At 39.0% G+C, this 288,358-nt stretch overlaps 3 protein-coding genes and 1 long non-coding RNA gene across 6 annotated transcripts; 3 read left to right on the top strand and 1 right to left on the bottom strand.

Moving 5' to 3' along the window:
- Nucleotides 1–46,010: 46,010 nt before the first annotated feature.
- Nucleotides 46,011–111,336, top strand: adamts9 (ADAM metallopeptidase with thrombospondin type 1 motif, 9). The gene is made up of 40 exons (XM_038277881.1): nucleotides 46,011–46,399; nucleotides 46,607–47,013; nucleotides 50,624–50,786; nucleotides 52,671–52,996; nucleotides 53,488–53,571; nucleotides 53,664–53,788; nucleotides 53,973–54,013; nucleotides 54,093–54,198; nucleotides 55,968–56,114; nucleotides 57,887–58,028; nucleotides 58,312–58,416; nucleotides 59,879–60,024; nucleotides 60,411–60,592; nucleotides 60,712–60,848; nucleotides 61,654–61,771; nucleotides 61,951–62,046; nucleotides 63,380–63,546; nucleotides 64,449–64,578; nucleotides 65,329–65,455; nucleotides 65,551–65,761; nucleotides 65,834–65,998; nucleotides 66,475–66,636; nucleotides 68,405–68,524; nucleotides 74,914–75,021; nucleotides 75,103–75,270; nucleotides 78,000–78,236; nucleotides 85,766–85,927; nucleotides 86,047–86,223; nucleotides 92,331–92,501; nucleotides 94,833–95,009; nucleotides 98,805–98,975; nucleotides 99,103–99,297; nucleotides 100,496–100,625; nucleotides 103,393–103,487; nucleotides 103,765–103,859; nucleotides 103,997–104,130; nucleotides 108,122–108,213; nucleotides 109,181–109,285; nucleotides 110,650–110,756; nucleotides 110,930–111,336. Exons 1-39 carry the CDS (start codon nucleotides 46,303–46,305, stop codon nucleotides 110,737–110,739), a joined length of 5,811 nt encoding a protein of 1,936 aa, XP_038133809.1. The 5' UTR covers nucleotides 46,011–46,302; the 3' UTR covers nucleotides 110,740–110,756; nucleotides 110,930–111,336.
- Nucleotides 111,337–116,810: 5,474 nt separating this feature from the next.
- Nucleotides 116,811–252,580, top strand: prickle2b (prickle homolog 2b). 3 transcript variants are annotated; one of them, XM_038277878.1, is made up of 9 exons: nucleotides 116,811–116,928; nucleotides 117,395–117,480; nucleotides 229,352–229,535; nucleotides 242,339–242,452; nucleotides 243,733–243,870; nucleotides 246,205–246,408; nucleotides 246,874–247,060; nucleotides 248,523–249,380; nucleotides 250,199–252,580. In XM_038277878.1, the coding sequence occupies exons 1-9, from the start codon at nucleotides 116,887–116,889 to the stop codon at nucleotides 251,125–251,127; spliced, it is 2,742 nt and encodes a 913-aa protein (XP_038133806.1). In that variant the 5' UTR covers nucleotides 116,811–116,886; the 3' UTR covers nucleotides 251,128–252,580. The 3 variants fall into 3 exon arrangements, with proteins under 3 accessions (XP_038133806.1, XP_038133807.1, XP_038133808.1); XM_038277879.1 differs by lacking the exon at nucleotides 116,811–116,928 and adding an exon at nucleotides 117,190–117,317; XM_038277880.1 differs by lacking the exons at nucleotides 116,811–116,928; nucleotides 117,395–117,480 and adding an exon at nucleotides 219,666–220,156.
- Nucleotides 252,581–275,170: 22,590 nt separating this feature from the next.
- Nucleotides 275,171–276,422, bottom strand: LOC119778544. The gene is made up of 3 exons (XR_005280085.1): nucleotides 275,747–276,422; nucleotides 275,521–275,641; nucleotides 275,171–275,446 (listed from the first exon to the last, which is right to left on the bottom strand). It is a non-coding gene; the product is annotated as an uncharacterized LOC119778544 (long non-coding RNA).
- Nucleotides 276,423–285,850: 9,428 nt separating this feature from the next.
- gnrh2 (gonadotropin-releasing hormone 2) lies at nucleotides 285,851–286,935 on the top strand. The gene is made up of 4 exons (XM_038277895.1): nucleotides 285,851–285,950; nucleotides 286,228–286,367; nucleotides 286,511–286,594; nucleotides 286,733–286,935. Exons 2-4 carry the CDS (start codon nucleotides 286,239–286,241, stop codon nucleotides 286,769–286,771), a joined length of 252 nt encoding a protein of 83 aa, XP_038133823.1. The 5' UTR covers nucleotides 285,851–285,950; nucleotides 286,228–286,238; the 3' UTR covers nucleotides 286,772–286,935.
- Nucleotides 286,936–288,358: the final 1,423 nt, after the last annotated feature.

Here is a 288,358-nt window from a genome sequence, read left to right as displayed (position 1 = left end):
TTTTCCAAAATTAATTGGTACATCATGTACAGACAGTTCCTTGTAAAGTATTTACAAAACCATTTTTGTATTTTGTAATACCTCAGACTCTGATGTTTTGTTTTTTTGTTGAGTTTTATGAGACATATGTCATATGGAAGTTGATAACTGGGAGGTGTATAAAAAAATCAATGGCAATATTTATGCTCTCCTTTCTAAAATCAGAAGTGTAAAAAGTCAGCCCCAGTCAATTCTGTGCACATCTATGTAGTAACAGCTTCAAGTCTTCAAATAACCTAATCTTATTTAGGTTCTGTGAATCTAAAGGGTGTCAATTCTGTCACTTCTTCTATTAAAAAAAACCTCTTGCATACACTGGAGGGAGAACATCTGTGAACAGTAATTTTCACACCTCCACTGGAATAATGTCTGGTTTTAATTGTAAAATCTTTGCTGTAAAATATTTGTTGTAGTTCTGAGTTCACATGTGGAGTGTTTGTCCAATGGAAGGCAAGGTCCACCTCCTCCCAAGTTTTAGGTCTTTTGCAGCCTTTGTTAGGCTTTCTTCTTTCTTCCGACTTGACTTTCCATCAGTGCTGGCCAACCCCCTGTCCTTGCTGATGAAAATAAAGCGTTTTTGCATGCAAGCCAAAAAGTTCTGCTTTGTTCTTCTCCAACCAAAGCTTGTCCCTCTACTGAATATGTTTGCTGTTTTTCCTAAATGCCTCTTGAGAAACTTTGAACAAAACATCTTATGGCTTTTGTTTTTTTTTTTTCCCAATAAAGCTAGATTTGTTAAGGGACCCAGTGCATAACTAGCAGATTCTCTAACTTGAGCTACTTGTCGTTTCAACTCCTCCAGAGTTACCATGAGTCTATTGGCTCTGTCTCTGATTAATGCTATTAATGCTATTGTCAGCTTTCATACATAGACAACCAAGAAACCTTTTATGAAGCAAGCAGTAAAAAAAAGAAAAAAAGATCTGTATGTGAATTAAAATCAATCAGCAGTCCGTTTTAACATTAACCTACTTAGAAAAGAAGGAACAAAGGAAGACATAAATTAGATCCAAAATACAGATACAGTAGTATATATATAGGCCAATTCTGAAAAATTTTTTTTTTCTGTATTCCAGACTAGTATATCTTTGACATCCATATGCTTCCACAGTGTCTATTTTAGAAGTGATGGGCAGACGTTATCAGACCTTCCTTGTTAGTTTGAACCTTATCTCCAACCTCTGCTGCCCCTGTAGCAATGTTCAGTCAATGCTGCTTATTAAAAATGTTTTCTGATACAATTCTAGAATTTTTTTCTTGACGGGTGTCTTGTCGTTTCATATTTTATTACTACGAACAACAACTGATTGTAGCGAATTGACCATTTCCAGCTGTTAATGTTCAGACATTAACACCTTTATCTGACGTCAGCCGCTGTGGTGTGTTTTAGCAAAGCACTGCAGTGTGATCAATTTAAAATAATCGGTCTATTGAGACATATAATTTGTAGTGTAAAAGAATCCATACCCCTTAAACAAATCACCTTTATTTAGGTGCGGGATTCAGGGTATTTAATGGCATCTAAGGGGATTATTAAACAAAGAATGTGCAAAGTAAATATATAGCTGAAAGGAGCTGTTCACTTTTACTCTGACACTCTGAGTGAAACTAGAAGTCTTCAGAAATCACCAACTGAGAAATCCGCTTAGTCTAACAGCTGTTTGGTCTCTCAGATAAAATCCCAAGAAGATATGCAGAAGTTTTTGGTTGCAGTGAAAATGTGGGAAAGCATAATGGGGAATGAATAATTTTGTGATGCACATTACTGCTGATTGTTGGGAAAACACCTGGAGTGTTTTTAGAAAAGGCACTCCAGAGAAAAGCCCCTAAATAGAATCTTGGAAGAAATAAATCAAGATCAATTTCCTCTTCCAGGATCGGTCTCACTCATTGGTAAAGTTTATGGTGCACAATAAGCCAGCATGGATCTTAATATCTCCGGACACAGGTTGAGGACTGAGAATAGGGTGGAAGAACACTGGAAGAAGATGATGCTAGTTTCACAATACCTGTACATCCCGTATGCTGGGAAATACAAAAAGCAACTTGTACAAAGATAGGAAGAACAAAGGGTAGTGTTTCCTGTTCATGTTTAAGTAGATTTTAGAAAAGAGCATTGATTCATAGGAGCAATCAAACCTATTAGGCAATAACTTTAGTCTTCACTGAAGGACAAACACCAGGTCACAGGCAGCGGGTGGTAAACTGGGTTAAAGGGCTTGGCAAGTGCGCGTCTGAGTCTGTGTTCCTTCCATGAATTCTTCTCAGCTCAGAGCAGCATCCTCTGAGGGTGTGAGTCAGCACATGTTCAACCAGGATCTGATGTATTGAAAGCTCTGGTGGAGTTCCTCGGCGAGGGTGAGAGGTAGTAGGACACCACCAGCACACACCCTCATCCTGGACAATACCTGGGTGGTTTGCTAATCCTTCAGACATGACGGGAACGTGTCTCATACCTGCAGCCGCCGGATGGGATGTGTGAAACTCCCACAAGCCACGCCGTGGACTGGAACACGAACCCTGACGCTGCCTTACTTCCAGGATGTTTTTTATGGGACCTTCGGAAGAAGGAGAAAACTGACTTTAATTTCCGCAAATAAAAGTTGGCAGTGGCTTTCCTTCAAAGCCATCCTGGGTGGGATGACTGTATGTATTAAGGAAAAAGTCACACTGGACTGAGATTTAAACCAAACTTAATCAAATTATGCTTTATGACCCTTGTAACTGGTGTCCTCACTGATGGGGACTTTTCAAGCCAGACCCAAGAGGACGCTTCCCTCTTGGGCATCCACTGGTGAATTTAAAAGGAAAACCCCAGAAAATCATCTGGAGAGTTTATTTTGCTGCTGTGTAAGATATGCAGTTCTGTGCTGAAAATATGTTGTCTTGATGTCCAAGATAAATATATTGGTGGAGAAAATGTTTGGGTTGGTAATGACTTCCAACGTTAACGGTTACATGTTTTAGCGGAGAAACTCGTCAGACTCCGTGTTCAGTCCCCTCAGAATAAACCAGCGCTTCTTGTAAGTTGACGCAGCAGTTGAGGCTCTTCCGGCTCTTGCTGATGTAACAGGCCTGTGAAAGCTCTCCAGGATCCGAGTACTGTGACGTCTATTAGACGTGGGAGTTTATTCTATTGCTCCAGTTTTTACTGGCTCAGAGTCAGACTTGGACACAACGTGAATGTGATGGTAAAGCATTTATGGTAAGAAGGGGGCTTCATCATAAGCTAACTCACAGACCATTTGAGATCATTTATATAAAAATTACATCATATTTAGTAAAAGGTCTTGCACTGAGCTAAACTGTGACATGTAAACATCCTCGTTCACACTGATCTTATCCAACTTTTCTAAATTTACAAGCAAAAGTCCAGCATTTTGCTGAAACTGCCACCCTTCAAGCATCTATGGCTAGATAATTTGGCTACACAAGTAGTTACCTTGTCTACAGATTCTCCCACCTGACTTGTGAATCTGTTTGTTTAGTCTGAGATATGAAAACGTTGATGGCTCACTTAATGAAGATATTCTATCTTCCACAATGTTTGGGGTTAAACAGGAACATGGAGATGTGCAAGAGCTCATATGTGACTCTCGGGTCAGGATTGGCCATACGGGGCAATGCCTGATGGGCCAACGCCTATTTTTGGACCAACCCATGGCTGTCTTAATGCAATCGAAAATGTGTTTATCATAAATTATAATAATATAAGAATCTGTATTAAATAATTTATCAGTTTACCAAATTATAAATTAATCAAAGAAAATGTTACCTACCTCTGACACATTTCTAATTGTTACATTTGGTTAATTAGTCTTAAGCTTGATTAATCTTTATGCCGAATATTTATTTTTTAAAGCACTAAATGTGTGCATTTGACCTCTGGTATGCTTCATGTCAAAACATAAAATATAACTAATTGTGGTGGGCTGCTATGACCAAAAATGCCTGGTGATTTAATAAGTAGCAAATTGGTTTCTTTACTATTATAGGTAAGATAGACATATGGATGTTTAAAAAGCCAAATATCCCATTAAGGTGGAAAGAACAAAACGTAATGTATTTCCCTTCACACAGCAAAAGGCCTCCCAGCCAAGCTCCTGTCTGACTCTGCTGATGTCACACCTACAGGTCAGCTGGGCTATCACAACCTCATGTCAGAGACTTATAGCCCTTTAAAATCCTCCTTTAGTGGGACTGTGTTCAAATAATATCATGCTGGCTCAGCATGTCTTTTCTCACAAAAGCTCTCAGTAAATGAGTTCAACTTGTAGTGACCGCCTCACTGCCGAGGTTCTACAAAGCTTTGTTCATCAGATGTTTGATCTTAAACGTTTACATGAGAGGTTATTCCACTAAATGTAGCTGAGTTCTCTGGTATTAGTGTTGTTCCCTGGCTCAGTTCATCAGGATTTATTGTTCGGTCTTTAAAGTTTCGCGTCCGCATTTTCCTAAGAGAACATTAGTCCTGCCAGAAGACAAAGACTATTAATGGTTAATCTTTTTTTAATGTCTGCCTTATTCCTACACTTAGTCTTTCATGTGGCACAATGCAGAAGAATGAAAACATATTTATTTACCAAAAGTTTTTGCACAGTTTTCTTAGTGATTACCATCATATCCCATTTGAGAATTTAGTATTGGATTTAATATTAGCTCTTTTTTGTGAATTTTGTTCATCTTCTCATAGTCAGTATAAATATATTTTACTTCCAATAGTAGTTGTGTTTAATCCACCAGTTATGTTCAAAAATATTTAATTGACCCTAAATTGATATAAAATTTTGTTTTAATTTATAGCTGTTTTGCTTTTTTAGAAGTTGTTGTAGATGTTGATAAGTGTAAGTAATAAGGATACTGTGTCCTACACCAAATGTAGAAGCCTTTGACTGAAAACACCCTCTGCTTTTGATCAATAGTCCTGCAAAGAGGTCGCTAACAGTTGTCCATAATGTTCTTTGTTGTTTTAGTGTTCAGTGTAAAATCATCTTCAGAGGTTCTAAAAGAATTCCTAGAATAAAGCCTGCCTTCTTTATGAACTTGTTGAGCTTCTTTACGTCGTTTACTCTGATGTTGTTACCCCAGCAGATGATGGCAGAACAGATCACACTCTCCATCTAAGTTCAATGCCAAATGAACTTTGACCACATGCCTGTTCCTGTCATCAACGTGCTGATTCTTACACAGCCTTCAGTTTTGCTTTATGAATGTTAACAGGCCTAAGGTTGTAGCTTTGAGAATACCAATCAAGAAACCTCAAGTCATAGCCTCTAAATTACAAAACTGACCAATCAGAACACAAAATATAATCTAACTTCTGGTGCAAAATGAAAGCCAGTCCAGTCCAAAGCAAACATGACCAAGCAGGGGATGCCGACTTCCCATTAACTAAAGATTATTGTACTGTTAAAACGGCCAACTGTGTACAAGCTTCAGTCCTTTTATGTATGCTTCTACTGTTATATAAAATTTAAAGATAGTTTTTAGTATGTACAGGGGCAACCCTGTAGAGCTTATATCAAAAGCTGACAATAGCGAAATTCTTGGTATTTACTCAGAGGGTTCCTGTCAAGAAAGAGTTGTCTCCTAAATCAAAAACTTCCAGCTTGATTTAAATTTGCCTCATTGTTGGAGGAGAAAAAGACTGAGCTTTAACGACATAATTGCAAAAAGTATGTTTAGAGAGGTTAAGGGGATTCTTTCAAACAGACGACCAATGTTCTAACTGCCAAGCATGGAGGCGGCAGCATCATGCTGCAGAGGTATTTAGCTGCAGTGAGGCACTACTCAAAGTATGTTGCATATGTAAGAAGGGGGTGACTTTAATAATTAATTAAGTGACTTTGTTTTAATGGCAGCACTAGTGCAAGTTTTGACAGGAATAATCTAAAGCGCACAATAAAAAAGGATTTTGTAGTAAGAAAAAAAAAAACCTTCCAAAGCCCCATCTTCAAAACCCTCCGCAAATTTACAGTCTGCACATTGGAGGGAGGCCAACTTGTTTAAATAAACTTCAGTCTCTTCAATACGTGCAGTGGTAAGCCAGAATCACACCAGTAGCTTGTTAATGTATACAACTCCCAACTTCTTAAGAGACCTTTAACTGGGTGTTGTTTGGATGTATGTAAATATTTGAGTCTGTCTAAATAAGCACATTTTTGCATTAAAGTTGTGCACTCAACTCTTGTTTTATTGTATCTTTTATACAAGCAGGAATGAACAACTAAACAAGCAGCAATACAGAGTTATGAAATAAACGCATGATGAAATTGATGCATTCAAGAAAACAATAAGACTGAATCAGAATGGAGGTCTTTTCCATATCCGACGGGATCGTTAGGACAAAAGGATAAAAATGTTCCTTCTCCTCTTTTTCTATTTGTCTGGAAGTTAGGCTGCTCATTCAAAGGGAGTATGTTTCTAGGAGAGCACATTCCTTGAATGTTCAAACTATCTCCAAAACGAGAACGGGGCCGGGAGCAGAATCTGCAGGGGATGAGTGGGAGTTCGAGCCTGTGTGCTTAGTATGTTTTTGGTGCCATTTTTTTTGTGTTGTGAGTGAATAAAAGCTACAACGAAACCTCAAGACAAAGAGCATAGAAATACTGAGAGGTGATCAGTTCAGTAAGATGTTTACTTTCCTTTCCTTTTATGTTTTAGCTTAACATTCACAAAAACCTGTGAGCTCCTTGCTACTTTGTCACTCAGAAATAAATAAGCTCAAAGAAAAGTATTAAAAAGTGTTATACTTTACACAACAGGTGTGTGAAATTGCATGTATTTTTATCAAGCTAAACTTTTTTAGTTTTAGACTTGACATGCGCACATGATGTGTTTGCATTTGCATAATCAAACATGTTTTGCATTAAAATGAATCAAAACAAAATGAAACAAGCCTGGAAGATTAAAGACACTTGAAATCCCAAAGCAAACAGTTTACTGTCCTGAAAAAAAAAAAGAAAAACAGGCATCCTGGTCAGCATAGAGCATTGCTCTAAAACAACAAAGAGTTTATGTCTAGAAGTGCATCATTTACGACCAGAATATATTCATGATGAGGAATTGCTGCAGTCAACTGATGGATGAACTCAACTATCCTCTGTGGCTGAATAGAGGAGGGATTAATATATGGATTGGATTTTTCTTTTTTAAAAGTTTGCTGATTAATTGACCAAAATAAAAATAAAAATCCTATAAATGTATATAGTATAAGAACATGCAATCTAACTTTAGGCTACAATATTAAAAGCATTGGACTACTTAAATAATTAGAATGATAATGTTCTGTTGTTTTTGTCTTCATCATATTGTCAGAACCCTCCCCTGACCCATCCAACCGCAGCTGCCAGCACACACACAGACTCAGAAAGCGGCCAATACACCATTACAGGTCAGGTTTAGTGGTTTCTCATCATCCAGTCTGCTTGGCTTCCTTGTCGGCCTACGGAGCTTTTCATGTGTGACTCCGGCCCTCTGCTTTACCACCAGGTTCTCGTTTACCCTCCCACCCCCGGGGATGAAGCTGTTTAGAGGAATTATCTTTCATCTTAGCGGGTGGATATTTAGGTCTATGGTGGGAAAATGTCCCACATTGTAAGTTATACATCTAAATGTTTTCATCCTCTCAGCTCTGTTCGCTGCAAGGTTTGAGACATTTAACTTTCTAGGAGCTTTGCCTAAGGTCTGCATTTTTTTTTTAGTTTTGTCTTATTGGATGTACTGTACTATATGTCATGTCTATGGGAATCATTAAACTTTACCTCAAAGTGTTCCACCAACATTGATGGGGTTCTGAGGGATACATTTGTGGGAGTAGTGCACTGCAAAAATTGAAATCTCCATCAGTAATTTCTTCTGAAAATAAGTGCATTTTCTCTTGAATTGAGGAGGTACAGTACGTGAGGCACTTTGCCAATGGAACAAGACAATTTTCATTTGAAATAACAAATAAAGCAATTGCATTGTCTTATTCCAAGTGCATATTATCTAATTAATGATAATCCTATTTTAAGAGTAAAAATAAATCATTCCATCAGGAAATAATATTATTAACCTGCTTAAATTAAGGTTAAATACATTTCATTTAAGAAATGTTTACTTGTTTCTGGATTGCTTTTTGGAGTGTGGAGATTTAAGATCAGATCTACTTCCTATTGCCAGTGAGGTTATTTTGCTTTAAAAAATCAACAACAACAGATTTTTGGAGTGGACAACTTTCTTCTAATATAATACTCTTAATTTAATTATTTATTTTTATTCTCTTTAGAAAATTGTGCTGCCTGCCCTGTACGTCACTGTGATTTACTTCTCATTTTCAGTACTTTAACCTGTCTAAAAAAATTAGCTATATAAATAAACGTAGCCTTACCCTGCCAGTTAAAAGATTCTCTCACCTGATCTTGTCAGCTCATCCTGAGTTACCATTGGCCAGTCTCTACTTTAAACTTATCACAAATTGCAACAGTTAAGCTCTGTTTCTTGGTCCTCATGATGGCTTATGTTCTTCAAGGACATTCGGAGGTATTCTGATTTTATTCTGTTTACCTACTAGGTGACTTTTGAAGGAAATTGGTTGCGCTGAACTTTTAAATCCTTTGCTAGTTGTTATCGGACTGAATTAAAATCACTATATCATGTTCCATATGCATCAAAGTTATGGCTACCGTGTCTCAATGTAAAATACACAGCACTTTTCGGGTGTAGAAATCATGGACAAGACATCACATGATAGATCCTCACATTTATAAGTGTAGGGAAGCAGGCTCCTGTTTATATATCTGTCACCTCATGACAAGCATCAGCCATGTCTCTCCCCTACAGTCTGTTCCCTTCAACGACTTAGCAAAACATTTCCAGCTTGTTTCCCTCAAACACACAAAACACTGAGGTTAAGGTGCTTTCAAAGTGTGTGTGGATCACAGAGCTGCTGTGTCTGCATGTTCATGTTATCTTTGCACATGTTTGTGCTCTTATTGCAGACTGAAAAAAAAGAAAAATCATATCTCTCTTTGTGGGTTAAGCTTGGAGGTAACGTCTGCAGCCTGCCTATCCTGCTGAGTTTGTAAGCCTGAGTCTGGGGAATGAGTGATGATTGAAGATCTGACCTCATGTCCCTTTTACTTGGGTTGTAATGCTCCCCTGGAGAAGCAGCTGCTCTGTGAGCTCATCCCCACTCTAGAAGACTGTAAATAAACCCTCTTTGTCCTTCTGCCTCACACCGCTCTCTCCTTTTCCCTGCTCTCTTATCTGCACAACTTTTCCTCGAGAAGAATGCCTCCCCTCCCTTTGTTGCTGATTTAACTGACAAGTTGTCAGGAGAGCGGCAGACTAAGGTTTTGCACACTTTAGAGGTGGCTGTCAGAGAGATGATGTCAACCGGCTCCAGTCAACATTTAGGTAAACACAGAAAAAAAATGAGAAGTATACCAGTTTTGTTTTGCTGAAAGTGCACCTACCTTTATTTTCAGAAAAAAAGGTTAAAAGTTTAACTCCATTTTTTTCCCTACTGAAATGTACAGGTCTTTCAAATACTCTTATAGAAAACCTACAATTGCCTTTTAAAATTAATGATCTCTTAAAACCTTTTCCTAGATTATTGAGATGCGATGTACAGTAGTTGACCAATTCAAAGAGAATGCGTTTGATATCGCCTCATTTGTTTCTCAGCTTCCAGGTCTTTTTTGCTCACACCGTAGCCAAAGAAAAGGATAAGAGAAGCCGAATTCTGCAAGGCGTGCAAAGTATTGAATGAATCACGACACAGTTTAGATTTATGATATGAGCCAAGTCAGCGTAGCACTTTCATCACAAAGATGGTCTTGTTGATTGCAGCAGAAAGATAAAACCTATCTGTGGCTTGTGGTTTGCCAGCACTTCTGACTCAAATTAAAGCACAGGCTTTCCTCAGGACGGAGGCCTTGTAGCAGTCACTCTTTCCACTCGACGGGAAAGCAGGAGTCTAGTTGATACACGGCAATTCCAGCGCAGGTGTCTCTCCTTTGTAGGGGACATGATCTTATTTAGCACACATTTACCATTTCAGTTTAGCACAATTTATTAGGACTGGTGACAGAGCTAAACGTAAAGTGCTTGTTGCTTTGTAGAGCATGAGGCTAACTGATATATGGTCTACTCTGGTGAAGATTCTCAATCATCCAGATCATAGTCATTCCAAAAGAAGGAAAATAAAAAGTTTTACCAAGTGTAGAACTCAGATTTATCACCTCCATCTGACTTGTTCTCTGTTTAATTTCTATCTTACTCAACCATATCTTCAGATACTATTGTTGTGACGTTCCCTTTCACGTTTTCTAGAAGACTGCACTACAGTGCTGAAAAAAAAAACTCATGCAAAAAAAAAAATCATGTTGTGATTTGATCAACAATGAGCCTAATGACCAGACATTAAAATATTGCAGCCAAGGAAGAAAGTGTAAAACAGAACAGGACTATTTAGTCTGTTTTAGAACTTTTCAAGGGCACGTTTGATAACGCTATGCATTTCTGCAGGAGCAAACTCAAGCCTGTCAGATAAACCAGGATCTTTGTATGTTGCTGCAATATGCTGTAAGGCAGGAGCTTGTCTGTTGTTTACTGTTGTAATCCTCAGACCTGACCTTTGTGACAGTGACTTTCTTCAGGTTTCCAGTCCTGGCAATCAGGATCAAACAGAGATAAAGCAGCTCTTATTAATGTTTTTTTTTTTTTTTGCTGTAACTCTGCTCAGACATATTAGAAACAGATAACCTTTGATCTGGGTGTTTATCTTCCCTTTAACCTTCTCAGACTACGTTGGGCTCGGAAATGCCCATCACCCATCAGAAATCACTATTCCATCCTTTATTTTCTGATAATATGTCCTTGATTTTTTGAGACGACCTTGAGCGTCTTGAAAGGTGCCTGTAAATAATATTATTAGTATTATTATATCATTTAACTAGTTTGGCATCCACACACAACTTATAGGAGCAATACTTTATTATTTTAGATAGAAGTTAAAAAATAGTGATGAAAAGAACCTTATGTATTTATAATATATGGTATAATGTCACAGACAATCTCTGTGTTGTACTCCAGTCTCTTGTTTACAAGCCAGCTGGGCGCACATGCATACATGTCCATGTGAGTATAGCTGCCGCCCAAGACTTAACCCCTTCCTGCCCATAAAATGCAGGCGCCACCATAGAAGGAGCAGCTAACACCTTGCTTTTGCAGGAGAGCTACTCATGCTGCTGTCGAAGTCTAATTTACGGCTTTCATGCGAATCAGTAAATATTTGACATGTATCTGCCATAAAAAGTTTATTTTTGTTAAATATTTATTTTGTTTAATCATAAAAAATATTACAAATGTATATGTTATAGCAGAGGTTTGCTCTTCTTAAATTTTGTGTCCCAGATCAGTCTTGGTTTAATGCCAATTTTTAATAATAAAAAAAAAGAACACAACAGCAGATGCGTTGAAGAAAAAATTAGTTCTTATGATCACATGGAAAAATCTTCTTCAAACTTATTCTGGCGAAGAATGAATTAAACATGCCAGTTGATTTAAACAGTGCTGGGAGCTTGTCCATGTGCCCACGATGCTTCTACTTCATTGTTATGACACCACAGATTACATTGTGAATGTAAAATGGTTGTCACAGCGTGACTCCAAAAAACATTTTAAAGATGTCTTTAAAAAGAGAAATCTCTCTTTGATCTAAACAAGACATGGAGAAGAAGGATATACAAGTATATGTGTATGCTTTGTATTTTGGCTTATCATCATTAATTAGGGTGAAAAAAAATAGACTATATCAAAAACTACATCTCTATGCCTTTCTAAAAAAGGTTTCAGTCCAGGTTAGCCAAGCTAACTTATTGATGAATGTCTCAGCTGAGACACTACTCAAAAGAGCTTTTAACATGAAAGGATTACATTTAGTACTTGGGGAGTCGGATGTATTGAATCTGCTGCAGCTTTTGGGGAGGGGGGGGCAATGTGCATGGGGGACAATAGTTTACTACAGAAACAGTAGTAAACAAAGGAAAGCAGATCACAGAGTAGTTTAAGAAAACAATAAAAGAATGATTTACCAGGGCATACAGCGGTTAAAATAAACATTTAGCACTTCAATATTTTTCATTCGTGTTTCTAAAGGTAAATTTGCCATTAAAGTATCACCAGGTGTTATTAAGAACTCAAGTAATGAAAACATAGAAGAAACCAAAACCAAATTTAAGTTATGTGTAGTAATGCGAGATCCTATATAGCTGGAAATATTACTGAATATGACTACTGATATCCAATACTTTATTTTGTACAATAGATGGTAAGGCTATTCAAGATGCATGCAACCTGTATGGAGAAAGGAGTCACATGCATTGCTTGGGTGGGATTTTCGTCATTTTTTCCGCACAAACAGTCTTTAGATCTCGGGGGTTATTTGTGCCTCTTTGAGCTCTGATTAATTTCCACAGATTCGTAATTGGAGGAAATTTGGGTGGTTGGCGGGCATAATGATGACGAAATTATTTCGTTGACGCTCCTTTTTTGTTCCGATAGGGAGAACCGACGAGCTAAACATGGATCTTTGATGATGAAAACATGACGAGTCATGGGTTTGAGTTTTCGTCAATGAGACAAGACTAAATAAAAATTACCGGCATTTAAAATGCATCATTGTGCTGTAATCTGTTAGACCAGCTAAGCAGTATCAGCTGAGCTGCTGCGTGCTGTTTGCTCATCCCGACCTTGCTGCAGTGCTGCACATTCTTCATGACCACAGATGGACCATGGCAGCAGTGGCATGGGAGAAAATAACCCAGAATGGTCCGGTACTGGACACTCATCTTGGACAAACTCTGCTTTTCCAGCTTTGCTTGTGCATAAAAGAATCTTTGCACACACTTAGTTCCGAGTCTGCGCTTTATGCTCGAAACTCATTGTTCGCTCTCAGCAGTATGGCTTTTCCTTCTCTCGCTACTTAATAAACTATGGGGCTGATCATACTATGCAAAGCATAAAAAAAATCCCTTTGTCTAACTATTAACATTTTATTTCTTCCAGCTCACAAGGGTTGATCTAAACCTTCTTTAGTTCCTACCAAACGGAATCCCTAAATTATATACAAAGCAAATATTCAAATGCATACTGTTTATTTTTGGATAAAGACCCAGGTAAAAATTTACATATATCTTTGAATATTTCTTTCTCATAGCTCTCATTTCTATCTATTTAGATATGATGTAAATTTTTCCTTGTATTGTCATTAAAAAAATTTCTATGTTTCCTTTAAATATTTCAGCATTTTAGTTTGCATATTCATTCAATTTAGATACGGATTGCCATGGTTTTACAAGGTATTAATGTACGTTATGTCCGTATTTTTTTTTATATCAGACCGCTGTGAATTTAAATCTACTTTGACCCCTGAGCAGCAGTTATCAAGGGCTAAATTGAAGAAATAAAGCTAAAATCACCAAAAAGTATATGGAGTAATGAAGCCTTTATTGATCTGTGTGTAATGCATAGTTCATAGTAGATCAGGAGATGTTTGTTTTTGATGGAAACCTAGTATGTCTAAAACCATTCCTTTATTGTACATTTTGTTAGCTTTGTCTGTCTGCTAGATTAACCAATATGACGTGTTTAACTAGAGCTGCTTTTTTCACAACTTTTGTGAGACACTTTAGTATAAAGTAGGGCATTAATTCATAAAAAAAAAGTTTATTTGAATTCTATAAATTATACAAAGTTTTCTGCCCAACAGCAATGATGAACTGCATGGCAACATTGTATCTCCAGCTATTGTAGTATCTAGGCAAGAGCTGTCAGTCTGGTAAAGATTCTGGTTGTTAATCGAAATTTTGAAGGTTCACTTTTTTTTGCCACATAAAACTGACTAAAACTTGACTAAAACCTTTCTGAGTTTTAGTCGACTAAACCGACTAAAACTGTCACATATCATAATGACTGAAATTCAACTGAAACTAATAGTAGTTTTTTTCCTGAAGACCAAGAGTAAGACTAAATCTAAAATGGCTGTCAAAAACAACACTGTTGGAGTGACTTTTCTAGTAGCTCTATAATCTTTTCTGAAGCCAGCTGAGAGTTTCTGTAGCTCTCTGTTTGGGATGCTTCATTTTTAGCTCTCTGATAGATGGCAAAAGATTTTTTTCCATGTTCGTCCTGCCTTCAGTTATACTGTTTGATGTTTAGCACATGTAGAAATACAGCGCCATACTATGACACTCCTTCCTCAAAACCTGACTGTTGGTACTGAGGCTTTTGGGTGATGTACAATGCATCCAAAACATCCATCCATTTGCTTACATGCTTAATCCCAAACGGGGTAATGAGAGGTGGTGGTGCCTATCTCCAGCTGTCTACAGGCGAGAGGCAGGGTACACCCTGGACAGGTTGCCAGTCCATCGCAGGGTAACATAGACACACACACACACACACACACGGACACACACACACACACACACACTCACACCTAAGGAGGATGTAGAGAAGCCAATCAACCTAACAGTCATGTTTTTGGACTGTAGGAGTAAGCCAGTACCCAGAGAGAACCTGTCCTAAAAAACAAGATTTCTGTTATAGCTTTCAAAGAGGTTGTTGACTTTTAAAGGCTTTTCCAAAATGTTATGCAGCAAACATGCATATAGACCACTGCTATTGATGCATTCCTTATTGTTTGAACTGGACAGTCTTTGGATCACTATTTTTACTTTTCTTTTACAAATCTTTCAAGGTACATCTGTTCGTGTCAAGTTTACATTCAATGTTTTTTTTCCTCTTCTAAATTGTGGCCCTAACACTGCTCAGAAAGTGAGAAATTATTCTGCAACCAATCAGCCATCACAATGTTTTATCAGAAGGCAGCAAATATATTGACAGAGTTTTTGCTTTTACCCATCATGACATGTTTCTTGCATGAGACCTTGGTATTGACACACATTTTTTATGTGTTTATGTGGCATCAGTTTGGACTTAACCAGCAGATATTTGTTTTGTGCTGATGAAAAGGAGAATGGCTTTCTGATCACTGATAGATTTCAGCTGGTGTTTTGGCTGTTCATGACTTTTTCCACCTCCTTCTCTCCACATGTTCAAAACTTTTTTCCTGTGTCATTTCACATTATAAGACATAACTTCATCTCTGAGCATGTGTTTTGGTTTCTTCCTATGTATGGATTAGGTATTCACCAACACTTGGTAAAAATCCACACCAGTAGCACCTTTAAAAATGTGTTTACTGTAATGCCGACACCTTCAATACGTGTTTTACGCACTGTAAGTTAACAAAAGAATTGGCTGAACTACATAAAACGACATCAAAACCAAAAATAACACAATCTAAAGTACACCACATTTAGACAAATATGGATGTGTGGTGTACCCATCTACTCAGGCACACTAGAGTCAGGGAAACAGCATAACTGCCCAGTTCTTCAGAGAAAACAACTACTTGATTCAATTAAGTAATTCAAACCCATGTTCTTTGAAAAAAGATTTTTTAGTTTCTTGCTTAAAATAACAAAAGCCGGGCTGTTTTGTGGGTGCAAACATCTGTAATAGATTTACATTTTACAGCAGGGGCACAGTCTTGGATTCTCCTGGGAACTCAGAATCTTCATGTTTTTATAATGTCCTGTTTTATTTTTGTGCGACACACCATATGGCAAAACTCTTCTGCACTTATGAGCTCAGAGCAGGTCTGAGCAAGATCTTTCTAGAAACACAGCTATATGTAACACAGGGACATCTTAAAAGAGAAGAGATCAAGCTGATGCTGACAATATAGAACTAGACAGCTAATGTTAGCTCTTCATTTATACCTTGATAGAAAAAGTCCTGAAAAAAGATGTTATGTGAGCTAAATGGATCATTATTTATTGTTTAAAATGGCAAATCTTTTTTTTTAATCCCTTTTTACTATGCCCTAACAAAAGAAGATATCACCTGTTTGGTGAATAAAGCTCTTGTTTAATGTATTTATGAAATTAACTTATTAGAAAAACGAACTCCAAAGCTAAAAGCATGGTTGACGATATGACATAATTTCCTACGATTTGTTTATCTTACAATAAACTTAATTACCAGAAAAGATGGGGACTATTCAGAGGTAAGAAGGTCCACAATGGTTTCTCTGGAGGAGCAGCAGAGTTCTACTGCTCAGATGGGGGAGTCAACTATTAGACCAGACAACTATTTGTCTCACACATACTGATCTTTAAATAATACCGGTAATAGTAATTTGTTTTCAACAATCCCTGTAAGGGAAGAAATGTGGAAGTCTTGTAGATGAGACCAAAACTAAACCTTTTGGCCTTCATCCAAAATATGTGTGCTAGTGGAGACAACGCTCTAAATAATTGGATTGTAGAAAAAATGGTTCTATTAAGTCTTGATACAGGGGGTTTGAAGACAAACTCACATCACACTTTTTAAATTTAGCAAAAAAGTATGGCAGTGTATAGTTATTATGAAGGATTTATAGTTTGCATCATGTCTTTGTTAAACCCAAGGAGAGAACTCAAAGAATCCTTAAAAGTTTTCAAAGAATGCTTATGTCTTTTTTTCCCTTTTTTTTACGTGGGATTCCCACGGTGTATAACTCCTGATGTACACAGAGATTTCTTCACTCCCTCCCTCCAGCCAAAAGCTGCTGATTCTGAAGGCTGTTAATCTATGACGGGGAGTGAGGCAGCTGCAGTACGTAATAACAGCTGTGAAAGGATATAGTGAGTCATTTACAGTACAGTTCCTCTAGGCTACTATTTGGTTGTGACCCATTTGTTTTTGAAGATCTGATCTTCTACTTTAAATCCATTCAGTGGAGCAGGATGGGAGGTTGCCGTCCCAAGCTCCCCTGGGCTACTACATCCAATCTGTATCAGCGACAGGCTGACTCTCCTATAAACACAGATTAAAACTCTGGAAATGACATTGAGCTCAAAGCTTTCAATGATGAGGAGTTTTTCTGCAACTTCTGCATATGTCCCAAACTTTTAACCATGTCAAAGCGTGCAGTACAATTTTTCTTATCTCAACATTTTAATCTAATAGCAAAAGTTCAAAGGTTAACTCCATGTTCATTTCTGTAGTTTTATGAGAACCAGACCAGGAGTAGAGAAAAAGACGGATGTCAGTATCTGTAGCCCCACATGGAGCTGATTCAACACAGTAGATCATTTCCCTTATTTCCATTCCTAGAGTCTGGTTTCTGCTTTTGGTGGTGATTGACCGGCTTTATTTAAAATGATCAGCAAAAAACTTAATGGAGATTTTTGACTGATTTGGTTCTACTAAGCTGTTTACCAAAACCGCTGGATTATATTTCCACATGAGGGGTTTCTTTTGGAGCCTAGAAACAGTGTTCCCAGAGTCATTAAATCAAAATCTATAAAGAAGATTTAAATTACAACTTAAAGGCTGTGATTAAGCCATTTTTTCTGGGCGTACAACAGCTTCCTGATGGAAAAAAAAAATAATTCTAATTAACAATTAAGTAACTTTGGAAACATTGGGATCAATGTGGATTTCTAAGGCTCGCTTTGATGCGTCAGTGTCTAAGGAAGGCTGGGTAATCTTTGATTCTGTGCTGCTCTTTAGTTTGAAGTGTTTGCAGTGACTTCCTTATCAGATAGGAGAAAAAAAACCCAGAGAAATTGTCAGGTTAAAAGCTCTCAGTAAATGAGATGGAAATGATGTAATTAGCTTCATCTGGTTTTCATTTGATGAACCAGTCTTCTTGCAGCTCTGTGGGCTCTGTGGGCTTTCACTGGGTGGAGCTGGGACACTGATGGGAGACAAAAAGTTGTCGGACTGCAGCAGTTCTTACAGTTTAGGGTATTTCTATAGCACTTCTTGCTTGATATTCTTTGATCTCAGTGAAGAAGACATTAAGGGATATTGATAACATTGGATGGATTTTAAAAGTTTTTCTCTCATGATTTTAGTGATTTGAGGATTTTTATGTGCCTTTGCATAATCAAAAGTCACAGAAGTCTTAAGATCCTTCAGAGTTTACAGAGAAATTAAACAAATAGATTATTAAGATTGAAACTGGGTTTTGAACATCTGTGTATAAAATAGTATATTCTAAAATCAGAACATTTGACTTAAATATAAACATAACATATCCACCTTTTTTTTTCTCCATATACTCATAATTAGATTCATTTCTGGACTTTGACTAGGCCAATCTAACATTCCACTGTATCTCTGAGGCCTTCACAGAACAAGTATAATTATACAGTACATTCACTGACTCGATATACTGGGAAACCACAAACAGTCAAGAACTGTTTTTATTAGTAAAATTTAGTTATGCCCTTTCCAATCCAATACGGTTCAGTTAAATTAAAAAATAATTTTTAATCCCAAACAGAAAATTCAGTATGTTAGTATGGCTATTGTAGAAAACCCCAATAAAGGACAATAAAGTTTGAGATTGTATGAATCTAAGAGCCACTTGGACACAGATGCTGCAAATCTCCAAGCTTGTTTAAACTGATGCAAATTACGTTTTTAAACACATTTTTTTTATTTATTTAGAGGTAATGAGCAAACATAATCTGATTACAAGAAGCACCTCCATATTTTACACCCAAAGTGCAAAATTTCTAACATGATCCTCTTCTACCTAAATTGACTGCAGAGAGGCGGACTTGCTCTGCCAGGGATTTCCTTTCTTCCTTTTTTCTTCATCTTTTTTACTCTTTATCTTCCTTCCGCTTTCAATCTTTCCTGTTCTTATCTCTTTAGAGCTCACTCAGTTACTGTAGATTAGAAGCACACTTGATGGCTGTGGCAGCCTATGGAGGGCCAGTCCCTTAGTTCTTGAATGGACACGAGGGAAGGCAGCTGCACAGGATTCCTGGAGGTAACTGTAACTGTCACTGTAATTCTCGGTTGTGTGTTAAAAAGTTCTTCTAGGTAAACTAGATGGAAAAGCTTTAAAGGGACAGATAAAAAATGAGAGGAGCAAAGTGAAACCAGAGGTAACTCTAAACCTTCAGAGGAGACACTAATTGCCACGTGTGCACTGATAAAATTCATTTCATGGTTTTGAAGTAAATCTGTCCGCTCCAGGATGGAAAAAATTTATATATTTTTTTTCTTCGGGCCAATGCCATCTATGAACCCATTTTTTTTTTTTTGTGTCCATCCTTTTTCCTTAGGCTATCTAGGGTGCAGACCAGATGCAGATGGCTTGTTTCAGTAAACCGCAGGCCCAAAAGGAATCCCTCTCTGCTGTGCATTTAGTACACAAACTACAAAGGGAGGCTGTGGTAAGCACACCCTTGTGAAAAAGGCTAAAATAGTGTCAGCAGGATGTCGACCAGACTGCAGGCAAGGGAGAAAAGAGAGAGGAGCAGAAGCACAACAGAGGTTGATGGAAATCATGTAAAGTGTTTCATAAAAGGGGTCAAACCATAAACCTTCAATCCAGTCTAAGCACATGCAAAAAGATTTTAACACATAACGACAGAAAATGACAGCATGAATTCATCGCGATTCTATGGGAAAGTCCAGCACTGCAGAAAACATGATTGTGATGTGACAAGAGAGAGATTCAGGGTTTCTGTATTTTTTTTCTTCAAATCAATATCTGAGAATTGCTGAAGATAATTGGATTTCACCTCCTTTAATGTCCAAATAAAACTCAGAGCAGTCAGATGTCCTAAGAAATCACAGAGTGCAACATGATGAACAGAGTTCCTGAGTTAAATTTCACCTCAGTATAAATAGCCTTAGGTAAGACCCCAATGTTGAAACTGTTCCTATGAAGAGAAAAGTGAACATAACACAAAATAAACTATACATGAAAAAACAAAATAGTGGCAGTATCATGCTGTGGGAGTTGGCACTTCACTGAGGACAGAAAAGCTGGTGAGAAAAGACAATGGCCTGAAACTCAGGTTCAGTTTGTGGCCATAAAACAACTGAAGAAAAAGTATCTGTAGAATCATTTGAAAGATGATGTTCAAAGTTTATTTCCATCCATGGGTGTCTATGTAATGGGTGGGAATTAAATACAAACAAACAATTCATTGTGCTTTAATGGCTGAATGTAGAAATAAGCATCTGCTCTTTATTGTATTTACGACTAACATCATTGCCAACACACATTCTTGGCACAACAGAAGAAAGGCAGAAAAAAGTTTAAAAAAAAAATGGCTTTGCATTTGATCAACTTTTCAGTTTGGTAACCCAGTCCCCTTGGACACACATAGAAGAATCAGAATAACTTGTATGGGCCAGATTTGGCACACTTCTCTAAAAATTTGACTTCAGGTTCCACCAGTTGGACAAACACAGGACAGACTGACAATCCCAGTACACTCTAAGCCTACTTGCATGAAGGAGAGGAGGCTACTCTATCACTAGATGACTGATGTATACCAATGCGGTCTGGTTTAACCATCTTTTGATGGTTATAATATTTGTGCATTCCTTTTAAAATGGTTGTACTGGCTGATGTCAAAAACAGTCCATCTCCTCCTACACAGGCACCAACTCTGTTACATCTCAAAGGTTGTCTCATTTTAAAACAAACATTTTCTGAGCAATTCTATATGGGTATCACTAAAAATGTGAGACCACAATCTGAATACCATGGATGTGTTTGCAACCATTAAGGCTTATCTTTAATTCTTCAAGCCTAATTATTATCTAAGTGTTACTGATGAATCTTTCCAATCCTGACATTAGATTTCTAGCAATGGAAACCCCACATTTTGTACTCTCTGTTAACCATAGGAACAGCTGCAGTATACATGTTTTCCATAAGAGTTAAATGATCAGAGTATTATTTGACCAGATGTGTGATACAGGGTTGTTGTCCCTCTGGAAACTCGAATAGGTGAGAACTATGTATGCGTGTGTTTCTGTGTGGATTTCAGCCACCACACCCACGGTTACAGAGGTATCTTAGTGGAAATCACCAGAGGTGGGAGGAAATGAGAAGAACAGGCCCTAGCTATAAAAAAGCCCCATTCTTCTTCACCTTCTTTGGACATGTGTGTTTAGAAGTGTGACATATGAAGCTCCATTGATCCCAGTAATAAGAATTAGTGAGATAAACTCTTAAATTAGGCTGGTTTTTAAACTTACATGCAGTCCGTAACTATGATGGCATCATATTTTAAAAGGAACCCAGATTAGTTTTCCCTAAAGGCTGAAGCTACTGTCTTCAAAATAATAGAAATCGTATAAAAGCTATAATGATTTAGTGAATTTTCAGCACCTGTCATGTTTATATTTGTTATTGTTTAAATTTTTCCTTAAAAATAATTCCATGATTAATGCCAGAAAATGAGGTACAGTAGGGGAGTAGCGGCCTATTGGTTAGGGTATAGAGCTTGGAATTCTGAGGTTCTGAGTTCAAGCCCACTCTCACAGAATGGGTTTAATGTAGTGGTACATTTCTCCAATGTGAGATCAATAAAGTTTAATAATTTTTTTATTTTATTAGAAAGTAGCATAGAGGCCATGAAGCTGATGTCAGCCAATCTGTGACAACAGAAACACCTTCTTCTTGAATGGCAAAACAAACCACGCGTACATGCATACAACCAGCAGCTATTTCAGTTTCTCTCCATATTACCTTGAGAACACAAGCAAAAACATGAATTTTGTACTCAGCATATGGTTTACCAAGCGATAGACCCAGAGGGGAGCGAAAAGGGTTGTTGCCATGAAAAGATAGAACTGGCAACTGGCAGCTAGCAGCAAACACTTCTTAAACAGTTCTTATGCTAAAATTAGGGTTGTAGAGACTTTTTTAAACTTTAGACAAATGTGGAAATCTGCTCTTACATAAGTCAAAAATAAGTAGAGTTTCATCTATTAACAGGCATGCAGCCTGGCAGGGCGGAAGGTTTTACTCGCCCGTCCCTGCCAGAGTAAGCATCATCAGTGTATCTTGAATGCATTTAAACTTTTATAAGCCTTCTGTGCTTTCTCTTAGAGATTGACCAATCAGTATTTTGGAAGAAAAGCACCGATTAACAATTACTAAAATCACAGCATTGACTGTTTGAATCCTTATTGTGCAAACATATGCTGTTTAAAACTAAACAAGCAATAACAAAAAGTAAGTAAAAGCAAGTGGGTGGCATCATCCATGACCTTTTAGTGCATTTAAGGCAATTTTATGGCGAACATACTGGACCTGCCAAACTGTGTGGTTGCACCAGAGCAGAAATCCTAATGTAACTTAGTGGACAAACATGTACTCATATTGTACCCCTTTTTTTTAGATGATATATTACATTTTTTGTCAGTAAAACTCTGACTTTGCTAATAAAGACACCTCGCCAGTTTATTGACCACCCTGTTCCAAATTTTTTACTGTTTTTTCAGCTTTTTATTGTCATTACACTGTCACAAGTACAGAGCAATGAAATGACTTACCGGTATCTGCATTTAACTCATCCCCTTGGGGAGCAGTGGGCTGCCACTGTGTGGTGCCTGGGAAGCAGGTTAAGGGTCTTTGCTCAGGGACCCACAGTGGCAGTCTGTGGGAATGGGGCTTGAACTCAAAACCTCTGATTAGTAAAAAGTCACGACGCCATGACTAGCAAACCATTAGTTACTATCAATGCTATGGACTGTACATAATCCACAAGAAAATAAACATTTGTTTCTTGCTTAAGTTGGCAACAACCAGAGATAAATTTGGTCTGCTAGGACATTACAACCTTCATGAGAAGCACAAAAAAAAGAAAAGAAAAGAAAACTCCCTGCACTGGATGATAGGAGAAAGGTTTATGAAATGACAACATTTCTGTTTATCCATATTCATTCCGTAAAAATTAAAAAAATATCCACTGGACTTGGTTTCCAAGATTTGAAGATGGCAAACATACTGGACCTGACGTTTCGCCACCTCTCCAGGAAGCTTTCTCAATTCAAATGTGAATTTGAATTGAGAAAGCTTCCTGGAGAGGTGGAGAAACGTCTTCAAATCTTGGAAACCAAGTCCAGTGGATATTTTTTGAATTTTTATGGAATGACTATGACCTGGATGACTGAGAATCTTCATCAGCACGTTTATCCATATTAAACGTTTTTGTTTTCCAATTAATTACACAATCTATGTTGGACACCACTTAAGCAAAGCATTGTGCCTAGATGATGTCTGAAAGAAATAAATTATGTCATTTTTCTTGTAGGGAAAAAAACTTCTAATTTCTTGCACATATGTGTAGACCTTAAATATTGACTTTGGAGCATCCTGTTTGCAATAAACTAAAGTGCTTTCTACAGATATACAACGAGATTAGACTGGATTTGATCGTCCCAAGGTCGGAATTATATCATACTACAGAGAGGGAACGCCTATCAAACATGTGTGAGAGCGTGCATGAGTACATTTCTCCTCGTGCACACTCTGTTTAAAAGGTAAAATGGGGGCGAGCACATTCAAAGGCCTTATATAAACATATCACCAGAATGATTGACAATTAGGAGGACCAATTATTTTGATGATCCACCCAGAAAAAGAACATCCTCCACTAGACCCTTAAACAAAACTCCTGAACACTCCTAGATTTTAAAGTTTCATTATAGAATTTTCTAATGCTATTGCCCACTGTGGTCAAAACACAGAACTATAGCACTTTTTTAACTTGTTCTCATAGCTTGTGCTCATATATGGTTGATTTTATGAACTTTTTTCACCTTACGTACGTGAAGTTGCCATTGGTGTTTCAGTTGAGCTGGATGCCAGGCACTTCTGAGTACTTAAAAAATCCATCTTGAATATAACGCTTTAATTGTTTGCAAGGCTTGACCCATTTAACAAGAACTCGCTTGACGTCACATCCGCAGAAACAGTGCAGGAACTTCCAAACTCGGTCTCTTTCCACGACAGTCTGTGTATCAAACAAAGTTTTAGTCATAAAGAGTCAAATCAAAAGGCTATTGTTAATATATTTTTCAGTAAAAACTTACAAAATGTCTGGAGCCAACTGGTCTAACATGATATTTCACCGTATAGAGCCTCGAAACCTGTGGAGGAGCTCAGAGAAGAATATAATGCAAAGGCTGTTTTTAATACAAATCTTTAGAAAGTGGATTTTTAGTGAGTCAGTAACGTTTCTCCTTAATAACATTATAACAGGCAATCCTGTCTCCTCTATTCAATTTCCTCTTGTGCTCCTGCTTTAGGATCAGACAGAGGAATTACTTTTTCCTCGGGATATGATCTAAAGGAATCCTTTCCATCTGATATGGCATATTTCCTGCATCTCATCCCAAACAGCAATGTACACATAAGGGAAGTTTGGTTAAGATGTTAAAAGAATAGTAGTTTTCATGACTGAAAAATAAGATGCAAGAACCAGTTTTATTATACTAAAGTGGGTAAATTACTGTAAAGTTTTGAGTGATTCCCATAGGTTTAAATTAGTTTTTTTTTTTTTTTCATATCCTGCTCAGGAGGCATTATATTGTATTTTATGCAGAATTGTGCTTTTGCGTCATAGTAATCTTGCTTTAAAAATAAATGAAATGTTCTGATTGAGATGAAAAAAATAACCTGTTTTCGTCTTTTTGTATGCGTGCTTTGTTTGTTGTAACATTTTGCATTTGGAAAAATTGCTTCCAGGTGATTTAAACATCTGCCCAGTTGTGTGGTGTGCAGCATTCTGACATATTCTTTCAGTTCGATAAACTATTGCCAGATTTTTTGGTTTTTAATCAAGCCGAAATACAAATCTGCCCTTCACATTCTGGTTGAAAAATGACTTCAACAGAAAAGCACACAAGCATTTTAACATTGAGAGAAAAGTGAAAAAATGCTAACTTCTTCCAACCTTTCTTCTTTTCAAAGCATGCATTACGAGCCAAATTTCTTTGGCAATTTTTATTGGGTTTCATAATTACAGATGGAAAAACACCCTGATGTACCCTCAGTAGTTTAGTGGCTCTTCAATACAATCCAGCTCATCTGCTTTGAGTTCTTCAAACCATAATCAGTTGTTTTTTTACATAAAGACCTACAATACATTTAATTATGATTTATTGAGAACCTAAAAGCATCTTCAAATTCCATAACTTCCCATTTTCAAATAAATCTGCCATCAGTTAATGTCATGGTCGAAGGATATGAAAAACAACTGTTAGACTTACTTTATATGATACGTATCCTCTTTGATTTGATACCCCTAAACAAAACTCGGGGAAATCATTTATATTCAAAAGTGTTGTTATTAGTAAATTCAGTCACTCTGTGTGTAACTTATGACAGTTGTTTACCATGAGTGAATGAACAGCATCATAATGGATAAAAAAAATAAGTCCAGGACAGATTTGTAGAGAATTTAAATGTATTGTGGAGGATTTTCTCCAAGACCCGCCCTAGCTACTTAAAAAGAAATGCACTTGCGAGAGCATGCACAAGTCCATTTCTCCTTGTGCACGCTCTGTTTAAAAGATGCTGTTCTCATAGCTCATACAAGCTTACCGTGTCCGAACGTCCGGCCTAACCCCTAAATCTCTCGATCACTATATAGAGCTGGGACTATATAATGGACTTTATACTGTAGTGCACTCAGTCAACTTACCGTTGGAAAAAATGATCACTTTCCCTTTGGTCCTGCACCATCTTTGTTATTAGTTGCCCCTGTCGGGTAGTGGTAGCGTATGGCGACAGTGGGCAGCTGAGACAGCAAATCCCATAATGCTTTGTGAGGAGAGCTCTCCGTATCATGAGTACCAGGATATATCTTCTTCTTCTGAGGCCTTTTTTTTCTTGTCACACACTTCGTAGACAGTCAATGACTGTCTGAAATCATAGCTCACCACAGATATACGCCTGAAAGTGTGAATGCGCAGAAAAAGATAGCTACTGGGACGAGCACGTAGGACGGCCGTACACATCATATCACCAGAAAGATTGAGAATTAGGAGGACCACTTATTGATATGATCCACCCGCAAATAAAGATTGTTCACTATACCTTTAAGAGCAAATTTAGACCTCAAAACAACAATGTGGGTTATGAATATTCCGTACCATAAAGCCCCATTCAATACATCCTCTAAAAATGGTACATTTATACGAAACACAAAAAATGCGAACAGAGCGAGTTATTTATATGTTATGCATATTTAAAGGCTTGTTCAGGAGTGAAGTGGCATTGGTTAGAGCAAAGTGAAACTTGGCGTGTACACAAAATGAAATTCGCTTAAATTCAAAAATGTTAAAAAACTGTTCAAAAACTTTACTGTCAATTCCTGCAGTACCACCACTCAGGGTATTGGAGCAGAAGCAGCATTTTTTTATTACCATAATGGGAGATTAAAACTGAAATAGGATAAAGTGAGGAGTGCTTTTTAGAGATTTGTGTGTGGCTATAAAAAAACCCATTTAATTTAGCCCTTAGATAAGTGTTAAATTATTCATTATTTGTTCTACTCTTGTAGTTCCAAAGCTTGTCCCAACCTGCCACTTCACCAGGCTGAGGGTTTCTCTGCCCGTCCTCTAAAGGCTGATTATACTCAGAAACCAGGTCGTCTGCGTGTGTGTTGCAGTGAATGAAAATGTGCCCCCACCACTGCCGCAGACACTCTGGTGCACCTCTCCAAAATTGTACTGTAGGTGACCACAGACAGTGCTGCTGACAGGAGGCCTCTGATGGTCAAATCTACATCCGCTCTACACTATGCATATTTCCTGCTTGGTACCTTACTGGCTTGTTTTGCTTGTTTGACTGCACATTGTGAAAAATGGCTGAAAGTTGGACCAGCTAGAAGAGCTTGGTGAGTGAGAACGCTGGGACCCTTTTTCCACCTTGATCCCTGCTCTTTTTCTCCCTTATGTCCCTTCGTTGTCGCACAAACTTGCCCCCACTTCCTCATGCCTGGGGTGTATCTAGACCAAAAGCTATTTCACGATTGTCCCTCTTGCGTTGTGGCATCACAACTGCAAGCTGTAGGTATGATTCTGTCGCTAAGCTGTTGATAGCAGTGCTAGCATATCTAGGGTGACCAGATTTGGCTTTCTGAAAAGGAGGACATTTTTTTCGGGTGGTGGGGGGGCTAGGAGCTGACAGCTTGGTTTGAATGCCCAGTGTGTTTGGACTACGTGCTGCCGTGTAGTTGATCAAAATCCCAGAGAATTTTGAAATTCCCCCCGGACATTTTATCAGCAATGCAAAGTAGGACATGTCCAGGATAAAGAGGACCTCTGATCACCCTACCATATCAACAATTTGATGTTTCAGTGAGTGAGTGCTTGTTGCTATGATGCGTCTTTGCTCAGCAGCTTTGCTCATTGTAAACCAACCAATCAGAGCACAGCTCATGTAAATATTAATGAACATACCATAAAAGGAAGAAAATCTGTCGTTTCGTTCTAGGGCTTTTAACCAGGCTTCCATTAGGGCATATAGAACAGCAAATATGCCATTTTTGGCCCAATCAATGTTACACAACCTATTCAGAGACCTTGAGGACCAGCACCAAATACCCTATAGAATCATTCTACTACCCCTTTAATTCCTGTATCCCTGAACTGGGATCCTCTTTCAAGGATCTAGTGGAGAAATGGATGCTGGTGCTGCTGTTCAGCCATCCACATTAAATAAGGCAAAGTGACTCACTAAGTAAAATCCAGGCCTGTCACATCGAGTTGAACAGACAACAGGTAGGCAATAAAAGCACTCCCTATTTGATGGCGCGCTGAAACAAGTAAAGGGTTGTCCTCAATGACCACATGAATTGATGGTTAAATGTTAAACCAGAAGCAGCAAACAAATGGTGCTGAAAATTTGCTGGAATCGTGTTCGGTGTGAAAATAACATTAGAGTTTGACACAGCGTCTCCTTTGGTTTGCAGCATGCAACTGGTGACACAAAATGTCTCCAAATTGGAATCGGGTTGTTTTGAAAACCTGTGTTGAATGTGCTGCTCTTGACACACAATGAATTTACAGCTTATTACAGCTGTAATAACAGTACAAATATGCAGAACAGAAATGCAGCATGCAGTACTCTAAATTAGCTTTCCTCCATTTTCTGGTCTGTTCTTGTTACAATATTACTGTCCAATGTGAGACAAGATCCTCACAAGTAGCTTCTTCAAAAATTATACTTTACTTTCAAAAAGTACATTATGAAATGAAAGTGACCTAAACCAAAGAAAAAATAAATAAAGTCAGTCTCTTCCAACCCTAAGCAAAAGGGGAACACCTGTGCACAGTTTAAATTTGACCCAAAGCTCTGAAATGCATATGGAAAACCAACTTGAGGAACTTCAAGATGTATTGAACCAAAATACCAATTGAAAATAACCCTGAATATTTTCCATCATAAAACATGGTGAGTGAAGCATCATTCTGTAGCAATCCTCTTCAGCAAGTACAGGGAAGCAGTACAGAGATAAAAATGAGATAGACTAAGGCGAAACACGGGGCAATCTCAGAAAGAAGCCTTTTCTAGCTTTTCTTTGTGTTATTCTATAACAGAAAATCACAATCAAATAAACTGCAGTTTGATGTTAAAAAATTACAAACTTACCAATTTAAAAATAAGAGCTTAAATTGGATCTATACTTTGCAATATACACTATATTGCCAAAAGTATTTGCTCACCTGCCTTGACTCACATATGAGCTTAAGTGACATCCCGTTCCTAATCCATAGGGTTCAATATGACGTCGGTCCACCCTTTGCAGCTAGAACAGCTTCAACTCTTCTGGGAAGGCTGTCCACAAGGTTTAGGAGTGTGTTTATGGGAATTTTTGACCATTCTTCCAGAAGCTCATTTGTGAGGTTGCACACTGATGTTGGACGAGAAGGCCTGGCTCTCAGTCTCCGCTCTAATTAATCCCAAAGGTGTTCTATCGGGTTGAGGTCAGGACTCTGTGCAGGCCAGTCAAGTTCATCCACACCAGACTCTGTCATCCATGTCTTTATGGACCTTGCTTTGTGCACTGGTGCACAGTCATGTTGGAAGAGGAAGGGGCCAGCTCCAAACTGTTCCCACAAAGTTGGGAGCATGGAATTGTCCAAAATGTCTTGGGATGCTGAAGCATTCAGAGTTCCTTTCACTGGAACTAAGGGGCCAAGCCCAGCTCCTGAAAAACAACCCCACACCATAATCCCCCCTCCAACAAACTTTACACTTGGCACAATGCAGTCAGACAAGTACCGTTCTCCTGGCAACCGCCAAACCCAGACCCGTCCATCAGATTGCCAGATGGAGAAGCGCGATTCGTCACTCCAGAGAACGCGTCTCCACTGCTCTAGAGTCCAGTGGCGGCGTGCTTTACACCACCGCATCCGACGCTTTGCATTGCACTTGGTGATGTATGGCTTGGATGCAGCTGCTCGACCATGGAAACCCATTCCGTGAAGCTCTCTGCGCACTGTTCTTGAGCTAATCTGAAGGCCACATGAAGTTTGGAGGTCTGTAGTGATTGACTCTGCAGAAAGTTGGCGACCTCTTCGCACTATGCGCGTCAGCATCCGCTGACCCCGCTCCGTCAGTTTACGTGGCCTACCACTTCGTGGCTGAGTTGCTGTCGTTCCCAAACACTTCCATTTTCTTATAATACAGCTGACAGTTGACTGTGGAATATTTAGGAGCGAGGAAATTTCACGACTGGATTTGTTGCACAGGTGGCATCCTATCACAGTTCCACGCTGGAATTCACTGAGCTCCTGAGAGCGACCCATTCTTTCACAAATGTTTGTAAAAACAGTCTGCATGCCTAGGTGCTTGAATTTATACACCTGTGGCCATGGAAGTGATTGGAACACCTGATTCCAATAATTTGGATGGGTGAGCAAATACTTTTGGCAATATAGTGTATCTTTGCAAGGAGCTGCAGATGTCTGGTGGCAGTAATTATTTTTGACTTCCTAGCTTAGCGCATGATGTGTGTCAAGACCATCGCAGTGCTTTGCTCTGTGCCTTTATCCCTGATGAAGAAAATTCATAAAGATAATTGAGAAAGAATTCAGTGATAATTATCTTAAGAGAAGATGATGATCTTTGAATTACTGAAATAAACATGTTTTTGCATCAAGTGCTTATTTGGATAATATCAAATGTTTTTGTTAAAAAAGTCCTGTTTGCAGACCTCACTGATCACCATGTTTGTCTTTTCAATTTAAACAGCACTGATTGTCCTTCACGTCCAGCTGGGCTGCTATAAGCCTGCCAGCCTAAGAGCTTGCAGGGGCCTCTTGGCCCCAGTTGACCCACTTACACAGTACCGCTGCCAGCAGGACCTGAGCCAATCTATTCTATAAACCCTAAAAGCCACAAAATAGAGTCCTTGACCCAGAACACTAAATTATATCCAAAATGACAAAGGAGCATTTGAAGCAGATGGGGTGCAGATCTCACTGTATAGTAATGTGTCGGCTAAAGAGAGGGAATATACCATTTTCAGTTCAAGTGTTTGTTGAAGAACAGTAAGGAGCTACAGATGCAAATTACTGAAGAAAACCTCTGGTTTTATTACTTAACTGCTATCTGTCTCTGTTTACCATTGCAAATGTGATGAAGAAGGATATAATGTGATGTTCACGTGCACAACTGATCCTTTATGTCTATGCACAAAAGCAATTGGTGAAAAAAGCTCATGTGCTTTGAATTAAAAGGCATCTTCTCATATGTGTGTGATCCAGTCCAACCTCTTATTAAAAATGTTTGTTTGGTTCTGCACGAAGGGATGGTGGAAGACACCCGGAAAATCACGCTTGCTGTCTTCAAAGAGGAAATCTAAATAACTGTGTTTTCAGCAAAGGAAACTGAATATCCTGTTGTTCTGCTGTGGGTTTACCACTCCAGCTGTGCTGTGTACATACAAGAAGAAAATACGTTTAAAGGATCTGACAGTGGGACTGAGGAAAAAAAAAAAATTCACTGAGCTGTGTTTCACTCACATGACTGATAAATGGCCCATGTTGCACAGGGACAACTATTGTGGTTACACAACATGCTTTTTTTTAACTGTACGATGAGAGCGTGACGATAGCGGCTCACAAGATGCAGAAATGTAAAGCTTATTTAGATAAAACCAAATGGAATTTATTTTCTGTATTTGTAGTTAAAATCAGATTTCATATTAATTCACAAAGTTAGGAAGTAAATTTTATTATATTTTTAGCGACTTTATCAGACAAGATAACCTTGCAAGCTGCTTTACAAAGTAATTACTAAAATACACGACACTTCCATACAGAAAGCCCATACTCTTATCTTCAGGTAACACAGAGTACATGTCAGATTAAATAATACTACTTATACTTCAGCGATAGTATCTAGGTGTTACTTTATTGTATTTCTTGTACCATGTTTGTTGGTTGTGCTGTCCTTTTCACATCTCTTTGCAAGTGATGAAGCAGACTGAAGATGTTTTATCATTATCTACCTTTTATCTCCTCTTTCTTTAGTCTTTTCTCCTTTTTTTCTGTTTTTCCTTTCCTGTTCTACTTACATTGCAGTGTCCATATAATCTGTAAAACTCCCTGCATAATTACAATAAAGCAATTTATATGCATAAAACAAGCGGAACACTGTGGGGATATAGCCGTACTGCTCCACTTGTGAAAGTAAAATCTGTTGGGCTCTTTTTGGCATCAAGAAAACTATTCTTATTGCCACATTGCCAGACAGGACACTGTAAGAAAAAAAAAAGACATGTAAAATGACAGTAAAACTAAATCTAAAACAAACACAGTAGATGAGAATTTCAATAAAATCAATATTGTGATAATAAAAAAATCCTCTCAATAATGTTTAAAGGCTTGAATGTCTTAAAAACATCAATGGAGACCAAGAGACTAATCCTTAGGGACTGGAGGTCATCTGTCCCCCCTTCATTTCTTCTTTGGGTGACGACATGATGTCCATTATTCAGCTGGAAAGATTTAGAAAAGGATCTAATGAAACTTTTCAATTTACTGGAATCCCTTCCTGGAACATTTTTTACAGACTAAACTGCTGAACAAACTTTTCCATGGACACTCCCCTCGGTCGCCACTTAATGGGTGTATATATTCTCATGTATGTGACTATGTGTACATTTGTTATGTGTGTACACCAATTGGCAACTGGAATATTTTATGTATGACGTGTTCATTTTGATTCTGTCTGTTCTTTCAATTTGTTTATATGTATGTCCGGAACATTGAAAACCTAAAATAAAATGTATCTAAAAAAAAAATGGAGTCCAGCAAAATTAGAGATGGCAGGAGATCGTGCCTCAACCCAAGGGGACATAAAAGGTCCCTAATATAAGACAGAGCCTGATCTGGTAAAGGTTTCAAGAATCACAAAATGTGCTTAAAGGAATCTGTAGTTGGTCTAGAATAACTTACTCCAGGTTTGACTGAATCATATGTTGTGGTTTTCCTGCTTGCTTCACTATTAGGTGGTGCTAATTCTATAAAAAGCACTCTGGTATTTTCAGAAACCGAGTAAAGCTTTCATACATCTGAAACTGTGCTTTTAAATATTATCTCCTTAGTGCGGAGGTTTTATTAGTTAAAATATTTTGAACCACAAATAACCAACTCCAGTGCAAATTCCTTTCAGACAGTCAAATAGAAATCTGTAAAGCAGATGGACTCTTCAGTATCGATAGTGGCAAATCTTCAATGGACAGGGTCCACATTCTGACTTTTATTTCTTCTCTATCCCACTGCTTGGAAAAATCTCATAATATATTAGGAAAAATCCCTACATTTGAACAGGACTTTTTTTCCTTAAAACTAAAATTTTCATTATGTCGATATGCTCTAAGGCACACCGCAGACTTTGTGACCTACAGAGTTGATGCATATGAGTTATTTTAAATGATTCCTCAGGCCAATATACAGCGCTTGACAGGATCAATGCTAAAAGCGAGGCCGGGAAGAACGTGTCACTTTACGGCCACAGGTTCTTATATCGTCATGGAGCTAAGGCTTTTGCTCTACTATTTTCCCGCCTGCTCAACTACTGGTCATGGCTGAGGAAAGGAAAAAGTTTAAACCTTCTGAGGAGGCTTAAAAGAGAAACACTGAAAGGGATCGTGCACAAGGAAAAACAAGGGTAGATCATGGTAAGGAGTTTTTTCGTTGGCGCAGGCTGAAAGAAGAAGCCGGATCTAAAAATTATTATCTTTTCTCAACTTTATTATTAGATTGGTAAGTTAAGACTTTGCTTCTAATATAAAAAATATATATATCTTTATTATTATTTTCTATTTTTAGTAGATGAAAAATACGTCCAGTTATAGGTCTAGCTCCCCTAGTGGCCAAAATGTAGTGCTCTGCTCAAATTTATATGTCAAAGTGCAACTTTTGATAATCTAAATTTAATCACAGTTTCATCATCACAGTTATCCAATATCAACCTACATCATCCAATAGCAAGACGATTCTTTAAGGTTTGTAAACCAATCAACATTTAGCAACAACTTTTACAACAGCATCTGTCTGGTTTTATTCATACAGGACCATAGATTCCATAATATTTCATTGGAGAGAATTGACTGCTGGCAATAGGAATTTATGACCTTGATAAGTAGGAAGACGGATGGACAAAGGGGCTTGAACATTTAGTCTGTTTCTTACATAATACTAAATCATACATTGGTAACAAAAATATTGCTGCTTTCTAAACATGGAGTTTTATATTGAGGTTTATATTTGAAAACGAGGACTTAATTACTGAAAAATCTAATAAATACCATTGCATACTTCCCTTACTTTTTTATTGTTGCCGTTTCTGTTCCAGTTTATTATTGATTGGTCCGTCCAGACCTTGTGAAACATGATCAAAGCTATTTATGGTGACCAAAATTTGTCCTTAGTCAAAATGGTTCCTTTAAATGTCCAACTAGACCAGCTGCAGACTTCATTCAACCTCAGCATAGTATGGGGTAAAGCATTTGCTGCTTCAAAGGTTTCCAGAGAAAGATGAATGCAAAGACCCCATTTAGAGTAAATAATGAGTTTTTCAAAACAATTAGAATTTTCTTGCACTCTAGCCACCAAGATTGGCTCCCCTTAGTTTCTGTGTACCTCATGTCAAAATGCTACCCAGGGAAAGCAGCACAACACCTCTGATTGCCGTCCCCTCTCTCTCTCCTCACTGCGGCCGGTGCAGTGATTAATTTGGCATTAAGTCTGTTGTTGCCATTCCACAGAGAGCCAGAGAACCTGGGAAGCATTTAAACTTTGGAAAGACCTGCTGACAGCTGTTGTACCACTTGGATGGAGTCCAGGCACTTATCTTGTGCTCTGTGAACGCTCTTCCAATGTAATTGAATGTTAGATGTTGAGCTTTGTTTTTCTCTCAGCTCTTACCCAACATAAACTTGCCTAAGTCCATCCAGAAAAGTCGATGTCAGAGGAACCCCCCTCCTTCATCCCTGCCTTCTTTGGGAAACCTTCTATGTTTTAAGTTAAAAGAATAAGAGCATGTGACAATGATTTGCTCTGTACGTGTGTACTCATCCTGTGGTTTTCTGAGTGTGGCTGCAGGTCCATGAGAGCCGTAGGTCTCTGTGTCTTTCCAAGCTGTCTTATGCTGTCAGACAATGAGTGTGCTGGAACAAAATGTAAAAAAAATACTTGGCTTTTACATTCTCATACAGTGCTTCAAAAACCTATTCATACCCTCTAAACCTATATACATCTGTTTCATTAAAACTTCAAAGTTTTTTTTTTTGGGATTATGCATTATTAATTAAAACAGGTAGGCAAAAAAAAAGGTTATTGAGCTTCATGATTCAATTCTTTAAAGAAGCAGCTTACACTGGTAGGTTCTATACTTTTAAGGAATGTATAACTAAAACAGGATATGGCTGAAAATTGTAACTTTTCTTCTGGTACTGTCCTGCATTTACAGTAGATCCATCAATCTTCTTATATCAGCGCTCGGCTCTGACTGTTTCAAACTCTCTGAAATATGCCTGAAGTTTTGAATTTTCTTGTAAAAAAAATGGGTTAAGGTGTGAATATTTAGTATTAAGAAATTTCACTTTTTTTATTCTTTGGTTTTACTATTGGCTCGTGATGAAAATCATTTTCTCATTTGAATTAATTCAAATCTAACCTCAAGGTTATAAAAACACACAACAGTGTGTCCCCTGTGACATTACCTGTTTTCCAAACTGAAAGCAACAAAAGAGCAACCACACTGTGCTTAAACAGACCTAGATTAGTTTGACCATCTATATAAAAGGAACAATTTTGCTGTTGGTCATAAACATGCAGGATCATTAACCCGACTCCAAAAGAAGTATATGAGTGATGGCAGTTATCAGTAAGTTATGAGTAAAGAAAAAGTTGTTATTGCTCACAAACAATTTAAATACAATCATTCTACAAAGTAGAAGTCCATCATTAGTGGGAAACATCTGCTTTTGGATTCCATATTGTATTAGATGTAGTTTGTTGTTTTTATTTCTAAGATTTGGGAGCATTTTGGTAACATTGTCTTCTGTTTTCAAAGTTTTGTATTTCTGTTCATTTACTTCTTATATAGTTTACTGATATATCTGTTCATCAGTTTCTGTCATGTCCTTGTCTTGTTTCCACCATGTAGGATTCAGCGGTTTTCCTCTTCTCTTAATTGATAATGTTGTTTGATTATCTTTGTCTCATTGGGTTGTTTCTGGAAATGTATCCATATAATGTGTTGTTCACTTTTACAGTTAACCTGTTATAGTAGCATTTAAGATAGAATATAACCAGGAAACAAATGCTGCTCTTTTAACCCCTATTTCTTCGTTTGCCTCCCAAATCTTTTTATCTTTTCAAACAACTAACCAGTTTGACAATCAGAAGTTACAGAGAGCTTCTTAGCATCAGAGCTGTAGCAGGTTCCTCCTACTTGATATCTAATAATGTTACATCAATCAGCTCACTTCCTGGATACTTTAAATGAACATCATCAGCTGGCAATGAATTAACGTCCCATTGAAAAAAAAAAACTTAAGAAAAAAATTATAATGCATAATGATTCTTTAAAAAATATGGTTTCTTTTAAACAGCTGCTTGCATCCGTGGGCTTCCTCTGACCTTATTCAAAACCTTACTGACAATAAAAATAACTAACACTTAGTATTTTAATTTCTAAACTAAAAGTGTTGTGTCTAGAACAACCTGGAGATGACATCAGAATGAGAGCAGATTTTTCTGGTTTACAGTCAAGCTGAAAATTGTCTGATTACCCAGGATATTTCTTAGCGGATCTCTAATTCTGATCATAAAAGCTACTGCCATGTAGCTGTTGTTAAACCTTTTACATGATCTTCAGAGTAAGTCCAAGGTATAATGTTTTAGAAAACCTTGTTTTATGGTAATCCAAGCCAAATTACTGGAAAAGAATTCAGTATCAGCAGCTTAACACAGGCATTTCTGCTCTGTAAGAAAATGCGCACATGCTAACTATTAAACTTTGTCAAAGTTCCAGCATTGGACATTTATATACACTTGGGACACTGGAGAGTTTGCTAAATGCTAGTTTTGACTACACAGCAACATTTTTGCAAGGGAGTGACAGTAGTGTGGATAAGATTATGTTGAATAATGGCTGGTTTTCCATAAATTACTGCTATATATAAAAAAAAAAAATGACAGCAGTATCAATGGTGAAATACATTTAAAACCAAGAAGAAAACACAGAAGTGGCTCCTTTGTACTGACATTTATGTGTTTTTTTGGATTGCGCAAATCATTTAAAGGACTTAATGATCAATCTGGTGTAAAGGTTTTATTCATGTATTTGATTATTTAAAGTCTGCAAACTCTGGAAGAACAAAAAAAAAAAAAAAACCCTGATGTGTTCACTTATCCACAAAAAAGTCCACAGGATGGGGCGGAGGGTATCTTCGTCATCTTTGGCCGCTTTGAGGCACTTCATTCAAGCTCGGCACCTCCTATCAGGCCTTTGTCATCTGGAGAGGAAGTGCAGTTTACTCTGTTGATAGCTGGCCTGAATGATATTGCCTCGCACAACTCAGGAAGGGGTGATGCCGATGACCTCAATGACCAGCATCCATTGAGAACACCCTCACTCACACACACAGGCGCCAACAGCTGTACTGTATGCTCCATTGAGTAACATGGAAGCCTCTTTTTTTCTCTTTCTTATTTTTGGCTTTTCACATTTTTTGAATCAGCAGCTGTTTGGATAAAATATGTCAGCTAAAAAATGCTGACTGTTGTTGAAGCAGCATTAAAAATCCCAGTCTGGTGATGCAAAAAAATTATTTGAAGTACTTACCACTGATTATAAATTAAGGTAGCTTTTGAAAAAGGTCCAATAAAAAAAACAAAAAACAAACAAAAGAACTGTTATTCTGTTTGATGCATGGTATAAAGGGACTCCTTAATAATTGTAAAAACAAAAAAAAAAAAGCTAAAGAGCATTTGAAAAAGTATTCACTCATCTGGAGTTGTTCCTTTTTGTAATGTGTGTTTTCAGATTACTAAAGCAAATTTCAAAGTATTTAATTGGGTTTTAGCTAAAATAGCACCTTGAAGGTGCTCATTATTTTCAATGGTTTTATAAAATATTTTTTAAACCTTTCAAAGTAAACCATAAGTATACATATGATAAGAACATTGCTTTTGACACCACAGAGTATTTGTACATAATTTGTTGCTTCATGCTGCTATTTTTTTCAAAACCAGAAGAAATACAGTTGCCTTCACTGCAACCCCGCCTTACCCCATGGGGGTTAAATATAATATTCATGACGTCAACCTAAAGCACATTGTAAGAATTAAAAATGCTTGGAAACAAGAACTTACCAGTGGCACTTGGAGCTTAAAAATATAATATGCACTAATACCATTTTATAATTGGCTAAGTCTCCAGGGGTCCGTTTCATGAAGCAGGTTTATCGAAAATTCTTAAGTGTTATTAACCTGAAAACAGGGAAACTCTGACTTTTCCATTTCACAAAGAGAGTTTCCTCAACCTCTGTTTCAGTCACCATAGCAACATGCACCGCCGAGCTAACCTGCTCAGTAGCAGGTTATCCTCAATGAACTCTGAGCTTACCCCATCTACGTCCTCCGCCCTACTATTCCAAGATTTTAAATGTTGCCTTAGAGCTAAACATCTTTTCTTTTTTGCAATGTCCAGATAATCTGTGATGCTGGATGTTATATCTCAAATGTTTAGGCAAAGTGGCCTGGGTCGATCCATGATTCAAGAATATTTCGTGAATCCTATCTAAGCAGCAGACTACAACGTAGTAAGTAGCTTAAGGATTAGCACAACTCAAATCATAGGTTCCTTTCCTTTTAATGTTCCTGCTATACATTACAGGAGAGTTTGATGGCCATTTGCTGGAGGACAGGGGTTATCCTTGCAACCAAAGCTGCTGACCCTTTATCCTGACCCAGAACTTAATACTAATATTCTAAAATGCATAGTTTGGAAATGTATTCAGGCCTTTTTCACTTTGATACACAGTGAAATATTCAAGTGTTATCTCCTGTTTTGCAAAGTGTATCACTGACAGTTGTCAGAAATCATTAAGATAAAATGAACCGTTATTATTGTTTGTTTGTTTGTTTTTTAAAAGGTGTGAGATGTCATTCATGTTTTAAAGTTTTGGTATAGCAACAGCAATAACTTCCAAATAAGCTCATATACAGCAAATGAAGGCTTAAAACATCTAAGTGGCCACTGTAATCATACTTAATTGGAGCTATCAGTGTTTGGAAATGTGCAGGCTCTGGTGCTAATGGGTGGCCCTGGGCAGTTTAATGCGCAGTGTTGGTTTTGCAAACAGCTGGAGCCATAATCATAAATGCTGGTGGACTCTATTTAAATTATGCTGTCATTTAAGAAATCATTGCTATTTGTAACACAACAGGCTTTAATGTGTGGTTAAAATAATGACCACAGCATTGAATTATGTGCTTGTTACTTTTGCAGTGAGATACCCTGTAGAGTTTTTCTTTTTCTCCTTTCAGAGCTGTAGACAGTTCAGATTATGCTCTTTATTTATATTATTTAAAAAAACCATGTAGTCTTCTTGAATGTTCCTCATGATGATTGTGCACTATAAACATATGTACAGGCTGCTCTCTTTTATTACCAGATAGGATCCTAGGAACACAAGCAGGTGCTCATAGGTTTCATTGGACTAATGGTATGGAATTCACCAAAAGGCATAGATTTCAAGTTACTGGGAAAAAGGAAGACCACCCATTGTTTGTGAACTTCTAAACGTAACTGTCCATTCATGTCCTGCAGTTGCAAAATGGCCAGTAGGTTTTAAACTTTCACTAGAAAATGTTGTTCATCTAATTTCCACTACACAGAGACATAGTGTTCAGACAAAAGTCATGACTGACTTTAAACCAGCTGTGCTGCTCACTGTGCTGAGAAGGATGCATGTTATGTTATGAGAGAGATACAGAGAGGGAGAATGTTCTTTACATGCATCAATTTATTTGGATTGTCAGAAATTGAAATAATAGAGACATATCCTCTATTGAGCATTACCATTTTCTATTTGGTCTGGATGGATCATGTAAACTCACCACCATAGTTAGTGGAGTCTCCCGTACTGAAAAAAATAATGCTACTTAATTACTTAATTATATTTATTTACTTTAACACAATCGCTTCACATTAGCAGGGTAGGACATAAAACTTTTGTGTTAAAGTAACTAAATATGATTCACTAAACGCCAAAAGCGGTTGCATAATTTTTTTCGGTGCAGAGTATTTTTATTTTTTTATGCTGTTCTCTCCAGTGTTGGCACAGCAGGGGTGAGGGGGCGTAGACATGTCTCTTAAACCTGTCCCTGCATACTTTTATTTACAATAATCAGATCATCTCTCATTATGTTGCTGTCTTTTGACCGCTGTTCAGAGTCATCTGTGCTGCTAAAACACACAATTTGTAGCAACCTCTTTTACTTGCCTTTCTTGTTATTAACTCATGCATTATGCAGTGGCGGTTGGTGGAGTTTTCTCCAGGGGGGCTATAAATTGAAAATAGATGTATGCCAAAAACCAATCAAATGTATACTAAGTTATTACACAGGTATATTTATATGAATGTCAACGACTAAAAGCATTCTAAAAAGACTTAATAAAAACAAATTATAATTTCATGTACAGATTAAATTTTTTTTACATAAATTTTGCCCTTCTGAGGCTTTGTGACGGCAAATCTGTGTTTTACATGGTCCAATATGGTGTCACAAACCTAATAAAATAACGGTTTAATAATAGAGAGGCTATTTGTCAGCTTTATATTTTTTTTATATATAAAAACTTTTTTTTTCTGAGAATGTGTTTATTTAAGAGCAACAATGCAAATTAACAAACATATAGAAAAATTACACTGTATTATATTATGTCCCATGTGAATCCCAGTTTGTTTATGCTTCTTTGCCTTTTCTAAAAAGTGCTTAAAATCCGTCCTACCTGTCTTTATCCATGCTGGGTCAGATCCTGATTTTTGACTCCTTTTGGCACCTTCTTTTGACGATGTGACAAGTGAATTTCTCCACTGTGAGATCAATAAAGTCCATCTTATCTTACCTTATCTGAAAGGTATTTATAATCAGATTCATGAATTTTTTTTTTTTTATCTTTATTTAGAAATAGGATTTGAAAAAACATTTACTAATTCCAGTATCTCATAATGTATAATTATAATAATTCAATTTAAAATGTGAAATTCGAAAATGCTACTCGAATTAGATTTCAAATTGCACAATAAATGTTAAAGTTGATAGGCTGTTTTTCTTTTTCAGGGACTCTCTAGGTCACATATGTCAAAGTCAAGGCCGGATCCAGCCCTCGAATTGTTTATCCATGGCCCCCTGGATGGTATTTAATTACCATTACCATTAGAACCGGCCCACAGGCCACAGCTGCTTGTGCGTGCTGCTGTGACTTTGCGGGCTGCCGTTGCATTGTGGGGTATGTAGTGTTGATGCGATTGTGTTGCAAACACCAACACTACATTCTGGGGGGAAAACATGATTGTGTTTTTCTTTTATTTACATTTTTTGTTGTGCTTTGCATGTTTGGATTGTTTTGGTATTTGCTTTTCCCCCTTTAACAATCCAAGTTGGGCTGAAGTCGGTTGTCTAAGGTGGCAGAGTCCAAACCTAATTTATAATCCATGCACTTTCATTTGTGTATTTATCTTAATAAGTATATTAATATAACAAAAGTTTATTAATAATATTGATGTTAATATTTTGTTTTAAAAAAAAACAATGTGTTACGTCTTGGTTCAATAGGCTATTTTCATTTCAATATGTTAAATAAACATTTAACCAGTTCGGCCCTCGGTTTGTCGCAAATTGTTTTTTTTTGGCTCTTGGAGTATTTGACTTTGACATGCCTGCTCTAGGTCCTCCATACCTAAGAAGATCAGGACCTTCGTATGAAGGATAAGATGATTGGCAAGTTTAAAGTGTCACTTTGAAAATGCTTAAAACCAGGTGATCCTAACTTTGTGTTACATGCAAAAAGCTTCTGGTCAGGTTTTCTACTCTACTGAGAGCGCTGGAGGAAATTCCAGATGTGACTAATCCACAAAGAACTGCATTAACATGAGGATTAAGCTCTCAGATTGATTTAAATTGTATAGGGCTCCTTTTATTTTATTTTTTATTTTATCTTTTTTAGAAAAGTCCTATGTAAAAGATTTTTTTTCATCTGAGATTCTCTGACCTTACTGAAAAAGTAAGCCAGACATTGGAAGACTACTAATTGGTCTACCATTGCCAAAAAAAAAAAAAAAAAAAAAAAAATATATATATATATATATATATATATATATATATATATATATATATATATATATATATATATATATATATATATATAGTATTTAAACAATTACACAGCCAACATTAAAGATGCTTTACAATAATATCGCTGGCCATTATAGAACTAGTAATGGGAGAGATGGAAAGATGCTTTTTAAACTCTATCTGTAACCTTGCAAGGATTATACAAGCATTGAGCCCATCAAGCCATAACTGCACAAAATGGGATGTTTTTGTTCCTACAAATTATGACTCTGACTTGTACTGGAAGATTATGGGGAGTGGTGGCCTAGTGGTTAGGGCATTGTGCTTGGAATCCAGAGATTCTTAGTTCAAGCCCCACTCCCACAGACTGCCGCTCTGGATCCATGAGCAAAGACTCTTAACCTCACACTGCTCCCCGAGCGCCGCACAATGGCAGGGGGATGGGTTAAATGCAGAGATTGAATTTCGTTCCTCTGTACTTGTGACAGTGTAATGACAATAAAAGCTGGGGGAAAAAGACGTGCCATGCAATAAGACAACGTGAGGTAAACAAGTAAATCACAAAGTCTGACCCTAAAACATTCAAATTGATGCTAATGTAGATTTTCAATTTTGGTTTTTCATATTGTTTTGGGACTTTTTATGGTCAAACGGAATGTTTACTTCAATACATGAGAGATATGAATATCCCTTTTGACTATGACCTATACTATACTACAAATCTATTATAAATCTGCCTGATGGCTGCCACTTTTCCGCTTGCTCTAAGTCTACTAATAGTGTAGCAGACTTTTGGTTTATGAGGACATTTATACAGCAATGTTTTCCACCTCATTTCATAGTAGCAGCCAGAACTACAGAAACAAATTTAACAAAGATTTCTTAAAAAAGAGAAAAAAACAACAACATTTATTTCCAGCTAGTTTGAAAAGTCTGAGAAGCAGAAACCCCCAAAATCAGCTGGATGTGTGTCTCTATCCTCCATCCTGTGCTGATCAGCTGTCTCCAGCATTCACAGAGTTTGTTAACACCTCACCAGAAACATACCATGTACCATTCTGCTTGGAACCATCCAGTTTGTAAAGGTACCTTCATGTAGTATATATACACTCACCGGCCACTTAATTAGGTACACCTGTCCAACTGCTCGTTAACACTTAATTTCTAAGCAGGCAATCACATGGCGGCAACTCAGTGCATTTAGGCATGTGAACATGGTCAAGACAATCTCCTGCAGTTCAAACCGAGCATCAGTATGGGGAAGAAAGGTGATTTGAGTGACTTTGAACGTGGCATGATTGTTGGTGCCAGAAGGGCTGGTCTGAGTATTTCAGAAACTGCTGATCTACTGGGATTTTCACGCACAACCATCTCTAGGGTTTACAGAGAATGGTCCGAAAAAGAAAAAACATCCAGTGAGCGGCAGTTCTGTGGGCGGAAATGCCTTGTTGATGCCAGAGGTCAGAGGAGAATGGCCAGACTGGTTCGAGCTGATAGAAGGGAAACAGTGACTCAAATAACCACCCGTTACAACCAAGGTGGGCAGAAGACCATCTCTGAACGCACAGTACGTCGAACTTTGAGGCAGATGGGCTACAGCAGCAGAAGACCACACCGGGTGCCACTCCTTTCAGCTAAGAACAGGAAACTGAGGCTACAATTTGCACAAGCTCATCGAAATTGGACAATAGAAGATTGGAAAAACGTTGCCTGGTCTGATGAGTCTCGATTTCTGCTGCGACATTCGGATGGTAGGGTCAGAATTTGGCGTCTACAACATGAAAGCATGGATCCATCCTGCCTTGTATCAACAGTTCAGGCTGGTGGTGGTGGTGTCATGGTGTGGGGAATATTTTCTTGGCACTCTTTGGCCCCTTGGTACCAATTGAGCATCGTTGCAATGCCACAGCCTACCTGAGTATTGTTGCTGACCATGTCCATCCCTTTATGACCACAATGTACCCAACTTCTGATGGCTACTTTCAGCAGGATAATGCGCCATGTCATAAAGCTGGAATCATTTCAGACTGGTTTCTTGAACATGACAATGAGTTCACTGTACTCAAATTGCCTCCACAGTCACCAGATCTCAATCCAATAGAGCATCTTTGGGATGTGGTGGAACGGGAGATTCGCATCATGGATGTGCAGCCGACAAATCTGCGGCAACTGTGTGATGCCATCATGTCAATATGGACCAAACTCCCTGAGGAATGCCTCCAGCACCTTGTTGAATCTATGCCTTGAAGAATTGAGGCAGTTCTGAAGGCAAAAGGGGGTCCAACCCGTTACTAGCATGGGGTACCTAATAAAGTGGCCGGTGACTGTATATATATATATATATATATATATATATATATATATATATATATATATATATATATATTTTTTTTTTTTTTTATTTTTTTTTTTTTATTACCATTTAAACTTGTGACTTTTGCATTTGATTTTGATTTTGTCAGAGTCTCACTAAGTCAGTCATTGCATTGGATGCCCAATGCACAGCAGGTTAGAATAATCATTGGATCCAGCATGCTGCACTTCTCTACCACAACACAAGAACTTTAACACAATGCGCTGGTAATTTTCACTTTACAAGTGGAAAGGATCATCTTACTATAGCACTTGAAGGTCATAAGACCTCAGGACATAAGAGATATAACATGAATTGGCATGCAAGATTAATTGGATGGTACAGTTCCATGTATTCTGCATCATTCTTTTTTTCCCCCTTAAAAACAAAAACAAGCATAGGCAATGCCTACATAGAAGCTAAGGAAACAAAATTTGATATAGTTTGCCATATTTTCTAATGCTTTGTGAATTACTCTGAACTATTAATATTTGAGTGCGACTGCTCATTACTCTGATGTTGTAATTGATTGCTCCATCTTTGCTTTTACAGCTGGGAATTTCAACAAATGAACAACCTACTGAACAGTCTATTAGGCTATGAACCAAAAATAGCCTTGTGCTTTTATTCCTTATATGGTCATATATAACTGCATGCATAATGATATATAACTTTGCAACAGTATAATACTGTGAAAGGGCAGCTTTAAATAATAATTGCAGCAATTCTTTGATTGAGTTACCTGGTAGGTTAGACTTTAGAACAAAAAAACTTTGAACCTAAATAAAACACTGTCGTTAATCAATCTGTCTTAGGGACAATATTAAGCAGTTTGGGAAAAGCTTGCTTACAGATAATATCTCATGCAAAAATGTGTTGATCTCCATCCAAAGATTTATCATTTCAATCAGCACCTAGTCACTTTTTGTTCTCTTCTTCCAGACTACAGTTGGTTTCCTCTACATTTAAAGCCAACAAAAACTCTAATATGCTATTTGTTGTAATCAAAGTATACATACTGATCCTGCAATCAATACACAAAGTGTATTTTCTATTGGAAAAGCTTCTTGGATGGGAAGCGAAACTTTAAAAAAATGTTTTCAAACTTGGAAACAAAGTCCAGTGGATAGTTTTTTAACTTTCTTGGAATCCACAAAGTATGTTTTTGAAAGATTTTTCAGGATATATGGGTTAGGTGTTGATTCTAATAACCTTGGTTTGCATACTGGTCTATTGGCATGGAGGGTGTATTGCAGTTTTCAAATGTATCATTGCCCAGAAAACTGACCAAGTGGGAGACATTCTTATCATTATCTGAAATATGAAGAAAAATAGCTCAGGCTGCCATAGGTTGGAGCCATCTCAAGCATTCATAGCAAAGTTAATAAATCCTAGAATCAGAGAAACTAAAAGTTTTCTAAAGCACCCACCAAATGTTCTGGATGTCATGGATTTATACACTATTTCCGACACTATATATGCACAATTGAAATATGGGGTGCTACAACTCCTATCTGAACTGTGCCAACCATTGACTTGATAATAGGGGTTAATTTGTAACTTGTTTGTTTATGTGGAACCAATAACGCATGGTGGTGTTGGGATGGCTGGTGGGCTTTCAAATCAATTTCAGCTTATAGCTCTCTTTAATCTTGGGCTGGCCCTGTCAGACTGTCAGGTGTAATTATCCAAACAACCCCACATGCGTCAGTCGGTCACTACATGATGTGCGTACTCAGCGGGAAAAAAGTGCCTCAAGTATTGCAAAGTGGACGTTAGAGACCACCCTTATCTGGGATGGAGGTGGGGGTATATAGAGTAAGCGGCTCCAAAGTAAGCGCCAGAATACCTTTAGTGATCTGATCCCGCCCCTATCCTACTTTACGGGTTCAATGAGCGCATCGCCATCGCACTGTTGGAGCTGCAGCCCACTACCCACCCCTCTCCCTCTGCAGTATGCATGTTCGCCAGGGAGTCCGTGAAGCGTTCGCCTCCCAGCTCTGCACTCCTTCAGCGGCCGGACAGCAGCAGCTGAGCCAGAGCGGACGGTAGTAGAGTTAGATGCGGCGGCAGAAAGGCGCGGAGTGAGCGCAGGAACACAGAGTCACCAACAGGCTGCCCGTCTCTCTCCTCTGAACGTGGACAACATGCATGTGCTCCTCTGGGGCTTGGGGTTCCTACTATTCCCTGATCTCTTGAATGTAGTCGCATCCACAGCGAGATTGATCCGGAGCGCAAGCACAGGTAGGTCATTATTATTATTATAATTTTTTTTTTCACACGCTTGGGATCATATTGCGCAACTGGAAGAGGAGAATGAATGAAGAATGAAGTAGAAATCTGATCGACTTTATTAATTTTGCAATCAAACTAAAATAGTTAAAGCATGATCGCACACATCTGGGCTGGTGGATCTGAAATGAATCACCCTGTCATGTTTCCAACCCGCAGTGCCAGAGGAGTTGGCCGCTTATGAGATTGTAACACCGGTGCGAGTAAATGAAGCCGGTGACAAGCTTCCAGCCGGTGTGCACTTCAAAAGGAAGAGACGGAGTTTGGAAGAGCTGGGCACAGCGGATCACTGGGCCGCGGCAAATATCCACTACAGGATATCTGCTTTCGGGAAGCACTATCACCTCAACCTCACGCTGGATTCGGGATTTATTGCGCCCGTTTACACTGTGACGATACTTGGAGCGCCCCGAGGAGATAACGGGACTGCTTTTGCAACAGATGCGGAAAGGGAGGAGGAAGAAGAGGAGGAGGAGGAGGACACGGAGTTAAGGCACTGCTTCTATAGAGGACATGTGAATGCCCATGCACAACACGCCGCAGTCATTAGTCTCTGCTCCGGACTGGTGAGTTTTTACGCACGGCCAAAAGTCTCTTTGCACAGGATGTGCGCACAGGTGGCTCTTATTAGATGAATAAGTCGTATTTTTCTTGACGTTTTTGATTATAAAAGTAATACATGGGGCAGATTTACGGAACTGGGCTCCTGTTTTATAGCGTTTTCATGATTTACTGTGCCATGAATTGCCAAGTGCATTCCCACTTCCATGCTTCTTCTCCCGGCTGTCTGTGACGTCTGTACGCAGTGTTGACCAGCCAAAGCACGATCGGCGCTAACGTCATCACGACTTCCCTCTCCCCTCCTCCAACACACACAAAATCCCAGGGCTGCTGAAGCATGAGTTTTGTTAGGGATCAAAAGTGCACTCAGAGTTTAATTCATAGAAACAGCTCCAAAAGATCCAAATTTGCCCAAGTTCCTTTTAAAGTATATTAATTAAAAAAAGAGTGTTTTACCATAATAGATGCCTTTTATCAGATTAAAAAGCAAAAAAGTTCACTTTTAATAAATAAAGCTTGGCATGAATTTGCTTTCAGCCTCTCTGACTTAAATCTTTGTCAGACCATCTTTCGCTGCATTTGCAAAAGTCTTCAAAGTAACATGAAGTTCGATGTACATTAGCGGTTCCATAAAAAAAAATTTTAAAGTCCCACTACTGGCCCTCAGTTGAATGTGGACCTGGACTTTTATTCTAACATATTAGTATGCCTTGATCTAAATCATTTCTGTTAAAACTCTGTCCGTATGTTTAGGCTTGTTCTCCCACAGGAAGTTGAAAACCCTAAAAGCTCTTGGAGACTCTAGGAGGATTTGTATTAGAATTGATCTGTGTTTTTGACACCACCCAGCTTCCATTTTACTGCCAAAACAAACAAAACCCCAAACATCCCCAGTGCATGATGATACTACCACCATGCTTTATAATAGGTGTTTTGCACATGCAGGCCAAAAGTTGCATTTTAATCTCGTCTGACAGGGACATCTTGTCCACCTGTTCTGCTTCTTTCCTCTCAGCCATGGATTTATTCCTATCACTCTTGCAGGGAGGTTTTCCTGTCAAGAGATATCCCCACCCCCTCCTGAGCTGTGGATTCCAGCAGCTCCTCCAGAGATGTTAAAACCATTTGGGCTATTTCTCTTTATAAAAACTTCTATTGGCCAGTCCAACAGATTTGCTGACCTCTTTAATAAGCTTTCCTCCTTCAGGCTCTTTCACCTGTCCAAAAGTGTCATCTCAGCTTTAAACTTCTCTAAAGCTATATTCCTGACATGTGTTGCGGTTCCCAATCATTAATTTTATTAGTTTTAACAGTTTCCAACAAATTGAGGCCTTCATGGAAAAAGTGGATTTATATTTAAGTTACATTAAACATAGATGGAATCTGTTTACCAGTAAGGCAACTTCTTAATGCAACTGGTACAATTTAACAGTGTACACATGGAAAAGCATCATGTTTCTTTTCAGCGAGTGATTTTTATGACTTGAGGCAGACATAATTACACTATATCAGTCTTTCCCCCATGACTTGCTGTGATGGCTGTCCGTAACAAATGAGCAACAATTCAAACGCACCAGTGGTTTGCCATGTAAGCTTATCTGGAACATTGTAATGATCTATGTTGCCCAGTCACGCTAAAGGTGTCCTGTGATCTACATACAAAAAAAAAAAAAAGAGTTTCAGAGATTTGCCTGCATTCAGAGGCCTTTCCTGATCGACATCCCAGATTTGCTTAAATTCCTTCGATGATTATTCGCACATGCACGCAAACTTTCATCGAACTGTAAAAACGGAATTTCCATATTTGATTCTTAAATAAGCAAACTTATACCACTATTGGAGAATAGAGGCAAATTCCCATCAGTCAAAACCCCTGTTGTCTGTCCAGTCTTTAGAATTGTCATTTTAACCATACGTATAAAATATTTTCTTCAGTGTGACAGTGATGTTTGATTTTTGTGTGTTTAGAAATGTTAGATTGATAAAGTTTAAAAAAACACAAGAACGTTTTAAAAAGCTTTTAAAGACGTTAAAAGTATATAGCTAACTCTGCAGACCATTCATGTAAGTGTTTCTGACTGGATACTCTGACAATCACTGCTGGGTGTGGGTCCACTGCCAGCCGTCATGTGGCACTGCATGAGAAATGGCAGAGTTAGACTAGTTTAGACACGTTTCTACGGTTCCATAGTATGCCCAATCTTTGAGCATCACACATGGTCATGTGCTTGTCTGAAATGTGATGCTTGGCTTTTCTAGCAGGGTTGGTTTGAGGAGGCACAGGATAAAAGCTTAGCTGGTCTCCCGCACCTAGAATGGATCTCCTGTTGGAGTAGTGCAAAAGGCAAAAGACGATTAAGACAGCGTAGTGTGGCTGCAACACCTTTGCTTTATGCACCATAAATTAATTATAAAGTACTATAACAAAATTTCAAATTTTCAAAATTTCAAATAAAATTGCCTTACTTGCTGCTTCCTTATGTTTATGCCTTATTGTTGTGCACCCATCAGCATCTGGAAATTTGAATAACGACAAATATAGTAACCATTACATACTGCTCTTAATTTCCATCAGTGTAAATGGGAGTCTAAGTATTCCATTGCTATTACTAGTATTATTATTAGTAAAGCTGTGTATTCATAAATCCATCAACCTGGCAGAGAAATCTCAATGCTAGTGCAGTTTATCTCCATTTTTATTGTTCACCAGCAGTCCTATTGGATTCTTAGGGATATTTGTTTCACACCCCTTTTGGCATCAAGTAATTTGTGCTCTTTCACACTTATCTTGGACTTTTCCTCATTAATTTTGCACCTCTACTCTGCATTGCTGACTCACTCAGTTTCATTGCTCTCTTCCTGGTGTCCTTTAATCATGTGGTGTTTTTTAGGTAAATGTACACACAGTGCTTTGTGTAGAAACAAAAAATGACCACAAAAATTAGAACACAAAAATGACATAAAATAATCAGCAGGTTGCAATATTGTAATCAGAAGACCTTTGTTTATAACCTGAGTAAGAAGCTAACATTGAAATTTATTCACCATGGTGTGTGACCAGATCCCTTTAAAGGCAATATCATTTATTGTACAGATGGGTCCTACAAGAGGCTCTGTCTTTATTTAAAAACAAACAGGATCAAGGGTCCTAAATAGAAAAAAAACAATTTCTATCTACAGACACTTGTTATTAAATTATCCATGGTTGCAGTCCTCCAATCGTTTCTAACTTGTCAGTTTCCAGTATGTCATGGATCATTTTAACTGCGCAAACTAACAAGTGTAAGATGTCAAAATGCAGCTGTTGTTTTCCATTTAGACCGGATAACAGAAACAATTATACTGATGATACTCAGCTATATTTGTTTAAAATCCCATCAAAAGAGACTACAAACGTGTCTTAAAGGAGCAGCAATAACTTTTTGAAATTTTGTTTAGATCATATAATAGTCAGTCACTTATGCTAAATCCCCGTAATCTGTCACATAGTCTGCTGTAACATTTATGATTCAATAATAAGCAGTAATAGGGAAAGCCCAAGATTTGATATATTATTTTTGTATTATTTTTTGTAATATGTGCTCTAACTGTGAGTTTTCTTTCTGTCCTTTGCAGTTTGGCACTTTCAGGTCTCCTGACGGGGAGTATTTTGTGGAACCCCTGCACAGCTACCAAGGGGAACACTATGAAGAGGAACACACAAAACCTCATATCGTATACAGGAAACTTTCATCCGGGAATCACACATCTGAAGACACCTCAGCCTGTGACACTTCAGGTGTGCTGGGCTCCAGGATTCGAATTTTGATAAACTATTCTACCGATGGTGCATAGATGCAACCATAACTTAAACTTCTAGAGCTCTGAGCTTAATTCTGAAGTAATAATGAATTTCAGTTATTAAGTGTTTTAAATCACATATCAGCTGACCTAAATATCAGCCCCAGTTGTCCCTCCCCATATTCAGTGGCGAAACACATGGAAGCTTACTGCCGCTGGATTGGGACCTCCCAGTGGCTGTGTTTAAAAACTGTGTATACGGCGGATTTTTATGTGCATGGAAGTGTTTTCATGGGATGTGTGTGGTTTGCTAGTGGAGGATTTTTCTCATGTGCTTGCAAACCTTTTAAACTGGTTCCCACAGACATAATCAGGTGTAATCGTTGAGCCACACATGTAGCCTTCCCTATCAGCTGCAGCAGGAGCTGATTATGCAACAGTAGCTACACTTATCAAGTTATTACAATAATTGTTCTGTGCCTATTAAATCTAAACAAGGCTTATCTTAATGGGGGAGAAAGTTATGATTGTGTTGCATGCATAAAAGGTACATTTCCTTTCAATAGTGGCTCAGCATGAATGATACATGAGTGAGATGGCAAGTTTAAAGTGAAAGCATGATGAGAAAGTCCTGCTGGCTGTGTCACAGCATGCATGGAGCAGTTCCTGCAGCTGCTGCACAGCAGTGAGGAAGCTTTACTACTCTCACACAGGGAAAAAAAGAAAGAAATGACTTGGAAGTTCACCCTTGTATCTCCCCATCTCAGTTTACTGGCTGAACTTCCTGTTGACTCTTGTACTTCCTCTGTTTCTTTGATAAGCAGTTCGGGCAGACCCTCTTCGGTGACCACGTTGTGTAAACTGTACGATAGCAAAGTAATGCCAACTTAAGACAGTCAAATAATCAAAACCAAGAGAATAAATGTCCAAATATTTTTGCTTTTGTCCACTGCAGATTGTTGTGCAGCTGTTTGGTGTCACAGTCTATGTAAATATTTATGTGCGTGTGTGTTTCTCTTTTGATTCCTGTCGCACAGCATGAGTGAGGATGTATGAAAACATAGCCAGAGGGAGAGCAGATCTGACCAATAAGCCACATGAAACTAGAAGTGATTTAGGCTGCAAAAGTATTTCTGCCTGTAAGATTTCTGCACATTACAGAGACAAATCAATGGGTTAGATTTATAGACATTATAAAAAAAGTATAACTTGGGTTGTTTTAATTGTCTATCACAAAGAAAAGCTTTTACCTTAACACATTTCTATTATTATCAACAGATTGTTCCCAAATTATTAGTTAAGGGTTGTTGGTTAAATATAAAACAGTTAAATCCACAGCTGTCTTGTTGAATTTCTAAGTATATTTTCTCATCACCAAAAGACAAAGGAAATTCTAGTTTTTAGCATTAAGTGATCCACTGCACCCAAAGTTTTGTAGTTTTTTGTTTTTTGTTTTTTTTAGATTAAACGTCTTTGTGAGGACATGCTTTCAGTGTGAAGTGATGTTCTGTGTCTTAGTGTCTGGTTTTACCTAGCCTGAACTCACTGCCCCCTTTTCTCCCTCTTTCCAAAGTGAAAAAAAGGATAAATAATGGGACTTCAGGCAGCGTAAGCAGAAGCAAACATAATGGTTTCAGATTGCAGACATGTGAAATGATGGCCTCCTCTTTGCAGGCGACAGTTTGCATTCATTTAAAGCTTTAAAGACCCAACCGCAAATCTAACCACATCCTCATCAAAAACATTTATTTTTATTTTTTTTATATCTTTTGTCTGTATATTTGTGTCTTTTTTAAAATAGATGAATGAATCTGCATGCATTCAGCATTTACATCTGTGTTTATTTACCCATACCTCATTCCCTCTGGATTCTTAACTTTAGGACACAAACACAGGCATAAGAGGCAGAGGGCAAGGAAGAGGCCAGCCCCCGTTCCCAGTGCGGCCCCTCTGGTCGGCGCTGGTATACTCAGAGACCTGGGATCACTGAGCGCCAGTCTGGCCAGTAGCACTTGGCTCAGATCAGAGCGCGGCCTTGCCAGCAGCAGACCGTCAAATGATAGCAGTGGTGACTCAGGACCTCACAGGAGATCAAAGCGCTTCCTCTCCTACCCGCGCTTTGTTGAAGTTATGCTGGTCGCCGACAGCAAAATGGTGGAGCATCACGGCAGCAACCTGCAGCACTACATACTCACGTTGATGTCAATAGTAAGTGTGACTGTCTTACACCTTGATTCATTAAAACTACAAGCTTAAGCACAATTTGTGTTTTGAATTTTAAATGTTATTTCCACAAAATAGTGCAACAAACAGATGGAAATTGATTCCTGAATTTAAAGATTATTTATTGATGGAAAGTCTAAGAATGGGAATTGCAATTATCCTTGCAGAGTTTATACTTTGTAACCACATTTATTCTTACAAATACTACTGAAGGTTTATAACAGCACAACTATGTTTGATTTGCAGAACAACATCTCTGCCCATTTTTATTAGCAGAACAAATAAACTTTAGTGAGATCTTACCTCAAATTTAAATTCTTGCCAAAGATCCTAATTTTACATGTGGATTGAACTTTTTTTATGTGTTTTTATTGTCCTGGTGGAGGGAGAATTCTGTGATTGAGTGATTTCTTGCAGGGGCAGAGGGTTTACAAAAGAGATTGCAGCTTATGATGCTTTTTTTCTCTTTTATTCAGGTCTCTTCCATCTATAAGGACCCAAGCATTGGCAACCTAATTAACATTGTGATTGTTAAGTTGGTGATCCTCAACAGCGAGTTGGTAAGTTGGGTTTTTTCTTCATTATTACCTGTTTGTTTCTGGAATTGAAACCATTTCCATTGTTTTTTTTCCCTCCCTTTTACGTTTATCAGGATGGTCCAGCTATTTCATTTAACGCACAGGCCACTTTAAAGAACTTCTGCATCTGGCAGCAGAGCCAGAATGTCCTGGACGATAACCACCCCTCCCATCATGACACCGCCATCCTTATCACCAGGTGCAAGGAAATTATTTGCTTTCTCCCTGGCCTAAACATGCTTTTAAGTCTCTAAAAAATCCAAATACCCAGTGAACTTGAGGTTGAGTATGTGAAACGAGAGGCTGATCAAAGACTTGGGAAGGGTTCTTCGTATTATGCAGCGTCTTTTACCATGGCCTGTTATCTTCATCTTTCACCACAGGCAAGACATCTGCAGAGCGAGGGACAAGTGTGACACGTTAGGTAAGCAGACCTTTTCTATCAGGAATACGTGCGTTGGTGGCATCCTGCAGAAAAACTGACTTGATTTTGGTTTATGTAGGCCTCGCAGAGTTGGGGACTGTGTGTGACCCATACAGGAGCTGCAGCATCAGTGAGGACAATGGGCTCAGCACTGCTTTCACCATTGCCCATGAACTGGGCCATGTGTAAGTATGGCAGGCCTCTGCAGATTTGTGAAAACCAGTGGTGAAAGATTGCCAAAAGAGATTTTTTTCTTTGCTACAAATATAGAAGGGGCGCCAAAAACTTATGGAAGAAGAGACCAGAAAAAGATTGTGGGAATGGGATAACCTAATATCAGACCGTGGGGATGTTTTTCTTTATTACGGACAGCAGATCAGAGTTGATTGCAAGATAAAGGACGTTAAGCCAGGCCGACACAGTACAATAGTTGCAATCACTGTACTCAGCTACAGCTCAAACTGTACGACAAAACCAAACGGTTTAAAATTTCACTGCTCACGATGTATGTTCTTACACTGTATGGCCAGATGCTCTGATGCGATCTAACTCCTCACACTATATGTCCAAATATCAAATGTCGGACTCAGTGCCGAGAGTTGCTGCTAGTCTGACTCTTCACTCTGGATGAAGAAGAAGAAGAACTCCCTTGTTTACACAAGGTTCTGTTAAATCGGATCCTAGACGCTCGTAACTCTGCTTAAACAGAAGGATTTGCTCACGAAAACCTCACGAGGGCCGACTGAATTTCAAACATGTTTGGTTTTCTCTCGACCTTAGATTCCTGATCAGGAAGTGGTCGTGAGTGGCTAATCTGCCCTTGGTACCCCCTATACTATATGACACAGGATGCACAAACGAGGCTGAAATTCGGCCCGATCGAAAAAATTCTCGCACGACTAGAGAATCGGCCCGAAAAAAAATCGTATAGTGTATGCCCCGCTTCATATCCAATCATATTACATACATGTTTAATTAACCTAGTCAAAGTCCTAATCTAATTGGACATTTCTGGCATGATTTAATGTCTCTCTATCCAATCTGGCTGAGCTTGAGAAACAAACTGTTTTGTCAGATTTAGATTTTTTCCCCAATATTTGATTAGTCCTGTGGTTTACTGGCAGTCTACATGTGAACCTGCGAGGATAAGTGGCTATAGCTGATAAATGGGTGGACTAATCTTTGATGATGCTTTTGTGTTCAGTCAGTTCCTCATTTTAGGATGGAAATGAGACACGATCCAAATTAAAATACAGCCTCTTTTTAGTTTTATTTTCAGCAAACTGTTTGTCCAAACTTTTTTTGTTAGCCTGAGCTGCAGTTTTAAGCCTTCTATAGAGTAAGACTGACAGCCTTCATCATCTTAAACAAATGCTCATTCTTACCACCAAACAAAGAGCTGGATTATTGAATTCCACCTTTATCCCCACCAACCAGTGAAAACATGATTGAAGGCTTGGTGGCAAAGCTCACTTATTATTTGGCCAAGTGTAAGAAGGGAGGCTTAGTAGTTGACACCAATCAACACGGATCATTTTGTATACCCTGCAATGGCTTGAATGTGTTCCCTCCGGTTTTCCCATCTAAAATATCTTGCTGGTTTTTCACATAACTCCCTATCAGACTGGGTTCTCTCCAAATCCCCACCGGTAGAAATTACATATGCTCCGTTATTTTCAGAGGCAACCACAAATTAGCTTCTCAAAGCTTGACCCACAAGAAACAGTGGGAACAGAGCTGTAGATCTGAAATGTGGAGATGTGGAATCAATACTATGTTACAATGTTGGCATTTGCTTCTATGAGAAAAAGTAATAAGAGAAGTCGATGGCCCTGTGCAGGATCATCCAACTTCCTACAAAACCTCAGCAGAACCACTTTAACCCCAGTTCCCTTTCTCTTTATCACACTCATTTCTAACCGTGTTTTATTGAATTATATTTTCTGCTTTCTAGCTTCAACATGCCTCATGATGACAGCAACAAGTGTAAGGAGGATGGAGTGAAGTCACAGCAGCATGTCATGGCTCCCACGCTCAATTACAACACAAACCCTTGGATGTGGTCCAAGTGTAGCAGGAAGTACATCACAGAGTTCCTTGAGTATGTCATACTGTTTTTATCATCACGATAACACATATCCATTTTGTAGAGTGTATTCAGTCATGATAAGACTCACATTTTTAAATGTGGACGACAAAAAACACCCAGCCATGCATAGTTAAAAAAATTTTGAAACTTTTTTTATTCTAAAAGAAAATCTTTAGCTTAATTAATTGTTATTATATGTGTAAAACACAGAGTAATAAATACTTTCATTTTATATATATACATATATATATATATATATATATATATATATATATATATATATATATAAGGAAATTAGAAAATATATTTCTTTTTTAAAACAAAAATCTGAAATGTGCGGCTTGCAAATGTGTGTATTCCCCTTTACTTTTATACTGGAAATAAAATCCAGTGGAAGAAACTGCCTCCAAAAGTTCCCCCGTTATTAAATATTTAATCAGATCTAGGGGTAAATACACCTCAAGCGCAAAGAGTTTTGTTGCAGAACATAAATCAGCAAACAGAAATGTTAATCAGAGAAACAACCAAGAGGCCATGGGTTCCTCTGGATGGGCTGCAGCGTTGGAAGGAGAATCTGTCAATAGGATGACTGGTTTTCATGCTCTTCACAAATCTGGCACGAGCGGTAAAAGGAAAATGTTGATTGAAAGAAAAGCATGAGATGTCCTGCTGAATGTCGGCCACAGCAAACATGCAAAATTAGCTTCTTAGTCTACAAACAAAACTCCAAGTTTGTAAGAAAACACTTTTTTTTTTAACTGAACAGACCTTCTCTATTATGACACATGCTGATGTTAGTGTCTTGCACTGATTATGTTTTTCTTCAGTTGGACATGAAAGCTGATTTTTAGCTGACCGCATGGAAATTCTGTTAAATAAATCCTCTTAGAGGTCCTTAGAAAGCTTGAATTAAGGCTTACATTTAGCAGCCTAAATGATCTTAAAAGCAGAGCTTAAACAGAGCGGTCTAGATCAAGCATGCTCATTGACCACAAATTAATGTTCACAGTTTCTCTTCATCTATTCTGACTGAATCTGAGCTTTTTCCAATGAAGAATGGATAGGAGCTACAGTCCAGCATGCATATACGGTAGAGATAAAAAAAAAATGGCAGTTGTTATGGAAGAAAAAAGTGTTTCTAAGAAGTATCAAGGCGTTGAGCCAGGGGTTCTGAATGCAAATGCAAGCCATACTTTGGATTTCTCTTGTTAAAAAACGTTGAAAACCACATATACTTTTCCCTTCACTACACGGTCGTATTCATACTTTGTTCGTCTATCGCATAAAATCTAAATTAGAGAAATACATTTTTCTGTTTGAATCATGGTAAAATGTAACAGCGGTTCTCTCTGCAGTGCTTATAGACTTACTCCTGTAAGGTGGAAATTCCAAATTCCGAAGTAGCTAATATAAGGAAGATCAGCTTCATAACCTCTCGGAGCTCTTTTATCCCATAACCTCTGTTTTCCTAAAGGCTCCTCAATCTACTGGAGGAAAACCCCAGATAGTCTGCATTTTGGAAATACTGAAAAGATTGATATTAAAATACTAAATCCTTTCATAAAAAACAAGTTAAGCAGAAGACTCCCTGAATTTCTTAGTAAGATTACCTCTCCATATATATATGTATACATCAGTGGTCGAGGAAAAGCAGATGTCTTTGTGGATGTATATGTGCAGATAACTGACCACTCCCGCTGTACTGAGTGTGTTTTCTGTTTGTTTGTGTCTCTTGTTCTTTCCCCTTTTTTTCTTTAAGTCATTTTATTTTTATTTCCTAATAGCACGGGGTATGGTGAGTGCTTGCTCGACGAGCCCGTTTCTAGGCCATACAGTCTCTCGCAGCAGCTGCCTGGGCGGATATACAGTGTCAATAGACAGTGTGAATTGATATTTGGGCCGGGAACGCAGGTGTGCCCTTATATGGTAAGTGGAGTCAGTGTGAGGGGTCCAAATGTCAAGAACTGTGAACCCAATAGGAGACATTGGGTTTTCATGCAGCTGCCAGGGCTCTAGGCTTATTAAAAGCATTTTAAATTAATGTGTTGTCTCTGAAAATACATAGAATAAAAAATGAATGCCTTATAAGTAAATATTAGTAATATTCAAAGCATATTGCCCACAAAGTACCTTCTTTTTTAAATATTGTGCTGAGTTTTTAAAATCTCAGCTCTAACACATAACCCATATGCTTCTGTGCAACTAACAGACTCAGTGTCGGAGGCTCTGGTGCACAAGTCCAGAGGGCGCCCAGCGGGGCTGTAGGACACAGCACATGCCCTGGGCAGATGGCACTGATTGCACACCTGGAAAGGTAACCGGCCCGTCAAATCTTGAAATCACAATAAATGTTGGTTTTTAAGAAGTGCCCATAGCAAGGATGTGGGTTCCAGTAAGAAATTAGGATTGTAAAGTTGTAAAAACAATAATAAAAATGATAACAAAGTAACATTGTAGAGTGTAAATACAGAACTAAGTAACTCCCGTAGGAATAACGCTGTTTGAATGAACCTCTTGTACATAACAATTAATGGGTATTGATAAAGTGAATTAATCAACTCTTTCTTGTAGATTAAATTCTATTTGAAGGTGTAGATATGATCTGTATATAATTCAAAACAGCCCCGGGTTGACTTGTTCATAGATTTTCCACAGCATGTCATAAATAGCTGAATATTAGTTCGTCTTAATGAGGAACTTGGAAATAGTTCTGACGTCACAGCTGGCTCTACCTTTTTACAGTTTTAAGGTAAAAATCTATTGGGCTTTGTTGTTTTTTGCTGAATATAGCATTTTATATCCCAAAATTGTATGTATTTAAACACTGTTGCAACACATTCACTTACATAATACGACATTATCTTTAAAATGTATGTAAGTGGCCACAAACAAGGAGATGTCTAAAATAACTGTTAGACATAGTGTCTTTGGTGAGATCACTCACAAATCTTGGTCTTAAAATTAAAAATAGCTACTAAGGTATAAAAGATAGTGTTACTGAAACTAATGGTTTGTAACTCATTAATTTAGTCAGACAACCAGCATGGTATGACTTTTTAAAAGGAGCAGGTTGCTTAAGGTATAGAGCTGAACACACTTGAATGTGGTGCAAAATAGTAAATAATGGTTCCCTCTGATTTCCTGAATATTTATCGGTAACTCTGTAGGAATTTGGCAATAGTTTAGTTCCACTGAGCTCAGAGAGAGTAAAAGAAATACATTTCAGAATGTTTTTATTTGCAATGAACCAAGCTTAGTATTTTGTCTTGTTTCCTTGATGCAAAATGTTTCCATCATGTCCAGCTCCAACATGTTCAGAGTGATTTTACTAGAATACTATCAGCCTTCCTGTTATCTGCTGAAACTCTTGCACTCCTCCAACTCCATTTTAGAAATACTGATCAATTATTTGCGTTGACCTCTCTCCACTAACTGGCAGCTTGCAGCAGACCAGCATACCATAATTTATCAACCAATTTCACTTACCAACTTTTATAGCTAATCTAGTTAGTTAACTAAACTTTCTGTAAGAACGTTTTCTTGTTTCTAGGTGTATTTATTTAGTGTATTATATATTTAGTTTCCTAATCAATTTCAAAAACAAATTTCTGTTTTTTGTTTAGCTAATTTCTTGACTTTGATTACAAAAGCTTATTCACTTTTGATTGCTGTGTTGTTTACCTTTCCTGGTACACATTCTTTTTTGTTCCATCTACAGTATCTATGTTTTTGTCGTTGAATCTATTTTTCGTTCTTCGCCATCATTGATCTTGCAGCACTGCAAACACGGCCTGTGCATTCCCAAAGAGCTCGACGCCACTCCTGTGGACGGAGCATGGGGGGTTTGGAGCCCTTTTGGTACATGTTCTCGAACATGCAGTGGTGGCATAAAGATTGCAGTACGTGAATGCAACCGACCAGTGTGAGTAGTCTCTTGTCTTTTTAGTCATGCATGCACAGTGCGCTTTGTTTTTATCTGCTGAAGACAGCATTCCATAGATCAAACCTCCTTAAGGGGATTCTTGCCATAGCAAGAGTTCATTGAATCAGACTGACTGATTGCAGACCTTACAGGGATATTTTTTCTGCTAAATGCACACATCAGTCAGTCTTAGCAAGTCTAATCTTTTATTCTAGATTAGTATGCTCAAAGAAAAGAATGAAACCCAATGATAATAAGTTTGAACTGGACAATTAATTGGACAATTAAGAGGTTTGCTGTTAGAGGGTAAATATGGACAAGAATCTAAGGCACTGACACACTGTAAGCAGTTTTGTAACTAGTGTTATACTTGCTTGTACTCTCAGACCGCGGGGCGGAGGAATGTATTGTGTTGGTCGCCGGATGAAGTTCCGTTCTTGCAATTCAGAACCATGCTCAAAGAAAAAGAAGGACTTCAGGGAGGAACAATGTGCTGTTTTTGATGGAAAACACTTCAACATCAACGGTCTACCTCCTAATGTTCGCTGGGTTCCCAAATACAGCGGAAGTGAGTCTTTTATTTTCTTGTGTTATACCTTTGTTGCTGCCCCATTCCCATTTTTGTTCATAGAATCTTTTCAGTGTAAGCCTTGCAGTGATTAGCTTTTGTTTTATCTCCTTTGTCAGTTCTGATGAAGGACAGATGTAAACTGTTCTGCAGGGTGGCTGGCAGCACTGCCTACTATCAGCTCAGGGACAGGGTCATCGATGGCACGCCATGCGGACCCGATACCAACGACATCTGTGTCCAGGGCCTGTGCAGGGTGAGTTTGTCAGTACAAAGTACTTGAATATGTCTCAGTGCCATCTTCTAGCAGGGTCCCTTTGTGTGTTGCATTCGTGCAAACACGCCTTTACTGATTTCCACATCCTTCAACGTGTCCTCTGTTTCCTCAAATCTGACAGATAGATTTTAAGTTTGGAAACTTGATTGTAAGCAAACCCTGCACATCAAAAGAAGTAGTAGGTTACCCTGTGTACAATATGAACCAAACACAGAGTTTGGGTTTAACTGTGGCTCTGTAAGTCTCTAGGCCCCTGACAAGTGCTTTCTGATCCAAAAATGTCCTACTTGCCACTGCATGAAAAATCTGTTTAGCCTAATGCTGAGCACTTTGTTCCAGGTTATTTTTCTAAAATAGTATTTGCAATATTTTAGCTCAGTGTTAATAAAACAAAAAAATCACACACAGTAAAAAATAAAAAAAATAGGTCATTTGGACAGATCTAATAGTATATGTGTTGGAATGGCCTAGTCAAAGTCAAGACCTTAATCTTATTTATCTCACAGATGTTTGCCATTCAGTTCCAAGATTTTGACCTTTTCTGTGTAGGTTTGCCATAGAAATGCATCAATGTTTCTGACTTTTATGTAGCCTAATGAGAAAAAAAGTTTGAGCAAATGCTTTCAATCTTCTTTCAAAAGCATCTTCACCAGGTTACATTTGTTCATTTATAGTCTGTATCATTTTTAGACTGAAAAGACAGTACTTTTTAATGAAATATCAAAGTTGTGCTGCATCGTTCAGAGTAATAAAATACTTGCTTTGCATTTTCCCGATGGAGCAGCAAGCAGGTTGTGATCACGTTCTGAACTCTAAAGCCAGGAGGGATAAGTGCGGTGTCTGCGGTGGTGACAACTCTTCCTGCAAAACTGTAGCGGGAACCTTCAACACTGTACGCTATGGTGAGCTACAACCACAACTTATTTTCTTACCAATCTCCTTTTTTAAACTTCATATGTTTCTTCATATGTTAAGACCCTTACCTGTTATCAAAGTTTAGAACAAAAGAACATAGTTTGTTTATATTTTTTTGTACATAGGGACAAGAGTAGGTATTCTAACTATCTGATCTCATGTACAGGCTATAATGAAGTAGTGAGAATACCCAGTGGTTCTACAAATATAGATGTGCGGCAACACAGCTACTCAGGGAAGCCGGAGGACGACAACTACCTCGGTGAGAAGACTTTTCCTGTTGTGAAAAATGTTTGCCTGTTTGTTACAGTAGGCTACAATACAATGTTCTTTTCTATCATCCAGTGATGCTACTGCAACTTTAAGCAGATGGTATTCTGCACTGTCTGCATACTATTCTTTTAATAAGCAAGGTCAAGTCAGGTTATAAACTTCAGGCTTTTAATTTTACTCTAAAAATAAAATTCACAATTTCTTTAATTGGTTACAAATAACTGAATATTTTTTTTTCAGTTTTTAACTTATAAACTAAATGAGTTGGTTAAACTCGATTCAACTACTTCTTACCAACTGAAGCAATTTATTTAAGTTGGAGCTGCATTTTCTTTTTAGTGTTTAGTTAATGCACATTTTCCTAACATTGTTGATGTTTGTAAAGCTTCCTCCATGTTTAATGGGACCACTGGTCAATAGCCTCAAAATAAAAATAAAAAATCTTTTTTGTGTCGAAATCAAAACAGTAACAAATGATAAAAATCTTATTTAAATACATTTAGTAGAGAAAAAAGATCCGGATAAAAAAATGTCTGTTTATTGGGGTTTGTATTGCAACAAAAACAACTGCGCTCCATTTATCCTGAAACTTAACAACTCTGCTGGTTTATAAATATTATCCGAGTCAGCGGCCGATTCAGTTAGACTATTCTAAACAGGGTAAACAGGGGGAGATAAAGAGAAGGGTCTATAAAAATTAAGTGTTTTTTGCTAAATTATCCTTCTGCAATAAAAAACATTTTTTTTTAGCCAACCTGCACATCTCTACCACAGTTGCCAATACATTTTTTTTGTACTTCAGAGTTGTCTACCTTTTACCACCTCAGCCTCAGAAATCAGTTTAAAGTGAATCACCCTTCTCTTGAAAAGCTTGCTTTATATGTAGCAACAGGTTAGAGTTTTTATCTGAACCTTTTCCACTCTCAACAGTCATAATAATATAATGTGTGAAATGGTGAGGAAAGAAACGGCAGGAAATTAGCTCTATAATCGCATTAGAGAGAATGAGTGCAGACGGCCGGTTGTGGAGCAGAACAGGACGCCCCTGGATGGGTTTTCTTGTGGAAAAGAGGATTATTTCAGCCCAGAAAAGCTTTACTTCTACCTGATGCCTTTGTCTTTGTCAAAAGTCTACTATAAACCTTTGTGTTTCAAATATATCATCTATCATACAGTAATAAGTCACAGTTTTAAGTAAGTGGCGCTAGCAAGGTGTAGCTTTAAATACCAAAGCACACACCAGAGTGTTTTGGGACAGTTGAACAGACACAGCTTGATCTGAATTCAATTATGAAAGTCAAACAGTTCACGTCTTCCTGCAGCGATATCAAACAGGCGTGGAGAATTCCTGCTCAATGGAGAGTTTGTGGTGAGCATGTTCAAAAGGGAAATCAAAGTGGGGGATGCCGTCATCGAGTACAGTGGCTCTGACCATGTTATCGAGAGGATCAACTGCACGGACCGCCTCGAGGAGGAGATTATTGTCCAGGTAAAAATTCGCTAGGGAAAATGATATTCCTTATGCATTGTCTTTTAAAAATATTTTATTTTGCTAGAACTTTTAGGTTGTTACAGCCTTAAACTTCATTGTGTTTTATTTGAATTTCACGAGTGACAAAACTCCTACATGGAGCAAAATCTTAGTTTTAAATGAGAATGATGTACAAACGTATGCCAATCTGGAGAGTATGTCATGCAGTGATATACTGTCAAAAAATTCTGTTCGGAAGGCAACTATGAGCCACGCACTCAAAAAATAAAGCCTTAATGGAAAAAGCCATCAACAAGGAAGGCATTGCTGAAAGAAACCCTTGTGAGACATGTAAAAAGGTGCTCAAGCTAAATGAAACCTGAACTGATTGCTTTTGGCCTCCATGCTTGCATGGTGGGAAAATAACGGCACATCAAACTAAGTAAAACATTCATGGTGAAACATAGGGGAAGCATCAGGATGTTTTTCTTTTTGGGGGGGGGGCAGAGCAGTTGGTCAGAGTTGCAAAAAAATTCAGACTAAAGCAGAGATCCCTGCTGAGCTACAATAACGTAGATTGGAAAGAATCACCATTACTGTATGATTTAAATTTGCCTTAACCTTAATATTGTAAGATTCTGTAAAAAAACAGAAATTTACCAGTTTCTACTGCCATCGCTCCAATTTGCAAAGAAAAATAGGAAAACAGAACTGGAAGAGACATGATAATGTAAAGTTTTTGGTTTTTACCTTAAAAAATTGTGAAAAAGTGTTAATACCCTTACAAAAATATGTTGCTTTAGAGGAGTAAGTATTAGTTCATTCTCTTTCAAATATCCACTTTTGCTTTGGAAGGTTTGTATTATTCACAAACTCCTATCTTCACTGTGTTGAACTGTACCTCACTGTCCTCCCTCCAGGTGCTCTCTGTTGGAAACCTTTACAACCCAGATGTCAGGTACTCCTTTAATATCCCCATAGAGGATAAGCCGCAGCAATTCTTCTGGGACGCTTACGGGCCCTGGCAGGAGTGCAGTCGGCTGTGCCAAGGTGAGGGGGAGGCACATGTGGTTGGCAGGCCTTAGTGTTAGAAAAGATTGAAGATAAAAATGATAGAATGAATTATAGCAAAAGTGGCATGGAATATAACAGAACTGGGAACCCTTATAGCAACAATTATAAAGAAATACTTTTTTTTTTGTATTTCTCAGGAAAATGTCACAAGGTACCAAATAAAGTTTATTTTAAAGCAAGTATACTGTGATATATTACCTTCTTTGACATGACTGTGGATTTGTCAGGGTGGTTAGGTCTGAGGGGGTGGCTCGCAGGTAAACTTGAAAACTTCAATCTGTGCTACAATACAGTTTGATCAGTGTAAGAATCTCTTTCTGAGCTTATTGACACAGCTCTGTTGATGTATGGCCAATTCTGACAGCGGGTTACACAGCCAACATGTAACGCCCTCAGCTGGAACTCTGCTCTCTTTGCACCAAAATGCAAAACTCTTAAGGTTCCCAAGTAGATTATGATAAAATAATCTTTTTATTCAGTCTAAAAAAGAACAAGAACAGCAGTCAAAGTGGAGTTTAATTCATAAACAGTCACCAAAAGTAAATCCCCGCAAAATCCATTTGTTGGAGTTGACCGTAAGCACCAAGGTAAGAGCTGGACATAACACAGAAAAAACTCCAGCTAAACTCAACTCAATGAGAAAAATATTTTTAACTTGTTTAGGTAATCTAGTTTTATGTCAATAATAGTTCTGCATTTAAAAAAAAATGTTTTTAATCTCTACAGGAGAGCGGAAGCGAAAGACTCTTTGCAGCCGAGAGTCAGACAGAGTGGTGGTGTCAGACCAGCGGTGCCACAGTGCGGTTCGGCCTGCAGTTATTACAGAGCCCTGCAACACAGAATGTGAACTCAGGTCTGTTTTACCCATTTAACCGACTTTTGCTACCCAAAAAGGGCCAAGTCGGTGAGTCTTGCCAATCTGTGTCTGACCTCTGTCTCATGTATCAGATGGCACGTGGCCCATAAAAGTGAATGCACCGCCCAGTGTGGCGCTGGATACCGCACTCTGGAAATAGAATGCGCCAAAATCAACCGCTCAGATGGCAAGATCCAGAAAGTTGATGACCGCTACTGCAGTGGGCAACGTAAACCTAATGACCGTGAAGGTTGCCGTGGAGATTGTAACCCTGGTGGGTGGGAGTACTCACCCTGGTCAGAGGTATGACAATAACAGAAGGAAACAAATTTATTTAGGTTTTCCTTTTAGCTGATGGCTGACTTTCATTTGCAGTGCTCCAAAAGCTGCGGCGGAGGCACCCGACGTCGAGGAGCAGTGTGTCGAAAGACTTCTGAGGGTGGCGATGAAGAGAGCAGATGCAGTCAAAGGGATAAACTAACCGTCCAACCCTGCAATGATTTCCTCTGTCCACAATGGGAGACTGGTGACTGGTCTGAGGTCAGTTGAGGCGTACTAGATTCTTTGCGCTTTGAAATCTGTTTTCCAGGTAGATTTCACAAAAAAGATATGCAAACCTATTGGATTTTTTAATTCTAATTTGATCTGGACGAAAATCCTACTGGTCTATCTCAGTAACTTCTCTTTATTTATCCACTTCCTCCACTATGTGTAAGTTTTGTGAAAGTGGTGATTGCAGGGTGCTTGACTGCTGCTCAGTTTGTAAATATTGAAGTTTGCTAATCTCCGGGCTGCAATCGAGGATTGCTTCACCTCTCCTAAATGCTATACTGTAAAGGCATATGCATGACCACACTTCCTCTGGGTTTGGCTCCCATACAATAACGATACTTTGAAACATTTACTTTAAACTATGTTACTAGGAAATGCCTTCAGATAAGCTTAAATACAGCTGTTGTGACAACTACAGTTAATGTTTTATGCTTCTATGTCATTCTCTACTGTTTCCTTATCAGTGCCTTGTAACATGCGGGAAAGGCTACAGGCACCGTCAAATATGGTGCCAGTTTGGAGAGGACCGCCTGGATGATCGCTTCTGCGGTACATCCAAACCTGAGTCGGTGCAGACATGTCAGCAACAAGAGTGCGCCTCGTGGCAAGTTGGACCCTGGGGACAGGTGAGTGGGTCCTACATGTTTATGACATTAAGTGCACACTGAACATGTATGTTTTTTCCACCAAAATGTGAACCAACATTGCAGTTCAAGTTTTTTTCTGTAACTCTACATCTACAGCTGTAATTAGTTGTCTTAGTAGGTTCAGTCCCCGCTTAAGTATTAACCTAAACATAGATGTTTAGAGATTTAAAGGAACATTGGAAGGTTTCTGAAAATATTTGAAAAGACTTCACTTAAAAAAAATGCACATGCACCACCAGAGAGGGAATGCCTATTAAACCTATGTAAGAGGAAAAAGTCAGAGTTGTGCTTCCCTGCAGAGCATGAGCATTGTTCCTTTAACGTGAAACTTTATTTTGCTCTAATGGATACTTATGACTTCATACATACATTGTTTTGCAGTGCTATTAATATCAGATGATGAGCACTGCATTATAATGCTCAGTATTTCATCTAATAGCATCATTTTGAGGTTTAAAAGTTTTGTGTTTTTTAGAAATTCAAAAATGAAAGCTGCTTTGTACATTCACTACACTGTATTATTATGTGTCTTATTTTTAATTAAATGGCAACGAGAAGGTTGGTCAGGTTTGACCATTTTGATGGATGAAGCTAAACACAGGCAATCTAATTATAATAAATTTGATCTGGAAGTCTAATGGAAAGATTTAGATTAACGCATATTTGTAGATTAAAATGGTCTAGTCAAAGTACAATCAATCAATCTCCACATATTCTCTCCACCCAAAATCCATGAGCTGAAGTTATGCTACTTAATAAAAATCAAATGAATTGCATAAATACAGCTGTGATTTCAGGAATTTATACCAATTACTGACTCAGAATACTAAAGAAGTGCTCCACTCCTTAAAAAAAAAAAGGAAAAAAGGCTTAAATCCAAAAAAGCCAAGTATTTTGTATTGGTACTATATCAAATGAAATTACAATAATGTTTAAGTTGTTAATCGAAGCAAGAAAAACACATTTTAAAGACATTGGTTTGGTTCTATCTTGTTGTGACATGTAGAGCATTAAGGAAAGATTTTTACTGTATTTACTTCCAACATATGAATGGAACTGTTATGCCTAATAAACCTCGAAATCAAACAATACAGGGATTTCCCAGCCATTTGTTACTGAATGAAATACAGTGAAGTATTAGCCTAAAAATTGTTCCTGCAATGTTTACTAAAACAGGAAATGTTCAAAGCTTGTTTTTTTCCTATATAGACAATATTGGCCGCCCAGATCCTCTAAATCGCTGTGTGATAAAAGCTCTTCCTGAAATAATGCATGCAGCACATTGTCTGTTTGCATTCCCAGTTTGTGTCTGCGCACACAAAACTTAACACCCAAAAATGTGAACTATTTCTGTGCCTCTCATCAGAGGATGTGCGCATGTTAACATGTATTTGAAGCAGTTTAATGAAGCGTGGCCAAATGTTAGCTAAAGCCGCCGCCACACAAGTTTGACCCTGTTTTAGTGAAGGCAATGAGCCAGAAGCGGGCGCGGGATTGTACCCTTTGACTTGGCAACAGTGGAAAAACCTCCAAAGCAATCTATCTGAGCTTCTTCTGCTCCTCATTTGTAGAAAGTCCTAATTCTTAATGTGTCTGGGCAGAGTTATTTATTTAAAAAGGAGTTTTTCTTGCCTACTTGCATAAACCGACAGTTCTGCGCCTGCCTCTCTGTCTCCTTTTCACAGTTGTTAACATTTCCCACCGCTTCTCATTTTTTTCCTCTCTCTTTCTCCCTCTTTGAACCCAGTGCACTACCTCTTGTGGGCCAGGCTACCAGATGCGAGTGGTGAAGTGTGTGGTGGGCTCCTATGGTGCTGTCATGGACGACACTGAATGTAATGCTGCCACGCGACCCACTGATACGCAGGTGAGAGAACGATATCTACCCAGAATCCCTTCATCTCCTCTGGATAAGATTTCTGGTTATCTACAGTTAAAGGATATATATCTTACTGCGTATAAAATGAAATAAAGCCTTTCTGGTCCATAACTCTGAAGCCTAACAAGATGCCAGGATTGAAGTTGTAAGAAATAAATGGTATCTTGCATATATATTAATAAGGGTGTGGTGTTAATTTGTATTCAGCATCTTAAGCTGCGTCATCTTACATGTTTTCATACATTATTGAGCTGAATTTATCTAAGTCATCTTCCTATCAACTCTGGCCATCGTCTCTGTTCCTTGCTAAAAAAATCCTTCCCCTAGCATGATGCTCCCACTTCCATGTTTCACACTTGGTATGGGTAGTGTTTTTTTATGGTTAAACATTGACCAATGTTAAACATCAGCCTCATCTGACCACACTAGAGTCCTGCACGGGTCGAGTTTTACCAACCCGCACCTGCCCGAACCCGTTAGGATGACTACCGAACCCGACCCGTCACCCCAGATATCTTCAATTCAAATCCGAACCCACCCCGACCCGTTGAAATTTAACCCGCAACCCGACCCGTTAACACATCAAGTAATAGGCTATAGTACGCTGCGCTGTAGAACAGTGCCTTAACACTGCAGCAGATGTGTATGCACTGACTGTGGTCTTTTTGGAGGGAAGCCCACACTGCCAGCAGGGCTTTAAGCTACAACAAGGGTGACCCCAGTGCCTGATTAATATAAAATTTCTGATGTCCATAACAACACACACGCATAAAAAAAAATCACCAACTACCCGCCTGCACTAAAAAAATATCCGCTCGAAAAATATCCACCCTCAAAAGAGCATTTTAGCGGGTGACCCGTCGGGGACCCGCGGGTACCCAACCCGTTGCAGGACTCTAGACCACACCACCTTTTTCCATAAGTGTTCTTTGTCTCCTACAGGTTTTCATATGGCTTTTTCTTCAAAAAACGGCCCTTTTCTTGTCTCTCTTGTCTAACTAAAGCCACTTTCCCACGGAAAATAACGCATTAAACCGGGTTTTTCAAACGTGGGTTGACCCGTTAACAATCAGCATTTGGCTCCCTTCCCAGAAGTAAAAAAGCTGGGTCTAACCCCTCGCTGGCAAGCTCCTTGGCCTCTGTCCCCCTGCCGCTGCAGGCCTGGTGAGACAATCATGCAGGGTTAGCGTTGATGATGTCACCACTGCAACAGAAATCATAAAGTAAACAATAGAGAGAAACATGTAAGGAAGCCATAGCGTATTAAGTTTGGTTTATTGTTTTGCACTTTTGTCCCCTGAATCATTCTTACCAGTACTGCTCTATGTTTATCGTATGTAAGCAGAGTTGTTTCGGCTTGTAAGATCAGAAGCGACTGCTGCAGTGTGTTGACATCCGTACTATGCGTTCAATGGTGTAACATAATTTAGCCGGTTCCCACATCATGCAGATCTGAACCGAGGCCATTTTAACACGAGTTGCTTCTCGAGTTGTTTGACCTGGGTAGACATGCATCAGTTGCCATTAAAAGCTGATTGTTCCCTGGGTTAAACTGATTTTTTGGCCGGTGTGAAATTGGTATAATATGCTTGTTCTTTTAATGTGGAGCTCTGCAGCTCCCCCTGTGTTACCATGGGCCTCTTTACTGTTTCACTAAGTAATGCTCTCTCCTCACCTGGTCATGTCAGGTGAGGTAAAGGGTCATGGCAGGTTTGCATTTGCAGTGTATGCTCTCTCAATTTGCCAGGTGATGGGTTAAATAGTGGGCTATTATTCTATAATTGGTCTCTTGTTTATACTTCACCACCAGGCACTCTGGCATTTTGTCTTTGCTGTTTACTCTCTAACAAGCTCACAACCAAAGGCTGCATATATTCAAAGTACACACAACTGGAGTCTATTTACTAATCATGTGACATCCGTTGCATTGGGTTTTATTGGGCTGTATCAGAGTTAAGCAGACCTAATATAGATGTACATTACAGTCTTTAACCTTTTTGTTGAAATTAGAAAGTTTCTGTTATCTGTATTATCTAATCTGTTATTAACTTGACAATTTTTAGACAAACACAAATATGAATGCTTTTGCAAGATACACTCCTGTGTGATTAAGTGAAATATTTTAATTGACTTTTTCCTCCAACCTGCATAGGTTTTAGTTCTTAATGACCAAAACAAAAAATCCATTAGAACACCTAAATTTAAAACTGTGACACTACTGAAAAACAATAACTTGGTAAAACGATAAACCACAAAAAATTGATAGTACTCATTCCAGGATTGCATGCATTCAAGTAAATCCTCAACAAAATATTGCATTTTTTTACTAGCTGGCTCACCGTGACTTTATAGATATCATTGTTTTCTCCACCAGACCACCACAACAACTTGAGTCTTGGATCAAGTTCCCTCTGCATGTTCTGTTGCTCAAATCCCATTTTTTCTGGAATCTTATTTTATTTGGTCTGCTTGTTTCCACTACCTATAAAATGTTGCCTATTTCTGACTTCACTGTTAATTGTTGACAGCTCCAAACTGACCTGCATGAGTAAAAGAAGGATAAGAGTCCTGTCACACGCAGCACAACAGTAAACATATGGAAATAGGTGTTACGGTTTAAGTGCACAAGAGAAGCCATTTATTTTGTCAGCGGGTGCTCTGTGGGAAACACATGAATTAAAGGAGAGTTCAACTCTTTATTGTGGCATCTTAGGGAGATCTGACTGCTATTTCAGCACATTTTCAGGAATGGAGGCTTTTTATCATTGCGAGATAAACTTTTAATCATATATATAAACTCCTCAGGCATGAGACTTGATGCAGTTCAGCAAATCAGACTGCAACAGGGGGAGATTCTCACAATCTTGCTAACCTCTACACTGATCCAAAGCCCTTTGTGTGTAGGGCTTTATACAAAATGAACAATGCAAAGTAAGTTCCTCATCCAAACAGCTCCTATAAGTGTCTCAATTATGTTTAAATAAGTTTTATTCTTTGAATAAAGTTAAATAATGAATAAATTTCATTGCTGTTTGTTCCGTGTACTGCACCATAGCAGCTCGCCATCGGTTTTGCTAAAAATCTTTTTCGATAGCTCGTTTAGCTTCTTTAGTGAAAGACTTGTACTCCCCGTTTTCAAAAATGAGTGCTACCGCAGGTCATTCATCCCTGCTGCCACCAGACTATACAATGCGACTCTACAACTGCAATAAGTTGTGCCATGTATAATGTGCAGTTACTATCTAATACCCTGTGCAACAACCTTTTTATATATTATATTTGATACCCAGAGCAATAGTTATGTGGATAAATACTCATCTATATAAATACCTATGTAAACACCCTGTGCAATAACTCTGTATAATATTCCTGCTTTGAAAAAAAGGAATTCAGCTATATATATACATATACATACATATATATATATACACTCACCGGCCATTTTATTAGGTACCCCATGCTAGTAACGGGTTGGACCCCCTTTTGCCTTCAGAACTGCCTCAATTCTTCGTGGCATAGATTCAACAAGGTGCTGGAAGCATTCCTCAGGGAGTTTGGTCCATATTGACATGATGGCATCACACAGTTGCCGCAGATATGTCGGCCGCACATCCATGATGCGAATCTCCCGTTCCACCACATCCCAAAGATGCTCTATTGGATTGAGATCTGGTGACTGTGGAGGCAATTTGAGTACAGTGAACTCATTGTCATGTTCAAGAAACCAGTCTGAAATGATTCCAGCTTTATGACATGGCGCATTATCCTGCTGAATGTAGCCATCAGAAGTTGGGTACATTGTGGTCATAAAGGGATGGACATGGTCAGCAACAATACTCAGGTAGGCTGTGGCGTTGCAACGATGCTCAATTGGTACCAAGGGGCCCAAAGAGTACCAAGAAAATATTCCCCACACCATGACACCACCACCACCAGCCTGAACCATTGATACAAGGCAGGATGGATCCATGCTTTCATGTTGTAGACGCCAAATTCTGACCCTACCATCCGAATGTCGCAGCAGAAATCGAGACTCATCAGACCAGGCAACGTTTTTCCAATCTTCTATTGTCCAATTTCGATGAGCTTGTGCAAATTGTAGCCTCAGTTTTCTGTTCTTAGCTGAAAGGAGTGGCAACCGGTGTGGTCTTCTGCTGCTGTAGCCCATCTGCCTCAAAGTTCGACGTACTGTGCATTCAGAGATGCTCTTCTGCCCACCTTGGTTGTAACGGGTGGTTATTTGAGTCACTGTTGCCCTTCTATCAGCTCGAACCAGTCTGGCCATTCTCCTCTGACCTCTGGCATCAACAAGGCATTTCCGCCCACAGAACTGCAGCTCACTGGATGTTTTTTCTTTTTCGGACCATTCTCTGTAAACCCTAGAGATGGTTGTGAGTGAAAATCCCAGTAGATCAGCAGTTTCTGAAATACTCAGACCAGCCCTTCTGGCACCAACAATCACGCCACGTTCAAAGTCACTCAGATCACCTTTCTTCCCCATACTGATGCTCGGTTTGAACTGCAGGAGATTGTCTTGACCATGTCTTCATGCCTAAATGCACTGAGTTGCCGCCATGTGATTGGCTGCTTAGAAATTAAGTGTTAACGAGCAGTTGGACAGGTGTACCTAATAAAGTGGCCGGTGAGTGTATATATATATATATATATATGTATATATATATGTATATATATATACACATATATATATATATATATATATATATATATATATATATGTTTATATATATGTATATATATATATATACACACACACTGTATATTTCCCCATGCACCTTTTCTTACTTGGCAACTTCTTCTTTGACTATTTGAGCCGACGTAACAAGTACATTTCTCGACTGTGAGATCAATCAATCAATCAATCAATTAAAGCATAGGACTGTACATCACAAATCCCCCCCCACCCCTCGAAAAAAATGCTGCCATCATATCGAAGCATAGCATGTTTTTTTAACAGAGTAATAAAAAACATAAGGAAGCAACTTTGCTTTTTTTCTATAGCTTATCTATAATCTAATCTGCTTTTGAGCTTCAGGAATTGCTGTCCTTTCTCTTAACTCAATTCAAACACCTCATTGATCAATCAGATTTTTATCAGAAATCTATGGTCTGAGAATGTTTCAATAACTTTTAAAACAATGTATTTCAATTTGTCAAATATGTAATGTTTTTATAAATAGATATCTGAAACTAAAGGCCCAATGTATATAAGACTTGGAAAAGCTTGCCCTACGTGTAATAGAGTTATAAGACCAAACTTTAAATAGTAGATGTAATAATTTATTTTAATATAGGGTATATTTTGTTTGTATGTTTAAATTTTTTATTTTATCATAGTAAGAAAAACACATATACAGACACAAAAAAAAAACACACAGAGAAACTACAAAGAAACGTACAGTATTTAAGTTGAATGAGAGTTTTGTTTGGTCAGCGTGGGGCGTAAACGCATTTCAGAGGGCTGAGACTGCAGAGTCAGGATGAGGCCCCTCTCCAGTCGCAGCAGTTCTTAATTCCGGTGCCTGGGTCGGCAGGGACTGGTGACCAGTGACCCTGAAGCAGTCGCCTCACCTCCTTGTAATTCTGATCAGCCAGCCATGAAGTGGGCCACCAGGCCGCTATTCCCACCACCACTCTCTACCCAACAGGACTCAGAGAAGGAGCATTCGTGAGGAGGAGGGGAGTTATTATACATGGGAGGAAAGGGGCACACAAGAGTGAGACACCACATGCGGTTTTGATCTCCTATGTGATTTTCTAAAGTAAGATGTGTATACATGAATGAGTATGGCAGGAAGTGTGTGTAAAGCAGTCTTTAGCACTACTATGGGGCCTATTTGTTTCTTTTAGGAAGCACAGTGTGGAATGTGTAGTCTACCCAGAGTCTGTGAGACCTGATTAAGGTCATCATTCCTAGAGACAGAGGTCAGAGGGCAACGGAGGGCAGGGGTTGAGAGGGAAAAGGCGGAAGGTGAGGCACAAGGGGGTGGATTAGGGGTGGAGTTTCTAACCACGCCAGGATGGGCATTGGAGCCCTAAATACCACTCCACTATGACCTGTTATGACAGGGATCAAGGCTTTATGCTGAGTGGCTTACTGCCACAATCCATAGTTTGAACTGACAGTGCAGACCATGATAATGTTGTTTTGATAAGGTGGGGGGAAAAGGTTGATGGGAAACATACCCACTTTCAAACATGGCGCTGAAGGTATATAGCTCTACTTGTTAACAGCGGTCCCTCGTCATAAAAACCTTTCTGATATGTCTGGCATGTTGATTTCAGAGACAGATGTTGTTACAGTAAAGTCATTTTATTAAACATCGCATGAATGGGTGTATGTGTCTCATTCCTCACAGGACTGTGAAGTGGCCCAGTGTCCGAGCAGCCACCCTGTTCCCCCAGGAACTAAAGTCCCCTCTCACCAAGGCCACAGAACCCAGTGGAGGTTTGGTTCCTGGGCTCAGGTTGGTTCACTTCTTGCATTTTTATTGCAATGCTCAGTATAATGTTTTGCATCTTCTTAACATCTTTCTTCTACTTGACAGTGTAGTGCCAGCTGTGGCAAAGGCACCAGAAGGCGTTTTGTGAGTTGCCGTGACAACCAGGGTGGTGTAGCAGAAGAGTCGGCTTGCGCTCACTCTCCAAAACCACCCGCCATGGAGGTGTGCTCCGTTGTAGCTTGTGGACAGTGGAAGGTGCTGGAATGGACAGCTGTAAGAAAGCCTCTATTATCCTAATTTGGATTGCTGCTGATGATTTATTGGTTACATAACCTTTTTGAGCATTTTAGAAAACAAACAGCACCATGAACAAAAGGGAAGTCAGCAGACAGGTCAGGGATAAAGTGTTGGATAAACTTAAAGCAGGATTAGGTTGTAAAACGATATGCCTCTGCTTTGAACATCTCCCAGACCATTGATCAATGAAGCTGTCATGAAATCCATGTTACCTCTGGGGAGGAGTTATAGAGATCCACAGCTTGAGAAGACCACTTACAGCTGTACACTTTACAAATCTGGCCCTTACTTCTTAGATTTGTATTTCTAAAATATCTTAAAAACATTTTCATGTTTCCCTCTTTCTTTAATACTTCACTCTTTTTTTAAAGTTACATATAACATCAAATCCCAGTAAACTGAATACATATTCAGGTTGTAGTTACAGGGGTAGAAAGACTTCTTTAAAGACTTTGCAGCAGCTAGACAAGTTTTTGAAGGAAACTGAAGAAGTGGTGCAGCAGAGCAGAGAAGGTGTGAGAGTTTGATTTGGTTGCGTCTCAAACAAAGATTAAGAATGCAAGTTTCTGGAGCTGATCCGAGAGGCTTCAGTGAGGGGGGCTTCGCTCTTGTTTACAGATGTTTCTCATCAGAGCCGTGGCGATACAATACAGTCAGATTCCAAGCCTGGTCATTGTGCACTGCACACACAAATGCAACCTCATAACCATCCTCTCGTATCACCAAGCCAGAAATACCCAGTGACAATCAGAAAGGAAACGATTTATCTTAAGGCTAAATCAGATCTTGAGTCTCAGAGAAACACATTGTGGACTAAGGCTGACTACACCAGGAAACCATCCATCTCATCTGATATTCTAGATTTGTTTAATCAAGGAATGCATCATATGCATTAGTATACAGTGTGTTTAATGGGGGGAAATATTGTGACATAACTGCATACACTTCTGAACTTCATGTAAAACAGAAACTGGACTTCTGTGGAAGAGCAGAGGGAGATAATTGTGGTGTTGGTGAAAATTCTGCCTTGCACTTTTTTCTGAAAGGTTTTTAACCTAAAAAAGGTCATAGTTCTTGCTTTTTCTTTCAAAATGAGACAACCTGAGTAAGTTTTTATGAGGAATATTTCTATAGGTTTTTGTATATTATAGTACTCTGCAACAGTCTATACTCATCTATCTCAGTTTGAAAGGTCTTCTCACAATCAGACACTTTGTTGCTCAGTTGCTCAAAGTATTTATTCCAGATGTTTCATTCACATCCAGAGTCTCTGAGTGTTGGGTGTAACTACGGTACATATTGACGTTGTTCACTTTTCAAATATATGTTCCTTTCAATTTAAAGCACTGCATCTTACTACAATTCTGTATTTTAAAGTGACTATTCATAAGTGCGTCCTCTACAGCAGAAGAAGACTGCTTTCTGTTCTGGTGCAGAGGGAGAGCAGATCAGCTGAGACAGAGGCCCACATGAAGCCATTTGGCTGAGGAAGGCTGTCTTGCAATGAATCCTTCACAGGTGTAAAAAATAGATGCAAGGCAAAAATAGAGAGGCCCAAAGGTTTGCCAATAGCAATAGTCAAAGGTTTTTATATGTAACTTACTAACATGACATGCGTATTGAAGTGATATTTTTTCTTAAATTGTTTGAAAACTATAATTTTTTAGCATCATACCTATTTTCTGTGTTAATTTACAAAAACATCCACTTCTAAAGCATGTGTCATATAGCGCTAATGTGTTTTTTCTTTTTTTTTTAAATAAGAATTTAAAATAATTATTATGTTGATGTATATGTACTGGAAATGAGTGTCTTTACTCACTTATCCACACACCATGATGATCACTATACAATGTTTTAGATATATCCAATTCATAACTGGGTAATTGAACTCTCAGTTGCATTTAAAGTTGCAATAGCAGGAAAGCCATCTAAATACATCCACATTTCTTATCATAAAAACTAATTGGGTAGGTATTTCACTACGAAATTAGTTCCTTTCATTGTGCAGTAACCCAGGTTTTTAACCCAGAAGTAGTCAGTAGTTATAACCCACCACCTAGACAACAAATGGGTCTCCTGTTGAAAGTTCTTCACTACTAATTGTTTTAAGGTCAAAGGTTAGTGGTACAGCAAAACTAAAGCAAGTGGGAACAGCTGTGGCTAAACCATATTATTGCAGGCCAGACAGAGGGGAAAGAAACACAAACTTTCAATTACTATATACCTCAAAACTTCACTTGGTCTTCAGATTAGCTCAAGAACAGTGCAATTATTTCCAGCAGGTGCAACCAAAGCATCAGTTGGACTGGTGTACAGCACATGTTTTTTAGAAACCGGGCCTAACCCTGTAGTTCCAGTAAGACAAACTGATATGTAGCACATATTTTACAGCTTCCTGCTCCCAGCTTTGTGGTAAAAGTTTGGAAATTGTATCAATCTGTTCCAACAATAAAAAATATCAGTGCACAAAGCAGAGTCTGTAAAGAAACTGTTGATAGTTTGTTGTGTAAGAATTGGAATGGTTTGACTTCAGCATCTTGGGGAAACTTCATAAAGGGGCTTTGGCTAGAAAAAATGAGTTTAAACAAGGGAGAAGATTCCTCATGTCTTCCAGATCTTGGATCTCAAACAATGAATAGATGGAATTTATAATTACCGGTACATGAAATACATTCACTCATACCCCATGTTTTGTTTTTTAGTGCTCTGTGACATGTGGGCAGGGGAAAACAACACGACAGGTGTTGTGTGTCAACTTTAACGACCAAGAAGTGAATGCTAGTGAGTGTGATCCAGACGATCGTCCAGCCACAGAGCAGGACTGTGCCATGTCTCATTGCCCGTCCCGTTCCAGCGAGTCCAGACCTTTGCCGTCCTCACCAAACACCATCTCCAGGAGTAGCCACTCCCAGCAATGGCGTACCGGACCCTGGGGCGCGGTGAGACATCTGACACACAGATTCAAAAATTAATGTGTTTTTAAGAATATAGCACATTTTCCACTAAAGAGAAAAACTTGGTTAAGATGTGAGAACGCCTAAAATTTATATTTGATTATATTCATTGTATCTCGTACTCCTCGTCTCCTGCTTTATCCGGAACCGGGTCGAGGGGGCAGCAGACCAAGCAAAGACTCCCAGACTTCCCTCTCCATGGACACCTCCTCCAGCTCTGTCTGGGGAAGCCCTAGGCGCTCCCAGGCCAGCCGAGAGACATAGTCTCTCCAGCATGTCCTGGGTCGTCCACTGGGCCTCCTCCCAGTGGGACGTGCCTGGAACACCTCCCGAAGGAGGCGTCCAAGGGCCATCCAAAGAAGATGTCCGAGCCACCTCAACTGACTCCTCTCGATGTGGAGGAGAACCGGCTCTACACTGAGCCTCTCCCAAATGACTGAGCTCCTCACCCTATCTCTAAGGGAGAGCCCAGCCACCCTGCGGAGAAAGCTCATTTCAGCCGCTTGTATCCAAGATCTCGTTCTTTCGGTCATGATTCAGATTTCATGACCATAGGTGAGGGTAGGAACGTTGACCAAGCAGTAAATTGAGAGCTTTGCCTTTTCGCTCAGCTCTCTCTTCACCACGACAGACCGGTGCAGCATCCGCATTATTGCAGCAGCCACACCGATCCGTCTATCGATCTTGAACTCCTCCACCTGAGGCAGGGACTCTCCTCAACCTAAAACAAGCCACCTTTTTCCGGTCGAGAACCATGGCCTCGGACTTGGAGGAGCTGATTCTCATCCCGGTCGCTTCACACTCGGCTGCGAACCGCCCCAGTGCACGCTGTAGATCTTGGCAGGAGGGAGTCAGCAGAACTACGTCATCTGCAAAAAGCAGGGACGAGATCCGCTGGTCCCCAAACCAGACCCCCTCCGGTCCTTGGCTGCGCCTAGAAATCCTATCCATAAAAGATATGAACAGGACCGGTGAGAGAGGGCAGCCCTGTCTGAGTCCAACATGCACTGGGAACCCGCCCGACTTAATGCCGGCAATGCGAACCAAACTCCTGCTCCGCTTGGACAGAGAACGGATGGCCCCTAATAAAGGGCCCCCGACTCCATACTCCTCGAGCACCCCCCACAGGGCAGCACGAGGGACACGGTTGAAAACCTTCTCCAAGTCCACAAAACACATGTGGACTGATTGGGCAAACTCCCAAGAACCCTCAAGCACCCTGCAGAAGGTGTAGAGCTGGTCAACTGTTCCACGGCCAGGACGAAAACTACACTGCTCCTCCTGCAGCCGAGGTTTGACAATCAGCCGGACTCTCCTCTCCAGCACCCTGGCATAGGCCTTTCTGGGGAGGCTATGAAGTGTGATTACCGATAGTTGGAACACACCCTCCGGTCCCCCTTCTTATGTAGGGGAACCACCACCCCAGTCTGCCAATCCTGGGGAACTGTCCCCAACCTCCACGTGATGTTGAAGAGACGTGTCAACCATGACAGCCCGACAACATCCAGAGTTTTAAGATACTCAGGACGGATCTCGTCCACCCCCGAAGCCTTGCCACAGTGGAGATTTTTGACTACCTCTGTGATTTCAGCCTGGGTGATGAACGAATCCAGCCCCAAGCACCCCGTCTCATCTTCCCCCGTGGAAGGCGTGTTTGTCGGGTTGAGGAGATCCTCAAAGTATTCCTTCCCCGCCCGACAATATCCTCCTTCAAGGTCAGCAGCTCCCCACTCCTACTGAAAACAGTGTTAGCGAAGCACTGCTTTCCCCTCCGGAGGCGCCGGACGGTTTGCCAGAATCGCTTTGAGGCCAACCAATAGTCTTTTTCCATGGCCTCTCCGAACTCCTCCCAGGCCCGAGATTTTGCCTCTGCAACCACCCGGGCCACGACACGCTTGGCCTCACAGTACCTGCTTGCTGCTTCAGGAGTCCCACAAGCCAGCCAAGCTCGATAGGACTCCTTCTTCAGCTTGACAGCATCCCTTACTATCGGTGTCCACCACCGGGTTCGGGGATTGCCACCTCGACAGGCACCGCAAACCTTACGGCCACAGCTACGGGCAGCCACATCAACAATAGAGGCAGAGAACACAGCCCATTTGGACTCCATGTCTCCAACCTCCCTCAGAACCTGAGAGAAGCTCTCCTGGAGGTGGGAGTTGAACACGTCCCTGACCGAGGGTTCCACTAGACGTTCCCAGTAGACCCTCACTACATGTTTGGGCCTGCCGAGTCTTTCAGGCTTCCTCCTCTTCCAGCGTATCCAGCTCACCTCCAGGTGGTGGTCGGTGGACAGCTCGCCCCTCTCTTCACCCGAGTGTCCAAGACGTGTGGCCGAAGATCAGAAAATACGACTACAAAGTTGATCATCGACCTTCGGCCTAGGGTGTCCTGGTGCCAGGTGCACCGATGGACATCCTTATGCCTGAACATGGTCAATGGTTATGGACAATCCGTGACTTGCACAGAAGTCCAATAATAAGACACCACTCGGGTTAAGAGCTGGGGGCCCGTTCCCCTCCTTGAACCGCCACCTTAACGTGGTGGAGGGGTTTCAGTGCCTGGGTGATCCCAGAGGCTATGTTGTCGGGGGCTAAATGCCCCTGGTAGGGTCTCCCAAGGCAAACAGGCTCTGGGTGACAGGTCAGACGAAGAGCGGTTCAAAAACCCTTATGAAGAGGACTACAACGAGGCACGTGACGTCGCCTGGTACGGCGGACCCGGGACCCCATCCTGGAGCCAGGCCTAGGGGTTGGGGTTCATCGGCGAGCGCCTGGCTCGGCTTCTTCCCCAGCCGGGCCAAGCCCGAAGGAACGACGCAAGGCCATCCCCCAGTGGGCCCACCACCTGCAGGGAGAACCATGGGGGACCGGTGCATAGGGGATTGGGCGGCAGCCAGAGGCGGAGACCTCGGCAACCTGATCCGCGGGCGCTACAAATGAGCTCTGGGGACGTGGAATTCGTTGTATCTTACGTTGGATATTTAAGAAAATTCCAAACTAAAACTGGTCAAATAGTTTTGATAACCACCTATAGAAACAATTTACATGCAAACGGGTGTTTTGGGAGCTATTCCAGGAAAAAAGTCTTTTATGTCCTACCATTACAAATTAAGTGATTGCTAAGCTCACCTTGGACTTGCACTCAAACTGTATGCCTTGGTTAGAAAATAGTCACTACAAAAACCTCATGCAGTGTTGAAATTAAAGAGATGTTCAGCATAAATTAATACCAACGGTTTAGTATGGTAGTGGATCTGTAATATGATGTTCCTGTTGTCTTGCAAAGATCCTTGAAAACTTGTAAGGTAACTTGAAATAATGAATTATTTTAAGCATATGTTTCAAACTAAAGGCCCGAGAGCTGAATCCAACCCATCACAGCACTTTATGTGGTCCTCCAACAGCCTATAAATGGCATTCTATGTCATACATTATAAGCAAATGGTTTTCTAAAGTATACAAAGTGGCTAAAACTGCCAATGAAATGGGAGTAAAGTTATAATACAAACAGTGCTCTCTTTTTGAATCAAATAATTCATTCAAAAGCTTATTTATACAGCTGAAACCAAGTTGATGGCCTTATATATGAATAAATGGATTTGACATCCGTTTTGGTGGCCTGTGCTAGAAAACAAGACAATGGGTTAGCAACAGGCAAATGGCTTTAACAAATGTCCAAGACTTCATGGTTCTCTAAACAGAATCAAACAGATATTTTGTTCTTTAGAGTCTCTAAAGCTGTTAAATCAATCTGTCAGATTTACTCTTGTGAAATGTTATAAAAAGGCCAACCTCTTCTGTCATCCAGTCCAAAAAGGATCTTACAAAATATTAACAGCAGTGGTACCAATATAGGTGGCATTGGTAATTTTGTGTGATAATTATTCTTTAAAGCGGTTTGTTTTTACCACTGAGTTGATGTATTTAATGTAGATGTTTACGTATATTTTTTTTCCTACTGAAAACAAATAATACTAACATCACTACAATAAAAGTTTTGTGTTTTTTTTTTGCAAGGCATATATCTTTTGCAGGGATTCCAATAACTGTAAAGTTTTCCTGTATAAATACAGTTAGAAGGGAATTTAAATACTTTAAATGAATGTTAAAGGACCTCAAACAACAACAAACATGTAAAACACTTTGAAAGTAGTCCTGAAAGAGCTCATCCCTTTATATTACTTTTTTAAAGAGTAGTTTTGCTCCCAGCTTTGCTTCAGTTGTAACCTTAACCTTGAAATAATTTTTGCATGAGAAATAACCAACCTCAACACCAATAGTGCTGTTTCAATTCAATTCAGTTTTTTATATACAGGTGCTGGTCATAAAATTAGAATATCATGAAAAAGTAGATTGATTTCAGTAATTCCATTTAAAAAGTGAAACTTGTATATTATATTCATACATTACATACAAACTCATATATTTCAGATGTTTATTTTGTTTAATTTTGATGATTACAAATGACAACAAATGAAAATCTCAAATTCATCATATCAGAAAATTAGAATATTGTGAAAAGGTTCAAAATTGATGGCCCCTGGTGCCACACTCTAATCAGCTAATTAACTCAAACCACCTGCAAAAGCCTTTAAATGGTCTTTCAGTCTAGTTCTATAGGCTACACAATCATGGGGAAGACTGCTGACTTGACAGTTGTCCAAAAGACGACCATCGACACCTTGCACAAGGAGGGCAAGACACAAAAGGTCATCGCTAAAGAGGCTGGCTGTTCACAGAGCTCAGTGTCCAAGCACATTAATAGAGAGGCGAAGGGAAGGAAAAGATGTGGTCGAAAAAAGTGTACAAGCAAGAGAGATAACCGCACCCTGGAGAGGATTGTGAAACAAAACCCGTTCAAAAATGTGGGGGAGATTCACAAAGAGTGGACTGCAGCTGGAGTGAGTGCTTCAAGAACCACCACACACAGACGTATGAAAGACATGGGTTTCTGCTGTCGCATTCCTTGTGTCAAGCCACTCTTGAACCACAGACAGCGTCAGAAGCGTCTTGCCTGGGCTAAAGAGAAACAGGACTGGACTGCTGGTGAGTGGTCCAAAGTCATGTTCTCTGATGAAAGTAAATTTTGCATTTCCTTTGGAAATCAAGGTCCCAGAGTCTGGAGGAAAAGAAGAGAGGCACTTCATCCACGTTGCTTGAAGTCCAGTGTAAAGTTTCCACAGTCAGTGATGGTTTGGGGTGCCATGTCATCTGCTGGTGTTGGTCCATTGTGTTTTCTGAGGTCCAGGGTCAACGCAGCCACATACCAGGAAGTTTTAGAGCACTTCATGCTTCCTGCAGATGACCAACTTTTTGGAGATGCAGATTTCATTTTCCAACAGGACTTGGCACCTGCACACAGTGCCAAAGCTACCAGTACCTGGTTGAAGGACCATGGTATCCCTGTTCTTAATTGGCCAGCAAACTCTCCTGACCTTAACCCCATAGAAAATCTATGGGGTATTGTGAAGAAGAAGATGCAATACACCAGACCCAACAATTCAGAAGAGCTAAAAGCCACTATTAGAGCAACCTGGGCTATCATAACACCTGAGCAGTGCCACAGACTGATCGACTCCATGCCACGCCGCATTGCTGCAGTAATACAGGCCAAAGGAGGCCCAACTAAATACTGAGTGCTGTACATGCTCATACTTTTCATGTTCATACTTTTCAGTTGGCCAACATTTCTATAAATCCTTTGTTTTTATTGGTCTTCAGTAATATTCTAATTTTCTGATATGATGAATTTGAGATTTTCATTTGTTGTCATTTGTAATCATCAAAATTAAACAAAATAAACATCTGAAATATATGAGTTTGTATGTAATGTATGAATATAATATACAAGTTTCACTTTTTAAATGGAATTACTGAAATCAATCTACTTTTTCATGATATTCTAATTTTATGACCAGCACGTGTACAGTAGTGCCAATTCACGACACGTCAGCTCAATCACTTCACAGAGACAATTCAACCAGATCATACAGTCAAATTGGTTCAAAGTTATCTTTCTAAGGAAAACCAGCTGATTGCATCAACTCATTGACTCCAAGGCAACCTCTAACACTAAGCATGCTTGTAGCGACAGTGGAGAGGAAAAACTCCCTTTTAACAGGAAGAAACCTCCAGCAGAACCAGACTCTGTGTGAGCGTCCATCTGTCAAGGGCGGCTAGGGTTCAAAGAGACAGAAGCAGAGATACAAAAGGCAACTGTAAACCAGCTCCACAGGTGGCCCCGTCCAGGAAACACACAGCCAGGCAGATGAGCTCCCATGTCATAGCATAGTTAATCACAGTCAGAGAAACAGGACTTAACTGAAAAAAAGGCCAAGCTCCAACATCTATAAACAAATGTGTTGATGGCACAGCTGATGCACAGCAGATATTTCTCCCCAGGATGGTGTCACAGCCAAACAGGAACAGACCAGGTGAAGCTACTATGATAAGAAAAAGCAGAGAGAGCATAACGTTAGATGTTGAACGAACAAACACTACAGAATAGGAGAATAGAGATATAATGAAAAAAAATATGAAAAATGGTTCTAAGGTCCTCCAGCAGTCTAAGCCTATAGTAGCATAACTATAGAAATAGCTCTGGATAACCTGAGCCACTCTAACTATAAGCTTTATCAAAGAGGAAAGTTTTAAAGCCACCCTTAAAAACTGGTTGCTGGTTCCACATGAAAAGAGCCTGATAACTAAAAGATCTGCCTCCCATTAAAGAAGCAGACCTAATGTTCTTTCCTCTAGTTTCAACATGTGCTCATGTTTTATAACTCGATGTACCCATAACATTACTATAGCAGGTAATTCTTGTGATTATCAGTTCTTCAGTCACGGAGTTACAAATACAGCCACCTAATTGATTGAATTATGCCGTGTATTCATATGGTCCATTTAAAAGTTGAAATTTTTTTTTTAACTCTGAAGCAGTAAAACTAAAGCAGTATTACTAAATTAGTTAAAAATATAATCACTGATCATGAGAACCATGAGCTTAAATCCTCTGGCTCTTCAAGCACTACTAAGGGGTACAATAACAAATACCACTTTACCAGTTTCATTGTTATGAAGACATTTTAAAACATAACATTTGGTGAAAGCTGATTTTCATTGACCCTTTATGCATTAAATCACAGGATAATTCCCTTACAACCTTGTCTAGTGAAGATGCTGCTGCTGTGCTTGAAGAAATGCCGAAAAATATTAATATTACAGCTTGTATTGCTAGTTGAAGCATGTTCACTTGTTCCCTAATTAAAAACCTGAAAAGCGGTTAAGGGGGTTTTGATGTCTTTCCCATATTACATTTTTGACTTCAGAATTGAATAAAACAGTCCATTAATATTGAATTTACTCACATTACCCAACAAATATAAACATGTCAACTAAAGCCAGCCCAAGTACCAGCAGTGGTAGATATAGCAGTGTTAGACTCATGCATTTAAAAAAAAATATTTGCAATAATTTTAACTGCGGATTTTGGGTTCTCTTTGTTAACAACAGTGCTCCAGCACATGTGCAGGAGGCTTCCAACGACGAGTGGTAGTGTGTCAGGATGAGAACGGTTACCCTGCCAACAGCTGTGAGGACCGTAGCCGGCCCAGTGAGCAACGATCCTGTGAGTCAGGTCCATGTCCTCAATGGGTCTACGGCAATTGGGGAGAGGTGAGTCTATTCTTTAACCAAAGCAATGATAAGCATTTGTGTTACTTGTGAAACTTCTTATTGGTTTATGCATCAATTTGATTAAAATGAAAATGTGTTTGGTTTTTGGATGTCTTTAGTGCACTAAACCATGTGGAGGTGGGATAAAGACCAGGTTGGTGGTGTGCCAGCGTCCCAACGGTGAGCGTTTCAACGATCTGAGCTGTGAGATCCACGACAAGCCACCAGATCGGGAGCAGTGCAATACTCAGCCGTGTCCCTCTAACCCTCACTGGAGCACAGACCCATGGAGCTCGGTACGCTCGTAATAAAACAACAACAAAAAACAAAAACAATACTCACATCTTTTCAAGTTTCCAAGTTTTTAACTCAAGCAGTCTTAAATGAGCAGAATGACTGAGGTGCATTGTTTATTTTTATAACACTTAACTCCATTTCCTGATTCCTCTCTGCTGATTGTTCAGTACCTTTTTAATACAATTAGAACGGTATACCTATTGCACTTAAATAACAAGATATCCTCACTTGCAACTTGCCAAAGAAGCAGAAATATTACAAGATGCTTCAGTGACAGCTGTGACCGTATGAATATAATAGCATGTTTTTGACAGTCATACTTACTAAAAAAATATAGAGAAAAGTTCCCACATGGAAAGAAAATCAGGATCAAATTTTATCACAAAACTAGTTATGTAAAATATTATTTTAAAGATAATTTATTTTTTTCTTTTTATTTATGTAAATAACATTTATTCCAATAACAGAAGTTCTCCTTTAGCAAATCTGTTCATATGCAAACACAGATTACTTTTTTGTATATCAGGAAAAAAAACATAGATGCATATTCTTTATAATTCATTTATTGGCTCGTAATCCTCAAACATGAGGGGGTTTCACTATACAATCCTAACATTTATTTAGAGAGCATTATAAGTAGAAGCAAGCATAGGATATCAAGTGGGTACTTTCTTTTTTTAGATGTATTTGTTTTATAAAGCTTTTAAAAATGGCTGTTTTAAAGAAATCAGTTTGTCTTACGACATGCAGGGTTTTTTTTTTTGCAAAGTTACTAATTATAATAAGGCACTTTATTTTACAGTTTACATATTTATCTTCTGCTGAGTTGGTTCTACTATAGTTGTTGACACTTCATCTGCAGCAGAGAGCAGTTAAAACCATCAGAGTAGAGAACAAGAGGAAGTTCTTATGGGAGAATTAAGCTAACAGCTGCTCAAGAGCACCAAGCATTTAAAAGCAAACTTTAATGACAGGTAAAACTGATGTATTTTAAGTATATGCTAAAGAGTGTTTTTTAAATTGCCCTTACTGATTGAGCTCTGTTATAATCAGCTGATTAAAAATCAAGAAACATTAGGTTATTATTATTATTACATTGTTTTAATGAAGTTTAAGTGATGTAAATACAGCCTGAGTAAATGTATTACATATAGTAGTGTAAAAAAGAAATACCTACAAATATTCCAAATAGTTTCTGAACTGAATAGCTTGATCCAAATGATTATCTAATAGTTGAGATCAGATTGGGTCGTCCACATTGCCACCTTTTTCTTAGTGAATATTTGTATCGTTTTATCGGGATAATTGTGATCTTTGATCGAAAAGTATTAAAATATCTCCTTATCGTTTCTCAGTAGTAGCTTGTCTAGTACGGTCTTGAAACTGCTTTCATCAATGTTGCAGCTACATTGATTTTTATATCTCAATATTGTGAAGTTCCATTTTTTATAAAGTAGGAGGGCTCATTTGGAGGTTAAAATTCTTAGGGTGAACATTAAACTCAAGACCTTAAACTATTTAAATATACATTTGGCATAATAACCACCGATGATGTTTGGATAAAAATATGCTTTGTTGTAAAACACTTAACTGTAACTAATAGTGAATATATGTTATTTAGGGTTTGTTACGCAAAACCCGTAAGTTTCCAGTGGTTCCTACTTTCAGAAAAACGCTCACAGCCTCTCCTAATTTGATGCACTTTTAATTGTTGCTCTGAAACACACTTTAGATTTTGGTGTTAAAGAGACCAAACAGCTTACTGGATACCAGCTGTGGTCATTTTGATTTGGAACATCAACATTCCCAAACTGAATGCCTTGGTGCATGTGGATTGTTTAATCCAAAACAATATATTACAATAATATTTTTGACGTACATCTCATATGCACTGCCTCTTTCCTTCAGGCAATGTAGTCTAAAACTTGGAGCAGCTTAACTTTATTCTCCTATATTTCTAATATTCTCCTCTTCACTGAGGTTCCTCCACTGCTGTGAAGATGCTAAGTGTTCATAATCACCACAACACAACTGAACTTGAAAAATATGTCCCTTTAATTACACATGAACTCTGAAGTGCCTAAAATGTCCCAACATCAGTACTTTAGCACCTATGTCTGCTGTGCAAGGACTGTAAAATAATGTGTCTGAGTTTGTGGAAATTATTCGAACCTGTAACTTTTGCATTCCAGTTTTTAGGATTATTTTTAATGTCGCTTTTTTTAGTGTGGCCAAAAAAAAAATTTGAAAACTTTCTGCCCTTACATTGCTCTATGCAATATTTTATGTAGATGTTTGCTTTGTAAATTAAGAACTAGGAACTTTTAAATGTATTATCCTGTGCTACACTCCATAATACCTCACTCGAAACATAACACAACTCAACTAGCCATCAGACGACAACAGTGTTCTTCCTTGGTGCTTTTTGCCAAATAAGGGACAAGTGATAAAAATGATCACATTTTTGGTTTGTTTGGTTCCTCTTGTGGTGCATTGCTGTTTGATGCAGCTGTTTTGTATTTTATTTCTTTCAATGCAAAGTTTGTGTACTGACAGCTAAACGCAAAGAGTGTTTTAGTTGTCAGTTTAATGCAAAGTGTATTACAGATTTGATTTGAGTATTGCTGTATTATCATTGTCAGTCAAGTACAGTAAATGGTTAAACCATTAGGAATGGTTTGCTAATTGTCGTGTTTCGAACATGTAAATCCTGCGACCACAGTGGAGGCTATTGGTGTTTTGTATCCAGAGCTCTAAATGTGAGCAATTCTGATGTGTCTACCTCAAACTCAGTCATGATTGCTGTCTGTGCTCCATCTTTGGCATCCCTTGCACTGGAGCAAACTGAGCTCACTGAGATGAACAATGAGTTGTTGGGGCAATCCAGTGCAGGCAATGGCCTTAAACACAGATCTGAGTTTTTTTTAAATGTAACCTTGATTCTGCTTATTTTCCATATTGTGGAGAATAGCGACGATCCAGAATCTGTGGTTATGGACAACTTTGCTTCACAAACCACCTGGTTGACTCCTGGCCATAAATGCCTGTACTGACATCCCACCTTATTTTAAGGGCCTGTTAACAGAGCTGTGAGTGCTTGTTTTAAACGTTTTTTTCACTAATGAGAAAAGTTTGTTTAAATGAATCCCATATGTGATGGTAAAGTAGCAAAATAAAACAACTTAAATCTAGGTTGTATTACTCCCACATCACCATGGAGTTTAGTGTTCCCTGTTAATTTTTGTTTAGGCATTTTGCTAAATTTGCGCCTTGGTACTTGATGCAAATATTACTACAAATAATTAACAGGCTCTTAAAATAAGTATTTTTATGACTCTTATTCACAAATGGCAGTATTAGTCTGATTCAAGAATATTTCTGTATATTTATGTAATTACTTGTATTTATTGTTCATTTATTATTATGCTGTCAATATTTAATTTTTTATGATTTTGTTGGATTTCCATGCATTTCCAGAAAAGGTCATGATTAAAGTGAAGTAGAGGTACTATTAAAGGCGTTTATTTCATTCTTATTTAAATAAACAATAAAACTCATATTGTCATATTCAGTGACTAAAGGTAATTAAAAAACAAGGGAAACATGGGTTAAATTGATTTTACACAGTTTTTAAAAGAAAAGTTTTTGTTAAAAACTTATAAATATATGAAGCACATTACCAACTCTATAAGCATCTTTACAGAGGATACATTTAGATTATTTGGTCAGGGAGACGAAGCTACTTGATAATCCGAGAGGAGATAAGACCAAAGAACACTTCTGCATCCTTAAAATTCCAATCTTCATGATATCATAACACTTCATGCAGGAATATTTTACCTGTTACCCCATTGCATTGGGGTTCTAATTTAGACTAAAGGACATAATTAATAGCTTTGTGCATTCTGAGAACAGAACATGTAGATTCCAGTCAGATCAACAATTTCAGTGTAGAAATCGAGTCATCAAACGAGCCATTTTAATCTAAACCTTTATAGACTTTGTGCATTTCATTTTTAAACAACTTCTATAGTTGGTAGTAATTTTGAACGGAAAAAACTTTTCATTCTCTTTATGTTTAATGTTTATGTTACCTGTAAAAAACATAAATAACTAATTTACCACTTACGTGGCCAATGCACACCTGATGATAGTGCAAAAGTTCATAAAGTTTAGATTTAGTTAAATAGCTTTAAAACTTTTGAGATTTGACTTTTTTTGAAGTCCAAAAAGTCAAGAAATGTGCCTATTTACTGTTAGATTAGTGGTATCAGCTTTTTTTTGTATTCATCCCTCCTCAAAAATCTTGAGCTGTTCATTTTAACATTGCTACATGAGCAGGGAAAGAAAAAGTATGAATGCAGGGTTCCCTCCTGAACCATCACATAAATCTTGATCTTGATTTATCTCATACTATTATTGGCTGTGAAGCACGTTATTATAGCTCCCTGATGGGAAGTATATCCCAAACTTCCCCAGATAAATCATAGGACAGAATAAGATCAATGATTGTATTTAATAAGGCCTTTGCATCTTGAAAAGCAAAAAAGTGTCTGTAAAATGTCTCATTTAGCTATTGGAGATTTTTGTTTAAAAAAAATAAAGCATCCCTAAAAATCATCTATATAACAAGTTCTCCTTAACAGTGAATGCACAACTGGTTTGACATATTTGTGCATTCTGTACTTATTCACATCAACCTGGGCTGTTGAAATCATTCCCATCAATCCGTCATGCTTTGTGACACTTCCTAAGTCATTTATTGTACTCGGCCACCCGAAAAACACACAGATGCTTTTTCTATGATGGTGGCTTTGACCTTACTATACCTCATTGTTCTGGTCTGCTGTGCATTAGTGACTTAGACTCCAGTGTTAGCCGGTGAAAAGGGCTGAAATAGAGGGAGGTGTCAGCAAGTCAACCTGGACCAGTACTCTTTCATGATAGGTAGAATATAGCTAATTTAACTTAGTAAATTGGGATAAATAGGTATCTTGTGACATATTTGATTTGATATTTTTTTTTTATATGACAGAACTTTTAAATATTTTCAAATAAAGGAGATTCCTTACCCAATTGGAAGGATGCAGAAGCCTAATGAAATAAGAGACCTTTCACTAGTGCCAAAAAAACATTTGAACAAAGCCCCAGCCTTGATGTTATAAGTATAACTAGGTTGTAAGTAACTCAATTAGTGTGTTCAATTTCACCGCTTGACCCTTAATAAAACAAAATATAAATAGTTTATTTTCATGGACCAATTCATATTTTATCTTCATGTGACACCAAAAGCAAAAGCATCTTCTTTTTAATCCTTGGCTACCATTTATCAGAGTTTTGGCAAAGCAAAAAAAAAGAGACGTAAGCAACACAATCAAAAATGTTGTTTTTATTAAAGTTGAAATACAATTTATTCAAAACAATTTGTTTATTGAATATTCAATGTTTTCACTTAATAAAAAAAAATCTGTTTCTTTTAAGAGTTCATTTATTCAGCAATTTTCCCAACAAAGTTGAACCAAATTTTAACATGCATTACAGAATAGTTTTTATTTTTATCTGCAAAGAAAAATTTGTGTTTCAGGGTATTTTTTCTGTTAAATCCTACCTTTCCTCCTTCTTGAACAAGGCAAGAGGTTGTGGCGAGTTCCCGTTCAATATGGTCTCTTGCTGGTCAGGACAAAGCTGCATGCTGGGCTGTGCACCCGTTCAACCCTGAGCCTGTCGCTTTATATCCATCGCCAACATGAAACGCCCCCCTTTTATTTTTCCCAGCACAGTCAATCCCAGCTCCAATCCCTCCTGTAACCCTACTGTGTGTGTGCCTGCCTGTCACACCGAGTTAGACCTCCAGTAACTCGGTGAACCCGGACATAAAAAAACTGCAACCGGGTCAGCAGGCATGTTGGTACAGGTCTTTTCTTCTTATTTTATTTCCCGCCTAATCATTAAAACACTTACCATTTCAGTTCATTTCACCATATTTCTCTCCATGATTACCTATTTTCAGTTATAGCTTGGATTTCCATTGGTCTTAAATTTATCATTGCTCAAATAAAAATGATAACTTACGATTTCTGGTCCTCTCCTTCTTTACCTGCTGCAGTGCTCAGCCTCCTGTGGAAGAGGTGTCAAATCCCGTAAGGTGAGCTGTGTGACCGAATCGGGCCGCTCCATCTCAGAGGAAAACTGTCATCATCTGTCCCCCAAACCCAGCCGGCAGAGGCGATGCCGAGGCGGAAGATGCCCCAAGTGGAAAACTGGCAGCTGGGGAGAGGTAGGAAGCCTTCTCCGTTTGGTTCTCACGCACCCCCTCTTTGCTCTTTATACTTTAATGCTTACCAGCTTGTTTGCAACTCTAAGTGTGTGAAACATGTGCAGCACAACCGCTAACTAGGACAGGGTGCCTTTACAGATCACAGCATGGTGGGCCAAGGGCAGATGCAAACAGAGGTTGAGACCAAGGCTGTGACACTTTAGCGCAGACAGTTGAACAGCTGGAGGGATGTGAATGCTCTTTGATCTGAAGTCCAGTCAAACTAAATCTACCCTTCCCTGTATTTTCTCTTCCTCTGCCCCTCACCTTCTTTTCCTCTCTGTCCCTTTTATCCTCTGCCTCAGTGTAGCTTGTGCCTCCACGATGGAAACCACATGTTGGTCTTTTCGCCTCACTCTGCTACGAGAGGCTATTCTCTCACGTCACGTTCCCAGACAAACTAACAAAATGCACCTGGGTGTCTGCATTGTGCCTTTTCCATCTTTCTTTCTTTTTGCAAGCCCCCCGCCCATTCTCTGGATTTACTCCATCGCTTGAGGCAGTGAAACACAAATGCTGTGCACACGTCAAGGGAGGATGTGCTTCTCCTCAAAGCAGCTGTGCAGCTGCACGCATGCCTGGAGTAAATGGTAGTCCTCACAACGCTTTGAGCTAAGAGATACTAAATGCAATTAAAATGCCTCGTTAAAGCTTTGATATTGCTTGAACTTTTATTTTGTAACCATTAAGTTAAAGGTCTTGTTTGGATTTTATTTAATGGGTCTTTACAAAGTAGAAGATCATTGTAAAAAGGCAGATAAATCATCCATGTTTTAAATAATATATATCTTTTTGAACAAAAAAAATCAGAGAAATGAAGAATGCAAAACATTAGTCTATTTAATAATAATCCTTTATAAAATGTGCAACTAAGTTAGAGTACTCTTGTCTTCATCAGTGACATAGAAGGTAAATTTAGCACATCTGTGAGTAATTCAGTCCAGGTATAAATCCAGCTCTCCTGTGTGGGCCTCAGAGGTTTGTGAGAGAACATAAGTTAAAAAAAAAAAAAGATTATGAAGACCAAGCAACACAGCAAACAGGTCAGGATAAGGTTGTTGGGAAATGTCAAGCAAGGTGAAGTAACAAAGGTTGGATAGGAGAATGAGCTAAATACAAGAAACTCCTGGATGAAAACCTGTTAGAAGCTTCAAAAGACTAGACTAGGTAAGTCAACACCCTAAATATGCAAACTGAGGAAACTACAATTAAATGATTTATGTCAAAGCATATGAATGGGTTAGAATGGGCCAGTCAAAATCCAGAAGCCAACTAAGAATCTGTGAAAAAGACCTGAAAATGGCTGTTTATAGACTATACTTTGAGCTAAAAGTTTTTCCACAGACTACCGACTCAAGAGGCACAAATTAAAAACACCAAACATCTCAGAATTTTATTTTCTAATTATAAAAAGAAAGTTAGAAACACTATAGTTTTCCCTTTACCTTAAAATTAATTCTTGGTGCCAGTCTAAAATTCCAATAACACTGTAGGACAAAATATGACTAACAAATGTTTTTGCAAGGCATTGTATGTATGTAAAGGTTCTTACATCTCTAACTCAGATTTGTTGAAATATCATCATAGCACATTGGAAAGACTAGTTGTTTATTATATCTAAAGGTTGTGGGTTTGATTCCAGCGTCATTGTGTTACATAAAACACTCAACTGAATGTTAATGGATATGTCTAGTGTAAAGCCCTTCAAGTGGTTGGTGTGTTTGGAAAGTTAAATCACTTTATATAAATTCAGTTCACTATTAATTTTCATATGATAATATAGCCACAAATTGCTGTCTTAAAATTGTTTCTAAAAAGGAAAAATAAAAAGTCCAAAGAGACGCATTGACCAACTATGTATCAGGCTGGAAACAACGGAACAAGGAAAATTCAGCCGCTTAATGAAAATGGCCCATCTGAAATAACATAATCAATATTAATATTAAGGTCAATGTAATTATTTTCAAATAATTGAAATAAAACAATAGTGTATTAAGGAATACATTTCAATTACATATTTTTGGTGGTTCAAAACAGTAAGACCCATGCTCTTTAGAAAATGCAATAGAAAATAATTACTTGGTCAGGCTTATATATTTCCCATTTAAAAGAAAAATTATATCTTAAAAACAGTTCAGTATTCATCATGATTTAAAAAAAATATATAATACAAATAAGAATAAACTATGAAAATTGATTTGCAAGCAATCGAGAAGCTTTTCTTCAGTTTGTCTGGGTTTATAGTTAAACTTTCAACAGGAAAGTGACAGTGGTGTTACCTCCTGTTTTCAGTGTTCAGCCTCCTGCGGGGATGGAGTTCAGCGGCGGGAGGTTTTCTGCCAGGTTGGTGACCGCCGGAGCACCGCGGAGAGCGGCTGCCCCCAGCGCTCCCGTCCCCCGTCCAGCCAGAGCTGCCGCACGGCAGACTGTCCCTCCCGGTACCGGTGGAGAGAGGGACACTGGCAGGCTGTAAGTCTGACTGAATGACTCTCTGTTAGAAACAATACAGCTGTAATTTACAGCAAAACACATAGTTTAGACACATTTTCTTACCTTGTGATGCATGGTTATGCCCCGTGATTTCTGGAGTCGCCGCTCCCGTTGGAGGCTGGAATGTGTGATGAGAAGCTCTGAGAGAGGAGGAGTAGAGGGGAGGGCAGAGGACAGGGTGGGGGGTTATTCTTCCTCTCAAAAAGAGCGGGAACACTCTGGAGTAAAATCTGGGGGAATTTATGAACACGTCACACACTGGTTATTATGCAGAACGCAGGTCTGGGTAGGATGGCCAGAAAATTGATTTAGTAAAAGTAACATTGCCTTATATTAGAGCTGATTTCAGTAGCAACAAATATTAGACGTTCAAAATGATTTAAATTGGTGCAAAAAAGTAGTTGGTAAAACAGTTATTTGGTTATTGGACTACGGAAGCCTAGAGTGGTCGGTCGATACTTTTTATCTGTGGCCTTCTCGAGAATACAAGTACATTTTCTTATTATCTAAAGATAACAAAAGACGTTTACTGGTGGTAACGTGATGATAGTTTTCTCATTAAAAAGCTGTTTTCTTGTCATAACGAGATGATTGGGTTGTGTTAAAACTGATTACATTCTTTAACACCACAACACTGGGAGAGGATTTATAAGTCATGGCAGCCTATGTTTAATTCTGTAAATAATCCTGTGTTTAACTTTTAGGTAACGAGCGACATTGTAGGTTTGCTGCAAGCAATTAGACCTATAACTCTGTTTCCTTAGCGCCGGGTGTTTTCTGAACAGCCATGGTGTTATGCCTGTAACAGGTATAAGATGCATTAAAAGGAGTCCAGATTAAAGATGTTCATTCCATTCCATACAATCCAATTATCCACCACAACCTGAAAATGAGTGAAAAGAAATAGGAAACTAAAAAAATTATTTGCACAGACACGGTACCCCTACTGCAAAACTACGAGCACCACAGGCATGGATGGACTGGGAATCCAGGGCTGTTGGCTAGCCTCATTCATTACTCAAACAGGTTATCTTATCTTTATCTCGAGAAATCAATAGCTGTTTTCTCTTTATAACGAGATTTTTATCTTATTATCTCAAGAAAACAATTAATTGTTAAACCGTGATAACGAGATAGTTATATCATTATCAAAAGAAGGCAAAGGGGGAAAAAAAAGTTGAGTACAACCACTCTCGGCTAACTGGACAATTAGTGTTAATATATGTTTTAGTTTCTAAATATGTTAAAAAACTTGATGGAAACTTTATGAAAATTCTTTTAAATTTAAAATATTACATATAAAGGTAAGTAGAATTTACATTGCATCGTTTTATAATCCATATCAAGGTTCCCGAAACTACATTCAGTTCCAAATGTTCCTCGATGTTACCTTCAAGCTAGATTACACCCTGAAAAAGACACAACATGAATGACCTAATAGTAACTTCTACAAAAGCAAAGTTTAAAACTTCTTTCATTATTTACTGCCTTTTGATTTGGGTAATAACTGTCTGATTAATTAGAGCTTTAGAAAAACTGACCTTCAGTGTATGCCATTCATGCTGGCATTCAAGAAACACATCTTGCATGGCACAAGCAGTCATGTTTCACATTATAACTGATGGCTGGTTGAAGGCTAGTTAAACAGAGGCTGATCAGATGAATCAGATGAATGGTAATGATAGCTGAGTGGACATGGGGGGGTGAATGGAATGAGTAATCAAACCAGTGATTGGCGCCAGGTTGATGACAGATACTTGCATTATCATAACTTATTTAAACCAGTTATATACAGATTTAAAACTAAAAAAAGGAAATTAATACTTTCATATAAAGAAGCATTTATTCTTACTGGTGCAAAAATAATATAATATGTATGGATTATTTTTTGTATACAGTAGTAGCCATTAAAAATTTCCCCACTTTCCTTGATGGGCCCTTGGTTGGTTCTTGGATGGACCCTACAATTAATTTTTAAACATCAACCTTTGTACTAAAATAGTCTGTCATTATTTGTGTACATTAAGATTTAAGGAAAAGCATCACCTCCTGGTCAGACCCTATAACTCAGTAAAAGGGTGGAGTCAGAGTAAAAACACATGCACACCCAGGAGACTAAGGGGGTCAATCCAGTGGCTGGAAGTTGGAGGGCATTTCACTGGGAGTTGCAGGGAAGTGGGCTGCCATTCGGCTGGCGTTTGACTGGGAATGGTCATTTTGTATAGCTGCTACTGTATAAATGCTAAAGATACAACATACTCACACGTATAGCAATCTAAAATCAGCTGAGTAATGAGTTAGGTTATCTGCTCCTGTATCCAGCCGGATGTCAACTGCTTATTAAACATTGTTCAAAGCTAGACAACAGTACCTGAAAAGCTACTTTATTTAAATCAGTAGATGATCCATTAGTTTCTCCATCATGGCTCTCAATTTTTTTTCACCTGCCCAATTACGACAAACAAGGATTGTCATGATGGGTCTCTAGAGTTTAAACCCACATGCAGAACACCACAGAAAACGGAGTAAAAGTTTAACAGTTTATTAAATGAGAAGCACACAAGAATAATTATGAGCAGGTTCTGGTACTGGTCCGGGACTGGAATCACTGAGTATCTGCAGAGATGGATAGTTTGGTTAGCCAGGCAGGGGTGATGACTTGTCAGGTTTTTGATTCTGGTTTGTACCTTGATGAGGTTCAGACTGATCGATGGAGAGAGGGAACCGGTTGGGTCCAGAGACTGTGGATACAGCAGGGAGCTCAGCAGCAGCGTCTAGCTTCAGGCTAATGAGGTTCAGACCTCGAGTTGATTTCCTAGCTCTCCCTTGAGAGCTGGCTGGGGAATCCAGACTGATTGTCTTCAGGTTTGGCTTCCTAGGGCAGGCAGGCAGGTTTCCAAGCAAAGCTCCTCCAGAGCTACAGACTTCAGTCGGGCTTTCCTGTGAGCAGAGAAAACAGAGGCTGGTTAGAATCTGGTTACTCTCCAGAGCAGACAGAGATTCTATGTGCAGGATCAGGTTCTGCTCACCAAAACTGGTCAACACTCCGGCGACGAAGACAGGTCTGGCTGTTGCTTATGTAGGAGGTCCCCTGATGGGCTGATGATCCTCAGGTGTGCTGGAGGCTCCAACTCAGGAGACCCACAGCGCTCTCTGCTGGAGACAGGTGGCAGATCTCCAGATCCCAACAGTAACCCAAGTCCCAACAGAAAAACATACAACAGGAGGGGATCCTCGGCGCCCTCTGGAGGGCAAGCCTCTGGATCCCAACAAGGATACTCGAGTGATATTTTTTATTTTGTTTGACATATTGCTCTCTTGTTCCGTGTTGTAAAAACACTAGCGTTGCATCTAATGGTTGATTAATCTGTCAATTATTTTTGGATTAATCGATTACCAGAAAAGATTTTTGTCAGAGTTTAAACTAAAACTATTCCACTTGAGGAGTTCTGGATAGAGCATATTGACAGAAAAAAACTTTTTTTTTAATCATAAATGCAAAACCCTGTTTTTTTAAAAATATTAATTCTAGTATAATTACTGCTCTGAGTTGGTTGCTCTGTCAGCTTGAGTCTTTGTGCTCCAATTCACCAATTACTAAATTAGTTGACAATTCAAGTGTTGATTAATCAGGATTAATCTGATTAATTGTTTCAGCCCTAAAAACACTAAACCTCCTCCTTCCTTCTCAGCCTCCCCTGTACTTGTTATTGTTGCACCAATTAATAAAACAAATTCAATGTGAAATATTTTTTTTTTCTGTCCCGTTTGCAGTGCAGTAAGTCCTGTGGATCGGGCCATCGAAGGCGAGTGCTGGAGTGTGTTGATTACAACCAGCATGAGGTCCATGAAATATACTGTGTGAACCAGATCCGTCCGCCAGACATAGAGAGCTGCAACACACATGCTTGTGAACTAATCTGGATCACTGGGGAGTGGACAGAGGTAAGAAGACATAGTTATTATCAGTTCATTCTCTCTCATTTGTTTTAGCTGATATCCTCTTTTTGTTCAATGAGACACACTGCTCTTCCTTCATACCTGTGTTTTTTTTTATCTCTCTCTCGTTCAGTGCTCAGTGAGCTGTGGTCAGGGCTACCGTCAGCGTCTCATCTCCTGCAGTGAGGTGCATTTGGAAAATGACAACTATGAGTATGGCCATCAGTCTCTGTCCAACTGCCCTGGAACCCCTCCAGAGAGCTACATGCCCTGTAATCTGGGCCCATGCCCAGCTCCAGAAGAGTGGAGGGCTGGAATCTGGGGACCGGTGAGCTTGACTCCTAAATCCCACATCCTCCGTAACCGACCCACAGCGTTCTGTTCCAGACAACCTGCACAAAGCAACGCCTACAGCCTCTCGTATTGCTCCGCTCTGAGTTCCTTGAAGCTTGAGGAGATCACGCACAATATTATTATTTGTTAACTCATAGGAAAACAGTTTAAAGTGTTGAACGCCTCATTTAATATGACATAAATAAAACCGAACATCAGCATCCATCACACATGCAGCTTCAGCCCAATCTTTTTACTTTTATTGTTGATCTTTGAAATAAGGATAACTAGGATCACACAAAATTGGTTTGTTCTCTACCTCGAAAATCTGCATCTTTTCATCCATGCCTTTGTTTTGAAGTTGTGAGATGTGCTCTTGGAAGTTTTTATTTCAACTTTTCAGTATAAAATAAATATTTTGATCGAGATAAATGCTGCTTTCTGGTATGCTGAACTACCAGTAGTGTTCATCCAATCGAACTGCCTTTTTTTTGGGGAATACATAAAATTTATGCTCAAATTAGTATTTATTATTTGTCGTTACCTTATTTTACTTTGACAAACCCGGTCTTGGCGACGTTCCTTTTTGCGTTTGGTGAAATTACATTTACGGATCTTGACCTGGCCGGCTTCCAGCGGACTGCAGTGGAGCAAAAAAATAGCTTGGCTCTGTATTTTGACAGTGAAAGACGGAGAAGATATACATGGACAGTGATGTCCGGAGAAGTAGCGGTGGATGTGGAACAGTTATCATTGGTTAACATTAATGCACAAGTGCTCCGCAGGACGTACGTGAGTGGAGCGGTGACAGAGGATGTGGAACCTGGGGATGACGGTCAAACCCAATGCTAACCAGTCATTAATATGCCCTGTTAAAACTTGATTCATAATAAATGGAAAATTCCTGGTCTAAAGGCAACTTATAACATAAAAAATGTGTAAATACCAACCTGTAATTACTGAAAGCTCACCAACCTGTTAAAACATTAGGGAACCTCCCTTTCCTAAGCCAGGAGTAATACATCTGGGATTTATAAACCAAGCTCACTGTGAGTAATTTGCAGCAGAAATACAAAGGCTTTTCTTTTGGAAAAATTTTATAAGCTGTTGCACCTGCACTTGCTAGTGGAGAATATGAAAGTAATCAGATTAATGTTAAAATTACCCCTACTGTTGCTGTTCTTTTCATTCAGTGCTCAGTAAGCTGTGGGGATGGAGTGATGGAGAGGACAGTGCAGTGTGTGTCCACAGATGGACATGAAGGCAATGGCTGTTCTTCGGATGAAGAACCTGACAACAGAAAAGTCTGCAGTAATCCGAGCTGTGAGTGCTTCATGAAGATTTGAAATGCATTAATGAAATGTAGAGATACCATTAGTCAGAGATTAGTACCTCACTTCTAATCTTTATTTTTGTAACAAACATTGACCTGCCAGTACCAATTTTATTTCTCTTTATGTGTAAGACAATATGAAGCCAAACGGAACAGGGTTTTTTTCTACTCTTCCTGCCATTAGTGGTCATATTAAGATGCAGTGGTGTCAAAAGTATACACATTCGTTACTTAAGTAGAAGTATAGATATTGCAGGGTAAAAACACTCTGGTAAAAGTTGAGGTACTGTATCACCTGGACCTCTTTCCCCAAGTAAAAGTGAAAAAGTATGTGCTCCAAAAACTACTTAAAGTATAAAAGCATAAAGTAACCTTTAAAAAAACTCAGCCAGATGCCACTATATGAATTGAAAGCTCAATTTTTCGACAATTTCAAAAAATTCTTTCAGTTAGGGCCAAGGATGAGGGAGGTCTTGTTGGTCTCCGTCTCCATCTCCCAATACGCTCTTGCCTGTGTCCGACCTTTCAGACATTTCAACATCTTTTTCTGAATAGAAAGTACAGATACTTGTGTAAGAAATGTAATGAGTAGAAGTCAGAATTAGGAAGAAAAATAAGTAATGGAGTAAAGTATAGATACCTAAAAAGTGTACTTAAATACAGTAACAAAGTATTTGTACTTTAGTACTTGACACCTCTGTTTAGATAGGATAAGGAGCAAACTTTTTTTAGAGCACATGCAAAAGCAATTTTCAGAAGAAAAATGCAGAAGAAACATGCTTTAGTAGTTCACATGGGTGAGCATTACTAATTGCCTACAGGTGCTGGTCATAAAATTAGAATATCATGAAAAAGTAGATTGATTTCAGTAATTCCATTTAAAAAGTGAAACTTGTATATTATATTCATACATTACATACAAACTCATATATTTCAGATGTTTATTTTGTTTAATTTTGATGATTACAAATGACAACAAATGAAAATCTCAAATTCATCATATCAGAAAATTAGAATATTGTGAAAAGGTTCAAAATTGATGGCCCCTGGTGCCACACTCTAATCAGCTAATTAACTCAAACCACCTGCAAAAGCCTTTAAATGGTCTTTCAGTCTAGTTCTATAGGCTACACAATCATGGGGAAGACTGCTGACTTGACAGTTGTCCAAAAGACGACCATCGACACCTTGCACAAGGAGGGCAAGACACAAAAGGTCATCGCTAAAGAGGCTGGCTGTTCACAGAGCTCAGTGTCCAAGCACATTAATAGAGAGGCGAAGGGAAGGAAAAGATGTGGTCGAAAAAAGTGTACAAGCAAGAGAGATAACCGCACCCTGGAGAGGATTGTGAAACAAAACCCATTCAAAAATGTGGGGGAGATTCACAAAGAGTGGACTGCAGCTGGAGTGAGTGCTTCAAGAACCACCACACACAGACGTATGAAAGACATGGGTTTCTGCTGTCGCATTCCTTGTGTCAAGCCACTCTTGAACCACAGACAGCGTCAGAAGCGTCTTGCCTGGGCTAAAGAGAAACAGGACTGGACTGCTGGTGAGTGGTCCAAAGTCATGTTCTCTGATGAAAGTAAATTTTGCATTTCCTTTGGAAATCAAGGTCCCAGAGTCTGGAGGAAAAGAAGAGAGGCACTTCATCCACGTTGCTTGAAGTCCAGTGTAAAGTTTCCACAGTCAGTGATGGTTTGGGGTGCCATGTCATCTGCTGGTGTTGGTCCATTGTGTTTTCTGAGGTCCAGGGTCAACGCAGCCACATACCAGGAAGTTTTAGAGCACTTCATGCTTCCTGCAGCTGACCAACTTTTTGGAGATGCAGATTTCATTTTCCAACAGGACTTGGCACCTGCACACAGTGCCAAAGCTACCAGTACCTGGTTGAAGGACCATGGTATCCCTGTTCTTAATTGGCCAGCAAACTCTCCTGACCTTAACCCCATAGAAAATCTATGGGGTATTGTGAAGAAGAAGATGCAATACACCAGACCCAACAATTCAGAAGAGCTAAAAGCCACTATTAGAGCAACCTGGGCTATCATAACACCTGAGCAGTGCCACAGACTGATCGACTCCATGCCACGCCGCATTGCTGCAGTAATACAGGCCAAAGGAGGCCCAACTAAATACTGAGTGCTGTACATGCTCATACTTTTCATGTTCATACTTTTCAGTTGGCCAACATTTCTATAAATCCTTTGTTTTTATTGGTCTTCAGTAATATTCTAATTTTCTGATATGATGAATTTGAGATTTTCATTTGTTGTCATTTGTAATCATCAAAATTAAACAAAATAAACATCTGAAATATATGAGTTTGTATGTAATGTATGAATATAATATACAAGTTTCACTTTTTAAATGGAATTACTGAAATCAATCTACTTTTTCATGATATTCTAATTTTATGAACAGCACCTGTATGTGTTTCCGGTAGCAGGGGTGTCAAACCCTTGGTTTCAGAAACCAAGCGATTGCACACCAGACTCCATTTTTAATTTTTTTTTACAATTCAGTTTCTTAGTGCATTTATTGTTAGAGAATCAGGTTCAATTTAATCCTTGCAGAATCCAGTGTAATTGTAGCTCAGACTGAACAATACATTTAAGACTCTTTCTGTGAAATAATTTTTATCTGGGTGAATTATTTTCAGTGAATTCTCTCTCTCTACCTTTACTTTATCTTATACAATGTGCATTGCCAGACATGACTTAATAAATTATGCATTTAACTTCTCTTGTCTCAAAGGCAATTTGCCTTCTAGCTGTCTTGAGGTTCAGCGCATGAAAGGTTCCATTCCAGATGGTGAACACTTTCTCAGTGTTCAAGGAAAAGCTCTCAAGGTAAGGCAATGTTGTCTTTTAATCTAAAAAATACTGAAGGAATTACCTGTGTGAAAGAGATTGGAATAGCTGATCATTTTAAATGAATGAAGCTCTTTCAAACTTGTAGTCTTGTAGTTGTCCTTGCAGTTTGCCAGTTGAGTTTTGTATTTCCCTCTGTAATTTTCCATTACCTCTTTATATTTCTATAACCTTTTTGCCATTTTCCTCTGGTTCACCTTCTCTTCACCCACCTTGATCTTGACCATCGCTCCTCCTTCATCTTTGCTGCCCTCAGGTATATTGTGCAGGAATGCAGACAGAGAATCCACAGGAGTACATCACCTTGACGACTGGAGAAGAGGAGAACTTTTCTGAGATTTTTGGCTTCAGGTGAACGCCTAACAGGATAACAAGGAGAGCTGTTTGTTTTTAGAACTGAAATCCAGCTGACTTCTTGTGGTTTTCTCATAAAATTAGTAAATTCCACTGACATCAACTTGAGCAGAGGTTTTTTCTGTGTTTCCCAGACTCAATGACCCTACTCAGTGCCCCGCCAATGGCTCTAGAAGAGAAGATTGTGACTGTCGAAGAGACTACATCGCCTCAGGCATGACCACCTTCTCTAAAGTCCGCCTGGACCTGAGAAGAATGAACATCATTAGTAAGTTGCTTACACACATGTGAAGCAGCACTCAGGGCTAATGTTTACTCTGCATTATTTCAAATGAGGACTGTCTTTTCCTTTTAATTGTGTCCAGGTTTATGAGGGTTAATGGGATCAACATGTCTGCAGTTTAAGCAGCGGGTGATCTTAAGGCTAAGATAAAACTGCAGCTGAAATGAAGTGATGCTGCAAAAAAATCTAGCTGTACAAAACAAAATCTTCATATTCTTTTATGTTTTTCAATTTTTTTTTCATTATGAAAAAAATGTCTATATTATTAGAAATGTATGCAACAAGAATATTATAAAGGGGAGAAAAAGTGTGTAATTAACAGAAGATATTTATAAAAAGTTTTAATCCTAACTGTGCAATATTACCTTTGCATGGAACATGATCTAAATCTAACAAAGGGTTTTTATTACCTGTAAAAGATAGGTTTCCATTAGGTGCAAGAAAAACATTCCTATATGTTTTTTTTATAATATAAAAAGACATCTATCTTTTTTTTCTTATTGTCAGATAAAAAGTCTGAAAATAAGACTGTGCTATATGTTTCATGTTGGTTTCCAGTTTCTTAACCCACATGCAGAACCGCAGGAGAACAGGTAATCAGATTAATGTTTATTTAAACAGTTGAAAGAGTTTAGTGAATGTTATGGGTTCTTGAAGGGAGGGTTCAAGGAGTCGTCTGCCAACTGCTGAGCAGAAAAAGTAGTGATGTTATGAGATGAGCTGAGGAGTCGAGGCCTGAGTCAAGATGCTGGAGTTTTTAGGAGAGTTGCGGTCAGCCGGATAAAGTTTGGATATATTCTAAGACTAGATTTTTTTTTTTTTTCAACCAGTCTAGTTGGTTATAACAATTTTGGTTATATCAATCAATGTCAAAATCTGAACAAGCCACTGGTTACATATGTAACTTTAGTTACAACTGTAATTAAATTTAGTATTGCTTTCTGTTGTGCAGTTACTATTGTTAGTGGTGTCAGCTGTAAGACATTGACTTTCAATCTTGAGGTTGTTGGTTCGAGATCCACTTTGGACTTTTAAAAGTTGCAGTAATACTCTGGTATTTTGTCTCATGTGACTAATTTGTAGTGGTTTGCAGTAGTACAAATATGGATTGGGTATAAAGACTGCCAAATTAGATTAGTTGGTATAGCTAAAAGATTGGTTGAAGATATAAATTCCAACTGGATTAAAACCAAAAACTGGGGGAAAAAAACTATAATGTTTGAATAAAAATGACTACTGTAACACCTTTCAATTTGCTCAAAATTGCACAAATTATTTTCACAAATACTTTCTCAGTTTGCTTGAGCTTTTTTCACTACAGTGTCAGAAAAGCAGTGTGCCTTCAATTGTTTTATTTTCTATGACATTTTACACTCACAAAACTTACAAAAGATTTTATTATACACACCAATCATAAACAATTTCAAAGGAAACTAAATTTGAAAAAATAAAACAAGAAAACAATTGCAAACATCACATTTTATTTTATAAACTGTAGTTCTGCACTCCACCCGTAGGAGGTGACATGTTTCCATGAAAATTCATGAACTGTGGGGATCCTTGAAGCAATTTGACCAAATAGTTTAACACCTCATGAGGCTTAATCTCATCATCACTAAGAAAAGGGGAGAGGATTATATTGAGGTTGTCCGCAGTAGAATCTTTGAGAGGAGTTTAACAAACAGATCTCACTTGGCTTGAAGTTCTTCCTTCCCCCAGAAGGGAGGGGGATGTGCCTTGCAGTCTTGGTTCCTTTGTGGGCGTCCAGGTTTCAGAGAGAGGTTTCCACTAAGTGAGTTCAGGTTGATAATGTGGAGACTGCAGTGGAGGATGGACAGGTTTACTCAGGCTTGGAGGAGGAAAGAGGAGTGAAACGACTGCCAGCTGGAGAATCCAGGAACTGCTTGTGATCAAACTGAGGAGTTGATGGAGGGACTAGAGCAACCAATTGGTAACAATCTACAGCATCACGACGAGAGAGAATCCAGAAAACCAGAGAAAGAGGTAGGAGGATCCGAGGAAACAAGTTAGAGAAGGCAGACAATGAGAGTCAATTACTAAAAGTTTGTCTACAGGAAAAGAACCAGAGAGTATCTCTATGGGGGCTCAGAGTAGCATAACTGGCAAACACTGGTACTAAGCAACTTTGAGGAAGGTAGCAGTAACACTGCCAGACAAAACAAATACAAGTTGGTACCAATTGGTACAATAATCAGACAGCATTTCCACTGTTATGCTGATGATACCTAACTATATCTGTATATAAATCCAGATGATTACATGCATGTCTTGAAAACATAAAATCCTGGATGACTCTTAACTTCCTGGTCCTGAATGCAGACAAAAAAAAAGTTATAGTCTTTGGACCAGAGTCTCTGAAAAAAGGCTGATTAGTCAGGCACTTCATTTGGATGGGATTCATTTTATCTCAGATAATAGAGTAAAAAATCTTGTTGATATTTTTTATCAGGACTTGTCATTTGAATGCCATATCAAAGAGGATTGTAGAATATCCTCCTTTCATCTCCGAAACATTGCAAAAATTGGAAATATCTTGTTCAGAGCTGATGCTGAGAAACTAGCCCATGCATTTGTTACTTCATGGCTGTATATTGTAATTCAGCAAACTGTAGTTAAAAGCCTTCAGTTGATCTGGAGTTTTGATGAAAATTAAAAAGAGAGATCATATCTCTCTTATCCTAGCTTATCTCAATTGGCTTCCTGTTAAATCCAGAATATGATTTAAAATTGTCCTTCTCACATATAAAGCCTTAAATAGACAAGTTCAAATTATATCAGAGATATGCTTGTTCTTTATTTTCCTAACAGAGCACTTCGCTCTCAATCTGAAAGGTTACTAGTGGTTCCTAGAATTTCTAAAAGTAGAATGGGAGGCAGATATCAGGTTCCTCTCCTGTGGAACCAACTACCAGTTTTAGTCTGTCTACTTTTCTAGGCTTAAAACTTTCCATTTGATCAAGCTTATATTTAAGAACAGAGGGATATTTGCTTAGTCACTGTGTGAATAGAGAGGTAGAGCATTAACAGCCTAATCCAGCAGGGGATAATTTCAGTCCAGTTGATGTTAATCCTTGGCTCTGTCTTGGCCCTGTTGTGGCTCAACGTTTCTTATACGTCATCCAAAATAGTTTGTTATCCTGACTTATTTTCTGTATGTGCTGCTATATTTTTAGGCTGCTGGATCACATAGGGAACACATTTCTGCTTCATTCTATGTCCCTTCTCCCACCCTAAAATATTTGTCAAGTTCCACTCATTACTTTATTGTCTCTCTGCTTTTTTCAACATCCTAGTAGTTTCATCTGGTCTGTTCTGGTTTGGCTGTGACGTCGTCCTGGACTAAATTATCCTCTGTGTTGGAGATTGGCCTGTTTCTTTTATTGTAACTAGAAGAATTGGCTTGGAGTTTGTCCACCTGGCTGTGTCTTTCTTGGACAGAGCCACCTGTTGTAGCTTGCATATTTGCTTCTTTTTGTATGTCTGCCTCTTTCTCATTGAAACCCAGTTGGCCTTGACTGATGTCCACTCACAGCCAGGTTCTACCGGATGTTTCTTCCTTTTAAAAGGGAGTTTTCCTCTCCACTGTCACTACATTCTTGGTGTGAGGGATTACTAAAGATTCAATGACAAAATGCAAGGAAAAATCATTGCCAAGAGCTCCTTCAGGAGAAGCATGTCTTGCAAGTCAATGAATGAATGCAATCAGCTAGTTTTCCTAACGAGTCTGACAGTATTGTCTCTGTAAAGTGCATCGAGGTGACTTGTGTTAGGAAAATCCGCTAAATAAACTGAATTGAATTGTGTCCGTTGATCTTCATTAAGGTGTTTTCTCCTGAATGTAATAAAATCAACTTCTCAGATGTCTTCTGAAGACATCTGGTTACAATTGATTTAGGATCATCATAGCAAAAGGAGTTGGAACATTATTGCTTTTCTGCTTTTTCCTGACGTGCAGCTACAGATTGGCGGTTTGCTGTCACCCATAAAGGCCAGAGGGTTCCATTTGCTGCAGCTGGAGACTGCTACAGCCTGGCTAACTGTCCACAGGTGAGGTTAAGCTGCATACACTGAACTAAACCCCCAGCCTTTGTAATGTTGCAGTGAATTATTTTGCAGAAACCTCTATCTAAAACAATCAAAACAGAACACCTTGTTAATTTATGGAGACATTACCTAAAAGTGTCAGCAGCAGTAGGGACTTGTATTGAATCTTTATGCCTCTAAATAAGGCATGAATCCTGTTACAGAGACGCTGGTGTCTTTAGAATAACTGCAGTCTTGTAACAAAGGCGATGAGGGAGAGAGTCATCTAAACTTCTTTCTTCTTTTGGATGTGACTTTACGTTCAGCAGGTCCTTTTATGCAAAGCAACATAAAAGCAGCAAGGGACTTTGTGTCCTAAGGCAAGGACACTTCCACCTATTGTAGGATGATGCAGGGGAATTATGCTTTTGTTCCTTCAATCAAACCTCTAACACTTTCACAGGAAAGCAAAGTCATGAAGCCAAAGTCAGCCCACCTCCCTGTTGCTTCTGCCTTACATTTACCTGTCCTTCAACTCATATTTGGTGTGTTATTCCTAACATTTATTTTTGGATTCCAAGGCTTACACTTCACTTCTTGCATGTTAACATCTCAAAATAGAAGCCTGCATGATGGTTTGTGCATGAATTGAGCCCTGGGTGTGGCCCTTCTACTAATACTCCCCAAATCTGCTACTATAACCTCCCCCGAATGACTACCTCCTTGATACAAATAATCAATTTAATTTTAATTTCATAGCATCAATTCCCTACACATTATCTCAAGGCGCCTTAGTGAGTCAAATCAATCAAATCATGCTGACAGAATGGTTAAAAAGTTACTGAGTCCCTAAATTGGATTCACTCAAGTGGAAAGTCGCTTGTTTGGTGTCATTGCCTTTGCAGCAATATGTTGCAGCCAACAAGCTGTAGCAATAGTAGAGAGTGTTTTTTTTTTACTTTACACTGTATATGTGTCTCTTTTCTTTTAGGGACAGTTTAGGATCAACTTGTCAGGAACAGGTTTCAAGGTGGCTGAAGACACTTCATGGATCACCCATGGGAACTATGCAGTGACCCGTATCCAGAAATCCCAGGTACATCGGCCTGCATACGTCAGGTTACATTCAAGACAAAAGTTTTCCCACATAGTAAAATGTTTTAATTTCCTTAGAGTCACATTCATTTGGTTAAAAATCTCAGGATTTTTTTTTCTTGTTTTCTCTTTTTTTATTCCTCAATACTTATTTTTGTAGATTGCAGCTCAGGATCAGTTTAAAAAGATTTTTGGGATCCAAATCCAGAGAAAATAATATATATAAAGGATTCTGTTTCAGTTATGTTTGGTTTTAAGGCTCAATATCTGTATCTCCATACAATTACATTTGTATCATTTAAAATAACCTTCATAAATGTATAATATTACTTTTTAAATACTAAGTTGTCTTAAGTTAAAGACTGTTGTCATAAGTTACAAAACTAAGAAAATTAAGTCTAAGAAAAATATTATCTAGAATTGTAGAAAAATGTTCTTTTAATAGGGTACTGCAGTGACGCATCTGTCCTTATCTTTTTCCTGCATAACTTTTACTTTTATACTTTAAATAATTTTAAAATTGTACCTTTACACTTCTACTTGACTAAAAAGCTTAAGTTGATACTCTTAACTTCTACAAAAGTGTTTTTAAACATTAGAATTTATAGTTCTACTTGAGTAATAATAAGTAATACTTTTTAACACCTCTACGCAGTGTTTTTTCCAAGAGTATAAATGGAAAATTGAGCAGTAGGAAAGGTTGTGGTGAGAAGTATTTATAAGCACCCACAGCTTTAGAATACAGTAGGAAAGCCAAGCCCGATCAAGAGTCAGAAGGGAATTGTGAAAGCAGACTGTGCTTCTATATGGATGCCTACTGAGCCTAAACCAAATTTTTGTTTTACTGACTATGACCATTCAAGAGCATGGTTTACTGACCATGACATCAACAGGCTTAGCCACAAACCTGGCCCAGCTTAGATCTTTTCTGGGAACTCAAGAAGAAGACAAGAATCATCAAAGCTAGACTCTCATTGTAGCAATCAGGGCTTCTGTAACACAACAGAACCTAAGGTTGATCTCCTTCACGTCATGTGAGTCATACAAAATGATCCTAGATCATCTATTAAGTGCAGATTTTTTGCCTACTACTGCAGTTCTAAAGAGCTAATTTTGAATCTTCTTTTTTTTTTAAGAAACTGAAGTTTTGCTTTTCATTAGCTGAAATTGAAATAAACAAATACAACATTACTGTATGTCAAAGATCAAGATGACATATTCATTTTACTTTTAAAAAACAATGAAATAAATAAGCTTTTCAGTATTCTAAGATACTGCTATTCAAATGTATATGTTTTTAAAAAAGGTACTGAATTTGGTGAAGCCAGCGTGTGAAAGCTCATGTCATTATATCTGTGTCCACAGGATGGCAGCAGAGTAACAGGAGTCTGTGGAGGCTACTGTGGAAATTGTACACCATCCTCTGGTGACACTCTGTCTGTAACAGTGGAGTAGATCAACAGCTACAACAGGTGCAGGAGACATAGATGAAACTTTAACATTTAAATATACGTATTGCTATCAGTATTATTTAGATTCTATCAGCATTTCTACTTATCTAACACATAGGTATTGGTTTAGGAAGATCTTATATGTGTATTCTCCTAAAGCAATTCTGATTGTATGTCTTGTTTTTATCTTGTAGTCTAGTGTTTTTTCTTCAGGTTCCCGTTCTGCGACCTTAATCCTCATCAATGGTGCTACAGTCAGCTTGGAACACAAAATCATCCCATCGTCACCTCTTATTATGTTTGTATAGTGTAAATGAATCTGCTGTAAGTATTGTAAATACCTTATTTATTCTACTTGCCATTTATTTTTGTACTTTTAAATAATTTAAATTTATTTTGTTAAAAGCTGGGGCTAAACATGTGCGCTATCTGGGCAGGTTTAGTCAGATTTTCCTTCCACATTTTATGATAAATATTTAACTTTGAAATGCAGTGCAGCCATATGTGTGTGTTTGTTTTCTCTCCATTAAGTCAAAAAGTCTTTTTTGCAAACTTACCAGACAAAATGTTGTCATGCAGTGTCCATTTTCTATGTCTTTTTTTTTTTTTTTTTTTTTTTTTAGCCAATAACTTGTAAAGAAGCAGGGTTTATAGATGCAGGAATTTAATGGCTGTTAACCACTGGATATGAAGCGTAAGTTGATCCTCCTTTACTTCTGCTTTCACTTACTGAGCTACTTCGCGTCTTTTGCCAACTTCAGGTTTAAGTTGTCGGTCTTACATGTAAGATCCCTGCTATTCGTCATCGGATGCACTACATTGGAGACCGATCAGATGTGAAATCAGGTGTCTGAAGCCAAATGGACTGTGTTCAGGCAGCTGTGTGGGAATTTTGTCAGCTGTTAATTCTGGTTTTCATTTGCTGTGGCAGGAGAGAGGAGGCTGGAGGTTCATTAAGGGGAGACTAGCAGGGTCAGCTTTGCAGCTGTGGAGCTCTGGCAGTGACCTTAAGAAAAGGTTTAAACCGGTGGAGCACAAAATGAAATTATATGAGGCATAGCTGTGCGTTTCTGAAATATCCACACTCCTTTAAACATTTATTTTTGTCAGGATTTCAAATGAGACACACACACACACACACACACAAAAAAAACATCAGAGTAATTATGAACTGGAAACATGGTTTTATTTTTTGGAGTGAAGTGGATATGTGTTTAACCCTTTATAGGGCATTCAGTGAAAGACTTTAATCATCTAAATTTCAATCAAAGAGTACACTGCAAAAAAACTGACATCTAAGTAAGTCAGTTTTTCTTAAAATAAGTGCATTATTTTCTTGAACTGAGCAGGTAAGTACGATACTTTGCAAATGGAATAAGAAAATTTACATTTAAAATAAAGACAAAAATGCAGTCTCTTATTTGAAGTGCATAATATCAAATAATCTGATTTTAAGGATCAAAATGCTACTTCAACTGCGAGATTTTTTTGTTTACCTACTCAAATAAAGGTTAAATACACCTACCGGTATTTTCACAAGTTTCTTGATAATTTTTGTAGTGTTTTATTGGAATCCAGGACAAGACCTTACTACATTCGTAACATTAAAAGAATATGTGAATTTTGATGGCATAAATGAACGTCAATGTAATAACAAGAAACGCAAACTTGCCCGTATATATTAAGAAAAATAACAAAAGTGCTTCTATAAGAAATTCATGAAAAACACTGAGAGTAAAAGAAATTGCACTCGATTTGCAAGGGGTATGCAAGAGATCAAAAATGGTAACTTGCCCTATAAAGGGTTAACTCTTCTAACTCTGCCGGACAAATTTTCCCAAAAGTATATTACCGCCACCACCATGTTTCACCATTTGTTGAGGCCTTTATTTCTTACATAGCTTATAGGAAACTGAAACTGAAATATATATATATATATATATATATATATATATATATATATATATATATATATATATATATATATATATATATATATATATATATATATATATACATTGTATATGTTTAGTCATTAAGAAAACTCATAACCGAATTAAAATGAAAGGTTAAATATTACATTAGAATTAGATAAATTCATCTGTGTTCTAAAATACCTCTCAGCCAGTTTGCAGCAGCCCTAAAGAACTGCTAGATTTTAGCTTTTTTAATTTTTTTTATTTTTTTAGCCAAACAAGTTATCTTATCTGAGACTTCTTGAAACAATAAAAGAAAAACACAAAGCTCAAACCGAAATAAGATTCTACAGATACTCTTGAGATGTAATGAGAAGGAGGGTTGGGGATAGTTGCCCCTGGAGACCAGACCGTCTGCTAAACTCACTAGCCTTGCATTGAGTTTTGTCCAAATGCTGCTGCATTTATGTTCCATTTATATTCCACCTTCTTCTTTCCATCTAAATCTGTCCAAACTGCACATCTATTCTCCATATCTTTGTTGATTTATATACAGAAATCAGGGTACTTTATACTTTGTGCAGGGCTTTGCTCCTCTAGCCACTGTTATAGGTGCTATGACCTGATCTGCTCATATATTAGAAAGATAAAATGTGTGGATTGTGCATAACCTACAAAAAGCCATTTCCTTTTTGCTGTTGTGAGCCGTTGTTTGCGGTGCTATATCAGTGTCTTATGTGTGCTTACTTTAACCAAAGGAAATTCACAATAGTCTTAATCCACGACTTAGCTACTTAGCATGCAGTAAAGACACAGGGAAGAAAATAACTTGTGTTTTTTGACGTTCATACCAGAAAAGTGCACTTCTGATTGCCAGGATATTGTTCACTCAGGTTCTCAGGTGTCATAACAAAGGGATTATTTTGTGTAAAACTGTCCTATTTAGTTATTTTTTGTTTACCAGGTAACATTACATGTGTTGTTGCTTTTCACATACTAAAAGGCCTTTATATATGTAAATCTTTTTTATATGAAAATATTAATGTACCTATGTATGTGATTGTACATAAACCTTGGCTATGAATGATTATCAATGAGTGTCATTGAATGAACCACCTTGCAATCTTATTTGTCTTTTATGAATGCAGTTATTTATATTTCAGCCATAGAGGTATAAAATGTCTAAGCAAGATTTGGTTGTATCATGTTACAACAGTGATACTGTATATGTATGAAAGAAGAGGAGGGCAATGATTGGAATTGCAATAAAATGCCTGACATGTAACACAATTGTCCGCCTGCTCTGTTCTCTAATTAATCAGCAGAGATGGGAGTCCAAGCATAGGTTTAGTCAAGTCAACTTATGTAATTTATTTTTTTCCAAATGTCTGTTTTTCACTAAACGCATTTTTTTTTTGTTAATAAAAAATGCACATAAATAAATACTTAAAGAAATATGCAATAAATAAAGTTTAAGAATATAACAGAAAATAGATAAATAAGGTATTTATTACAAAGGCAAATAAACAAAAAAGCTAATTAAAAGATATATATATTTATGTCTCATTGTATAATTTAATTTCTACCAACATTTATTTTGTGTATTGTATTTTTGGGGGAAATTAGTTGTATGCTTATTTATTTTTGAAACATTTATTTATTTCTGTATTTGTTTTTAATTATGGCGGGATTGGTCCTCCATACATGTCAACCTACTGTGCCACTAGTGCCATAAAAACTAAAAAACTCAAAAAGAAAATTATGTTCTTCTTAATTTTGGTGACATAAAACTTCCCCAAAAATCAGGTTAACTAAGGTTAAATTTTGCAAAAATTATTTTTAAGAACTTTTAAAGTATTTTTTACAAACTGGTACATTTCAAAATTAAAATAGTTAATGTTGAAGTTTGAGAGTCCAAATATTATAGGTGGACTCTTTCCACCAGAGCTGCATTCTTTCCCTTTTGAAATTCTATGGTAGATTGTATTTCTGTATTCCTTCGTCAGTGATTATTGAGTTTCTGTGAGGGCACTTTTTGAATATGTGTTTTTGAAAATTAATAACATCCTTAATTACATCTAGAAGTCTGTTTCAGATATATCTAAGCTTTGCACATCTAGAAACTGAAAATCTTCACCCATTCTTATTTAGAAAATAGCTCTGGTTGGATGTAGTCCTTTTGACTGATCAATTCTTTAACTTCAATATCGTTCATCTGAACTACTTCATTGAATCTCTGATTGTTTAAGGTTAAGGTTTTACTGACGGGTAAAGGTTAGAGCCAGTCTTACTTTATAAAGCATTTAAAAGCCTTTAAAAAGACGACCTTCTCCCTTTTAGAAAAAAGTATCTCTATAGTGGGATGCTGTCATCACCAATCCAACACCAACAGTTGCCATGTTAAAAGATCACATAGCCCCTCTATTATCTATTTGTCTGTCTGTCCTTCCGTCTTTCTATATATACATGTGACAGGTTTGATAAAAAGCCATGCCACACTTTTCACTTTTTCCTAATTCATACGTTTTTTTTAATATAAATATTCATATGTATACCATTTTCTTTTTTGTGTGTGTTTTGTGTATTTTTTGGCTTAAGGTCTTACACCTTCAAGCTGTAAACTGTTGACCTAAGTTCCCATAGGGATTTCTAAATTTACTGTTCACTATGTCAATAAAACCACCACTAGAAGCCAAACTTCTGCACTCCTTAAGCCTTTGTGAGATATTTGGGATTAAGTTGAAGAGAATTTGAGGAATTAATTAATCCTGGCCCATTTTATCGTTCCAACGCTCACTATTCACCACTGACAACCAAAAAGGGAGCTTTTTCTGGCTCACACTTAGCTTTTTTGGTTTAAACTCCTAAATTAGATTTACGGTAAGGAGCTGAGCTTTAAAGGCCGGACTCCATCATCCTCATCATCGTTCCTCAAGGTAATTTGGTCTGACTTTGAACCGAGACCAAACTCGCCACTCACACCCACTCTTACATTCTACTGTGCAAAACGGGTTTTAACTTTAATCTGAAAGTAATGGACCAGAGAAGTCAGCTGGACCTGAAAATGGGTAGGAAAGTTCCCAACAGAGTTTGTAGAATTGGCAAATTATGCTTTTGATATAGAAACATTGGCACAGATGGCCTTTTTGAATCTATCTGCTGATAATTGAACACCCTCACACTTTATAGGAAAGCTAATATATTTTTATTTAGTGAAGGCATTGTTTTTTCTTTTTCTTTTTTTTACATTCTTATCAAACAGAATACTTTAAAACCAATTAAAAATCTGAAAATGTTAGAAATAATTTTCCTCTGAATAAATAGTCTATTTTAATTCCATTTCATAGAGTGTGATTTGTAAACATTTTAAACTGTGGCATGATTACAAATGATGAAGAATATGGTATGGATCTATCACTCTCATTTGCCCTGATACACCTTTATATTATCTAATGAAAACAGCTATCCTTAGTTAAATGGTTTAAGTCCAACTCACCAAAATATTTTTTTTTTCTACCTAAATCAGAAGGCTGGAAGGCAGGAGGTCCATAACATGATAAATGATGGAAGAATCTTGACTTAATGGAAGAAGTAAGTAGAAAAGTGATTAGAGAGTTAATAAATTTGGGAAGAGTTCCCTGAATATCCAATGGAACACAGTGATGGCAGTATCATGCTGTGGGGATCCTCATTCAATGGAGAATAGCTCATTTATTTTTATACATAACTTGCATTTATTCTGACAAAACTTAAAGATCATATTATATTTCCTCCAATTTGCAATTACAAACGCTGCTGTACATTCCTAGTGAAATTCATTCTAAGGGTATGATTTATGGAGCCTTCTGCAAGGCATTGTACTTATTGTAACAGATGTAAACACTCTAAGGTGGTGCAAATCATGGTTAAATAGTGTTTAAATAGAAAGACGGAATTTATTCCTTCAATAACTGGTCTGGGTGTGCGAAGGAGCTGATGCACTGTAATTCATCCTCTGCATCTCCTAATTATAGTTTCTCCTGTTGGAATGAAGGTCCTCCATTGGCTGCAGGGCTGCAGGGTGGAGCTGCTTGCCGGAACTTCATTTATCAATGACAGGGACCCACAGTGGGAGCGTTTGTTTCTGTTTTAGTATTTAGGGAGATTTCCCCCCCCCCCGGTGAACAGGCGCCGCTTGAAAGTTGCTCTTTTCTGCGCTTTAAGTGGGAAGGAAACTGATCTGGGATCAGCGCGTCATGTGGAGCCGCAGCCGCAAAGGGAGAGATTCCAGCAGATCGGTAGGTTGGGAGGGAAATGCAAAGTTTATACAGGTCTGAAGTTTTTTTGTTTCTTCCTCTTTCATGTTTTTTTTTTATTTATTTTTTTCAGTTGTTCAGTGCTCATGCTCCTTTTCTTGTATACGTTTTTTTCCTGTCTGTTGCTGCTCCCGCTTCCATGGGGATGGACTATTGTACTCTGACACTGGAGCCAACCAATAGCTCCCCCAGGATTTTTCTCTTTTATTCTGGATCTTTAAACTTCTTGTTGCTTTTTCAAAATGTTTAAATTTGGATAGTAGCAGCTTATAGCGCACTTCATATTGCAGAATTTAGTTAGGTCTATTTATTCCAAAGAAACATCCTAAAAACTTCTTACACCAGCCATGGCAGTCAGAGCAGCTACCAAGGTTTTCTAATAAGGGTTTTGTTTTTTATCTGCTTGAAGCTGTGAGCCACTCATCCTATGATTCTGTCTCCCCCTCAGTTGAAGCCTGCAGAGGAACAGCAGAGAGGACAGCCCTGTATCACCTGTGGAGATCAGTGTCCTGGCTTTCTTCTGCACAAATGGAGGTAGGTCACTGCTTTACATAACTATGAAAAAGTATTCTTAACTTTTTTTTATTTTTATTTTTTTTCTTTTTACAAATTTTCCATGGTACAATAACAAACATTTCATGTAAATATTTGGATACCTCAAAGTGCAACCAACTGCCTTCAGAAGCCCCAAACTGAGTTGACCTCTGTGTTCCTTATCCCAGCCGTAAATGCAGCTGTTTTGTAAACGTATATGGGAGGATATTAGAAAACAGCGTTATAAAGACGCCTCCTAAATTAGAATCAAATATTATTTGCCAAGTTTGGGCACAGAAATAAGGAATTTTACTTTGGTTCCACGTTGGTCTCTCTAAAGAATTTCTTAATAACATGTAAAATCAATTTTTAGGAAATAATAAAAAAAAAAAACTTTTTAAATGTTTTTATCTATATACATATTAGATCGATTAGTTCCAATATGAATAGCATTGACCTGGGAACTTTGACTGTCACATATTTATAACTGCCTGAGTGGAAATTTAACCTTATTTTCTATAGAGCTCTATTAAGCCACAGTTTGATCCTAACATGTTTTGTTGCTGCCCCAAACCTCAAAGTAATGGATGCACAGAGGACAGGCTGGAAAATGGCGGTGTAGAGGATGACCAGCTGAGCTTCTCGAGTTGCTGCTGGAAGTAATATTTCTGCTCTGCTTTCTTCTGAACAGTTTTTATGTTTGAGGGCAATCTCAGATTCCTAGAAAGGGGGGTTAATAGGAACCTGAAGTGATCCACAGTGGACGCAGTGCTTTTGTGGCTTGTCAGACTGAAAACTCAATTTCCATCGTAGAACATGGCTCTGGCTGCTTCATGATGTGGGGATGCTGTTCCCCAACTAGAGCAGGAGGAGGAGCTGCAGAGATCTGCAGCTTAAAAAAAAAAGGTTGTCAGGGGCAACCTTTGTCCTCCATCCACAGACTGCAACTTTAGTGAAGAGTGGCTGGAAGTTGTTTAGGAGAAAAAGCAAACAATAAGCTATTAAGAAGAAAGCGCCGAAAAAATTGCAGGACTAGCCTGGAGAAAAATCTGTTAGAGCTTGCAGAAGGCTGAGGCTTAGAAAACTCGAGACCGGTTCAAGGGTTCACCTTCAGCAGAACAACAATCCTAAATATACTGCCGGAGCTACTGTTGAATAGTTTAGATCAAAGCACATTTATATGCTGGAATGGTCCAGTTAGAATCCTGACCTGAATCTAAAAACTCCTGTTCAAAAAAAGCGCCCATGAATTTCAGACTTTTTACTTGTAATAAAATAAAATGAAAATGTGTGATTATCCTTTCTCTTTACTCTATTACTCTTTTATCTACTTTTTGTTGGTCCAATATGTAAAATCACAATAAAAAACACTAAAGTTTGTAGTTGTGCGATATAGAGCTTAACAAGGCATCATATGTATGCAATATGCACAAAACAATCTGTTACATATTGTTAGATAGCATGCCAGTGTTTGTTCTTTTCCTCACAGGTCTGCAGGCATAAAAACACAGAAGTGATTTGTTCCGCTACTATTGTGAAATCCAACTGGCCGATTGAGCAGCCACTAATTTAGCAAAACACTTTTTCTTTGAGCTTTTCAATTGGAGTAGCATTCAGGAGAAACTCCCTTTCAAACGCCTGTCCCTTTGAGTAGAATCAGCTGTGCATATCCTAGTAACAAAGCTGTTGTTCTGTTTCCCTATGCGCTCTAAAAGTTTTTATTTTCCCTGTCGATAGACAAATAGCAAAGCATACAGCTCTGCTTCTTGCTGTTTTAGTCTCAGTTAAAGGAGAATTCCGGTTTTTAACACTTTTAGCCCATGTTCTGTAGTGTCCAGGATGAAATCAAATGATCGACACCAAAATTTTGACAATTGGTCCTGTCTCTGCTTTTTGGCTCATTTAGAATCCACCCCTGGCTGCTTCAGAATGGCTTCCATAGTGCATGTCCGATAATGTCCTTAAAACAACCTTAAACGTTCTTTTTTTAAAATATGCTACTCACCGGGTCGTCAGCGCTGTTCAATGACGTTCCAAAAAAAGTTTCGTAAAGAAAAAACGTTCCTGTAGTGTTTTATTTAGCATTTTGTAAATCCCATTGAGTTCTGTTGGAATAGTCAATATTCCCCTGCCACCGGAAACGGAAATGGGGCCTGTTTACACAGTTGTAGTCTTTTCGCTTCACTCTGTGTACTCCGACGTCGAGGTGCTAACGTCTCTGTTAAACACTTTAAAAAACTCTGAAAATGGAATACGAAAGGTGGATTCTTGATTCTCAACGTCGGAGTACACCGAGTGAAGCGAAAAGACTACAACTGTGTAAACAGGCCCCATTTCCGTTTCCGGTGGCAGGGGAATATTGACTATTCCAACAGAACTCAATGGGATTTACAAAATGCTAAATAAAACACTACAGAAACGTTTTTTCTTTACGAAACTTTTTTTGGAACGTCATTGAACAGCGCTGACGACCCGGTGAGTAGCATATTTAAAAAAAAGAACGTTTAAGGTTGTTTTAAGGACATTATCGGACATGCACTATGGAAGCCATTCTGAAGCAGCCAGGGGTGGATTCTAAATGAGCCAAAAAGCAGAGACAGGACCAATTGTCAAAATTTTGGTGTCGATCATTCGATTTCATCCTGGACACTACAGAAAATGGGCTAAAAGTGTTAAAAACCGGAATTCTCCTTTAAACATTAGTGAGCTTATGCTGGGAAACAGCAGTAATGTATGAGGATGTGGTGTTGGTATTAGCTACAGGTGATTTCAGTTAGGGTATTAAAGTGTGACTAATGTGGAGCGAGCAGCAGGGAATGAACCAAGGGAGTCACTTTAACAATGTTAGAGACGTTTTAATTGGTATGCAGGGAGATGCCGACATGCAGGGTTTACAACATTGTTCATTTTGCAGGCGATGACTTTTTAGGTAGTGGAAGGAATTTGTTCTACCTTTTGCAGCGATGTTTTTACAGCACTTCTTATATATTGCCACCCTTTGTTCGATGTCCTCGGCGTGAAATCCAAACCACTGCCATATATTGCATAACTGAAACACCTGCTATCACCATCCAAAAAATAATCCTGTTTGGAAGAGGGGTTTATGATGCATTCAGAGTGTGTGGGGAAAAAATCTAACTCTCAGTTAAAGAGATGCAGAAGGATTAATGTCGTCATGCGTATTTGTACTTGATGGTTGTGATAGAGTCATTTTAACTATCATACGGGGGAAAACTCAAGATACATTGAGTATATTCAATTGCCCACCCCTGATATGGGACACTGAGCACAGTTATAGGCGTGATTGTACTCTTATTTTGGGGCTTATCTGAGGCAGATATTGTTAGGGTTTAACAGACTCGCACATCATCAATAAGAATTATCCAAAGAGTGAAGATAAACCCAGAAACAGCAAATTGTGAGAAGTGAAATTGAAGGAGGGCTGATTACCTGAAATTACATGACCAATGGAATACTACTGATGCATGCAAGCTATATTCTCTGTTGCTTTTTTGGTTGTTTCTCAACTACAGAGAAAGATAAACGCTAAATAGGCTAGAGGCTAAACAAAGAGTAGCTTCATCTGTTACATTTTCTTATGAAGTGGGAAAACTGTCAGCTAAATAGTCTGTGGAGCCTCTCCTTACTGTTGTTTCATGCTGTGGACTGGCTCCTGGTTCTCTCCCTCCTCTGTTCAGTCTGAGTTTAGAACCGCCTCTTCTCTCTTAGAAATGAGAAAAAATCTGTTGTCTCTCTGGGATTCATTTCAATCTTTGTTATCTAGCAACGTTTACTGAAGCATTCTAAAGCTCTCTCTTCATACATCTATAAATTCTTTAACACTCTCTCCTCCCACTTTTTACTCCCAACATGGATCTATTAATCATTAATTGGCTAGAACCCCGGAATATATATTTCTTTAATATCTAATACCTGTAGTGCATATAAACATCTTATATAGAGGTTATCCAAATTCCTCAGTTATCTGATTTTTTTACTAGCCATTCTATTCCGATAAATAAGTGGGTTGTTATTGCCAGATGTCCACATATGTCCCTAACTGGGCCATGTGAGATGTTCTGGGCCCATGCTGAAAGGTGTGAATTGCAGAGATGAGTCAGGGCTGTTGTGTAGGTGTTAGAAAGATAAAATCTTAGAATACCTCCTCTCAGCTCTACTTCTGTTAAGGACTTAAGAAGCCTCTTGGATAAGAGAAGAAACGTCTTGAGGAAATGAGAAGTTCAGTTGCCTACTACTTAAGGACCTATTGATTTTGGAGAAATGCTAATAGAATTGTAACATTTAAGAATCATTATTTTTGTCAAACAACTTGGGATGTAATCTGACTTTGCAGCATACTAGAATAAGCACAAACTATATTGTTTCTCCTCTCTAAAGTACATTTTAAGGTTTGGATCTATGTCTCAATTTTTTCTCTGGTGTCTCCAGTAGTTGTTTGGTTCTTGTCATAAAATCCATAGCATCCCCTCTTTGCTTAAAGCAAACCAGCAGGGGCAACAGTGAGCTTAGGAATGCAGACTTTTAATTGCTTGTCTTTGTAGTCTTACAATAAAAAGTGGACATTTTCTTCCCCAACAGGCTTGAATAAACAACAGTAGGCACCAACTTAGGAACCCTGCAATAGTTAAGGAATGCAGCACACTTGGAGCAACCCCGATGTTGAGATAAAAAAGGGAAAAACACTATGAGAGTTGAGATAAAGCTTCTTATATGTCTTCCTTTATTTCAATGCGTATTCTATATGACGGTATAAAAATTAGTCGTTTTCATGACAGCACACTAAACCTTTTGCAAATTTCTCTGTAGAAAGTCTTTGAGCTTGAGTTAAACATTCCCTGCGGGGAAAAGTGACATGCTTTTAAATTTTAAATATGTTATATTTGAATTCAAATCAAAACCGTTACTGCTTACCTTATGATTTAATGTGATATATAAACAAGGAGAAAGGATACTTAAGATGATGGCCACAACCTTACTACTAGAGCTACTTTGAAATAGTGTAGACCATTTTCAATTTGTATCCAGTCAAATTAAAAACCTAATCTAACGTGTAATCAGTGGAAAGGCATGTTTTATAAAAAACGAATTCCTCTCAATGTGTATTCTGAAGAAAAACATGTTTTACATAACTGTAAGCATTCAGATACTCATACCCTTGGAAGATTAAGGTTCAAATTAATCTTAGAATGTTGACCAACATCTCATGAAAATATCTGTAAGGGGGGTATAGATTAGATAAATTAGAAAGACATGATTCCACCTTCAAAGATTTAAAATTTTTCACACAAAAAAAAAAAAAAAATACATGCTGTCTTTCTCAAATGTAAAAAAATCAAAACACAAATGGACAAATATTACGATCTTTTTCAAAACTGATGCCCATTTTATGTTGTCTTTTTCTGCCTGTCTGTTTGACATCTTTTTGGAAACCAATGTACCCTTATGATCAAATAAAAACAGATTAAAATTTAAATCGGATAAGGTCAGATTCACATAATATGCATATTTTGCCATTGCATGCAAGCTCTATTCTCTGTTGTTTTTTTTTTTCGGGGGTGGGGGGGTGGGGGTTGGGCTTTGTTTCTCAACTACACAGAAAGATAAACTGTGAATAAGGCAGAGGCTAAAAACAAACAAAACAAACTAAACAAAGAGCAGCTTCATCTGTCATATTTGCTTATGAAGTGGGAAAACTGTCAGCTAAATTCCTGTCTTCCAGCTGTCTGTCTCACATCTTATCAAAAATCAATGTGTCCTTATGGTCAAATAAAAACAGATTAAAATTTAAATCTGCTGAGGTTAGATGGACAGAGTTTATTTTACAGAGTTATTTTACAGAGTTTTATTTGTTCTGTGTCTTCTCTGTTTTCTCTACTGCTATGTGTGAATGTGAGATAAAACTGAAATTCCAAAAACATGATGAAGTCATGGAGGATTTTTAAAAGTTATTAACGCACTGCATTTTCACTAAAGTAACACACAGTACTGCCACTGCTCCTTACCTCCTATTAAACCTATGGAGGGTTCTGCCACTTTGAGCATAACAGTGTTTTCCAGACTGGCCCTTTCTTGTGAGCTGACTGAGTGTGTTGAGCCATTTCCCATTCAAGCTGGAAGAAAGAGGAGACAGTGAGGAGTTGTGTGTTCAAGATCCCCCCTGCCTACACAAACACTGCCCTCAAGAATGTTCCTCCACTTGCTAGGCTGGCGGTGTCTGAATTAAACTAAACACTTGATGTGAACTAACTTTAGAGCTATTGTGGAGGATTTTTTGGATTTTTTTTTTTCTAAAGACCCGCCCTCTCCACTTAAAAAAATGCACATGCACAACCCTGTACCCGCTCCAGAGAGGGAACGCCTAATAAACTCATGTGACAGCATGAAGGAGTCCATTTCTCCTCGTGCATGCTCTGTTTAAAAGTTGCTGTTCTCATAGCTCACACAAGCTTACTGTTCCTGAACGTCCGCTCTAACCCCTAAATCCCTCAATCACTATAAAGAGCGGGGACTATATACTGGACTTTATAGCAAACTCAGTAACTTACCGTTCAGACAGATGATCACTACTTTTTGCTCCCCGTGGGTCAGGTAACTTCTCCTCCAATGCGTTGTGCCTCCACCACCCGCTGCTGTCGGGTAGCGAACAGCCTATGGTGGCAGCGGGCAGCTGTGATGGCAAATCCCGTAATGTTTTGCATTCCGGGATATATCTGCCTCTTTTGAGGCCTTTCTATTCTTCTCAGACACTTCGTAGACACTTTTCTCTTGCAACCCTCAGCAATTTTCCAAGAACCGCGGTGAGAAAAGGGAGCTTCAATGACTGTCTTAAGCTGCAGCTCACCACATATATATGCCTGAAAGTGTAAATGCACAGAAAAAGATCGCTAACAAGACAAGCACGTAGGACGGCCTTACTTAAAAATATCACCTTAATGATTTACAATAAGGTGGACCACTTATTTAGATGATCCACCTGGAAATAAAGGATCATCCACTATACCTTTAAGGAAAGAGTCTGTGGGGTGTTTTTAGTTGCAGCCAAAAGTTTGCATACTGTCGTCTTGCTTTAACGTACCGTAATTAAATTTTACCTTTTAATTACAATTATTACAATTTCAAGTAAAAGTTTCATCCCTCTGACTCATTGGTAGCATTTAATAACATAAAAGGCTGAGTTAAAATGACTGGGACCAGACTGTTAGCCATCACCTCACAATCCTGCTATTAAAAGAATCTCCATACTCACCATTGACGGTGAAGAAAAAATGTTTATCAAGAAAGAAGACTCCAAAACCAGTATCCTCAGCTTCAACTTAAATTTGCAGATGCCTAAATGCACAAAGCAAATCCTCCCTTGAGAACCGTTTTATGGTCAGAGGATCCAACAACAGTGCACAGAGGAGTCAAGTTGAGGCTCTAAATGCCTCAATGGTGGTAGGACAGCCACTTTCATGCTCAACAGTACTGCTACGTTTGAAGAAAATGGACAGAATAATAAATAATAATAATGGACAGAATAATAAATTTTTAACTGTCTAGAACCAACAACTAGAGGGTTCATACATTGGCCTGGCACAACAGGAAGAAAGATCCCAACGACACATCAGACTCTCACTTGATTTCAGTCATTTAGGCGGACAAGGCCTTGCTAGTATATTAGTTTGGGTGAATGTATTTCTGTATGTTCATATAAATTTGGCCATATTTGAATCAGAGAAGATTTTCAATGTTGTTTGATATTTACTGAGTTTACTGTATATGGCAAAATATCAACCCACAGCAGAAAATTAGCAGTCCAGGTTACGTATCAAAAGCCCCACATAATGACATTGATTCACCATTGGCTCTCACATTAAGTGTAAAAGTGCTCTCCTTGTAATTTAGATATTTCCCATAGCAGAAAGCCCTTCCTGTACCTACCTGCCTCTCTGTTCTTATTGTACTTGTGTAACTTTGGAGGCTGAGTCTGCTGCTCAGGGCAGGTTATAATTCGGAGCAGGTTTCTCCCTGTACTACTTGCTCCTGAATTATTAATGGGAGCCTTGAGGTTGATTGATTTTCATTGTGCTAATGAGACTCATTACCAGCGTATTAACATGAGCCCTGAGTGTTACTGTGATATTTGATCAGAGAGATCACATGGCTCTCCTCTGCACCATGCCCAAGTGTTTTAGTGTTTGAACGTTACACTCGACCTGCTTTCCAGACTCGGCTTGTGATGGATATGATTCCCGGTGTACCAACAATGTGTGGAAAATACTTAGAACACAGACAACAAGAGTTTGAAATTTTTTTATATTACAGGAAACATGTAGCCCTCTGAATACAAATCATGATGAGAAGTTTAAAGCATTGCAGTTCGCCAGTAGCGCAACTAAAGTCCCAAACTTAGAGTTTAAAAACATCTATATAATTTTTTACTTTAGGATGGCTAACTGGAACTGAACAAAGCTTGTACTTGTTTGCCGCAAGATTAAGGTGAAACATTAGCTCTCTTAAAGCTGTACTGAAGGGGCAGAAAAATCAGAAAGAAAAAGAGAAGAGATAGTGCTTCAGCAGGATGAGAAGGACCGAGGTTGAGTTTTAACCCGGCTATGAATGGCCCACTGACGCCTGTCCCCTCGGTAACCCAGTTCAATCTGCATAACATTGGGCCGCCCAGCTATTCACTGTGTTAACAAGACTGCCTGGCAAATAAAACTGTCAGGGTGCTCCAGCATTGAATGGGTTCTAGCTGCTGCAGGGAATAATAAGGGGAGGAGGTGGGACAAATAACCCATTGGTGATTGGTGCCAAAATAACAGAACCTTTGTGGTTTTTGCACTTTGGGAAAAACATGATAAGACTGTTCTTTGGCGGGCTATCTAATTATTTAGCTGTGTTTGGAAACTCAGGTAATTAGCTGCCAATGCTTATAATAAAGGGGAGAAGCTAAACACATGTTGTGAACTAATATGGCAACACCTCATGACAGTTTAAAAGAAACTTCAAATATGGCAAGACATTTTGCAACAATAATAAAGGCAAAATTATTATAGAAGAAAACAAAACACAAAGACCTGTGTATCTTTACACCATGTTCTTGGGGTAACATGTTACCTGGTGACATCCTGGTGATTGCTTTTCCTTCAGCAAGAGCAGGGAGGCTGGCTATTGCAGGACAGCAATCTAAAGCACCCAGGCAGGGTTATGGGAAACTTGGATCTCATTAACATTTAACATAACTATGCAAACAACAACAGACAAAATCTATTTACAGTTTATGTCCAGGCCAATTGTGTTGCTTATGAGTTTACGTCAATATGTCAATGTACTCAAAGGTCCATAAGCAGTTAAAAAAAAATCTGATTTTGACACAGCCTTCTTCAGGATTTCACAAATAATTTAAGTCATTAATAGCCACAAAATAAGAGCATTTAATTATTTCTCTCATAAAAATGTATATTTATCCACAGTGTGGGACATAGTAAAAGTGTCAATGATAAGATCCAGTTTTGGGAATCTTTAGTCATCATTATTTTAAATTTGTCAGTATCAAAATAAATCAAGATCCTTATTAGAAAAGGAATTTTTCCCTGATAACTTAAAAAATGTTAAACAACAAGCCTTAAACCCCTGACCACTTGAAAACAGATGTTTCCTGATGACAACCACTACAGTATGCCTCTGACTCAGCTTAGACTATTATGAACAAGATAATTTGAAAAATTGTATTCTCTAAATTTGCAAAGCTGCAAATGCAGTAAGAGGTTGGAGAAAAGCCGCAATAGTCTGATTTCTTTGTGTTAGTCTATCATGGATATGTGAATTTAAAGTGACACCAAGGAAAATATTTCACAAGGCATCATTTCTTTTATTTTTAGATAGATATTGTGGAAGCTGTTAAATTTGGCTGTTTTCCAAATTACTTTTTAAGGGAGAATATTTTAGAGTTTTTACACCACTAGTGGCTTGTTTTTATCAACGGTAGGCTGACAGGAAAGGGGGTATGAGAGAGGGGGGGAGACATGCGGCAAAGAAAAGCAGGTCGAATTCGAACCCCGGTCGGCCGCATCGAGGACTGATGCCTCCGTATATGGGTTATGCTTTCTTTTTCTCTCATTACACCTTGTTTTCTCCATACATCCTCCTGTCTAGCCACTGTGATCAGCTCCTGGGCCTTGTGTTTGCCTCCAATGAGATAGTCTGCAAGCATTGTGGATGGTGATGTCTGTACGACAGGATGGCTGAGATGCTTTGTTGGTTCCCTCCAACCTTGATATTTAACATTTGACAAAAGCACAAAATCCTGCTTGAGATGTTTTGTTGAATGTAAAAATTATTTTAGTGCCTCTGGCAACAAAACGCAGATATACTTTGGCCTTATTTTCGTGAAAAAGGGAATTTAATCATGGATTGAGAGTAGTATTGCTATCCCTTTCAGGAATCTTTGTATGATGTCTTTTTAGTTGACGTCATCAGGATTGCTCTGCACTCCCACTGTTGTTTTTTTTTTTTTTTTTTCAGAGTGGTTCAAGTGTCATTTCATCTATCAGGTGGGTTCTAGCTGTGTAACAGGACACCCTGTGAGGCATCAGGTGTCTGTACCGCTCAGTGCTTTATAACAGTTTCTATAACAATTTAGGGCCACAGGACCTACAGAGAGCAACCAATGCTTCCAATCTGGAAGCTTCAAAGATGTAAATTAACCAAATCTGTAGGTTTATTTGTTGGATTTCTTGAGGTAATTAGCTGCCCTACATTTTAAGTTAAGCATATTGGATCAAAAAGACTCAACACACATGCATGCTCCTTATTTTATCTAAAATAATAAGAATATTTAAAATTGAAGCACAATTTTCTCTCTCGTTATAGGTATTAATTATACTTTCTGCTGGTATCACAGGTGAAAACCCAGTAGTATTACACTGAAGCTTTCAGTTGTAATGTGAAAAACCTAAAAAGCTGAAAGTGTGTTAATGCTCCTCTAATAATGTGTGCAGTCAGATCTCTTAGTAATCGTTTTTGCCATATTATTATCTAATTAAACTGAACGGCTCTGGGTTAAACAGATAAACCACTTCATGCTATATGAATGTACCCAATTACTAGGGGTGTAAATCACACCTATCATGGCGATTCGATTCAGTATCAATTTCCTGACCCAACGATTGAATTGATTGGTTAATCTTTTTTTTTTATTATCTTACAGGCTAGACAATGTTTCAAATTTGAAATAAATAAATGAAAGCTGTAATGTCGGTATGCATTTTATTTGAGAAACAACAGCAAATAACAGAAGGAGCAAAGCTATGCTCCACCTAGGCCTATGAAAACCTAATTCACTGATAAATAATAATGTCTCTGTGTTATAGATTCTAAAAGGCCTTGCATCAAAAATACTGCGAGCAGAAAGAAGGTAGTGGCTAAAGGAAGCGAGGTAGGAATGCAAAATTGGTTTAGCGCCACCGCAGCACGGGAGTCGGCATTACATCCAGGAGCAAATGGATAAAAAATGACGAGAGAAAAAAAACATGAATCGATAATCTTGCATACGTGTTGATACATCGGATCGTCGGCTGTTGGACCGATGCATCAATTATTATTTACACCCCTACCAATTACCTAATTAATTTCTCTAATCACTTCTGATTATACATTGATATATAGATCAATTTATCACATTCCCTGATCCATAGGTTTATTAACACAACAGCTGTGTGGGTCAGAGTAAGCGAAGACTCACCCTGATCCAAGAGTTTTCTTCATCACTTCATCTTTATCAAGGTCATCAGAAACAGGTGCTTTTTCATTTGGTTTATATATAGCCATCAGAAATTGCTTTCGGCTCACAGATACAAGTGCACACACAGACACCATGGCTTGCACAACTGTGACACCAGAGTTTTTTTTTCTTCAGCTTTTAAACACAACAATTTTCAATCCTTTCCCACTGACTCCTGCTGTACTGATACTAATTTACCTCGATCTAATTCTGATCCTGGCCTTTAATGAGGGCTTGTTGCTCTGAGCTATCTTTGAACTGTCACTAAGAATAAAAGGAGGCAGACTAAAGGCTTTCAGACTCACAGAGTTAACATTTACTGTGCAGAGGATGGCAACTTCCTACCCAGTTTCCCCCGATTATACAATTTGTTCATGCGATCCTGTCCCGCTGCTGGGATGCTGCAAATCTTTTCAGTTTTTTGTTGAACACTGTCGCTCATATCCCACTATCTTCAGCTCTTTTTCTACTGTTCTTTTGTAGCACTGTAAACATCTGCTCTGTTCACCGTGTAGTTATTAACATAATTTGCTGCCCTCTCATTTGCCCTGTGCTTATCCATTTTTATGTCCTGCTCCACCTCAGCCATCAGACGTGTATCTTTGCCATCCCCCACCTTGAAGTGTGAAGCCTGGTTTAAGCAGTGCACCACTTCAAAGCCCTCTTTGAATCTCTCCTCCTCATGTTTCATCCACCCACCCTCCCACCTTCTCACTGCAACACCTCATGCTCCTTTGAAATATGAATATGATTTGAAACAGAAATAATAAATAATATTTATCAGCATGTTTTGGAACACAAATTACCAGGATGATTTAATGTCTGTTGAGGAAGTTTGACAGAGTTTGGTGCTTTTTTTGCCACCACTAGATGTCAGTGTGGTTTCACTATACCAATTGGATTAAGAGTGAAGGCTCTCATTCTCCTTTCATTCTCTTTTCTATTGAAGATTAAGCTCTTTGAGTCTCTTTGACATGCTTATTATTTTAGTTAGTTCGCCACTGATTTATTATTGACCCATGATCCCAACGGGAACTAAACCCTTATTTGTCTACTCTGCACACAGTGTTAAATTATTTGATTGGTTTATTGATCCATCCGCCCCTCTGATAATTGGTTGGGTTTAGTAGCGTGTTGACCTGAGAGTTAGGGGTCGAGAAAAGAGGCTCTGACAGCCTCTCCATCAAACAGCACTTAGGCGAAAAACATAAAGATTATTTGTTGTATTGATATATGCAATATAACGCCAGAGCTTCAAATCATTATCATCTGCCTGATCCTTTCCTCTAGAAATATATCTGTGGTTTTCCACCTGTCTGCTTCCTATGTGCTTTTCTATCTGTCTGTAATTTGCTGCCATCTGAGAAGTGGGCGATGTGTCGTCTACACCACTCACATTCCCACGTGAGTCAAGGCTGAAGCTGAAAAGCTTAATCTGACAGGATGGTGTTCTGCTTCTGTTGAGCTGGTTCACACAAACTTTGTTGTCTGTTTGGGTTTTGCTTAAATCTGTGCACATATGGGGAGTGTGTTTGGGTGTGTCTGTCTCTGTTGGAAAGAGAAGGAGACAAAGGAAGGAGAGAGAGAATGATACTGAAGAGGCAGTCAAACCATCATTTCATGGATGAGAAGCTTCAATCTGCCTCTCAGGGCCCGTGTGCAAGATACAATTTGATCTAAATCAACATACATTAGTTATTTTATACCATTGTGTGTGCGTTTCTGGATTTATCTGGTCCTTGCTACTGATTCAGCAACAATAACAGATCCTCAGAGATTTGACCTGACGGCATAACACACTTTTGCTTTATATTTGCCACCAGTAAGTACAAGATGCATACGAGTGAAATCAGTGACTTTTGAGGTAATTGGTGCACAGGGAACTGATCATCATGTTCTAGAAACCAGTCTCAGATGATTAGAGCTCTATGACATGGTGCATTATGCTGCTTGAAGTCAAATGGGGAAGATTGATATAAGTCATAAAGTGATGATCTATAACAATATCGGTGTTGACCAATAGGGACTAAGGGGCCAAATATGTCCCAAGATAATATCTCCTGAAACATTAAACTATAGCAACCAGTTATCTACAATGAGGTCAGGATGGATCCATGATATAACATATGGTGAATTAAGACCCTATTATATGACTAGGCTTTTGTTTTTTTTCATCTTTCAGTGTCTGGTTTGGTTCAGCCAGTGCAAATTGTGGCGTCGCTATTCTGTTCTTAGCTGATTGGAGTGACACCTGCTGTGGTGTCCTGCTGCTGCAGCCTATCTGCTTCAAAGTTTGACGAGCTGTGAGCTCAAAGATAGTGTTCCACATACCTTGGTTGTAATGAGGGGTTATTTGACCTGCTGTTGAGTTTCTGTCATCTTGACCTCTGACATCAATACGACATTTCTCTCCAGACAGCTGCCAATCTCTGAGCGTTTTCTTTTATTTTGGACCATTCTGTGATCAGAGTGATGGGTTTGAAAATAACAGTTCCTAAAATACTTAAATCCCACTCTCAAAACTTCAGCAGGGTTTATCAATTCTGGGTGACTAATTAAGTCATTGTAGTGCTGAAGAGCAGTCAGTGAGTTTACTCTTAGCTGTCCACCTCAAAACTTAGGTTTTAAAGGAATAGTACACCCAAAACATGATTAGCCTTCATTTTCTACTCACCCCCATGCTGAACAACACTCTGGAGTACTTTTTTGATATCTCAAATGCATCTGGAGATCTGGGAGGCTTCTTGCTGTCTGCTGACATTCAAATAATGGAGGTCTATGGTGCCCGAGGCAGAAAGGTCCACAAAAAACGTGTCAATATTCCTCCATACTGCTCGTCCAATGTATTCCAAGTGTCCTGAGAGGGTAGCGTCCATAATTTACTCGAAACAAAGTCATTTAGAATGTTTTTATAGCATAAACAGTAGTGTATAGGATTTCCTAAAAGCGCGCGCCAGCGAGTTCACGAGCCTACGGAAACCGCGGCAGACCAAACCAGATGAAAGTGCGCATTCTGTGACCCATAGGGGATAGGGTGTGCAAAGCATCTTTTGCATTTAAAGAGACCTCACCAAAATGAGCTGCTCTCAGATGCACCTCAGAGCAGGGGTAAAAGAAGGGCTCGAGCATCAACCATAACAAGTAGACCAAAGCCTTGCAGTTCCTCTTTATATCTCACAGTTGAATATTTTAATGGATGAGGAAACATTTAAAAGCACAAAATGTCCACTCTAAGCCAAAAGGAGATGTTAGTCATGGAAAAAGTGTTTTAGTGGACTTACTAAAACCACATTATGCATCCTATGATTGTATGATGATGGCTTTAACTTGTAATTTATCTGTTAAATAATATAGTAATAGCCTGAGCATTCAACAGCTGGTAAAAAATCTGATATTTTCCTAATATTTTAATGCAACATTGTTTGCTGTAATGCTGATCTTCAGTTCGATAACCGTCTCTGCTGTCCTGTGTGGAAACAATAGCAAATGTGACATCAGTTAACTGACAGGGTGATGGCCAAGTCCAGGGGCGAAAGACAGACTGAGCTGATTTGCTGAATCAAAAGACCGTTGTATCCATGTCAGAGGGCAGCTTTTAACCAGCAAATCCCCCTTTCTCCCGCCTAATCCCCTTTTTGGGTTTTCCCACACCGCAGGGCTCATCTTGGACCCACCAGACCGCAGAGAGGCAGGCTGTCAGAAAGGCTCTAGATGATTTCCATTAGCTTCCATGTCAACATTTACTGTTTCTAAGAAAGTCTGGACAAAAAGTCAATTCTTGGCAATGTAATCTTTATAATAATATATATTGTTTTATTAGAAGGAGAACAGGGCTCTTATGAAGTCTTGAAAGTTCTGAAACTCAGGTTTGAATAGCTTTGGAACATCTAAATGTAGTATTAACATAGCTTTCATGTTGTAAATAGCGATGGCCTTATATTTTAACATTTCCATCAAATACATCTATATTTTATTTGCAGAATATCATGATTTTAAACTTCAGACACACATTCCCTCAAAAGGTTGCTGGGACTTTTAAAAGAATACGTTTTTCAACACATGTTTTTAATGGTTGGATTTTTCTTGGTGTTATTAGCCTATTTTAGCCATTGTGGACACTTGGTAATCCTAAGATCCTTTTCTTAGAAAGAACAGTTTTAGTAGAAAGGAATAACACAAAATAATGTGATATCTGTGTGATATTTTTGGGTTATATGGAGCTGACTGTTGTCAGTGATTGACATTTTGCATCTCTCCATCATTTAACTGAATGATTCAATTTCATTTTCTTCACTTTATTAAAAGAAGAAAATGTTGCCTTTGGCATACACTGACACACAGTCATCATTTCCTCATCTGATGAGCTGCTAATTCAGTGCAGAGATCAAAGACTCCTATATTTATAAGTGGGCTTGGGGTGGTGATTTTTCTCTCATTTGACTCTCATGAGACCATTCCCTGTGTGCATCTTATTTTTCTTAGGCGCGTATTTATTTATCTGTTCAAACCAAACCTTTTCTTCCTCATTAGGGTCTCTTTAATGTCCTCAGAAGGCAGAAAGTAATGGGGATATAATGAACTGCATGCAAGCAGATTGGGAGTAAAATGTAAATTGTTTGCCTGCAGCTTCGGTGATGAAACGGGAGGCAGACGGATCGGATAAGCCGCAATGCACGGAAACTTTTGTCTCCTGTCATGTGGGAATACGGAGCTCTTGCTTGTCTGTTTCGGGCAGCTCTATTTTTTATGGGACATTTTATGTCCATCTGGCAGGCTTATGAGTCTCTTGGTTTTGTTTGTTTGTTTATCTTCTAATGTGTTTAAGGGTAATTTTCATCTCCGTAAGTCTTTAACAGCCGGCGTTCAAGCCACATCTGTGTGTTGTGTGTTGTGACGCCACAGTCGTCTCTTGATCTGGTTTCAAGCCAACCAGGTTAAAGCTTTCTATTGTGGATCACGCATAAAAAAAAACATCTTTGATTAGGGCTGGGTACCGAACATCGGTTCTTTTATGGTACCAACTGAAATGCTTCGGTTCTACAGAGTATCGAAACATGCCTCGTCTGTCGGTACCAAGTTTCGGTGATTGGCTGTAACACTTAACATGATTGCGTCATCCAGGAAACATACATAGGTGGTCACGCCTACAGCCAGGGTTTATGTGTATCTGTTGTGAACTGGTTGCGAGCGTCGTGGAACCCCTTTAAAATGCCCCTCAGGTCAAAAGTGCGGCTTCACTTTATTAAGACTAATGCCAATAGTGCGCAATGCAATACATCGTGCATAGAAACAATTTAAGAGCAGAAAGGTGCTCGGTGTTTGATTGCAAGAAGAGCGGACCGCTGCCAGCGCGACCATCCTCCTCTCAGCAGCCCGTGGGCAGTGCAAAGCCAGAGCGGACTGAATCATGCTGCTTTCACACTGGACGCAGCAGGAGCAGCAAAATCACGTCTGCTGCTTCCTTTTTGCTGCTTGTACTAGCTTCTGATGCGCGGCTGAAGCAGCTTTGCTGCTCTGGCTGCGCGGTCGAAAAGTGGCTCTGACGCGCATTGGGCGGAGCAACTCTATCCTTTATTTGCCTTGCAGCTGTATTTGCTGTGATCAGTGGGAAAAAAGTAGTTTTATTATGTTTTTAAGTGGGAAAATCCACCTAAAAACTTAATCAGTGCAGTCAGTTCATCCAGATTACCATCCTGTCTTCCAATATTATTTCTGTCGGAGCCGTTCAGACCCCCACATACCGGCGGTGCGCTGTCAGTAGGAATCCCATTCAACGGGCTTGTTTGTCTCCTGAGAAAGCAGACATTTTAATTTTTCTAAAGAAAAACTGCTAAGTAAAAAGGTCCTCACAATGTAACAGTGAATATTAGACACAGACTTGTTTGCAACTGTTCTTCTTCACTGAATTTTTTTTTTTTTATGTAAGAGGAAAAATGTAAATGGAAAAATCAGAGCTTAAAATAAAACTCAAGATTTGTACTTTATTATGTTGTGTAATTTTCTTTTTCTTCAAATTGATATTATAAAACTGGTATCGAAAAAAGTATCGTTCAGGAACCGGTATCGAAGTGAAGGTATCAGTATTGGTACCGGCACCGAAAACTTTCAAACAATACCCAGCCCTATCTTTGATTGACTATGGTAAACACAGGGCTGTCGCAGGTATAGTGCAAGGCCCTATGCCCACTTAGTATTAGTGAGGCCCTGCTCTTTCATATGGATTTGTTACTGAGCATGAATATCATGCTTAACCCATTTCAGCATCTATGTCTCTCTGCACAGCTTAAATTTTCTGCACTGCACACCTAGAAAATGTGCAACCACAAGGAATTGTGGTCCATAGATATAAAAACAACAATTTTAAAATAAATACTTTTCAATCTTGGTGAAACAAAGAGGCAATAAACATGTTTGAAATAATGGGGTTTTCTATTTCTACATGCAGATTGGTGTTGTAACTGTGAAATCTGTGCTATAATCTTAACCCTAGAGTTGGGCCAGAACATTAGGTACACTCAAGAATATATATACCTTTAAAAAAAAAATACCCTTTCAGATCATCATAAAATGTTCTTTCTCTAGGATGTTTGAGTGATTAAATTAATTGTTTTTCTATGGTTTTATCATGTTACAATAAAAATGAACCACGGAAAGATAGATGTTTCAAGAGATTTTTTTCAATGGTTGAATAAAAAATTAGGTTTAGGTACAAGTTTAATGGTATTAGGTTTAATGTTTAGTCATTTGAAGTCAGGGTTTCTCTGCCTATCAGTTTTCAGCCACCCATCAGTCCACAATGGCCCTTGTCTGGCCACCTAAATAAACATTTTCTAGAAGCGCTACTGGATGGGTCACAGAATATGATATAACACCAGAACTTTATTAACCTGAATAACATTAAGTTTTATGTTGAAAGGTAAGAGCACGGGATCTGTGGCTTAAATTCACTTGAAGAGCACCGTGAGTCAGGCACCATGCCACAGGCTGCAGTGAAATACCCATCTCAGTACAGTACAGCAGGAAAAAGATGCACAGAAAAATAAAACGCTGTGTTGGCAATGCTCTGCTTGTAGGTACGTCGAGTAGGGATACAACAAAAGATTATTTTGCTAATCAATTAATCTAATTATTTTTTCATTTGATTGATAGTCAGATAGCAAAATATTCCTTAAAGAAGAACGTCTGCAGAATTTAAAACCTGGTGAAATTACGACTTTTCCACTTAAGATGTTCTGGATAGAACATATTGACAGACGTAAAATTATGCAGACCATGGTTATTAAGTACATCTGTGGATTCTGAGGAAACAAACATGTAACCCCGCTCTCCTCATGCTCTGACTGATATTTTATCCCTAACGCAGGTGGAATGCAGGGCGTTGGTATAGGACGCGTTTGTGGTAAGAGGTATTGGCCCAGCATGTGCTTGACAACAGGTGCAAAAGGCTGGACTCTTTGTTTAACCCTGATGCCTGAGGCAGCTTTGTGTTCAATGCTGTGGATGCTTTCCTTTTCTCAGGGAGACAAAGAGATTGTAAAGAACAGACATCTATATCATTAACCAGCTTGACACATGAGCCAAAAAGCGTGCCACTGTTCCAGTCAGATGGTGGGCAGACCCGAAGCCCTTCTTCCACATCAGTGCATGGAATGACATATTGGCCCCGTTTCCCTCTGTATTTGACCTTCGATAAAGTCTGGAAAATAAAGCTGGCATGATCTGCCTGCAACATTGCTTTCTGTGTTTTCTGAGTTAGCTTCACTTGCCCCTGTAGGGTAAACACAGATGTTTTCATTCAATCAAGCAGTGTCTGACTAATGACCCCCAAGCGCATGGAGAGTTGCCAGTGTTAGCTAGTACGTTTCTTTGTCTCTCCTTTATGGACCCCTGTCTCTAAGCTTTAATTTCCAATGTGATTGAAAATTACCAAGCAATTTAAACAAATAGGGTTTTTAAGAATTCTATTCAGCTCCCTTTTAATCAGATATCCCTCAACAAATCCAGCCAACTGATTTTAAAGGTCAGCTAATTTGTAAATAAGCAAAGGCCAAAGGCTGTATGTTACTTATTCTGAGTATGAATGCAGATATTCTTTAAAAGGCCTTAAAGATTTTTTTTAGATGTATTAGAGAAGAAGACATCACAAAGGGATTGTAATGTTATAAAACAATGATTCAAACTTTGCACGTCTTATAAAAAGATCTTTTTATTCAAACCCAGAATAAATTAGATATGGCAGAACAGCAAATCCACCAAGAAATGGATCTTCGCCTAAAAAAAGATAATTTATCATAGAAGCAGGGAGATAATTTATCATAGAAGTGACCAAGAAACATATGGTGACAACTAGGTTGCAACTAACAGAGGTTCAAAGATCTGGTAAAAAAAATATGATAAACAGAGGTTAGTAGTTGATAACCTTACTAAGACCCTTGACCCCACACTGCTCCCTGGGCGCCACAAAATGGCAGCCCACTGCTCCCCAAGGGGATGGGTGAAATGCAGAGAGTTAATTTTGATGCTCTATACTTGTGAAAGAGTAATGAAAATAAAAGCTGGAAAAAAAAAACAACCTATTATTAAGAGAAGGAGCGCAGAAGATGTATTAGCAGATTGCTCAAGCCATGTAAGGAACACAGCAAACATTTGGAAAAAAGTGTCATGATCTAATTACCTAATTCTAATTATCTTCATGCATAATGCTACATTAGGCATTATAAAACACTGAATAAATTCATAAACTTGAAAATATTTGCTTTATTTGACTTTATCAAACACAAACTTTTCTTCTTTGGTATTTTCTGACATTGTTTTAAGAGTCTTTTGTTTCATTTAGGTATGTCTTGAAAACTTCTGTTGTGCTGCCAAAGTCTTTTAAGACAGAAAAGGCTTTTTCTTGGCAAATTGTTAAGGAAAAAAACATTTGTCTTGACCATTAATGAGAGCTTCATTAAATATCTCATTATAGTCATCATTTAAAATAATTTGTGTGCATAATATTAAATTTGCAAACTGACTAATAGTTTACACTGTTGGGTAGGATACCATAATCCATGTGCTTGTTTTGTTTGGATTTTGATATATTGTAATATTGCCACATAATTGGGCTAACTAAACGGCAGAAGAGGCAGAAGAGATATGCAGGAATTGTCACGAGAAATGTAGTAAATTGGCACACTTAATGGTGAAATCTCAAATATGAACAGGACGTGTTCATGGAGTACATATGGCTTAAAGTATCACAATATGTCTAAGTCTGTTGTAAAATTGTAAAGGCAATGCACTCATAACGGCAGGTTTGGAATCTTTTATTTTATCATGACTGTAAGTAGTATCTTGACAGATAAATGGAGCATTTGTGATCAAGAAAGGCTTTTAGATCCACCAGCAGCTGGGGAGGGTTCCAAGTGGAGGGGGATTTCTGGATTCCTCACTTCAACCTGCTGGTCTGAATGCAAGCATGGATGGATGGATGGATGGATGGATGGATGGATGGATGGATGGATGGATGGATGGATGGATGGATGGCAGTAAGAATTGTGTAAAAACAAACAAGCCCTGGCTTCTCACCATAACTGTAATTTGGGGATGTTTTTGGCAGTTATGTGTAAACAGACTAATTTTGATTAGCTTACAAACTAATGAGACGTAATATTAGAGGAGATACTCTCCCTGGTTTACTGTGTGATTAATGGTGCAGGAGAACATGAGGGAAAGTAGATAGCTCAAACAAAATTTGTCAGTATTGATCAGTTGCTGGGACACAGCGAAGTCATTTGTTTTTAACTATCTGTGCCTGATGCAATTGGATTATGTTTTAGCATTACCCGGGAACTCAAGCAGCTTGTACAGGAGCGGACTAAAATGTGTTTGCCTGTTTAAGTGAAAGCCCATCTGACAGTGATCTTAGTGTCAAGAAAAGGCTTTTTACTCACACACACGGATGCACTTCGAAATGAATTCAGGGACTTCTCTTTGCACTGAACTGGAAATTCACCCCAGAATCACAATGTTTGCTGATATCAAGTTTCAGCAGTGGAAGAGAGTGTGACGAAAACAGCTCTGACAGATGTAAAGCTCCTAAAGAGCACTCGCTAGGTTTGGCAGGGCTGGTGGAGCGTGAGTGAGCTTGTAAGTCCTTGTTGCACAACAAAGAAGAAACATCACTGCCTTCACATGCTCATGTCAAGCATGACTTGGATTGCAAAGAACTCTTCTCTGTTGTTTTACTTGGATTTGTCAGTTATATAATCAAAATAATTATGTTTTTATTGCAGCACAATAGCTTGTTAAATGGTGGTTGGTTTTGTTGGGTTGTAGAATGCCTAAAACGGAAAGACTTACTGCAACATGTCAAGTTATTTCCCAGAACATTTAGTGGGTCTAGTAAATTTCACATATTTTTTTTCAATCAGTTTCATTTTTGACAGACAGTTATTGATATATCCCACTCAGGCCTATGACAAGTATTTGAGCATTGTTTACCGGTATACATTTAGTTAGAACCCTATGTGTTTTTTTTTTGTCTGTACATTTGCAGAAAATATTTTTAGAAGGGACTCTTCTCAGAATAAATGCATTGAAGTCAAACTGATATGAAGTTTAGAAGAAACCAGTTATCAAATTTGAATACCTCACATTAGTCTCTCAATGTATTTTAACCAATGGAGAAAAAAAAAGTTTTTTCAGTTTTACTGCTTTTATCATTTCTGAATGTGTGTTTTGCAATTTTACTGTCAGATAAGCTCACTAAAGATGTAATCAGTGTTGTATAAAGTACTGAAATCTCGGAGTCAAGTAAAAGTATAAGTACTTCTCGAAAATATGACTATGGTAAAAGTCCAAGTTACTGATTGAAATGTTACTTGAGTAAAAGTCTTTAAGCTATCTGAAAAGCTATCTGAAATGGCTTGTACTTAAGTATAAGTATTACTGTAAAAATAGATGTACTCAAGTAATGTAGTGGAAAGTATAAGTAAAAAGTAAGTGCAGTTTGAATGACATTTTTTTTACATTTTGGTAAACTTTGAAGGTTAAATTCACTTATAATAATATACACAACCAAGTGTAGGATAAAATTAGACCACGTTTTTATACTGATGCTGTTGACATCATTACAAAAAAAAAGAAAAAACGTAAGCTTATCTGGCATCTGAAGAGGAAGTCCAGTTTGAAGCCCCTTTTGTAAACGCGGCCAACGTGAAGAAAAAAAAAAAGCTGTAAATTACTGTACTTCACAAAAAAAAAAAAGCTGCATACATAACAGGTCATTTTACAAAAGAAAAATAAATGGGAGGGAACTGCAGCTTATTTGGCATCTGAAGAGGAAGACATTTTTGTAAAACTACCTTAAAAAGAAAAAAAAAGGCAGTGCTGAAATTAAGTGTACATCACACCAGAGAAAAACAGATGCACTTCAGGCCAATTAACTAAATATTAACACTTTGTAAACACAAACCCCTCATCCCCTCCACACTTTTGCCCTTGACTTTTTTCTTCCCCTCCAAATCTTAACCATCCCTTGTGGTCATCCTCGCACATAACCCCATTATCACTTGAAACTGTAAAATCTTCTGTTCATCTCCAAAAGCCTGCCACAGTCAACATTTAGCTTAAGCTAAATACACCACATATGGAACTGAAAACAATGCCAAACGAAGTGATTTATACGGATAACGTTATGCTCAAGATTTCACAATAGTGCCTTGTGACCAATCTATATCCTATTGGTGTTGATGAACAAGCACAGGCAAGACCCAACTTTGTAGTCAGTAGGTGGGGTCAAAACACTTGCGTTTCTCCGTTCTCTTGCTCGTTTTTTTTTTTTTTTACTTAGTAACTAAACCAACCATTGAAGATGTATCGGAGTAAAAGTATGCAATTAAGTTTGTAAATGTAGTGAAGTAAAAGAGAAAGTTCTTAAAAAAATGTATACTCTTGGAAAGTATAAAGTACTCCAAATATACTTAAGTACAGTAGTGAAGTATTTTTACTTCGTTACTATACTACACTGGATGTAATGCAATCTCTACTTCAAGATCACAGTATTGCAAACTGGTGATGCTTCTTGTCAAAGTTAATTAAAGAACCATATCTGTGGTTTCAATTTATGATGTTTCAAATATTTTAGGAAACCCCAAATACAGCTTGGTTATCTGTAAACCAGAATAGTTCAGAGTTAGTTGTGGGCATAGATTTAAAAAAAATATAGATTAATATCACTGTAATCTTCTAATTAATATAGATTATTCTACCGGTAGATTAAAATGGCTCACTTGAATACTGTCAAAAGCATTCATGATAAATGTGTGCTACATAAATAAAAGGTTAAAGTAAGTCTTTGAACAGGTTAATATCATATTAAGCTCTAGCTCTAGAAATTAAATAGACTAAATAAATACCTCAGAGGCTACATTTTCAAAAAGCGCCACACTTTACCCACATTCACCCAAGCAATCATCAAGAAGCAAACATAATGTTGTAATTATTCGTGGTAAAATGAATTTAAAATTACATAACACAGCCTACCTAAAGTGATCTTCTCATCTTTCGCAGCTTTCTCCACGATGTTCTGGTCATGCATTCTCCCCATGTTAGTTTTCCTTGCAGGTAGTTTGTATGATGGGTCACCTGTGGCTGCCGGGAGAGCAAGCTGGAGCCCATCATCTTCAACCACGCTGATGGGCTGGCAGCTGGTGGCAATCCACTGAACAAGGAGATTATTTAGCTTGGCCGATGGAGCTGTGCTGACGTGCTTGTGTCTGTGGCACTCAAACATTGTGGTTTGACGACCAAGACTCTTCCCCTGCACTACATTAGTGCTTGGCCCGGCATCCTCAACATTGGCTAAGGGATACTTTGTGTTTAGGTGGTTCTTGAGACTGGAATAACTACTACAGTTAACTAATTCTGCATTGCACAAGGTGAAAACAGCTTAAACATTGAGGTTTCCGTTGGAAAAATTCTTAAAAATTAATTTTCCCTGAAGCAAACCTGGGGGCTTTATAGCTGCATCCATATCAGCACGTTGCGTTCCATTTGGTAATTTCACAGTAGGCCTACACAGGTTGGAAGATATGCATATGGCCAGATATACATCAGCACTAAAATATCAAGGTGAAAGTTATCATAGCTTAATTATTATAGACCCATCCTCCAACTCAACGTTGAGAATAGATTAACGGTGATATATATATTTTTTAATCGCCCGATAAGAGTCTGGCGTTAACGCAGCACATTAATGCTGATAACTTTCACCCTAAAGTTTTGAGTAAGTTAGAATATTTAAGTTTAAAGCTCTGGCATGTTTTAGATTATGGTGCTGTAAAAAAATATAAATACATCAAACTTAAATATTCTAACTTTCTAACTTAAAAAACTTTTAGGTAATCAGTTTCCACAAAGGTTTTGCTTATTCTGAACGTATTCAGGTTTATTTTATCATTGTTGTACACTTTTATTTTGAAGTCAGACAGGAAGTGGGTCTCAAAATGCTGTCAAAATGTATCATCTAGTCAGCTTATAAAGACCAGAGGTACAGCTGGGTGACATCACTTTGTTACCAAAGGACTGAAGAGGCTGATTCCACTTTGGCAGCATTTTGATCACTGTGTAAATGACTATTAACTACTAAAGACATTAAAGGTATAAAGGATGATCTTTTATTTCTCGGTGGATCATCTAAATAAGTGGTCCTCCTAATTGTCAGTCATTCAGGTGATATGTTTACATAAGGCTGTCCTACGTGCTTGTCCCCAATTAGCTAACTTTTTCTGTGCACGCGCACTTTCAGGCATACAAGTGTGGTGAGCTACGGTTTCAGACAGTCATTGAGGCTCACCTTTCTCACTGTGGTTCTTGGAAAATGGCTGAGGGTTGTAAGAGAGAAATTGTCTACGAAGTGTATGAGATGAAAAGAAAGGCCTCAGTAGAGGCAGATATGTCTCAGAATGCTTTGCGTGAAGAGCTGTCCTTGCAAAGCATTATGGGATTTGCTGTCACAGTGGCTCGCTGTCGCCATAGGCTGTCGCTACCCCACAGCGGCAACTAATAAGAAAGATGGCGCACGCATCACGCAGTGAAGGAGGAATAATGTGACCAATGGGGAGCAAAAAGTAGTGATCATCTGTTCAAATGGTCATTGCTATAAAGGCCATCATATAGTCCACGCTCTATATAGTTATTGATGGATTTAGGGGTTAGGGTGGACTTTCGGACACAGTAAGCTTGTATGAGCTATGAAAAAAGCAACTTTTAAACAGCGTGCACGAGGAGAAATGGGCTAATGCATGCTCTCGCATGGGCGTTAATGGACGTTCCTGTCATGATGGGTATTAGTGCTAGCCCAAGATGCAGAAACACACACGGAGAAACTGGGTAAAAGTCCAAAGAGTTTATTTTAGGCACAAGCACGAGAATAACAGTTCTGGCAGGGGGCTGGTTCACTGGGATGTGAGCAGGGAAGGGGAGATGGCTGGAAGCTGAGCTTCCAGCTCACTGCAGGGAAACAACAGGGGAAATCCACATGGGAACCTCTTGGGGAAACTCCACCGGGAAGTCGACAGGTCTCAACCATGTAGGATTCTTGGGGTGGCTCACCAGGGCAGATTAGCTGGTCAACTCTCCTAGAGCTTCTGACTTGAGACTGGTTTCCTGTGACACAGCTCTCCCAGAGCTGCAGACCAGAGACAGGGTTCCAGAGAGGGTGCTCTCCCAGAGCTTCACAAGGAGACAGGAAGTTGAGCTCATCCAGAGCTTTCACGAGGAGACAGGAGGTTAAGCTCATCCAGAGCTTTCACGAAGAGACAGGAGCTTCACAAGAAGACAGGAGGTTAAGCTCATCCTGAGCTTTCACGAGGAGACTGGAGTTTAAGCTCATCCAGAGCTTCACGAGGAGACAGGATTCCTGAGAGGCACAGAAAAGGAGAGATTAGAATCTGGTCTCAACCTAGGAACAACCAAGACTCAGTCTATAGCAGAAGGTTCAGGAAGCTAACCAACTAAGATCAACACTGCGGCGTAGAATCCAGGTCTGAAGGTAGCTTAAATACTGTGGTCCTCCTGATTACTAGATCAGCCACAGGTGTGTGAGAGGCTCAGCTTCAGGAGGACCCACGGCGCACTCTGCTGGAGGCAGAGGGTAATCTCCAGAACCTGACAGTGACTCCAGCCCTAAGAGAAAGACAAAGAGAGCAGAAGAGGATCCTCGGCGCCCTCTGGTGGGCAAGCCTGAGGATCCCAACAGAGCCCCCCCCCCAAGGGCGGATTCCAGACGCCCCCTGAAAAAAAAAGGTCCAAAAAACAACAAAAAACAACTCACTCAGGGTGGGCGGAGGGGGCACTAGGGTGAGGAGGGCCAGAGACAACAGAAAATAGAGTCCAGAAAACAAAAACCACCCACCCAGGGCGGGCGGAGGGGGCACTAGGGTGAGGAGGGCCAGAGACAACAGAAAATAGAGTCCAGAAAACAAAAACCACCCACCCAGGGCGGGCGGAGGGGGCACTAGGGCGAGGAGGGCCAGAACCAACAGAAAAAAAGGTCTAACAAACAAAAAACAACCCACCCAGGGTGGGCGAAGGGGGAAACAGGCCAGGAGGGCAGAAAACAAAAACAGAGTCCAGAACAAAAAACTATCCACTTACGGTGGATGACAGCAAAAGAAAACCCAAAAACTTTCTTGGGCAAAGTCTCTGGTGGCCGGCCGAGGGACCGGCAGCGGGACACAGTCTCTGGTGGCCGGCCGTGGGACCGGCTACAGGACACAGTCTCAGGTGGCCTGCCGTAGGGCCGGCTGCAGGACACAGTCTCAGGTGGCCTGCCGTGGGGCCGGCTGCAGGACACAGTCTCAGGTGGCCTGCCGTGGGGCCGGCTGCAGGACACAGTCTCAGGTGGCCTGCCGTGGGGCCGGCTGCAGGACACAGTCTCAGGTGGCCTGCCGTGGGACCGGCTGCAGGACACAGTCTCAGGTGGCCTGCCGTGGGGCCGGCTGCAGGACACAGTCTCAGGTGGCCTGCCGTGGGGCCGGCTGCAGGACACAGTCTCAGGTGGCCTGCCATGGGGCCGACGGCGGAGGCGTAGTTGCTGCTCAGGAGGTCGACCGTTGAGATGAAGGTGGGGCAGCGTCTTAGGGGGACCACCGCCGGGCCGGAGACACGGATGAAGTTCAGGAGACCGGTCTACCATCCGGCAACGGAGCAGAGTCTTAGGTGGCCGGCAGCGGGGTCGAAGGCGACGCTGACACTCTGGGGGTCTGCCACGGGGTCGACGATGAAGAAGACGCTCCGGGGGTCTGCCACGGGACCGGAGGCGAAGCTGACGCTCTGGGGGTCCGCCACGGGGCCGGAGGTGAAGCTGACGCTCAGGAGGTCTGCCGAGAGGCCGAAGGCGAAGCAGCTTATCAGGAGGATGACGCCCAAGCTTCAGTAGGTACCCCCACGGGGTACCCCGTCCCCTTCTCGGCAGCTCAGGAACAGTCTCAGAAGCGATCGCCGACTGCGGCTCAGGAGGAGGCTCAGAGGAGACCGCCGACTGCGGCTCTGGAGGAGGCTCAGAGGAGACCGCCGACTGCGGCTCTGGAGGAGGCTCAGAGGAGACCGCCGACTGCGGCTCTGGAGGAGGCTCTGGGGAGACCATCGAGTGCGGCTCTGGAGGAGGCTCTGGGGAGACCATCGAGAGCGGCTCTGGAGGAGGCTCTGGGGAGACCATCGAGAGCGGCTCTGGAGGAGGCTCTGGGGAGGCCATCGAGAGCGGCTCTGGAGGAGGCTCTGGGGAGACCATCGAGTGCGGCTCTGGAGGAGGCTCTGAAGAGGCCGCTGACCGCTGCTCAGGAGGAAGCTCTGAAGAGGCCGCCGACTGCGGCTCTAAAGGAGGCTCTGGGGAGAACGTCGAATGCGGCTCTGGAGGAGGCTCTGGGGAGACCATCGAGTGCGGCTCTGGAGGAGGCTCTGAGGAAGCCACCGGCTGCGGCTCAGGAGGAGGCTCTGTGGAAGCCACCGGCTGCGGCTCTAGAGGAGGCTCTGAGAAAACCGCCGACTGCGGCTTTGGAGCAGGGGAGCCCGCCGATTGCGGCTCCCGGTCAGGAACAGGGGAGCCCGCCGATTGCGGCTCCCGGTCAGGAACAGGGGAGCCCACCGATTACCGCTCCCGGTCAGGAACAGGGGAGCCCACCGATTGCGGCTCCCGGTCAGGAACAGGGGAGCCCACCGATTGCGGCTCCCGGTCAGGAACAGGGGAGTTCGCCGATTGCGGCTCCCGGTCAGGAACAGGGGAGCCCGCCGATAGCAGCTCCACCACAGGAACATGCGGAACCACCGAATGTTGTTCAGTCTCTGGTGCAGGTGGGACCACTGACTGTGGTTCCACCTCTGGAAACGGAGGGACCACCCAAGGAGGCTCCAGTTCAGTCTCTGAGGTGGCTTGAGGCGTCGGTGGAGGGTTCTTGGTGATTAGTGGCCTAGACTGAGGGACTCTTGGAGGCACATTTTCACCAACACTAAATTCAGAAGCCCCTCTAACCTTTAGCTCAGGGGTCTCAAGACAGCACAGGGCTGGCTCAGGGGTCTCTGGACGGCACAGGGCTAACTCAGGGGTCTCTGGGCTGCACGGGGCTAACTCAGGGGTCTCTGGGCGGCACGGGGCTAACTCAGGGGTCTCTGGGCGGCACGGGGCTAACTCAGGGGTCTCTGGGCGGCACGGAGCATGCTTACGGCGACGCCGTCTCTTACATCGGGGTGTCCTAGCAGCGGGGCTAACTGGTTCACGGATAGATTCTGGTAACAAGCTGTCTGGTATGCAAGAGGGTTCAGGTTCTAGGCTAACTGGATTGCTAACAGGTTTAGAAATGGATTCGGACGCTAGATCTGGCTGGCTAAGAGAGAAATGAGGTGACCTGAAAGGGAAATAATCTTCTCTGTCCCCATAATAAAAATCCCAGAGATCTGACTCTTGAATGTGGGGAGCATTAACTGGCAAGGATTCAGAGGCCAGAGACGTGGAGAAACTAATTGCCTCCGAAACAGGAAGCACGGTATTACTTCCGGGTTCTGACGCTAAGGAATCTGAACAGCTAACGGGATGAAAAACTAGGGTTCCTGAAATGTATTCTGGTTCTGAAGCTAGGGGAACTGAAACACAACCGGGTTCGGAAACTAATGGATCAGATGTGTCAGCTGAGTCTGGAAGATTAACGGATTCAGAGGCTACAGGAAACGGTATGCTAACGGACTCTGAGGCTAAGGAAACTGGATGGCTAACGAGTACCGGAGCTGGAGAAAACGGAGAGCAGGTAAATTCAGAGACTAGAGAAACAGACTTAATACAATGTTCTGGTCCTGGATCTGACTGGCGTGGAGGTCTAGCTAATTGAGGTTTGATTAATGAACCAGATCTGAGTTTATAGACTGAGGGTGCTAACTGTTGATCTGAAAGGTGGCTGATGAGGCGGAAGGAACTGACTTGGCGAGTAGATGGACTGATTACTGCTGCTGGCTGGACTACAGGGAGGATGGAGGCGTCAGACTGACCCACCGGAGAAGGAGTGGAGGCATCAGGCAGAACCGCCGGAGAAGGGGTGGCTTTCTTGCCCCGGCGGAGGTTCCTACGTCTGGACGAGGCAGAAGGCAGAGGCGAACCCGCAGAAGCAGCAGATGACTGTTTGGACTTGGAGGTAGGTGGAGGTTGGTTGAATGGTAATTTAGAAAAAGCGTCCTCAATGTTCCAATAAATAAGATCTAGGTATCCGGCTAGTTGAAGGTTATTGTAGAGGTCTGGATATTTCTTGAGCTCGGAGAGAATGATGTCAGCAGATGATATCCGTTCACGGGGTGGAGAAATGGAGGAAAGGTCATCAATGGACTGTTTGAAAAAAAGGAGAACTCGATTGAAGGAGTCTGAGGCTGTTTCCGCAGGGCTAGCTTGTTGGCCGCAGTGTTCTGTCATGATGGGTATTAGTGCTAGCCCAAGATGCAGAAACACACACGGAGAAACTGGGTAAAAGTCCAAATAGTTTATTTTAGGCACAAGCACGAGAATAACAGTTCTGGCAGGGGGCTGGTTCACTGGGATGTGAGCAGGGAAGGGGAGATGGCTGGAAGCTGAGCTTCCAGCTCACTGCAGGGAAACAACAGGGGAAATCCACATGGGAACCTCTTGGGGAAACTCCACCGGGAAGTCGACAGGTCTCAACCATGTAGGATTCTTGGGGTGGCTCACCAGGGCAGATTAGCTGGTCAACTCTCCTAGAGCTTCTGACTTGAGACTGGTTTCCTGTGACACAGCTCTCCCAGAGCTGCAGACCAGAGACAGGGTTCCAGAGAGGGTGCTCTCCCAGAGCTTCACAAGGAGACAGGAGGTTGAGCTCATCCAGAGCTTTCACGAGGAGACAGAAGGTTAAACTCATCCAGAGCTTTCATGAAGAGACAGGAGCTTCACAAGAAGACAGGAGGTTAAGCTCATCCTGAGCTTTCACGAGGAGACTGGAGTTTAAGCTCATCCAGAGCTTCACGAGGAGACAGGATTCCTGAGAGGCACAGAAAAGGAGAGATTAGAATCTGGTCTCAACCTAGGAACAACCAAGACTCAGTCTATAGCAGAAGGTTCAGGAAGCTAACCAACTAAGATCAACACTGCGGCGTAGAATCCAGGTCTGAAGGTAGCTTAAATACTGTGGTCCTCCTGATTACTAGATCAGCCACAGGTGTGTGAGAGGCTCAGCTTCAGGAGGACCCACGGCGCACTCTGCTGGAGGCAGAGGGTAATCTCCAGAACCTGACAGTGACTCCAGCCCTAAGAGAAAGACAAAGAGAGCAGAAGAGGATCCTCGGCGCCCTCTGGTGGGCAAGCCTGAGGATCCCAACAGTTCCCTCTTTGGAGTGGGTACAGGCTTGTGCAAGTACATTTGTTTTAAAGTGGAGAGGGCGTGTCTTTCAATAGAATTTGCCAAAATCCTCCACAAGACCTTTAATGTTGACTTCTGGTTTTGTGGGACTGCCATGTTTAGTAGAAAGAAAATTTTACTGGTTAAATTGGGTTTGCAGGTGTTGTTGACCATCAAGGATGCAGTTCTTGGCTCTAAGTTCATCTCAGTAGTGGAAGGTCTGCTAATTTGCTATACATAGGCTTGTTGGTGTTTGATTTATATTATTTAGCTGTCTTAGGTTTAGAACTCCCAGATTTTTTGTGGCCATTTTGAGGGAGGGAAGTATATAGACTGGTGGTGATGAAATGATTTGTTTGACACAGGTCAGAGAAATGTTGCTGGCATGGTGGGGATGGTTTTGTTGGGTTTTGACCTTAGCTTGCCTGTGGTCTTGTCGTTTCTTGGACCCGTATGCACCCAAGGCTGTAGTATCCCTCTCCCTTTAAGCAATTTAGTAGAGCAGGTTTGCCCTGATACCAAAAGCAACTAGACCTGCCATACTGTTTATCTTAGCTGTTTAAACAGGAGACATAAAGAAAGAAGTCTCCCTTTGCTTTGCAACTTATCAGTAACAAATGTCTTTCTAACAGTTTTCAAGAATCTGCAGTGCAGGTTTGCATCGTCTGTTAAAAGTATGAAGTGTTTAGAGTCACCTCACATAAATTTGAATTAAAAACTGAACAGAGTTTCCTTTTATAAAAACTTGATATTATCTTGTAAATGTAACTGTATATGTAAAACCACAGTAATAGATCATTTGTTACAATTTTTACACTCGCAAGATTGAAAACAAAAGGCTCATTATACTGACTAGCCACACCTGGACTGAGCTTTTCAACCCTATTTAAAAATTCCTCAAAACATGGTTTACATTCTATGAAATCTGCCCTTTTTCGGAGAAAAAAAAAATCTAAAATGTTATTTCTACTTTTCCAAAAATATTGTTAAAATAATGTCTTGTAATCATAAACACAGTGCTGTGTAGTGTGGTAGTTGAATGTATAAACCCACAGGCAATGAAACAATGGAATTTGTAGCTACTGTAAAATCAATCTTGCTAATATTTACTGCTTTCAAATTTGATCCTAAAACATGATAGCAGTTGCTTTAGCATTCATTTTTCATCACAACTTTTTTTCTACATTAGTAGTATTTGTTTGCAACTTTAGTGTGTTTGTATCTCTCGCTTGTGTTTACCTGGAAATTAACGGTGAGAGTTGCAGTCATCCTCTGGCTACCATCTGTTGTTTGACCTCTTCCTTATAAACATAGATCCAGCCTCTATGCAACCAGTGTGTGTTTGCGTCTCTGTGTCCAGTAATGAGCTGTGTTTGTTTGTGTGTGCAGAGCATGACTGGCAGTCAGCCGTCATGAGGTTGGAGAGGGTCTGCATATGTCTATTTGTGTGTGTCTGTGTGTGTATTGGGGGGTCATTAGCAAGAGGGAACAAAGACCTTGTTTAGGGGTTAACAAGGTCATGATCCAGCTAAAGGTGCACATGTGGGACTTATTTCAGTCCATAAAGCAGAGGAGTGTGGAGACCAGTCTTGGAGTTGATAGCTTAGTGGGAGGATCTAATTACAGACTTCATTCATTCACTAAAGCAGAGTTGCTAGCATTACATTTCAAGAAGTGTATTGAAATTAAATGAATACCTGGAAACAAAAAAAGCTAGACAAGTACTGGATTTTTTTTTTTTAGATACACCACTTTCTGTGCACCCTGATGCTAAAAAAGCCACTTTGTCCTAACTTAGAACAGGAATCATAGCACTCTGCCTTGCCTTGAATCACCCCACCCTAATTGAAGAAAGTGGGCCTTTATTTACAGTGTAGGCACAGTGCAGTGAAGGTAGATGCTTGCTTACATATACATGCTCCATCCACTCATTTTCACAGTATAGAGTACTAATATATAACTAATCAGTTTAGTCGAATAATCAATTTATTTTTAAAACAATCCCACCATCTTGGTAAACGACCAATCACACTCACTTTATTCACTGGTGTAAAGTTGTGCACCACTCGGGAGAAATCGGAAATGCAATGGTTGAAACAGCTGTTTCCCTACGACTTTAATACTGTTGCCACACAGGAAAAGTATCTCCTAACATCGCAGTTGGTTGCTCTGTTTGCAGAATTTTAAAATTCCAGAAGTAGCTTATTGTTTCAGTCTACTGATGGGAAGGGCTGAGTGCAAGAAGCATGAAAACTTAATGAGTAGGTTGATCTTTATTTATTTTTAAGCAAATTGGTCTCTTTGAATTACTGATTTTTTTATAGTATGGTTAAATAGAAATGCACGTTCTTTTCACAACCCTAAACCCCATGTTGTACTGGTTGTTTAATACTGATTTAGCATTTTAATAACAATAACTTCCTGTTATATAATTAATTTATATGAAACCTCTGATAAATAAGATGATCTGTTTTAGTCTTAGTCTTGCACAGTTTGTATTTAGAGTTTATCACCAGACTGTGTTGCATTGATGGTCATTTACTTATTGTTGTAAATTTTGCACACAAACAATAGAATAAATATTTTTATTGAGGGGTTGTTTCGCTGCATTTCCTGGCTGGGTGATGCAGCTTCCCGAGGTCTTTGGTCACTTTTAGCCTGTCAGAGAAGCAGCAGTGATTCTTAGCATTTATAGCACATGAGGAATCTGGAACCTCTCTGCACAGCCAGGCTATAGCTGTTTTCCTGCTGTCTATTGTTTTATTTGTGCTGAGTGAGAGATTTTTCAAATTGTGAGGGGCTCATCTCAATGGGAGTTCAGTAGAGTTCAAGGCTGTGTATACAGAGTGAGCTGTTTAAAGTTCAAGTTAACAGCATTAAGCTTTAAGTGGAGAGCTGGTAATGATCTTGCCCTGTTGTTAAAATTTACTTTTCATTCATTTAAGAAACATTTTCAATGTTTACTTTTTAGATTTTATACATTTGAATTCAGCATGGTTGCCTTTTTCTCTTTCATTGCCCGTAATCAGATGGTGTCTTTTATTCGAGTGGGATGTTCTACTGTACTCCCATTCGACTCTGCCTCTTCTCAATTGTTGTTCTCTAACTTTCCTTGATCAAATCTCTGACAGACTTTTTGGAGTGACTTATCTCACCCGTCTTCTGTTTTCTCCTGAAATTAGTATAACCTTAGCTGTCTGCAAAATATGCTGCCTAATTTCTCTACAACTGAAGAAAGATCATGGTGGTATTTGGATGAATGTACATTATAAGGTCCTATCCCAACTAAACTGTGGAGGGTGTTAACTGAATTCCGTAAAAATTCAAAAAACATTCCACTGGACTTGGTTTCCAAGATTTGAAGATGTTTCGCTACCTCTCCAGGAAGTGTTAACTGAATATAATTTGGACCTTACAGACCTGTATTATCACATCTTACTTAATGAATTATTGCTTATTGGTAATCTTCAAATATTGTTACAATACACCCTCATTATATTTTCAAAAGATTTTATGTAAAAATAATAAAAAAAATAGAACAGTTATCCATACATATGTGTTCATTCTCCTTAAATCTTCATTTTAATTAGTTTGAGGATAAATCCAGCCTTTCTGTGAACGCCTCAGAGGTTCGTTAAAGAACATTAATAAAAAAAAGTAACATTGAATTAGGCCAAGCAGACAACTTAGGGTTATGGTTAAGGAAAGGTTAAAGTTGGGGTTAGAATATAAGACGGTATGTAGGTGAAACCATTGAGGCTGCTACCTACTCCTTAAAGTCTCACCTTTTTAAGTGCTCATCATAGTGATCACAATCATCTAGTTTTCACAAGCAAATGTCTGGAATTAAATGCTGTTCTTTGTATTACTTTCTTAAACATAAAATCAGCTTAAAACTGATAGAAGACAAAACATTCAAGAAAAGGTTATAGGGACCCAAGGGTAGAGTTTGCTAAGATCTGGTTGAACACTGGTAAAGTGCTCTTACTGACATAAAAAAGGTCTAAGGGCTCCAAAACTCTTTGTTTATCACTGCAGCTGTTATGTTGTTCAGACGTTAAAGCTGTAAAATAAAATGAAAGCAGATGTTTTATTTGGAAGAGAGGGGGGGCGGGGGGTATTTCTTCCTTTACATAAAATTCCACATCCAGGGCAGGTAAGTACAGATTGTCAAAAGCATTTTCTCAATCCCACCACTGAGGTAGCATCCAAGGCCAGATCTGCTCAAGATGCCAGACTGTCAATGATTTGTGTTGTGTCTAATGTATTCTCCATATGGTACATGCAAACATGTGCACATGCAGATATATAGATAGACACTGGCTAAAGACAGAAGCATACCGTCTAGCATGTGCAGTTGCACGTGGAAACCAGCATGACCTTTATTCCATTCCTTCTTATCAACACTAACATTAAATGAGCCTCACGCATGTTACATCTGTACATTAGGGACTAATTTTTAAAGGTAGGAGGCATGTTTGCTGTCACGGTAAATGTTGATCCTTCTGCTTTTAAAAAGAAAACACTTAGAAGTTGAGGGACTTTTTATTGCTAAAAGTTGTTCCCTGAACAAAAACACAGCAAACTCTTGTTACCACCTGCAGAGTTAACCCCCCACCATTCATTGTTTTTTTGTCTGTTTTTGTAAAAGTATGCCCCCTTGTTCAGTTTTTCCACATTTCATTATTTGGCAAACTTCCATGTATTTTAAGTGATATCACAATCAGAGAAAGAATATAGATCCATTGTTTTCACAAAGTAGTTATTAATAACGTTGTGTTTATGTGCATACATTCATATTCGCCCCTCTTTACTCTGATGCTTCTAAAAAAACCCGAATTCTCCTAGTTAGTAAAGAGATCCCATCAGAATATTTAGCAAACTCAAAATTGGATTGTATCAAATTTGACTAAAAACATGTAGTTACTGTAGTTATGTATGAAACCAGAACTACAATGGATTTGTTTTGATCAAATTATATCGCACTGAACTAAAGCTGATCTAAAAGCTTGTTCATATCTCTAACCAATCTGACTGAGACCTCAAAAGAAAGAAATGCAACAAATTGTTTTCTAAAAAGCCTTAATGCTGGGCAGTTGAATATAAATGCACGTTTCACATTTAAAATTCCATATTCTTTTTACAGTTGAGCTACTGTGAATTAATTACTTTGTGTAGGTCTATCACTTATCATCTCCCTAAAATACATTGCATCTGTTGCTGAAATGAAAAGAAGTACTTCCATCTGTTTGATGACCCATCTTAGACTCCTGTCTTCCTTCACTTTGAATCTGTTTCCTGTTATAAATGTTTATTCAAGGATTAAAAAAAATAAGCTTAAATGCTTTTATTAGGCATTGTAAATTAACTTATTTTCTGGAGTGGTTTGTTTAACAAAATGTGCCTCATATGGAGGACATGATATTTTACATCAAGACATGATTGAAAAGAAGTCAAATCAGTACAATGAGTCTAATAACAGACAGCGGCTAAGTGTTAAAAAAGAGAGTTGAGAGCTGATAGTTTATGTATGAAGGAAAAAGCAGAAGAAAAGTGCTTTAGGGTATGTTAGTTCTACCCAGGTGGTGTAGATTGGCTGCTGCTCTACCGCTGCACCACCAGAAGCAATTATTTTCATTCCTCCATGCAAAACTTTGAAGTTCTTATTTTTCCATTTGTTCCTATTTCTCTTCATGTCCTCTTTTCACTTTTCCTCTCTTTTACCTCAGCAACCTTTGTAGTTCAAAAGCAGCCTTACTTTAATGCCTGCCCATTAAGAGGCAGAATTTAAGCAAACAAGAGTTTGGAAGATGAGGCAATGTTTCTTGTGAGAATCTTCAATGCAAGTAAATCATTTAATTGGTTAAAAAATAGAAGTAATTTTAACCTTATTATTACCTTGAATATGATATTTTTCCTACAGTATGCAATAAAGGAAGTATTTTAGGACTCAGCAAAACAAAAACCAATTAAAAGTTGTTGAAGTCTGACTTTAAATTGAGTTAAAGTTCTCAGTTGTTTTTAAAGAAAGTTTATATATACATTTCAGAATAAGATCCTTAACATTAAAATTAAAAAATCAGTAATAAGGCTCTGTTTTATCTCATATCGGTTATAGAAGTAAATTTGTATCACTTAGTTCCAGATTAAATCCTAAATGTTAATTGAATTAGAGAAATTATGAATACATTGAATTTTAAATCTCTTAAAAGTTGACATTTTTTGTGAGGTGAGCCGATTTCACTTGGAACACTTACTATCAGATGGGAAAACTCACCAAACCAGGCTCTAGACCGAGGACCCCAAATTTGAAGCACGTACATCGAATTTGCAAATGAGCAGCAAAAGTGCCAAACGCCGGAATCTCTATAGAGGGAAAACTCAGGGTAGTGACCACGAAAATCTGACAGAGGGCGATTACTGTATGAGTGCGTCAGTCACTAACCTGAGCCTGAAGACTGCTGAACGGACGAGCAGATCCAAGCAGATGAAGGAAGGCATGAACTTCCAGAAGATGAACCCCAAGCTGGTGTTGAAGGGGTTGAAAGGAGTCCAGACCAGACGATCAGAGATCCGAAGACGTACAGAGGGGAAATCCAAGACAAAGTCAGGAGGCAGTTCCAGGTTCAGTCCAGAGACCGGTGCAGGATCGATGCAGATAAAAAAAAAAAAAAAAGCAGGACTGCTCACTAATTGTGTATTCACAACGAACGCCGAGTGTGGTGGATTCACATAGAATTCTTAAACAAACTGCACAGGAAAGGATGGTGAAAAGGCCAGCGGTGAACTGCACATGATGAGTGCGTTCAATGCCCCCACCCTCACCTCCTGCTTCTAGATAGAGCTGAGGTGTCAAACAGCAGCACCGCATGAAGAGACAGCAGAGTGGTGATCGCTGAAGTTGAAGCGGGCTAAACTTTAAGAACATGGAACAGCATTATATTTGTTTCTAAATGTATTGTAAATTATTTAATTATAAAGATTGTTTTTCTTTGGATTAAACTTCCAAACAGCTGAAAGCCTGTTTGGAGGAAAACGAGAAATGATGATTAATGCTAAAGAATAGTGTAAAGTAGTGCATAACTGTTCAGTAAAAGAAAACTGGTACATGATTTACAACTTCTTTACAACACATTCTCAAATCAGAAAAATCTACTTGTACAAAACCCTAGACATACCATCCCCAGAATAAAAAAAATGGCAGTGGCACCACAATTGCTATGGCGATGGTTTTCTTTAGCTCGGACAGTGAAGCTGTTCCTGTCCAAGGACCACAAAAGATGGTTGTAAAAATTTCTTGCTGAAGGGGACTAGATTAATTAATAATTATTTTTTATTATGTTTCACTTTAAATTTTTCCTGTAAAGTTTAAAAACTGATTAGACTTCAACTTGTCCAATTATAATATGCATTATCTTGGCCTAGCACATATTTAATTATACAGCTTCAACACTTTTTATGCCATATATCGAAGCAATGCTTGCATTTTCTGAGTCGAAATAAAATCGTAATTTAAATGATCAAGTTTACTTGAATTTAAACTCTAAACTGGTGTTTTTCCCTAATGATCTTTTAATGTCAATAGATCTCAAAGTGGTACTGAAGCTTGGCATAACTCCAAATGACTTAGGGGTCCTTTATGGCCAGTTGAATTGTGTCTGTGTCCAAACCACAATGGGGCCAGGCTGATGGTTGACAGCAAATGATCCCTTTTGTAATGAGATTTTTCTCCTACTCCCTCTCTGTCTCGCCTCATGGCGTCACAAGGGAATCAACTTAGACTGATAGAAGCCCTGAACCATGAACAGAGGAGCCATGGTCGCAGCAAGGACACCAGCACAGAGAGAGAGGGCGAGAAAGGGAGGATGAAGGGAGTCACAGTAGGGGTACTGGATGAGAGGGAGGAAAAATTAGTCATTGCCATGCATCAACAGTAATTCATTTCAGACATGCATGAGTGCTGGGAGATTTCAGAGACTATGTCAGACTGATCAGAACGTAGATCTGTCTGTTGTTGCATTTAGGCTTCCACTTTGTCTTTTCATCAGGCTAATATATCATCTTAACTTCTAATCCTTGGTATTTGACATTTGAAGGGTTACATGGCGAACTCCAACACTCAACTGAGTGCCTGCATAACACAACCTTACATTTTTAGCTCATTCTTCACTTTATTCACTATCGGTGCCATTTAAAAGCTCAAGTGTTTGAGTCATGGCTCACATGGATCAGGTTAGGAAAAAAACAGCTTACTTCATTACAGAGGAATTTAAGTACAGAAGCTGCTTGAAGAAGCAGACATTCTGATTTTCCTATTTGTTCATCCTCCACGTCTACTGGACAGAAACTAGAGCAAGCAGAGGAAGCCCATTTTAATTCTGGGTCACAGCTGGTAAACATATCAAAATCCAATGCCAAGATGCATAATTGATAGAACAGCAATGTAGGTTAGTTAGGACGACCTTTTCCTCCTTTACAAATCGCAATATTGAAACAATGAATAAGAGGCTTCCACATTTTGCATGATTTAGAAGACGTCAGTGATTCCTAGGTGAGGTTCCTATATTTTACATTGTCTGTACTTTGATTTTATATATACTTTGTATGCTGAACAAAAATATGTATACAAAAACAACAGTGTTACCAGATTGCCTTTTGGTTTTAGAGTCAATTCAATTCAGTTTATTTATATAGTGCCAATTCACAACATTTCATCTGAAGGCACTTTACAGAGATAATTTAACCAGATCTTACAGTCAAATTGGTTCAAAGTTTTCTATCTAAGGAAAACCAGTCGATTGCATCGACTCATTGACTCCAACGCCTCACACCAAGCATGTAGCGACAGTGGAGAGGGAAACTCCTTTTAACTGGAAGAAACCTTCAACAGAACCAGGCTCAGTCTGAGCGGCCATCTGCCAAGGCCGACTGGGGTTTTGGTGAGCTGAATTGTGACTACGTAAAAACATAGTGTCTGTGATATAAAAATCTTTTCTTTTGCCCATGAGGATTTAGGTACATTACGCTGATGCGCTTGTCTTAAGGCTACGTTCACACTGCAGGCCTTGATGCTCAATTCTGATTTTTTTTTTGTGAAATCCGATTTTTTTTCTTGCGTATTTCCAAATATATGCGACTTGTACTGTATGTGATCTCCTGTGTGAACTGCAGTCATACAACACAAGTGTCTCGCATGCACAGTAGAGGACGCAATGACGTCACAGGCCAGCATGCTCTGTGTTTACGAAAGTAAACATGGATGGTAGTACCGGCGTACATCTAGCGATCTTTTCCAACCATAAAAACTCAATCTTTTCACATGGTTAAACATAAATACTGCTCTCCGCATCATCATCTGCCATGGTTGTTGTTTTTCTTGCCGCTTCTGCGTAGCAAGGCGCAGAATAGTGACCTTTGTCGGGTATTAATGACGTTCAGGTCAGATGAATCCAACCTGGCCGTTCAGACACAGGTCGCAATTGAAAAGATCAGATTTGCATCTGATTCAGGACCACATAGCCAAGATCGAGGTCGCATATGGGCTAAAAAATCGGATTTGGGTCACTTCAGGCTACAGTGTGAACGTAGCCTAAAACTTTATTTTGAGGACACTCTCTGCTGGTACTCTGTCAGCTCTTCTGTAGTAAGTTTTCTCAAAACGTATAATTTTTCCCTAAAGTCTCAACAACCTAATATTACAATATTTTAACAAAAGTTTTCAAACCTTTTGATTACAATGACTTACAAAGCATTGTTTGAAAGTGTGTTATAAATCTATTTTTTCTTTGAAAAACATTGTGAAGGAAGGTTTGGATAAGTCTGTATTTTGTACTTTTCTAGGATTTTAGGTTTTCTGAACTCGTAGTAGATTTGCCCTTAAATAAATATGTTGGGTTTTAGGCTTATGAAGGAACGTAGGAAGGTAGTGTTTAGGATCCAGCTATGTTAGTTTCTAGGCTAAAGTTCTATTCAAAGAATAGAACTTAAGTGTTTTGAAGCAATACTCTAGCTAGACAGAGACATGATAAAAGTATCCTTTGAATACTTTCCAGCTTTTTGGGATCTTCCATTATTTCTTAATTGACTGAGAATTATTATTTTTTTCCATGCAAGTAATTGAGATTAGTGTAACAAGGCATATGCACCAAGTGTGCGGTAGTCATTTACCCATTACAATACATCCATTCCTCATGTACTAACACTATCCCCCCCTCCATTTTTATGACGGATGACTTCTGTTCAGCCCAAACCAATCCTAATGAGCCCATCTGACAACCTTTATCCTCCACCAGAGAGTAGGCCCACAATGGGGAAAAAATCACTTTGTCCTGCAAGCTCTTCCCTTCTCTGTTTATTATAGACAGTGGGGGAGGTGGAGGAGAGGTAGCCAATAGGAAAAGAAAAAGATGATTGTAGAGGCCCTGCATAAACACTCTACTAAACGTATGGAAACTGCATCCTTTCGATTGTTTCTGTGCTGAGTGAGTTTGGGTGCATCTCCCTCTTATAAAGCCGCCTGCTGCTTTTCAGAAGCCTTCTTGATCATTCCTTTGTTCCTTTGTTCCTCATTTTTCTCCTCTCTGTCACTCGCCGTGGCGTTAGATAGAGGGTGATGTATGACATCTGTGTGATTGGGGCTTACACATGAGCGTTTCTTGTTGCCCACCAAAGTGGATTGGTTCATGCCTTGTTTGGGATACAAAGAGATGTATAAGTGTTTTAAAGGTTTAGCTTTGAAAATACAGCAAATAAAAACATCTACAACAACATAAAATGTTGCTTCATAGTTAAAAACAGGATTTGCCTTGAATTACAAGCAGTGAAAAGACACCATTTTAGTAGAGGAATGGGGTAAGTCAAATTAAAGTGTGGCTTTGAAATCGGAGGAAAGCCAACGCCAAGCATCATTAAACTGGCAGGTTTCTGCCAGAAAGCTCATTGTCTCACTTCCATCTGCTTGATGAACCATCTTTAGGGTCTTGCCTTCCTTCACTCTGACTCTGTTTCCTGTTTTCAATGTATATCCAAGAATAAAGAACAGGAATCGGGTAGTTTAGCAGCTCTCTGTTAAATCCACTAAAGCAGAGGGATTTCCTTTGTGAAAGTGAAGTTAACTGACCCCCATTTTACTCACAGTCTTCTGTTAAGAGCTCAGAACATGGAGGATGTTCTGACTGTGTCCTAAAGGTTTAACCAACATGGATGTCTAGAACTGGATCCTGCACATGCAGAAATAAGAGGTCAGTATTACTGATTTGGATAATAATCATCGCCGTTTTTATTTTTGTGTTGATTTTAAATACATTTTTATTATAGTTGTTTTGGGTAGATAGACCTTTTATTTTATCTATTTCTTTTATTGTTGCCATCCACATTCTGGAAAAGCTCAGAGGCAAACTCAAAGTTTAAATAAGGTAAAATCATAAAAGGAACATTCATAACTTCTTATCTAGAGGCCACAAATGGTGTCTACATTCTTATTCATTATTCATTGTTGAAAGAAAATGAAAAAAATAGTTTTAGGTACTTTATCTGTCTGCATGATCAAATATACACTGCAAAAATGTTCTGGAAATTAATCCTAAACTAAGTGTATTTACCCTTAATTTGAGTAGGAAAATAAGGTGATCTGCCATTGGAATGAAAATTCTAACCCTTAAAATAAGATAATTAGATAATATGCACTTAAAATAAGAGACTGAAGTTTTTTTCCTTTTTTAAATGTAAATTGTCTTATTCCATTGGCAAAGTGTCTTACCAGTTCAATTTAAAAATGCACTTTTTAAAAAGAAAAAAATACTTACTAAGATTTGCATTTTTCAGTGTTTATATTTCCTGTAGGTGATTACATTTTTTAATTAAGTATTGTTTTCTGAGTAACAGGAACAACTTTCAAGGCAAAAACAACAAAGTTCATCTGATACCAACTCTAAAATTAGGCCAGCTCACAGCTGCAAGTAAACATGTAAACACAGCAAGAGACTAGTTTTGTCTCTTACTGTCACCAAAGCAACATCGCAGAAACAAGCTGGATGTGGCAGCAGTGTAGCTAATATGCTTTGTTTAGATGACGAAGTGGGGGTCTGCAGCAAGACATCTTGATGCTTTGAGGAATATAAGATTTAATTCCCACTAAGGGGGATTAAATCAGTGCAGATGACTGCCACCAGCTTGCTAGTACAGCATCGGTTTACTGTGGAGACTGAATGCAGGGGGACAGACTATATTGCTGAGCAAGTTTCTCTGCTGCTCAGTTGTCAAAATATCTTAAAGATGCTACTCAGTTATATCCTGAAATTACATTAGAGTGAAATTTGATTTGATAAATGAAACTCTTCCAATATATATACTGTTAATTATTAACTTTTGAATTAAATTAAATTTTTAACCAAATAATTAGATTATTTAATTGACTAAAAATGACTTAAAATCATTAAAAGACTAAACTTTATTCATATTAAAGATTTTAGATTTTGGGGTATTTAATACAAATAATTAAGGATGAGTGATGGTCTGTAACCGGTGCTACAGCATCTCATTTTCCATTTCATTTCACTGACTCTTATCCCTCCCCTAAACCGTTTCTGCATTATACATGAAGAAGAAAGTGTATCGCAGCGGATATGAAATATGCATGAGGCTTTTTGTAATGACTCTCCCCCAAAGGAGGAAGTAAGTCTGTGTTGTCTTTTATGAGTAAAAGGCTAGGATCAATGAATAGTTCTTCTAAAGGTTCTTGTGTCATCTGTGTGATATTTTCTATAAATGGAACTGAGTGTTTTCATGCGGGCAAAAAAAATAAAGAAATACCAGCAAGAAATAGATACGGACCGAAAGGTCAGTGTATGACAGAAAACGGATGGGGGAAAAGTGGAGGAGAAAAGAGAGTAAGACACAAACAGAGGTGACAGATTATCAAACAGAAGGACGCTCCTCTAGAGACTGTCAATAGAGGCAATATCAACTGATTGATTGTGTCACAGTGTGACACTGAGCTGATCTCTGGAGACCTTATGTGTGTGTGTCAGGGGGTGGGGGGAACGAGGCTCCAACTGCTGTAAGGGGCCACGCGCCTCTTTGGAAACACTCCAGAAATCCAGCTTGTGAAACATCAGCCCCACAAAGGTGCTTGCCTCCGTTTTGTAGATCTTTTTTATTTTTTCTCTCTTCCCCTTTCCTTGGTTATGATTGCAATTGTTTATGGAGAAACTGGAATTACTGGAAATAAGCGCACATGTACTCGACAGCTTTCATGTTTAGAGTGTGAGGTTTGTTGATGCTTATCAGTAGAGATCAGAAGAGGAAGGATGTTCCTTTTAGAGATCAGGTTAAATTTGTGGCTGTGAGAATAAATAGAGGATTCTTATATCGGCCCACACAGACCCACTGGTGTTTGGAAGACCAAACTGTCTACAGCTGACACAACAAGTCCGAACCTCCCATGGAGTAATCTGGAAAGATCTTTTTGGAAAGTTGTGGTCGGCTCATGAATTATGTCTTGACGGATGGCTTCATCACAACGTCATTTTTCACTCAGGAAATGATTGTATCAATGTGTGCGATGAAGGGTATGACCTCAAGCAGAGTTAATTCAAAGAGGGAAGAGTTTATTGTGCTATTAGACGCGACAATTAGAGAATGTGCTTGTGCAGCTATGTTTCAAACCTTATCATGCTTTGATAGGATCCTTCTGCTTTAAAAGATCTGCTGCAGATGGTCTGTCTGTTGATTACTCACTAGAGGACTGTTTGTGTGTGTGTGTGTGTGTGTGTGTGTGTGTTGGGAGGGTAAACAGGCTTCATGACTGTCTCTGAGGAAGTCTCCTGCTGTGAACTGTGGATGAGGGGATGACTGACTGGTAACTGACTCACTGCCCGTCTTGTTAGACTCTTAGAAGATGACATATTAGACTGCGGACACCTCTAACAGATGTGGATATGTTTCTGGGACCATTTCAAAACCTTTATTGAAAGAAATATTTTGGACTTCATATATATATATATATATATATATATATATATGAAGAATTCAAAGAATTTTCTTTATTTTCATGACTATGAAAATTGTAGATTCACACTGAATACTTAACAATAAAGTGTGAAACAACTGAAAATATGTCTTATATTCTAAGCTCTTCAAAGTAGCCACCTTTTGCTTTGATTACTGCTTTGCACACACTTGGCATTGTCTTGATGAGCTTCAAGAGGTAGTCACCTGAAATTGTTTTCACTTCACGGGGGTCCCCTGTCAGGTTTAGTAAGTGGGATTTCTCTCCTTATAAATAGAGTTGGGGACCATCAGTTGTGTTGTGCAGAAGTCAGGTGGATACACAGCTGATAGTCCTACTGAATAGACTGTTAGAATTTGTATTATGGGAAGAAGAAAGCAGCGAAGTAAAAAAATGGCAATCATTACTTTAAGAAATGAAGATCTGTCAGTCCGCAAAATTGGCAAAACTTTAAAGGTGTGCCAAAGTGCAGATGCAACAACCATTAAGCGCTACAAAGAAACTGGCTCACATGAGGTTTGCCAGAGGAAAGGAAGACCAAGAGTCACCTCTGCACCGGAGGATAAGTACATCCGAGTCAACAGCCTCAGAAATGCAGGTTAACAGCAGCTCAGGTTAGAGACCAGGTCAATGCCACACAGAGTTCTAGCAGCAGACACATCTCTAGAGCAACTGTAAAGAGGAGACACTGTGAATCAGGCCTTCATGGTAAAATAGCTGCTAGGAAACCACTGCTAAGGACATGAAACAAGCAGAAGAGATTTGCTTGGGCTAAAGAACGCAAGGAAAGGACATTAGACCAGTCTGCTACAAATCTGTGCTTCTGCAATAACATTTGTATAGACAGGTATTGGGTAATGCATGATTTCTAAGCCAAAACTAGGCTTTTTTTTGTTCTACTGTATAAAGTCTTGAAGTCGACACTATTTCCTACATCTTGAATTGAAAAAGCCTCCTGGATGGGAAGCGAAATGTCTTCAAACTTGGAAACAAGTCCAGTGGTTTGTTATTTAACTTTGTTTGGAATTTTTATTTTTTCCACTTTATTTAAGGCTGAAATTGTTGTAAAAAAGTTATTTTGAGATTGAAAATGTGATGCTGCAACAATGATTTATGCCAGAAATACAACATTTCTGATTGTGCATTATCTAAACAGATGTGTTTCCCACTTTCTGAGAGGTTCAGCAGATTCATTTAAGTTTCGAAAAGTTAAGACAGGAAAGAAGAGAAATCCATGAAAAAATATGCTGAGGAAGCAGCATTATTTTATCATACAATAGTGGCTTGATCTTGTGTGTGTGTGTGTGTCCGTGTGAGGATCTTCATGTGTAATCCTTGTGCAAGTAAAACCCTGTTGTGAAGTTCAATCCTCCCCCGTAAAGAGTCTGATTGCATCTCTGGGGCTCACAAAGGACATGGTTACCTCCTAGATGATGCTGTTTGTGATGGCAGTTAGAATAGTGAGTTATGAAGTATCTTCTCGCTTCATTCCTTCTATTTCTCCTCTTTTCTTTTCAGCCCACATGAGGCCCAAACAGATCGGAAACAGCTGTGAGAATTATTGTGTCTGATAGGAGCCAAGTTTGGCTTCTCGGTTAGCCTCAGATTCCGAAAAGGCACGCTGCCTTAAAAATCCCCTCAGAGTTTGCCGTTCTGCTTTAACTTGGCTGCATGTTTTTGTGTGAGTGTGTGTTTCCACAGGGATACCCAATTGAAGGGGATAGCATTAAATATGCCAACAGGCTGACTGCCAGGCCAGTGAGAAGGAGAAGAAAGGATGCTAACCCCTTCTTCTCTTTACTTCGCTCCCCACAACACAGTCCATTTACTGCATTTTAGCATTGTTTTGATCCTCCTTCAGACAAAAGCACAAACAGTTCCTCTCCTCTTTTTTTTTCTGACCCCTGTCTGTCAGTGTTCATCTTTTCTGTCTACACTCTTCTTAGCTGAAGCTCAGCTCATGGCCTTTAGCCTCACCTCTCCTCTCATCACCGATCGTTGTGTTTGGAGGAGAGGAAGAGAATTGCATTTAACCTAATAAGCAGTCAGAGCTAACAGCCGGAGACCATGAGATGATGAGTTCACTGCTGAATTGTTTGGACACACTGAATCACGAGGCAAATTCCAGGCCTTTTTGCAGCTACACGCGAAAAGCGTTGACTGAAAATTTGTCTAGACAACGCATAAACTTGCTTAATGAATGATTTGCTGATTTAATGGAAGAGATAGGTTGGTTGAAAGGAAAAGTTTGTAGTTTCCATGATTGTGCATGTGAGAAAATAGATTTCCACTAAAGCAGTGGTTCTCAACAATGATTCTCATGGGCCACTCTCCTTCATGTGTTAGAGGGGCCTTTCCACATACAATTTAAATCATTGCCTTACTTCCATTGCATGACACAAAGTGCAACAGAAGCCTGTTATTCAAACATTATGTCAAGGCCGTTATAAATTCAAATTCATGCAGGACAATAGGCCATTAGGCTATAATTGAGAAACACCACACCATACTATACTATATTATACTATACTGTACATGGGAGTAGCGGCCTAGTGGTTAGGGCATAGAGCTTGGAATCCTGAGGTTCTGAGTTCTCCAATAGACTGCCACCCTGGGTGTCTGAGCAAGACCCTTTTCCCCCTTACTGCTCCCCGAGCACCGCACAATGGCAGCCTACTGCTCTGCCAAGGGGATGGGTTAAATGCACAGGTAAATTTCTCCAATCTTAGATCAATAAAGTTCAATTATTATTATTATATGCTATCTAAAGGTTGTGGTGCACATAGTGTAGTAATTTGTTATAATTTAGTAATGTAGTGTAATAATTTAATAACTCTTAGCTAAATACCACATTTCTAAGTCTTCACTCAAAATGTACAGCAAAATGTATGTAACAATAGAATTGCTTTAATTCATATGAATATAATTTGTTTAATCACATAGCTCTGCTGCCTGTTAATAAGAAAGAAATAGAAAAAGAGAGAAATGTGCACAATCTCTTGATGCGCCAAAACTGACACCCTTACTGTTTGCAGGAATTCCCTTTTGCCACTGAACTGCACTCATTATACATGATCTAATCATACAGTGAAACAAATTAATTATGTTCCTTTTTGCACAATATAAGGCCAGGTTTGTTTAACTCTGGTCTTCAAGGGCTGGTCTCTTGCAAATTTTAGATATGTCTCTGCTTAAACTGATAATCCAGTTATAAGGTCATTTGTTGGTCCTTGTTGAAGCTGCTCAGGAGGTTATTTGACCTTTTAATTCACAAGTGTTGGATACGTAAAAGATTCTAAGGTTACATAACACCAGCCCCTGAACACTGATTTAAAAACCCTATTCTTTATTGTCCAGAATCCGGGAAAATTATCCCCCTCTTTTATTTTTTTCCTTTAAATATTCAGGTTTTGTAATATATCTAGGTTTGGGCCCTGAAATAGTAACAAAAAAAGGCTAATTTTGTGTCTGGTGAAATTTGTCTAGCTTAACTTGTTACTTAAAAAAAAAAAAAAAAAAGAAACTAAGTGAAAATCATGTTAATGTTTGCACTAAGAAATTAGATCTCTAAGATATGATGGTATTTTAAAAAGCAGATGCTAGATCCTTTGATCGTCTACCATAAATAATATTTTTAAGTGCTTTACAACGTATTCCTTCTTGTTTGTGTTGTTTTTACTTCTTTTAACATTTCTAATATAGCACTGGATGTTCAAAAGGATAAGTTGTATTTATTTGAGAGCTTTTAGGGGACGTTACTCCACAGGTTTTCATTCCCCTGCACAATAATAGAATAATAATAAGTTGTTTACAAACTTTTTATACACATATCATGATCATGGTAATACTGAACATATTTTGACTCAATGATTGAGTTATGTACAATACTGCAGGCTCCATAGAAACAGATATGAAAACATGAAGCCTAATGGTTTGAAAGTGCAAATACGTTAATATGGAGAAATGTTGTCTTGTAATGTAATGTAATTTTTGACTTTGTCTGATGGCCTCTTCTTGATCCCCTCATTTCTTTGTTTCTCTCTTTAAGTGGGTTGTTAAGTGTCAATGCTGTATGGAAAGCTTGCACATTTGCTTGGCAGAAATTACACAACAGGTCTTTGTTGTCAGGTGTGGACAGGCTCCAGCCATGCTTGTTCCCCAGAAATACCTCAAGATTTACAGCTGCAACTGCACATTCATGAGAACAGTAGGCGCACAGTGTTGTTGCCAGAAACCTCAAACTCGAAAGGTTAGGAGAAGGATTACACTTTCTCCATGTTCACATTCATCTCCTTACGTTTTTTTCTTTGACAAATGAGCAGCAGTGAGAAGAAGGGGACCCTCTTTCATAGACAACACTTTTCAGCCAAAGTCAGTTTGGGCTTTAACATCCTAAAACTCATTACAATGACACAGTCTGCACGTGATTTAAGGTATCTGCTACAAACTGAATGAACATTAGTGTGTGTTCTTTTTTTTTTTTCTTCTTTCGAAAGTGCTCTTGCAGATGTTTCCATACACTGATGCCACTACAGGAGTTTCAGGGGGAGTGAGACTGATGAACTGCTGAACAGGGGATACTGTTCTAGTGTTATTCCAAGAATGTGAAGAATAATTTCTGAAAACACCTAATTTGCAATAAAATCTGTCAGTAAAGCCCAATTGTTTGCCCTTCATGCAGTTTTTATTTTTTCTTAACCATAATAGCTCTGCTGTCATTAATACAATGCTGATCTATTCTGTAGAAAAGGGAGAAATACTGCTTCTTCTTTGGTCTTTTTATTAAGCAGTGTATAAAAAGATCTGTGAGAACATTTACACTCTTTACAGGTGCTTTCTGTTTTTTGCAATTCTATGAAACCTACATTTTTTACACTCATTAAACAATTTGTAATGTCAGAAAACAATATATGGTGTAAATACAAAATGCAGTTTTCAAATTATGATTTTATTTATCATATTAAAAAGCTATCTATACTGTAAACTTGCCCTACAGCTAATTACTGCGCCTGAAACTTCTGTAACAACTTTTGTTGCAGTGATTGGAAATGTTTCACTTGCCTGTGGAGGAATTTTATACTATTCTTCTTTTCTGTTTCTTTTGAATTAAGTCACATATTTAAGGTCATACCTTCGCATCTCAATCAGATATAAGTTTGAACTTTACTAGAAAGGGGGTTTCTGGTGTGCTTGAGGCATTTGCCTGCTAAATAACGCTACTTAGGTCAGTAGCAACAAAGCGGCTCCACGCTGTCACATTTCCACCACCATCATTTTTTTATAGCCAGGTGCAATAAGACACATACTTTCAAATGGTTCCAATTTTTTTCTTGTCGTTATATGAAATATATGTAAGAAAACATCTTTTCTCAAATTTTTGTAAATTTGAGATAAGGTTTTCTAAAATGAATGAGTTTTTTTTGCTTAAAATGTGCTCTTTTTTTAGATCCTGCTCCAAGCCCGGCATTAGCAAACATAACTGCTGTTATTACTTTAACTATACAACCATCAAAATGCAGCAACTGTGGTTTGCATTTAATTAGGACCCAAATATACCCTCAGTTACTGTACAGACACCTGTTTGATTTCTACTAATTTATCTGGTCTTACATCTCACTCTCGAACCTTTCAAATTATGGAGTAGTTAATGGTTTTCAAGTTTTTCTAACCACGTTCGGATCAAGAACATCCCCAAAAAACCTTCTTCCCCCCCGCCCCCAGCCTCATAGCTGGTATCAACAGTCACGCTGTGTTTAACTTCCCCAAACAATGCCATGGATTATGGCTGATAAACATCTTCGCTTTTGTCTGGTCTGTCCTGGGGCAACAACACAATTGTATTTTGGTTTATTTAGTTGCAGCTTTGCAAACCTAATCCCCATCATGTTCTTTTGTTTGTTTTAAATCAGCAACGTCGTCATTGTTAAGCATTGTTCCAGCTGAGCTGTAAGGAAACTCCAGCTCTGCAGCGTCAAAGCTTTAAGAAGTTCTTGGAATGAACTTGCTTGGACCTTTTCTGTGAAGGTTGGCAATGTTTCCTCTATAACAATCATTTTTGTCACTCACAGGTAATTATACTGTATACTCTAAGATTCTTGCCTGTTTACCCTTCTGATGTCTGATGAACTAAAACAGTTGCTTCTTTCAGACATGTTTTGTGTTTGATCCCTAGTACTTTTTTGTAAAACCTACCAAAAGTGCTCACGGAAGATAAATTACCAACTCCTCTTTTATTTAGGTACACACCCTAATGGCTGACTAGATACAGAAACAAGAACATAGTGTTTTTTTTCAGTCTGTATTGTATGTGAATTTTTTATGCTGGAGCTTTTATGTGGACTAACTTTCCTTCAAACTCTCTGTGATCTTGTAAATCTTTAGATGAATGTAATTTGGCATCCTGCTCCTACATGATGTCAGCACAGAAAAGTGCAGAACATTTATTGGATTAGTGCGAGCTGGGAATGAAAGAAACACTTGACTGCTGCTGGCAGGCCAGGGTGGGGTGAATGTGCTGCACTGTTTGACTTCTCAACAGCCATCTTGGTGGTCAGCTGTGATCACTCCATCTTTAGAGAAGTTGGGACATTTTCTTTGTGTGTGTGTCTGACTGGCCTGTTGGTCACTGGGATTATACTAAGAAGATGACATTTAGTCCCTTTCCGCTCTCTTTTGACCTCCAAACAGTTTTATATTCATCTTCTTAGAGCTTGGAAAAGTTTGCTGAAGTAAAGAAATATGTAGATAACTAGTCATAAAAAGCAGGAATAAAGCATATAAGTTATTATGCATGATTTATTTTTGTATTATACTATATAAAAAAGTATTGGAATGTTCTTTTCCAATTATTTTGTTTCTGGTTTCTCTTGGAGAAACATCCAAACCACAAATGTTTTAAACGATGGCACAGTGAGTCGATGAGCAACACCTATCTTCCAAAGTGTGGTGTTTTTTTTTTGGAAGTTTTTAATTTTATGGGTTTAGTAAAATGAGTAAAGGATCAAACGAGAAGGAGAACAACTGAAAAAAGACAAAGAAAAGTCAGTTTGTCATCCTGTCATCTCAGCTTTTGTTTGCAAGTGAGCTGGCAACATCTCTCTCAGCTGTGCCACATACCTTCCTTATTTTTAAACCAGGCCCTTATATCAGACTTGTGGGACCAGCCAACATGGCGGACATTGTTTCTGACAACTTATGTATGAAAATATCTTTTCCTTTGTGTTTTTACCCTCACATGCCAGAATAGCTTGTCTGCCTGCTTGTTTTTCTGTGTAAGCAGATATATGTATAAACTGTATATAAAAGCACATTAAGATTTGGTCGAACCTTATTAAAGCCTCTTTGAGGCTTGTATTCATATCCCATCAAAAGACTTAGAGTATTTCATATGTATGAGGCTCAGTGCTGCTCCGGCTGTCCTTAATGTTAAAGTGAATGTATAGGGTGCATTTAACACTGACATGCTCTGTTCGTTTCAGTCTTATTCAAGATGCTGGCCAGCCATGTGAGGAATAAGAAGAAGAAACTTGGATTTATTGCAGAGTTAGCTTTATAGCTTACTGAGCTTGATACGGTTCACTGTAAATAAAACCCGGCTTTGAGGAACCACATACACTAGGAAAAAATATCTACAAAAAGCCCTTTACTGAATAGTATGCCTTTTCAGTAAATTGATAAAGCTTTTTTATGTAAGATGTTATTTCTGCATATTTTTTTTCCGTGCACACGGCTAAGTATACATTAAGTCACTGTAGTAATTTGCTATTGTAATTTAAATAAAATTCATTACTTAAAACTCTGTTTATCAGCTAATCATTCTAAGGTATATCAAAGGGCGCCATAGGAGAACAACTACACTAACTACACTAGTGTCAATGAACTAGTTTGAATATTTAGGCTCTACTAGTCAACTAATTGGATTTTTAAATTCCACAAGTGAAATTGAAAGCCTAATTTGTGTCAACTGGGTAATGAGTTGTTTTTAACACCAACTAGTCAACAACCATAAACTAATTATTTCGTAGTTTATTTAAAAATCTATTGAAACTTGTTTTTGTAAACTATATTTTATTTGTAGTTCTGTTCTTGTTATACTTGTGGGGCTTCTGCTTGTATTTGGAGAAAAGTGAGTTAGTGTAGATAGGTTGCAAACTAGTGTGCAAAAAAAAGTGTTTGTTCAATATTTTTGCCAACAGCTTGGTATACTAGCACATCTAAATGAATTAGAATATCAAGAACACATTTAGCACTGATCAAGCTAAAACCTTTTTACATTGATTTATCATGCAAACAGTGGAACATTACATGCCTATATTTTTTCAGATTTTGATAGTGATGGTTGACATTTGAAAAAACACTAATTTCAGTGTTTTAGAAAATAGTAATATGACATTAAGGGCTTAATTATGTTGCCATCAAACGTGTATTTATGAACATTTGCAGAATTTCTCCATGTTTTTTTCTGCTGCCACATTATTTGTAAGGAAAACCTCTCAGTCCGCGTTTATCCAGAGTGTTCTTCCATCTGTGCAGTGAGCTAGAAGAACTGGAGAAGGTCAGTGGTGACAGAAAAGAGTATTGAGGTTGAAGTATGCCTCAGTTTGGTAACTGATTTGGCGAATGGTGCCCCAGCCCCCATAAGCTACCCTTTTCATGCTGTTTCCTTATGACCTGTGTTTGTGTGCTCTGGACCAATCAATATCAAGGAGTGAATTCACAGCAGTTTATCAGCCTAGAGCTCTATTGATTTGTCTCATTGATTTTAATCCTTATTATCTTTCATCATCTGAATTCCTAAAAGGGCTATAAATGCGCCACTCATCTGCAGTTTGTTTGCATCTGCACTATCAAGCCTGCAGCTTCTAATTGCATGTAATGCATTAATGAAGTTTAACTGTGTTATTTTGACGGCTATATTATATGATTTTTGTTGTCAACTTTGAATTTGGGAATTTACAGTTGGAGAACCACTTGTGAAGTTGATTTTTTTCACCCTAATTGTATGTTTCATATTAAAGAGCAAAGGAGTAACAACTGGCAGCTTTACATATGAATAATGTCACATCATTAGTAAGGAATGTAGAGGGATTGCCGTGGGCTGCTGTCAGCTGTGGTGGTGGTATAAAGGGGGACAGACATAATGATATCACAGCTGAAACCAAATCTGCACTAACTGTTCCTGTTAGAAGTTAGGGTTAGCATGTGATGCAGCCAGCTGCCTTTGGAAGTGAGAAAAGTTTAACATTTTAAAAGTTTTAAACTTCCACGGGATTACCATTCCTATTATTGTGTTATGAGATTGGGAAACTATTGAACGAACAATCATAAGTCATTCAATATATACAATATACAATATAAAGGGATTGTTTAGTTTGTTTTAAGCGTTGTGCTGCAGATTACCGTTGAAAATTCTTGCTGCAGTACCAATATAATAGTGTTCTTGTACATGTGAACAAAAATCAGAATGACCATCACTAACTCTTTCACGAAATGGTTCCATCATAAAACTGCAAAGAGGAACTCATCAACCTGCAGAATGCCTTTTATTATATAGCTCAATCATGTGCTACTTAAATATGAGGTTTCAGACATGAAGTTTCAATAAAGGACAAATAGAGGCATGAGCTTCAGGGGTCACCATAGATTTTATAATCCCTCTGCATTTTTAAAGACAATTTTCAGGGTCTCTGATCCACTCTTTTCAGATAAAAGGTCCTGGTTTTCGGGTAGAACCTTTAGACGACCCTGGGATTGTTGCGTTACATGTGTTATGTGCCGAGTTACTATAATCGGTAGACCTTTTCTTGAAGAAAAGCAGATTGTTAAAACAGAAGCTTATACAGCAGAAATGAATGGCAAAATTTGGTTTGATAAATGATAATTTCTCTGACACTAAGTATGTTTTAGATGTAAATATGGTTGTTTAAAACTCAAATCTCGTGATTGCTTGGTAGGTCTGTTACCCCTTCGTTTACAGCCAACTTGACTTACCAGCTTTCAGCTGACTGCGCGGTGGGAGGGCGTCAGAGCTTTCTATACCTTGTTATGCAAGAACACCTGATTCCCAGATCCCTGTTTTTGAACTCCTGCTGGCTTAAACTCTTTGATTTGTTTTCTCTGCATGTTAAAAAGTCAAGCTGATGCATATTAACCTATTTTTTTATTATTTACTACTACATTTTTTGCTGCTTCAGGCATCTAGCAGACCATAACACTTTATTATAGATACTCCATTAATTTAGTAAAACAATAATAAATTGAGCAAAGAGGGGATGAAAGAAAAAAAGATATTCCTTCCTTATCCTAAATACAAATTCACAAATGTTGGCTTGTTATTAGCGTAATTCAATGTATTTATATATCGGCAAACAAACCAAATTTAATCTCAAGGCACTTTTCAGAGTTTATTGAATCAAATCATGCAAATAAACTGGTTAAACATTTTCTGTTAATACTGAGACTCATACTTTAGATTTAACCGTGGACATAATGTTCCACAGAGTCAATATTTACATTTACATGCTTTAATATAATAAAAAAAATTTTTTAGATCTCTTAGTCTGATCAAGTTGGCCTGCATAAATACACCCATACATTAAATTAGCTGGAGGAATCGAAGGGTGAATAGTGCAGCCAGATAAAGCCAGCTGCCACTCATCTCTGCCAAGCACAGCTACTGATAAGGTCAACCACTGGGAGATGTCGGCACTCAGGATCTGTCTGTCAAACACAAGGCCCTGCTTCCGCCTACTCAACAGAGAGATGGGAACGATTGTGGGGGGGAAGAATGAGTGAGAAAGATAGAGCCCAGGACTAGTATGAAAGAGAAAGATGACGGAAATAAGGGAGCGAGTCAAAATAATAATAATAAAAATAGAAGGCTACCGTAACACAACTGAGAATACAAAAAGGTTAAAATAATGGTATCCAATATTCCTCCCACTCCTCTGTTCTCTCTATTTTTGCACCCTCCACCTTGATTTGGTTACAGAGATTAAATGCATTACCATAAGCATATTTCAGGATTAAATTTTAGTCATGTTGAGACCCATGTGCAACAATAGCACATTGTTTAAAAAAAATTACTTAACATACTTTTGGTTAGCACAGCCCCGGTTAAAAACATATCAATAACAGTAGGATTCATGAGCACAGTTATTTCAGGAAAAAAACATGGTGGCATGGGTGAAAAATTAATATGTTAAACTATTACATGAGCCTTTCTGCTGAGGAGGGGGAAAATCAAATATTTTATGCTTTTACTGTTGCAAGCTAATTCTGTCACTACTTGCTCGTATTTTCAAACAGAAATATGTCCGCAGTTGCACTCTCTTTTTTAATTATTCTCCCCCATGGATTTAAGGCAGTCAAGGAGTCCCCAGATGCTGTTGCTCACCAATCTCCTCTCGCAATCTTTTGACATGGCTGTGTCAGCCAAGGATTGGCTGTAATCTTGTCAAGAATTCATTACCCGCAAAGAGACGGATCTAAGTTACATGGGATGTGCAACTATCTTTAATCTCCTGTGAGAGCTAATAAAGAAAAGTGATGCATACTGTAGTTGAGCTGCTCCGTAGGTAGCAAGCAAATAATTTTTGGTCCAAATAAAGCTAGATTTTTCACAATTGCTCATAAGCCCTCCCTAACATCAAACACAACTCACCACCACTCCCTGTGGATTTTTTTTTTCAATTGCAGAACTTCCAGCAGTCGAAATATAATTTGATCCATTAATAACAGGGAGAGCAAACTAGTCATGTTTTAGCTAGATAAATAACTTTGATCTTTTAATATTATGTTGGGTTGTTCCCGGTGAGTCTGCTGGCAGCTGTAACCTCCATCTCAGTGACATAAGCCTCCTGCTCAGGTTGCTCTCTGCCACCTCCAGGGATAGCTGGCAGACGTTGACAGGCTGTATTACAGCACATTGTACACGTTAAAACTGTCAGCTTGATTGCTGTCATACATGGCTACAGGTATTTCTGTTGAAGGTTGGTTTAGATTCTCTATGATATCCTTTAATAGATATATTATGGTGTCATAGTTAGTAAACTGTATTGTACTGCTTTTAACAGTGTGACATTTTAACTATTGCCATTGTAATAATTTTATTTAAAATGTATATGTTCTGTTAATTTCTTTTGACATGAAAACTGAAGCAGACATTGATGACTTTTTGCTGATTAAAGGTATAGTGAATTTTTAGTGAATTTTTTCACCACTTTAAAAAAAACAAGTTCATGCACAACCTTATACCCGCTCCTGAGTGGGAACGCCTGTCACTACACGATCTGTCCCGGAAGCACCATCCGTAACATCAGCTCATATGCGCATACACAACTAGAAATGCATCCGGGTGTCCATAAATAATGTAATTATGGTACTAAAATTGTTTATTTCTATCCTTAACTCACTAAATAATGCTAATACACTTTTAATAATGATAACTAATAAATAATTTTACACAATTTTGATGCTTTTTACATTTTCTCCATTAAACTGCTCCTCTGACGTCATCATCGGTCATGCTCAGAGCAGTCTGGCAAAATATAATTAAACCATGTTTATCTGCATTTCATTTATTTCTTTCTTTAGGTTATGCACTATATACCATAATGTTAAAAGTATTGGGGAGGATTTTTTAAAAGATCGGCCCTCTCCACTTTGAAAAAAAAAATGCGAGTGCAAGAGCATGCACAAGCCCATTTCTCCTTGTTCCTGCCCTATTTTAAATGTGTTCTAATAGCTCATACAAGTATACAGTGAGGGCTATATGGTGGACTTAATAGTGAACTCAGTTAACTCAGTGGTCATGTAACTTCTCCTCCACTGTGCGCCGCCTGCGCTATCTTTGTTATTAGTCGCCACTGTTGGGAAGCAACAGCCTATGGCGACAGCGGGCCGCTGTGACAGCAAATCCACTTTGTAAGGAGAGATCTCTGCGTAAAGCATTCTGGGATATATCTGCCTCTTCTGAGGCCTTCTTTTCCTCTCATACACTTTGTAGACCATTTTTCTCTTACAACCCTCATCCATTTTCCAAGAACCGTGGTAAGAAATATGAGCTTCAATGACTGTCTGAAACTGTAGCTCACCACACATACAGGCCTGAAAGTGCACATGTGTGGAAAAAGATAGGTAAAGGGACGAGCACAAAGGACGGCCTTACGTAAACCTATCACCAGAATGATTGACATTCAGAAGGACCACTTATTGAGATGATCCACCCAGAAATAAAAGATCATCCTCTAAACCTTTATCAAGAACGAAAACTTAAAACTCAAAAAGGCAGGATTTCTGTTTAAATCCAAAGCCGAATAAGTTAGCTCCCGGAGGTAGCGTAGAATAGCTTGGTTTCACGTGACGTCACAGTGCTGCGTCACGAGCCCGCGAAACTCAGATGGAGGGCAGGAAGTGAAGTAGCTGTGGATCTGCCGTCTGAAAATGCCTATGTTTTGTGTAGTTTACGGCTGCTCCAATCGTTCTAACCGAGAAAAGGAAAAAAGCTTTTACAGAGTACCAAAGATTGTCGTCCATAAAAGTGAAAATTGTAAAAAGCTCACAGAAAAACGACGAAAAAAATGGATTCTAAACCTACGTCTGCGGTCTGGAGGAGCAGAGTCTGCCAATGCCCGTGTCTGCAGCGACCACTTTGCCGGAGGTAAGCTATAACGTTATGTTAGCTAGCTAACCTTTTTTTGTGGTTGTGTTTATATAGCATAAGGTTGTCGTTAAATGCTCATTTACTTAGTAATGATTAATAAGTTACCGGTAGTCTAATATGGACTTCATTGTGACTGTTTAGGCTGTCCTAGCGCTTTGGGTGACGTTGAATCGGTAGACTGGGCTTCGACGGTCAACCTCGGTTATCAAAAAACTAAGCCCAAATGTGCAGAGGCCATGTTGGATCTCCAAAAGACAGCTGAGAGCCTGGGTATGAGCTCTGATCTAACGCAGACAGGCGACTGCTCTGAACCGAAGCAGCCAGCTGACAACACACAATCAGAAGGCAGCAGTGGGGACAATGGGACATTAAATGATCTAGGTAAATTATTGTACAAAGATGTGTAAACAGCATTAATAAAAAATGTTACAGATGTGATTTTCAGAAAATCAACCTGTATAATTTGCCAGAGAACTTGCATGCTTGTAAAAAGGTTGTCAAAAAGATAACTTCACAGCAATTCACATAATACATATTTATTAATTAACTAATTATGCTCCCCACTGCTTTATTGCAGCCTATGCAGATGCTGGATGCCAGACTGAGCTAACAATGGATGACATTGAGAAGATGGAGGATGTTCTGGGACAGATCACAACAGAGCTGGGAGATCTTCGAACCAAAGCACTGGACACACAGTTCACCCAGGAGTCCTTTGAAAAAAATGAAGACAAGACAAAGTTCTACACAGGCCTCTTAGTTCTTAGTTTTAATGCAGATTTTTGAGTTGTGTGAACCATACATTCCCTGTGGTCCTATGTCTGTGCTGTCAAAATTTGAACAGTTAATTTTAGTTTTGCTGAGGCTGAGACTAAATCTCCAACTGAAGGATTTAGCTTTCAGGTTCAACATCTCTCTGCCCACCGCCTCTAGAGTTTGGCATAAAATAATTGACATACTTCATGAAAGGTTAGAATTTCAAATTGAGTGGCCAGAGCGACATGTACTTCAAGCTACAATGCCAATGGGATTCAGACAGGCATTTGGATGTAAAGTTGCTGTGATTATTGACTGTTTTGAAGTTTTTATTGAGAAGCCCTCTAATTTACTAGCCCAAGCACAAACGTGGTCAAACTATAAGCATCACCATACTGTAAAATTTCTGATTGGTGTTGCACCCCAAGGCTATGTCACTTACATATCTTGTGCCTGGGGAGGGAGAGTCAGCAATAAACAGATCACAATAGAGAGTGGCCTCCTAAATAACCTGTTACCTGGAGATATTGTTCTAGCAGACCGTGGGTTCAATATTGGCGATAGTGTGGGATTTTACTGTGCTTCACTACAGATACCTGCATTTACCAAGGGGAGAAAACAGCTGTCACCGTATGAGGTGGCAGAAACTAGAAAAATAGCAAATTTGCGTATTCATGTTGAGAGAATCATCGGTTAGAAGAAAGTATCAGATTTTGCAAAGCAGGGCTATGCCCATAGAGCACATGGCAACAAAACCAGGTGAGGCACTAGCATTGATTGACAAGATTGGGGTTATTTGCTGTGTCTTGTCTAATCTTTCTCAGTCTGTCGTCCCATTGGAGTAAGGAGGAGGGGGGTAGGGATAATCAGTCAAGTACCTGAGCCCTGACACACATCAATCTTTAAATATGTAATGTAATGTAAATATGTTTTGAAATGTAATGATAGTTTTGGGTCTTTTAAGAGGGGTTTAAAGGAAATTGCTGACAAATCTAATCTTGTAAATAATGATTACAATCATAATAAACCACCATGTGTTATTCATCTTCTCAATGGCGTTCAATTTTAACAGTAAACATTCTTTCATCACATTACACATGTACGTTTGTAACTTGCTGTCCCAGTATTTCTGGAAGTACACAGTTTCTAAAAAAACACTCAACTTTAGGAATCACATCATCCCAAAGTTCAAAATCAGGCAAAATCCTTTCCACAAAAATGTCATTGCGGTTCCACACAACAAAGTCACAGTACTCTGCATCTACAATGTGGAGCTGTGCCTGAACTTGGAAGTAGTAATCATGAGTCCGGTCCAGCATGACATGATCCCCATCGTTGATAAGGCAGAAGCCCTTTCTCCCAGCACACAAACGTAGATTGGCTTCATCTTGGTAAGAGTATGGGCACTAAAATCACAGTGAGAAGGACGTGAACAATAGATTAGCAAATATATTTTCTGCTTTTTTGCTCAGTTCAGGACTTTAGACTCGAAGATTTAGGGACTTTACTACAACAGAGACTGTATTATCACCTTCATTTCACAGATGCCAGTTCCGTGACAGTCACAAGCGACAATCCCATCAGGAGAGGATCCCATTTATGGCCACTTGGGGTTCAGCCAGAGACCACTGTCCATACAGGAGAAGCCTGCATGCTCCCGACCCATCAGCTTCTCATATGCTCCTCTGGCTTGTGCCTCATGTCTGCATCCATAACTGTACACAGTAGACATGCAAAACATGAAAAAGAAATTATTACTTAGTAATGGATGTGTAAAGCCAGTTCAGTGATTTCAATGCCATTTACCTTAAACACTATACTTAGTTCTACTCCTGCATAACCCTAACCATACCAACAATGAACTATGAAAACAGTAAACATTTGTTCTAATGTAAAAAAGGTCTACAGTAGATGGCAGAGTAAGGACCACAGCTTTATAGTTGTGTTATGGACTCTCCTTCCACTTCATAGAACACTTTTTTATTCACAATTCATAATGTAGACAGCCTCATACCCCAAATCATACCGCTGCCTTATCCTAATTCAAACCCTAAATACCTTGTAGTGGCTGTAGTGAACCTATATGCTTCTGGGTAGCATATGGCATTGATCAAACTCGTAGATGGTTGCTGGGGGTTGGTTTTTAGTACTTTTTTCAGCTTAGAGGCAGTTATGCGTCCAGCTCTTTGTCTAAACCATGTCCTGTCTGCACTCTGACTCCGAGTTGACCTCTCTACAGCCTGGACCTGGGACATGGTGAGTGCTTCTATCTTGAAATCCTGGCATAGCTCTCCAAGCTCTTTGGGGGGTAACTTCAGTGTGTCTGGTGTTCGGTATTCCAGAAGAGTTTTAGGCAGCATGCTAAATACGGGAATGAAATCTTTGTGGTAAGACTCCCTAGCCATCAATGCTGCACTCCTTGGGCAGTTTTTGCTTAATGTCGCAAAAAAATTAGCATATGTCTCTGACCCTCTCTTCACTCTTGGGCATGGAACTGGAAGTGATTTCCCAACCTTGTTTCTAGTTGTCCTGCCGTCAATGGAACTGTCAAGCTTTTTTTTTTTTGATTTTGCTGAGGAGAACTCTATCTGAGCTACTGGAGCAGCAGGAATCTGAAAAAAAAGTTAATATAAATAAGATCATTATATTTTATAACATTTCTATATGCGGTATAAATCTACCATTTATCTGATGGCTGTGAGGAAGACAGGTAGGGCTATCATCACAGGATTGAGATGCCAAACTGTGTTTATGTGGGTCTTTGCTGTCTAAGCTCCTGTTTGCCCAACAGGTAAATTATCACCCTACCTTTTTTACATGTGATGGCATCAGCCACTTGCACTGCTCTGTTGTGCAGGAAGCTGCATCTCGCATTTCCACCCCAGCTTCAATGGAAAAAAGCACTGCTCCTACATGAGAACATGATTCTGATAATCTGTGAATAGAATACAAAAATACATTTTTTTTAAACACAAAATGCAATCTACACCAGGAGCAAAGTGCAATCTATATCAGCACATTTCTGATGATGTGTAATATAGCCCACTTACAATACACTAATATGGAGTATTAATATGGTATTCGAAATGAATTAATAAAACTAAATCCTATCTGAAAACATTACTCCTCTACCATGGCGTAGTAATATAACCACCCAGAGGGTGTAGCGATTCAGTATTATCAGCCCTAGAGTTATCATGTTTTAAGGTCTGGGCCTGGCGATTAATTAATTAATTAGCCTTACTTACCCTGCCATGCAATTGCAATGAGCTGCAATGACTTCTCCATCCTTCTTCGTAATAATCCACGTCTTCAGAGGTGTTTCGCTTGCACGCTGAGAGTGGTTTACCTAGAAACATAAACAACTGTGAGGCTAGCCGCTACTGCTAACGCTAGCATCTTTTAACACATAAAACAATATAAGAACAAACACTCACCCTAGCGAAGACTAGACAATGATCGTCGTGGAGACGTTTGGTGCCGAGGTTGTGGACCCACCCGCTGACAAAGAAGTTATATGCCTCCATACTTTTATAGGCCTTCATTTGCTGTTTGGTGTAATACGACGTCTGAAGGACCAGATAGTTCGTTATGTCGACGGCCTCCACTGTCGGCAAATCTTTAAGGTCCACCGAAAACTCACTCATCTTCATGAGGTACGGGTCACATCCAACATATCTGTATATCAACTCCTTGTATCTGTGTCTTGAAACAGGCTCTAACTCCATACAATACGGGCTCTCGGTAACTGTGTTCTCCATGTTTATGCTAACTTCATAGACTTCCTGCCCTCCATCTGAAATCGCGCCCCCTGGCCACGTCATAATCGTCACGTGACTGAAACCCGGCTATACCATTTCTGGGTGTAGATTGGGCAAAGGGGAATAAAACAGAAAGGATTTTCAGGCATTTATTTTCTCTGGAAATACATTATTAACTTTTAACACATTATATTTTAGTACACTTACTATTTTTGAGGAGGAAAACTGAATTTAGGTATTTTTTACAAAATAAAATCGAGGGTGACCCAAATGTATATCTGGATGCGCAAATGAGCTGAGGGTACAGATCTTCCAGGCCAGAGCTGGTAGTGACAAAGCCTATTAAACGCAAGCCCATTTCTCCTCTTGCACCATTTAAAGTTGGTGATTCTATCCCTCATACAAGCTTACTTTCCAAAAGAAGACTTACAGTTTTCCACTATATCAGACTCACCACCGGTAAGTGAAAATGGGGACGAGCACGTAGGACGGCCTTACTATATGTAAACATATCTGCAGAATGATTGACAATTAGGAGTACCACTTATTTTTGATGATCTACACGGAAAAACAACATCCTCCACTATACCTTTAAGTAGTAGTTTTCAAGTATGAAAATATTTACATATAGCTAGATAGCTAGAAAACCATGTTTCTTTTCATTTCGTAAATAAAATAAAGGCTCCCTTTTAACTTCAAAAGTAAAATCAAATTTTTAAAAGCCTGTTTAGAAAAATTTATGATTTCTTTATCTAATTTACATTCAATTAGTCTAAACAATCTGTACTTGTGCTGGTGCCTGTTGAATTAAGTCCAGTCAGTATTTAGAAAGTGTTCTTATCTTATTCTGTCTTCTTTTAGATTTTCTGCAGTTACCAAAAAACTGCCAGAAAAACAATGTAAAAATGGGAAAGACTGCATCAATGTTCTAAAATGATATCAGAAGTAATGATAATGCATTTTATTAATGAATGCCTTTCAAGACTCTCAGGGTCGCTTTACATCCAAAACATACAAAAAACTGATTACTTCAAGGAGAACAACAAAAAATACAGAAATACAGCTATATAAATTAAGAATTTCAAGGTGGCTTTACATTAACATGAGGAAAAAATAGTGTGAACAAATGTTAAAAGTACAGCAAACAGACTAACAAGTGAAAAACTGTTAAATGTTTCTGGTGTGACATTTAAGGAGGTCAAGTGGGATATATTTGTCTGAACAGGTGGGTTTTCAGGAGGCGTTTGAAAGTAGGCAGGGGGAATGCTGTTTGGAGATTCAGTAGCAGTTTATTTCAAAGTTGGGTGCTGAGCAGCTAAAGGGCCTGAGTCCCATGGTGGACAGACAGCAACATAACATAGAAAATAAGAAAAGGGACTCAGAAGAGCAGCGAACTCTCTCAGCACAACAGGACAGTAACTCAAGAACTGCTTGTTTTCATAGTTCAAAATCAGTGTCTTGAAATAGAGACAGGGTATCAAGTTTAAACGCAAGTTTTATCTGTTGTGAGGGAGATTTAGTTGATCTTGTTTTAAGCTAGGGTCTTCTTTCAGCCAACTTTCCATCAGTGTACAAGTGGAGGGGAAGCACTGAATTCCTCAATGCTCTTTACAGGCAGAGAGAATACCAGTATCCTCAGAAGCTTCTCTTGTATCTTATCATTAATCTCTACCCTTATAGTTTATCTGATGTGGAAAAAAACTGACATAAACCTAACACTTTGTCTGCCCTCTTCTCAACTCTCCCTTACACTGAAAGGAAAGCTCTCTATGGATTTTTATAGGGTAGCACGCAGAGGTGCCATGTAACCTAAGGATTAGAAACTGCATGGGATTAGATAGCCTGTTTTATTTGACATTAAAGGAGCTACAATTTCCATTGTAGGGGAAATGCATTTTCCATCCTGTCAACATTTTCTCTGATATCTCATTGAGAGGAAATTAAACCATAGGAACAATATGACATTCTAGTTTTCCATTTTACAGATTGTGACATTTTAAAACCCTGGTTTACCTTGATAAAAGTAACCAGTCCATGCCTAGCTGGGACTCACATTAGCTATTCAAGGGATTTATTTTGCATCTTGAAATGTCAGAGATACTTTGAAGCATGCAAAGTGCCGGTTAGTTACCCTGTTGCCTGGGAACGTTTCAGTCTGTCTCTGTGGCTACGTGCAGCGAAATCAGACTTGTGTTCTCTCTTTATTTCTTCTTTATAATGCCAAGTTGCCAAAAATACAAGACGCCGAGGAGGCCTTATGGTAATTCAACCAACTTGTGGGGCAACAAAAGTTTAATTAGGCAGAATGCCGACCATATGGGACAGCAGGTAGGCTTCCTGCCTGTGTGGTCCAAACATGCTCTCACAGATAGACTTTCCAGCATGAACCTCTGGTACATGTTGATGCAGGTCGTTCAGAAAAAGTCATTTAAAAGCCCAACATGAGACATTTTGAAAAGATTGATGGAGGCCTCCATTAGGGTCATGGTAAAATACTGAAGACGGTATAGTCACATCCTTACAAAACCTAAAGTTCTTTTAACAAGTGAGTGAATCAGAAAAGAAAAAAAAATAGATTTGGCAGTAAGTCTCAGTAAGAAGCTAAAAATAAGAAACAGGGATTTTCTTTGCACAGTTGTGTTTTTAATCTGTTCAGATTGAGAGTGCCAGAATCTGTTTTTTTTTTGTTTTTTTTATTAAAGCTTTGTCTATTTCTGACAAGATTTAGTTAAGCTATCCATATAGCTTTTTTGTGTAGTCACTCAGAGATTGTGGCTCTGCAGTAGTAATAGCTCAATTTGAAGGGATCTTGCTAGATTGTATTAAGGAGTTAAAGCAAATGTGGGACGTTTCCTTTAACTGCTTTAGCTGGAGTAATCTTTGCCTAATTTACCTCACAGATGGCCACATCTCATGAAAGAACTAAGAATGCACTTAAATATAATTGTTAATAAGATTAGTGAGGACATGACTGGGAAATCTATTTACTCATTAGATTATCGCCAAAAACATAGCGCACAACTAGAAATTCTTATGGGTAATTTTCAAAATAAATTAGCTTATGTTGAAACCGAGCAGGGATGTTTCAACATTTGCTCTATTCAGCATAAGGCAATCTGGGTGATATGTATTCCTTGTCATGATGTGTATAGTGGTTACTATAACAAGCAGTGATTATTTCAAAATGAACACCACCTCTCATTTTCTTCTTTGTGGTTTATGTGGTTGCCATTTTCACACAGGGGAGGCAAGTTGGCCAGTGGTACAGAAACTATCTGGAAATACATTTGTATGTTCTGGCAGACCATTTCTGAAATTTGGACAGAGCCCTGCTCACTGGCTTCCTGAGCCTTCAGCAGTTATTGAATTGGCCAATGGTCGCTCAGTTTTAACTGGGCTCTGTACAAAAACTAAAGTCATTTTCCAACTGTGTATTTCTTATAATGTCAAATAGTTTTTAATAGAGATATCCAGATATTTTTCGCAGAAAAAAAAAAAGTCATTTGAAAATGGGCCGTGGTTCTTGCCACAATCGACTACTGAATTAAAATCATGTTTTTGTGCTTTAGCTTCAGGGCTTTGTAATTCCAGAATTTAGTAAAAAAAAAACTACAATGTGTTATTACTTTTACATAACCAACAATCTGTTGACTAAAATCTAACATTCATGTAATTTTTCTTGCAAAAGAAGCAGCCTATTGGCAGAAGTCTCACTGCAGTACATACTTTAAATGACGCTGGAGCCCAAAATAGCAAGATGCAATGTTGATATCAGCACTGGGAAAGTTGTTGTGATGGATTTTAATTTTTACGTCTTTTGAGATTTTAGCCGGTTCAATTATTTTGACTGTAAGTCGCTCTTGTGACTCAACCAATGATTATATATTGAAAACCAATCAAGGAGTGAGAGTCTTCTGATTAAGCATTTTCAGCTCAACTCTGCTTTTTTGCAATATTGACTAAGTGAATACTAAAAGAAAGCTGGTAACAAGTTCCTGTAATTGGTAAATGCCTTGTACTTATATAGTGTTTTTTTGTGGTGGTTAAGTCTGCTGTATCTAACAGCAGGTCCTTAGATCCATGGGTTGAGTTGAATTAAGGCCAGTGGGTAGTACTAGTGCCTTAGTTTTGCCTTAAATTGGAGACAAACATTAAATGGTGGATGTTCCTGACATAAAATCAGACTGGGGATTAGTTAAATTGTAAAGCATAATAAGACTAATTAAAGCCAGGTGCGATCAGAGGTCAAAATGGCCCTAGGCTACATCCCAGTATCAATCTACTAGCCTGGCCAGAGAGACTGACGCTATGTATGGTCTGGAAAGAAGCAGGTACAGCTTGATTTCAAAGGCAGGACTAACAGAGTCAGCAGGGACAGGACAATCAAATTAATATGATGTAAAAAAAAAAACGTGTTTTAAAAAAAATTTATTACGATAGGCAATTAGAATTTTTAAAGGTATTTATAGCTCTTTCTGGATATAATAAAGAGCAGCATTAAAATATCCGTCTGTTGCAACTGTAATCTTGGCTGCTATAGTTACAAAATACCACTGTTGCATTATGCGTCAGCCTCCCACGCTATGATTAGTCCAGTTAGTTTTAGACCAGATAGTCTTGAGCCTTACCAGACTGGTCTACATCTGTGGAAGTCTGTCTGGCTAGCCGGGCTATTAAACTACACCACAGTTTCCAGATGTTATGTCTTTTGAAACCAGTAAGCTCCTGTTTAATGTAGCTACATAAGGAAGCTCTGCCACTATCTCACCTGTTGCTCCAAACTCCTGGTCAGCTGCCTGAAACAAGGAAACAATTTGACAGCAAAAACTATTTTGCACAAATATAAATAATTGCCACATTGCAGAAATTGGAGGATTACCTCCAAATAGACTTTTTTTGGTAAAACTTTGTAAGACAGCTAATTGCAAGCTGCTCTACAGATTGATTGCTGATATTTTAGGAAGAAGAGGTTTTAGGAAGAAGGAAAAGCACAAAGTTGTTGCTGTCTGTGCAGTCAGTGCTTATAAACTACTAAAAAAAGGAAATTCTAGAATGCCTTTAAATTTTTCCACATTTACTGTAACACCAGATGTAGATTCTATTTGTCCCAGAAATGTTATGGATGAACTAAAAAAACTGGCTTTTTTTCATGTTTACTGTAATGTTTGCTTCACGTATTTTATCCAACACTGTTTGTACACTGCCTGGCCAAAACAAAAGACGCCACCTGGATTCAACTAAGCAAATAGGTACGAACCACCTATTGGATAATTACTGCATGGGCGATTATCTTTCAGCTGGCAACAAGTTATTTAAACTCAACTGGTGCAATGACTTACTTCTCATTTCCTAAACAACCATGTCAAAAGACACATCCTGTGGTCGTGGAAAAGATGTTTGTCTGTTTGAGAAGGGTCAAATCATTGGCATGCATCAAGCAGAGAAAACATCTAAAGAGATTGCAGAAACTACTAAAATTGGGTTAAGAACTGTCCAACGCATTATTAAAAACTGGAAGGATAGTGGGGACCCATCATCTTCAAGGAAGACATGTGGCCGGAAAAAAATCCTGAATGATCGTGATTGGCGATCACTTAAACGTGTGGTGAGATCAAATCGAAGAAAAACAACAGTACAACTCAGGGTTATGTTTAATACTGAAAGTAAGAGCATTTCCACATGCACAATGTGAAGGGAACTCAAGGGATTGGGACTGAACAGCTGTGAGGCCGTAGGAAAACCACTAATCAGTGAGGCTAACCGGAAAAAAAGGCTTCAATTTGCTAGGAAATATAAAGATTGGACTGTGGAGCAATGGAAGAAGGTCTTGTGGTCTGATGAGTCCAGATTTACCCTGTTCCAGAGTGATGGGCGCATCAGGGTAAGAAGAGAGGCAGGTGAAGTGATGCACCCTCCATACCTAGGACCTACTGCACAAGCCTGTGGGGGCGGTGTTATGATCTGGGGTTGCTGCAGTTGGTCAGGTCTAGGTTCAGCAACAGTATGTGCTCAAAGAATGAGGTCAACTGACTACCTGAATATACTGAATGACCAGGTTATTCCATCAATGGACTTTTTCTTCCCTGATGGCACAGGCATATTCCAAGATGACAATGCCAGGATTCATCGGGCTCAAATTGTGAAAGACTGGTTCAGGGAGCATGACACATCATTTTCACACATGCCTTGGCCACCACAGAGTCCAGACCTTAAACCCATTTAGAATCTTTGGGATGTGATAGAGAAGGATTTGCGCAGCGGTCAGACTCTACCATCATAAATGCAAAATCTTGGTAAAAAATGAATGCAACACTGGATGGAAATAAATCTTTTGACATTGCAGAAGCTTATCGAAACAATGCCACAGCGAATGCGTGCCGTAATCAAAGCTAAAGGCGGTCCAACAAAGTATTAGAGTGTGACCTTTTTCTTTGGTGGCGACTTTTTTTTTGGCCAGGCAGTGTATATCGCGACTGTGTTGATGGTAGGTGGGGGAGTAAATGATGATGTCATCTATGTATAGAAAACAAATTTGTCCTCTGAGTTCACCCAATACTATTTCCAGATCTGTGCAAAAGAACCACAACAAAGGTGTTTATATGTCGATGAGTTTAATAATTATTATTAATAGTTATTTTATAGTTATTAATAGTTATTTTAGTGGCAGTAGAATAATAATTACCTCTCTGTTTTAAACATAAGCTACTTAGTAACTGATTACTGGGATTTGATTGGGACACATCCCTATTTTGTTTTTTTCCAACACATTTTTTTCCTCTATTATCCAACATTAACTATCCAGATACCCCTATCTTCATACAGACCCCACTAGGATCAGGTGTGGATTTGTCAAAAGCAACAACTTGGGTAATACAGCAGACAAAGGATAAAACCAGTTATAGAGTCGGGAGAGGAAGGGATAAGAGGAATAGAAAAATGAGCTGAGCTGGGGGAGAAAAAAGGGAGAAAAGCTTGAGGGTGCTAATGAAAGCGTGGGAGGATGGGTCAAGATGGAGGAACACAGTGGATTAGTGAGAGTTAATTAAAAAAGTAGTCAGAAGGGTATAAAATGAAGGTTAAACAAAGGTAAGCGTGGAGGAAAAAGGGAAGTGTCTGGTTAGGTGAAAAAAGGGGAAAGCGAACCGCGAACTTGTGCAGCGGTGAGCACAGATGTGAGATTGTAAGGAGAAGAGCGAGGTCCTAAAAACGGGGCCAAGCTGTCCCACGGGTGATGAATGAGGCCATAATGAAGTGTCTTTGGTCGTCTGCCGCTGGCTGGAGAATAACCGCAGATTTGGCATGACTGCAAGACCTACTTCATCATGGCCAGAGAGCACACACATGTAGAGTAACACACAGGACAGAAGTATGACCAGCTCCTGATATACATTTTTCAGCATACTACAACTTATGACAGATTATACTGTCCTTCCTACCTCCCACAGTGTTCCTACCACACACACACTCTTTACCTTCATTTTATTTCTGTCTCGCCACCATGATCAGGGGTGGCAGGACTGTGGGTTTCGTGAAACAGCCTATTGTTTAGTGCGATAGTCGTACATAGTAATGCTCCAGGACATCCTGTATTCTTTTTTTTCTTTTTCTTTTTGCAAATACACATGTGTGAGTGATGGAAATCAAGACAAATAATACAGTCCTCCCCTGCAGTAAACAAGCCATCCTGACCTGTGGTTTTCACCGCTGTCACCGGCGCACACACACCATCATGTCGGGCTGCCAGTTTATCTCTGAGCGAAGAACAATGCCTCCTTAGACCAAACGGAGAAAAAGCCTGTCTCAGTTGTTTACATGTGTCTGCACTCGGGTCTGTATTCTCTTTGTGTTCGTGATCCAGAAAATCAACAAAGACATCTGCCACTGGAATAAAACCTCTGGTAAAAAATGTCAACTCTGGAAGCAGATTAATTCAAATCTTTTGCTCAGTAATGCAAAAGAAGTAACATCTTGAAAAACTTGGCAGTCTTCTTTAGGGCCACAATACATTCTCAATTTTGGTCTTGTTTTACCAGAGCATCTTCCTCTTCATATCTTTATATCACCTTTGTGGCTTGTGGCAGACCACAAAGGGTTTTATTTATTTATTTCTGGAAAAGCCACAATTGTGGAATTCATGACATAGAAATTTGTTTCACTGTATATAGGAAGATTTGATTCAACGGTAATGAGTACATAAGCATTCCACTCTTTTCAGATTTTTATTTTCTGAAAGATCTAGAAACCCATACATCATTTCTAGGTCACAATGAAAGATTGCTTGGTTTCAGCCTATTGTGCAAAGTAAAACACATTTTTAAGTTTGTAGTTGTCATGACATGTAAAACTGAGTTATGAAAACTTAAGCAAGGCTCTGTATATTTCCTTTACAGTGTTTTGTAGATCTGATATATATCTGCACTGGGTTACTTCTTCTCCTTCTCGTGATGTGACTAACAAAAGCCTTCCAGAAACATAACAGATGTTGTTTTTTGAAATTCAAATTCCGTTCAGTGTGATTTAGCTTGAGGTTCGCTGTGGGTTTTCCTCGAGGTCTCAGCACGTAAGTTCATATCAACAAAGTGCGGGGGCAGTTGGGGCGAATCTGGAAATGTCCCTCTGTAGGCAGGTCTGCGTGTGGTTGCCTGCCTCCTTGATTGCGCAACAGCACACTATCAATATGAAGATTGCTGAAGCCTCACATTAACCCCCAGATGTTGTAATAATGATATAACGACACGGATATGAGTTGAAAAGCAACTTTTGCTGAGCTGCACTTCTCCCTTTTTTTTTATCAGTAATCTAAATAAATCATCCTCTGGAAATAACTAAAACCATTTGTGCTCTGTATGTATTTACATTTATCCTTTTATGAATTTGGATTCCAACTTGCGGCAAACTAATCTTGACAGAGCCATGCAAAAAATATTCAAAACTTTTAAACTTTTTAGAGTCCCTTCCAGTTTCGTCCACTCCTCTGGATTTAATAGGACTTTTATGCACCATATGTGTGTCATTATATAATTGTTTTGCTGTATTTATTTTGTTTAGTGAAGCGCTTTATTTTTTTCTTGAAAGGTGCTATATAAATAGTGGAACTTACAGACTTACCAAAATAAAATAATATATAATAGTGACGTTGAAGGAAATAGGTTTTTTTAAAATAATTATTTTCTACAAATAACAATAGGAAAAGTGTTTTCTACTATCCACTCAGCACCCTCAAATGCCCTCTAATGAAATTCAATGCAGCAGTTTGCTTTCAAAACTCACCTAATTATAAAAAAAGACTTTACCTGTCTGTAATTGCTTTATTTGTCACATATCTTACATATATTAAGTGTCAGAGTCACTGGCAAAGAAAAAAACAAAACAAAAAAAACAACTTTTCTAATTTTTCAGTATGAACTCCATTTTGGAGGAACACTTGCCTGAAATAGGCTTACTCTTTCTAAAACATAGAGTTGGCAGCATCATGCTGTGGGGGTAATTGAAACATAGACGGAGCTAAGTAAAGGACAAGGCTGTAACAGACTTTAGACACAGACTGAACTTTATCGTTTTGTAGAAGAAAGACACTAAAGATAAAGCCAGAGACACAATGGATGCAACAAATCATGTTTATCTATTTAGGAGGGAACCATACTAGTTGGGACCCAATTCAGATAAATTATATCTAAATATTCTTTGGTCTTGATCCTTACCTCAAGACCCGTTTTGGTCTTGGTTTCAAACAAATTTTTAGACAAAAATAAAATAATGTAACAGCCATTTGGTTTTGGTTTTGTAAGAAGAAATCTACAATGGGAAAACAAACCTTTGTCCTGATTTCCAGATTACATTTTTAAGAATTGTTTTTTTTTTTGTTGTTGTTTTGTTTTGAAACCCAATTTGTCAGATATTTCCCCAAGTTTAAGTCGGAAAGGGCTTGCTTACTTTGTATTTACCTCTATGATGTAAGTCCTCTACCTGGCACACTAGTGTTTGCAAGTAGTTTACAACATCTTAATGGGCCAACTTGCTAAGGAGCTACCTTCAGATGTTAGCAGCAGATTAATACAGATACAGATATTATTTTGATTAAAACAATAGTTTAGATCATGGCATTTCCTTGGTTTGGTTGTAATCTTGTGTATCGGTCCTGGCTTGACTTTAACTCGTGGTCTTGATCACAACACTAGGGGCCACACTTTCAGGAACTTTATTTAGGGACATTTATTGTTCCTCCTCTTCACAACTCTGCTTTGTATTTTGTCTGTTACATAAAATTTTGTAAAACATGTTGATGCTTGAAGATGAATTAATGTGGAAATGTCAGTGTGTATCAATGGTTTTGCATTTCTATTTTCCTTGAGTAGAAACTGCATTTTGGCTCTCTGATACTGGCAGTGTTGTAGAGAGAATATCTGAGTTAGGAGGTTGCAGCACTGGCTTGGCTTTAATGCCTGAACTTCGCTGACGGGTGATTATTCACCGATCAATCCCTAAAGACCAGAACAGCCAGAGAAACAGGGGAAATAGGGTGCAAAGTAGGACACGAATGGTGGATGTATTTCTTCACTGTCCCTTGTTTTGTGAAGCTTGAGTGTCTGCAAACTGAAATAAAACACACCACCTTATTATAAATAGTAAGAACTTCTTATACAGTGAAAAAGCGGTGAAAATTTCATTTTCATTTTACTCTCAACAACAGAAAAGCAGGGAAAAAATGTAAAAAGGACAAATTTTTTTCTATGAGAGCGGTCTGTTATTTTTTTTTCTTGTCTTTTATTTTGAAGTAAAACAGCTGTGGATATCTGCCGATCGCTTGCAGGGCCTTACGTTTTAGAGAGGATTTTCAGGCATGTGTATAACTGGTTTGAAATCTGATCATGTGCTGTTTTCCTTGGATACGTGCAGTAAATTCTTTCTGGGAGACAATCGTTCCTTTAGCAAAAAAAGAAATAATTTGAAACTAAGGGTCAGGCAGGTGTTGGATTTGTTTATTATGACCTTGAACAGAACAAATGCAATGATTAAACGCTGTTTGCAAGCCAAATAAGAGCTGCAAAAAACCTTTGAGATCAGCTTTAAAAGAAGAAGGTTTGATGAAAGTTTTCAGTACATTTTTTTTTTTTTTTACCAGGGAGTAGTGGAGGTGTTTTTGATTATTTTTAACACTGTAGTGGGGCCTTTGTGTACCTTACTAAGAATGCCATCCTGTTTTCAATCTGCTTGTGTGTGATCTTTCACATTGCATTCTGAAGAAGAACAGCCCCATGACTTTTCTACTAATTCTCTCTGCCACTGTTGTTAGCTTTTCTGCTCCCTGCCATAAACCCCTCTTTTCAGACTCAGTTTCTTTCTGCAAATCTGTTTATAGACAGTTTTTCACCACTTAGAGATTAACCCCTTGCTGTCAGCGATCATTGTGCCCACCTGCTGTGTTTTACCACGTGCATAGACCCAATCTAGCATGACGTTTGGAGCCCCTGCTGTTTTCTTGATCCAGCTCTGGTTGGCAGAACAAAACTATTACTGTATAGAGAAGGTTGTGAACACAACGAAGGCACACAAACGAGTTTTGTTAAAAGGTTAGGTGTCATTTTTATGCTAGAAATAACTTGTCTACTCTGTGAAACACCAGAGAAAGGAACACCTGCAACATATAAGTGTGAGTTTCAAAAGTCTAGGAGTTTAGAACAGAGACATTGATTGGTTTGCTCAGCTGGCCCTGTTTTCCCACAGCTTTTTTCATTTATCCTTACTATCTCCTAATGTTTTATTTCTAAACTTTGCCAAATCCTCCCCACACTAATCAAGCCAACAGTATCATATCACTGCAATATCTTTTACCGCTAGCACATAAACCACAGCCAACATTAGCTTTGACAGCCCACAACAGACCATATGACATGTCAAAGCAAGCAGCTCTATGTCTATTGCAACTGTTTAAATTCATATATTTTTCATTGACTGGTAAAAAAAAAAAAAAAAAAAAAGTTGATTAAAAAAATGCTTATTTAAGCATAATGGGGGTTAATTGAGATTAGAACATTATCTAATGAGAGAAACTTGTTTCATTGTGTCCCACATCTAACCAATACTTTATCGGTATTAAGACAGCCCCTTGGGATGGTGATATTGTATGCATTAGTATTGCATTACCACTTGGAGCTTGTTATATTTAGCTATATATATATATATATATATATATATATAGAAATATTTCGTCCAACTTATTTACTCAGGTTCGTTGCTGCAGAGGTAACTGCATAGAATGCCAATAATCTAGAGGCTTGTGAGAAAACTTCTGAGATCATTTTCATGCATAAGTGAGTCCTTTGATATCTTAAAATGCAGTGTTGTCTGTGTATATGTTGATTTGTTCTAAGCTCTTACATTACAGTTCTCTTGTTTGAGCCTTTTGCTTGCTTAGATATTTTGAATGTAAAAAATATTGTACCATGGAACTGTAGGGCCATTGGAATGCAGGACATTTAACCCTCTTTCCATTTTATACCTGCACTTAACAGGTGTGGTATTCTTGTAACCAGTGGTTTAAAGTGAAAGAAACCGCCTGCCTAGAGTGTTATGTGGACTTTTGTGAGAAGAATTGAGGACAAAATACACCGGATCCAAAGTGGTTTCTAATCCAACATAAATTGGATTTTATGGTGTCTTTAGCAATCGGAATATATTGTATTGAATAGGGCTGTGCAGACAGCTCGTTAATTTTCTGTGACTGTGTCTCGACTGTCAAAAAAGGAAAGACCAGGGTTCTATTTGGTGGGATCTACATGGCAATTTGACAGGAAAGTCATAAGTAAAACAGGAGGATTCACATGGGGAAAAAGAAAATCATATCTAATTTTGGGCGAAATACAAACTAAAATGACCAAACCTGGACATTACATGAACAATAGTAGCCTATACACCAAAGGGTCCCATTTTGTGCCAATATAACCCATCAGAAAGTTCTTCAATGTATGTTTGCAATAAAGAGCTTTATTGCATGCTGGGACCACAGAAGTAGAGAAAAATATAAAAAGTAAAACTGTGATTTTGTTTGAGATTGCTCAAGAAAAAGTATAGTATTGTGTTAACTCACAAGCCAGCACACCCTCATGTGAGTGTGAGAGTCTGATCAGTTTACAGGGCCTCTGAAACAGAGGTCACCAACATGGTGCCCGCGGGCAACAAGGGGCGATCAAGGACCACATGGGGTGGGGCTAAATTTGACATTCTAATATTCTTCTTCTTTTTTATCATTTATAGAGCATTTATTCATAATAATCATATAAGGATTTCAAAATGAAAATATCTAAAAGAAAATTAGAAGTTTAAAGAAACCATAAAAATATGTTTATTATGTATTAAAGCTACAGTGTGTAATTTTCAGCGACATCTAACGTCCAGACTGAAAACCGCAGCAACATGAACATCTCCCCCCCACCGCTTCTCCCGCCCAACAGTACGGCGAGCGTTACGGGACAAAATGTCTTCCACGGCGTCCGCATCACCTACCTTCCCAAGTGATGAGGTTTGTTTACATAGACAATTTTACAGATAGTATTTCATTAGTCTGTGTAGGGTATTGATTTCAGTACTGTCTCAGTTCATCTCTCTCAACTTGCCGTAGTTACTTTCGAGCGTAATGGGCGATCTCGCAATCGCTAGTTTGTTGGCTCTGCGCTGCCGTAGCGCAAAGATGTCTGCCTCCATGGCTGCGAGACCCGCTCCTATGTAATTATAAATAACGAATTCTAAGGCAACGCAAATGTTAAGGTTAAGAGGCTGAGCTCGTAGATGATGATAAATAACATAGTTATGTATAATATATTACATTTCTGACTGTATATCCCTGTCATTATTACACACACTGTAGCTTTAAGTTTAGGTAAACGCTGACCCCTCCACTTCATGGGTCAATATTAGTAGCCCTTCCTATTACTCAGTAACTATGAAGAACCATCAATCAGACCACAAGACCTACTCTTTTATTACTTACTGGCCGATAGTCTGGTAAAATGGGTACATTGGGATTTGTTGTTCATATCTGTGATTGTTTTATTTGGGAAAGCAAAGGAAGGTGTGAGAGACAGACATTAGCTGTAATCAAATACTCAGGAATATGGATCAGAAGAATGGCCTGAAGTGAGAAAACCCAGGTGTTAGCTCTTGAAAGAGTTTTACTTTACAACCACGCATGGAGTAAAAGTGGCTTTTTTCAAACACAATTAATGTATAGCTTTGTTTCTAATATCAAAAAACCTTTTACTAGAAAGAATAGGAAAAGTAAAGAGAAACATGCCTTATTCAGCAATTAGATTACATCTACTAATTAAGTACTTTCCATTTGGACTTGCTTTAAGTTTCCTTTTTTTGGCTTATTTTTAATTAGTAACAAACTTTGCATGGTTGTGAGTTCTTAGAACATCTTAGAAAAAATGGTTAAAGCCTGTTAAATATTGAGTAAATGCTGCTGCCATTGTGGTCCTCAGAGAACACATTTCCTCTGTGTGCCTGTGTGTGTATGATGAGTTTTTTTTTGTGTGTAACTTAGCGGAGCGTGTAACATTAATGAGGGGCCTGGAGACGGGCCTTGTCACCAGCCTTGAGTTGAGGTCAGACTTTAATTTTTCACATTAGTGCTTGGTGCAGACTTGGCCTGTGAGACTGTCAGGTCATCCAAAGTTGCACTGCAAAAACTGATCCAAAAATAACTAAATATCTCTTAAAGTTTGTGTATTTGCTTGTAGTTTGAGCAGGTTATTAAGAGGATCTTCTAATGGAATTAATATTTTTTTTTCTACCTTAATTGGATAATATGAACTTACGCAAAAGTAAAATAATAACTATTCCATTAAACCACACTAAGCTGAAGAAAAAAAAAACACTTGTATTTTTGCAATGTAGATATAAAAATCGACATGTGGAAGGCACATCAGCCTCAAACACAATGCTGTTAATGAGTTGGATTGGGTAGTGGTCCAATGCATGTCTCTGTGGGGTTAAGATACGGATTCCCCAAAGTCTCAAATTAATCTCTTTAGCAGATTAAATAGTACAAGACTTCACTTCACTTCACATTGTTGTAAAGCCTTCTCTCTTTCATCCATGCCCTGCCTGTAGTTTGCCATAAAGTCATCAAGCTGTAAAAGTGCTCACTGCCTTTATCCCTGAGCTCCCAGACATAAGTCTACAAGGGTCCCAATGTTTGGTCCAGGTCAAAGCCAGCTGGTGGAGAAAGTTTGGTTTTCCTTCCTAATACACCCATCCCCCATTCCTTTACCTAATAGCCCTGCAATGGCCCACTCTCACAACACCCACAGACACACACACACTCTACCAGAAGCCTGGTGGTGTGTGTCTGGCTCTGCATCATGACGTAGTACGAAGAGTTTTCTTTGGGGGGGGTTGTGTCTTTGAAGTTAGACAATGACCTCCAACTTGTTCTTTTCTTGCTTCCCCTTTCCTCTATTTCTGCACACACACACAAGCACATACATCATTCTCCTCCCCGTGGACAAACCTCCTGAAGATACCCATTTCAACAGAGATTCTAACCTTCTACTCTCTAACTCTATTTTATTTATTTATGAAGACTCTTTCTGTGCCGTTAGTTATGACTGGTGATAGAAGCTTCCACGGGATAAGAAAAAAGTTACTGCGTGGGTCTGAGTGATATAATCAAACCACAGGCCCCCACACAGCTAAGCATGTAGCTGTGGACCCCCATCAATAAGCATTCAAAGATAATAGGAAACAGATTCAGGCTTTTAATTAATCTGCGTAATACAGTTACATGCTGCTCCAGTTCCTGGCATATCAAGCATCTATTATGTCTCCTTTACCTGCAACAAGTTTTGCTAACAGTGCCTTCTAAAAATAATTACTACACAGATACCTTGTCCATAATTTGCCACATTACAACTACAATCTGTAGTTTTTATTAAATGAAATGCAATAGACCAACAATATGTAAAATATGATCTGAGATGGGAGGTAAATGATACTTTGCAAAAGTTTTTGCAAAAAAATACAATGGATTTCTACCAAAACCTAGTATGGTAACTTTTGTAGTGATCCACAGCTCAGATAAAAAAGGTTTTCGCTATTAATTATGCTTTTTTGTACCCATAAAGATATTTTATTGTTAAAAAAAAAGCCAAATATATGTCCTACTTAAGACTTAAGGTCACTGAAGGCGGATTTTGCAGCTGGAGTAAGCGATTTACATGTTAACCCTATGTAAAGGGCGGCTCTTGAGTGCGTTGAAGCTGGAGGCGACGCTGGTGCGATTTTGAAAAATTCTACAAAAAGGATCATTCCCTCACATGTGAAGTATGCAAAGCAAAATTTGCTGGAGTTAAAACAAAAAATAAGTTTTGCTTATCACAAAATCCTTTCAGTGACTATATTCAGGGGAGTGGTGGCCTAGTGGTTAGGGCCTTGTGTTTAGAACTGAGTGTCCTAGCTTCAGAGTGCCATCTCACCTTACCTCTGTTTTCCTGGTGTTTCCCCCCAAATGCGGGACAGCAGGGCCATGAACTCTTTTAATCCATCTTTCATTTTGTATTCCATGCTGAGCTGAAACCAGCAACCAACAGACTCGATGATGTTGGAGCCTTTCACCCGCCAGGCTTTCTTTGGCCTGGCCAATTTTAAAAGCAGACAAAACTGGCAACATTTCCGCAGGTTTCACGTTAAGTGTGAACATCATTACACTTCAAATATTAAGCTCATGCTCATGAGGCCTGGTTATGCGTTTCTTCGGAAGAAACAGCAAATCCCCTCAAAACCAACACAACAACAAACTCAACCATACTGTTAAAATAGATCTTCGATCTTAGATCTTCATCAAACAGATTTTAAAAGAACACATTACCATCATGTCAGAAACATTTCTCTGATATGCACCCACAGGTATAAACCTGCCATTGAGCCTTATCCTTTTTCATCTCTTGGAGCTTATTCCATCACATTCCACACTACACTAAGATACCATTTTCAATTAAAAAAACTCACTCTTATTTTGCTAAAAACAACAAAATACAGATTTGACATTGTTGCAATCCAATACCTGGCTGTGTAATAGTCATCTTTCACTGCAGCTTGAGTGCCCACATTTGTTCGTTCCCTTCCCTTTATTGTATCGCATTCCAGGTATAGTAACTTTCTGCACTGGTTAATTTTTTTTTTTACCTTTCTGGCTGCTAAGTTTGAGTTTCAGTTCTGGCTTTCATTTAATTGTCCTACATGATCAAACAAGAATAAGAAAATCCAAATGTAAAATGTAAATGGCAGATAGACACTTATCTTTACTACAGTCATACAGGTGCTACGGATGGGACCATTCCTTGTCTTTTTAACTCTATAAATTGACTTTTATGGTTATAGACTATGCTCCAATCCATTTTGCAGGTCTGCATCTTATATGCATAGACTGAGTTTTAATCCAAACTCAATAAATTGCTTCCTTATAAGTCAGAAGTTCTATTTTGATGACCAGCCGATCATGAATTAAGGAATACAATATTTAAAAATGTGGCATTTACTGACATTTTATAACTTTACCACACTTTTAAATAGGGGTTCCACCACTGGCCTATTAAATACATTTTTTTCTTAACTTAACCTAGTGTTTCGGTAATGTCTTCCCAGACCAACCACATGGGCAGATCTATCAAAGGTTTGCGTGTATAAAAACGTGAGCTATTTCACTGCGCATGCTAAAAAATTTACAAACTGATCTATCAACAGCGTGCTAATAGGATTTGGTCTTTAAAACGTGCTAAATAGCGCCTCTTATCCATTAAGTACTTTTTCTGCAATGAATATGCATTATGGGGCGTTTACACGCAAAAGTTTGTCTTGTGGGAGGAGAACATGTAAATATATTAATTTGGCACTCGTAAAGTGATTTATCAAACCTGAAAGCAATTTTGCGGTATCTGACTCTATATTTAACACGTTTCAAAAGAAGGTGCAAATGGTCTGTATGCGTAATTGCGCACACATGGCAGCGGTTATTGTCGCAAGAAGGAGACATCGAAATGAAGCAAGGAGACGCAGAGAACGCATTTTTTCACTCCGTGTGAATATATTTGGAATGAACGAGGAAACGATCATCAAAACATATCGTTTATCCAGCATTGCCATTTTGGAGCTGTTGGGGGAACTCCGAATGGATTTGGAGCCAGCCACAAGGAGGACCCACGCAATACCAGATATCACAAAACTCCTTGCAACATTGCACTTTTTTGCATCTGGGATCTGGGATCCCCCAATCTCGTTTTTCAGAAGTGCTGTCCGACGTTCTAAATGCCATGTCGCCCTGACGCCCTACTGTACCGGAGAACGCTGACCTCCCCCCTGCGCCTGTGGAGCAACATACCAATGCTGTGGGGATGCGTACGCGCTAGGGCTGGGCGATATAGAAAAAAAGCTTATCGATAAAAAAAAATGCATATTGATCGATATCGATAATTATTGAAAAGATTTGAAACCATATTTTATGTGCAGCTCTGCCTGGACTTTTTATAATATTGCTAAATGATTTAATTTTAATAAAAAACACAAACACAGACTTCGAATTAAATCTTTATTAAACGAACTTTTTTAACCATTACAGAATTGTTTTAAAGAAAAATAACTTAAGAGACCTGAGTTATGTTATTAAATACTGACAAAGAATAAACTAAAGTGACCAGAAAAGTGACCAAAATAAATATAACAAATAAATAAATGCCCCCCCACTACCGCCTCCGCACCCGTTTCCTGCTTTAACCTGAGTTATTACTTTGAAGTTTCTGGCCCCTCAGCATTTTTATCTCAATTGTTAGAACTACGTGGGAAACTGCCCAGAACTGAAAATATATATATATTTTCAGAAGATTCCTCGGAGGAGAGCCGCGCCGGGGCCTACACAGCTCGTACTCCTGCGGGTGTGAGTGACTGAGATGATAAAAAAAAAAAAAAAAAAAAAAAAGTTGGTTGTGTTATCAGACTTCGTTTTCACTGGTTCCCGACACATTTTTCAGATGACTGTGGTTTGTTTTTGGTCCGACTTGCCATGATCGACCTGCCAGACTGCCTAACTACAAAAACCTTTCTTTGAAACAATTTCCTCCGCCTCTCCTTGCTGCATCTTCATGTGCTCTGTGTTGTGGTTTGAGAGGGCGGCGCTTGGTGACGGCATGCCTGGATCCGCGCTTGTGATTGGTTGGGAGGAAGCAGTGACTAGCATAAACCTACATGCTAGGCTACAATGAGAAGGAAGGAAAACTGCGTTTCTTTTTTATCGAACTTTTATCGACCCTCTTTTTTTCTATTGCGCCACACGTCTATCGATCGATATATATCGTTATTGAATTATCGCCCAGCCCTAGTACGCGCAGTAATCTCATCCACAGTCACTTCTTGTGAGCCATTTGGTATGTGCATTTTTCTACAGGCCAATACAAAACACCTGTTTGTTTTTTGTTTTTTTATTGTTAATATGTAACCTAAGTCTATTAATTTAGCGTTCATATTGCTCACCATACTACCAATTCAATATCATACAATCAAACTGTGATGATTTGTTGCATGTCAACAGCTTCTTGTAGTTAGAGACAAGTTTGCAAAGGACTTAATTGGGAGAATCAGATGGAACAAGAAAACTTATGGCACTTTCTGTGAGCCAATAGCTACCAGCCCTGCTATGTTTACCTTTTAATTATAAAAGGAGCACACTGGGCGACGATTTTATTAACTTGAAACGGCTGAGGATTCCATGTTATTTAGACATGGCAAGAGCTGGTGCTCACAACCTCATTGTAGGAGTCACTTTAGCTCTGATATGCTAAAATGTCTTAGCACATTTTATGTTCAGCATGATTGGCTATTATTACAACAGATCAGATAACTAATTAGAAGAATAATGGAGAGAGAGTCAGCATTCAAAACAATGAAGGAAGAAGACTAGATAATTTAGCAAAAATGTTCAGACAACAATATAAAATAAAATGTATGAGCAAATGCATCACTTTAAAAGAAATACATGTCAATGCAAATATCATGATATTCAAGAAGGAAACCGTCTTGGATTTCTGACCTTGTGGTCATTGGGGTTTCCAACTTAATTCCTTTCCCTCTGTTGCATAACATATTCAGCCTTTGGCTTACGTTCTGCCCCACTAAACCAATATTAATGGTTCTCCTACGCAAAGGTGTTATCATGGATCTTGCATTGTACAGAGAACCTTGTTCATTAAGGGCTGGAAACTTGCTTTAAATTTATATCCCTTTTTATGCAAGTTAGATGATTGGGAAGGTATAGGATATACACACACTGTATCCAAGGAAGAGTCCCTAACCTCTGAGGTTTGGCTAAACTGTAGACCATAAAGCATTGCTGAGTGGATGCAGGCTGACCAGATGTGGCTGTGTAACACCACAGGCCTAACTAGTGGCTGCGTGGATGGTAGCCCACCATCATTCAGCAGTTCAATGCTCAGCTTAGAAAGCCAAGGTGGTCACAGTGCTAAGCCACTAGTAGGAGGGTGGACACCCAAATGAGGTTTTTAGTACTGTTGTGTCTGCACAGGCTTCGTGTTGAATTTGTCTGAAAGTTTGTTGCAGCCACATTACTAGGTGTTTGTTTAATTTTTGTTAGGGTTTAAAATCTCTCCTGCAAATACAGCATGATTTATTTGTTGTGTTTTTTGTGTGTGTGATTGTTAATCCATTTATTTATTCTCTATTTATTTGTTCTTTTATTTATTATTCTTTATTATCTATTCTTTATTATTCTTTTCAAATTCAAAAGGTCACCGGTGCAAATTCTCAATAGGTTTTTTCTTTTTCTGGACTCTATATGGACACAGCACTTTCACATTCATCCTACATGAGCTATTAGATGAGATTATCTTTTCATGTAATTTGAAATTTGATGAGGAAATAGAACAAACTGAATCCTTCAAAATAGACTCTTAAATTATTCAAAGATATTATAATTTCACTGGTGGACCTTTATCTTAAAATTTGGTGAATTTGTGATCTTTTTTAAAAGAAAAACAGCGGTCCATGGCTTGACACAACATTTAAGTTTTTTTTTTCAGTTGGTGCTGCAAAAATAAATAAATCATATCTTGTTAAAACACCTGTGAAATGTGCAGGTTGATTATTAGTTAACTTAACTTGAAGTACAGACAATTTGTTTTTTCAAGTAACCTAACAGCTTAAACGTCCCATGAGGATGTTGGGGAAAAAATGTATATCTCTTTATCCATTTATTGTTTTATTATCACACTATATGCATATTTATAAGATACCACTCAATCAGTTAAACAGAAGCCAAATGATAGTGGAAGTAATATAGCTTTAGCTGTAACCTATTTCAACAGACAGTTTTAATAAAAAGGTTTCTCTCTTTTAAAACTGTGGAAAACTTTCAGTAGTGTCTGTACTTTATCAGCTCTTTCCTCTTCCTCTTTAGGTTGCATCCACTCAAAGTGAAGTCAGCCAGTGATACTTAACTTGATGAAAACAGTTTGTAGTCCGACACAGGAACTCAAACATTTGCCAAGCCTGCCAATCGTAAGGGTGACAAATTTCACCCTTCTGCTCTAAAATAGTCATTTGCAGCTGAGGATCCTTCAATGTCAAACCCCTTATAAAAAGTTTCTTTGTCCTTGTAGGATGTTTTGTAAAAAAAAAAAAAAGTTTCATTCTTTTTTCCCTTAACAATATCGTGGTGACATTCTCTCTAGCAACAAAAATGCTAAAGTAACAACAGACAAAACCATGAACAACAGGAATAAAATCCCACCAACAGATTACAGAGTCCAACGTGGCTTAGTTTCCAAAAATATGTAATTCATTGCACATGGGTCCTAAATGTGTCCCAGATGTGAGAGGTTTGAGTGTTGCTTGCATGCTGTTTCTTCACCCCGTGATCAGTGCTGTGTCATCAAAAATAATCTGCTCTTTCCCTAGCATCCTTTTCCAAACATGGGACACATTTTTATGACCTATTGTCTAATTTTCTATTTAGTCATCTACAAGTTTGGAGGCAAGGAGGCTTATTATTAGATCAGCAAACCCTATTTATTCATCTCATGTATTGATTCTGTGCTGTTTGTGAGAATGGTGTGGGTTCAGACTATCTCACTGTTCATTTTTGACAAATCAATAAAGATTACAAAAGACCAGCAGCAGTCCGATCTCATGGAAAGATCAGTGACATTTGGAGGATCAGATGGACAGGCTGAGACAGTTGTAACAGCTAAATTCAAAGCAGTATGGAGCAGGGCAGGTTTTCCTAGTTTAAGCAAACTGCTGTCATTGTGACAAGTAATTCACTGGGACTTACACCATTTAAAGGCAGAAATCTTCTTCCCTGCCTCTTTTTTTTTAACCATCCCTGAGATTAGATTATAAATGCCCTGATACTAATCTGAGTCATGAACAATTACATATTAAAAAATCCCTGTTTGAACAAACTACCAACATTTTTGTTAGCTTGTGGTAGAATATTGCTATTACATTTTAAAAGAACACTGGTACTTTGTAAATGGAAAAACTCTCCCTACAGATTATGGTGCTTTGTTGTTTTCTGGTTCTGATGCCGTCGTGTTATACAGGAGGAGAATGTGCAATAGCTCTAGCAGCTGTAAAATATCCATCCCATGTTTTGTAAATGTTTTGCCTTGATGAAATGTATGTCCTCCTTTCAGGGGCGGATTTAGGAAATTTGGGGCCCTAGGCAAAAACAGGCATGGGGCCCGCTGAATTTACCCATTATAGAGATACAGAGAAGTTAATAGAATAGACATCCATTTTGCAGGTTTCGTCCCTCTCCTCTTGTCCCTTTTCTTGTGGTTTTACTCTCTATGTTTTGTACTAAGCTGACTTTTCATGCTGTCTCAAAAGGAATGGAAGATTTTTTTCCCATCACTAAGCTCAGTAAGCCGATTGCTCCTTCCTGTGTTTCCAAAGTGGCACTGTAGACAAGCCATGATCTGCTTATCTGTTCTCAATTTTTCATTTGGATGAAATAATAGCTGCATGAATCATGACAGCAGACAAGATAGAGGAGAGCAGGAGGCAGGGTTACCAATCTACTTTCTCTGGAGAGCAGAGTTCGCTGCTTTTATATGTTGTCACCAAAGTCTCCACTAACAGAAAAAAGTTGCTAGATTTGGCGCTAGGTGTTTTTCTGGAATAAAAGCACTAGAGGGGTCTGAAAATTTGCTAATTATAGCAACAAAAGCGCTAAGTTGGCAACACTGCTCTTTGCATCGTTTGTTTTCAAATGGTTTGCTGCTGTCTGTTTGGACCTTTCTGTACATGTGCAGCAAATGGACTGATCCAATATGGTGGACACTGAAGGGGGGCAGAGACACACTTAATATTATAGTTTCATCAAAAACATAATTAATGTGCACAAATATATATTAAAAGTATAGATTTTATGGGGCCCCCAGGAACTTGGGGCCCTAGGCAACTGCCTAGTATTGCCTAATGGTAAATCCCCCCCTGCCTCCTTTGTTTCCTTCTAACTTTGTTGCTTCTCCTTTAGCTCTAATATTTTCTGATAAAAGGCCCCCACTGGCCTTACATTGTTCATAGTTTAGAGCAAGATTCTATGTGCTTTATTGTTGCTTCCAGTACCTGTAAAACAGAATTAACTTCTCCGGACATTGAATGCAATCTAATATAACATAATTGGCTATTAAAGGCTAGCTCCACAACAGCACAAAATGAAAAAAATCAAAAGCTGCATAACATGCAGGAGTCATATGAGTCGCTAGTTCCAACCCCAACCCCGTCACAGTCGTTGTGTCCCTGGGCAAAATGTTTCACCTCCATTGCCTTCTGGTTATGGTCAGAGGGCCTGGTGCCCCATATGTTTAGCAAGACCAAGCTGGTCAGACTGCAGGAAATTTTACCCGCTGGTTTATTTAAGAACAGCAGCTTTGTAAGTATGGATTAGTGCAGCAGGGGATGTACCTAAACTGCGTCTTCTTTGTGTGCCATTGTGAAGTTACTGCAAAATAAGGGCTGAACCAGCCTCATTACCAATCCATAGCTGTGATTAAGTGGAATGCATTTAAATATTGGGATATGATGCAGCTGGAGAAGGATGACCTTGGTGATGTGCTCCCTCCCTCTCTGTTGTGTTCACAGTGCTTTTCACACCAACCCTCTCCCCTCGCCCAGTGTACCACCCATTCATGTTGCTTTTATGATCTGTTTTTATGATCTTTTTCTCATTGTCTATATTATTCCCTCTCTAAGGGACCTCATTGGTGTTTTCAGTGTGAAACAGCACAGTCTGATTCCAGCTCTGACTCTGGGACAGTCTTGGCATAACAGATTGTGAGTCATGTGCACTCACACGGGGCTGCCTTTCCAGTCCAGGGTGTATTCTACTGGCTGGTATGCTGGCCCACATACCAGACAGAAGCCAGAACACTCTAGCTCTGTAGTGCCTCTTATGCGATTGGACACGGTGTGACTTTTTATAGATTTGTATACTTTTTTTTCTTTCATGGTTTTATGTTTTAAAATCACTCCTCCTAGAGTTTACCCACATTTTTAAGGTATGAAACTTATGAAACATTGTTTTACTTTTTTCCTATTTCTATACTTTAGTTTCATGTACATTCAATGTCAGAGTTTGTTTTATTAAGAAACAGCTTATTCTGGTAGGGATGAGCCTTCTGCTACTGTCAAATCACCAAGACTTCGTTGGAACTGAAACAGCCAGACATTTAACTTTCACTTTTAATGCACATTGACCTGACAATTAAGCCTCTTTCTCACTGAAGTTAGAGGGTTAACATGGGTTTTTTAAACATGGGTCGACCGGCTACTAATCGGTATGTGGTTCTCTGTCAATAGGCAAAAAAAGCTGAGTCTAACCTCCCACTATAGCAAGCCACATGACCTCTCTGTCACCAGTGTTACTGAAGTCAGGAAAGTAAACAATAGAGAGCAACATGGAAGGGAGCTAGGGAGTAGTCAGTGTGGGTTATTGTTTGGCTCTTTTATCTGTCAGAATCCATCTTGCTGGTGCTGCGCCATTTGTAACGTCCAATGTAAACAGAGTTGTTTTGGCTTGTTATATAAGATATGACTGGCATGGTACGTTGACATCAATTTTTCTTCTCGACTCATAAGGAAGACTTCATCGCTGCCTGGCCAGACAAAAAGTATGTTTGCCAATCAGAATTGAGCAGCCAGATTTTTGACTCAAACCTGCTCCATAGACCCTCTAAGCGGTTGAGCGTCACTGGAAGTGATGTGTTTTTACCTGTTATCCAACAAGGGCTCTACTTTTTTGCTACTTATCTCAAAAAATGAGACTCAAACCTCAACAGGGATTTCTGAAAGAGGCTGACAGGCAGCTTTCTACTGCTCCAGAGCAGAGGGGAGATTGGGTCTGAGAGTGGGCTGAACAGCTGATAAATGCGTAATGTACTCATGAAATGTGGCACATTTTAGCGCATATTTAATGTAGTTTAACAAATGCATTTATGGAGTTGACAATGCATTTTTTTACCACTAAATTTACATGGGAGGTTTAGTCTCCCTAGTATTGAAGGAGAAATAGCCACTGCTAGAAAAACCTGATAATGGCAGAAGTCTTGGTGTCATGATGGACCTAAACCTTCAGAGGCACATAACGACAGTTACTAAATCAGCCTTTTATCACCTTAAGAACATCTCCAGGATTAAAGGACTAATGTCCAAACAGGATCTAGAGAAATTCATTCATGCATTTGTCTAGTAGAATTGATCACTGCAACAGCTGCAACTAATCCAAAACACTGCTGCCCACTGAGAAAGAACAACTCATCAGCCCATTTCTGAAGTCCCTTCTCTGGCTCCTTGTAGTTCAGAGAATAGACTTTAATATCTACTGTTAGTCTATAAATCACTGAATGGATCGGCACCTCAACACATCATAGATTTGCTGTCAGTATATTAACCTCCCAGACCACTAGGTCTTCTAGTTCCAGCCTACTCTGTTCACCCAGAACTAGAACCAAACATAGAGAAGCAGCATTTAGTTCCTATGCTCCACTGATCTGGAAAAACTCCCAGAAGATTGTAAAAGTGCTGACAGCCTGAGTTCTTTTATGTCAAAATTAAAAACCCATTTGTTTAGAACTGACTTTGACTGTTGAAGTTAAACTGTTAAATGAGGTATTTTTAAAAGGTTTAACTGTTTATTTGCTTTACTACCTGCTTTTATAATGTTTTTATCATTATTTGCCTTTGTTCTGCTGTAATTTTTATGCTTTTATTTTCGTCTATTCATGGAAAGCACTGGAATTGTCTTTATACTCAATTGTGCCATACAAATAAATTAGCCTTGCTTTTCTACATGAAGTTTATTAATTCCTCCATTTCCTAGTTCAGTCCTCTCTTGGTACTCCAGACTGATCTGATTGTCTAAAAACACGACAACTAGGTTATCTGATCTTTAAAGTTACTATTAGATGTGAGTGTTTGTGCATCAATATCTGTTCTGTGTATCTGTGTTCCATGATGATGGACAGGTTATCTGTCCTAGGTGTAGCCTACCTCACTCCCAATGATTGCTGGTGATATGCACAGACCTAACCATCACCCTCCAATGATTAGCAGATGTAGATAATAGATGGATAATTATCAGGATTAGCTTCACTATGTGTGAACCAGTGTATAACCACAATAACTGCTGTAAAAACCACTGTGCAGCTATATTATAGTTTTTTTTATTTGACTGTGCAATATTCTTTGCAATATGCTGAATGTGCAATAGATGTGAATAGAATAGTCATACCACTACCTCACAGTTGCTTTTCCCCTACTACACTTTAACGTAAAAGTAAATCCACCTGTATATAAGCCATCCGGATTGTACATATGTCACCTCAAACCTCTGTGCTACTATTTTTTTATCTTTTTATTTTTTATTTCTTTTATTTTTATTTTGTTTTTCATTGTGTGCGATACATGTTCACTTGCACCTTAATCCGTATTTATCTTGATATACTGTATATATATATATATATATATATATATATATATATATATATATATATATATATATATATATATAGTTCTTCTTAATGCACCTTTTTCCTCCTTGTTTGCACCTTCTTCTTTAACTACTATGCCAACATGTGACGAGTGAATTTTTCCGCTGTGAGATCAATAAAGCTAATCTAATCTATTGTGTTTGCCTATTTTAAGTACTGTTTTATATTTCTTCTTGCATTTAATGTATACATATGCTTTAATAGTATAGATTATTTCTTGTTTAATCCATAAACCCCAGTAGGTAGATCTGTTCTCATTTAAGCCTTTCTGTTTTCTGCTGAATGTTTTTCACTCTCTCAAGCCTTAATGAGCCAAATTTGGTTGTTACCATTGAGTTTTAACCTTTTCCTCACTAGCCTCACAGTTTCCAAAATGTCTCCATGGCTTCCTAAAGTTCTCTTGGGGAATGCTTTATGGGTTAATCTATTTCTGCAAATAATTGTGTGCGTTCTCTGCTGTTTTGCTTCCAGCAAGAATGATTGTATACTTCCTGTGATGTCATGTGTGGATCAGCTAAAGGACGGTGTTATTTTTGTGTCTGGAGCACTACAGGGGGTGATGGAGAACTGTTTTCAGCTAGCTTTTGCCATTAACGGGCAACACAGAGCCCCGTCTGTGGTATGAAAAGCCCGTAGAGTGCCAGGACCCCGTGAGGCAAATAAAGGCTTCCAAGAAGCGTGCTCAGGGAGGTGTGAAAGAAATCACAGGGTGAGACACTGAGTTTTGTGTGGAGCATTCCCCTGGCTACACATGATCCATTCTGTCTCTCTCTCCTCTGCAGAGTCTTGCACTTTTACTTTCACACACACATTTTAAATTGAGGTTCACAGTTCAAATAAACAGAAGCTGGCACACTGAGCCAGGTCCGGTGGAGCCAGCCGGAGTGATTTTTCTCTCAGGGTAGCGCTTTCTTTCACGTCTTCTTAATGGGTCATGCCTTGAACGGGGAGCATAGGGAAGCAGCTGTAAGAGGGGAATGAAGAGGGTGATGAAAAAGCTGCAGATGGATTGAAACTTACATGTAACTTGATTTGCGAGGAAGAAATGCATGGAACTGGAATCCAAAACAAGCTCACAGAATGCTTTAAAAAGCAGTAGAAGTGATGGATTGAAGGTCTGTCTTTGCTCTGAAATGAGTTCACATGGAAAGTTTGACCTCAGTTTGATAAAAGATCTTTAATGGGATTTGTCTGTGTCAGTGTGTAAGTGCTTCTCAGCATGACTCATCTCTCCTATGGTGTCTTTTCTGCACCCTTGTCTGTCCTTGTATGAGTGCTTTGCTGCCTACAGTTTGAAAACTCAGCAGCAGTCTGTCAGCAAAGCTTCAGCTTCTGTGGTTTTATCTGTCCTGTGATGAAACGCTCAGCCAGCCAGCCACGTCCTGGAAACAGTTACTTTTCCAATACATATAGTCCACGGGCATCCAAGACACAGCAGAGAGAGAGGCAGAAGTAGCCTTAGTGAAAGGGATGTGGTGATGAATGTGCTTCAGCTACCCAGTCACTATTAATGGAAAAACAAGCTCAAATCGAATTGATCAGATCAATATCTAGTAATACAGAAACAGCATCATTTAAACAATCAGTTTGCATTTTCTTTTCTAAAACAAAAGAAAAACACCTGCTTGAATAGTAACACAGTATAAAGGGGAAGCTCATTAAATTGCTATATCTTTAAAAATGTCATTTGGTTCAGCATTTCGGTTTAAAAGTAAAACTTAGAATTTATGGAAAGTGTAGGCAGAAGGATAAATGATAAGTCTTATATTTTGTTAATAACATGATTAGAAAAAGGAAATATTACATAAGTCGAATGGAAAAATGAAGCCGTATCCAAGTAGATCAATGGAAAGTTGAGTGGAAGGAGAAAACAATTTGAGTTGAAAGAACAGAACCTTTAAAGCAAGCCAGTCTTTCTGAAAACCCCAGACCCGCTGTCTTTATGCTATATATTTGCAGTAATTCCGGCAAAAGAAATCCAGACTAAGAATTTGTAAAAAAAATAAATAGATAAAGAATAGTAGAGTGTTGTGTTTTGACAACCCAACCATTTTTTTTTACCATAATTCGACCCCTTCAAATTGAAATACTGAAACAAATTAACTTTTAATGCGTTTTTGTGATATATTGGGATCCATCTGTACAAATTGTTGTTTGTTTAAAAGTTTAAAAGATTCTCTTTGTTTCCATTCTCACTGTTTCCATGTTTACCGGTGTATTTGTAGTCTACCCATTACGTGCACTGATTTCAAAAATAGGCCCTTAATAAGTTGTGTCTCCACGCCTTTGTTTGTGGTCATAGATCAGTCTGAAGGTATGTGAGGCAAAGTAGACATTAGGTTACTAATTAATACTCCCTGTGAAAAGTTTAAAGTGCTTTGAATAATGCCAGTGCTGCCACTCCCACCACAAATAGGTTGCAGCTTGTAGTTAGTCCGCACATATAGCGTCAGTGCAGACTTCAAGGTATATTCCTATTTTGCTATCATGACTCATGTTGCAGCATTTTTGTCATCATTAATTTAGTCCAAACCGCTCGTGTAAACACAGGCTGCCATCCTGATGAGGAAACCAAGGCATTTGTATTGTAGGTTTTAAAGAGTGTTGAAAAAAATCTCCAATCCTATGTCTGGTTTAGTTATGGGGTAGCAAATTGCAAACCAAACTCACTGTTGAGTTTCACATAAGCACAGAATCCACTTTGTGTACATTTTTCAAGCAGGCTTTAATTGATCCATAGTGCTCCAGCCAAACTCTGTTTGACAGCCTGATCCTTTCTGTCACTGAAGTTCTGGTTAGCTAAATATTTAAATTCATCATGATAAAGTACTGGCATTTATTTAAAAATGTGGCTCAAACCATTACAGTAGAACTGCCATGTATAGATTTTTTATTTCACCCCTGAGAAAAAAAACATTAAATCATTTTTAAGTTTTTTTGCTTCCGCTCCCACTTCATTTCTGCTATTTGATACTAATACTAAATTTCTTATAATTGTTGCTTATACATCATATTAACAAGGTAATTACCGAATAAAGATAAAACCCCAGTGGATTCTGTATGGGCACCTGAAACTTTCAAGCTCATTTCATTCAGAATCCCTTTCCTTTGTTGTGCTTTTTTAGCTTAACTGTTTATTTGAGTGTTAATAATTAATTGGAATATATAGCATTTATACAATAAATATGGGAGTGGTGACCTAGTGGTTAGGGCATAGTGCTTGTAATGATGAGGTTGTGAGTCCGAAACCCACTCCCACAGACTGCCACTCTGGGTCTCTGAGCAAGACTGTTAACCTCCAATTGCTGCACAGTTGCAGCCCACTGTTCACCAAAGGGGATGGGGTAAATGCAGTTAATTTCTCCATTGTGAGATCAATAAAATTCAATACATTTTTTTTTTATTTTAGACCTTCCTTAAACAATCGGTACATATATATATATATATATTTTTTTTTTGTGTTGTTGTTGTTGTTTTGTTGTTTTTAAAGGGCAGATTTATTACCTGTTTCATGTAAGACATTGTTAGATCAAAATGTATGGGAAAAGCTGAATGACCAACTGCAGAAGACGCGGATAGCCGATGGAGCTGCCTAGTGTAAGATTATTTAGAATGTGATGTAGTTTGAAATGAGGGCTGAGCTTTAGAGCTGTGGGCTCACAGGGCTTAAAACAGAAAACTAAACCGGTGTTTTTTATAGCTAATATTTGTCCCCTGGATACCGGGATGGAGTATTTACTGCTGCAGCTACATATTAAGCTTATGCATCTCCAAATGGGCAACCGTCTCTTTTATATCTCCATTGAAACATCTCTAAATCCTGGTAGATGTAATAACAGACAAAAAGGTTACATCCACCCAAGCTGCAAAGTGGGAAGTCTGCTGCTAAACCATATCCTGATGCGGTGACATATATCTGAGCTGAATCCCGAAGCAGTGGTAGAAATATCACTATCCATCTACTGGCCTTTTTCTTGGCCTGTGCTTTCGCTGGCTTCACTCCACTCAGTCTGATATGGTACAGTCTCCGTTTCCAAACATCTATCCTTGGATGGATGCTGGTAAACTGGCTTCTTGGTACCAGCAATACAGCAGACGGCTAGATTTCCCTGAAATTTGAGTGCAAAGATATGTTTGTGGAGGCTGCCCCTCTCTTTTTACATCTGAGGTAACACTATTATATCAAGATACTCTTGAAAAGTAAAATGCAGTTTGTTTGATGCTTCTATAGTAGCTGCAGATTGCAGACCAACAAAATGTTGTCTATATTTTACTCGATTCTGGTGATTTCATAAGCAAACAAAAAAACTGAATATAAGTAATACCTGCTCTAATGAAGGTTCACAAATTAGTACTAATTGCAACATCAAACATTTTATTCTTGATAGGAAGATAAAGAGCAGGATTGTTAATAGAAGCCGAGTGTCAGATAAAGGTCTGCAGGCACCCGAATGTGGGAGATTAAGGTGTATGTTTCATTAAAAAAGAAAGATATTAATTCCATATCAGAACTGTGGCTTTGTGACTTGCTTAGAGAGAATAAAAAGATTTTTATGTATTGCTTTACAGCACTTTTTAAATCAGATCTTTACTCATCACAGATGTGGTTGCTGAATGAAATAAAAACAGATCTTTCTACTTAAGCTGCAATACCTATTATGTCAGTCCATTTGTCATTTTGTCTCGCATCTGATCAAATTGCTCTGCATCAGAGCCAGTATCTCCTCTGATTCTTTCCACCTGCAGTTATTTATTTTTTTTTTATTTATTAAAGTTTACGATGATTTTAAAGCAGCCCCACACAGAAGGGTTTTGTCTGGTATTTAGATAGATAAGCTGAAGGTTGGACATTGGTTTAAGCTGTCGGTGGGGCTTTCTTTCTCTTCTGAAGAGCACTTGTGAAAACAGGCCACAAAGGTAATAGATGGAATCCTTTTTTTTAATAAAAAGTAATTGCACAATGACACCCTAATGCGTAAAACTAAGTGTCCATACTCTCTCTATCTGCATCCCCTTCCCCCCCTATTTTTCTGTCATTTTCTTCCTGTCCCGTTCTTATTTTCCCTCTCTGGCGTAATGAGTTACACAGGCCTTAGTATCAGTAAGCCTGCAAGACTAGAGCTTATATGCTAACGAACCCCCGAGCCAATTAGAAATACAGCCAAGCTGGCAAATCTCCTCATTTCCTTTCCTATTCCTTCCCTTTGGACAAATACAATTTTACCCTACGACCCGTGCAGAATTAATCCAGTTACTGTTGAGCACAGGATGAATAATGACCACTTATCTCTTGGGAACATGGCTATACAGGGTCTCTTTGGTGACCTACTCATAGCGAGCCCCCAACTTTTTACTTAGCTAAATATGTTTTGTGGGCAATGTAGCTGTGGGAGTTTTAGCAAAGATGTAATAGAAGTTCTTTCCTAATTCTTGGGAACTACGGCAAACTAACACTTGAAGACAGATGGCTTACATGCTTGAGAAAGGGCTCTATAATTAACTAGACTTCTTGCCTTCTTTTAAAAATGGAAAACGGGAAGCAAAAATATAAAAAATTTAAATGCACTTTCTGGGATAGTTAAAAACTGGGTTTACTTTATCTAAAAAAAGTGAGTACAACCCTCACTTTTTTGAAAATATTTATTACTTATTATTAGGGGATACGTTTCAGGATCTAAAACTTTGTGTAACTGTATTTTTTTGTGAGCAGTTTAGACATTAAAGGTCTTGTATCCTTTGTCTAAGCCTTTCAAAGTCACCTATAGGCATTTACTGTCTATGATGAGCTACTACCTCTAGCACTACATGAATATTAATTTATTATGACAGATATTTTTTTCATACTCTAAACGCAAATCACAACAAAGTTTATAAATAAATGTGTATTATTGTAGACATTGTATTTACTAGTCCAACAATGGCAGGTCTAGACCAGTTTTGCATCTTAGCTTTTGTTTTAGGTCCAACCACGAAGGAAAGTCTTACCTAACTTCGCTATTGTGCGAGCCCTATCCCAATTCGATACATGTTTTCACTTTCTTTCCTTATCAGAATGAGGTCACTTTTTTTGATGGCTTTTCAAACGGTGGCGCAGTGAGGGTTATATGGCTATTGATTCAAATGGCCTTTCATTAAGCGGCTAAAAAGGTTTTCAAGAACAAGAACAGAGTCGCAAGAATACTAACGGGTGGTATTTTAGTCAAGACCACCCCAACCGAGACCAAGGATGACCGAGACAAGGCTACAAACTGACTACAACACTACCACCAAGTCATTGCATAGAAAGGTGTGAGTCTGTTTTTCTGGCCAGAGACAGAAAGGTGCAAAAGGTGGCTACTTTGAAGAACCTAGAATATAAGACATATTTTCAGTTGTTTCACAATTTTTTGTTAGCCATATAATTCCACACGTATCAATTCATAGTTTTGATGCCCTCAGTGTGAATCTACAATTTTCATAGTCATGAAAATAAAGAGAACTCTTTGAATGATAAGGTGTCTCCAAACTTTTGGTCTGTACTGCATATAGTCAACTCTAAAAGGGATCTTTTCCAAAAATATGAGGGACATACTCACTTTTGTCCAATACTGTACACCTGATTGGGTTGCTGAAGCTGGGTGTTTAAACAGGCTAATAATCCTCAACAGCCTTACAGTGTACCTTACCATTAGAAAAGCACTCGGAGTGAGCGCAGACCTCCGCCAAGCAGCAAATTTTGCCCCATATTGTGACTTACACCCACAGATAAGACTTGCATATATTGTCGATCATTACTTAATTTAAATGAATTGTTCCTTCATGCGAATCATTCCAAAGATACACCTCATTGCACCTTTCCTTAAAATCCTTTCCTAATTTTATAAACAAGGCACAACATACCTGCAGCCTCTGGTGTTTGTTCTGCTCTCACCTTCTTCGTTCACTCTGTACTCTGATTTCAAGTTTGGTTAACAGATATAGACTTCACGTGAGGCATGGCTCACCTTTCCTGTATTTTTGTCCACAGTATAACAGCCTACTTCTGGGCTTTTTTGAGTCTGATGCTGAACCTGTCAATTGTAACTGCTGCTACTTATGTTATGGTTTACTTTAAAAAGAAATCCAGCATCTGTTTTATGATGTGGATAATCACCAAAATAGAAAGAGTTGTTTCCTTAGAATGTGGTGCACCTTTGGTAAAAATTTCATAAAATCCGTTCATAACTTTTCAAGTTATCCTGTACACTGACGGATAAACAAACCAACAAACACACACATAAACACAACTAAAAACATAATGTCCTTGGCAGACGTAATAATTCTGCAAAGAGGAGGTAAAAAAAATCTTCCACCGCTATGGTACAGACTCATTGCCAGATATCACAAATGCTGTTTGGTTTGACAAACCAGGCAAATTTTTATTTGACTTGGTGAATGAGTTAAAAAGAGAGTATCTTTTCGACTTGGCTTTGGAAAAATTCAGATTTTGGGTTACACACAGACCGTTACACACACACTGACACAATAACCACAAAATAGTCTCCAGGAGTTAGGAAATGACTTCAGAAACATTCTGCAGTGGCAAGTAGAAAAGCAATGCAGTTAGTTTTCTCCCTCACTCCTTGCATGCCGGAGCTATCAGCTGTTGGGGTGAGACCCAGCTGCTTGTGTGTTGGCTTAAGAGTGATATCCATCTGCATTTGCCACATGAATGAAGGACAGACTGCTATTCCTGAAAAAAGGAATAATTAAAGGCTATGTTAGGATGCTGGCAATGCTTCAAATAAGATAATCACTGAATTCATCAGGTATACTTTCATGATTTCATCAGATAAGATACTATATTAATCACTTCCTTTACTGTTAAGATAAAAGAAATATTGTAGGAGAATATTTTTTATCATCTAAGATTTGATATATTAGATAGGCCCCTAGCTACAAGGACAGTATGGCTCATCATCTGCTTTGATTTTATATTTTTATAGGTTTATACTTACACTTAAGAGGTCTAAATTTACCTAGCAAGTAATCTGTGCGTGCCAGGAGTCTATGCAGCCTATGCTATCTGAGGTTTGTTCCTCAAACTGGCCTTGGCGCTTTTCTTCAGGCCCCTTGGGGCATTTGAAACAGTTCACTGCAGATCTGGAAACAGTTTATTCCTGAGAGCAATGGCTGTTAAGAAAAAACGGCTGTCCTTAATCCGAGTGACCCCTTCTGTGGATGTTCTAAATGGATGTTGGTTAAAGGATCCTTTAAAATCCGGTGGATAGACCCTAAGTGCAGCCTGTAACTGATACTGTTATGTTTGTAAAGAGTTGAAGAGAATACATACTTGTGTTTGCTTTCTCCTTAACTCCGTGTGTATTCTCCCTTCAGCCACGTGTGAGAGGAATGCCAGGCTCTGAAATATGGCTTTCATTAAGAAACAGGCCTTTCGTCTTCAACAAGGAAGCCTGAAGATCAGTATCTAAAAGGTGAAGACTGCAACACTCCCTGAAGTGCTCAGGTTGTCTGCAGAGAAGTTCTTAGTTGTGAAAAATATGATAATTGGTGCAGGTTGATTTGGAGTTGAGCCTTAGAGGCATTAAGAGTTGCTTAAAATAGTGGGATTTATAGCTGTTAAAGGTAAGTTGTTGCTATTTATGCAACAGTCATTCGTTCCGGATGTCCAGTTCTTATAATGGGCATCAGTGTCTGGTTTGTGTATTGTCTGTTTTTGTTGAGCATAACAGTTGATAATAATGTGTTTTTATGTAAAGGAATATTATTCAGGGTATTATGATTATTTGACCTTAAACAAGCAAAGCTGTAGGATGCAGTCTGCTGTGCTCTATGCCACTGGTTTTATATATTACAACCAGATCTTAAAGCAGGTAATCAGGCCAAGTTCCGCACAACCACTGTGTTTGTTTCATATTGATCCACTGATTTTCTTTTTTAGAAAAGTCTAGACTCTAGGGGATTGTTGGGATATTTGTTAGAAAATGTGAGGCAGCCCTTTGTGTTTTTTCCTTTTTTGTTGATTGTTCTTTTTTTGTTCTTTTTATTTATTTCTTTGTTCAGCAGCATTTCCTAGCAATATCCCATGAATAAAATGTTTACCTGGTCTGTATTAAATAGTTAAATCTCACACACACAAACATCAAAACTGGTAGAAAACAATTGAAATGTCAAAGATACAGTTTTTGCGAGATTCATTTAGCCTTCTTGCTAAAATCATATATTGCACAGGAGTCTCTACTTTGTAAATGTAGTTATTGATGTGTCTTTTGTTTTGTTTTTTGGATTATTAGCTATGTCTTTTTGAAGTGAAGAAGGCAATATGTTTCTGGAAGTGGTATTTTAGTGGGTAAAAATCATTTAAGTGTAAAAATTGCTGGTTATTTTTATGAGTTGGACTGAAACGCCAGAGGTTCCTATTGAGAAACATCTGAAAGAATATATACTAAAGGATTTAAAAGATCCTGCTAAATGGTCTTCACTACAGTTCTGTGATTTTTCATTTGTCTGAGCCTTTTGTCTCCTCTCCAGCTAATGGTCATTTCTTATGTTAAGCGGGGCCTGTTGTGTTAATGGAAGCTAACCTGCAGCCTAGCTTCCCAGGGGATCCTCTCTCCCTACTGTCTCTCTTATACCTTGAATCGGTTTATTCAGGAAACTGAACTATTTCACATGGAAATTCTGCCAGAACACCAGAAAGTCAGGCTGCTAATTACACCAATGTTGAATGGATGACTTGCTGACATCACAACATGCAGAGAGAGGAGGAATGAGAGGGGAGGTTGTGTGAAGTCAACAGGAGTCCAGAGTCAGACAGGAAGTCTACCAAGTACCCTTCAAAATAAAGCTCTGTTCAATAAAGTCAAAGTAAAATCAATCGAATGAGATAAAGTATAAGAAGATATATGATTAGTAAAATATGTAATAAAGGCCTGCAGTAATTTTAATATCTTCAGCTTGATAACTGCTTTTGTTCAGTTATCATAGAATGTCTCATTCTTCACTGTGCAGTTTTAATGATACAAACAGAACCAACTGTGTTTTTTTTGTTTTGTTTTTTTACTGCATTCTTATTCATTTTACATTGGCATAGTTAAAGTAAAAATATAAAAATCTGTGTCATTACTATAAGCATTGTTTCATTGAATTCTTCCATGCATGGCATACCTCTGCAGATGAAGTGAAAAAAGTTTTTACAGCATGATTGTTGTTGGCAGCCCATTGCTGGGGAAAAAATGTTATGTAAGCAAGGGGGAAAATGCCCAGTTGTCATACTTGAGTCATCTAAGCAGCTAGTGCACAGTAACAGGTTGGGAAACAGGACGGGTAACTCAGCATTACTCTCCCTGGAAGCTAAGAACATGGCTTTAGACCGGAGGTCTTCAACAGGTTGTCCGCAACCCCTAGGGCGTCCACTAAGGTACTGCATGGGGGTCGTGAAAATTTTGGTTGATTAGACTGTTTTTTTTTTTTATATTCCCCCCTGCAATTTTTTCCACTAATTGAAATGTCTTTATATTCACTTTAACATGAATTCAACACACTGCAGTAAACAGTTAAATGGAGGCAGAAGATGTCTTTCACTCATCAATGCACACATTCAGCGACACACAGGAGCTCTTTCAAGCTGGGCACCGTTTCATTCACAACACCTGTCCCATCAACCAGGAATCTGAATCAGAAATACTTTAATAATCCCAGGGTGAAATAACTTTTGCTACATTACACCATCTGTAATAGAGTGACTATAGGACCTGTTTGATATAACACAATTTCATACAATATATATAATTAAGGGGTCCCGGCTCCATCTCGTCATCAATTTGGGGGTCCTTGGCCTGGAAAAGTTTAAAGACCCTTGGTTTGGACAGTTTGAATGAAAATTGAAGGGATTTTGAAAGAGTAACTTTGGAATATCTTCATAGGAGTAACCCAGGCTAAAACAAATAAAATAATGTCAGTAAGTTGTAAAAAACTGGTGTAGCCTCGGGGTCCCCCAAGAGCAGCTGGAGGAGGTGTGTGTGGATCAGGAAGTCTCGGCATCTCTGCTTAGACTGCTGCCGCTGCAACAGGGCCCCAGATAAAGAGGAAGAAAATGGATGGATGGATGGATGGATGGATGGATGGATGGATGGATGGATGGATGGATGGATGGATGGATGGATGGAAATAATAAAGCAGCTAAGTTGCTCTTTGTTGGTTTTAGTCTCAGACTTTCTTTATTCTGAAAGGGCAGTCGGAAGTGGTTTCGTCACTCTTGTTGCTTTGACACCATCTTAATAAGCGTACTTGGTTTAAAGCGCTCCTGCTGCTCCGTGGCTTGTTCTGCTAATAGAAGCAGGGCTCTGCTGGATTTCCCTGAGCTTTCGGACAATCCGCCCGGATATTCTCTGAGCAAAAGCGTCTTTTTAAATACGAGGAGTTTCCATTTAGGAGGCGGAATTTATTTCTGCTGGAATTTGCGCTGTTCTTTGAGCTTTTGGTCAACACTTTTAGGAACTTGTTAACGATATTTTTTTGGTTGTGGGGCGAGACGGGTTGACCTGAGTATTTGTGCAGAGAGCGAAGGGAGGAGGTGTTGACAAAAGGCGACTTTTATCCCGTCCCTTCTCGGGACGGCGGGATAGATGCGGCAGAGGATCGCAGAGCGAGTGACGCTGCTGCGCCTTCGTGGCACGGCTGCTGAGCTGGAGAGGTGCGACGCATTCTACCATGAGGAGCGTTTGTTTTAGATCCAAGCCAAGCAGTCCGCTCCGGGCTATGGGTTTAGTCCGTCTCAGTTTATAGGAAGGTAAGCCGAAAAATTCGCTTTCACTTGTTTTATTTTCCAGCAATTCAAATGTAACTCTACACCCATTTCCTCCAAGTGCGTAAAAGCGCACAGATTGCCTAAAATATGTCATCTAAACGTTTTTATTGCACCAGTTCAAGTTTTTTTTTTGTTCGATTTGTATTGTTTTTATTAATTTTACTAATCAAAACTATATGTATTGTATTAATTTCACTTATTTTAACCAGCATTTTACCAACACCTGCAGCAACATTGTGGCTTTCACTCTGTGGACGTGTACCCACCAGTGGTAATCCCCCCACCCCCTGCAGCGCGGTGGTCAGCTTCATGTGTGCTGTGAAGCGTGTGTTTGCCCCCTGCGCCATATGGATTGAACTATAAAACTCATTTAACGCTAAATGATCTGATTTTTCATCACTATGTTGATATTGCTGAAGGCTGTAGTTAGAAGCAACTTCTAAGGGTTGAACCAGAGGAACAGTAAAAGTAGTGTAGACCCTTTAACTGCTAATTGAACAGAGAAGGTGGTTTACATATTAGATACTGTTTAGCAGCAGAGAGGGACACTTCATTAGCAATTGAATGGACTGAAAGGCCAAATAATGACTAATGTGTTTAGGAGCTGAAGTTGCAGTTTCACTGATCTGAGAGCAGCAAACTGACAGCAGCCTAAATACTTAAGTTAATACTGTTTATCAGATTACTTTCTAAATAATAAAATAGAAAGTGAGCGAAAATATCCATATTTAAATATGTGCAATTTTTATACAGTGGCTGCATTTATGAAAATATGTTAAATAAATAATAGAATCAATTTTATTGTCTACTTAAAAAGCGTTTCTGTTTTGTTCTTTGGTGAGCAATACTTCATTGTGTACAGGCTGGCATAGAAGTGAAAAACTCAACATGCAATGTGCCAGGCAGCTGGGTAGACTGCTAGTTGTGCCAACATGGTGTGGGTTAAAGTCCTAAAAAAATGCTGCTGCAATTGGGAAAAAATGTCAATTATAAGCTGTAAGTTTCTTGTAGTGGAATTTTCCCATCTCTAGTGTTGTAGTTGTAGCTGATTCATTTAACATGATGACCAAAACTCAGCCGTTTTGTTTGGAATTGCACTGTAGTGGCCTTTGCACAATATCCATGCCTGCAAATTTCAAAATAAAGCTCTACCATTTCCACTGTAATAAAGGATATTATTATAATAGTAATTAATATACTGACAGGGGAAAGGCTTGATTTAACCTTTGGAAATTGATTCTATATCACTGCTGGTCATAACCCTTACACACAACCCTGATACACTTTCAAAATAAGACACCAGGGACTCTACAAAAGAAAAGTCTATTCTTTATACACACTAATTCAGTACAGATATGGCTCATAGCTAAGACCCACGCTCAACCAGGACACTGGTGGTCTTGAAATTAGACCACCAGTGTCCTGGTAGACTAAAATGTCCTGATAATCAATGAATATTAAAATCATCTTTAGCAACTTTAGCACAGCAGGTTACTCTACTAAAAAAGCAGGCTCCTTGTGTTATCCCAGGTGACATTTTCTGTCCTTTTCCTTTGAGATTCCCATTGGCTTTTAGCAATTAGAAAATCCAGCATGTTCCATGTTATATAATAGGCAAGTGAGTTACATTTCTAAATGGTGCAACTTTATTGTGATATGTTTAGCATTCCCATTATCTGCTAAAAGCTTTGCTCTTTTGAGGTCTCTCAGCATCAGTGTGCTACAGACATGTCTTGATGTATCACAGAAAATGGTTAACCCAAATCTGTTTTAATTATAGCACCTTATTGATACTGACGCTAGCAAACCTTGAGTCTCTTTCACTCAGTCACAACTTCAACACCAAAGTGTCACCACTCTTTGCTGGTGCTTAATCACAAAAGGCCTGGTCTGGGCTAGTTTCGTAAGGATTCCTAAGCTGGATTCCTAATCCCTATCTTTGCCCCATTATGTCCACATCCTATTTTACATTAGGTTTTCTTTGGGACAAACGTTGAATGAGTATGAAATCTTAACATATTTATGCAACACTGTCATTGATGACTCCAAAGGGGACATACAGGTGCTGGTCATAAAATTAAAATATCATGAAAAAGTGGATTGATTTCAGTAATTCCATTTAAAAAGTGAAACTTGTATATTATATTCATACATTACATACAAACTCATATATTTCAGATGTTTATTTTGTGTAATTTTGATGATTACAAATGACAACAAATGAAAATCTCAAATTCATCATATCAGAAAATTAGAATATTGTGAAAAGGTTCAAAATTGATGGCCCCTGGTGCCACACTCTAATCAGCTAATTAACTCAAACCACCTGCAAAAGCCTTTAAATGGTCTTTCAGTCTAGTTCTATAGGCTACACAATCATGGGGAAGACTGCTGACTTGACAGTTGTCCAAAAGACGACCATCGACACCTTGCACAAGGAGGGCAAGACACAAAAGGTCATCGCTAAAGAGGCTGGCTGTTCACAGAGCTCAGTGTCCAAGCACATTAATAGAGAGGCGAAGGGAAGGAAAAGATGTGGTCGAAAAAAGTGTACAAGCAAGAAAGATAACCGCACCCTGGAGAGGATTGTGAAACAAAACCCATTCAAAAATGTGGGGGAGATTCACAAAGAGTGGACTGCAGCTGGAGTGAGTGCTTCAAGAACCACCACACACAGAGGTATGAAAGACATGGGTTTCTGCTGTCGCATTCCTTGTGTCAAGCCACTCTTGAACCACAGACAGCGTCAGAAGCGTCTTGCCTGGGCTAAAGAGAAACAGGACTGGACTGCTGGTGAGTGGTCCAAAGTCATGTTCTCTGATGAAAGTAAATTTTGCATTTCCTTTGGAAATCAAGGTCCCAGAGTCTGGAGGAAAAGAAGAGAGGCACTTCATCCACGTTGCTTGAAGTCCAGTGTAAAGTTTCCACAGTCAGTGATGGTTTGGGGTGCCATGTCATCTGCTGGTGTTGGTCCATTGTGTTTTCTGAGGTCCAGGGTCAACGCAGCCACATACCAGGAAGTTTTAGAGCACTTCATGCTTCCTGCAGCTGACCAACTTTTTGGAGATGCAGATTTCATTTTCCAACAGGACTTGGCACCTGCACACAGTGCCAACGCTACCAGTACCTGGTTGAAGGACCATGGTATCCCTGTTCTTAATTGGCCAGCAAACTCTCCTGACCTTAACCCCATAGAAAATCTATGGGGTATTGTGAAGAAGAAGATGCAATACACCAGACCCAACAATTCAGAAGAGCTAAAAGCCACTATTAGAGCAACCTGGGCTATCATAACACCTGAGCAGTGCCACAGACTGATCGACTCCATGCCACGCCGCATTGCTGCAGTAATACAGGCCAAAGGAGGCCCAACTAAATACTGAGTGCTGTACATGCTCATACTTTTCATGTTCATACTTTTCAGTTGGCCAACATTTCTATAAATCCTTTGTTTTTATTGGTCTTCAGTAATATTCTAATTTTCTGATATGATGAATTTGAGATTTTCATTTGTTGTCATTTGTAATCATCAAAATTAAACAAAATAAACATCTGAAATATATGAGTTTGTATGTAATGTATGAATATAATATACAAGTTTCACTTTTTAAATGGAATTACTGAAATCAATCTACTTTTTCATGATATTCTAATTTTATGACCAGCACCTGTATGTATTTGAGATTTTCCTTCATCTGTGACTGTGCCACCTGTTTTAATATGACCCAGAAGTGTCTGATAAAGAGGCAGGACATCTGCTCTGTACAGTAAAACTGGTTTTAAACATGTTGAAGCAGGTTAAATCTCTACTCTCAGCAACATATCGCATTAGGTTCTTAGCTTTCAAAAAAGAAAAAAAAAATCATCTTTGTCAGGAATATCTCCCATGTTTACTGTTGATTAATTCTAATGACTCTCAAGTCATAATTTATAATTTTGAATTTTATCAACTGTTATGTTTGTTATGAAACTTTGAAATTTCATAACAAAAGACAGTTGAAAATTCCCCTCATTTATCCCCTTTATAGACTAAAGAGGTGGTTAAAGGTTTGTTCAGGAAAAAAAAACTAATAATCACAAGACTTTGTTGCCCTCTGCACACAGCTGCTCTCTTCCCTGTTTTTCTAGTTTCTAAAGAGTGGTCTAGTTTCTAGTTTCTTAAGAATGGATTTTAGTCTGGTGCTTTACATTGATGCCACAGAAAAGCTGCAGTGGTTTTAGGAGAGCGTAATGAGTGTTTTCCTTCAAGCCATCCAAAGCAATAGTTGGGGATACATTTAAATTAGAGCTGCACAATAAATCAAATCCCAGTGGTTATTGCAGTATCAATGCTGTAATCCCAAAGAGCTGCGGGGATGCAGTCTTTGGAATACTATGTTTTAGGTGCTTTGTCTGCAAATTCTAGATGCAAAAAAACACTTTTGATCTATTAGATGGATTTACCCCTTAGTGTTCAATTTAAAGCAGTTTGTTTGTAGCCGAAATGCCAAAGAGTAATTGGGACATTGTGCTGAAACTAAAAGATGAAAACCTTTTTTGGAATCTGTATAATTGTTGCCTATGTTGCCTAGCATCATGATATTATTGACCAATATTGTTACTGTTATTTTCTTGTACTGGTATCAACTGAATCATTCATGCTTTTGCCAATTCTTTAGGTCATTTAACAGACATATCCGATCCTGCCATTGCTATGATTGTTGACGTTTTGTTTGATTTGTTTGTTTAATTTTTTTAAATTTAAAATGTGACATGTAAACTGTGTTGTCATTGTGTCATTTTCACCATTATTAGCCAAGAATTAGCGCCCCCAAAAAACTCAGAAACACATGTCAGTCGTCAGTTAATAATTGGAATCGGCGTTGGCTTTATTAAAAACCTGTATCAATCGATCTCCATTTGTGAGTCTAGAACTGTAGTTGAAGATATAATTTTTGAAACATGGCTGGGGAAAGAGAAGAAATCTTTTTCCACCATGCAACTGGAAGTTTGTTGCAATGGGCGGGGGCAACACTGCTATACTGGGCTGTATATAGCTTAAGAAAACTTCCTCACTCTGCTATGTTCTGTGTAATTCACAGAATTATATTGAGGTTTTTTTTTTAAAGCCACTATCTTTTAAAGCCTTGTTTTTCAATTAAGTTCAAAACCTATGCATAAATCACAATTTAAATTTAAATAAAAGATGACATACATTAAAACAGTCTTAACATAATTGACTTGACGCTGATAGTAATATTACTGGATTGATTGACCTGTGGTGTTACATTGATTCCAATTTGAATGAACAACTTTGCTGTATGCCAGCCGCTTTGACCTATTAAAAAAAGTTCTTTGAAGATAATGCTGCAGACACCGAAAACAACTTTGATATATCTGACAGATGAAGAATTGTCCATTAAAAATATCCAGAACCTTGGTAACATGGCTAAAGTTGCAGAACAGGATGAAGATGATTAACTGGAAACTGTGAATCATTGTCCACTGACATCATGGTCACAGTGACTGCCATCTAAAAACATACCCCCCGAATACTTAAGTAAACCTCACACTCGAGCTGACCAATAATGTGCCAGCATTTATAAGTCCCTCTGGGATAAAAATTGACCAGCAGCATTTAAAAATGGAAACGGGCCCCCTAACTTCCTTGTCTGTACCTCGGAATCGTTTATGAGGCATTCGTGATGTACTTGGCTGGTATTTCCAAAACCACTAAATCTGATCTAATTGAAATCATGCAGCCTGCACTGTGGAGTTCACAGATTGGGTTTCAGCTGTGTGGGGATTCCTAGCAGATCCATAAAGCTGGATGTAAATCACAGGGAAAGGAGAAACAGGCCCTGTAGGTTAAAAGCATCTACTTCTGAAGTGATAATAGATAAAGATGTTTAGGTGAATCACTGAGGGGGGGGTTGGTCTCAGCTCACATCTGGAAAGAGAGAGGGGGGTCAGAGAGGGAGAGCTTCTTTAAACAATTATAAGACCTTCCTGACTGACTTCCAAATATACCGTTTGAAGCAAGTGTATGACAGCGTTGTGAAATGGTTTCCTTTATATCAGCTTGGGTCTAATTTTAAGGGAGGTGTATCCTTGATATTACGGAAAGCATGAAAGCAGGCGACAGTGGCGTCTGGTGCAGGAGTTTGCTCTGCAATCGGAGGGTTCGAGCCCCGACTCTGGGTTTCAGTGTCGTTGTGTTCTTGGGCCAGACACTTCACCTGAATTGCCTACTGATGGTGGTCAGATGACCCGGTGGCGCCAGTGTACGGCAGCCTTGCTTCTGTCAGTGATTGTATTCTGTCTTTATACTGTTCTGTCTGCTTGGGCTGTGTGTGTGAATGGGGTGTGGGTGAATGACTGAATGAATGTAGTTTAAAGCGCTTTGGTCAAGTCTCCTGACTTGAAAAAAGAGCTATATCATTGCATTTACCATTTACTCTGATTCAGAAGATTGGAGCAGAGGACCATGTTTTACCCTTTCCTTATGTGTTGTCAATACAGATCATGAGTTAAATCAATGCAACCTGTCTGGCTGACGAAAACTAACCCAGTGGGATGATATCAATACTTTTTTCGGGGTGGGGGGCAACTAGAAATTAAGAACCCTTTTTTTTGTCGTTTTTTTACAAATGCAGTAAAGGTTTTACAAACTTTAATGAAACTTTACAGCCCAGGATTGACCCCTTTAAATGTAGCTGTGCATGAATGGTGCCTCTCTCTAGTGGTCATTGGAGTAGGGTCGGGACACGCCTTTGACAGGTTGCCAGGCTATATTTGGGCACCACAGATATGCACAGAACAAACAAGCATGCATGCATGTGCTCACTCCTATGATTATAAGGAGCAAATTAATAAAAAAAAGAACCCTTTACCTTCGAGTCATTAGTAGGCATTGATTGAGATTCTTCAAAACCATTGCAGTGGTTTTAAATGTTTTTAAACAAAAGCAAGAGAAGTGGCTTTCTATGGCTATGGTAAGGTTGCACTGCTCTCATTTAATGCTGTGCACTGCAAGCCAGCTAGCTGCAAGGAGACCAGTTTCCAGTTATTTAATGTATGGATTAAAAATGTCACTGTTTAGAGTTGAAAGCATTGTGTACAGGGAGTGACCTTTAGTTGACCTCTCTCTCTCTCTCTGATTTTATAGCAGCCTAAAGTTAAAAAGGTCAGTTCTGTCCAGGGATCAAAGAAAAAACAACATGCTGGCATTTTACAAATTTCTTTTAGCACATGTCCACTAGTACTGAATCAGTTAAGCTTTTCTTTTTGTTTACCAGATAAAGCAACATTCAGATTTAACAACTGCAATCCTGTTGGCAGATCCACTCCATTTAGATATACCTCTAGCTACGTTATCACCCCTATAAGTTATAGGGTCCCTCCTTATCGATTAGCTGCTAACACCTAATAAAGTTTTAGGGGATCTTCTGTGATAAGATCGGCGAGTTTTCCTGTCTATTGCTCTAGGTTGGTTCAGATTTACTCCACCCTCCCTCCCAGTGTGCCTGATTGACTTTATCTTTTGTATCACAGTTGGATCATCAGTATTCATTGTAGAAACATCTGGGAATTTGGGATCATTTATTAATATGTATGGATTCTGTTTGTGAAGTGTTTGCCTTGCCCTTCCACAATGAAAGCAGAAGTATCAGAGGTCTGCGTATCTCCTCAAGGAGCTGACGAAGCTACTTGGGCTTTTGGCAGATGGGCAGGAATCTTAAGTGATGATGAAGGTCGTCTCTGACTTAAAAATTAGTTCCAGTTATCCTCTGGATTGTTAAATTGCCTTCGAACAATCAGGGCATGAAATTATGATATAAAAATAATATTTGAAAAGAAAATAAATATATAGATGTCAATTAAATAACTTTTTTTGTTGTTGTTTTTTTAAAAGTTGTACATTTATTTTATTTTCTAAGGCTGCAACAAACAGAACAAATAAATTAATAAACCAAAATAAAAAAATCCCCTTTAACTTATAATCGGCATCATTTAAAATATCTAAGTTACTAGTTTCTTTAAGAATTTATCTACTGAATTTTAGAACCATTGAAAGCTAAGGCATTAACAATTGCGCTGTGACTAAAGCATGTCATTACATTCTCATAATACAATCAACCATGTTCACTAATTGGTTCAGTTGATAATGGCTTGAGGACTTAGCCACTTTGCTGTCTACTTTTACATGTATAAGTGTGTGCACTGTGCAACGGAGCCTCACTTAGTTGTGGAATCAACATTGTCCTGGATGTCCTTAAGCTGCTCGTAGAGCTGACTGTCAGACAAGGCATCCATCTGGGAAGGTAATGAGATTCTGTCGTCTTGGTTTAGCTGCCTGAGGGGGTTACGGGTTAGTGGGATGCAAACTTTTGGCCACCCAGTTTCCATATTCTGCGTCTGTCAAGGACTCACAAATCCGTATGCATACATGGATTCCTTAGTTTGTCTTCAAATACAGATTGGGTGGATTAAGAGAAAATATAGAACGACTCCACCCAATGAAGTATTTAATTCACAGCTTTTGTGTTTTATGGTATCTATGCATCTCTGCTGTTTTTTAGCACGGCCTTTATTTTTTATTTTATTATTATTTTTATTTTTTTTGGTGGGGGGGGGGCAGTCTTGATCTCAGAAGGTTTGATAGAAATTATCTAAAGCTAAAAGCTAAAACCTTTCCCTCTTTTAAACTTTTCAATACAAACATGTGTACTAATGTTGTGTTCTGGTAAGACATTTGGAAGTGTTTCATACGAGCATTTGCGCAGCATGCTGTGAACATTTTGTTACTTGCCAAGTTCTGTTTTCTATCACTGTCACTGCTTGTATTGTGTTCAGCTATTTTTTACAGCTTGTTTTAGCCCTTCGTGTGCACTAACAGCACTCTGTTTGTGCATCTGCTGTTTTACTGGGAGTTAAAATCATTGTTGAAGCATTTCAATATGGTTTAAACTGAATAGATCCAAGTGGTAGCAGTAGAATTCACTTTTCTTGAGATACTAACACTCACCTTAGTACACTTACCTTTACTGTCAAGCCACAAATCATTTTTTGTTTTGTAAATTGACTTCCTTAATTTGTATACATAAAAATACCTGATTAAATACACATTTACAACATGCATGCCAAGACATGGGAGTCACGTAACTTCTCTTTCTGTTTGTGTCTGTCGTATGGCAGGAAGATCTGTGTACACTGCAAGTGTCGTCGTGAAGAGCATGCTGTGACAGCCATGCCGGTGGAAATGGAGAAGACGGTCACCAAGCTGATGTATGATTTCCAGAGGAACTCGACCTCGGACGATGACTCGGGTTGTGCGCTGGAGGAGTACGCTTGGGTGCCACTGGGACTCAAACCTGAGCAGGTACCTACACGCCTGCACTTTTTTTGATACGGACCATGTAGCATAATCACTCAAAGGCACTCAAGCTCTACAATCTGGTTTTAGTTTGTTTATTGGTTTAAGTCTGTGTGGCCGCATTCCTGAAAGGTTTTTATATATGACGACTACAATGATGTGACTTGCAGGCACATCTAGATAAATTCTCATTCATTTTTTTATTATATACAAAAATAAATTAAGTCAAATTTTTGTGTATCATTAATTTATTAAGGCCCATACTTTAATAAATAAATATTAAAAGTAACTTTATTTTCCCAGAAATAACTTAACATAGGTGTAAAAGAAAAATGTGCAAATTTCTTTGTTAAACAAAGATCTCAAGATCTAAAAGGCGATGAAAAATTGTTTCACATTCCATGCCACTCTATATGGCATCCTCGCAGAGCCAAAGACGCTGTCTGCACAGAAGAATGGAAAGATGAAGCTAAGGAGCCATAGTAAGCATTTTACAGGTTAGACCATGTCAGTCAGAGGTGTTCAATCAGTGCCACGGAAGAAAAAAAGGTATGAGAAGGAAGAAGACCAGTTTGGAAACAACAAATTCAGGAGAGAGAAAAGAGGCGCTTTGTTTTTAATTCACGATAAGACAATTCACACAAACACCACAGAGTAGCTAAATGTGCTGATGTAAAATGTGCAATAGATAAATTGGCTTCTGATTGGCAAAACCAAGTCTTCAGTCCGCTCTTATTGATGTTTGAGTAGGAGTGTAAAGGTACGTTTACATTGAATTTAGCTGTAGAAGGACTGTTTCGTCATCTTACCTCCAGCACAGACAGATGCCTTCTCTCCCCGGCTCCGCCCGAGCAAACTTTGCTGATCTTTCTATTCTCCTTTCATCTCCCTGCAGTTACAGTTGTCGTACTCCTGGGCAGCTGTTGTCCCTTCCCCATCTTTCGTGTTCTGTTTTTGTAGTGGAAGTATCGGCTCTGCCACTGTGCTCCTCTGTTCCTCTGCTGGTAGTTTCTGTATCTAGCCCCAGCAAGCTGTAGCCTCTCCGTTACGGTGTTTTTTCCCCAGCAGGCTTTTCTGCTCTGCCTTCTCTCCCAGCTCTGATCTCCCACTGTGGTTCCTTAATTCCAGAGGGGGACACGGCTAGCAGCCTGGTCCCGCTTCTGTTATTTTCACTGCCGGTGTTCTCGCACTTTTTTCCCTCTGCTCAAGTCTGAGCTCCAGAATACCATCTCACCCAACCCTCTGTTTTCTGTGATTCATGCCCCATTGTAGAACAGCAGGGCCCTTAAATGGGTCACGGATAGGCGGAAGTACCGCTAAAAGCAACCTTCATCCAGACCCAGCCTCGAGAGGAGGTGGCTGTATTTCCCATACCGTGTCCGTCTCTGGGAATCTGGTGAACCTTGGAACGTAGGCAGCTTTTGAAGCTTTCTAAAGTTAAAAAAACACTGTCAGTCACTTTGGGAATCCATGTCACCCATGATGAGGTGAAACCAATGACTAGCAGACTCCATGATGGAGGAGACTTTTGCGTGCCTGGCGAATTGGCAAGGAAAGCAAAATAAGGCAAACCTATTGAAATTTTCGCAGGTTGATCTGACCCTTGAAAGAGAGGTGAGGTCTATGTTGACCGATATGGACAGACAAGCCAGTTTGTACCCAGTTATGCATATCAGTGATAGGTGGGTAGCTGTTTCCATACACCAGGACCACAATCCATCCAAGAACTCATCATCATTTAGATGAGACCTAGGTGAACAATCTTTTGCTCTTTTTTGTTGTTATGTTATAGATGAAACGTTAAGTCTGTTTTCATCTGGATAATAAGAACATGGCACACTTAATTGTGTAGTTTCCAATCAGCCAGTTAGGAGTAGTAATAGGTGTCTGCCCTCGTAATACTATTTAAAACTAAACACTTTTATCATAGCTTGCAGAGTATTGCATAATAAGTGCATCAGCCTCACGGTGGTTGAAGAGAGAATGAAAACAGATTTATTCTATTATAATTTGTATTGTCCAGACTCTCTGACTACATTTGTGTCATACTTCACCAGAAACACAGGCTGAGCTGAGCCTCTCCATGCTAAGCAGCACTGATGCAGTAGTTAATGCAAAAACAGACCTTACCAAGAACCATGTGGATATATACCGTAAGGTAGATTCATTAGGCCCACAAAGATAACATTTGTGTGATTAGTGTTGGATTTTCAATACTTTTACTTCACTTACTTTTTGAGCATTAAGAGAGGATGTGATGCAATAGCACTGCATTTGAGTCGAAGTGGGAAAACAAATAATGAACTTAAATATTAAGACATACACTTTGAAAATATCTCATGAGGACTGTTGAAATGTTGAGGAGCGATATGATACTGGAGCTATAATGCCCCTGAACAATCAGGATTCCAGAGATATGGACTTGTAGGTATTTCTAATAATCCTCAGCCCATTAAAAGGTAAAACTACTGTGTATGTTGAGCATGTTTGCCAAAAAGCTCGCCCACTAAGCTGACAGCGAGGCTTCACTGGGCTAATGGATAACACAGGATTACTTGGCTCCAGCCTTCAAATTAATCTCCCCATTGTTTGTGCCCCCGAACATGTTTACGGGAGGTTTCTTGGCCCTCATAAGCACGTGAGTCAAGCCTGCACAGCACATTAAACAGCTTCATGCACGTTGAAGAAAATCCCCCTTTACAATGCTCCACTGAGCCAGAGGTGTTCACATGTGGGCGGGTCTCCAGTTTAATTGGACAATAGAGGCGTTTATGGAAGCTGGTTTCATTTCATTCAAGAGCTCAGTCAATACGCTGTTGGCTCAGGCTCAGAGGTTTGTTTTTGCCTTCTCTAGTCACACTAAAAAATCCAAGCTAAGAAGTCATAGTTTATTCTTTTTTTTTTAAACTGACTATGATGGGCAAAAATGTTCAATACCCTCAAGAATGACCCAGAGTTTGTATATATGTATTTTGTTTCATGAAAGATATATTTCAAATGTACTTAATGAAAAAAATTTTAGATCGTCCAGCAATGTACAGATGTGTACCAAGTTAATGCAGTCTCTGAAAGGCTAAGGTTTTGAAGCTGTGGAAACTTGTTTTGCAACCTTTTGCATTAGACTGGATCTAAACAAAAAGTTAAACTTGGGTTCTAAATGATGGGTTTTAGATTTCCACTCTGGAAGCCAGAGCTCTTTATTAGTCTGCTATTCAGCAGTGGTGTAAAGTCTCTTCTGTGTAATGAGAGATTCCTGCGCAGCGGTACAGCAGCCAGGTACATGGATCGGAGGGATCATAAATGATAACTGCCCTCCTGCAAGACCTAATGTGTCCTCAGTCGTGTGTTTACATGTGTCTATCTTAAATGTGGTGCATTTAACTACCACTTGCAGAAATACAAGCGGAATCATATAATCTATAATGTGCATCAAGTGTTTTTGTTGTATTTAAGAATACTTTTTATTTGAGATAAAACTCCTGGATGTTGCCAGGTTACAGTTGAACATGGCCAAGAATGTAACTGCAGAGTTCTCTTTGGGGCATTTTCTGTTTTTTTTTTTTTTTCCTTTATGATCATGAGGAGCTTCGGTCTAACAGAACCTCTGCTCAGCAGTTAAAGTGATCTGATTCTAATTTTCTCTTCAGCATGACGTATGTGTTTTCAACACTCTACCTCTGGATATTTGTACAGAATGTTGGCTTGAGTTAATGAAATGTAAACTAGCTGCAGGATCTGGTCCCATGGCTTTAAAATGGATTTCAAACAGAGACGACTGAGGGTAGTTTGACCTGTTTCCTCAATAGGACTGAGCACAATTCAAACCATTCCGGGCCAGGATGGGGGTCAATAAAACTGTCAGCTGCTGACCTGATGGCTGATCTTTGAGTGATCGGGGCTCTTTCCATTTGCATCACTGACATTTTTTAACAGCTAGTGCATGCACTGCAAAAACTTTTGCGACTGATGTTTACAGGTGCTGGTCATAAAATTAGAATATCATGAAAAAGTAGATTGATTTCAGTAATTCCATTTAAAAAGTGAAACTTGTATATTATATTCATACATTACATACAAACTCATATATTTCAGATGTTTATTTTGTTTAATTTTGATGATTACAAATGACAACAAATGAAAATCTCAAATTCATCATATCAGAAAATTAGAATATTGTGAAAAGGTTCAAAATTGATGGCCCCTGGTGCCACACTCTAATCAGCTAATTAACTCAAACCACCTGCAAAAGCCTTTAAATGGTCTTTCAGTCTAGTTCTATAGGCTACACAATCATGGGGAAGACTGCTGACTTGACAGTTGTCCAAAAGACGACCATCGACACCTTGCACAAGGAGGGCAAGACACAAAAGGTCATCGCTAAAGAGGCTGGCTGTTCACAGAGCTCAGTGTCCAAGCACATTAATAGAGAGGCGAAGGGAAGGAAAAGATGTCGTCGAAAAAAGTGTACAAGCAAGAGAGATAACCGCACCCTGGAGAGGATTGTGAAACAAAACCCATTCAAAAATGTGGGGGAGATTCACAAAGAGTGGACTGCAGCTGGAGTGAGTGCTTCAAGAACCACCACACACAGACGTATGAAAGACATGGGTTTCTGCTGTCGCATTCCTTGTGTCAAGCCACTCTTGAACCACAGACAGCGTCAGAAGCGTCTTGCCTGGGCTAAAGAGAAACAGGACTGGACTGCTAGTGAGTGGTCCAAAGTCATGTTCTCTGATGAAAGTAAATTTTGCATTTCCTTTGGAAATCAAGGTCCCAGAGTCTGGAAGAAAAGAAGAGAGGCACTTCATCCACGTTGCTTGAAGTCCAGTGTAAAGTTTCCACAGTCAGTGATGGTTTGGGGTGCCATGTCATCTGCTGGTGTTGGTCCATTGTGTTTTCTGAGGTCCAGGGTCAACGCAGCCACATACCAGGAAGTTTTAGAGCACTTCATGCTTCCTGCAGCTGACCAACTTTTTGGAGATGCAGATTTCATTTTCCAACAGGACTTGGCACCTGCACACAGTGCCAAAGCTACCAGTACCTGGTTGAAGGACCATGGTATCCCTGTTCTTAATTGGCCAGCAAACTCTCCTGACCTTAACCCCATAGAAAATCTATGGGGTATTGTGAAGAAGAAGATGCAATACACCAGACCCAACAATTCAGAAGAGCTAAAAGCCACTATTAGAGCAACCTGGGCTATCATAACACCTGAGCAGTGCCACAGACTGATCGACTCCATGCCACGCCGCATTGCTGCAGTAATACAGGCCAAAGGAGGCCCAACTAAATACTGAGTGCTGTACATGCTCATACTTTTCATGTTCATACTTTTCAGTTGGCCAACATTTCTATAAATCCTTTGTTTTTATTGGTCTTCAGTAATATTCTAATTTTCTGATATGATGAATTTGAGATTTTCATTTGTTGTCATTTGTAATCATCAAAATTAAACAAAATAAACATCTGAAATATATGAGTTTGTATGTAATGTATGAATATAATATACAAGTTTCACTTTTTAAATGGAATTACTGAAATCAATCTACTTTTTCATGATATTCTAATTTTATGACCAGCACCTGTATGTCCTGCCATTAGATGGATAGAGGATGGATGGTTTTATGACTGTACAGGTGCTGGTCATAAAATTAGAATATCATGAAAAAGTAGATTGATTTCAGTAATTCCATTTAAAAAGTGAAACTTGTATATTATATTCATACATTACATACAAACTCATATATTTCAGATGTTTATTTTGTTTAATTTTGATGATTACAAATGACAACAAATGAAAATCTCAAATTCATCATATCAGAAAATTAGAATATTACTGAAGACCAATAAAAACAAAGGATTTATAGAAATGTTGGCCAACTGAAAAGTATGAACATGAAAAGTATGAGCATGTACAGCACTCAGTATTTAGTTGGGCCTCCTTTGGCCTGTATTACTGCAGCAATGCGGCGTGGCATGGAGTCGATCAGTCTGTGGCACTGCTCAGGTGTTATGATAGCCCAGGTTGCTCTAATAGTGGCTTTTAGCTCTTCTGAATTGTTGGGTCTGGTGTATTGCATCTTCTTCTTCACAATACCCCATAGATTTTCTATGGGGTTAAGGTCAGGAGAGTTTGCTGGCCAATTAAGAACAGGGATACCATGGTCCTTCAACCAGGTACTGGTAGCTTTGGCACTGTGTGCAGGTGCCAAGTCCTGTTGGAAAATTAAATCTGCATCTCCAAAAAGTTGGTCAGCTGCAGGAAGCATGAAGTGCTCTAAAACTTCCTGGTATGTGGCTGCGTTGACCCTGGACCTCAGAAAACACAATGGACCAACACCAGCAGATGACATGGCACCCCAAACCATCACTGACTGTGGAAACTTTACACTGGACTTCAAGCAACGTGGATGAAGTGCCTCTCTTCTTTTCCTCCAGACTCTGGGACCTTGATTTCCAAAGGAAATGCAAAATTTACTTTCATCAGAGAACATGACTTTGGACCACTCACCAGCAGTCCAGTCCTGTTTCTCTTTAGCCCAGGCAAGACGCTTCTGACGCTGTCTGTGGTTCAAGAGTGGCTTGACACAAGGAATGCGACAGCAGAAACCCATGTCTTTCATACGTCTGTGTGTGGTGGTTCTTGAAGCACTCACTCCAGCTGCAGTCCACTCTTTGTGAATCTCCCCCACATTTTTGAATGGGTTTTGTTTCACAATCCTCTCCAGGGTGCGGTTATCTCTCTTGCTTGTACACTTTTTTCGACCACATCTTTTCCTTCCCTTCGCCTCTCTATTAATGTGCTTGGACACTGAGCTCTGTGAACAGCCAGCCTCTTTAGCGATGACCTTTTGTGTCTTGCCCTCCTTGTGCAAGGTGTCGATGGTCGTCTTTTGGACAACTGTCAAGTCAGCAGTCTTCCCCATGATTGTGTAGCCTATAGAACTAGACTGAAAGACCATTTAAAGGCTTTTGCAGGTGGTTTGAGTTAATTAGCTGATTAGAGTGTGGCACCAGGGGCCATCAATTTTGAACCTTTTCACAATATTCTAATTTTCTGATATGATGAATTTGAGATTTTCATTTGTTGTCATTTGTAATCATCAAAATTAAACAAAATAAACATCTGAAATATATGAGTTTGTATGTAATGTATGAATATAATATACAAGTTTCACTTTTTAAATGGAATTACTGAAATCAATCTACTTTTTCATGATATTCTAATTTTATGACCAGCACCTGTATATCTTTAAAGTTCATGACATTCCCCTGAGTCGAAGAGCATCTATTGTCTTGTGAATTATGACCTTTTTATGGCTCCACTTTTTTGCCTCATTCCTTCCCAGTTAGAAAATTGCAAAGTGAAGGAATGTGACAATTGTAGCCGATGTGCAGGCTAGTTATGCTAACTAATGAGGTGTCCGAACAGTTTTTCTTACTCAAAGACAATGTGCTGAAGATTGCGTGGTTCTTCAATAAAATGCAGCTGATTATCAGATATGTTTCAGTTGCACATGGATCTACTTATTGCACAAACTGGGTAAAGATGGACTCGTTTTAGGGATAGCTCAGGATAGAGCCATCCCTCTATCCCGAGTGAGCTTCTCAGGATAGAGAGGTTCTGTCAAAATGTTATGAGCAGTTCAATTCAGTTTCAGTTTAGTTTTGTTTATATAGCACCATTTCACAACACTTTATCATCTCAATGCATTTGACAAATACATTTTCATAAAATCCTAGAAACAGATTGGTTATTTTTGTCATGAATGTCTGCAGATAATACTTCACCTGCATGAGATAACACTATGCTTCTTCATTTAGTATATGAATTAATCCACGCAAAAGTTTTCAACAAACAACATATGGCACGACCTAAATGCTTTTTTAGCAGCCAAAGGATTATAAAAGAAGGTTCCTTCTTTCATGCAGCTTGCCAGCAGTGGGCAGCAACAGGTATAGAAAAGAAGACGATATTATGTTACATTAACCTGTTCACTCTGGAATCCTCTTAAAATTAATTTGAAGTGTGATGCATGAGCCATGAATTTCGTACTTTTTCGAACCGTGATCTACTCTGATAACAGTAACTGGTCCGTGCATTTAATTCTAAAAATGTAATTATGGCCATCTAGTAAGTAGTAATATCAAATTCATCTAACAGCCATTATGTTTCTGCTCTTTTTTCGTTTTTTTAGCCTCAATAAAGCCAATCAATCAATCAATCATCAAGAGGGTTTTTCTTCTGCCATAAAAACCTCTCTCCAAGTAACTGTGTCAAGTTGCTTTTCTCTAACCAGTGCCGTATCATACCCACGTCCAGTAACCATTGCTAAGAGTGTTGCTGAAGGAATGCCAGAGCTGCTCCCTGAATGTGTAGGGTTGTTAACAGCAATAGAAACCAGCTGTGTGAAGCAATCTCTCCTGTCACCCTTTTCCAACGTCCTACCATTAGCTTGGAAAAGCACTCCTTTCAGCACAGCTTAAATGTCCGCCCTGTCTTGAGCTTCGTCTGCTTTTGATTACAGTTATTATCACAAGCTGCTTCTCCTTGTTCTCGCTGTCTTTCTACATGTCTGCATGTGTGTATCTGTCTTTTGATCTTCCCCTCAGGGAAGCGAGCCTTTCACCTCCAGATTCTAACCCTGCTGTTGTTGGAGGCATGCTTTGTAATTCATCATCGGCTTTGTGTGTTTGTGTGTGTGTGTGTGTGTGTGTGTGGTGGGTGTTTGTGCGGGTGGCTGTACAGTACTTGCTAAGCTCTATGAGGTATTTCATGGACTAAGGGAAGCCAACCAAAGCAGAGCAACAGGAGTTGGGTTACACCCCTAACAAGAGCTGTAAAATCATCCAACCCCAAACACACTTGCATAAGACCGCTTTAGTGAACCACCGGCTGCCGCTGATCAGGATGTTTAATATCCTCAGCCTTAGAGTTCAATTTGGAGACGTGTTTCCAAAGCGTTGGTGTTATTTTTGGGCTTTGGCTCACCAACTCCTGTCTGCAGGATTCAGGTTAATCCCTTTTTGTGTGGCAGACTTGGAGTTGTTGGCAAAGACAAGGCTGAAAGCTCCAAGTCTGTAAATCCGTCCAGGTCATCGAGATAGACAAGACCTGGTCAACAAATACGGACTGGCATTACCCTCTCTGTAGGACATAAGATCTTAAGTGGTTTTGCCTTTTGTTTAACATCAAACTTTTATTGCCTTTTAACAGTATCTCATTATCTCTTCTTTAGCCTTTCACTTTAAATCGTCTTTTTAAAACCCTGCAGGTTTGCTTTTTCTCATCCACTGACCTTTGGTAAACCCCAGCCCTGCAGATACAGTGTAATAAAATGAGGCTGTAATAAATAACTTGAGATGAAACCCATTGTCTGCCGTGAAAATTAGATGAATGCAATTTAGAACTGTCCAGATTAGCATTAATCGGCTGCAACACGTGCACACACACACCGTGCTCATTTAGGTTAATGACTGCTTTGCTTTGAGTCTTTGTCTGCTTGTGTGTGAGTCTGTGAACCTTTGACAGGTCAGTGATACATTCCCATGTCAATGTGCAGAGATCGAGGAGTGGGTTTCCATTAAGTCTTCACTGGTGGATCATAAATCAAAGCTTCCAGCGGTAGAACGTAACCCCAGTTTCATAAATTTTAGCACAAAAATAATTCTTATTTTTCATAAAGTTTTTAAAACAATAAAAAAAAATAATTTAATTTAAATGGTCTTGGGTATTCAAAGCTTTAGACATTTATAACTGAATTGACCATCAATCTGAACCTAAGGCGTGACAATTTTCCCATGATCTACTCTGAGAAATTATCATGTCAAACAATTAAATGAGGCTAGATAAAGCCTGATCGATTTATCTTTATTTGCAGTTATAAACTATTTCTGATTGTCCCAAAGACAACAAAATTTAGAACTACAGTCTGACCAATAATTGTCAAGCATTGGTTGGATAATTATAATAATCAGTCAAATTTAAGAATCTGATAATTTTCTGGTTATTGGCTCTAATTGATAATCAGCAAGTCTCTTCCTTAAAAAATCATACATTTTTACTTTATTCATTATGTAAACCTATTTTTTATCACCTGTTTAATATTAACAGTATATACAATACGACATATGTTTATCAACACATCAATGTGCTGTAAATTTTTCATTCTGTTTATTTCAGACTCCCATCTTTATTCATTTCAATTTACTTTATCTATATAGCTCAAATTCACAAAAGGTCACCTCAGGGCACTTTGCAATTGAAACCAGATCATACAGTCAGATTGGTTAAAGGTTTTCTATCTAAGGAAAACCAGCTGATTACATTGACTCATTCACTCCAAGGCAATCTCTCACAATATCGACAGCGGACAGGGAAAAACTCCCTTTTAACAGAAAGAAACCTCCAGCAGAACCAGGCTCAGTGTGAGCGGCCATCTGCCAAGGCAAACTGGGGTTCCATTAGACAGAAGCAGACATAGAAAAAGAAGCATAGATTAAAAAAAAGGAACTGTCAACCAGCTCCACAGGCGCCCCTCCAAGAAACGCACAGCGAGCTCCGAGCCAGCTTCAATGCCATAGGATGAAAAAGAGCACATACAGTTAGTCACAGTCAGAGAAGCTGGACTACACTGAAAAACAGGCTAGGCTCCAACATCTATAAATAAAGGTGTGGATGGCAGCAGCACAGTTGATATTTCTCTCCAGTATGGTGTCACAGCCAAACAGGAACAGACCAGATGAAGCTACAATGAGGAAAAAGCAGAGTGAGCAGAACGTTAGAGGTTGAAGTAACAAATACTGCAGAATGGGACAATAGAGAGAAAGATAAACAGGGTTCCCTATTTCCTCCAGCAGTCTAAGCTTATAGCAGCATAACTATAGAGATAGCTCAGGATAACCTGAGCCACTCTAACTATAAGCTTTATTAAAAAGAAGCCTACCCTTAAAAGTAGAAAGACTGTCTGCCTCATTGACTAAAACTGTGAGATGGTTCCATGGGAAGGGGAACGTACAGTGCATTTTGTTTCTTCGTAGAAGAAAAATCCAAATTGACTTTACCAACTTCACAAGAAAACCATAAAGTTGTCCACATGGACTACTTGTCTGGAAGAATTTTTTTTAGACAGGTATCTAAGAATCTGAGAAGTACCAACCAATTAGAGATCTGAACTGTCGATCAGCAGGTGAAGGTCCGTGGCGACAGTGGCGTTGGATGTTTGAGTTTGCCCTGAAATCGAAGGGTTGACGGTTCAAGCCCCGGCTCTGACTTTCATTGTCGTTGTGTCCTTGGGCAAGACACTTCACCTGCATTGTCTACTGATGGTGGTCAGAGGGCCCGGTGGCACCAGTGTACGCCAGCCCCGCTTCTGTCAGTGAGCCCCAGGGCAGCTGTGGCTACAATGTAGCTTGCCACCATCAGTGTGTGAGTGTGTGTGTGTGAATGAATGTGGTGTAAAGCGCTTTGGTCAAGTCTCCTGAAAAAAGGTGCTATATAAGTACATGCCATGTACCATACATTGTTGGTTACATCCACAAGTCTCAACTCAGAAAAATCCCATTAGCAGATCTTTGCTAACTGGTACTGATGACATCAGAACTGGCTAGTTAAAGGAGAAGTTCGGTTTTTAACACTTTTAGCCCATTTTCTGTAGTGTCCAGGATGAAATCGAATGATCGACACCAAAATTTTGACAATTGGTCCTGTCTCTGCTTTTTGGCTCATTTAGAATCCACCCCTGTCTGCTTTAGAATGGCTTCCATAGAGCATGTCCGATAATGTCCTTAAAACAACCTTAAACGTTCTTTTTTTTAAATATGCTACTCACCGGGTCGTCAGCGCCGTTCAATGACGTTCCAAAAAAAGTTTCGTAAAGAAAAAACGTTCCTGTAGTGTTTTATTTAGCATTTTGTAAATCCCATTGAGTTCTGTTGGAATAGTCAATATTCCCCTGCCACCGGAAACGGAAATGGGGCCTGTTTACACAGTTGTAGTCTTTTCGCTTCACTCTGTGTACTCCGACGTCGAGAATCAAGAATCCACCTTTCGTATTCCATTTTCAGAGTTTTTTAAAGTGTTTAACAGAGACGTTAGCACCTCGACGTCGGAGTACACAGAGTGAAGCGAAAAGACTACAACTGTGTAAACAGGCCCCATTTCCGTTTCCGGTGGCAGGGGAATATTGACTATTCCAACAGAACTCAATGGGATTTACAAAATGCTAAATAAAACACTACAGGAACGTTTTTTCTTCACGAAACTTTTTTTGGAACGTCATTGAACAGCGCTGACGACCCGGTGAGTAGCATATTAAAAAAAAAGAACGTTTAAGGTTGTTTTAAGGACATTATCGGACATGCTCTATGGAAGCCATTCTAAAGCAGCCAGGGGTGGATTCTAAATGAGCCAAAAAGCAGAGACAGGACCAATTGTCAAAATTTTGGTGTCGATCATTCGATTTCATCCTGGACACTACAGAAAATGGGCTAAAAGTGTTAAAAACCGAACTTCTCCTTTAACCCAGTTGATCAGCTGTGGTCAGCAACTTAGTGACTGAAAATCACATTTTCTGGCTCATTCACTAACCAACAACTTAAAACTCCCATCATTTTCAGTCAATAAACATTTACCTTAAACTTTTTCATGTTCATCAAAATCATATAAGTTATGGATATTTAATTCAGTGTACTTGTGAAGAAAATATTTAGGCTCACATGTCTTCATGTTTTGGGGGGGATTCTCAGATAGTCTACCTGCTGTAGAACCATTGTTAATTTCCTTCCATCTTGCTGTGTTTCTGTTGCAGGTTCATCACTACTACAGCTCCCTGCCTGAAGACAAGGTGCCCTACGTAAACAGCCCAGGAGAGAAATACCGCATCAAACAGCTGCTCCATCAACTTCCACCCCACGACAATGAGGTGAGAGTCCTGACCAGCCCTCTCCCCCGTCAACCCCCCAACCGCATCCATCCACTTCTCCCTCCCCCACTGCTCCTCCTTCAGGCCATTATAGAGATAAGAGGGGAGCGGAGATTAGACAGGCAGGAGAAATGGGGCAGTTTTGTTAATGGATGTGAATGAGACGGAGCAATGTTTGTCGCCACTTATTGAGATTTGTTACATTATTAAATCATTACCAGGAGTAGTCTTAAAATGGCAGCGCTTTAGGCATACGGCACGCTTGGCTTTAATTGCTCAATTTTTTTTTTCATGTTTTAACACCATAGCCTTGTCTCAACATGGTGGGCAAGCGGTCCATTCTAATAATCTGACTGACTAAATAAATAAATGCTCAGAAAGCTGCAACAATAGACATGATCTCAGAGGCCGAAAATGTTTTGACTCACAACATAAGGAATCCACAGACTTCAACCCATGAACCAGACAAAGGTTCTGATCAAAGATTTAAAATGATGCACAAAAACATGAGAACCTTTGTATTTTATTGCACCTGTTTTGCGTTAATAGACAGAGAAATCCAAAGTAGATAACACCATGTCCTCAACTCATCTTTAGTGTCATGGTTCTGAAGAATAACTGCATTGTTACCTGTTGGTAATAGTTCTTTATCAGCTGTAGATGGATCTAATATTGCTATTATACAGCATCAGTGACACTTTGCAAACGCATAAAAGCTTATCCAGCCTGTTTATCAGCATTAAAGATGACCTTTCTGTGCTTTTCCAGGCTGAGAAGAGGATTTTACTTGCAGAACACGTTTTGCAAATGAAATCCCTTATTAAGAAATAAAGGATTGTATAGAACACGTCATCGTTCGTCCTATGATCTACTCATGTTTTTTGCACATTGCAATGAACCAAAAGGTTCCAACACGGGGGATGAGGTGAACCCACCAGTATTGCATCCTGAAATAGCTTGGGAAAGGGGAAATAAACCCAAAACTACTGAGTGCTGTTTGCAAAAGGAATGTCAAGTAGGCACATGACAATGGATGAAGACAGTAGCCAATGTCCATCTGATGTGAGACACGTATTATTCAGAACCTGATACATATGAAATCTTGAGGACAGCTCACAAACACGTGTCCTTGAAAACATGGATCAATAACTTTAAACTAAAAATTTATGTGCTTTAAAGCTAGAATTTGACATTGTACATTCTTATCAACCTTTTGAGCTCCACAGAGCAGAATCCCATATCAGTTTGATGATTTATAGTGTGGTTATGTTTGTGTGTAGGTACGCTACTGCAACAGCCTGGACGACGAGGAGAAGAGGGAACTCAAGCTCTTCAGCAACCAAAGGAAGCGGGAGAACCTGGGCCGCGGCAATGTGCGTCCATTCCCTGTGACGATGCTGGGGGCCATCTGTGAGCAGGTAGCTTATTTATAACCCCTCAAAGGCTTCATTTTACATTTGCGACCGTGAGCAATGTTTTCACTTCTAAATGATGTGGTGGGATGAAGGAACCAAAACTATGAATCGCGTTGCTGACACATGGAACATTCTGCTGGGATTTCAGCTCCGGTGATGTGTAGGACAGCTGCTTTATGTTGACATGTGAAGGGCAAAGCTCCACATTTGTTCTCCAACAACACCCTGACCTTTTCTATCTTACCTTGGAGTCTCATGCTGTGGAGCTTCCTGCAGAGGGGTCTACATTTTACTCTCGACCGTGCTAGCTGTCAAACTCCACTCTTTTGGTCTAAAACATAGCATGATATATTGTCTTCTAGAGCTAAATCAGTGTTAAAACCCCTTTGTTGTTTCTCTTAAGTATCCAGTGTGCCATGAAACGGTGAATATATTGCTAATATGTTCTCGTTTAGCATCCTTATGGGAGCGGTGAGTGTAATGGAGCGTTCTTTTAACAACAAAGCTGCACGCTTCAGCACTGGTTGTGTGGAGAACAGGTTGAACTGAAGCTAAATGGTTCTCACTATGTTTGCATGCAGCAGCGTTATTGTGTACGGTTCTTGTTCAGATTGCATAGATAAAACTGCATATTTACTAAAAGAGGCAGTAGCATATCAGTGAATTTGCATTGTTGTCCTTTCTCTGGGTTCAATGGATCATTTACCTGCTGTTTAAGTTTAAATAGGCTTAATGTCAGAATTTAGTTGCAGGATACTTTCCTTCAGGACATTCAGCAAGAGAGGAGAAATCAATGCTCCATCATTTGAGTTATAAAAGTTATAAAACAACAAAGCAACATTTGACCATCACACTACCACCACCGTGTTCTGCTACATTGTAAATTTTTGCAGCAGATATAATACGATGCACACATTCTTCGTTTTGCTCATCAGTTCACAGATTTTTTCAAATTTCAAAAAGGTGTTTTTGGTAATCGTGAGATGACCTTTGCTTTTTTTTTGTTTCTTGTTTTGTTTGTTTTTTTGGGGTTTTTTATGCCATCAGGACTGACCCTGGCTGAGGGCAGTTAGACCTGCTGGAATTTTATGCTATTCTTGGTTCTTTTGTGACCCTTTAAGGTGAAATGCTTTTTTGAGTGTGGTTGAATGGCCTCTTAAGAGTAGGGTTACCCCCATTCTGTGTTTTTACATTTGTAGATTATGGATCTTACATTCGTTCTCAGATGTCCCAAAGCCGTTTACTCCAACCAGATCGATAGATGTTAGTGACTTTGTTTTTCAGCCTTCCTTTTCATATAAGGTTCAGTTGTTTTTGATACATTTTTCTCATGTTAAGATTCTGGGATAAACGGGGGTTTACAGAGGTGGAATTAACATGATTGAATATTAAACTTCAGACAATTCTTTCTCTAAATAAACTATGAAATTTCTCTTTCAACTTCTTTTCACTTTCATCCTGTCATATCTTTCCATTTTATTCCATAGGTCACCTCCCTAATCTCCATTCTCCTCATGTTTCCAGTGAAATGCATAAACTAACAACAGTTTTATAAACCTGATCAAGGTTCCAATTTGGCCCTGATCAAATTAATCAGCAGATTGAAAGGATTATGAACTTACATGGCTTCTCAGTTGCTGGATTGTTTTGTTGATCAGTCAATCTCACGAAATATGTTTTTTATTTTGACTTTTTTTTTTTTTTTTTTAAACAAAATGACTTGACATGGAAAACACCAATTTGAATAACTGATGTAACAGTTCTGGTGTTTACAAATACCTTAACATTACAGGTAAAAAAAAAAACACTACAGATCCTATAATAATGCCATTAGTAAAATAAAAGCTAAATGTAAACTCAAAAATATGGATGTGGGAATTTTGGTCCTATCTTCCAAAAGTTATTTAACTTTGTTTGAGATTTGGACTTTTAACTGCTATATGGCAGCTCTGTGTTTCCTTTTCAGCCATTTTGCCTTAGATTTTCTGCTGTCGTATTTGAACCTGCTGCAGATACTTTTCAATACAGAGAGGTTTGTGGTTTAAGGTGAACAGGTCCTGTTTACAGATCCAAACCCTCCACCTCTGTCCTTCATAACTAGTCAGAGAAATCTGTGCAGGTATTTTGTGTTTCGTTATAACTAAATAATACTCATTTTCATCTAGAGAGAAGTGTCTTGTAAATATGGTGTAATGTTTACTTCAGGGAGTACTGGTAGAGGCCTCAAATCATTTCCATTTGAGAACAACCTTTTATCTCTGAACTTTAAACTACTTTCCTTCTTATTCTTTCTTTAAAATCCTGTTTTTTTTTTTGTTTTTTTTCCTCTTTCCTCAGTGTGGAGGACAGATCAACGGTGGTGACATCGCTGTATTTGCATCCCGAGCCGGCCACGGCGTTTGTTGGCACCCTGCCTGCTTCGTGTGCAGCACATGCAAAGAGCTCCTGGTAGACCTCATCTACTTCTACCAGGACGGGAAGATCTACTGCGGCCGCCACCATGCTGAGAGACTGAAGCCACGATGCACGGCCTGCGACGAGGTATAGGCGTGCAGACACAACAACCCTGCAGACAGATGACAGTTTATAAATAGCTACAGATGTAACAGCCTCTGAAAGACTATTTATAACCAATTTACATGCAGAGACAGCCTTAAACAGCTGTCACATGATGCTAACAGGCTTTTTTTATTTAATGGGGCCAGCTACCAGTAGGCCGATGATCTTAACATTAACGCTAAATGAGTTGCTGTGCAAATGGGAGCAGGGACACTGCAGCACTTAAGAGGCACCCTGAAGGTTTTAAAAGCAGTTCAATTAAAGCACCTATATTGCACAAAGTCCCCACTCAAATTAGCCTCCTACTCAAGTCAGACACAAAGATGATCTCACAGTTTGAAGCAGCAGACATAAAGTGGAGCGTTTAGAGGTGGCAGAGGAGCAGAGTCATTTAGCACTTAGTAATTACCCTACCCGTGATCAACTATTGTCTCTCTTCATCCTCAGATCATTTTTGCAGATGAGTGCACCGAGGCTGAGGGTCGGCACTGGCACATGAAGCATTTCTGCTGCTACGAATGCGAGACGGTGCTTGGAGGCCAGCGCTACATAATGAAGGAGGGAAGGCCATACTGCTGCTCCTGCTTCGAGTCTCTCTATGCCGAGTATTGCGACTCTTGTGGGGAGCACATCGGTACGCTTCTTGCAGACAGGTTTCCAGCACTTAACGACAAAGTGTCAGCCATAGAGGGGCATTTGAGATCTTAAGTACAAGTTTTGGAAAACTTTCAAGTAGCTTAAAAAAGTGAAGTGAAAGTGAGAAGTTAAGAAAATTTTCTTAAAGTGTGGTGTGCATTTTTTTTGTGTCAGTATTATTGTTCGAGAAAATTAAGGAACCCTTTTCTGATGGAGCGGACTACATCATTTCTGTTGCAACAATCAGTTCAAGCAACAACCGGTCCACTTCATAGTTTAACTCAAGCCATGAAGGAAGTCAGAATAAGCTAAGGAGAAAGTGTTCTGATCAGATGAGACCTAAACTGAATTTTCAGACTTCTATGCTGAATGCTAGTGTTAAAGACAAGTACCTGCCCCTCCCTTTCTTTTCTGTGTGAAACAGACATGGCAGCATTATACTGTAGGGAGGCTTTTCTGGTTAAAGTTCATGGTTACCCTCCAAAATAAAAACCTTTTGGATGCTGCTAAAGACAAGACTTAGGAGGAGGTTTTTTTCTCCCAGCAGGACAGCGACTCTAAACAGTCAGAGCTTCAAAGATATGATTTAGATCAAAGCATCATCAAGTGTTCACATGTGAATCCAACTGAAAACTGAGTGCAAAACTTAAACATTGATTTTATTCATCTAATCAGGCTGAACTGAATAAGGGTGTTAAGTATAGAGTAAGCCGGTAGCTACATATCTTAAGTGTCATGCAGCTGTAATGAGTCCCTCATAGGTGGGCTGCTCTAAAATGCACCAAACATTCATTTAAATGATGAGGTTTTTTTTATAACTCTAAAAGCTATATAATTATGATTTCATGTTCTAATAGATAATGTTACAATATTATACTTTCTGATTTTGTTGAACTGAATTTCTTTAAAAATGTACTGGATCAATTTTTTTTAAAGATTTTAATTACCGGTAAGTGTTAGAACAGCACTTTAAGCATTAATATGATTATCATCAGGTATCCCTCCTGAGATGCCTGATGATAATCACCATCTTTTTCTGCTGGTTTACTCTAATTATAAGCCAAGCAGGATGCTGTAAAGTATTTAACTAAAGCAGTGCTGAACTACCACAGGCTGCTTTACAACCAGATGGAAATCATTAGCAAATAGCTGCTTTTCTTTCCCTCATCTGCTGAAAACATTCAGAAAAAGTTGCATGTTTATGCAGTTCTGGGCAAGTTCCATAATGAGTTTGCCCCACAGCACCTCGGTTTCCACCTCGTTCTCTATTTTCTCAGTCTGCAAACTACTTAGAAATGTCCTGCTTTTCACATAGGAAAGCATATTTAAATAAGCCTTGTAACTGTCATTAAAAACCTCTACATTTGTGGTGGAGTTTTAAGCACTTTTTGAATATGCGGGATTTTGCTTAACCCTTTATCATTTCGTTTTTTTCTTTTTTTTTTTTTTTCCGTGTGTAGGAATCGATCAAGGCCAGATGACGTATGACGGGCAACACTGGCATGCCACCGAGGGCTGTTTCTGCTGTGCCCGCTGTAAACGTTCCCTGCTTGGTCGGCCTTTCCTGCCCAAACAGGGACAGATCTTCTGCTCGCGCTCCTGCAGCTTGGGGGAAGAGCCCAACGGCTCCGATTCCTCTGATTCCGCCTTCCAAAGCGCACGCTCCACCAGGGAGTCCAGACGCAGCACCAAAACGTCAAAAAGCGGTGGAAGCTGCCAGCCAGAGAGGTTTTCAGGCGAGGTGGACCCACTTTCTTTACAAATGGATTTGCTGAGTCTTTCCAGTCAGACCCCTAGTTTGACTCGTGAGCCACCATCCTGGCAGAACCAGGAAATAACGGGTGACGGGTACAGCTATGAGCCACAACACGATCAGTCAGTTGACCCTATTCCCCTCCAGCTCCTCAGCCAGTGTAATATAAGGAGCTCTGGACACTCTACCTCTGGACAGAGCAACCAACAGCATGTCCAGATGAACAATGAGAACGGTGGTTTAAAGCGCCCCCCCATCTCAGCCATAAAAGGCCAGTCCCTCAATGAGAGTTGGCTCCAGCAGGGAACTCCAGAGGATTGCTACCCATCCAAACTGAGGACCCAAAAGAGCTTAACTGAAGTCCACCACAACGGCTTTTCCTCAGAGAAGCGTTCCATCAGTTTCCATGGCTTTCAGAGGGACAGAGATGGGGCGCCTCAGACAGCTACTCAGGTGGCAAGAAGCAGGAACCCCATTAATGCACTTAACTTCACAGAACAGCTGACCCCATTGGAGCAGACCCCAAGAGGTTCCATGGAGTCCTTGACTTTTTCCAACACTATGGGTGGGTTTGGAAACATTAAGTGCTGTAAAAATATGCATTTGCCTTCTGAGAGGTTGATTCTTTTTTTACTTTTCTGTCACATCTCAGGGTTTCAAATCGAGTTGACTAATCCTTCACGTTAATTGTAAAGCTGAGCTAAATTTTACATGTTAGTAGCCAAGCCTTATTAGTGCCAGACCTACAGGATAACTAACTAGTATAGATGGCATGATCTGACTGTAAATGATAATAAATGCATTTACAAATACAAAATGTAGATTAAGTAGTTGGAAAATAATCCAAACATCACCAACAAGTCCATTTCTGATTGGCTTAAAAGAATTAAAACTTCGATCTGGAGTGGCCTAGTCAAAGTCTTGATTTAAATCTATCTGTGATGCCGTGGCCTTGCCCCAAATAGGCTAAAACGACCATCCGTGATGATCCATGATTCGATATATTATAAAGACGGACCAAATTTTTTACACAACAATGTAAATATAAGAGCAAATTATCAGTTTCCATCAAGGCTAGCACTTCTAGCTTACACAGTGTTTGGTTGGTTTTGCCAACTCTTATCAACATGAATGAAAATATAATTTAAAAACTGCTCTATGTTTTTTACTTATGTTATGCATACAGAAAATGTATCTTTGTCTGATATAAAAATTTGTCTATTGATCTGACAACCACGTGATTAAAAATGTTTAGCCTTGTAGTCATCAGATACTTTCCACCTTACCCTATTTTGACACTTAATTTGCATGTTTATTTTGTTTTAATGGTAGTTTTTAGAAATAAAATTCAAACACACTGACTACTACCCTATTTATTCACAGGCAACTCAGCAGACGGTGGGGGAAAGCATCAGGACCACCTCTCTCGGTTTTCCATGCCTGACCTGAGTAAAGACTCAGGAATGAATGTGTCTGAAAAGAGCAACATGGACACTCTGAACTCCTCCATGCAGTTTCGCAGCTCAGAGTCTATTCACAGCTTAAACGGCAGCCAGTCCTACCTGGAAGTGAACCCCCCCAGGTCTTCCCAGTACCAGATGCAGTATTGTGACCCTCCAGGAATGAGAGTTGGTATGGGTCTGAATCATCTGCCTCCAGGCTTCACCTATCAGGAGGAAGACCGGATGGTCAGCAGCGCTAATGCTGCTCGCCTGCCGCCCATCAGTGAACGCAGTGTAAGTGGTGTCAGTGGACGTGGAGCAAGCGTCCGGACAGATGCTCCAGAAGACGCCTCTCAGAGGCGTCGGCACCACCATCACCGCCAGCGAAGATCCCGCCGCTCCCGCTCTGAAAATGCTCTGAACCTTGTGGCGGATCGTAGGGTAAGGCCCCAAGAAAGACCGCCGCTGAGTGTCAAAGAAGATTATGATCGATTTCCACCACCAAGAAGTGTCAGGGGCCAGTTTGGAGCTGGAGGACAGGGAAGGTACCAGCCTTTTAGGCAGTGCCCCAGAACCACTTCAGACCTTTGTCTGCAGAACCCAGGAGCCAGCAGACGCCCTGGATTAAACCAGTACTCCTGGGATGAGTATTACAATGATGACTGGTGCTCCACCTGCTCTTCATCCTCTGAATCCGAGGAAGAGGGTTACTTTTTGGGCGAGCCAATCCCCAGGCCCATCCAGCTGCGCTATATAAACAACCATGAGATGGTCCACAAGTACAACAACATGGGGTTTGGAGGACCCAACCGCAGCGGGCAGCTCCACACCCGCAAACGCAGAAAAAGCAAGAACTGCATTATATCTTAACATCCGGAGCCTGTCCACATGACATTTCTTTTTGTTTATCATGACTAAACTAGCATTCTCCATTAGAAACAAAGAAATGTGTTTTTTGTGTGCAAGGTATGACATAGTTGAAATTTGCTAATGAGTTAAAGCTGGTAGGCCATTTCAAAAAAAGGCAACGTGGTTTTTCATTTTAATGTTTCATATTTCTATGTTCACTTATATCAGTGTTTATCAAAAGCTGATGTGCAATTTATCTAAAACATCTTTCTTTTTGATGCAGACATTCATAATATGTTTGGTAGAGTTTTATGTTTCCAGTGGAACCTAGATGGATTTTCAGTTCTATTAAAGTTCATAACCTGTACATAGAAAATGAATTATTAATTTCTCCTAAATTAAGAAAGTGTAAATATGATTGTAAATGTGGGGCCCATATTTTTATATTTTGTAAGGATAGAAGGAGCTAAATGTCTATGATGTAGAGATAGAACCTAACAAAAACAACGTTTGCATGTAGTGTTTGGCTGACTTGGTGCTGCATTTGAAATAAAGGAGTATTTCAGTAAGATTTGGAACAACAGCCAGTGTTTCTCTAGAAAGGAACAACATATGGGTGACAAAGTGCAAAACGGCTCCAGTTTTAATCTGCTGAATACATAAAATGACAGACGGTGTGGTTGTGGGGGCTGATTAGAGTCATCCTCTGGATTGTTAGCGGGTGATGGGGCAGTCACAGTCAAACTCTATTGTCCTGCTAACAAATGAGAGATTATTTCATCAACTCTCTGGGCTGAAGAAGTTGTTTACTAACAGTTTGGATGTCAGGTTATTAAAACCAGGTGATGTTTTCATGAAAGTTGTAAGACAGTTTCAGAAAGCCAATTGAAAATATGCTGACAATGGGATGAAATCCTAGACAATTCTTTTAGTCTAGATTACTATTAGAGAAATCCACCCATCCATTTTCCTTCACGCTTATCCCAGTGGGGGTCGCATGGCGGGGTTCACCCTGGACATGTTGCCAGTCCATTGCAGGGCAACACAGAGACAAACAGGACAAACAACCATTTACACACACCTAATGAGAATTTAGAAAAGCTAATTACCCAACAGTCATGTTTTTGGACTGTGGGAGGAAGCCGCAGTACCCAGAGACAACCCACACATGCACAGGGTGAACATGCAAACTCCAGGAAGATCCCGGGCCTGGAATCAAACCTGTAACCTTCCTGCTTCAAGACAGCAGTGCTACCCACTGCCCACTATGCAGCCCTGTCACTTTGAAGCCTTCCTTATCTTAAAATATTTAAAAACATTCTCATCATGTATGATATTTCGAATGCTGCATTACATGTTTTTGGCCCCTTTTTTTGTCCCATCAGACATATTTGCAGAACTGGCCTGTTTACAATTGTATATTTGTCCTGACGGGTCCAGTCTTCAATAAACTCTTGTGTGGTTTCTGTTGGGAGATGTTTTCATACTAAGGTACGTAATTCTAACTTTTTTAAATGAAATTTTTTTTAAACAAATACATTGATGTGTGCGCCTATAATCAAAGGATAATTTGCTTAAGCCCTCATTATGTGGAGTATTGGTCAAATTAACCTAAAGCGACTGCTACAGTCCAGTATGTGACTTTGTTGTGACGGAGAAAAAAAACATACACTTTTTCCCCCTTTATAAAGATCCATAGAGTTTGATTGGATTAACCAATTGTGTTCATTGTCTATAATAAAGCTTTGCAACGGGTTTAGAAAAGTTTGGCATTAAAAGGAAAAATATGGCTGAGCTAATTAAAGCTCTGAGTTGTAGCTGACACAAAATCAGGTTGTGGACAAGTGGTTAAAAAAAGTTAACATTGGTCAAGGATGTTTCTGGCCGTAATAAAAAAAATAAATGTTATCCATCTTTAAATAACCTTTCCAGTGTTTCATCCTAATCTTATCTACGTATCTTATTAACTTAATATTTAATGATCTAGATTGAACATTGGTCACTGAGGAATGAACTATTTTCTCATCTACCCTCCACAGTAGATAAAACTAAAATCCTAAGGTAATGCTTTGAAAAAGTAGCTATGAATAAGTGTTGGCTGCATTTTCTGTAATATGTGTTGTTCAGTGCCTCTTTTAAAGACATTTCAATTTGAGCCACATCTCTGTTTACCTCAGCTTCTCTGATATTGCAGATAATTTGGTATTTTCAGATTAATTTAGGCAGCATTCACCTCTTTTGAAAACAAATTGCTCAAAGAAATTGTTCATGTTTGAAAGAAGGTTCCATTGATATATTTCTAGCAGTTGAATGAATTAATTTATTAATGAATGAATAGGAATTTGCTTCAGACAATGTGATAATCAATGAATCAATCAATCAACCATGTGCAAACAAAAGAGACTGGTGAACTTCAAACCAAACACAGATTTCCACACTAAACTAAAGGCACCTGAGCATAAATAGAAACAAAACCCTTCACCAAATAAACCTGTCTGTATATACAGCTACTCCTCCCACAGTTTTCCCTTCTCTAATGATATAATTAAACTCATAACCCTCTAGCTCAAAATTAGCCCCTTTCTAATGAGTGATCCATGTTTCAGAGATTGCTATGATGCTGAATGGCTGTTTAAAGTGGATCAGACAGTCTTTGCTGTTAAAGTTTGCAAATAAACTGTCATAAAATGTCATAGAAGAAGTTGTTATCTGGATGAATATCATCTTCTAAGTCCTGACTGTTATAATTCGTGTAGCTGAATGTTTTCAGTTCCTGGTTATCAGCACTAACAGTTGTAGGTGTTAGTGTTGTGTCTACAAGTGAACAAGAAAGGAAATCCAACACTTTCCTTATCTCCTCAAATCCCCCAAGGCTGGATTCTTCTTAGGGCCCATACTAGCAACAGGAATTTAAACACTGTCACATCTTTAACACATCTTTGTTTTGAGCTGATAAGACAATTTGCAAATGGAATAAGATGATTTACACTAAGAGAAAGATATTTAAAAATATCTAGTGTTAAATGCATATACATATATATATTATTATAAGAGCAAAACTACTCATTCCGTCTAAAGAATATCTTATTAACCTGTTCAAATTAAGGGCAAACACACTTTTTTTCTTTTTTCGATCAGCTTTTATTGTAAATAAATGTATTAGATAGACATAAGGCTAAAGCAGACTGCTAGTCTGAGAGGAGATGAGATCAAAGCCGATTTCTACCATCTTTAAACAGCCTCAGGTTTAAAAACGTCAGCCAATTTTATGGAAAGGCTACTTTATGAACCTTTAAACCCTGTTACTTTTTGTCATGGGTGATTATTCACACAGCAGCAGAAAACTTTCTACATGGTGAAAAACGTGTAGGCAGTGCACCACTGATGACCCTCCTGTCTGAAACACACTGCGAACCTGTAAATCATTTTCAGAGTAAATGAACACTGAGAAAATCAGGAGCATGATAATATCCAAAAAGTTTTACTCATATAATTAGATGGTTGCCTTGACTGAAACATGTTCCCTTTACATGTTAGACACTCTGTGAGAGTTTCACACAGAAATATAAAAAATACCAAGCATTTCAGTGTAGTTAAAGCTTAGAGAGTTCAGAATCAGGACTTATTCAACTCAAGACATCTGTTTGTATTCCCTTGTACTAGATTACAAATGGTATTTTTATTATGTGGTTCATAAGATAAAGATTTGTGTTAGAGAAAAAAAATCCTGTTTTTTTTTTTTGTGAGGTTGGAATGGATTCCAGCCACTGAGAGCTCTATGGCTCCCTGATGACCAGACTGCCAAACCAGGCAACCCATCTGTCTGAGGGTTAACTATTGGCACATATTAGCTGACAGGTTGTCTTGAAAAGTGTTAAGCAGTGTCATACGGATTGATTCTTTCATCCATGTGGTGAAAGGATTACTGGTGCTGGCTCCCATTATCCACACAGAACAACCCACTGATTTTGGAACAAGGTGTTTAAAAGGCCAAGCTGTTGATTAAATACACTGATGTGTTCATACAACAGTATTAGGTAGGTTCCAGTTTTCATTCTTACACAGAAATCTAGTAACTCTTAGATGTGAAGGTGAAGAAAAGCTAGATATGAAATATTTAAATGTTTAAAAATATATTATTAGCTGCTGATGGTCTGATCTGTTCAGTCGGTTCCCAGTTGAACATATGTTCTTAAACTGGGAGTGCAGAAAGGAAAAACTTGTCTTTTAAACAGTTGCTTCCTTTACATTATAATCACTATCCCTCGTTAGTTTCTTTATTAGTCCCTCTCCAGAGTGTGTGTTTATGAGTGAGTGTCTCCATGTGTTTAATTAAAAGCAAATGGAGGCAAAACTGTGGGGGGCACAGATTGCTGCCATATGCCTCAAAGACTGTACCACATCCAAGGTGTAGAACGGTGGGCAGATAATCGGAGAGGAGCGTCTGGATGCTAGCTGCCACAGTCGGAGCAGCAGATAAATTAGAGAAATGAAGGGATCCCTTCAGTCTCAGTCGGTCAGCTGATGCTTTCAGGGAGAGGAAAGTTTGTCATTGTATGAAACTGAGGTGCTGTGAATGCAAAATGTTTCCATTTAATTTAGTTTAATTTAATTCCATTTAATCAAGTCTATACATGTTTTAATATATAAAAAAGTATATGTTACAAACACAAGTTTAGCAAATAATAAGCTACATATTTTAATACTCTTTACTAAAAAAAAATCAGTTTGATAGTGACTAAGAATAGTATAATTATCAAAAAATATTTGAATATTTAAGATACGGCAAATATTTGAATATTTTAATGCCATCATTACAAAGATTGTTTTTTTTGTTTTAATGTGTTCCCTTTTAAAGATTTGTGTTCTTTTCTGTTTGATAGAATTACTCTACAATAGTTTTCGAAACTTTTTTCCCTCTCCTTCTGATAGAACTGGTTGGTCCTCCAAACCAAGTATTGCCAACAACACTTAGAATAGAGCCTTATGATCGGCAGTCCAGGACATCAAGCTGCTATGTCAGCAATAAGGCGTTAATATTAGGATTTTTGTCTTATTCAAAGATACATTTGTGTACTACATGTGCGTTTGAGCCAGGGTCTATGAAATGTAATTATGGTGGAATAATGACAATTCTTATATTTTTGCCCCAGCTTTACTGTTCTCGCTCATTTATTTTTGATGCTCCTTCAGTTTTTTTTTTTTTACAGAACAATCCCTGAATTATGTTTTGTGTAGTGCATCAGTCTTTTTGTACTGAAGAGCACCACCATCCTGTCATAAGAAGCATCTCCAAAAATTAAGGTATTGCAAACTGCAAAGTACTATTTCAGAATATGACTCTTTCATTTTTATGAGGCTGAATAGCTGAAAATGATGGTAATTTTAGAAGAAGAAAAGGTTTTAACAATGTCCCCAGTCAATGTTGAGACATTTAGCTAGTTTAGGTCATTCTAACTGATCTAACTGACATAGATTGATCTTGATTTAACATAACAATGTGCCTGTTTATAAATTACACTCAAACTCATTGTTTTAACTGCACACTCCCAGAGATCACTACAGTAAATATAAAAATAATCTATTTGACGCCTTCTACAGTGGCACGCCTTGTCAAACAGTGTAGAATCTGAACAGATAGGCTGTTCAGTAATTTCACTTCAGCTGCCCCCTAATGTCTTTCAAAGGTTTCTATTGGTCATTAGGTCCAAATCAGTCCTATAAGAGAACAAGTAGTGAAAAGGCAATGGCACTCCCTGCCAACCAACAAAATCTGACTATTTGTCCAAATCACAGATATAATTCTATGGACATGATATTTTTGGTCCCGACTCATGAACTTAAAGAACCACATTTTTACCTGCTGCCATGTGAAGGCGACTGTGAAGGTAGTGATGTACAGCCGCCTTCAGCTGTTTTTGAGGAATGGCTTCAAATTACAGCACCCACAGTAGCTGAAGAACATTTTTTTACAAACGCTCTCAAGCAACTTGTCTTTCAACAGCAGTCTCTCCCTGATTGGCCTTACTGAATAAGGAAGCATGTGACTAGGCCAAATGAGGCCTCGCTGCACCATCTCCATCATGTGTATTCAATTACTGTGGCAAGAATGCACAACCACAGCAATCTTCAAGTCAGAAATCACGTTTACAAGGCCATATGTTGCAGTTCTTTAACGTATGCAACTTCAAAGAGATATTTTTTCCCCTCTTACATGGGCTGGTAATCCCCATGTTCTTACACCGTATCTTAAAATGTCAGGTATAATCACTTTGTAAGAGTCAGGAGGGCAGAGTTGGATTTTCCTTCCCTTACAGAATCCCCTCTGTTTCACCTCACTGTTTAAACCCAATGTCCTGCGTGATGGGCTCACTACTGTCCTGAGGTGGATGACTTAATATCCTGTGACAGCAATCCTGTTGTCCATCTGTCTCTTTTCTCCTCTTTTCTTCAATTAAAATGACATTTAAACAGTATAAAGATGATCTGTGACATGTTGAGGAGTTTATTGGAAGTATCACCAGGGTCTCTGATTCATCATAAATGTTAGAGATAGTAATCTAATTACCATGATAACCAAGTCAGATGGGTGGATTAGGGAAATGTTGCCAGGAGTTTGTTGATTCAAAGATTGAACGGTTGATGGGGCACCTTGCCATGAAGAAGAGCTACATGCTGGGCATCTTAACGCCGCTCTGCCAGACGAATCCATCTGGTTTAAGATGTCAGCCCCCACCGCCTCTTCTTAAGCTTAGACTTCTTCAGCAAGCCCTGGTCTCAAGAGGGGCTCAATCTGTGTGGCACCTGTAGGCAATCACAACAGCTAATGAAGCTTAATGCAAGGCAGGATTTGTTGCAGAGTTTCCATGAAGCATGTTAATTAGGTTTAAGTTGTGCCTTTTTTATGAATTTCCTCAGCACCACTCTCATTTTAGTAGGGATGATGGATGGACTGATTAGTCCTCCATCTAATACTCATTATGTCAAAGTGTTGGCTCAGAGCCACTCTGTGACAATGTATCTGAGAATTTGACTTTAAATTTAACAGAAGTTCTAAGATATTTATTATCTGTACAACAAAATGTGACACATTTGCAGAGTACTGCAGAAGTATTCGTAGCTCTTAAAGGTATAGGGGATGATTTTTTATTTCCGGGTGGTTCATCTAGATAAGTGGTCCTCCTAATCGCCAATCATTCTGGTGATATGTTTACGTAAGGTAGAGGTGGGCAACTCCAGTCCTGGAGGGCCTGTATCCTCAAACTTTTAGATATGTACTTGACTTAATAACACCTGAATTAAGTAAATAGATAATTAAAAGGACTCTGGAGAAATCGATTGCATACTGGGGAGGTAATTCAACCATTTGATTCAGGTGGGTTGGACCCCTGACGTGAGGAGAAATGGGCTTGTGCATGAAATCACAAGCTTTTATTGGTGTTCTGTCTCAGGAGTACAGGGTTGTGAATGTGGCTTTTTTTTAAGAATTCATGAAAATCCTCTACCATACCTTTTAAGCTTGTGCACGTTTTCTCACATTATATAAAAATAGAAAATAAAAAGGAAGCAGAATAAAATAGAACTAGAAAATTCCCCATGGAAATTTTGGAGTGCCTGCCACTTGGTGCGTATTTGTGTGTGCCTAGTATTTCGACTGGTACCCAAGGCTTCATGGGGTTAGTTGGGTTCACCTGACATCAGGTAAGAGCAAGAAACCTTGTGGCAGTGTATGTCATCATTCCAGGTGGCAACTTGGTTGTTGATATTTTTAAAGCAACTGTCGACACCCCACCTATTGGGGACTAGCTTCCCACACCTACCGGTGACTTATGTTGCAACAGCTAATTGCAGCTAGCATCACCAGACCTACTGGTGACAGTTGTCGCCAGTCGTGGCTGGTGTAATGATACAGATCGCTATAATATAATTGAGTATATGAGTACATAATATGCTGCAATAGACATATATTAGAGGCGGAACGGTTCACAAAATCCACGGTTCGGTTTGATTCACGGTTTCGTGGTCACGGTTTTTGGTTCAATTCGGTATATGTCGATTGTTACACCGAAATCCCATAAAAATTTAATGGATTGTAATTATTTTAAATGATCCGCGGAAACCCTGGATCATTTCCGTATGTTTTGCTGATTTGAATGTAATCATCTCGCGCATGCTCTCTAGGCTGTATGCTTTGCTTTGAGCAGCCGGTCTGGAGCGCAGCGGGGGTTGCTGACGGAGTATTAGGGATTTCGGGGTTAGCATGACATATTGGTCATGTTGCTGTGTTGCACAATGCTTGCACACTGTTGCACTTTTATCCACAACTTTCTTTCCGCCGTTATCGTAGGTCACTCTAAATGCAAAGCGGTCCCATACAGCAGACCTATAAAGTGCTGCTGGCGCATCTTCCAACTCCTGTTCTTTCCCACTCGCCATTCCGACACAATTCTCCACAACAACTGATTTTTTTCCCTGCTACACCCTGCTACTAAGCTGCTTCGCTTCTTCTTCTTCTTGTTTACTACTCGTGGTTGGCTTTGGTCGCAGTACCACCAACTTCTGCTCGGGAGTGTAAACGCTTCGCTTATGAGAAAAAGGAGCAGCGCATGAACCGAACAAAACACACGCGAATCGAACCGAGACAGTCGAACTGATCCCTAATATATATGTGTATAATGTAGAGACTTTTATTTTGTTGAGTCTCTGGAGTCTTACTTTGAAAGTGTAGTGGGGCTGTGTGTTAGGAAAAAGGTCAGACCCAGCAGTTGTATAGAATCCATTTCCATTACTAAATCAGGCTTTTTCTCTGTTATTAGCTCAATAGATACTTCATTTTAGAGGCAATGGAGGCTTTTATTTTGAAATCTGCAGTGGGATGTGTTTTGAAAAGGCCCCTAGAGTCTGATTTATAAAAACTGTTTGAATTTGGGTCATAATGTTGAGCCATATGCTGCAATTAAAATGTGTATAATGTAGATGCTTTTAGTTTGTAGTTTCCCTGGAGTCTTACCTTGAAGGACTAGTAGGGTTGTGTGTTAAACAAAGGGTTCGACCCAGCAGTTATATAGAATCATTTCCATTAGTTAATCAGTCATTTTCCCTGTTATTAGCTCAATAGATAATTTATTTTAGAAGCAATGGAGGCTTTTATTTTGAAATCTGCAGTGGGGTGCGTTTTGAAAAGGCCCCTAGAGTCTGATTTATTGAAAACTGTTTGAATTTGGGTCATGATGTTGAGCTGTATGCTGCAGTTGATATCTCTGTATAATGTGCAGGCTTCTATTTTGGAGAGTCCCCTGATTCTTACTTTGAAACTCTTGCAGGGTTGAGTGTTAAGGACAGGGTCAGACCAAACAGTTATATAGAATCTATTTCCAATTGTTAAATCACTCTTTCTCCCATTCATTAGATTAATACATGTTCAATTAAAGTGGCAATGGGAGGGCTTTCTTTGAAGTCCAATTGTCTTGTGTTAACTTCCATTATGTAACCTGTGTTATAATAGGGTAGATCCTCCATTTACTTTAGTCTAAGACCAGCAGCAGAGCTGTTAGTTAACCTCTTAACACCCACCTAAAGTTAAAGGTATTGTGGAGGATTTCCTTGATTTTTTTTTTAAAGACCCGCCCTCTCCACTTTAAAAAAAATGCATGCGAGAGCATGCACAAGCTAATTTCTCCTCGTGCATGTTGGAGAAATCCATTGTTATCTTCTGTAGTGTTCTTTTCAAACCCAATGTAACATTCAACTTAAACTGTTGGTAAACGGTTGGTAGCAACTAACGGCGAGTAAATGGTTGTAGGTTGCCCTGATAACCTACTACCTTTAGTTTTTATAGTAGTAAGTGCCAGAATGAGTAGTAAATTTTGTCCCATTATTTTTGTAAATGGAAATTTAAAACAAAAAATATGAAAATCTGTTTTCATTCAACTGATTTGTTGATTTCAGATTGAGTTTTAGAAATGGCCTTCTTTCAAAAAGAAAAAGTAAACTGAACTTAAACATTTGAACTAGAGGGTAGCAGCAGTAATACCTTCATGTTGTAGTGTTGGCCTAGTGGTTAGAACAGAGCGCTTGGCTCTGAGAAGGTTTCAAGTACCCGGTTTGATCCCCACAGCCTCCACTCTGGCTCCCTGAGCAAGACCCTTAACCCCACACTGCTCCCTTGGCGCCGCACAATGGCAGCCCACTTCTCCCTAAGGGTATGGGTCAAATGCAGAGGTGAATTTCTCAATGGTGAGATCAATAAAGTTAAATTATTTATGTAGAATGTCCACCTTTTAGATTTCAAAGTTAGAGCATTCATCAAAAAAAAAAAAAAAAAAAAAAAAAAAAACAATATGTTACAAACAAAGAGATCTGTTACAGATTTCTTGCCCTTATGCAGCTGAATGTGGATATTTTTCAAGCCTAGTTTTGGGGATTTCAGGTTTTCCTTTTCCCCCTATGTGTGGTTTAATGCGCATCTTTGTAGTACATAAAATCAACGGTAGAGGGAGACAAACGCAAAGACTTCGTCTGTGAGACGCAGATGTCTGCCAGGCTGTAGCCTGATTTTCATGGTCTGACACACCCAAAGCTCTGCTGCTCACATAAAAAAGACCTACTGCCCAGCAGCTTTAAAGAAGCCAAGCAGCAGCTGCCCATGAATCTGTCTGTGATTTGTGATATCATGTTTCTGTACAGAGAAAAAACGATCTCAGGATTTCCATGTTCTCTGATTATATAGTGAGATGTTGGAGCAGTTAGGTAACCTTCAGACTTTTGTATTTTTTTTTTTTTTTGCTTTTTCGAGGTTCAAAGTCACTCTCTGATCTAAACACGAATAATTGCATAACTCTGTGTAATATGGGTAGTTATATTTATTGCTTGCTCATTAATCTAGAACATAGCATAGAGTTTACATTAATAATATTCTATGTACTTCTGTTTCTCCAATGTATTCTATGAGCGCATGGCTCATTTATATTCAAGATAACCTTTTCATTTTGTTAAAAAGGTCTTTGATCATAAACATGCTAGTTTAAACATATTTCTAATGTAAAACTTTACAATAATCCCAACACAAAAGAGACTTAGTAAAGCTGTTGTAAATTTTTCAAGTCAAGAAAGAAGACTGCATATGTGCTAAGGTCCGGTGCAGGAAACAGATAAGGTTCTTGTCTATCACTGTATCTTCTGACAGATCTTTGCCTCTCTCATAAAACCTGATGAGAGTGATTTTTGACTCAGATCTGCTTGGTAACATTTTATCTGATGTGACCGCCTGCCACTGGAGTTGTGATCACCACTTTTTCACCACTTAATACTTTTTAACTAATCAAAACAATGTTCTGTGTCCCCCCAAAGCCAGTTTCGTGTCAAGGTATTTATCCCAACAAGAATTCGTAACCCCTTGCCTGGAGCGCGCACATACTGTAGAAAGAGCTGATTGAGTTCACTCCGCCTAGATTCCAACCTACTAAACGTGAAACTTTTCTCTATCCCAAACTTTTATTGTTATTACACTGTCACAAGTACAGAGCAGCAAAATTAATTCTCTGCAGTCATAATTGAACTTTTTATTAATCTCACATTGGAGAAATTCACCTCTGCATTTGATCCACCCCCTTTGGGAACAGTGGGCTGCCATTGTGCCGTGCCTGGGGAGTAGTGTGGAGTTAAGGGCCTTGCTCGGGGACCTCGAGTGCCAGTCTGTGGGAGTGAGGTTTGAGCTCAGAACCTCTGAATTCCAAGTGCAATGAACTAACCACTAGGCAGCCACTCCCCAGTCAATTGAGATATTATGTTTATGAAAGATGAGTGTTTTTTTTTGTTTTTTTATTCTTCCCTTCCCATGTTATAGCAGAATATCTCCAGTGATATTGATTTAAAAAAAAAGAAAACACAAGCATTTGCTTCAAAACAGGACGCTGACAGCAGTGTCAACTCCTTTCTCTGAAAGCCAACGGCTCCTTGTTCGTTTCAACATTTTTCTTAAACAAAATATCTAGTTGTTTCATGGTGTCTAAATGTTCTCATCTCATTGAAAACTGTTGTCAACCATATTCTTTTAATAAAAATGAAATGGTAAATGAAATGTACGTATACATATTACAGGCCACACCCAGTAGGAATATTACTTTATTATATGTCAAATTTAGTAATTATATCTATATTTGTGTTTTTTATTGACTTTCCCTATGTTGTACTATCCTCAGTAAACAGTGTTTGTTCCAACATCAGGCTTTTTATTTCATTCCATATTGCCAGAATTGGCAATCTACTCTACACATTCAGTATGGAATATACACATTCTTAAGATTATGATTAGACACTAGGCTTGAACTTAATCAAGAATGTTTGTTGCAGATTGTATCGGGCTGTCTGTACCTGCCATAATTGGTTCCCACTGTCTAAATCTGACACACAGGGTCACACCTTTTTAATTTTTGGCTTACAAACATGTTTTATGTCGTACTCCTGAAAGGTGTTAGAGATGTTAGACATTGTGAAGTTTGTATTGTAAAGTTACAAGGGGGGACTACAGTATGAGTCAGATAGCCTGCTTGAATCTGTTTCCCTTGTAACTTTACATGGGGGGATACTTGCTGCAGGCCGGAGAGCAAAGTCAGGTAGGAGATTTTGTTTTTTTAATGTTGGTGTTATAAAAGACACTATAATCACCTAGGCCTATAAAAGAAAAAAAAAATCACAGAAAGGTGATCTGATGACCCGAGGTGGGGGCGAGTGTTGCTCTGAATGCATCTTTGATGTTAGAGTTAACCAGGTCTAAAGTATTTCCACCTTGAGTTGCAAAGGCCACATGTTGATGTGGCTTTCTTTTTTTTTCTGGAACTGTTCCACAGAATCATGCCTCATGTGGACATGCTGTTCAACCATCTGCAGAAGAGGAACATCGACCCTGTCTGGATTAAAGCTCTCCTTCAGCAGTTCAGAGACAGCATGCTCAAGATCAGGTAAATAATCTTATTTAAATTACGCCAGAAAGTTATTTTCAGAGTAGCTACTCAATCAAGTGTAAAAGTCACGCCATCAAAGTAAATTGTTCTTATAGAGCACTTTCTTTGGCCTATAAGGAAACTACAGAGATTTTAATGAAATTGTCATTATCTGTCAGATGATCATACACATGTGAACTCAAAGAGAAAACTTTTGATTTTGCAATAAAGTCAATGTATTAATCCAGACTGTTAAAATAACTCTGCTGTTTAAAAAAATGTTTAAAGTGCATAAAAACATCAGTCATACAAAGTTAAGTAATGAAGCGTTTTATGTTTGGACCAGGATGTCTATTCCATCTCTGTGTGAGGACAGCGGAGCTGGTCAGCCACTGAAGTGACGGAGGATGCTGGGACCAGAGGAACAAAAGAAGTTGGCTACTGAAGTAAGTCCTATTTTCTCACTTTTTGTCTATTTTCTTTCTTTTTTTTTTTTCTTTTTTTGGGGCGGGATATAAAAACAAAACAACAACAAAAAAAGCTGGACTTGGTGCAAAAGATCTGTTCCACTGCAGCCAATTTTGAATAAATTAAATAAGTCTTATTAATATTTCCATTCATTAAATTTCTCCTCTTATTTTGATCATGTGATGCTGTTTCTCACAGCAATATTTATTATGTGGCAGGAGAATGACTTCTTAAAAATAGAAACGTTACAATTCTAACTTTATTCTAAATTAAAGCTCTTCATGTTTTTTTCAGGTCTGTGGTAGCATCCTGGTGCATCTCGTCAGTGCAACTCTGCTGCATGGAGATCTCTTTCCTCAACACAGTGTGAGCTTTCCAGAGGCAGCGCTGGACACGACGGTGGAGGCTTATCCCATGCTGGACAAGGCCAAGCTCAAAACAGAACTGTCCCTCATCTACGAGAACAGTGAATTTAAAGCTTGTAGTGGAGCAGTGCCTCTGTACCAGTTTTTCATGGAGAACAACCTTCAGAGCACTTTCTCAGAGACTGTCAGCCTTCTCCAGATCCTCATGATGACACCCATGACAACGGCTGAATCTGAGAGGTGCTTCTCCACTCTGAAGAGGATCAAGACCTTCCTGAGAAACTACATGACACAGGATCGAGAATTTTCTTTCTCATTTTAGTTTAAAACTTGTATACACTGCTAGTTTGGTAGTACAGAACAAACACTTGACTTTGTGCAATGATTAGCACAGTTCATATTTCAAAACATTTTCTAATCAAATATATTTAATCTGATTTGTATTAGATATTATTTAAAATGCAATACTTTTAATACAAATTATTTTCTTTTTAAAGATGCTCTGATATTTGTCATTGTTTTAGTGTTTTATGATGGAATAAAGTAATTGTTCAAATGTATAACCTTTAAGCAGGAATATGTTTTCTCTTTTGAATTAACTCATGTTAACAATCTTTGAAAATTAATGGATGTGACCTACCCAGCCCCACCTGAAAAATATCTCACCAGCCGCCACTGGATAAGTGTGATGAAAAATGAATGGATAGATGTGTCATGTTTGCCTTAAGGTGTCTGGCCCACATGCAGAAAACACTCGGAAAAAGATCAGTGTAGCAGTCCCTCAGACCAAAGAAGAAACGGAGAGCCTCGACGGGTGGAGTTGTTTTCCATTTAATTGATTCATAATGAGTTCACACCGTGAAAACTAAACAAACAAACACAAAATACATCTGCTTAGATACCTTTCTTTGACACAGAACAAAATAAACATCACATAAAGTGCAAAATTTGTAAACAAATAAAGTCTTAAACCTGTACCTCGCTCCGCTGTCCAAGGGCTGCAAAGTTTTTAGCTGTAGGTCCAAAAATCTGCTGCTAACGAGCCTCATCAAGCTGCATTCAGACAAACATGCACCAAGTCCTCATCTCAAACAAAAAAAAGGTGCCTTCTTTCATCCTCTCGTCTGTGGGATATTAAGCCCTGAGCACTGACTGACAGGAAGGTAACAAACTTTCTTACTCACACGCAGCTTACTGCCAACTGAGCTACAGCACCCCCTACTGTACAGAAGGAGTAACAGCATTGATTCAGCTTAAAACAAAGAACTGACATTTACACTCCCACCAAATCATGTATGATTAAAACTATTCATACATGATTTCCAGTTTAACAACAAACATTCAAGGGAGTAATATACAAACAAAATGCAGTTAACAGTAACAACCAACCTTACTGTTATATGTCAAACATGAGAGCAAAAAATGTGTTAGTGACTTTCTAGAAGAATTACAAGTTTTTGAATAGGTCGCTCAAGTATATGAGGTTTGTGTTTTGTGTCCCACTTCATTGTTGGATTTCGATTGCCAACCTGAAGCTTGACTCTGCGCACCAAGCCATCCTCTTCTTGTGGAGCTTCAACAACCTGACCCAGTTGCCATTGGCCTCTGGGAAGCATGTCTTCCTTGATGATAACGATGTCATTCATCTTAAGATTGCGACGGGGCTGGTGCCATTTCTGTCTTATAGATATGTTCAGAAGGTACTCCATTTTCCACCTACTCCAAAACTGTTCAGCGAGATATTGAACTCTGCGCCACCTTTTTCTTGCATATAGGTCCTCCTTCACAAACTGTCCAGGGGGAGGCAGAGCAACCTTTGATTTCATTAAAATGAGATGGTTCGGAGTTAGAGGTTCAGGTGACTTGGGGTCATTAATTCCATCAACACTGAGTGGTCGACCATTGATGATGGACATTGCCTCATAAAATAGTGTTCTTAGAGAAGCATCATCCACCCTGCCTTGTGATTTGGCAATGGTGACATTGAGAATGTTCCTAATGGTTCGAATCTGTCGTTCCCACACACCTCCAGCATGGCTAGCAGAGGGGGCATTAAATACAAATTCACATTGTTTGTCTGCAAGAAATGCCTCCAGTGCATTTGGATCACATTCTCTGAGAGCTTCCTTCAGCTCATTTTTGGCCCCGATTAAATTTGTGCCTTGATCACAGTACAGTTTACTGACAGTACCTCTTAAGCTGACAAAGCATCTAAGAGCATTAATGAAAGAGTCTGTAGAGAGGTCCTCTAACATTTCAATATGGACTGCACGTGAATAGAGGCAGGTAAAGAGGAGACCATACCTTTTATGCTCTTTGCGGCCTTGTCTGGTGGTGAAAGGTCCAAAACAATCCATTCCACAGTAAATGAAAGGATCTGAGATTTCGACTCGTTCCTTTGGTAGCTCTGACATACGTTGATCCTCTGTGGGCCGACGAAGTTTTCGACACTGCACGCATTTGTTTATTAGCTTTGCAACTTGCTTGCTCCCACCAATCACCCAAAACCCATTTGCTCTGATTTCCATGAGTGTCTGGCTTCTGCCTTGATGACAAATTTTTTCATGAAAGTGAGTTATGATCAATGTTGTAATATGATGGTTTTTTGGGAGGATGATTGGGTATTTCAGTTCTTTGCAAAGCGTTGAGTTTTTTAGTCTTCCGCCAACTCTGAGAAGTCCATGATCTAGAATGGGATCCAGCAGGAAAAGAGGGCTAGAGCTTGGCAGGCTTTCATCTGTGTTCAGCAACTTTACCTCTTGAGGAAAGGCTTGCTGCTGGAGAAGTTTTATTATTATATCAGCAGCTCTTTTACGTTCATCCACTGAAATAACATTGCCATGCTGGGATTTATTTGTCAGTCTTTTTATTCTTGCAACCACTTTAAGTAGCATTGACCAGCTTGAAAACCTTTCAAGGCGACTGAGGATGATGTCTTGCTCACTTGTTTGAGTTGTAAAGGTTTTGACTACTTTAACTTCGGGATCTCCCACCAGCACCTCAGCTGGCTGGGTGACTGGGAATGAAATCTCTTGTTCCCACAGAAACTTTGGGCCAGACAACCAGCAAGTTTTCATGATTTCTGATGCAGTAAGGCCTCTGGAAGCATGATCTGCTGGATTTTGAGCTGTGTCAATATAGTGCCACTGCGTAGGATCTGTAATCTGCCTAATCAGCTGGACGCGGTTTGCAACAAAGACATGAAATCTTCGTGCCTCATTGTTGATATATGCTAGAACAACTTGGGAGTCTGTCCAAAAGAACTCCTCATCAATGCGCATCTCAAGCTCTGATTTTAGCATTACACTGATTTTGGCAGAGATGACTGCAGCTGAGAGTTCTAGTCGTGGGATGCTTGTAACTTTGGTAGGTGCGACTCTAGCTTTAGCCATGACCAGACTACAGTGTACTTTGTTGTCATCACTTTTGAACCTAATGTAGGAGCATGCCCCATAGCCAATGCTACTCGCATCAGAAAAGTGATGCAACTCCACTTTAATGATGTCATTTAGTTCTGGTGGATGGTAACATCTGGGTACTTCAACTGATTTGAGATTTTCCAAACTATTTTTCCAGTCCTCCCACCTTGAGCGTAGGTTGTCAGGAATGGGATCATCCCATCCAATCCCTTTACGGCAGAGCTCCTGTACTATACTTTTACCGCTCAAGCAAAAGGGGGCTACAAACCCTAGTGGGTCATACAAAGATGAAATCACTGACAGTATGCTCCGACGAGTGGGAGGCTGGTTCTTTGTGTTTACATTGAAACTGAATGTGTCACTTTTGATTGACCACTGGATTCCAAGCACATGGCCTTCATATGAAGTATCAGGTTTGAGGTTGAGTGACTCTGTTGTGGTTGCTCTTTCTGAGGGTGCAAGATGAGACAGAGCGTCACTTTGGTTAGAATTAAATTTGTGCAGGTGTAAACCTCCACGTTTGCAAAGGGCTTGTGCTTCAGTGATGAGCTCCTGAGCCTCTTTGACAGATGGAACACTTGTCAGCCCATCGTCTACATAAAAGTTCTTTTTCACAAATTCTGAGGCTTTTGGGTAATCTAACCTGTGCTGCTGTGCTAAGTACTTAAGTCCAAAATTGGCACATCCAGGGGAGGATCCAGCCCCAAACAAATGTACAGCCATCCTGTACTCTTTAGGCTCTGTGTCTAAATCTCCATCCGGCCACCATAGAAATCGTAAGTAGTTACGCATTTCTGGACAAACAAAGAACTGATGAAACATTCTTTCAATATCACAGGTGATAGCCACATTCTCTTTTCTGAAACGACAGAGCACTCCCACCAACGAGTTAATCATATCAGGTCCTGTGAGAAGAGTATCGTTCAGTGAGACACCAAGAAACCTGGCAGAACAGTCAAAGACTACTCTTAACTTTGTCGGCTTCTTGGGGTGGTACACCCCATGATGTGGGATGTACCATACAGTCTCATCAGTCACAGGAGGGACTAGTTCTGCATCACCACTGCTGATAATGTTTCTCATAAAGGCACTGTAATGCTCATGATACCTTTTGTCAGCCTTGAGCCTTTTCTTTAGGTGGTGCAATCGAACTGTAGCTAGCCTCTTGTTGTTGGGAAGGGCTGGTGGCTTGTTATCCCTGAAAGGAAGGGGCATCTGGTAATGTCCATCATCTCTTTGCTTTATTGTGTCACTGAGAAGCTGTAAAAAATAGACGTCCTCCTGAGACACATACTTATCTTCATAGTTTCTCTCATTAAAGTCTGACTCCAAGACTTTTAGCACATCAGCTGTAGAGGGTGTGGGCATTTCTTTAACTTTGATTCGATGCACATAACTCTGGTTTCCCTCTCTGTCTAAGTGGGGATTACTAGACCCAATGATACTCCAACCAAGTATGGTTCTTTGTGCGAAAGGCTCAGTAAGTTGTCCTGTAAGAACTTCTAGGGGGGCTAGTGCTGATGGACAGTCATAGCCTATTAGCAAACCCACTTCACAATCTTGTAGTGGCTGTAACTGGTTGGCTATACCTTTAAGGTGTGGCCACTGAAGTGCAGTTTCTCTTGTGGGAATGCTGGACTTGTCAACTGGGATAAAATCACGAGAGTAGGCTTGTTTTATTTTAACATGGGTGTCAGAGTCAAAGCTACGCACCAGCAGGTTGCTAGCAAGTTTACTTGCCACAACTGTATCAACAGATGTCATTGTGCTGAGTTTTAACTGCACTGGTTGATTTACTAAGTTTAATTCTGAGACCAAATCTCCTAAAATAAAGGATGAGTCACTCTGAGTGTCGAGCAGGGCATATGTGAGTATTTCTTTCTGCGGTTGGGACACCGCTGACACGAAGACTGGTACTATGCAGGACGTTGCAGATGTCTTTCTCGTGAGTAAATGGGTCAACACTTCATGCAATTCATTGTTTGCATTCTCTGCTGGGAAAACAGAGTCCTCAGTTCTCCTTTCTTCAGGTTCCTTTTCCCTTTCCACATGCAGACATGTGGGGTGACGTCGACCACATTTACTGCAGGAGTGACGTCTTCTACATTCCTTAGTTATGTGCCCTTTTTTCAAACATCCAAAACAGAGATGATTTTCATATATGAATTTTTTCTTTTTGTCACTGGTCTTAGCAGCAAAGTCAGGACACTTTATTATGCTATGCATTTTGTCTTTACAAAACAGACAAGGTTTGGGTTTAAGAGTAACTGCTGCTGGCAAGGTAGACTTTGTCTGTGTAGCTGTCTGAAAAGCTTTAGCTCTTCTAAATGATCTGTCTTCTGATTTTTCATTAATCATAAATGGTGAAGCGACAGGATTACAGGCTACTTTTGCTTCCTTTTGGATGAACTGAGTGAAGTGGGCAAAGCTGGGGTACTCTTGAGTTTTTTCTAGCTCTTCCACTACGATGCGACTCCACCTTTGGACTATCCAGCCAGGCAATTTTTGGAGAAGTTTGTGATTTTCCTCACAGTCATTGAGGATTTCTAGGCCCTTTACTTGTGGAATAGCCTCTGTGCAGCTTTGGAGAAAGTCTGCAAACTCTCTTAGTGCTAAGGGGTTATTAGCAGGGATTTTTGGCCATTTTGTTAGCTTAGCTCTAAAGGCTCTTTGAACAATAAATGGACTGCCATACCTCTCCTGTAAAACGTACCAGATGCCCTGGTATGCCTGCTCAGAGTTACGGAAAAAATATCCCTCTACTGCCTTTCTTGCCTCACCTGCAAGATAACTCTTTAGATACAATATTTTCTCACATACAGGTAAGGGTTTGTTGCCAATTAGTGCCATGAAGGATATTTTCCAGTCAACAAACTTTAGAGGGTCACCACTAAAGATACCTGGCTCTGGTACAGGAAGTCGGTTTAGAGTAAGGGAACTGGCAATAGCTTCAACCAAGCTGGGTTCTTCTCGTCCTGCAATGGTGTGGTGATGCTTAAATGATGGAGCCAGTGGATTTAAGGCGGACTGTGTTTGCCTGACAGGATCATTTAAAACATTTTCAAAGTTGTGGCAGGATGCAGCATCATAGCTTTCAATGTCATTTAATACGCTTAAGGCTGTTACACGTGCAGCTGCTATTTTTACTTCACTTTCTGCCTTTAACTGCTGCAGCTTTATTTTTTCATGCTCAAGCTTTGCCTTTGTTTCCACTTCTTCTTCTTTTAACTTTGCCAATGCCATGTTTTCCTTTAATTTCCATTCATTCTCCATTTGGTTGACTTTAGTTTGCTGTGAAAGTATTTCCTGTGTAGTCTTTGCTTGTTCTATTTTCGCTGCAAATTCAGCCTCTGCCTCACGACTGCTTGTAGAATCTGTCTTTGAGCATGCAACTGAGCCCTCTTGAAACGATGTTTCAGTTTTTGTATCACCAAACACAGAACCATAGTCATTTTTGTTAAGCATCACTCTAACCCTTTCTTTTTCAAAATGATCATTAAAGGGCTGATCAATAGTTTCTTGTCGTTTAGCAATGATCTCACAAATGTCTGTTGTTAGCACTGTACAGGCATCCATTCTTTTTACTATTTCAGGGGTCATGTTTTGGTTGCGGAGGATGGGCTCATAATATTGTTGCACCTTCGTATGTTTCTCTCTGATTTCATGGCTGACAGTGTTTAAATTTTCAGATGAGCAGAAAGCCTTCAATTTTGTTCTGATTTCTTTAGCTGACTCCTTCCAAGAATTGTATGCTCTGTTAAATGCTCTTTCATTTTTCTTCATGTTCTGTTCATGCATTTCTTTTCCTTTTTGAGTTAAGTGTCTTTCATGACTACTGGATCTCACCTTTTGCTGCTCTATGCTTTCAGGTTCTTCTGTGGGGCACAACATTTTGTGCCTTTATCAGCAAAGAGTTTGATATGAAGAGCAGTGATGGTAGCAATTATTCTTGATTGGAGTAGTCTCTCTTGGCTGACATGTGGCTTGCGTTGGTCCACCGTGGGGCCAGCTTTCTCTCAGCGCCGAGTTTTCACTGTAGCAGTCCCTCAGACCAAAGAAGAAACGGAGAGCCTCGACGGGTGGAGTTGTTTTCCATTTAATTGATTCATAATGAGTTCACACCGTGAAAACTAAACAAACAAACACAAAATACATCTGCTTAGATACCTTTCTTTGACACAGAACAAAATAAACATCACATAAAGTGCAAAATTTGTAAACAAATAAAGTCTTAAACCTGTACCTCGCTCCGCTGTCCAAGGGCTGCAAAGTTTTTAGCTGTAGGTCCAAAAATCTGCTGCTAACGAGCCTCATCAAGCTGCATTCAGACAAACATGCACCAAGTCCTCATCTCAAACAAAAAAAAGGTGCCTTCTTTCTTCTTCTTATGGGATTTTATGGCGGTTGGCAGACTTGTGAATTGTGCATTACCGCCACCAACTGATATGGAGTAAAGCAAGAAAACAGGAAACGATTCACCCCCCCAAAAAAAAAAAAAAAAAAAAAAAAAAAAAAAAAAAAAAAAAAACCTGTGTAACTTAAACCAACATAATACTAAATCACATTTGCCCATATAATTTTAATTTACTCTAGGTCATCTTAACTCTGCCAGTTTCTGATGGTCCCATCGGTCCTCCCATCATACTTCCAACCATCTCCCAGTTCAAATCTTTAATGTCCAGATATTTTTCTGCAGCCTTCACTATTATTTTGATTTTTTCCGTTTTTTTTTGTTGTCTGTGCAGTACAATTAATAACTTCTACCATGAAAAGAACAAAATTTGTCTTTTTAACAATAAGTGAGTCTTCATCAATTTTTAGAGATTTCTCTAGAGGTTTGGAATTTGCTGTGTGTTGAACTGTAGGTTTGGGTTTTTCTGACTGAGATGGGATCCTTTTTGCAGCTTCAGCGTAGGTTATTCCGAGCTCAAATTTCATTTTTTTAATTTCCTCAGACCTTTTGCTTGCTTCACAGCCGCGATAGGCAGCAGTATGTTCTCCACCACAATTACAGCATTTTATTTTAGCTTCTTTTCCACATTTTCCGTACTCATGTTCTCCTGCACACCTTCCACACCTCTGTTTCCCTTTACAAACTGCTGCAATGTGACCGAATTTTTGGCATTTGAAACATCTCAATGGTGGAGGATTGTAGATTTTGACATTATAGCTTATGTAACCGATGAATACTTTGCTTGGTAATTGCTCTTCTTCGAATTTAATTAGCACAGATAAACTGTCAGATCTTTCTCCGTTTCTTGTTGTTTTTAACCGTTTTACTTCTTTTACTTTTGCACCTCTTATGTTTTCCAGAATCTCTTTTTCAGAAATTTTTAGAGGAACTCCTCCAATGACTCCCCTGCTGAACTTTTTGTTCTCCATTAAGCTGCACTGAACTCTTATCCCGTCAATTTTGTTGATCCGTATTGCTTTGCCTTGCTGGGCGCTGTCTCTGCAGATAATTAGCAGGTCTCCACTGTACAGAATTCTGGCACCTCTGACTTCTCCGACAAGTTTATTGATGGTTTTTGTTAAGTGAACCGGATTCCAATTTGTAAAAGAGTCTGCCTGATTAACGACTTTGAATATGACTTTGAATTCATTTTGTTGTGCTGTGGAATGTATGGAATGATCATCACTGGATTGTTCTGAACTAGATTCCCCTTGAACTGATCTCTGTTTTTTCCGCTTTTTCTCATTTTTTGATGTTGCTATCTTCCAACCTTCATTGTCACTATTTCCCTCTTCCATCCCACAAGAATCGCTTCCTGTTTCCTCACTACTCACGGCCCAAGACATTTCTCCATAAGCAGCTTCAAAACACGCGCCATGCACCAAACGACCATCCACCCTCTCTGAAGGTGCCTTCTTTCATCCTCTCGTCTGTGGGATATTAAGCCCTGAGCACTGACTGACAGGAAGGTAACAAACTTTCTTACTCACACGCAGCTTACTGCCAACTGAGCTACAGCATCCCCTACTGTACAGAAGGAGTAACAGCATTGATTCAGCTTAAAACAAAGAACTGACATTTACAATCAGGTCTAGATTAAAAGGTTTAATTAACTAAATAAACTAAAACTCAGGACCTCAGGACTAATGAGCTCGAGCGGGGGCGCCAAATTCAATTCAATTCAATTCAGCTTATCTATATACCGCCAAATTCACAAAGTTTTCTATCTAAGGAAAACCAGTTGATTGCATTGACTCATTGACTCAAATACAATCCCTCACACTAAGCATGCTTGTAGCGACAGTGGAAAGGAAAAACTCCCTTTTAACAGGAAGAAACCTCCAGCAGAACCAGGCTCAGTGTGAGCAGCCATCTGCCGAGGCCGACTGGGGTTCAAGGAGACAGAAGCAGAGATACAAAAAGCAGCTGTAAAAGGCGGCCCCGTCCAGGAAACACACAGCCAGGCAGACGAGCTCCAAGGCAGCTCCCATGCCAGAGGACGAAGAGAGCACATCCACTCAGTCACGGTCAGAGAAACAGGACCACGCTGGAAAACAGGCTGATCTCCAACATCTATAAACAAGGGTGTTGATGGAAGCAGCACAGCTGATGTTTCTTTCCAGGATGACGTCACAGCCAAACAGGAACAGACGAGGCAAAGCTACCCTGAGGAAAAGCAGAGAGAGAGAAGGTTAGAGATTGAACAAACAGATTCTGCAGAATAGGAGAACAGAGAGAGAATGAAGCAGAATGATGAAATGGGGGTCCCTATGTCCTCCAAAAGTCTAAGCCTATAGCAGCATAACTATAGAGATAGCTCAGGATAACCTGAGCCACCCTAACTATAAGCTTAATCAGGGAACCGGATCAGTCTAAGGAGAAGGAAAAGTGTTAAGCCCCAAAGGTGAAGACCAAGTGGGGAAAAAAACAGAGGGACGTGAGCCTACCACAGAGCGCAGACAATCCGACCGGGGAGGAATACTGTGTGTCCGGGAAACCAGAGAGCGGGGGCAGGAGTGGGACCGAGCAGCACCGGGGAATCCGGGGATCCAGAACAGTGGGAGGAACCAGGAGATCGGCGGGGAAGCCCTGTGTCCAGGGCCGGAGAAACTGACTCAGAGAGAACCAGAGGAACCCGGGAGACAATCGTCTAGGGGGAGACTCAGAGGCACGAGTGGAGGACAAGGAGGGCACCTAGGAGACACAGAAAGCAGGCTTTGAATAGTAGCAAGATAAGCAGGCTAGAGACCGCAACCGATTTGGCATACCAACAACGGTAACACTCTGGCGTCCTCCCGCTGTCCATGTGCTGTTAATATAGTGCAGGGTCGGTGCTGCAAAACTACCTGCAGATGTGCGCACCCCGCCCACCAGTCAGACGACAGACACCTGTGAGGGAAGCAGAGATGGCAAGACCGGCAGGACACACCAGAAGACACATAAACATACCAGAAGACACATAAACATGTTTTTGGCACTAACGGAACCCCATACCTGCAAGCTGAGTCCTGACAAGATGTCTTGTTGTTATGTGCTTTTATTTGGCAGCAGACGGTCCCGGCTGTGCAGTTGAGCAGCTTTTTGAAGCTTTTTGGAGCTTGTTGTCTAGCTGTGTCTTCTGACTAGACTTTGTTGTTGTTTTTGTTCCAGATGGTCCAGCTTTATCTATTTCTCCCATGGTCCCCTGCAACAACCATGGACTCTCCAACAATCCATTGACTGTGATCCGGTTTTCTGGCACAGGCTGCAGAATGCTGTGGATCAGCTCTTTTGCTTGTGTTGAAACAGATGAAGTGGTTGGGAAGGTAATTCTTCGCTTCATTTGAAGTCGCACAAATTCTTCTCAGTTTCTGTTTTTGAAAGGAAGCGATCCAAAGAGCATCTTATACAACACAATGCCCATACTCCATACATCATTAAGCTTAGGGTTGTATGGACGATGTTTTAAGATTTCTGGTGCTTGATAGTTTGGAGTACCACAGAAGTCACTACTCAGCACCAACTTGCCGTTGGTATAAGCCAGCCTCTTGCTGATGGAAAAGTCACACAGTTTGAGGTTATAGTTGGTGTCCAGCAGAAGGTTGTCACATTTTATGTCTCTGTGGGCAATATTGATGCCATGAAGATATTGAATAGCTAGACACAGCTGTTTAGTCTGCAGCTGAGGCCTTCCTCTAAAGTCCCTTTGGAAGCAATAAAATCTTTGAGATCTCCATTTGGACAAAGCTCCATGACCACATACACCTGAAGATAGGAAATAAAGTAATTAATCAGTAAATTATATTATTCTGTTAAAACAACAATACAAGTTTTACGCATGTTTTCCTTACAGTCATATTTCAAAAAAAGGAACACGTTTTTTTTCCCTTGTAAAGATTCTGTAGATTTGTTTTTTAAAGGCTTTAAATGAAATTGGTTATTTTTTCTACCATTGTGTTTACATAAGCTCATTTTCACCATATTCTTTACAGAGTAAAATAGCATTTTAATGAACAGTGAGAAAAAAAGAATCACAGGCTATATTGCAGCAGAAGTATCATAGCTTCTGTTGCTGTCCAATGGCAGTCTGTCCAAGGAAGCAAGATTGGTTTTTCGGAAGCATCTTGCAAACCAGTTAGTAACTTAGTGCTAGTAGTTTTCCAATGGGAAATTACATTGGGACCAAGCAGCACTAAATTGGTGACTAAGAAACGACATTGGCAAGGAACGCTATAGACAGCGAAAACATGCAAGAGGAGGAGAGTTTTGTGTCAGATGTCCTCCTCCGTCATACATTTTTTTATTTAGAGGAGAAAAGTGTGAAAAAAGTTGTTATGGAAGAGGACGCCGGGGCAGCAAAAGCTTAATTTGGTGTAGAAGGCTTACAGCCGTACATGTTTGAGCCCTTGCCTTGTAACTCTACCAGTTCTGTTAGCTCTACACCTGCCGAAGACACAGACATCCATCTCTGTGAACACTGGGAGGTAACTGAATGGTAAAGTAAATGATTCTTAATTCTTATTTCAACTGTTGCGTATATTAGCTGCGACATATGAATCAAGATGCTATGACCGAAAAAATTTGATTGACAGATGACCGTTGATATATGATTGGTCGAATTTAGGTGTACAAACTGGTGTATAACTAACTGGCCTGCATAAGATAACAAAAAAAAAAAAAAAAAAAAAAACAGATTTTAAGGCAGGATTTTTTTTTTATAGAAATTTTCCAACTTTTGGTACAATATAGTCTGATAAAGAGTACATTTATATACATGTTTAAGCCAGAATTATTTTACATTTAAATATTACTTCCCTACATCTTTAAAGCAATTTAAAAAAAACGCATCAAAGCAAATAAAGCCAAACTGCTCTCTAGTTTCACGACAGAACAGAGCAGAGAAACTGAGAATCCAGAGCCTTTGGAAATTCAAAGCATGTTGACCACAGTTGACATAGGGTATACATTTTTGCATTTAAGATTTATTGATACCCAGAACGCATTGGGTGTGAACGCACTGTATGAGAACAGGTACTGTATAAACCCTTAAAGGAATAGTACACCCAAAACATGATTAGCCTTCATTTTCTACTCACCCCCATGCTGAACAACACTCTGGAGTACTTTTTTGATATCTCAAATGCATCTGGAGATCTGGGAGGCTTCTTGCTGTCTGCTGACATTCAAATAATGGAGGTCTATGGTGCCCGAGGCAGAAAGGTCCATAAAAGTCCCAAAAAACGTGTCAATATCCCTCCATACTGCTCGTCCAATGTATTCCAAGTGTCCTGAGTGGGTAGCGTCCATAATTTACTCGAAACTAAGTCATTTAGAATGTTTTTAGAGCATAAACAGTAGTGTATAGGATTTCCTAAAAGTGTGTCACGGAAACCACGGCAGACCAAACCAGATGAAAGTGCGCATTCAGCGTCTGCTCTGCCGATAATGCAAGCGTAGAAGAAGAAATGTGCTGTTTACCTGTGCAAAGAAAGAAAAATGTCTGAGGACTTCAGTGTTGAGGAAGAGCATGAGTTCTTTGCCGAGCTGAATGCGCACTTTCGTCTGGTTTGGTCTGCCGCGGTTTCCGTAGACTCGTGAACGCGCTTTTAGGAAATCCTATACACTACTGTTTATGCTCTAAAAACATTCTAAATGACTTCGTTTCGAGTAAATTCTGGATGCTACCCACTCAGGACACTTGGAATACATTGGACGAGCAGTATGGAGGAATATTGACACGTTTTTTGTGGACTTTTATGGACCTTTCTGCCTCGGGCACCATAGACCTCCATTATTTGAATGTCAGCAGACAGCAAGAAGCCTCCCAGATCTCCAGATGCATTTGAGATATCAAAAAAGTACTCCAGAGTGTTGTTCAGCATGGGGGTGAGTAGAAAATGAAGGCTAATCATGTTTTGGGTGTACTATTCCTTTAAGATGGTTTACTAATGTTACTAGCCCCAACTAGAAAGAAAGCAGCACAGTGAAAGTGACGCTTCTAGATAGTTTACTTTCTCCCTGTGTTTTACAGCAGTAATTTCATTAGAATATATACATTAATATATCAGATTCACCCTTGATTTTTAAAAAGTTTTTCCCCAGAAACAAGTGAAAAAGCTTGCATTAGTCGCAGAAAAAAGAACAACATCAAGAAGAGACAGGAACACTGCTAGGACAAAATCCTGGGATTGCACTCATTACAAATTATCTTTACGGCAACAGGTTTCTTCAGACGATACGACTGTGCTTTCACAACTTGGCCAAATGCTCCCCGTCCCAGCGTTCTTATAAACTTGTAGCCTTCAGTTTCAATGAAGGTTTTATCCATTGTAACGGATAAAGGCGAGAGGTAATATCTAATAACAAACCAGAACTAGATTGTTAAATCATGTACTGTAGATGTTAATAATATCAGTTATGTTTTCAGAACTGTTCCTTAGCAACCATAACAAAAAAACATTCAATTTTTTAAATAACGCTTTTTGCCTCTGTTATGTTCTTCACAAACTGAATAGATTACTTAATTTAAAACAATAGAAGGAGAGTAATTATTTATATTTACTTTCAAATGTTTAAAGACTGAAATTATTAATTGTATAAGGCTCGGGCACAGCGCGTTGCATTCTGGGTACGCCGCCATATTGGCAGCTAGTTGCTACGGTAAACAAAGACCTAAAACAGCACCTAGAAAGAGCACAAAGACGAGTAAACAGCGATGTTAAAAGCGAAGAAAGGATGCGGAATATACCGAGACACACTGCAGAGGGAAGCCAGGGACCGTTATCTGCAAAAGATGGGCTTCATAAACGGACTTGATCCCTACGAAGTAGAAAGCAAGGAGTGGTGCGTTGGGGAAGAATTTCTACCGCCGTTTGCGAGGGAGGACATATTTTCCTATCTAGTGTGTGGCGTCAGTGCCTACACACATGAAGAATTTCGCTGCTACAAGTCGCTAGAGGCTTACAAACAGCTGACAGATGGAAAAGTTCACGACATGGAAGTAATCAAACCGAATGAGAACACAGTCATCAGAGCCAAGGTAAGTATGTTCTGTAACTTACCAGAATGAAAATGCCGGGAACACACTCTCATGGACACTGGGATTGAGTTGAAAGTTATATTTGGCCGTCTTACAGCAGCGACCCATGCTAGCCGGCGACTCTTTGTTATGGAGGACATTTGTTTTCCATTGAGATGCCTCCAGGTTGGAAAACGGTAAAAAGACAATCCATTTGGGATTTTTTTCCCCGTCCAGTCACAGCTTGCGCTACTACACCCTACTGCACAGCAACGGGTGACCATAACGACATCAGAGGTAAAATGAAACGGCAAAAAACTAAGCAAACTACTAGCAGAAGAAAGCTAGTCCTTACAGGCGCGAAGTCAAAGTGTAAACAATGGGCTGACCAGCTTTCAATATGGCTGCCGCACAAGGTGTGACGTCATGTGCCCGAGCCTTATTGTGGAGGAGTGACGATGACAACACAAAGCAGGCAGGTTTAAACAGTTCTTTACTCTACTCCAACTGAGAGCAACTGTACAGAAAATCCATATATATATACACATCCAAACAAACATAACTGCAACCTCTCCACTGAGTGAGAGTGGAGCCCCCTAGTGCAGTGTTTTTCAATCCTGGTCCTCAAGGCACCCTGCTCTGCATGTTTTGGATGTTTCTGAGAATCAGCTAACCTGATTCAGATGATTGCAGTTCAGCAAAGCCTGATAATCTGCTATCAATTGATAACAGGTGTGGGAAAGCTGGGAAATATCTAAAACATGCAGGGCAGGGTGCCTTGAGGACCAGGATTGAAAAACACTGCCCTTGTGGTCCCCCCCCCCCCCCCCCCCAAACACTATAGGGTAAAAAAACAAAACAAAAAAACTAGTCCAGATCCTTTTGTTTCAACAAACATCCAAAACGGCTGAACTTGAAACCTGTAGGATCGTCCTGGGCCATCCGTGCCTTAGGACGAGGGCGACACGGAGGGGCTGCAGGGGAATTGAGCTCCGATAGATGAGGATCTCTGGAGGGAGAACAGCGGTCCATTAAAATAGTGGAGGGGGGTCTTCCCCTGCGAGGAGCTCGGGCCGTTACCACCTGATCGTCTGCCAGGACATGAGCAGGTTTGAGCCAGTCAATACAGATTGTTTCCTTACGCCCTCCCAAATCCAAAAGAAAATGTTTAGGCCCTGGTTCAAGGACCCTGAAAGGGCCATCATACATAGGTCGTACTGTAGGGGTGATCTGTGTGCATCGTGTCGAACAAAAACAAATTTAGAGGTCTCTAAGTTCTCAGGAACAAAAGACTGTGGCAAACAATTGTGAACAGTGGTAGGAACACGAAAGGAGTCTCACTGAGGGAAAAAACGTTGCCCAAGTGGACTGAACTGTGGCGTAGGCGAATCAGGTAAAAATGCCCCAGGGACACGCAGGGGCTGACCGAAAACCAGTTCAGCTGTGGAAGCGCCAAGGTCCTCCTTAACAGCTGAACGCAAACCAAGCATGACCCATGGAATGCGGTCAACCCAGTTCCCATCAGTCAAAGAAGCACGGAGCGCAGCTTTCAATGACCTGTGGAACCGCTCAAACAACCCATTAGCCTGCAGATTGTATGCAGTGGTGCGGTGGATCTTGACCCCCAGACCATCGGCCATGACGGACCAAAGCTCTGAAACGAACTGTGGGCCCCTATCAGAGGTAATGTCAGAGGGAGGGCCAAAACGTGCAACCCAGGTGGACAGAAAAGCCCGGGCCACCGCTGCTGACGTTGTGGATGTGTGAAACCCTGTGATGGAGGAAGGGGACCCACAAGGTCTACATGCACATGATCAAACCGCTTGTTACTGTAGGGATGGGGAACGGTTCCAAGGGTGCTTTAGTGTGCCTCTGGATCTTAGCACGCTGGCACTGGACACAGGCTGCAGCCCATTCTCTAACTTTTTTGCGCAGTCCAGTCCAAACGAATTTAGAACCAACCAGTTTTACTGAGGCCCTAATGCTGGGATGTGAGAGGGAGTGTAAGGTGTCAAAAACCCGGCGGCGCCACGAAACGGGAACCAGAGGGCAGGGACAGCCTGTAGAGACATCACAGATCAGAGGAGGACCACCGTCCTGTATCTGTCTTTCCTCCAGCTGGAGGCCCGTGGACCCAGACTGTAATGCCAGGATGTCTGCATCACTGCGCTGCTCTGCAGCCATAGCAGAAAAATCGATACCGACATAAACTGGGGAGATCAGAGCTTGGGACAGACAGTCGGCCACTAAGTTGGACTTGCCGGCAACATGCTGAATGTCAGTCGTGAATTCAGAAATGGAAGCAAGGTGGCATTGCTGTCGTGAGGACCAGGGGTCCGATGTTTTGGACATGGCAAAGATGAGGGGCTTGTGGTCCACGCTCCTCCAAAACTGCCCCCACTGCCAGGTCAGATGCATCAGTTGTCAATGCTATCTGTGCTGACTGGGAAGGGTGGGCCAGAAGAGCAGCATCGGCCAAAGCAGACTTGGCATCACCAAACGCCTGGAGGCGTTCAGGGACCCATTCGATGCTGTCGGTGGCTTTCTTCTGTTTTAGAGCACTGTAAAGCGGATGCAGAAGTTGTGCTGCTTTGGGGATAAAGCGAAGCAGGGTCATTGCTCGCCTGGTGGATGGCGGATCCAGCTCTGAAACCACATAGTGGTAGTTTGTGTCTTCTGATGAGATTCCACGAAGAGCAAACTGTGCTTCGACGTGGAAGAACCATGATTGCGGATCATGTTGCCAAAAATCCGGGATCTTAACGGCCACAGCAAAAGAAGCCGGAGGAGTCGGTGGAGGTCCACCAGAAACGGCGATCGGCTGAGAGGAGCTGGGCAGGCCATCAGATGTGGACATGTTGGCTCACAGAGGTCACCAATGTGGAGGAGTGAAGATGACGACACAAAGCAGGCAGGTTTAAACAGTTCTTTACTCTACTCCAACTGAGAGCAACTGTACAGAAAATCCATATATATACACATCCGAACAAACATAAGCCCCCTAGTGGTCCGCCACAGTATTACAGTTTTTCTCAGTTGTTTACACATAAATTCTGGTACTTGAAACACAATGACCACAACATGTAACTCAGTAATCAAGCCCCTGAATCAATTCTACTGAACTACAAGCACAATTCCTGCTTTACATTCAAATTGCAGTTCCTAAACACACTTTTTTTTTCGAAAACACTACTCACAATTCTCTGCTTTTGTAACGGCTGTTTGTAACGCGCTAACTAATTCTGTGCTAGTATAATTCCATTGTGAGTCCCATGATTGTACCTTCATTAGTTCCAGTTTCGCCACTAGAGGTCAGTATTGCATAGGTTTTAAACGATCAGTTGACAAACAAAATCTGCTTCATTTGCTTTTTATCTGTTCACAAAGAAACTAAATCTGACTTTAATTCGCATAAACTCTTAATTAAGGCATTTTTAATTATACTTAAATTCTGAGAATCATAATTATTTTTTAAATTTTTCCAACCATACTCTGCATCCAGAAAATATTCACTTCATTTTTTTTCAAATCTAGGTATGCTGCATTGAATTAATCATTTTTGCTACAAAATATGCACACTAATTGCAATTAAAGACTTAAGTTGTTTTGTTTTATTTAACAGATGCAAGTAGAATATAAGGATAGAGGCAGGTACAGCCAGAAAGCTGGTGACAGAGGCAGCACTGTTAGCTGGGTAGGCTTCTGGTAGAAGATGAAAAAGGCCAACTGAAGTCCACCAACTGGGTTCAGGTACATCCCTGGGTGGTCAGAGTGGTGCAGGACAAACTATGGTCCGAGAATGGCTGCGTTTGCAGCCTAAATGTTTTTTATGGTCCTCAAATTGCAGGGGGTCTAGCAGTGAACCTGTAATCTGCTTTAGGTGCTTTAACACCAGTTACATAGAATAGAATTGAATAGATGAGCTTTATTGATCTCACAGCGGAGAAATTCACTCCTCACATATTGGCATAGTAATTAAAGAAGGTGTAAACAAGGAGGAAAAGGTGCATTAAGAATAATAAACAATATATATATATATATATATATATATATATATATATATATACAGTATATCCAGGTATATACAGTATATAAAGATAAATAAGGATTAAGGTGCAAGTGTACATGTATTGCATACAATGAAAAACAAAACAAAAATAAAAACAAGAAATAAAAAATAAAAAGATTTAAAAAAAATACAAGGTAGTAGCACAGAGGTTTGAGGTGACATATGTACAATCCAGATGGCTTATATACAGGTGGATTTACTTTAACATTAAGTGTAGTCGGTGAGGAACAACGGTGAGGTAGTGGTATGACTATTTTATTCACATATATAAAGGATATAATGATCTGAGAAAAAAACTGACACATCTATGGACAATAGACTCAGGGATTTTGAACTTGTTTTTTGCTTTTTTATAATTTGCAAGGTAAATCGTGGTTTGAACTATGTAATACTGTAGTACCGAAGTGAAAATGTTGGTTTTTAAGGTTTTTATGATGGTAAAAAACTGCAGGTAAGATGGGTAAATATTTATGTTTTATTCGTGATGAGAAGAGGGGAGTCCAGGTGTTGTACTTGACCCTCATTCCCCTAATTCAACATGAGGCATTTTGGTACCAGATTATACAGCACCATGTTACTCTAACAGCCTTAATGGATTCTGCTTGTGAAATGATCAAAAGTAAATATGAATCCCCCTCTATTCTGTGACCTGGGCAGGAATCCTCCTTGTTTGTTCCCTTTGCCATCGGATAGTCCTGACATTTTCATTGCTGAGTGGTCAGCAGGGTCAGGGAGATCATGTTGGATTAGGCTTTGAAGGGGGATGAAAGAGAGTAAACATCTGATAATGGCTGCTACCAGGCTGCCAGCCCTAGAAGGTGTGCACTGAGGAGATTTGATGTCCTCTATCAGAGATAAGAGTTCGTTAAACTATACCAATGTCTACCAAATGTCACTATTAGGGGAATGTTAGGAAGCAATCTGTTAAAAAAATTAGCAAAAGAATATTATTTTTTATTTATTTATTTATTTATTTATTTTGGTAATTGTTTCTCGATTTGTTTATTATCAATGCTCAAATGAAAACTTCAACAGGTTATAAGAAAAATCTTAAATATGGTCAAGAATGACGTGTTTTTTATTGATCTATGTTCTCACCATTACTTCTGAAAAAAGAACAAACTAAACAGAAACTAACACAGATGAGCACTCAGTCATGTTGAGCAATACAAATTCTAATATCTTTTTTTGAAAAAAGGGAAACTCTTTATGTATAGAACAAAAGCTCCAGTCATTTTGCTCTAAAGTGGAGCTGGAGAAGCCTTGGACTGAAGACACTGTTTTGTTTTTTTAACAGTCTGAAGAAGAGGATCGTCCTCAATTTTTTTCATTCTATGAAGAATTCTTTGTGAAATCCTCTTCAAACGATTTAAGGAAGTTCTTCTGAGTTTTATTTTCTTAATTTCCAAAAAAGCATTATAAGAGGTTTTTAATGAGGAATTGCTTCTTATGCATGGTCACAAATTATAGGAACAGAAATCTGTCTGGACCACATTCAATAACTTTTTCATCCTTAAGACTCATTTCCCCCTTGGTCAGCAAACACATTCTTTTCAGAGCTGCAAGGGCAATCCGACTCTAAAAACAAAAAACGTTTGTTTAAACAGAACAGACAACAGCAAACTGATTGTTAAATTAAATAACAATTTTATTTATTTATTTATTTTAATTTTAAAAAATGTCAACGTTGAATACAAGATATAGGCCTTTCATCCTTTTATTTCTAAGCGCTTTTCTGAAAGTAGAAATAACACAGAATGTTTTCTGACAAAGCTTTAACAATCCCTTCTGAAATTCATATAATATGAATTAAAGTTTTAATGTGTCACATCTTTGGATTAGCACCTCTTGGCGTTCAGAACTGTTTGCAGGAGATAATTGGAAATGGTCAGGTCTTGTGGACCTACTGTCCTCAGGGACCCTTGATTTTAATTGTAGGAGCACAGTAAAACAAAGGGGTCAGTAACGGGCATGCCATGCGTATTGGGAATTGGGTATATAAACTAAGGAGGAGGAAGAATCTGGAGAGAAATATAAAAATTACATCTTTGGGTACTGAGGCATTGGACCCTTCATTCAGTTACAACAGCATACTTTAAGAACATCTCATCTTTAAGGTGTGAGAGCTGAAGGTAAGATGATTTCCAGTCAATTGTTGTAACGGAAACCTTCCCTTGGCCAGACTTAACATCTTATCTGTCAAGCAAAATATGGTGTACCTAATTTAAGGTTTGAGAGCTTGTATGGTGGGAAAAAAAGTCAAGAATAGAAATTAGAACATCAATATAGCATACTTTGGGATTATTTTCAAAAAATGTTTACGTTTGTTATCAATGGAAAAGCTAGATTAAAAAGAACTTTAGCTGATAGAAAATTTTAGCATGAATGTTTTTCCTTTATGTCTTTCAGGTGTGAGAATCATGTCCCGACTGGTTTTGATGCTGGTGCTGCTCGTGTGTGTTGGCGCTCAGCTCTCCTGCGCCCAGCACTGGTCCCATGGCTGGTACCCCGGTGGGAAAAGGGAGCTGGACTCCTTTGGGGCATCAGAGGTTAAAAACAATGTTTGCTCTTTTACAATTTTTCAGTCATTATGTCATTATTTGGGAATATTTAGCTTTATGTTTGTTTTATGTATGTTTTTTTTTTTCTCATGGTCAGACCCCCACTCTGTTTTTTTTTATGTTTTCTTTAGATGTCAGAGGAAATCAAGTTGTGTGAGGCAGGAGAATGCAGCTATTTGAGACCGCAGAGGAGGAATACCCTGAGAGACATTGTTGTAAGTGAACAGAAATTAAAAATGATTTAATTTGGAAATAAACAACACTGTATTTTAAGCAATAAAATATAAACCACTCCTTGTTTTTAGGAAAAATGTGCCTCAGCCTAACATCTTGATAAATGACTCTCTTCACAGTTGGATGTGTTAGCCAAAGAGCTCCAGAAGAGAAAGTAGAAGTGTCCCATCACTATTATGCTTTTTATTTTTACCTGCGACTTTGTCCTCCTGTGTTATTGACCTGCAGTAATTCTGTTTTTTTTCCTTTTAAATATGTTTTCTGTGGCAAACCAAAGTGGAAGTTGTGATAGCCCGAAATAAAGTGTCTATTTTGATACTAACCTGATTGTGTGATTACCTTTAATTAGGGCCAGCCCAAGGCATAAGTGAGCTAAGCGACTGCTTAGGGCCCCAGGACAACTAGACCCCCCAGGAACATTTCCTTATTTTTTTTCATTATTATTATATTTTTTTTTACTATGTATTTTTCTGTGCATTTGAATTTATTGTTTCTATTTAGGGAAGCAATTTTAGTTGGGTTTTTTGTTGTTCTTGAACTACAGGTTATTTTTGCACATTGCTGTTGCAGTTTAGAACCAAAACTTTCAAACCACATGACACATTAAATGTAAATAAACTGCGTACTACTTTATTTTACTTTTTACACTAAATAATGAATACAGAGACAGAAAATAGCCTAACAAGAGCTTCAATTCATTCATATTTATAGCTGTGGGTAAATGATCTGATTAATGCACTGGTGAGTGCAGAAATAGATATTATTGCCAGACACAGAGGGCCTCAAAATCAAACTGCGTTTAAGGCTCCAAGGAGACGAAGGCCAGCTCTGTATTAAATGTTTTTGAACCCTCAAAGTATTGTGCGCATAGTGTGAAAAGTAAAATATCCAAAAACAGGCTAACAAATAAACAAGAAGTCCACAAAATCTACAGAAGATAGATGACTTACTCTAATGTAGGGGGTTTTTTTTGCCCTCAAATTCTAATAATGAAACAATAATCATACAGTAACTTGTAAAGTAAGTTTGATTATAAAGAATATTTATTTTCAGTGATAATAGATTATATACAAGGACCATGAGAATAAGGGTTGAAGAACAAAACTACTTATAAATACATACATACATACATACATACATACATACATACATACATACATACATACATACATACATACATACATACATACATACATACATACATATATATATATATATATATATATATATATATATATTTATATATATATATATATATATATATATATATTATATATATATATATATATATATATATATATATATATATATATATATATATATATATATATATATATATATATTTGTCTTTATTTAGAAAATATGGATCTTTTGCTCATTAATTTTCCTGTTTAAACAGTTTAGATTGACCACAAAGTTTTGGTACCTATCTACTTTTGGCCACCCCTCAGTTGAAATTGGTTATTGCCTTGCCACCCTCATAAAATTTTCTGGCTATGCGTCGCCTCTGCTCCTTCCACCTTCAACATTTTGTTCTGGACCATCAATTAACCAAATTAACCTAAAAAGTACCAACAGACTAATCAAGACAACTTAAAAAAAAAAAAAAAAAAAAAAAAAAGCTAAGTGACTTGCTAAAGTTTAACCAAAGTTGTAAAACATTCTTCCCTAACAACGAGTATGAAACCACAAGAAACACTATATAACAATCTATATAATAAAATGAAACTCAGCAAAACCTTAAG

Source organism: Cyprinodon tularosa, unplaced genomic scaffold, assembly GCF_016077235.1.
Source record: "Cyprinodon tularosa strain WSP-4 unplaced genomic scaffold, ASM1607723v1 ctg135, whole genome shotgun sequence".
In the NCBI taxonomy this organism is placed as follows: Eukaryota; Metazoa; Chordata; class Actinopteri; order Cyprinodontiformes; family Cyprinodontidae; genus Cyprinodon; species Cyprinodon tularosa.
The sequence above is the reverse complement of the archived record's forward strand: the minus strand, read 5'-3'. Positions and strand labels throughout refer to the sequence as shown.

Bases quoted from the DNA above. Each gene is read 5' to 3' on its own strand.
- prickle2b (XM_038277878.1), top strand. From the start codon at position 116,887: ATGTGGAGCCGCAGCCGCAAAGGGAGAGATTCCAGCAGATCG. The intron at 117,481-229,351 runs GTAGGTCACTGC...GTCGTATGGCAG, and splicing joins TTTCTTCTGCACAAATGGAG to GAAGATCTGTGTACACTGCA. The intron at 242,453-243,732 runs GTGAGAGTCCTG...GTTTGTGTGTAG, and splicing joins TTCCACCCCACGACAATGAG to GTACGCTACTGCAACAGCCT.
- gnrh2 (XM_038277895.1), top strand. From the start codon at position 286,239: ATGTCCCGACTGGTTTTGATGCTGGTGCTGCTCGTGTGTGTTGGCGCT. The intron at 286,368-286,510 runs GTTAAAAACAAT...TGTTTTCTTTAG, and splicing joins ACTCCTTTGGGGCATCAGAG to ATGTCAGAGGAAATCAAGTT. The intron at 286,595-286,732 runs GTAAGTGAACAG...CTCTCTTCACAG, and splicing joins ATACCCTGAGAGACATTGTT to TTGGATGTGTTAGCCAAAGA.
- adamts9 (XM_038277881.1), top strand. From the start codon at position 46,303: ATGCATGTGCTCCTCTGGGGCTTGGGGTTCCTACTATTCCCTGATCTC. The intron at 78,237-85,765 runs GTGAGACATCTG...TGTTAACAACAG, and splicing joins GTACCGGACCCTGGGGCGCG to TGCTCCAGCACATGTGCAGG. The intron at 85,928-86,046 runs GTGAGTCTATTC...GGATGTCTTTAG, and splicing joins TCTACGGCAATTGGGGAGAG to TGCACTAAACCATGTGGAGG.